This window comes from Strix uralensis, chromosome Z, assembly GCF_047716275.1.
Source record: "Strix uralensis isolate ZFMK-TIS-50842 chromosome Z, bStrUra1, whole genome shotgun sequence".
Taxonomy (NCBI): domain Eukaryota; kingdom Metazoa; phylum Chordata; class Aves; order Strigiformes; family Strigidae; genus Strix; species Strix uralensis.
Window position 1 is genome coordinate 80,183,883 of NC_134012.1, and position 288,358 is coordinate 80,472,240.

Genomic DNA, 288,358 nt, shown 5'->3' on the forward strand with positions numbered 1-288,358 from the left:
AAGGTTGGGAACTTCCCTCCTCCATTCAGCTGGCCAGAGACTGTCCCATCAGACCCCCGTGTTGGAGAGCATTAGTGGGGCCGCACCCCCAGAGCAGAAGGCTAATTTGCAGTGGCTGTGGATTACCTTTCTGGTGCTGCTGAATACTGCTCTCCCCTTACCAAAGAACTGACTACATGCTGGGTACTTTGCGAGTACTTTTTAAAGTGCTCCTCTGTTTCAAGGAGATTGAGATTTTTTTCTTCTTTTTAAATTAAAGTCAAACTGAAGTGACTAAATGGCTTCTAAATGTGGATATGAGGCATAGGCAGATCTGTTATAGGCATGGGTATAGATTAGGCATAGGCAGATCCATTACATTCCAGATTTCATTTCAGAAGATGTCTGTCTTGGTCAATCTAGCACCTTCTATGTTGCTGGATTGCGGAGAATCACAGGTGAGGTATGAAACTGCATAGACAACAAAATCTTCAAGGTCCCTTCCAACCTAGATGATTCTGTGATTCTGTGCATATGGACTTTAATAATATCAGGAAAACAAAAGATCTGATACCAGAGATTAAAATGTTTGCATTTGAAATTTGAGGCTGCATATTGCAATTATATTTGTGATGTTGCATCTGAACATGTGAAAATAAAACTCCTTCCCATGGCATGTGTACTGATTCATGTCTGTTATTTTATAATTTTTCCCTGATGTTGCTTGATCATCAACAATGCATAACCTCACCATACATTAAAAAGAAACATCACGGGAGAATTTATAATTGAGAAATATAGGAAGAAGCCTGAAGAGACCAACAACATAATGTGATCTGATAAACCACTACTCTGCTTATGACATATGATTTAATTTGATGTCTGTTGAGTTATTGTTTTAATTTTGCACCAATTTTGCTTCAGAAAGAACACAACTGTTTTGGTTTTGTGTAGTACTCCTTTCAGAGCCTTCTTAGAACAGAGTTTTTGATCTCTATTTCAGGAATTTTCTCCAACTTGGTAAAAGAAGTTTTACTGTTGATATTTGTTTGCCTTTTTTTTTTTTTTCCTTTAATTAGTATAAAATAGCAATCAGTTATGAATGAGAGAAAAAGCTTTTGTTCCCTGGAAAAGGGGAAGCCCAGAAGGTAGTTCCTCTTCAGCTAGCTAATAGTTCTTCTGAGATTACAAACCTTCAAAATAGTTACTTAAGATAACATCTGCAAATAAAACTCCTTCCCATGTCACTGGACTACTGATTCATATAACATTTTCTGGCTATTGTGATTTTAAACAAATAGGTTTTATTTGCATAACCTTGAAACATTTAGGAATCTGACTCTGTGAACCAACACTATTTCTGAGGATGATTGAACAAAAGACAAGTGAATTTGGGCACATCCAGGCTCTAATTATGTAAAAGAATAAAATAATCCTGAAAAGTAAGTATCACAGCTGTCTGCAGCTCTGGAATTGTGAAGATGATTTTGAGGTGTCTGTTGCTTAGCTGGAATATCTGGCCTATGTTTTTTCTTTTATATGAATGGGTTTGCAAAGAGAATATCAGCAAAGGGCCCTCTTAGTGTCACAACAGAGTAATGGGAACAGAAGTTATTCACAGCTGAAAACTGACGTTTGTGGAGAAGGCTCGCAGACTTGAGATGTCAAAGGGCTTTCTGTGGAAAATTAACCTCAAAAAAAGCCCCAAAACAAAACTTTTTTTTTTTTTTTTTTTAATGGGGAGGGGGACTTACGCTTAGAATTGGTTCTATTAAGAGCCCGATGAGCACTTCTGGTGCAAAGAAAGGTGATGGGAGTGCAGAGCAAGGATTATTGGTGAGGCAAGAGAAAACAGGATCTCTTTGTAAAGTGAAGAGCTATGAGGTGTATCATCTGACTAATCCTCTGGAATATGGACTGGTAGGCTCTATCCTATGGCTTCTATCCAAGGCAATAAAGTAAGAAAAGTTGAAGGAGCACAAAAATGTCTTTAGACTGGCTACTGGATTTAGTGAGCTACAGGTGAATTAGATGAAGGAATGCAACTTTTATGGGTCTTGGTAAGTTCTAATGCCTTGTTGATCAGCACTGGCAGTTCTATACTTGAATGAAAACAGTGTTGTAGGCAGTTTTCCCAGTGAAAGGACTCCCATAGCTCTCTAGGAAGTTGAGCAATAATTTAACGGGATATTTTAGTACTTGCATTTCTTTATTTGTGCACAGATAGGAGAATTTATTTTTAAGATTGGTCCACGGAAGTTAGTGGACCACAGTCAATTTGCTCAAAGGCAGGAAAGAAGTCTGGGTTGAGAAGATAATTTAATGTAAATGTCCCAGGTTCTGCATGTTCTGCTTTAAACACTGGTCTGTCTCAGTTTCAGTTGCAGCATACTGCTTTTTCGTATAAAGTTGGAAGATTGAAATCTTGACTGTGCATTTGGTTACTTCACCAGTGATCTTAGCACTTTGTAGAGTAAAAGCTTTGGATGGAAAATATTTAATAGATTAATTAGGAAAAGGAATGTTCTCTGAATAAAATACTCTCAAGTCTAATGTTAACAGTGAATATAGTTGATTGGTATTGCTCTTTATAAGACATCAGCAGTCCTGAGCACAAATGGAATAGAAAAAAAATCAGATTGCATTACAGTACCACAGTATATCAAGGCTGGCTTTCTTGGGACTCAAAAGGTAGCATGATCTTACTTTTAAAAAATGGGTACTAATGCTGAAGTAATGATGATCTCTATCCTGAATGTTAACCCACAATAAAATATCCGTCATTGTGCTGAAAAACATTGCATTCTCTATTATATACGATATATTTTTCAGGAAAAAATGGCACTAGCAAACATTAAACATTGTGTTTAAATATTAAACACCAAAGTGCACGATGAATTTTTAATAAGTCAATTAACAAAGAAATATCTCCATTTGTTTCTGCGCAAATATAAGGGTAATGCAAAGAGTTCAGCAGACTGTCAGTTGTAATGAAAAGAAAGGACAGCATTATAGAGCAGAACTGCAACTCCCAGAAAGCACATTATTAAACCCCAATAATACTTTGAAGAAACAAGCACCTGGGATTTTTAAAACCATCTTAATTTTGGGAAATGGTTGCAGGATATAACCTTTAGATCTTTAAAGTTTCATTAAAAGGAAATTAGTGCCCTAACTTGTAAGTGATATGACGTACCTCTAACATTAAGGAGATGAATGTTACAGAGAAGCAGAACAGCAAATTGTGTAGCTATAGCTTTTCACAAATGAGAGTGTATTTTCATAAGGAAGTATTTCTTCACGATGTTATTGCAGACTCCTGTTGCTGATACTCTCAGGCAAATTTGTATGATAGTTTTTTATTGTAAGGCTATTTCCAAAATACAGACTCTTCTCCATCTGACAAAGAACTAGGAGATTCTGACTCAGGAAAGCTATGAATGTAAATGAGAGCATATTTGTAAGTAGGAATTTATTTCATTTGGCATAATTAACAGAGATGCCTTGCCTCTGGCTATCTCTGAGGCTAAGATCATCACTTGTGAAAGAGTTAGATGTTTAATAAGAAGAACATGAAGTTTATGAGGTGGCACAAAATTTGAAACAGGCTTATTTCTGGGCAAAGGGCACCTGGTTGGGTTCCATGACAATGTGTGCACATGGCATCATTTCAGGAATCTGTGGTTTCAGAGTTGAAGTGTACTGTAGCAGGTGAAGGCTAGCACAAAAGTCTTAGCATGTAAGAACAGTCCTCTTTCCCTCATAAATCCATAGCTCACAGAGCATGTTGAGAAAATAAGGAATTCCTGGTGTTAACCTGCTTTTATTTATTTACTTATTTTAAAATTGTGACATTGAATGGGTAGGAATAAATTTCATGTGTAGAATGATTATCTGTGTCAGCAGTGCAGGTCTTCACAGCTTCCACTGAAGCACCTGTTGCTTTTCATCATCTAAGATGAAATGTGGGACTTAATTCAGCTTGGCTTTCCCTATTCCTCATATTGATTGTGTTCTACTGCCAAGGAGGGAAAGAGCTATCCCATCACTGAATTCCAGCTCAAGAACAACCGTTACATTGCAAAACATAACTTTTTTTTAGCTTACTGGGAGCATAACACTACATTTTTCCTAGTGCCAAAACATGGTCGCTGTCAGTTATAACCATTTATCTTCCCAGTGTCTTTTGAACTTCTAATTATCTACTGGACTAGGCTACATGTAGTCTTAATTTTGAACCCTTCTTCCTTTGTCTCAAGTAGACACATATACCCTTCTCCTTTCTCAACACCCTCTCAAATCATCCCTCAAAATAAATTTAAAAAATATGCCTTTAGACTGTCAACTTTTTTAAGGCAATGGGGCATTAACATTAATCAGCATAGTAGAATGATGCTAGAGTGTTTCCCTTTGTGAACATCCTGCATGAAACAGCCCTGAGAACAATCTGATCTTTTTTGCTATTAGAGCACTGCTTTTTCTGGCACTTAATACCTCACTGAACTCCATTGTTATTTTACAAGACCTTCAAAGATTGCCGTGAGTCTGCTATATTAAAGCCATAGACTTCAGTGCAGAGCTCTGTGCTCTTTTCTGCTCAAAGCAGTCCGTTTCTGCACCTCTCTCAACTTGCTATTCATTATGTATGAATAGCACTTACACATGTACTGGAAATCTGCAGTAGTTATGATGGGATCTCAACAGATGTAGAGGAGAGATTTTTAATGTTTCATATTGTAAATGGGTTAGCTTAAAACACACAGGAATTGCTAGCACAGGCTCCTGTCATAAAAATTGTGTAAAGTTTGTGGAACATAAACAGGTGGTATTTTTCCCTTTTCTTTTTATGTGGTGTCTATGAGCAGAAAGCTTTTCATTTGTTACCTCATTTCAGTTCCTGCTGTTGAAAGACGGATGGAAATAAGTACATGGGAAGAAAGATGTTCTGATTGTAGAACAGTCAATGTGGTTTAAATAGTTTGGGCTGATCATTTGCTATTATGTTGATGGTTATGGCTGTGTGGTGGGTTGATCTTGGCTGGGTGCCAGATGCCCATCAAGCTGCTCTCTCACTCCCCCTCCTCAGAGGGACAGAGGGAGAAAAAATATGATGAAAGTGTTGTGGGTCAAGATAAGGACAGGGAGATCACTCAGCAATTACTGTCATGGGCAAAACAGACCCGACTTGGGGAAATGGATTTAATTTATTGCCAATCAAACCACAGCAGGATAATGAGAAATAAACCCAAATATTAAAACACCTTCCCTCTACCTCTCCTTTCTTCCTGGGCTCAGCTTTGCTCCCAGTCTTCTACCTCCTCCCCCCAAGTGCTGTAGTGGGATGGGAAATTACAGTCAGTTCATCACATGTTGTCTCTGTCACTCCTTCCTGAGGGGGAGTACTCATACTCTTCCCCTGCTCTAGTGTGAGGTCTCTCTCACGGGAGACAGTCCTGCGTGAACTTCTCCAATGTGAGTCCTTCCCATGGGCTGCAGCTCTTCACAAACTGCTCGACATGGGTCTTTTTCATGCGGTGCAGTCCTCCAGGAACAGACTGCTCCAGTGTGTGTCCCCCATGGGATCACAAGTCCTGTCAGCAAACCTGCTCAGCGTGGGTTCCTCTCTACATGGGTCCACAGGTTCTGCCAGGAGCCTGCTCCAGTGTGGGCTTCCCACAGGGTCAAAGCCTCCTTTGGGTGCAGCCACGTGCTCAGGCGTGGTTTCCTCAATGGGCTGCAGGTGGCTATCTGCTCCACTGTGGACCTCCATGGGCTGCAGGGGCACAGCCTGTCTCACCATGGTCTGCACCATGGGCTGCAGGGGAATCTCTGCTCTGGCACCTGGAGCACCTCCTCCCCTCCTTCGCCACTGACCTTGGTGTCTCCAGAGTTCTTTCCCTCACATATTCTCACTCATCTCTCTCATGCTGCAATTGCTGTTCCACAGCAGTTTTTCCACCTTCTTAAATATGCAATCACAGAGGCGCTTCCACCACCACTGATGGGCTCGGCCTTGGCCAGCAGCAGGTCCACCTTGGAGTTGGCTGGCACTGGCTCTGTTGGACATAGGGGAAGCTTCTGTCATCTTCTCCCAGAAGCCACCCTGTTTGCTCCCCCACTACCAAAACCTTGCCACACAAACCCAACATAGGCTAGAAGACACTCTAGCAGATATCAGTGGTATAGTTCCTGTTAGTGTCCAGTTCCTGTTAGTGTCCAATTGTAACTCATAGATGAATCTCCAACATACTATTAGTGTGGTTACTGAGACACAGAACTGGAACACAAAGAAGGGCATTCTGTATTCAGATAAATATTGTTATTATCGTTTTCTATCTGTCTATAAGTATGCAGGAGCTGACTGTGGTTTTCTCAGATTCCTTCAGTTAAATTTACTTAAATACCTTAGGTTTTAATTTTATCTAGTTTTATTCTGGTTATTCATGAAATAGGCTTTCCATCACAGCTTATTTGCAGTAGTTCCTGGGAGTCAAACTGAGGAATTAATTGGTTGTGTTCTATCAGAGGCTACTAGATGAAACTTTCAGCAGAGAAGTCAAAGCTAGTTCATTCTGAAAGTTGAAATTAATATGGGGAACATTTTTTTTAATCCATCACAATCTCAGCCCCTTTTTTAAGACTTGGAGCAGAATTTAACTTCCATCACTTTCGTTAATTAATCCACTGGTGGCTACAGCAGAATCCCATGAAACAGTCTGTATATCTCAAATGTCTACGATGTTGTGCGCCATTAGAGTGGGAAGCTATAGAGAAGCAAGCAACATCTCCTTCAGCTGAGGAGACAATGATTCCTTCAGTCTGCTATTCCTAATTCATTCACCAAAAAATGATTTCACTTTTATCATTTGACAGATATATGAAACAAATATGCTTCTCACATATTTACATGGACGTGCATCATGTATGGCACTGCTAGTTCTACAGCTTTTGGAAATCTTGAGACAAAAGTATGAATATAGTATGAATCACTCTGAAATACTGACATTATTTTTCTTGTATTTGAAAGGAAGGAGAATCACCATCAAACGACATGCTAAACTTAAGATAAGTTCAGTATGATTTGTATATGATGGAAATTATAATTATCACTGTTACTATTTTATTTTATCAAAGGGAAGAGAAACACATTATCTGGGTGTTCTGACATAATTTCCCAGATTGAATCAATCTTTTTTAAAAAAAGAGGAAGGGTAACTTCATTAAACAGAATATTGGAAATTGAGGCCCTTGTTTAAATGACTTACTAGGATATGTGCAACTTAACACGCTGTCCTGGTTTGAGCCCAGAGGGCAACTGAGCACCATGCAGCTGCTCACTCACCCCCTTCCGCCTCAGGAATGGGAAGGAGAAAATAAAGTGAAAGGCTCAGGAATCGAGATAAGAACAGAGATTCACCCCTTACGGTCATGGGCAAAAGACAGACTCGTTAGGGGAAATAGGACATCACTTTAATTCAAACACTAACAATGACAACACATAACAGACAGAGTAGGACCATGAGAAGCATTACCACAGCTTAAAAACACCTCCCCCCACCCCACCCTTCTTTCCGGGCTCAGTTTTGTTCCCGATCTCTCTACATCCTCCCCAAAGAGGCGCAGTGGGGCAGGGAATGGAGTTACGGTCAGACCACTGCTCCTTCCTCCTCAGGGGGAGGACTCCTCGCATTCTCCCCTGCTCCAGCATGGTGTCCCTCTCACAGGAGAGAGTCCTCCACAAAATTTCTCTGGTGTGAGTCCTTCCCATGGACTGCAGCCCTTCCCGAGCTCCTTCAGCATGGATCCCTTCCTGCGTGTTGCAGTCCTCCCAACACTAAACTACAACAGGGGAGGCTTCTTCCCACATGTTCCTTTGGGCACAGTCACCTGCTCTGGTGTGGGATCCTTCACAGCTGCAGGTCAGCATCTACTCCACTGTGGACTTCCACGGTGTCACGGAACAGCCTGTCCTCTCATCATGGTGTACAGGGGGAGTCTCTGCTCCAGCACACCTCTCCCCCTTCCTCCTTTCTTCCAGTGACCTCGATGTTCACATAGGTGTCCTCCTCACAACTCCTCCTCACAACTCCCCCTCACAAATCCCACTCCCCCTCCCAGCTTCCCCTTCTTAAATAAGTTATCATAGAGGTGCAGCCACCATCACTAATTGGCTTGGCCTTGGCCAGACGTGGGTCTGACTTGGAGCCAGGGGAGCTTCGAGAAGCTTCTCACAGAGGGCCACTGCTGTAGCCCCCACCCCCACTACTAAAAACCCTGCCACACAGACCTAGCACACACGCTTGGACACTGAACTTAGATAAATGTTAGTGTGTTTGTATCCTTGTGAAATCTGGGCCTTACAAAGGGCTTGAGATAGTATTGGTACTCATGTATTAAAGTCAATGGAAAGAAGGGAGATAAACTTTTCTCAGAGTTCAGTGCAGGGAAGGGAAAAAAGTGTAACATCTGTCAGCCATATTTTAATTTTTTTTTTGACTACTTGTTTCCATGATACTAGGAAGAGAGGCAAATTACAATATGTTAAGATTGATTATTGGTAGTTAAATCAAAAACATTTCTGTATAGCTACAATTTACAGAAATAACTCCTATGTAAACTAAAATATTTTTGTTGAGTATTTAAAAACTGAATTAAGATACGGAATAAGACATCAGTTTTGGAGTTCTGAAGGCACTTAAAAGCCCTAGGCAGTTTATGTTTAATTGGCTCTCCAAGGTAGGAAACAATTCTATATAGACAGATCCCTTAACATATTATCCTTCATCCCTACCTTGGACTTACCCATCTGAAGGAGAGCTAGAGGAGAAGAAAAAGTACAGTCTAGTCAGAAAAGTGGATAGGTCAGTTGCCCACCAAGCAAATAACTCCTGGGTGTCTTGAGAATTTACTACAAAAATCAATAGTGTATTCTTTGTTCTATACTATGTCCCGTTTGAAGCAAATAATGCTAATTCAGTAATTGCTCTTGAGAACAACAATTGCTGAGATTGTTGCAAAGTTGAACAGCTTCAGAGAAGTTCTGCCCTTCATAAAGTGATTAATTTGACTATTTTTGAGGTAACAAACAGCTCCTTTCCTATAAGAAGTTTCTGGACTGTAAGCAATCAGGAGGCATGAAGGTGAGTCCTGGCTTCCAAGAATTATGTGCCTGTGATTTTGCTTACAGAAGTTTTGGGCCATAAAACAAAATCCCATTTTTCTGCCTGTAATCACACAGTTCAAATATCTCTGCTCCTCAACAATTCTATATGTTCTGGATAGATATGCGCTCTTTAAGAAGTAAAGTGACTATATCAACATACAACTAGATTAGCTATGTACTGCTAAAAGGGAGGATTCCAAAGGGTAGCATAGGAATTGCTTACCAGGAGCTATAATCACAGTAAATATAAAGGAGGCAATTTTTAGTACTACCTAAATAAGTGCATAAACATGAGATGATAGAATACTGCTAACAAAGGAAATCAATATGAATAGCTGTAAATTTTGGGACAGTATGAGAAAGATATAGCTAATACCCAATACCAAGTTCTAATTTAACTCCAAACACAAGAATTGTGGTTGTCATGGAGCACTATGATACATGTGAACTTGGTTGAAAATGAGTATCTATTTATTCCTGTATTCTCTTCCTTGTTGCTCTATAAAAATGCAATACTTGTGGATTAGACAATTTTTAAGGTTGAAGAGCAAATAAAGATATGTAAGAAGGAGGAAATCTTGACCCCACTGATTGTGGTGGAGAACCTTTTTGTTGGCTTTAGTAGATGCAGTCTTTCACCTTTTATTTTTTTTTTTTTAATCATCATTGAAGAATCACTGCCATTCAGGCATAGTGAGTTAATTCACCTTCAGATGATACAACAAAATTCTCCTCTGTTTAGGAGAGAAAAGAAATATAATATAAAAAATAATTTGCTCTTTTTAGAGCAAAAGTAATATCTATGCAGAAGTTAATTGACTATCATATTCAGGGAGTCATGATAAAAGTATATGTCCTTATTCTGCGTATGCATCTTATTCCAAAGATTAATTAGTTCTGATATCCTCATTCATCGATTAGTCTATTCCTCCTATACATTTCACAGTGGTTATTTTTTCTACAACAGTACAATTTTCCACAAGATTCTTTTTAGGCTCAGAGTTGGTTCCACTGTTTACTGTATTACCATTTTTTTAAAATGCATTTTACTTGCATTTTACAGTTTTCTCCAGGCTGTAAATCTTTCTCATAAAAAATGTTCCTGATAAAGTGAATGGAACTGCTCACTGAGTAAATAGACTCAACTCAGCATGCAGAAAAGCCTACTGAGGCACTGTCCTGCATGTTGACATCATTGCAATTATCTTGTGACTATGAAGTCACTGTTTATATACAGTTAGTAGGTGAGAGGGGCACAACCTCTAACCCTATCTTTCTAGTTTTGTTATAAATACCAGGAATGAGGGTATGGAGGGTGCTAAGTACTGTTTTATTCCTTCATAGTCTCCTTAACTACCTAAACTCTTTTTTCTTACTTCCATAAAAAAGGTTTTTTCCAAAAAAGGAGGACAATCTTACCCCACCACAGATTTGTACTGACTTGCGAAGTAAATTTTATGGCTTTATCCTATATTTCTGAAATAACATTCTGAAAACTAATAAATATATTTCACTGTATCTGAGTTTTATGGTTTAGAACAGGAGATGGGGCATCATAACATCATCCTGGATTGTCTCCCTCTCTCCTGAAGTGAGTGAACACCCAGAGTGATTATCCAGCAGTTGCTGAGGAACAAACAATCCAGAGGAGATGTGAGTAGGAGCATGCACATAGATGCACACAGCAACATTGCTAACAAATGTCCATGGGAAAATACCACGAAGTGCAACTGTGTTCACAGCTACAAATTCCCCTCAGGCAAGTGGCCTAGACAGCATTTTATATTTTTTAAGTGGTTTGGGATATTTAAAATATGAATCTTTTCAAACAAACAATAATTTAGATTATTTATGAAGACATTAATGATGTCTTGCAACTGTGTCTTTTGCTTTGGGATTGCTTTGGAAAAAAACACATGTTCAAATTGTGTTTCCTAAAAACAGAAGAAGCAGGTGATGCTGATAATACATATTACGCTGTGGTCGCTGTAAAAGATCATTCTTGGTTTTGGAAAGGTGGGCTTCATCCGAGGAGAGCAGAATGATACCTTCTTCTCTGTCTTAGTGGTCTCTGCTTAACAATGTTTGAAAATTATAATATTGACTTAATAAACACATTGCTCATACTTCAGCAAAACATAGCTGATAGATGCTGAATTAATTTGAAGAGGGTTTTTTAATATTCTAAATGAATGTTCTTAAATTATCAAACATTTATATTTGCTTCTTGATATTTTGTGAGATAGACTTTATGATAGCCCCAGTTCCATAGTTTGTGTTTATCTATTTCTGCTGCTAGTGAAGCAAACCTTTCATTTCAGCTCTCAGGGGAGGACTTTATGACATCAAATCTCGGTTTGTAGATACTGGTGTTCTTTATCTCCTAAAAGGAAGCAGTCTTGAATAAATAAAATACTCCGTAGTATTTTGAAATCTCAGTTTTTCTTGTGGGTGATTTACATTGCAAGTGCTAAAGTTTTGTTTCTTTCTTCATTTGTTTTTAACGTTTTACTTTTATAATGATATGCTGGTTTGAAGTCAGAAGCTTCAACAGACTTGGATTTTGATCTATCACGGTTCTTAGTCACTTCTCTGCTTCTGCAGCTCTTATCCTTAATACAACCGCATGCATTCAAAATCAGAGTGTTTGCCTCTCAGTGTGAAGATCCGCACTTATTCTATTTCCCTTTGAGAATAGGAGTGCCCTTAGCTGAGAGAAAAAGTCGTTTCCAGAGCTGCACAGGGAAGCTTCTACAACAGCTGCCTGCACTGTATTTGTACTGTGGGTAAGTAGGGGAGTTTGAATAAATATTGTAATTAGGAACATAATAGCACATTTTGATTGCTTTAATAAATAACAACAACATGAATCTTTTCTTAGTGGTGACACTAATGATCATTAATGGCCGAGCCTGTTATCTCTTCAGTATGAATTCTCAGTTGAAATTCCTAAGTCTTGAATACAAGACATGCTATTACTGAAATAGAAAATAAATGTAAAACCTTGGCATTAATCTCTTTGGTTTATGGTCCTCAAAAACATAAACCAGAAATAACAGAAAAGACTCCAAACCTTTAGTTTCTTTTGGTTTTCATGCACAAATACTAGGAAGCTGCATGGACACACCTGGATTCCATATAACCATCTTTACTCATTGTATGCAGCCTAGCTACCTTTGTTCTCCAGCTCTCTCAGGTTTCTAAACCACATGCAGCAAGTACCAGAAGAGGGTTCATACTTTCCAAAAGGTATGTTATTCAGCAGTCATACTACAGGCTTGAGTTAGTGCAAGTAAAAGAGATAATTTTGCGCAGGACTTGTACTAAATGCTGCCGTTAGCTAGCTCAGTCATATACAGAAGCATGTGTTCCTTGGAGCTGGACATTTAAAACTATAACAATGGCAGACAATTTTTTTCCCCATTGTGTGCTATTGATTAAAGCACTTGCAGGCCTTAACAACACTTTTGGCAGAACAATGTCTGTTTTAGCCAGTTTTCCTTTGGAAAGGCTACTTGGATGTCTGTTGCTGTTTTCTAGCAGCAACACTTTTAAAGCATTGATCAATTTCAACCACATTTGAAAGAATTTTCGACATATTTAACTTGGGGAGAGGAATTAAAGGCTGAAGATTAATTCCTCATTATTAAATGTCAGATTATCCATCAAGATGGTCAAACATCAAAAGTCTCTAGACTTCCAATTTAGACACCAGAAAGTTCTCCAAAGGAAATATAGCTGTTTTTAGAAGACACTTTGTTGATCTGCTGTCTTTGCTGCTCATGAAGCTATTAGCTTTTTGCCATATTCCTCTCTTTGCACATAGACATTTTGACCATTAAAATGCATTAATGTCATTAAATATACAGCATTCCCAAATGAAGTCTTATTACTGAAGATTCTCTCTGGATAATATTTTACAGACGCTTTATGAAAACATGTGGAACAATGTGCTTTCTTGCCTTTCTTCAACAAAATCATCCAGCTGTGGAGTATTGGAATCATATCTAAAGTGTCTTGTAGGAACAGGGATGTACAGGACAGTGGTAGTGTTATGTGATATTGGCTGTGTTTTGTTTCACAAGAGGTATTCATAATGCATAATGTTCTGTAGAACTTGTAGAAGCTTTCTTGCATCTTTGCCAGAACACATTGCTATCTCTCATATCTCATGATATAGGGAGAATCACAGACTCTCATGAAGTAACATCACCGTCTCCGGTTTGTTATTTTTGTCAGCTTATTAGTCCATCAGTGACATGGCTATAATAAAACTGTATGGAGACCTCCAGCTCTATCATGTAAAGCACCTTCTGTCAGCTTATAGGAAGGCAGTACATTTACAATTACATGTTGTAGGACCTATTCTCAGTTATAATTCAAAATACTTGCTGGAATACATGAAAAAAACTTTTCATAGGAAAGATAAAAAGGTGATGGAACATATTTCAGACCATTTCTCTTTGTAAACAACTGAAAGTCTTCAGAAGTTAACTGAATTTCATGGTGACTTGAAATCTGTTCAGGAACTCTATTCTTCAATAATTCTAGTGATCATTTTCAACATCTGCACTGAGTTAGTCATACAGAACACAGTCCATTTAGAATGGGAATCTGTGGGTTCAAAAGTCTTTTCATTATCTTCAAAAGGTGATGATCATGCTTTTTGAATGATCTGCACATATTTCGTATGTGCTTCAATTTGTTACTCCTTTTTTCAACAAACAACCATTTGTATTGTGAGTAAAATACATTGTAGTTAGGTGTTGCCAATGTCTTCTGTTTACCCCCAGTTTATCTGAGAATACTGAAGCTCCCTGGGATTTTTAGCAAATCTTACCATTGACATGATGAAGTTTAGTACCAATTTTAAGGCTAAATTAAACAGTATGCCTATCTTATTTTGCACACCAGACAGTAGTTATTCCTTCAAACTCTTTCAAACTGATGATATTTCAATTTTACCCAATTTAGTCACACAGAAACAGTTGAATTACTATTTCATTCTATACATGAAAGTGGAAAAGTGCTGCAGTGGTTTAGGAAGGTGTTAATACAAGAGTTAATAGACACAGTCTTAGGAAAGACAGTCTTCCGTGGCACCAGTAGGCTCTGCAGAGAGGAGCAAATTATAAATTTTACCTCCTACTACGATTGGTAAGATTTTCACCTTTAAATGAGCTATCTTAGTACCACTATGTACTGTTATAGTCTGTTGATGTAAACAGGCCAGTCCTCAGCTAATCTGTCAAGAACATTTGTTTTGCAGAGAAGACACTTTTGGAAACGTTAGACTGAATATTTAACTAATTTTTCTAATAACTGATAAACTGTACTCAGTTTCACTTTCCTAGTTTTGTTTGGGTTATACTTTGTGATTGTGTACCTAGAGTAAAAGAGTTGTCTAAATACCAATGGTTGCTTATTTTGGTATTTATTCTGAAGTTGTACACAGAGAAATGTTTAACACAGCAAAGCTGGGGTTAAGTGTTCCAGGATACTTGCCTGTAAAATATGGCGCACGTAGGCAACTTTTGAGGTATACAGAGTCAACAAACTTCACTTATACTTAAAGGAAGGACTACATGTTGAAAGTTCTACACTTTTTTCTGGCATAATCTTTTTTTTGTCTGAAACAAGATTATCTATGCATGAATTCCCCCTACTGTATCTTCAGATCACTATGACTTTTGTAACTCTACGATTGTATTTATATGTTTCATTAAAAGAACCAGACTTCCTTTTTTACAAAAAAGAAGACGGGGTAAATGTTTTTCCCCTTATAAATGTCCTTCTCCCTTTAAAACATGAGAATTTCAACTATGGAATGATCTTTACTGTAGTTTATTAATCATACAGGATATTTTTACTCATATTTGGGAATTTCACAGTAAATGTTCCTCTTCTTCCAGATAAAGAAACTCTTTATCTTCCTCACAGCATCACACAAGCCTTAATTTTAGCCTCAGAATATCTACTAAACATTCAGTATTGTCCTTAAGGCAGAGGTCCTATGAAATTGTTGAGTATGTATGAATTTCAAAAGTTCAATGTAAGAATTGTACTGGCTTTATAGTATTCTTTTTAGGGAAGTAATTGTAGTCAGCTATGATACTTGTCTGTGGAATGAGAAGACTTTGCTAAAAATTATAATATGATATTCTACTAATGAAGTAGTTTCTAACTTAAAAATTACTTTTAGTGGATCTATGAAGAACAGTTGCATACTTTAGTCAGCCTGCAAAATGCAAAGTATTTCTATTACTCTTTGGATTTCAAGTAGTAACCAGTATAATATTCAGTGTAATATGTTTCAGAATTAGGTTTATTGTCACAGAGCCAATATTCTGTTAACATTATATTCCCTAATTTGAAATTTGGGGAACATTTTAATTTGCTTTTTATCTGTATTCAAACTAAAATAAAATGGCAGAAGTTTTATGTACTGTTTAATTTTCTTAACGGTAACTTGGAAATACCTTGTGCTCACTGCAGCATAAAACCTTACTGTCAAAGGCATGAGACTGTTGCTGAGAAAGGAGATCTGTCTTCAAGGACTTTGACCCATGTGCATGGGAAGCAAACGGTGTTAATTATTTAAGTCAAGTGGCTTAAGCCTTCTCTCCCTATTTTGTCAGGGATTACCATCCTTTGGAAACATACTTTCTGCAATAGTTTAAACGATACTAGTGATTGGCAATGGAATGGGAATAAATTCCCTTCATTTGACTTCCAAGTAAGGGGTAGGTGGACAGGAGGTTTGGTAACAGCTTTAACCTGCAAAGCTGAGCACAGTTATCAGAACTACTTCTTTGACCCGGGAGTAGTTTAATACAAGTAGCCTGTATTAAAGCTGTGCAAATGAAGTAAAATACTCTGTTAGTAGACTGATCATTTCAACAGTTAGGGATGTATTCACATGGGACATGTAATTTGCCTAAATTCTCAGTATAAATGGCATAAGAAAGAGGCAGCCACACAGCAGGTTGATTTCTGTAATAACTTGTTTTAGGACTCTTGTATTGAAACTTGATGAACAACCTGGGAACTTGGTTTCCATGGACTTAGTGCTAATGGGAGACAAATGTGGATTCTGGCTTCTCACACTCTTTATTTCTTGAGGGGACTAAACCTGCAGTTCTATTCTCTGTGCCTGTTGGCTTGTACTTTCCTACAAAGCAAACCATTCAGCCATTGTTTGGGATACCTCCAAGTACTTTTGGTATTGATTCAGTGGTGCTTTTTGGCTTTGAATTAGCAGCCAGCCTTGCCTCAAAAATGTGCACTCTGGTATCTTACTCAGTTTCGCATGGAGAAACAGAACAGACAATTATTGTAACACAAGAATTATGTGCTATTTGCAACTAAAATGAGATTAATGCATTCAGTCTTTGAACACCTCAATGGATATTTGTATCAGACCTTTAGGACTCATCTCCTAGCTAGGCATGGCTTCTCCTTTCTCTTTCTCTACCTCTCAGGAAAAGCAACAGCAATTTCATTTTTACCCTTCCTAATATTTCATAAGAGTAATAGGGACTGTTATAAAGCTTTCACCATGAAATTTATGTCTGGGAATGAAGTAATCAAAAAACCAACAGTGATCCCTTGGAGGACATAATTTCTTATTAGTACTTTGTTTACACTGGGCAAACCAGCAGTCCATCAGGGACACTGAGTTCACTGACTCCATTTTCACGTCCACCTTCTCTAAAGAAAGACAGGAGGCATTCACAGTGTAGAGAAATGCATTGTTGATGGACAGTCTTCACGTTTGGAGGTGAAGACTCTTCTGATATTTGAAATGGTTCTTTCTGTCCATCTTTATAGGTGGACCAGTGTAATTGAAACATGTAAAACTGTGAAGTGTAAGTAATGTGAAAAGCATTGCTCCCCATAGGAAGTGAAGATGCTCAATACAGAAGACTGGATAACTGGTGACCCTAAGTACATGTCCTGTTGGTAACACCTGTAAGAAAAAAGTAGTGGCTTTAATGGGTGTATGTGGAAATCATATGGAGACTCTGAGAATACAAAGGCTTGAGTGCCAGTGTCACTGCCTGTCAATCTACTGCTGCTATATGCAGTTTTGGTCTTTCTTGTTTCTTTGGGTGGTTGTCTGGAGAATTATTCCTTCAGTAAAATTGTGAAAACACCTTTTCCTTTTCAAATTCTTTAATAATATCCTCTTACAATAGCTAACAGTTGTGTGCTGGTGTGTTTTTTTCTTCTTTTATTGAAATAATTATGTAACATTTTAATTCCATGGGACAGAAACTGTTTGTTCCTACCGTGGTAGTAAAGCAACTCTTGCAATGGGAACCTCAGCCTTATTTTTCATGGAAACAACTGTTAATATGCTATTGAAGTGTTTATCATAAACACTGCTTATGATAGAAATGCTAAACCACCAGATAGCTGTATCATGACAGCTCTTCAAATTCCTTGCTAAATTGTAAAGATGAGCTACAGAGTTCAGATCTGAGTTTTCCTGAGGCACAGGTAATACCTGGTTTTGCTTCTCCATCATATGGAATAGAACCAATCTCAGCTGTTTGCCTGGAGAATAAATAAAATGTATATGAACCACAGAAACTATGGAAGATCACAAAAGCCTGTGTTGTTTGGTATCGCATCGTATGTATGAGATTATAAGGTTTTACTAGGATATTTTGTATATGTTGCAAATTACTTTTCCCTGGATGGTGACAGTGGAGATGAGAGGAGAATTTTAGAGGATCCTGTAGTGAAAGGCATTCTCTTACTTCATAATCACTAGAGCTATAGGTTTTTTAGGACATGGAAAAATGGTACAGCAAAGTCATTACATATATTCCTGCATGCTTTAATAATGGCTGAAATTAAAAAAGGAACTTTTCCTTTGCCACATGAATAGAGAAACATGCACTTCCAAACTATACTTTGTCTCAGAACTATGACATTATTTGTATTTACATTTTCAAAAATACAGAAATGTACAAAACAACTCATAGTTCACAGGCTAAATCTCTTCAACGGGACAAGAGGTATTGCCATGTGCTTATGAACAAACAAAAATTCAGTATTTCTCAACAAGTCTATTTTTTAAAAATTCAATTCTATGAATGAGATATGGAGTAAATTCTCACTCTGGGGCACATACATTATTCCTGCTGATTTCATAACAAACTATGTTACACACATCAAGGGAAGAACAACCCTTAGGAAGAGCTTCTGGGTGACGTTTGGTTTTTTTAGCTAGTTCAGAAAGATGAATAAAATAATAATCTGGGTCCTGATTCATCTCTAATTTAAGCTTCAGTAAAATGGAAGTAATGTAGTGGCTGCAAGTGGGGTAGAAAATAGGAGAATCAGGCTGAGGAGTTTATATAAAATATTAAGCAGATACAAAGACTAGTTTTCTATTTGTGGTTTTGCACAATAGGATGTAAATAATTAATTATACAATATCTAACTCATGAAATAATTATGGAGGCAAACAGGTTGTTTAAAAAACAGTTTCAAAAGATATCTATTAAAAATATTTTCAGGGAGCTCAGGCACATTCTGTTTTGTTTTCAACACAGCTGTACTGGGGCCATCTCTGGCTCGCCAGAAGAACCACAGGGTTCTTCTAAGTTTGGTGGAAAACCACTGGGATATTACAGCATAAGGATATATTTACTGGCTCTGGCCATAACCACATACAGAGACCTATTCACTGGATGTATAAAAAAATAATTAGTCATAACACTTTATTTACAGTATATGGGAGTAAATGTGCTTATTGGTATGAAGTGTAAGAACATAAATTTGCTGCCTGTTCAGCAAATTCAGTTTTTTATTCTCCAACTATTTGCTGTCCAGAGTCTGCCTTCTGACATTTTTTTTTTAAATATGTATGCAGCAAAATTAACCCTTTTAAGCATCAGTTTCCTAAACTTCAGTTTAGCTGCTGGAGCAAACTGGATTTTTTTTTCACCTTGTTTTGCAGACTTTGTTGAAGGGAAATATATACTTTACTCCATTTTTTGCAATATCATATTGATTTCTTACTTGGCAAAACATTTTCAGTAGACCTTAGCTCTGAATCTCAAATTACACAGCAATTCCTGTATTGCAATACTTCAGTTTCAGTTTTAATTTACAAGTATGAGAATATGTTGTGTAAAAATTGTAATCTTTCAAGAGACCTACTTTTCTATAGAACAATGGGAAAACCCAAATTCAGATAGAGTTCTGAAACACATCAAGGTGTTTCAGAAGAAGAGATGTCCCGGTAAATGTAGTAGAATTCAATTTTTTCTGTAGAACACTGTCATTTACAATACTTTGCTTCATGCCATTTGCACAGTGCTTCAGTTCACTCAAATATGTTAATAAATTTAAACCTTTCAGTTTTAAATGGTTATGATACAGACTAGAGTTTTTTTCCTGTTTCCCAGAACACTTTGGAACATGAAAGTATGACTAGGCAGAGCAGATTTGTCATGACAGGCAACTCTGTAATAGGATCTGCAAGATATCATGAAAGAATTAACAAATCAAATGAGAGTAAATTACACTCATAAGAAAGTTTGTTAATAAGGAAGCAAGAGCTTTTAGCTTTTACAGTGATATCTTCAGTGAGCTGTAAAATAATACACAAGACATCCCCGATCTCATAGCACTGAATTTATTAATAATTAGCCATTGCTAACTCCTTAGTGAGGTACAACTTGATTGGAATAATAAATCTGTATTATTTGGGTTAGTTACTTATAGTGGGCAATGGAAACCCACTGGTGAATACTGGTGGTGTGAGAGCACTGGGGAAGGTCTGAATCCTGCAGTTTATTTCCTGGTCTTCTCTACGCTCATGGCATACCCTTCTACAGTCCTGGACAGGAACTCCAGCTGTTTGACATTTCACTTTATTTCTCTATGGAGTGGATGGTATCCTAGGAGGCTCCTTTGTGAGTTGTTCGGTTGTATATATATGAAATGTGACTGTGGGCACTAGTTAGAATCCTAGGTCTGAAGTAGAGGACCGTGTCTGCTGGGTTCCCTCCAGACCTTGTGCCACCGTGGTAAGGGGACCCCGAAGAGGTCACTGCCTCTGACCCTGATGCCCTCGAGCTTTTCGCTGCCGACTTTTGCCATCTGTAAAATGGAAAACTAAGAAATCCCTGTCTAAGGACCCGCAGCAGCCACCAATTCGTACCTGTTGCTTTGAGACCCTGAGATGGGTCTTAGAGTGCCCTTTATTTCGCTCACACATGACTGAAACAAAACACATCAAGGCTTTTATGGGTCTGACAGGCTGCGCAGACCAGCGGGACACGTGACCCCGCTGCCCGGGCGGGGGCTGTCTGCCCCACGCCCCCCCTCCCACTTCCGCAGGGCTCCGCGCCCCTCCGCGCGACTCCGCGCCGGCCCTTGCGGCACGGCCTGACGTCACCGCCCGCGGCGGGCGCGGCGGGGCGGGGCGGGGCGGGGCCGCGCTCCGCTGCAGGCAGCGCGGGGACCGGGCGGGAGCGCAGCGCAGCGCGGCGGTCCTGCCTGCCTGCCTGCCTGCCGGCTGGCGCCATGGAGGAGTTCCTGCAGCGCGCCCAGTCCAAGCTGGTGAGTCACGGCGGCGCAAAACTTCTCCCGACTTGCCGGTCACGGCAGTCACCGGCTTCCCCCCCAGGACCCTGGGCGCATCACCGCGGGCGCTCCCAAAAACTTCCCGGAGTGTGTCAGTTGCGCTGGTCCTCGGCGTTGCTCGGCAGGGCGGGCGGCGGGGAGGGGATGGGGCTTGTGGCCTCTGCGTCGGCTGGGCCGTGTTTCGGGGGTGCAGTTTCTTCGCATACCTTCCCGCCCCCTGGTTACTGCTGAACTGCAGAACAAATGCTCTGCTTTACCAGCTTACGGGCCCATATCGGACAGGCATGTGGCGGGTGGCAGCGTGCCATCTGGGGAGTATTGGCGCATTTGTAGAGACTTTCAGATGCATCAAGTTGCGTAGTTGAATGGGGGAAAATTATATCAGAAGTCACTGATAAACTGACGTTTCTGTGGCCCAAATGTCAGTCGGAGTAGGGGATAAGTTTGGATAAGCAAGACTTAAAATTACTGAGGAATATGCAAAGGTGATCAAGGACCAGCCCCCTAATTGTGCCTCGTCTGCCATAGGCAGTTAATACTGTGTTAGGAATCACAGAGATACACAGGGCCTGTTCTCAGATGACTCTGTTGGTAGGGTTGTGCTGAAACTGCAGTGCATTTGTTTACAGTGACTGATAATCTGGCCCCAAATAGTGTGTGCTTTTTTTTTCCCCCTTACATGCAGTGCAAAAGTAGGCTGTTTTTAAGACTGGGATCGACTTAGGCCACCTTGTTTCCAATTGTGAGGGTTGATTTTCTGTGTAAAACTCTGTTTTACAGTTGCTACCTTTAACGGGCAGCCTGCACTCCTGCTAGCTGTTACAGCTTTAAGAAATATATTCAATTATAGGACTAATAAGACTAATAATGGGTTAGTAAAAGAAGTCCTATGGTTGCTAGTTTTGCCCTGTATTTTTGTGCTCTTGGGACCTATGTGCTTGCAGGGTCCCCTCCCCACCATTTGGAGAGTTGCTGTATATAACTAAATGTAAACTTCATTGTTGATAATTAGAAGCTTAGGGCCTTCTTAGTTTCATAGACCTGTTAAGAATCTCTGGAGAGTGAGCAGTCATAAAACCAAGATCCTCTTTTTCCAATTGCCATCACTCTATGTGTAATGATTTGCAGAGGATGGTTTGTTATACCATCTTTTGTTGTCATGCATATGTTGGAAATCAAAGAGTTAAGGCATTTTTTAGAGGACTGACAAAATAGAAAAGAAAATTAATCTCTTTGTGACTCCCTTAATATTTAACTGTGTTGGTAAATGTTAAGGATAAACATGAGGTGTGTCATCTTGGTCACATGCCAGCTAAGTTGTTTTATTATGTATTTTTAGGAGTTGGTAAAATGCTTCCCTTATGTTTTCAGGTAAACAATCTAAACTTTGGTAGCCCTGTTAAAAGATATTGCATAGTGCCGTTACAAATACTTAATACATTTTCACATCAGCATTTCATATTTTGCCATATTTGAACCGGAGATTTGGTTTTGACAAGCTTCCTGAGCAAGTACATCAAAGGTGGTTTTACTTAATAGACATTAATTATGTTATGATAATGCACCATTAGTAAATGGCAAGCAGTAAGAACAACTTGATTTTAGTACTAAAAGCAAATGCTGCAACTACTAAAAGCAAACACTGCATTAATCTTTCTGAGTAGCTGCTGATAATCAGAAAGGAATTGTCTGGAAAACTACAATATGAAGAGGCCCATGGATAATAGATTATATTTCTTTAATGTAGATGAAACAGAAAGCACAACAACTGAACAGTAGCCCTTTTTATTCCTGCAGTGTGGGTTTTCAAAAGAAACGTGCACTTCTCTTTGTACCTTCTGTCTCATGGGAGAAAAAAGTATGTTTTGGAGCAGATCACCTCTACAGGAGGAGCATTGCAAGAAGTGGTGTCTTGCGGACTGTGATGTTTTGTTGTATGGTCTCATCTGAGCATGGCTGGTAAAGAAGCATCTGAGCACTACTGTGTTCAGCTCAGAACAGATTTATAAATCTTACGGGTTGACTTCAATTTGCCAATTTACTTTGTACCACAGTAGCCTGAAAAAGGTAATCCAGAGTAATTGAAGATTTTAATTCTTCAACGCAGAAGGCTGGTGATGTGTTTTCCTTCCTGCTTAGTCAACCCTTTCGTGGGGAATCTTTTCCTGCTAATAGAAGGTAGCCATTGACTGAATTGAGGGCAAAGAAGGGGCTGTGTTTAGTTTGCCACTGATGTAAGGTAAATCTGCCTGGGTAAATAGGTGAATGGCTCAGAACTAATGAGCTGCTCTGTGTTGCTGTGCTACTGCAGCCATATCTGTCGAAGACACTAAAGCCCTACCGTTGTGTCTGAGAGGCCTGATGATGCCAGTCTTACAGTGTGCTAGTATTTCACATCATAGGTCATCTTGTTAGGTTAAACTGATTAGAGTGCGCTGACTACATGAGTACTACTCAGTAGGAGTAAAGGAAAATTTTCTTTAATAATGCTTCAGAAGAACAATTGCTCCAGGCTCTAGAGGAGAACCTGTTACTGCAAGTGCTTCATCATTCATTTGGGTCTGGCTCCAGCCACAACATTGATCAAGGCTGGTTTTTCCACATGGAGCAAATTCTAGCCTCGAGGATACCACACAAAGGACTTCCGCATTTTTTGTTTTCTGAGACTCTTGTATTGTATACCTTCATTGATTGTTAGAGAGGAAAATTCTCTGCATATTATCTATCAATAATAAAGATTTCATTAGATTATTCTTTCTTGAAAAACAATGAATTTTGCTTTTGTGAATTGTCATGTAGTCACAGAACATTCTCAGTAATTTTCAGTACTGATTTTTAAAATTGTTATGTATAGTCTATGTAAAACCAAGGGGGAAAGTGTTAGAAGGCAAAACATGGCAGAACATAAGAGATGCTGTACTGACATTTTTTGACATTCATGTTTCAGTCCTGCAGGTTTTTCTCCAGTTTTTGCTAAGTCTAGTAATAATGTGAGAATAAGTGAGACTAGGCGAGACCAAAGGTCCTTCTAAACTCACATTCTGTCTTGGCTAAGTGAGGATTGTAAACAGTAGAATATACAGGTCTGCTGATCAGGTGTTGAAAGCTTAGGTCAAAATGTATATCTGAACTACTATGTTAGCCACAGCTAGAACCATCTTTCATACATTTGGCTATGTTTTGGGTTAGGTTGTGGCTTGTTTTGAATCAACTTCTGCCTTTGACTTCCACTAAAACCCTGAGATAGTGACTTTTACAACTTTATCATGTGCTCTGCATGAGTGGGACAATATCCCTGTTTGTTTGCTTTAAACCATCTGCCTGACAATTTTATTGGGTGTTCCGTAGTTCTTATGCCTTGAATGAGTATTTTTTGTTCACTTCCTCTGTAGTGCTTAGTTAAGAACTACCATATTCCTCTTCTCTTCTCCCAAACATTTCCAAGCTAAGGTTTTCTACTGCTGCTTCTTACATGAGCACTGTCCTGTCACTTTGCTCATCCTTGTGGCTGCTCTCTGAAGATTTTTTAAATTTTATTAACCCTTTGAAAGTTGTGGAGCCCAGAACTTCCTGCCGTATTTAAGACATGAGTGCTTAAAAGACTTTGACAGTAGTATAACAACATTTCTTTTTTTTTTTTCCATTTTCTTAAGAGTTCTTGGTATTCTTGTTACTTATTCTATTCTTATTCTATTTTACTGTCAGAAAGCATTTTCCTGATGCTTTCAGGGTATCATTTAAAATGAATGCATAATGTTTTTTCTGCTTAGTAATAGCCATTTAAAGCCCATCTGACTGTGTATGGTACCTAAATATGGGTTAAAAAATGGAGGTGGGGTTGTTTCCTAACATTTTCCCTAGTCTGCACTTCTCAGCCCTCATTTCCATTTACTATTTTATTAACTAGTCCCTCCATGTAGTGAGTTTGAGTCCTTTCTGCAGCTCTTGTAGCCAGTTTTAGATTTGACTCTCCTGAATAATCTGGTACTGTCTGCAGCTTTTGTCACCTCATTACTTACCTGCCTGTCCAACTGGAAGTAATATTATTTATTATTTATGGATATCAAGAACAGCACATGATCCCAGCACATATCTTTGTGGAGAATCCTTCACAGATACTCTTCCGTCATTGTGAAAACTGATTGTGTGTTCCTGTCCTTTGTTTCCTAACTTTTAGTTCTTTATTATGCCATGAGAGGATCTATACCCCTTTTTTCTTTGGTGATTTAGTTTCTTTACTAGCCTCTAGGAAACTTTTAATTTGGAGACCCAAGTACAATGCATTGGTTAGCTTGTCTTCTGCATGCTTGTTGAATTATTCAAAGAACTTTAAAGGATTCTGTATTCAAATGTCATACTTCACAAACCTTGCTGTCTCTTCCTCAGTATATTATGTTATTGATATGTTTGGTGGCAATTCAGTCTGTCTCTCTCTGGGTTAGACTCTTCCAGGCACAGCTAAACCCCTAAGTGAGAGAAGAGTAACTGATCCGTCAAAACATAATTTTGTATAATTTAATTAGAAAAAGAAATCAGAAGTTTAAGGCTTCAGTGGTGTAACTTCGGAATGATTATCAGACTGACTATCAAAATGTTAAAGGCATTTAAATAGAGAAGTAAAAATTCAGAGATTATTTCATTAGTAATTCTCTGATGTGAAATACTGCGTGCTACATGAGGTCATTATGTTTGGTATTTTTCAAATAATCGCATGTGCTTTAGACTGTTTGCAGTGAAGCTGAATGACTGAGAGACATTAAATCAAGTAAGTCTATCAAGAAAGAAGCTGTAAGAATTTAAAAAAAAAAAAATTATAAAATTGTCAGAATTCCCCCTGAGGGATGCTGAGACAATGGCTGACAGCCAGTACTTTTTCCCTGGCCTTAGGTCTGTGCTTAATGGAGAGCCTAATGCTTCATATGCTGGCTTCAGGGAAGTCAAAGAGGACAGAATGAGCTCCAGAAAGGGCTTAATGCACAGATGGTTCTGAGATATCCACATACTGCAGCAAACTGCTTCAAACTAGCAATTGAAAGATGGTCCTCCCTCTGCAGAGAATAGCAGATTAGCTGGGGAAATAATCTTTCTAAATGCTGTGTCATCTTCAGCAGTTAACAGCATTTGGAAAAAAAACCCCAAACCCCTTAAAACTCCAGTTCTTTTAATTCCTTGCTGCTGTAAGAAAAGAGACTATAATGCTAGATCAGTGTTACACCTGAGAGAAAATGCACTGGGGAATTGTGTCCCCAGACAGATGTGCCCAGAAAAATTGCACTGTCTGTGACTGGACATTTTCCAAAGTGAGGGCCAGACTCATGACCAGTGAGATGCCCTTGAGAATAGGGTTAGGAAAAGGCTTCCAAGGCATTGCTTTGATATATATGAAAAATGAATTCTGTGCTTGTTTCTGAGGCAAAGAAGTTCAAAGAACAGTTAGTGATGATGGCATGACTTGAGCAGATTTATGTGACCACAGTTTAAAAACAAGCTGAGTCACTTACATGTTTATTCATACTGCCTTTTTTTGTCTATTTGGAGTTTTGTTTTCTATGATAGGTGGTGGTTACTTTGAAAATAACATTTGATTTAGCTGGAATAAAGTGGTGGCTTTATGGAAAGTGAAAGACATTACAGGAGTGAAGCAGAAGTTACTTTCACAGAAACTGATGAATTTATCCAAGCAGAGGGGTGTAAAAGCTTTCAAGCATTAAGACAAGGAATCAAGTCTCACCCTTTCATGTATCATCTTTGCAGTAATCCAGCAGCACACAGGGGACTTGACTCCATTTAGCAGGGCACTTACCGTATGTGCAGAATTAAGAGTATGAGTAATGATACTGACTTCAGCTGTAAAACTCACATGTGTAAGTTGTATATACACCTAAAAATGTTGCAGAATCTGAGTCTTACAGCTGATTAACCTTTTGTTCCTTAAATCAGTCAGAAGAAACCATGTACTCTGCAGCAGGAACTTCAGAGTCAGGGTTCACTGATAATGTGGAGAAAAAAGTAAACACTAGACTAATGTAATTCTGAGATAAATATCTAAACAAAGAATAGTGTGAACCACACTGAGCAGATACAGTAATATTAAAGGACTTACAGAGATGAGTGAAAGAAAAATATTTTGCAAAATTCTGTTGAAGAGTAATTCCAAATATACATTCAATATGAGGAGAAAAATCTGAGAGCATGAAAATAGGAAGATGGAGATGGGAGTGTCACTGTAATGCAAGTAAGATGTGCTTTTAGGATAATGTAAGTGTTAAAAAAAATGCAATTTTGGGATACAGTGTTCATATGCCATAGTAAGGCAGTAATAGACCTTTGTATGTTTATACATACACATCTTTATTGCGGATGGTTATGTCCTGTAGACTTACTCTGTCTCTTTTTCACCATTATGCAGTTTGAAGTGGAATGATTCCTTCTGTTTTGGGTACCATATAACCAAAAATATTTCTTAACTGGAGGAAGAATTCAGAGAATCATAACAAAATGATTTAAAGAATTGACTTCCAAGGAAATAAAAATGAGCTAAACTTAGAACCTTATTCAATTACTGCTGAGCTGAGACATGAGAGCAGTCTGGATCTATGGGATGCTAAAAGCAATGCAAAGAAGGAATCATTCATTCATGTACATAAGTATAAATAAGAAATTGCAGAACGGTCAGCAGAGGCTTGATAACAAGAGAATATTTACTGAAAATTAGGTCTTTTAGCTAGGAGAGCATTCTCCCAGAGGAAGGAGAGGAAGCCCCTCTGTAAAAGCAAACCAAGATAAAACCTGAATTGGATGAACATATGTAAAACTACTTTAACAAAATATATTGGGTGATTTAATGGCCTTTTACAGTTCTACTAAAGCAATACAGACTACAAACACATAGCTGAAACTGAGAATTAAAAATGCTTTTCCCCTATGGATTTTCTTGGTTTTGGAGGATGGAAATAACATTCTTAAATGATAGCCTCCATACCTTGCCTTTCATCAGTCTCTGGGGCAGTGATATTTTCTCCTTTTTCACAAAAAAAAAGAAGAGTGGAAACGGAAGAATAAAGCACATCGTGGTGAATTTTCCATTGGAGGAGGTGAAGTACATCAGATTAGTCAAGATTAAGCCAAATTCTATCCTGAATACCTTTTTGGGTGTTGAATCGGTGCATGCATAGCTGACATACTTTGTTCATTGTTCTACACAGAAATAAATTCCAAAGACGTTTCAGTGCAGTATACATCAATTTACTACCCATACTATTATTTAGGTGTGGTACCATGATATTGACCAGGATCCTGTTGTGCTAGATGCTATTCAAATACTTTATAAAAATCTATTCAATTCCTGTCTTAAAAAGTCCATACAGTGAGTTGGAAAACATGTAGGAGGAAACAGATAAATCTAAAGTAGTAGTAAGTTGGTAATAGTTAGGTGTGATAACATTTATGTATCCTAACCTACTTGTTAGCACTTTTGTAAAGGGCAACTTTGAGTAAGAGTTAGAGAAAGGAAGATGGGGAGGTTTGGAAGGATATCTTTTAAGCATAGGACAACACAGGAGGAATTGAGAAGATCTGATTATTGTCCATTCCTCTGCCATTGACTGTCTGGAGATAAAAGTTAACATTTCATTACTGAATAGGAGATGATAGATGAAGCAGAGGAAGGTTTGAAAAGGTTTAAACATGTAGTTTAGGGATTCCATTTAATGTGTTGGAGCAAGGAGAGACAGGGGAGAGAGACCTGTAGGGACAGAGCCAATATGGCAGGGTCGGAGCCACAGACTAGGGGAAGGCTTTCTATGGCATGATTCTGGTAGCTGCTAGGTTACCTCTGCTGAAGCCAAGTAACGTTTATGTTATTAAACCGTCAGGTAATGATAACCAGAGTGTTAGCTCGGAGGGTAGATAGGGGAGGTTGATGAGGGAAAAAAACCATTTCGTACTGCAATAGGCGGGATGTGTGTGTGTAAACAGAACATGATGGCAAGATTATGGGCTGGAGTGATGAGCAGGATAGTTTTGTTAATCCCTGTATATCTGTTACATATGTCCCTGTAAGCGAGAGGCACAGTAAAAGGTCCGTTTTAGCCATGTGAGTTGGAGTGTATGGTGAAATTATGCCAGGAAGGTGGAGAGAAAGTGTTGGATTTTAGTGTGAAAGGAACAGAACTGGAGCAGCACCTTTTGCCAGCCTGGAGTCCTGAGGGAGATCAGGCTCAGAGTTTAAATGACTTGATAAGATTCCTGTTATATTCTTTTTCTCCTAAGAAGAGAGCCCTGTGCCAGCCACAGTTAGACAGGTTCTTAACAACTGGCATGGTATCACTTGTTCTAATCAAATACGAATAGATCGCAGCACAGTAAGGACAGAGGACGGACAGTGAAAAGGTTAGGAACAATTCAGGAAACAATGATGATGACGTCTGGATGATGTCAGATAGTTCTCTTTCCTTGTTTACTGTATCTGATGGACCTAACGCACTGGCCCAGTTCCATCTTGCACAGTCATAACCTGCTTTTGTACATTCCCCTCTAGACTCAATTTATTAATTGAAGCCTCCTTGTGTCAACTTCTGTCTAGAGCACAGTGAGATTTTGCAGTATACCTGACATGATTTACCTGTTTTCTACTATTTAGGAAATTCTGATTTTACTGTATTTTGACAGCAATAGTTGTGTTTATGTCTTTTCATAATTGATACAGCTTTGATTCTGGTTTAGTGTACTGTGTGGAAGTGGGTCTGTGTACAGTGCCTGACACTAACTAACCAAGTTAGCTGCTGAATTAGCCTTTAATTGAGACCATCATGCTGAAGTGACCTTTTTCCTGATGGTTAATCTTATTATGCTACATTGTAATACAGAGCATAAGAATTGTTTTACTTAATAAATACTTTCTTACTCTTGCACCATAGTGATTAAAAAATCCTGAGTAAAAATGAGTTGGTAGGGAGGAAGAAACCTCTGAATTGTTTTTTCAGATACTGCCATGCTTTTATAAGTAAATGGAGACACAGAGTCTGGCTGGTGTGCTGACAAAAGCATATTCTGTTTGGTGAACCTTCTGTGCTGTTCTGCAGTCAGTGGGATAGGAGGAAAGAAAGGAAGTTTTCTTTTGATTTTGCTTTTTTTTTTTTTTTAATGAGAAGCAGGATTGCTCCATTTGGCTCTTTGTGAAGCAGTGATAATGGTAAACTTCTAAACACTTGGAGGGACAGTTTCTCCTAAAAATAGACAGTTGGCAAGTGATAAGTTGACTGATTCAGCAACCTTTCTTTCACTTAACAAAGGTATTATCACTCAAAGTCATTTGCAGTCCTGGCTGGATTACAGCTGAGTCAGATGGAGTGCAGTGATAGGTTAACTTGCTGGAAAAGTATACTACTAATTTTTGACAATGCATGTATGCAGTCCATAGAAGTTTCATTTATGTTTACCTAGTTTTCTTACAAATAAATCTGTTCTAAATTGTATCCTGAGCATTCACATTACTCAGAAGAGCAAGTGGCTTTACGTAATGTATCTATTTATTGTGCATTTAAGAGGTTTAGGTCAATAGGAAATCTTGGATAGGTTAGCCTGCCAGGTTCCTGTATGTATTTTATACATGTCTGAAGTGGATAGCCTTATCAAGTTAAAAGACCGGATACGAATTTAAAACCACTGTTTCACTTATGGCCTCTCTCTCTGTTTTTGTATTTGTTTCTGTGTTGCATTGAGGTTTTGGTCTTTTAATTCAGCAAACATAAAAATGGAAATTACCCAATCAATTGAAATAACTTTAGTGCAGAAAACATACAAAATTTCCCATTCTGAAAAGATGGACTTAGCTGTTGTTTCACTTGACTTAGTTGAGATAGTAGCTGTGGTAGTTTTTTCACTGGCAAACATACTGTAATTCAAGTTTACCTCAATATTTTTTTTCTTCAAAATTAATTACCGGTTCAGTTTGTGAGGGGTTAATAGGCTGAATCGTATCACTAAGGCATAGTCTGTGGTAAGAGATTATATACTTCCTCTCTGCCACCCTAAGGGAAATGGTGTGTGTTTCTCTTTGTGATATGCTGCGTGATATGCTGCAACTGTAGAAGCTAATGATAGATAAACTATGCAGTTGCTGCAGCCAGCTTTAAAATGATGCATCTTGGCTATTTTTTACATAGAAGTTGTTTTGTATATGAGAGGGAGAGGTGTGGGATGGCTTTGTACAATTCTTTACTTTCTGCATATTCTGAGAGGCTAGCTACATAAACTCATATAAAAAGAGTTCCATGCTACAGTGTGGAATTTTTTCTTTTCCTTGAGAATTTGATGCACACTAGAACTTCAGCATTAGCAGTCTGAGGAAGGCAAAGGCAGTTCATTTATTCTTTGGAAGGGTGGCGTAACTTTGCATTAGAGCATTCATTCCAGGGATGAGAGAGTGGTTCAGATTGGAGTTCTAGTCTTTCATCTCCAGAGACATGGACTCATATCCTGGTTTAGATCACATAGGAAAATGAGTTAAGGTCTAATCTTAGCAGCTATTTGTTCACCTCTCAAAATCATTGCACAGTTTTCAACTGGCAGCTTTTGCACAGTGGAAGAGGGATTTCTAGGGCTGGGTCTGAAGTCTTTTGGTTGACTTGTTTTGCAGTTTGAGCAATAGTTCTTGGTATGAGCCTGTCTCAGTATCAGAGTGTTGAGCCTTCATTTAAAGAAACAACCAATGAAATCAAACCTAAACAGCCATTAACTTAAACTGCTTAAAATCCCATACTGTGTGAGAATCAGACCAGTTACAATCTCATGGTCTGAAAAGATGATTTATTTACAGATTCTAAATAAAACACAAGTTACAGTTGATAGAGAAAATGAACTGATCTACACAATATTTTTAGTTAAATTTAAGTAAGTATGAAGACTACGAAGTCTGCTTGACTGAAAATACTGAGGTCTTGTTTCTTGGAAATAGAGCAATTTAAAGTATATGGCTCACTTGTGGAAACAGTTTATATGCCATTTCTGTATTCCATATCTGTCCCCATATAAAATAATTTTAATGTGTCTCTTTGCCAAATTGTCTATGGTGGCAGAAACCATTGCTTGAGAAAACTTCCCAGGATTTCTATTTTTTTTTCTCCAACCATCTTGTAGAACATATTTGAGATTTTCTTGCTGTCAAATGCCTTGCAACTTTTTTATATAGATTGGGAATTCAAGTTCTGCTCTGTGTTACAGTGGTGAAAATACAGGGTAATGCCAGTTCTGGTAACATTAATTTATGTTTATACTGAGAAAGACAGAAGAGACTGGTTTCAGTGTGCTAAAATGGAACACTAAATGTAAAAATGATCTCTTTTAATGCAGACAGCAATAATCGGGTCAACTTACCTTCTTGCTTCCTTTTCTCCTCAACTTTGTAGCTTCCAAAGAGGGGAAAGGAATGAGATCTTCATTTATATATTTAATTTCTTTTTTGTTTTTCCTGTTTTCTCTCTGCTCTTTCTCCTTTCCTGCCAGTAGGATATTCCGTAGTCAGAGCCATGATGCTGCCATGTGACTTTTAGGTAGGGGGGCATACATACCAAATGTGTATGTGAAACTAGTATAGTGTCTCAGTAAATTTCAACGGTTTCAGCACACTGTAGGTAAAGTACTTTGCAGTTCTCCACAAGTGCTTGTAATATTGCAGTTTGTCTTTTCCTTCTGTGCCAAACCATGAGATACAGATTGGTTCTTTTGGGTGTCTTACAATGTTTAGGATAAATTAGCCTTTTGACATATGATTGTTTATGAACTGCCATTTTCTGTTCTATCTTACAACACACTAGAGAACCAGACAGTTCGTCCTGACTGCCTCTGAGGTTTTATTTCTCTTTGCATTTTGCTGCACTGGAAAATAAGCAAGGGTGCTAAACAAGATGTGAAATGACATTCTGAATCTTTCTAGCCCTGCTTAATTACATATATCCTCCATTGTTAACTGAGTGCTTAATCACTTACCTTTTAAGCTAGTTAGATTTTAATTTTCATTCTTTGCACATTTCCATTTTTCAGAGCTTAGATTGGTGCTGTTTGATGATGATGTAGAAAAAGCAACCTAGTTAGTTGCCATATTATGTAGTGATTAAAATCTAGCTGCTTCTCTTCCAACCAGATAATAATTACTGATAGTGAATTAACATCAGCCTGTAAGAGCAGTATCTACTCTTTGGTTCCATAAATCAGAAGTGCTTATACAAATTGAGTTTATGGGTAATCGAGAGACAAGAAATTCTGCTTAAGAAGTGCTAGGCTTATGGCAGAAAACAGGAAAAACTTAGCAGTATTTCATAGCATTGTTTTGAGCTGAGGCAGCAGCCCTGTGGCGTAACAGGAAAAGTTACAGCTGGAGTAGTAATCTGACATGTTCTGTCCAATTTGAAAGCTTAAAAAGTGATGTAATAGACTGCAGTCCAGGCATTATAAGGTAAGAAAATCTCTCTGACGCATGAAAATGTCTGTTACAGATTTATTGCATTGTGAGAACATGGGATTCGCTTTAAAGTATAGGTTTGGATTTTAATGTTTCCAGAGTGACACCTTCCTTCCAGTTTCCAGAGTGACTATATAGATCCTTTAGGTGGAGAGCATATATGTTAGCAAAACGAAAGAAGCCAAGATAGAGGAAACTGGAAGGAAGGTGTAAACACTGGATGTGGTTTTCTAATCTGACATCCCAGCCTTACCAGTTTTCAATTAGCCTTCATTATTAAAATACACTTTCATCTAGTTCACTTGCTCACGTGCTCACGCTCTCTTGTCACTTGCACGCACAGAGGGAAACTCAAACCTTCTCTCTCTGCAAGTGGGTTAATAGCCTAGGGAGCCTTTGGGCAGAGTTCTCTGCCTTAAATGCCTAATCCCAACCATGGTGTCTGTGTTTTGTGCGTGTGCGTGCATGTATGTGCAGTCATATGCATGCTGTAGTGCATCTTCCATCAAGAATAACTGGTGTCAAGCTCTGGTGATGCAAGGGGGTGCAGTGTGTTGTATTTCCCACTCATCTCTAGGGAGGTTCTTAGGAATTGTTGAGATGTGCAGGAAAATTCCTGAGGTTGCAGGGATGGAGGCCTTACTGAATTAGGCTGGTCTGGTTGGTGTCTTTCATAGGTATTAGAAATAGTGTCCTCTTAGGTAAATTTACACCTCTAAAGAAAGGGAAACTAGAGTTTCCTTATGCCTCTATAGTATGCTATAGCTCTTGCCTTTCTGACAAAAACTCTTCAAGGAATGAGTTACTCTTAATGCTCTATTTTCACTTTGATTTGAAGGAAAAATTTAAAGGCCTCGAGGACAAGACTTCCAAGGAGCAGCTGAGGTCACTTGACCTGCTCAGCTTGGAGAAGAAAAGGCTGAGGACTGACCTCATCACAGTCTACAAGTTCTTCAAGGGGGGGGCAGCAGAGGAGGAGGTGCTGATCTCCTCTCTCTGGTGGCCAGCAATAGGACACGAGGAAGTGGAATGAAGCTGTATCAAGGGATGTTCAGATTGGACATTAGGAGAAGGTTCTTCAGGGGAAGTTCAGATTGGACATTAAGAGAAGGTTCTTCATTGAGAGTGTGGTCAGTCACTGGAACAGGTTCCCCAGGGAAGCGATCACAGAACCAAGCCTGTCAGAGTTCAAGGAATGTCTGGACAATGCTCTTAGTCATATGGTTTAGTTTTAGGTAGTCCTGTGAGGAACAGGAAATTGGACTTGATGATCCTTATGGGTCCCTTCAAACTTGAGATATTGTATGATTCTATGAAATATGAAGAGCTTTTAATTCTTCCTTTGAAACTAAAAGAAATATAGTAAAAAAATTTTTGGAGGCTTTTCTACAAAATCTAAAATAGATCTGTTCTTCCACGTAGTCATAATTTGACATGCTCTTATGTGTATTTTCAAGGCTGTATATTAATAAGTATGTCATTAACAGATATATTCAGAGCATCCGAGGTCTTGAGAAAGCATTTCAAATCAACTGACTGTCATTTTTAACAGGAGAGGCTAAGCTCCATCCTCCAGAGATCCCAGCAGAATCCACAGCTGCAGTAAACAGAACAGGTGACTGGATGTCACTGACACTGTACACAGCTACAGCTGAAAGATAATTTATCTTCAAGTTAAAGAGGTTTAGCCCACACAATAGGCTATTCATCTATGACAGTCCAGAGAAGCTAAGGAGTGGCATGCTTTATAATTAAAATATGCCTTTTTTTTTTGAAGAGTAGCAAGCTGTTGTATTTGTTTTGAGGACCCCTTAACACATTTCTGAATGTTTAGAAAGTAACCCATTTTTGTGATAATTTGATGTGAGTTAGATTGATAAGTGATAGACAGAAGAGCATATTGTGTGCAGTGAGAGTTAAAAAGCACTGCAGTAATCAGAAGAATAACCAAAAGTGTGTAAGAATAGATAATAGGCAGGACAAAGGAATTTTTTTGCACTTTCTTTATAGAATACTTGGGTACTTGCAAGCCCTATTCTATCCCTGTGCATTAACACTGAGTACTATTTTGAACCAAATTATGTCTGACACTTTTAAGTTAGGAATAGCTTGATGGAAATCATGGAACTTTATTTGAAATGATTGGAGAGTGAGACAGGGTCAAGGCCAAGGAGTGAAAATCACAAAAAAAGCCCCCAACAACAACAACAAAAACCCCCAAAAGTAAAAAAAGTGGGAATTAGAGTGATAATATGAGAGGTATTATTTATTGAATACAGAAGTGTCCCATTTGGTTCCTGGTTTTGTCAAGAATCTAAGTAAACTTGACTTGAGTCTTGAAAACTTCCTCCTTTCCCTATGCTTACATTCTCTGTTTGCAGTTTTTTAGTTACTATTGTTAGAAAAATATTAATTTCAGGGGCCCAGCTTTACATAATTGCAAATGTTTCTGAGGGCATTTAATTAACATAAATCAACATGCATAAAGTTTAAAATAGCTCAAACCCACTGAGCTTTAGTAACTAGGTCTTTTTCCTGGCAAGTCCTTATAAAAACACCTATATAGATTTGATAGTTGTACTGGGAGGCCAGAGAGCAGTGTAAATCAGGGGAACCAAATGTAAGTTGGAAATAGTGGGGTGTTTCCTGTCACAGAGAGATGGATTTTCCCCTCCCTCTCCTCTTCGGTGCTCGTAGCTTCTGCTGCTGAATGGTCCATGAGAAGAAGGGTTTTTCTGTTCATTCTGAAGAAGCCCATGATGAGCCACAATGTTATTTCTATCTTTGACAGGGTGGTCTGTCATCTAGCACCTAATATTAAAGCTGTCTAGTCTCTATCTCTTAAAACACTTCTTTTGTAAGTGTGCCTTTTGAAGTGTCCCTGGAGGAAAGAATCAACAAATCTGATTTCAGCTCTTTATCATCTACTCTTTAATTACAGAGATTAGTCCCAAGTCCTTGATTCGGTCTTGCTGTCAGGGGGGAGAAGAAGGAAGACACAGAACATCGGTGCAGTTCTTTTTAGCTAATGATAGTCCATAAGGTAAATGTGCTCAGTAAGTCAGATGTGATACCTTTTTTGTCCCTGTCCTCAGGCCTGTATAGCTGCTGTATCAGGAAACCTGTAGAAGAGTGGAAATGGAGTTGGGTGTAATTAGTTCTGGATCTGCAGTGCTGGTAGTGAGGAGAACTGGAGCAAACATGCAAAGGACTGATCATACAGTCTTTGAGGAGGGGATGGGAAACAGGATCACTCTCTGTACACAATTTCCATGTGGACCATTAATTCCTAAGCAGTAGAAGTAGTTCTCTTATATTCCAGGTTATTGAATAGGAGGATATGCAGATACTCTGCAGTACCGAACACAGCCAGCATGAATATGTACACGCATACACTCAACATGTAAAGTATCCAAAGTTCATACCTTTGGGCACTTCTGTATCTGTAATTTAAGAGTCTTACCTTTTGATGGTAAAATAAAACTGTCCTCCATGAAGGTTACTGTAACCTCATCCCATCACAGACATTTGAATTTAGTTTATTTTCTTCACAGAAATCTGTAAATCCTCAAAACATAAAAGGTAGGAATATTTTAAAATAGTGAAAGACATTTAAAAGTGAAAAATTAAGTTAATACTTTTGGTAATGTGGAGATGGGAACTTGGCTAAATTGTACAGTAAAGTTTGAAGAAAGGGCAAAGTATCTTTACTGAGGTCAGTAATGACATATCGAGTAAGTAGCACTAGCACAGCTCAGCACTCTGGCAATACCAAACATATTTTGGAGGAAATAGGAGTAACATACTAATACTGTTCCAGAAAGATGCTAATGTTCATGCTCTTTCTGCAGCTTTAATCTGAAGTTCCATTTGAGCTGTAATTGTTATTAACGTCAGATCTGTGTATTTGGAGAATCAGTTGCACTTACATAATGTTCGTTAAAAAAGGCACTTTTGTGCATGGGAACAGTACCATATTGCTATGTTTGCTTTGGACAGAATTTCTGAAGTGTGTTGCCTTTTTTCTTTTTTTCCCCTCTTTGTGTTTCAGAATGTTTATGCAAAGTATCTGCTAGTTTAATATTTGGGTACTGCCATGTTAGTGGTATCATCTAGCCATGACAGGTGAAGGAGGTGCTTAGGCAGCAATGATATGTCTTCTGTGTTCTACTACTTGCAAAGTATTCAGACTTCTAAATCTGATTGTAATTTTTTCTGAGGAGTTATACGTTAATTAAGAGATTTTGTCATTTAAATATTTTCTACATTCTGTGAATGTTGTTTTTTTGCTGAAGTGTTCCTGAAAATTCCATTCTTGAGGAGCAGTTAGGTGTAAATTTCATTTAACTGTGTTAAAAACTTTGCCGGTGTTGTTCATTTTTAAATGGCATCTTGAGTTTCTTCTTGTTAAAGACAGTCATAACTTTGTATCACATTAATTGATTTCACAGGCTGAATGACAGCAGAGTAAAAACTGCAATTTTTCTTGCTAATGTTACCTTAAACATGTTGTACAGCCCAAATGCTTCGCAATATACTTTTCTAAGAAAACAGGTATTTTATGTCATGCTTTTAAAATGTGTTTGTATGTTGCTATCTGTATATCTTATATGCTGTTTTTAAAGAAAAAATTTAAATACAAATTAAACTTTTTATTTGGATACCAACTGTGACACTAACTACCATAATTATTAGTATCCTGGTTTCCCAAATTGGTGGAAATCATTACAGTGTATTTGTAAGGCTGGTTTTAAAATCATGGGGATGCAATATTCATGTGACTTCAGCAAGTGGACATGAATCTTCTCTGATAGCCACAACAGTCTATTTTTAAAAGTAGACCTCAGTCTCAAAATTTGCTTCTCATACATTGCTGTGCCTGTAATAGATGCCTCAAATCACAAAGCCTCTGCAGGTTGGTCCTTGTATAAATTTAAAGGGTTTACAAATCTGTTTGAAAAATCATGTAAGTGGAATATCTCAAATCTCTTTTAAGTCAGTATGTTCTTTTAAGACCTGATGTGCTTTTTTATTCAGGAATGGCAAGTAATTGTTGGTATTTATACATATGAACTCCATTTAGAGACAGAGATTAAAATGTTCAAATACGACCACATATAAATATGTTGACGTTATACCTTATTCTCTCTGACTGATCCTGAGAAAAAATATTGTTCTACTTAGCTGGTAAAAGAAAGAAAATAATTATGCCGTATTTATTTTTAACAGACTTTCCTAATTCCATTAATGCTGAACAGATATCCTTTCAACAGCAATACAAGGCCAGCACATGCTTCTGTATAAGGGAAAGCAAGCTACGCATAATTATTTCTCTTGTTCTTTCAGTGCAGAATGCTTATATTACATAAAATGCTGTGTAATGGTCCTCTGACCTGCTGAGATTTATGCAATTAACTAAGCAGAAATAATAAGCTAAAGAAATGTCAGATTGAGAACAGGGAGTGACCTTACACTGCAAATCCATGAAATCATCACCAGTTTCTAAAGTTACCATTGTTCCTGTTCTGACAAGTGTTGAACTGGATGCTTGTCAGTATCTCCAAGGGTGATAGATCACTCTTTTTAACACCTTGAACACCTTGCAAATACAGAGGAATTTTAGTTCATGTGTTGCAGCATTCTCATAGAAGGAAACACAGGAATTGTCCTTCTGATGAGTATGTTGTGTTGCTGGTCACTGAGGTAGGGTTTAATTACAAGCAAGTTCTAAATGCCGTACCAGTGTTCTCAGACTTTAGCAGTAGGCAGGTGTGGGTCTGGCTGCTGCGATCAGTCTTGTGCATCAGATATTTTGGCTTGCGTAGGTCCCTTTTATGTACTTAAGTTTGGGGTTTTTTGGTGTGTTTTGTGTTGTCGGTTGATTGGCGTTTTTCCCCCCCACTCCCAGAGGTTTAAGGACTTCTGTCTGTGCAAGAGGTCCCCTAGGAGGGGTGTTGTGTTCTTGCATGTTTTTACCTTCAGAATCACTTTAAGTGAGTTTAGAGCTCCGTGATTTGGTGGAAGTAACGTGTTAGCCTGAGAGGAAGCAGATTGTTCTTTGGTAGCTTAGGTCTCTCTCCTTACCTTTGGACCCTTTGTTCTTAGCTACAGCAGACACAGAAGTCAATGGGTGCTGCTGTTCCTCAATTGAAAACCAAGAGCTTGACTGTTGAGGAAAATCAATCAAGTCTCTATGTGGGAGAGGTCAGAGTTATCAGTGTTTTCCATAGATTAAAAATACATCATTGTGTGTCAAATGTAAAACTAAAAGATATTGTTGGTCTGTCAATTGATAAGTAAAGCTGAAATATTAATGTAATTTATTTTGTTCATCATTACTGTATTTTTTCCCAAAATATTTGCCATCTTTTTGATTAGTTAGGGCAGCAGATTTGCCAGGGATGATGAATTGCCCATTTTGGTGTTAACTGAGAGGATTCAGCAAAACTATCATTGAAGAGGGTGTCTTACTTAATCAGACATTAGTGTCTCTTCATACATGATTTTTTCAATTTATATCTACTATTTCCTCCTGCTTAATAAAATTTGAAATAATACATTGTGAAAACCTTAAGCAAAATGGATGAACTTGAGCCAAACCTTAAACAAAAAACCCTTCTTCTAGGTGCGTTCCTTGTTCTCATATTCTGTTAATGCTTACCAAATTTTTTAACAGCAATGAGTGGCATAACATATCTTTAAAGAAATTGTTTTATAGCTTTATAATATAAACAGTGCTTCAAGTTACTTTGTAATTACACTTTAAATTATATTTGTCAATTATTTTCCATACTTGTAAAAGCAATAGTTGATATGCTCACCATGAAGATCATTTTTAATTCTGTATACTCTATTTCTGTAGTTCTTCTCTATATAACATATTTTTTATGAGTTGAAATTGAACTGCTGTGCCAGATGAAGTCTGTCTGTACTATCAATCGGCTATTTATCATTACAGAAACTCTCACCTCTGTTCAAGGTGAGGTTTTTTTGGTAACTACAGTGACAATCTGCCTATAGCTCTATATGAGAAAGATGTGTTTATTGTTTTGTGGTGCTTGACAGATCTTGACTGTGCTGGAACATTACTGTGATGGCAGGTAGAATTAACGTGATTTGTTCCTTTTTTTTTCCTGTATCAGTTGACCCAGTGTGTTAAATTTAAAACATGGCTCAGGTACACATATGTTCTACATCAACACAAAATAATGTGAAATGGAGCTGTGATTCAGAGGAGCAATAATAAATCATCACCATAAATACTGTTTGCAGTATTGTCATCTGTATGTCAGTTCAAGGTGTCATTGGCACTATAAAAGACTAATAAGACAGGAGTCTTACCCAAAATATGTAATCTCTAGGTTCTTACTTTTTTGGGGAATCTTTGTAATGGGCACTGTCTTGCATGCTCTGTGTGACTTTAACTATTGCAGTGCTGAAATGTGAAGTGCAAGAAGGAATGGGAAATGCAGATTTGAGCATATACCCTCCTGTAGATCTTTCCCAGCTTGCTCCAGGCATAGCAGGTAATCATGATTCCACCTTGTGATAACTTTTTACTTCCTCTGGAGGATATTTTTCAAAGTGATTGTTATTTCTTCCAGTTTTTACTATTTTTCCATTTTCAATTGCACTGGACAAATACAAGGATTAGATTCAGTGTTTTCTCTGATGCACTATGTTTTTGTGGAAAGACATTTAAGGAGTAAGTCCCTGCTCAAACTTATATTTTCCCTGAAACATGTTATATCCTTAGCAGTATTTTAAACATTTTCCCTGAAACCCAAACACTCTCTCAGTTTCCTACCCTTTTGTCATTGAATGTTAAAAAAGGAAACTTTTCAATAAATTAGGGTTGGTGTTGCATTTCTTTAAACAGGAATATTTGTGGACTTTTTTGTTTTTACAGGAGTGTATTTTACCTGTTCTATCTCATTAGAAGGAAAAATAGCATCAGCACAGCAAAAATGAATGTTTTAGATTGCTACTGTATATTGCCTTTCAGCACACTTTAATTAAAGTGGCATTTGTTTGTCCTATAATATCACCATTCCCTAATCGATGTACTGAGCAAGCACCATGGTGACAAGATAAGTTGCTTTGTTTTGTTCCATATGCCTGTGTTCCAAATTTTCCATAGTTTTAATTGGTTCCCTGCAGAATAACATTTACAAGCATATGGTATGGAAAATGCTGACTGCATTTGTTATCGTATATTTTAGTACATTGATGGCACTAGATCACTAAGCCTTTAAATGTGATTATGAGGTTATTTAATGCAGTCAATAGTGTGCTTAAAACACAGGAAAAATCTGCAGTGAGCCAAATGGTAACAAGGAAATATGTTTGAATGACTTAATGCTTCAAGGATAGATGGGGAAGTCTGATTCAGAAAAGGTTTTGGATAATGTTTATGCTGAAACATACTTTGTCAACTAATAGCAATTTGGAAAGGTCTGTGGATGCTGCTTGCCATCACAAGAGGAATGTGCATAGGAACGTGGAATGCAGAAAAGGAAAAATACATGATATGTTGAAGATTATTGATTTCTGAAGAAATGCACTAGAGTTAGCTGATGAAATGGAATGCAGGATTAGCCCTTAAATCTCATGTGTCTGACTTTGGAGACATCAGCACTACCTTTTTGCACTGATTCTGCTGGCAGAAGATGGCCAATCCAAGAGAGAACATGATTGACTGAGAAGATCTCAGTCATCTCAATGTGTGTGAAGGTCTGAGTTCAACAATATTGACATAGGTGTTGGGTTATGCCTTTTTGATTGTGCTGGAGGGGAGGGTCATGGTGGAGAGCAACTGAATAGGCTTTCTTCCTGAGACAAATCAACCAAGGTGGTGTCAGACTGCTCCAAGAAGTGCTCAGGGTGTCATTTTGTTAATGGCCTCTTTGGATTTCATGAGCAGACTGGAAACTCAGACACAGCCCAAATGATCAGAAAAAGAGCATCACTCCGTACATGGAGATTTCTGATGTATGGATTACATCCTTTGCGTATGGATTCAAGAGGTACCATATCCCTTCAGTCCCTAGCCTACTTACTAAACCTAACTTACTAAATAAATTACTTACAAATTTCTACTGTCATCCATGTAAAAAAGAGTATTAGACATAAGAACAGTGCAAGTTCTAAGTTTATTAGTGACTAGACATATGCTGAAAAGCCTATGAATATTAAAAATAATACAAGATTGAGCTTATGCATTTTCTCTTTCTCGTATGCAATATGTATATGGCTATGATATTAGTATTATGGTGAGGGCAGTTCAGGGGTCTCAACAGTATAGACATAACCAATTACTGTACGAGTAAAAAGGCAGTGGCTTCTCATAATGGAGCATGTGTTTCTATTCTCATAATATTCCAAATCAAAAAATAGATTGTTTTTGTAAAATCAAATTTCAGTATGAGTGTTTGTTTCTTAGTGCACTGTCATTTCACTAACAAGCATAAAGTTGAAATATAATTTTTAATCTGTGCTCAGCTTCTGCAGCAAATCAACCCAACATCTATCTCTCGCGAAGACACTTGGACTTCAACATGTCACAGTAATAGAATTCCTTCATGGAGAAAGAAGCTGCCAATAATAAGAAAGGGCTTTTGGGAAAATTATTTTGGAGAACGGTGTTTGCAACAGACATAAAGGACAGCAGAGGAGTACTTGTTAATTGGTTTCTGATTTTCAGTGTGGAAAAAGAAATAGTGACTAAATAATACTAAAGTTAAAAAAATCCACTGCGTCTTTTCTGAGGCAGTCTTACCGGAGAGTGGGTAAAAAGCCAAAGACATTTTAGAATTATGGTATGATAAAGCCCTGTTGAACAAGAAAGGCAAAATTGGAGGTGATCACCTTTGGCCTCCTCATCATGCCTTCCAGATACGATTTTTTTCTCTCTCAGCTGAAGGCATGTAATACGTTTTAGAATGATGGGAAGATGGTGTCTGTGATTTTACTTTTAGCATGGACTACTTGTTTGTCTTGAATCACTTAAAATATTATTCATAAGGAAGAGGAGACAGAAGTTTACACAGAAGATCTGAAACAAAAAGAAAACATGAAAATGTAGCTATGCATATTGTATTTGGGTGCAGTATAGTCACAAATAATTATGTATAGCACATTATAAAAATTTAGAAGAAACATTGAGATTGCAAGATGATACAATTAAAAAAAAGGAAAGACCGGAGTAAAACCTACTTATATATTGTCGATATAAACAGAAAATTCAGTTTCATTATGATCACTAGTGGTATTTCTACTTGACTGTTGGCTCACTTCAGGGTGTGGTGTCCTGTTCAACTTTGTGTGTGCCACCTAACGGCTACACTGACGTAAGAAACATGAAGCTCAACTCCCGTGGCTCCTGTACAGCACAGGGTTCAAGTGCCTCCTAACTCTTGGTAAATTTATTCTCAGTTGCAAAGTTGCTTCCACCATTTTAGAGAAGGAGCTAAGCTTCTTAAACGCTCTTGAGATCAGATGTTAGGTCTGTGACAGAGGCAGGTAAATGAAATGCATTGTTTGAGTTGAATTCCCTTGCCTTCACTAAAAAAAATTTACCTTTTTTTCTTCAATACACTTTCTCTTTGATCTCTCTATTTCATCCAACTTCTGCAGTATATGATGTAGGGAATTATTGGTACCAGTCACCTCCTGACACACCACTGGACCGATAGAATTAATATGACAGATTAATGTTCTTCTGCTCCTCAGGTAAATGTGCTCCCTACTTTAATTTGTTTTTAATATCTCAAGGGACACCTTGATCCTCTAGTAAGCCAAACAGTTCCTAAAGGAGTTGAGTACTATCAAGTCTTGTAAACTGATAGGCATGCCAGTCTCACCTTTGCATCTTAAGTGGCAAGTGGGAAGGAGAAGGAAGAGGAGTCTTGTAACTTGTGCTGAAAAGGCAAAGATGCTGTGACTGGCTTTAGACACTAAAGATAACCTGGAATAGAAATATAACTTGTTCTTTTGCAGAACCGAATTGCTGTATGCTATATTGCTGATACTCAGTTATTAGGTGCAAGCACTAATTCTGCAAAGAACATATTAATTTGATCAACAGATAACGCAGCATAAAAGGAAGCGGGAAACTTTGAGTTTTATATTTAGTAACATCTATGATAGAGAATCCTATTGACAGGCTGTTGAAGTACTGCTGATTCAAGCTTAAATAATCATTCTGCTGGGAACATTTTCCTTTTTCAGCCATATGAGAGTATATTCCTGTTTTGTCTTGACAGAAAGAGCAATGTGTTATCTTTACTGAGCCTAAGGTCATTTAAATAAGTTTTTTCCCTTCCTCACTTTGTTAATCTTGTATCGTAAAAACTTCAGTTTCTTTAATTGACAAATGACAAAGCATGTTTAATATGTCTGACTTAATGGGAGTTTTATCTTGAGGTATTAGCAAAATTGGGATCAAAATGTGGTGCCAAAGTCATGCTTCCAAAATGTGTGTGGACATAGGCACGTATGTGTACCCATGTATGCCCATTTTGGAAACCAGATACTATTTGGTAAACTGTATACTTACACCCTATGATCCAGTAGAAGTGGTATCTCAGAATTTGGCCCAAAAGGCAAAAATTTGGAGAAGCAAAAGAGTGTGAACATGTAGAGCTTATAAAACATGGAAAAGAATCAGTGCCAAACCAATTGATGGAACAAATCTAATTTTAAAAGGAGCCAACAAGATAATGATTGATGTTCTTAATTCTGTGATGTTTCTTTTGATATTTAAATGGCACCTCTGCATTATTTGATTACTCCAACTAGTCTTTTTCAAATGAAAATTGCATGTAGAGATGCATTTGTTCATTTTTATTTTTTGCAATGTGAATAAAAGTATGTGATAAGTTAGAAGGTAGTTCAGGAACAGAGCAGACTTGCATGCAGTTATATTCTGTAAAATTAAAAGTGAAAAGAGAGTAGATGTTTGCAGTTGGTATGAATTCTTTCTTGAATAGTATGAAATTTGTCTGTCTGCAGAATGCTATATCAAAGCCTGTTGGTAATGCAGAAATACTGAACTGAATTCTCAGCAGCAATAGCTGACTGTGCCAATTCTTGATTAGAAATAACAGGAAAAGAAAGCTCCAGTCTTGTGGAAATTGCAGGAACAATCTAGGAACAGGACTTCCTTGCTGGACTGGCATGCCATATAGTTAACCAGCCTTATTTCCATTATTAATTTTGAAGGATCAGCATGCTTCAGTGGAACAGTGTGATTTTGGGAAACAGCATTTTTGAATAAAACTCTCTTTAGCAAGCTCTTGTCTCTTAAATATGGTTTTTAAAGTATTAACTTCAGAAGACCAATAATGCCTGTTCAATAAGGCTATGTTCAGCTTCCTGTGTGCAGGGAAGTTCAGTCACCATCAGAGAGGGGAGTGCAGGTAATGCGGTAAAATATGTGTATCAGTAGGGCCCAGGTAAGTTCTATATGCATGACAAGTAAGGTGTGAAGACATCTTTCTAGTCTTTGTTATAGACTAGTCATATTCTTTTGTCATCAGATCTTATTCAGCACAAAATACCAGGTCATATTTTATGCCTATCCAACCATTTCTGAGGGCTGCATTGAGGTTTTTATGACCCTTCCACTTTTGTTTATCTTAACAAAGGCTGTGTCTCCCATACAAAAGCAGATGGTGTGGATTTAGAAAATTGCCCTTTTGTTTTATTAGATTTTATTCTGCTAGTGGGATTGATTTTGCTGTAAAAGCTTTTTTTTAGTTTCATAAGTAAAGCAACATTGTACAATATAGATCCAACAGGTAATTATTAAAATATGGCACACCTGAAATTTTCTCAAATTATGTTCCTTAGGGAAGGATTCACTACGTAACCATGTATTTTACAACTATTACAGTAAACTATGATGTATATTACATACTGTACATAATAAATGTGATATTGCAGCAGCAGAGAAATACAATAGTTCTCCTTCTGTCCTCAGAAATAAGGGAAAACAAAGACTGATCACGATAAGAAACAATCCTTTTTTTACAGGCCAATATAAAGCTTGTATAGTAGTAAAAAGTAAAAAGACTTATGAAATATTAAACTAACTTGAACTTTGCATAAAATATTAAATTAACTTTGCCTTGACTTAAAGCCATTTCTTTGACAAGGGAGAGGATAATCAACTTAAAAGCCCTCAGGCCAACAGAAGTATAATACTGGCTGATGCTGTAAGACAAATGCAGGACTCCAAAATGACTGCTGGGTTGGAGGTACAATTCCAAAACTACTGAGTAGATACAAAATCCTCTTTCAAGTAAGTTACTTAAAATCTCAGTTGCAGTATTTATTACTATCTTGCCTTTGCCCAGGTAGTTTAGCCTTTTTCCCTGTGCATCTCCAGGAGAGCTAAGTATGGCTGTGCAACTGTGCTCCTTTCTTAGTGTTTCAGCCACAAGGCTGGAAAAGCTTTCAGTGTGGAATCTGACACTGTATTATTATGTGACTCTGCAGGTTCTTCTTTATTAATATGCTTCTGTTGAGCCATATAGCTCCTTCCTTCAAAGAATTGCTATCCTTGACAAGTGACATCCCATTTCATGCACCAAAATGTTGAAGGACGGAAAATCCAGTGACATTTGAGGCAAAAAGAAAACAGTGACTCAGAAAGCAAAGATGTGTGTGACTGTGTGTGTTGGGGGTGGGTGGAAGGTGTGTGTATGGAGAGGGAAAAGAACAATGTCATCTTTTGCCTTGAGACATTGAGCATTTTGTAGGGGTTTCTGTTTATACTAGAAAGTCTTCCGTATTTCTTATCTTGCATGATCATTTCAGCTTCTGTATTAACAAAAAAAAAAAGACAATGTCATTTTTGACTGGGATATTTTAATTTGATGAATCAATGTAGTAATATATCCTAGCCAAAATTTTTGCAAGCCTGATTGCCAGTATATGCAGTATGTTTGAATGATTCAGCTGTTTGATGAAGATAAGAACCAATAAAAGGTATTTTTGACTGCAGTTGCATAAAGATAGACTTGCCATACTAATGCTTTTATGTGATTAAAGACCAGAAAACTGGGCAGATATAAGACTTACTTCACCATAAGTATCAGAGTGTCAGAAGAGATCTCTTACTAGATTGCTGAAGTAGCTTAATGTTTATAAATCTCTTTTTTGGGCATGATAAGTGAATGTTGATCTGTGCAGGTCTGATCTGAATTGAGTTATTCTGACTCTCATAATTTCTTTAATTCATTTTATCCCAGGCTTCCAGAGTTCATACATTTTACAATTTAGCTTTAATCTAGCTAAGCAAAAACCCATCATCACTAAGAGGGATCACTGGTCTCTTACGTAGTTTAATTTATGAGTTCCAGTTTCATCATCAAGCTCTTAATTTTTTTAATTCTTAGAGATATTGAGGGTTCATGATTCCTCTCAGATTTAGCTGTGGTAGCTGCAGGACTTAATCACATTTTAGTCCTAATGCAGCTAAGTCTCAGAGTTTATGGATCTAAAACATCTTCCTCCTTGTGGGCTTCTCTGCTGAGGTCTTTGCTTGGAAAGACCTGGAAGAGGAAGCCTCGCATCCATGTGCCTGCTATTCTTCTAGCTGGCTGATTAGCAATCAGTAGACTTTGCAAACTAGTTGTACCTGAGATGATGGAACAGGAAGCAGTCTCAGACCTATAAGATAAACAATAAGCTTGGATGGCCCTGGAGAACGTACTTCAGAGTTGCTTTTATGGAGAGTATACTTTTTGGAAGGTTATTGTTAATAAGTAGTAGTAAGATACTAAGAAGCCATTCAGGGAGCTATACATGAGGAGTGAAAATGCTGGTGAAATTGTGTATCTTGGACCTGCAAGAGGGGAAGGAGAGGAGAATAAAATTACTCTTAGTGAATAAGAGTAGAGATCAGGAAGGATGAAAAAGATATCACTGATCTTTAAAACATCATGTGAGGACTGTCAGTGGAAGGTCTACCTTGTGCCTTGATCTTCTAGAAGAAACAGATAAGCAATCAAATCACAGCAACAGACAGTAGCTCATGCTGGTTTTGTGTTGATTTCTGAACCATGAGCAACCACGGAAGCTGAAGATACAGTTCCTCCAGCCTCAGAAGAGGTGGTACCAACTTAACAGAGGAAACTTTCCACTTAAGTCTGTTAGAGCTGAAGGTGTCAACTGAGCTAGAGGATGCCACTTCTTTTCTATGCTTTTTGAAAAACATCTGATAGGAGAATTGAGGGATAGCGTACTTTTGTTCCAAATATACAAAAAAAGGCAGCACATCACAGGGAAGCTTGTTTTGTGCAGTGTCCTGTTCATAGCAGTGGAACTGGCTGTTCCCTGGACACCCAGCCTCATGAGCTGGGAGATGGGGAGGGGAAGCAGAATGAGGTCAGCACAATTAAAGAGGAAGTGGTCAGAGACCTGCTACACCACTTGGATGCACACAGGTCTGTGGGACCGGATGGGTTACACCCAAGGGTGCTGAAAGAGTTGGCAGATGTGCTCGCCAAGCCGCTTTCCATGATTTACCTCAAATCATGGCTAAGTGGGGAGGTCCCGTTGGACTGGAGGGTGGCAAATGTGATGCCCATCTACAAGAGAGGCAGAAAGGAGGATCCAGGAAACTATAGACCTGTCAGTCTGACCTCGGTGCCAGGGAAGGTCATGGAGCAGGTCATCTCGAGTGCCATTACAAGTCATATAATGGACAACCAGGGGATCAGGCGTAGTCAGCATGGGTTTATGAAAGGCAGGTCCTGCCTGACAAACCTGATCTCCTTCTATGACAAGATGACCCGACTATTGGACGAGGGAAAAGCTCTGGATATTGTCTACCTGGATTTTCGAAAAACATTTGACACAGTTCCCCATAGAATTCTCATAGAAAAACTGGCTGCCCATGGCCTGGATGAGCAAACGGTCTGCTGGGTCAAGCACTGGCTGGATGGACGGTCCCAGAGAGTGGTGGTCAATGGAGCTAAATCCAGCTGGCGGCCGGTCACAAGTGGTGTTCCTCAGGGCTCGGTGTGGGGACCATTTCTGTTCAACATCTTTATTGATAAGGACATAGAGTGTATCATCAGTAAGTTCGCAGATGACACCAAGTTAAGCGGGAGTGTCAATCTGCATGAGGATAGGGAGGCTGTACAGAGAGACTTGGATAGATTGGATCGGTGGGCTAATGTTAACGGGATGAGCTTCAACGAGACCAAGTGCCAGGTCCTGCCCTTGGGCCACAACAACCCCATGCATGGCTACAGGCTTGGGGAGGTGTGGCTGGAGCTGTCTGGAAGAGAAGGATCTGGGGATTCTAATTGACAAGCAGCTGAACATGAGCCAGCAGTGTGCCCAGGTGGCCAAGAAAGCCAACGGCATCCTGATTTGTATTAGAAATAGTGTGACCAGCAGAAGTAGGGAGGTGATCTTACCCCTGTACTCTGCACTGGTGAGGCCACACCTTGAGTATTGTGTCCAGTTTTGGGCACCTCAATACGAGAGAGATATCGAGGTGCTGGAGCGAGTGCAGAGGAGGGCAATGAAGCTGGTGAAGGGCCTGGAGAATAAATCCTATGAGGAGGGATTGAAGGAGCTGGGACTGTAGTTTGAAAAAGAGAAGGCGCTACAACTACCTGACAGGACGTTGTAGAGAGGTTGGTGCCGGTCTCTTCTCACAGGTAATTAATGATAGAACAAGAGGGAATGGCTTTAAACTGCAACAAGGGAGGTTCAGACTGGCCATTAGGAGAAAATTTTTCACAGACAGAGTGGTCAGACAGTGGAATAGGCTGCCCAGGGAGGTGGTGGAGTCACCGTCCCTGGATGTGTTTAAGGGTCATTTAGATGAGATGTTGGGGGATATGGTGTAGGGAAGAACTTTGTAGAGTAGGGCTGATGGTTGGACATGATGGTCTCAAGGGTCTTTTCCAATCGTTTTCTGTGATTCTGTGATAAGTTTGGATTTAAGCCCTGAAAGATGAAAACAAAGGTTGCTTTGAGGGTTCCATTGATCTTAAAATATCATTGTAATCAATCTGAAAATAGTTTTGTAATAATTTATTCAATTATTCCTCTTATCATAACTTCAGATTGATCACTGCTGTCCTTGCTAGCTTTTGATTACCTTTAAAGTTGTACTAAGCAACATTGTGGTTATAGACTTGTAGTGGGTCTGGCTGAGCCGGAATTGGTTTTCCCCTATAGCAGCCCTCATGGTGCTGTGTTTTATGTTGGGAGCTGGCAGGGTGTTGATAGCACACTGGTGTTGTGGCTACTGCTGAGTAGTGCTTACACAGCACCAAGGCTCTTTCTGACATTTCCCCCCCTCCCAGTGAGACAGGGTGGGCAAGATCTTGGGAGGGGACACAACCGGGACAGCTGACCCGAACTGACCAAAGGGATATTCCATACCATATGATGTCTGCTCAGTATAAAGCTGGGGAAAGGGGTGTGTGTGTGTGATTGTGTGTGTGTGTGTGATTGTGTGTGTGTGTGTGTGTGTGTGTGATGTCACCCTTGGTCCTCCGAGGCAACCACTACGCGTATTGGAGCCCTGCTTCCTGAGAAGGCCCGACATCGCCTGTTAATGGGAAGTAGAGAATAAATCTGTTTTCTTTTTTTGCTTCCATGCGCAGACCTTTTCTTCCCTTTGCTTATATTAAAACTGCTTTTGTTTTACCCACAAGGGTTGGGGTTTTTTTTCCTATCTTATTTTCTTTCTCCTATTTGCCCTGTTGAGAAAAAAGGGGGAAGGGGGGGGAAGTGATAGAGTGACTTGGTGGGTACCTGGCATTTAGCCAAGGTCAAACCACTACGACATGGTTGTTCCTGAAAGAGTATCTCATGATTTTTATCCATGGATGATGGTGTCTTTTTGTCAGTAATGATTATCTGAGGAAGTGATGTCAGGCTGAAAGTACTGGCTTCTACAACTTCTAAGATGCTGCAAATCAGATTGAGGGTTAAAAATGTTGCTTTCATAGTCCTGTGGTAGAATTGGTAGATGGCATCTATTTGTGCTAAGATAAATGTTTGCAGTAGCATTCAGTTTTTTTATCACTGCAGTTTTGCGGAGTTGATCTTTTATCCGATGCACAGATCTCAGATTGTCTGTGCAGCACAGTATAAACTAGTATTTAACCTGCTCTCACTTGTGTAGGACTGTGGTCATCGCTAAGCTTTTGATAAAGTATCTGTGCTATTAGTACAAGAAGGTTTCCTGTGTTAAAAGAGAATGGGGGGGGATGCCACCTAGCTGTCTTGAGTAATCTATTAAAATATAAATACAGTGTCTCTGATTCTGGCATCAGAAAAATACCCAGGTCAAATAATAAAGATACTTGGAGTAGCAAATGTTGTCCCATGTGAATAGGTTATGCAAGTGTGATCTTTGTGTGTCACTGAATTATTTTAGTAGCTATTGCTGGGAAATGGGGAAGTAAATAATTCAGTATTAACGTACTGAGCTGCGTCAGGGATAGCATGTGCTTGGTTTTGTGCTTCCCTGTAGATGTCCTTGGCTGGTCAGTTTTGCACATGACAGCTTTCAGACTGTAGCTCCTGATCTGTGGTTTGGAGTTACATCTGTGTGCTTAGAGGAGTTGCTGCTTAGCCCAGTGGTTCTAATCTTCCTGTTAACCCTCTAATGGAACAGCACATACTATGTGAATGCAAACACTAGGATGGGCCTTCTAGCTGTTGCTGGTGGAGATTGTCTGCAAGCCTTATCTGTTTCTATCTACATCAAATTTATGCTGTTTTCTAGAAGTGTGTCATAGAATCATAGAATATCTTGTGTTGGAAGGGCCCCATAAAGATCATCAAATCCAACTTGTCTTTGAGAAAATGGATTACTTGTGTGGATAAGAATATTCAGAAAATGGAGGATTTCATTTAGGAAAATAATAGCAAACATAATCTTGTGCTTTCTACTAATAATTGTGACATTTTAGGTTGTTTTCATTACGTTTTCCTCCCTTTGTGAGTTTCCAGAACTACATGAAGAATTAACTGTCCAAATGTATTCTACAACTTTATTAGTATCAATTTATTATTAATAATCAGTTTGGTAATACATGATTTGATATTGGAAGGTGTCTCCAAAAATTCTTCAGATTGGTGAAACTAGATACGGGCTATCACTTTTCTCTCTCATCGGTGTGTCTTCATCAGAATGTGAAGCACAGGCTTTCTTTGTTCTGGTCAGTTTTGACGTTGAAATCTGTGAAATAGAAACTTGAATATACTTATTAATACAGCTTACAGGTTGACTTTGTATTTTAATGTTAATAAAGTAGCTGTCATATTTTATTAGAAAAACCCTGTTGCAAAAACCGCTTTGCTAAAAGTCACAAATGAGACATTAGGGAGTGAAATGGTGTAGTTGTGTACAAATTAACAGATTCTTACTCAGGGGTAGGTAGTCATTCCAGTAACCAGTTGTAGTGGATGAAACAAAAATAAATCCTCTCTGGAGTGACCAGAGAAAGGCAGTGTGCAACAGAAATTCCTGAAAGCCTTTAGAAATTTGTTTTTCATTCCCTTCCCTTTGGGCAAGAATTGACAGTAGCTAGCACATTACCTCAACTGTGTGTTTGTCTTGGGCAGAAATATTCTGGAAGAATCCAGCAGTTGTTTGGAGGGATAGTATGTTTACAGTCTAACCAAGAAATATACCCTCTTACTGTAGTCTGCTTACTGTCATACTAAAAACTCAGCTTAGTAAGATCCATCTCAGAGTTCTTGTTAAGCTCTTGAGAACAGTCCAAGGAGATGGCCTGTCCTTCCACTGTCTGTTCTGGTTCATATGTGTTGATGAAATTCTGTGTCCTGGAGTTTAAAAAAATCAATCCTCAGATGGTTAGTTGACCTGTTTGGATTACAAAGAGATAGTCTCCAGAGCTTTTTTGCTCTGCTATGTTCTCTTTGTATTCTGTTCTCTATAGCTATGCTTTTCTTATTTCTTCAGAAGTCAGGGTGTTCAGAAACTTTCAGTCTTGGAATTCTTCAATTTTTGTGTAGTTATTCTGTCTCCATTCCTGAAGAGGTAATAAAGAGGGAGGGCAGGACATACAAATGAGTGAAAGAGGTGGTGTTGCTTGTTTTGGGTTTTTTTTAGAAATGTGAATTCTTCTTTTCCTTTTAAAGCTGTTAAGACAAAGAGGGTTTTCTGTCTTTGGTAGTTCTCCTCCCACATGATATTCTACCGATTTTAGAGCTACAATATACTTGTGTAACAAGGCTACAGCTAAAATATTACTTGTAAAAACAAGTGTACAGATTTTAGTGCTTGAGAGAAAGACAACAGAAAAAATTTCTTAATTTTTCAAAAGAAAACACCATGTCCATGATGACATGAATAGGTCTGATACTCGTCACTGAAACTCAGATGACTGTTGAGGATCCTTGCTAGTTCTATATGGGATAGTGTTTTGTGGAGTATGAGCAACAGGAAGCAAATTGTTTCATAGGTGCACAGTATATAGATATTGAACAGCATCAGATGGCTTGCAATTTTTTGCGTTGTTACTTGCACTGGATTCCTAGAGGTGGGTGACTTTGTAGATTGAATAATCAATTTGTCAGTTCACTCAGTTTTCTTCTTTTTCAGTGTTGAGTCATTTGCTATGCAGTTATGATGAACCTAAAGGAAAAAACTTCTATACACTGAATAGTATTAAAACAGGGTGAACTCATGAATTTTATTTTTGCTCTTTAGGGTGACAGATCAATCAGAAATGTATGGTGCAGAAGAACAATATGACCAGAAAATATATTGAAAAGAGGAAAATAGAGACAGTTTATTACTGGTGAAGGCCTACAGCTTAAATGAACATACCTGTACTGTACTCTTCAGAAAGCTATCTGTCTTTCCCAATACATAGGGAATGGAGAATAGGTGTCCTGGTTTTATTACCCAAAGATATTTTAATGGCTGTGTTTCATATAAGCAAAAGAGCTAAGTTTCTTCCTTACATACAGATAGAGGTAAGATTAGCCAGATAAAAAATGTTAATTTAAAAAAATTGCATATTTGTAATTATCCAGGATAGTATACTATTTATATACCTATGTTGAAATATTAAAATCTTATTTGATATTCAGAATCCTAATTCAAAATAACAAAAAGTACATGAACGTATATGACAACAACGTTTAATTGTGTATTTTGGTTCTGAAGCAGCAGTCAGATATGTTGCTCAAATTAAGAAACATAGCCCATTAAAAGAAAATAAACTGGAATGTTTCCATGCAGCTAGCTTGACGTTAACGATGTGCACAAGAGAAGAACATCACCTTACATTTTGTGTGTGCAGTTACAAAGAAAGTAGACACTTCCCTGCAATATTTTGCTTCCACACAGTTGGTCTGTCTTCACTTTTCCTTGTGTTTAGAAGCGTCCTAATTTTGTTAAATGCAGAACAGGCTCAGTCCCTTTGCAAGTGAGAACAACTCAAAGCCCTCAGTGCTTTGTTCAGCTTCTGAAGAGTCAGGGTGAAAACCACTTGCTTTGTTTAGCTACTGATTTCAGCCAAACAAAGAAAAAAGGGAAAATTAAAATTACAACTTCCTATGTATAGTTTGCTATGTGTATTTCCACGCTCTTTGGAAATGCTTTTCTTACTAGATTTGTGAGGTGTTTTCAAAAGCTTTTTCCTCATATATATGAAACTGCTTATCTGTTACTTTGCTGCTAAAGGGACTTCTGTCAGGTTAGATCTTGTTTGGGTTCTAAAGTAGGGTCTCTTATGAAACCCAGATTTCTTGGGCTTCTGGGGAGCTGTGAAGCCAAGGAAACACATCTGATTCCACAGTAAGGGCATTCCTTCAGCCATTGGTGAAAAGTGTTACACCTAAGGACAATGCCTGATATTTAACTTGTCTTTTGAAGTGTCTTGGTGATTGGGCTTTGTTTTTTCTTACCGTTGTCATTCATTACAATTGTCTTCTAATGTGTTACAGAACAGGAGCAAACGCCTGGAGAAAGTCCATGTTGTTCTTGGGAGTAAATCCTGTGATTTGGATTCTCTCATTTCTACTCTGGCCTATGCCTACTTTCTAGACAAGGTAATGGAAAAAACAGACTGAGTGGTCTTAACTCATTGGTCCAGGGACATCTTATTAAGTCAATTAAAACATACTGTGAAAACATTACTCTGGACAATGATTTTGTTATAATCAGAGGTGAGGTTTTTAAATAGAAACAATCTACATTTATTTCCATACAAAAATTAATGAGTGGGTACTAGGTGGCTTATTCAGTAGTGGCAAAAAATCACCCCTGTACATCGTTCTTTCTCCTTTCTCCTTGGTTTCCCAGTGATTCTGTGAGAGGCAGAGACAGAAGAAGAAGAAAAAAGCAAAAGACATTTTTTAAAAAATTAAGTAAAAGGGAAAAAAACCCTGAAAATTCCAACTGTTTCTAATTGCTCGCTCTGTTAAAACATCTTCCTAATAAAAAATGGGTCTTATTTTATGCAGCTCTGACAAATGCACACCTACGTTACAGGTCAGTCCTCCTGATGTTCTTTGCTTACCCGTGTTGAACATACCAAGAAGAGATTTTAGCTACTTCACAGAGACAAGATTTATATTGGAGGAGCTGAATATCCCGGAGTCATTCCATATCTTCCGAGATGAAATCAATTTGCACCAGCTGAATGCTGAAGGGAAATTGTCTTTAACGCTTGTAAACAGCAACATGCTGACAAGGTATTGCATTGTATGTACAACAAGATGGCTTATGTGGGTTTGAGCTGTTTTAAAAATTGTATTTTACATTTTTCCTGCATTAATATTGGTATTGCTATGTTAACACAGACAAAAAAAGGAAGTTAAATATATTTTGTCTCCCATTATGTCCAATAAATATAACAAACTAAATGGTCATCTTTCAATCACTTTAATGAACCTCCCTTTTTTAAGGACCTTGTGTTTTCACGCAGATTAGATTAGATATTTTAATTTAGTTTAAACAGTCTGGAAGCTTCCTGTGACCAGTAGATAAGAGATCAGATTATTTCCTCCTTCTTAGTTAGCTTTCACTAAAGGCATTAAGACTCTCACATTGATTTGAAGATGGCCAGCACACTTGCATATGTGCTGTTAAAATGGCTGCTAGATTTTTGCAGTCCTTACAAACTACTGCATTTTTCTCAATATGTCCTCAGTGCCAGAGGCTCAGAGTTGCTCTGTGGAAGACCATAGCCCATATATGCATCCCTGAGAGGAAATATTTACAAGCCCACAGTGAATCTTTTGGAGAGCCTCTTTATAATGGTCTGCCTGTCTTGCCCAGAGTGAAGGATGCTGTTTATTTCCAACTCTCTTTAGAACTTCATATAAGATAGGTAACATCCTGTTGTGCTATGGTCGCATCCTACTCTGAGGAGGGCTTTGCAGATTAGAATAAAAATAGGGAGAATCTAAAATGAGAAATGTGCGTAAATCTCATAGCTATTGATTTTTTAACTGCAGTCAGTTCAGGACCTCATTCACTTTTTCAAAGTAAAAATTATCCATAATATTTGCTTTTTGTTTCTTACTGTCCTTTTCTGTTGTTGCTTCTAAACTATTATGATTAATGTTTTATATTGCTAAATGTAGTTTGGCTTTGTTATTGCTATTATAAGCAGAAACATAAGTTGTCTAAATGCAAAAAAAGGTCTTTTGTAAGTTTTCAAAATATTCAAAATATAAAGAGTGATAATTTCAGTATGTGTAGAAATATTTTTTCAAATTACTAATTTTTAAATATTTTGATAATGGAGATGTAAACATTTAAGTCTTAGGACTTCATGATGTATCAAGCAATAAAAGCACTGTGAACACTTCATTAAAAAAATCGCAGTTTTAAGACTTCACTGTGACATTCTTTGGCTTTATAGGAGACTTCAAGTAGCAATAACAATAGCGTTATAGTCCAGATTTTAAAAAAAATTTTTGCACTGTTTTACTGGGTTGTCTAAGCAGCTAGACAGAAAAATATATATAATTTTTAAATTTGCTTGATAGTGAGGATAAAAGTTTGGAATCAGCTGTTGTCAAAGTCATCAATCCAGATGAGCAATGTGATGGCAGCCTGGAGTTACAAGCGTCTTCTTCCTCTTTAGTAGTAAAAGAGATTCTTCAAGAGGCACCAGAGTTAATCACTCAGCAACTGGCTTATCTCCTCAGAGGTGAGAGATTACTCTTTATATTAAATACTGAAAAATTTAATGGAGTGTTTCTGAATCTGCTCATGCAGAAAGAGTGTGATCCATTCTTTGGTTAACAATCCCTTTAAAGACCACGGGAAGCTCCATAAAAGAAGCAGGGAGTAAAGAGTTTGTTAAAGAGTAACATTATATTGAATATTAAAAATGTGCATTTAAAAATAGGCATGAGAGGTCTTTGCTGTATCACTAGACAAGAATATTAAATGGAGCTGTCGACACACCAGCTGGGTAGCTGGAAAAGCTGTGCAGTTCATCGATTCCAAGGGCATTGTGGACAACAATATGGATTGGAATCTAATATTTACAAGTTAAAGCTTCTTCTGGTGGTAGTACCTTTTTATAGAATGATGTTTTAACAGCATGATTCAAAACTTTTACTGTTCTAAAATGCTGTGACCAAATCTTCATTGCTCTCTCCTTTTCTTTTGTATCATATGCCCGGTAGAGTATAAAGGATAGGGCTTCAACAGCCAGAAGTATTTTCATTTCTCTCTTCGTAGTTCATCATTTGTATTAGTTTCCTCAGTTTACTTGCTGCAGCAGAACTCTTCAATTGGAAACAAAACTGGGATTGAAAAGAACGGATTGCTGCTTTTAAGTTATTTACTGAATTTCAATGGTGTTTAATGAATTTTAAAGGTTTTAGGTTTTAATTGATGTGCAACTGTTAAATGCCCTTTTAAGAAATTAATGTGGGCATGTTTAATGAGGATTATGAAAACTTGCCTACACTTAGATTTCAGAAGCTTTTGGAGTCTTGGCTTGTGATTGTACTCATCACTGTGATAACTAGTATTATAAGCATGTTATGAGAAATCACAAAAGGTAATTTTAAGGGGTTTTTTATGTTTCCATAAAAGAAGCAGTAACAGTAATACAGCATTTAGTCTGCTCTTTTAGTGTCTTTCCATGCTAATAAGCTCTGGTAAACCTGCCATAAAATACTTCTGTAAGCTCCAGATTTCTGTTGAGTAGCTATCCAGGAATCTAGGCAAATTACCAAGCATAATAATTTATTTTGGAGACAGAACCAAGAAGGGCTTTTGGGGATCTCTCAGCATACCTGTTTGATGGTGGAAAGCGTCAGGAGGCAGCACTCTTGAGTAATGAACAACATGTTCAAGTACTATACATGATTGTAAGTGTCTGCATGCTTTGGCTCTAGTCTGTATCCAAATTAAAATAAAGTGCTACTATTAGAGAAATATTGAAGGTGTTTGCATTTAGAGATAGTACTTCCAGTTTTGAAGGAGATAGTAGCTAATTTTTTTTAAAAAATTAGTAACTTCATTGTAATTACTGTGTTTGATAGCACATGTTTGAGTAACTTGATGGATATAGGAGTCCCTGCATACCTTCTCTTGCACGATATGAGAAGTAATTGACAAATCCTAAACAACAAAACTCAGCTGCACTTGTGACTTGTGCTCCTGGGAGAAGTAGAAAAGCATCAATTAGTATGTATAGAAAGCTAAGCAATACAGTGAGTCGTCTTGTGCGTCTCTTAAAATAGAAAAGGTTTTCAGTGCTTAAGAACCTTCCATTGCAAATTCAGAAAAGTCAGTGAATCCCATTACTGGTTTTTATAAGATTAAAAAAAAAAAGTTCCTAGATATAAATGTATGTAGATGGCAGATCAGACTACAAGCAGCCTGAAAATAAAAGATTGAATACAACCTATCCAAGACTAGCTTTTGTGTTTCTCTGTATATATTAACGGTATTTTGTCAAAGTCCTTGCCCATAAAGTATAGCTTTTGAAATTAATCTCACCTGTGAGCATAGGAAATAAAGGGACCACATATCATGGTCTGGAAGGAGAGGTGGCTGCTTCATTCTCACTATCAGGAATGTGTGTGTAGAGGCTCACAGGATGGTCCCTCTAATGGTGGCACTCCATGGGCATTGAGCCAGTGAAAATGTCCTACTTTGTTATGTTCCTATGTTCCTTGTTATGTTCCTTTGTTATGTTATGTAAACCTGTATATTGTTAGTATGTATAAGTTTCAGTTAGTATGTATAAATTTCAGGGAAATTCAGAACAGAAGACCAAAGTGGAAGTCAAAGTGCTAAGAACTAGGATTTCATTTTTGTAGAACAGCTGAGAGATCCTAACATCTAAATCTCTGAGCTAGGAACTCATCTTTTGTTTTCTGACTTCCCAATGAGTATTTTGCTAGAAGACTTGTAAGATAATACAAATATCTCATGTTTTAATAATCACCATGTAGTGGCTGTGACAGCTTTATTTGTTGCCTCTTTTTCAAACCTATTTTTTCTCAGTCTGATAGCAATTATTTTTTTAATTTTGATAACAATAACAGATGCTTATAACCTGCCATATTTCAACTTTGAACAAATTTCACCTGCTCTTCTGTGTTTAAAAAAAAAGTCAAGTGAAAAGACTTTGCCTGTGAAACTAAGCATTATTGATTTAGGCAGTTTAATATTTAAGGACTTTTTTCAGCTGAATGCTTTCCTGGTATCTTTGTCTCCCTGTCAGACATGCTATAAGTTAATTCTACCCTTGGGCTTTGAATAGAGCCTGCTTGGAGAGTCAGTGTGTTGTACAGCCATATTTGCCTTAAGTTAGAGCTTGTGCTGTCCCTGGATTTGTGCCAGAAGCAAACAATTATAGAACCTGCCAGAGTCTTGGGCCTGTATTATTTTATTTCCCCAGAGATGTTTACAAGGGGACTGTTGCCAAACTCAAGATCCATTAAGCTGCTGAATCATTACATTTTCTGTTGCAGCCAGCTGGCAAGGATGTGATTCCAAGCACTCACTGTCAGGTACCTTGGGTCAGTGCACTCTCAGAAATGCCTCCTTATGTTTATTTGTATAAGGCCTTGAAGGATGCCACAAGGTGCAGACTGCAACATGTAAATAGAGACAGATTTACAGCAAAAGCATCAGCAATTTTTTTTTATGTGAATCTGCTTTTGCTAGTTATGAGCTACACAGTTGAGGTCTTTTCGTGTCCTGTTGGGGCAGTCTGACTTTTAGTAGAGATTAGTTTGTTATTCTAGGCACCCAGACAAATGTTAAGAAATGTCCTCTTAAGGACTTTGGGAATGATGCCAATTTTTTTTTTTTTGTTCTGTCTTGTACATTCATCAGATGATTCACATGTTCCCTAACTGGTGCATCCTTAACATATATGCTAGACAGAAAGGAGCATTTTGAACTGCACCAAATACTGCACTTATTTGGACTGATACTTCTGGTTTTTTGTATGAAAACAGTTTTCTTGGAGGCAGTGCTTCCCCCCACCTGCTGCCTTCTTCCCCCCAAATTACATTTTATTCCACCCTTGTGGCTTTCCTGTTAACTACAATGAAAATTGCTTTTTTGGGTCTCTTTTACGGTTTTGATTTGTGGGTTTTTTTGGGGGTGGGGAGTACTGAAGTATACTTTGCATGAGGGACTGTTGATTTTCCCTTTTTCCCTGTCCTTTATTTTTCCAGGTCATGGAACAAAACCTCAGCAGCAGAAATGCTTATATTTTCATTGTACTGTTTCTTTCAGTCATAAACTTATAATTCAGGAGATGCTTGTTCTGTTCTTAATGTTTTCCCTAAACGACTTCTGCTTTCATTAGATCATGTTTAATATTAATGCACAGCAATTGCTTTTGGCAAAACTAGTGTTCCACTTGCAAACTGCTTTGCAAAAAAGAATAAAATGCACATTTTTTTAAGAGTCCTAGCCTATTTTCTAGTGACCTCTCCTTTGGAAAAAAATATCTGTAATGTAGTGTGATGTACACAAGAAATAATATTGAATCTTGTATTACCTATTATATATTTCTTTTTTCTGTGCTTGTCAGCAGACAGAGCAGCCTCCATTATGCTTTCAGAAACCCTGGGGGAGTTGCACCAGCACTCAGTAAGATCTGCAGGAGATTTCTGAGCCCGTGTATCTCTTTTACAGCAGGTACTTACAAGGGGGCACATGAATAAATGGTCTACTGACCTTTGGCCAAGCAAAAGTACCTTGAGTGAACTGTTTTTCTAAACCACTTGGAATCTTAACCCTCACAGGCATGCTGAGGATGCCTGGGAGAGAAGATGTGTGCCTTTCTTTCCTGCTGATCAGCACGGTATTAAAGAATGAAGGAAGAATAAATGGTGATCTTAGGGCTCACTGACACCCTATTAATTTGAGAAGGTTCCTTTTCTTGCTTCCATCCTAGTTGAAAAGTTAGCAATTGCAAGCACTACAGTATTGCTGTGTCAAGTAGGAAAGATAGCCTTTTAAAAACCTTTCTAAGATGTCTGCCTATGATGAAGCATTATTTCAGGCTGACTGCATTTCATTCTTGTATTAAGTGATAAATCCCAAAATTTCTAAGTTTGCTTTGCTCTTTGAAGGTGTCACACCTGATGAAAATATGCAAAGGTATTGACCCTGAGATGAACTGAGCAGTGAAAGGCAAAGGCTTCCAGTTAGATGCTGTGGTACAGTGCACATCTAACCACATTCCGATTTTACAACTTTATGGTAATGTCTGTGTCCTGCCAAATGTGAGATCAAATCCAAGATGGCCTTACCATTGAAGAAACCAAGAATTTATCACACATGTGAAAACAAGAGACAAATGCACACTAGTACCTGCAGAAATGCATGGTAGGCCGCTGTAGTATGTCCTAGGCAATCTTTCCATCACTTTTGATTGGGGAATAGATAAATAATGTAAAAATTTCCTTCCACCAATTCATATGTTTAGGAGAATTAAGCTGGTTTTATTGGCATGAGCAATGCTGCTGCAACAGTATAGTAGAATTGCTTTGGTGTGAAAGAAATTCATGTATGATTTTAGTGAAACAGATACTTATGGTGATTTTTGATGTTTCGTAGCTGCTGTGGTTCAGACACTTGTTAAAATCACAACCAGATACTGACCTGGCTGCTAGAACCTGTTTTGGTGTAACCACAGGTTTCTGCTGCCAGTTCTCATACTTCCTGCAGCTGGAAAAATATGAGATTCTCCCTCTTCTTCATTCAATTCGTTTTCTGTCTTGCTTCCTGATACCATTTGCTTGGCTCTAGAAGGGCTGTGCTACGCTCGGCCTGGAACTAGTCAGTTTAATTTGGTGGCCCAACCCTGGATACAGTAGAAACTGCCTGTGCTGGATGGGAACATTACTTGTTTGAAATACTGATATAGAAGAACGGTTAATTAAATAATCTATTTCATTTTATTGTAATAGTTTGGGAATTATTTCTGTGGGAAACAGGAAAAAATACTTTTCCTTAAATTCTGAGACTCAGAAACTGTCTTAATTTGGCTGTTTGTGTATGGTTGAGCTGTTGTTATGTTTTAGGAAGGACATAGTTCTGCATTTGTCTTATAGCTTAGTTGAAATCCAGGACTGACTGGATAAAAACTGTGGTATAGTTATTGCTCAATTCACAATCAATCCTGTAATTAGTCTGGGATGATTTGTAGTATATGGAGCTAAAATGAATCAGAAGTTGCTGACCTGACACCGAACCCACCACATAGTAGTTATTTCTGTATAATTAGGGAGACAACAAAGCTTAGGTCATGTTGACTTCAAAACTGATGAGCTTGATTGCATATTCAACTTACATCTCTAATTTTACTGCATTTTCCAGTATGTTTGTGTTAAGATTTTCTCTTCTTAGTCTTCCTTAAATACTCTCCCCCGCAAAGCATATGCAGCTGTGGTAAAGGTTTGACATGCTGTATGTCTGCAGACCTCTGCAGATGAACAGACTGCCTAGCTCATCCTAGTGATGGTGGGAGGCTGTATGGGATAACACTATGGCTTCCCTCCAGTAGGTAAATGTATGCATTGTAGGTCCAGTACTTTCTGCTGGAGTCTCCATTTCCTTTGTGTGTACATGAGCAATTTACCTGTCTGCTCCTAGAGAAAGAAAAAAAGGGTGCTGAAAAAGCAGAAGATTGCATTGTTAAAATAATTCATGCAGCTTGGTCCCTGAGCCGCCATTTATCCAGGTGCAGCTCTGTGCTGACTGGGAGGTGTGCTGTGGGCAGTCTAACGTCACTGCCCTTCCCAAGGTATGGACATGAATATGTAGTACAGGCACTGTTAATCTGGTTAGAGGTGGGAACAATGAAGGGATATTGTTAGGTGAATTATCCTGGAGGCTGCTGATTGAGAAACTCGCTTCATATAAAAGGGATTGAAAAATAGGCCTTGCTAATACATATAGGTACCTTGGGTGTTTTATGTATCAGTTATTTACTGATACATCTGAAATCTGCTTGCTGTGGAGCCATGTTTTGGTACCTAAATTTGCAAATGGGTCAGTATACATAATTTTCATGCTGTCTGTATGTATTTAATACTTTTAATACTATCAAATAGGACAGGAGCATTGTCTTAAAGTGATGATAAGACTGACACAAAGAAAGGGATGCTGCGAATTACAAGACTATTGGCAATTACAGTATCTGTAACAGAAACACAGAATTGAATTTCATGTAAGTGAATTTCCAGAAATTAATACCTGATGGGGAACAGCTTTTGGCTCATTAAGCATTACTTATTATTTAATCCATATAGGATTTGTCTAATAAGGAGGTGTGTTCTTAGCATGGCAAAAACGTTGTATTGCAAGTGCTTCATGAATTTTGAAGAAACGCTTTTCGATATTTTATGTGATGACAGTGTAGGAGAAAAAAAGATATATACTAGATGTTTGGGTCCTAGTCAATCTAGTGAGATTGAGGGTGGTTGTGTCCAAGTTTTTCTTTTCCTCTCTTGGCTCTGTGCTAAAGCCTAAACATTTTGGTTTACAATAACTTGCATGCTATTGTACTGATTTGCTCATTGACCTAGCGTGATGCAATGCAATCATACACTTGTTTAAAATCCCTGTGCACACTACAGTAATAAATAATTTCAGTACTGAAGTATAAGATTTTATTATCCTTAATTTAGTGTAAGTAATTGGAAGCAAAGGCTGTCTTTGGGTATGTTAATAAATGGGGTCCCAGTCTCCAGGGAATGGGTGACTTTAAACCTTGAATGATCAGGAATGTTTCACATCCAGGATGGAGTATATGCAACACATAGTTGTCTGAAAAGACATCAAACTCACCTCTGCATTGCAAAAGCAATCTGTTCCAGTGTCTCACTGCTCTCATAAGGATTTCTTCCTTATGTCCATGGTAGCAGTTCACTGAAAGGCTGTAGAAGGAAGGTTGGCAATGTAGATTTACTGTTTCTAGTTTTAGGTTTTAAACACCTAGTTTAATGCTTAGAGAGAGGAGCAAGCCCTGGTGTCACATCTCTTGCTTGTGGCCATGCTGCAGAGCTGTGTTAGACATACAGAAGCATGCTGCATGCTGTGGCAGCACTGGGACCATCCCGTTAGCTGTAGCATAGGCCCTGACAAGCCACTCAGTTCAGATTTTAGAAACTGTCTTCATGTTAGGAAGATGTTTCTGTGCGAAAAGCAGTCAATATTTAATTTGGTGAACTCATCAGTAGGAACAACCTCCAGGAAGGAAAGGGCCTGGATGATGGTACAGTAAACATTCCTGTTTCTGTAGTGCCTCTTTGCTGTTTACAGGAGGCACTGATTTTTGTCTTTCAATGTTTCAGGAAGCATTCTCTTCAAGTGCATGTCTTTGAAGGCTGAGAGCATTACAGAGCAGCAGGAGAAAGTACTGTCAATCCTAGAGAAAAAGTTTCCAGGTCTTCCCCCACGAGAGGAAATTATCTCTGTTCTCCAGGAGACTCAGTTTAACCCACAAGGTAGTGCAAATTACTTCCATTTTTCAGACCTTTTACAGACTTAGTTATGTAACTGTATCAGAATATATCGGCTCATGGTGTATGTGGAAAATAGTTGCAGCATGCTATCTTCATTGACAGTTATGTGTATTATTTAATTTTAAATTAAGTGGCTTACATTCTGAATCATGGAATTGTGATTTCTGTTGAGGAACTACTGAACTCCTAAATAATCTTGTATTGCTTTTACAGATAAAGTAAACATTATTTCATATATTGCTTTTACAAGTGTATGCTAGTCAAGAATTTGTGTTAATGAAGTCTAGGGGCATAATCAATGAGTCAGCCCATATGTAGTAATTGTGCTGCAATTGCCTGTGGTGTGGGATTGGATTTTATCTTCTGAACCTTCTCAGATTTATCAAGGGCTGTGTACAGGTGAAGTCAATTTGACTTCAGGCTAAGATTCAGGAAGCAGTGGGAAAATTGTAATTCTTTCATTTCCTTCTGCTAGAAATAGCCGAACACAGTTGTTATTTTTTTCAGTGATCAGAAGTGGGAGTATTTGAACCCAAAATTTGGTAGCAGGCTTTTGAAGGGATGCTTTGAAAGCCTGAAGAAAATTGTTGCAATAGCTATCACATTTTTTACTGTCTTTGTTAAAAGGCATTTTCTACCAAGTTGTTCACAAAGACTGAGTATTGAGTTACTGACATCTTTGTTAGATACATCAGGTACGCAGAGAGACTGCATGAAGACTCAGTCTTTTTTTACCATTCTCTATCCATCCATCTGCAGAATCCTCTCATCTGAATTCAGACCATCAGCCTGAGATGGCTGCCCTTCCTGGTAGTTAAGGACAGAATCTGAGCTGCTGCTTCCTTTGCTCTTTCTTTCAGTGAGGTCACAAGCTAAATTAGTTAAGGGCTGTAAATCTTCACATAGTTCCCTGAAGTTCCTCCAGACGTTAGTTAAGGAATCATAGCTCCGAAATGAACTGAATGCAGCCTGGATTGGAGAGACCCAGTGGAAGTGGCATTTATGGAGCTCAGTTCTTAGTTCTGCCAGGGAAGATGGTTTAGTAATGTTTGTCATGTACTTGGCCCATGAAGTTTACCCTAATATCCAGCACAAAACTTGGACAAGTAGATACAATGGATTCAGTCTTCACGTCATTGGTTGTCACAGAATCATCTAGGTTGGAAAAGACCTTGAAGATCATCTAGTCCAAGATGTCGATAATTTTTATAATGGCACATGAGGAGGACAATGTAATACACTCTTTTTCTTTGTCTCACAGCTGCTGTTTGCTGCTTATTACAAGGTACATATTTAGCACTGCATATATTCATGTGGCATTTGTATTAGTAAGGTGCTGTTGAGTTTCTGAAGTCCTTTGAAGACACTAATCGCTGCTGAATATTTTACCTTATGCACCTGTTATTTCAGGCAGTATTAGGACAATTCAGCAAAAACGTTCTCAGTGTCATGCAGAAATAATAATTTATTGGCCTGAATTCAATAATTTATTTGTTATTTGAGGCACAGTGGGCTGTAGCCCACCATAAAGTCTATAGGTTACCTCTAAATATTTTTAAAAGGACAGATGCATAAATGTAATAAATATGTGAACATTAGCCCGTTCATTTTGTCATTAGATTGAATACAGTAGCTGGACTTTATACAGGACCAGTAATGAGAGGATTCATTTATTTGGCTTAAGTTGGTATTTGGCTCCCTCTTAAAAATCAGTCATGCAAACACATTTTGGATGTTACGCTGATAAACTTTAAAAATCTGTGGACATTTTGGTTGCTACTCTACACTGAAGTAAGTGGCTTGCAGCTTTCTTTATATAGTCATTTGACTATCATGTCTGTATTTTTGATGGTGTGATATGACCATGTTCCTGTACATGAAATATATTTGAGCATCTTTACAGCATTTTAGACAGACATCTCCCATTAGAGAAAGTTAGTCACATGGATTTTCAATACATTGTACTTAAACATATTAACATGTCTGATTACAATGTGAAGCAATTCCAATTTTACCCTGTTGTTTCTGATGATAGTATGCACTTCTCTTTCTATGTTACATAAACATCTAGTTGGTTCACTCACCATTTGATGTACATAAGAAGAACCCATGGGTATTGTGAGGAAGGTCAGAAAGGTTGAATGACTTTGTGTTTACAGAACATCTTAAGTGCTTTGCTTCTGAATATTTTGTAAATACCACAGTATTCTACATGTTCTTTTCAATATATTACTCATTCCAATGTTTTGTATTAGTGATTTCATATTAGACCATAGGAATGGTCTATCTATACATTTATCATCAGCTGGAATTCAGCTCACTTAAAAAATGAGTGTTCACACAACTTCATTGATGGAGACATCTCTCTAGAAACATTAAACACTGAAATATTAATGTTGGGTTTAATTTTCTCATAGGATATCCTAAAATACAGAACACTCAACATTAAGGTCTAGCCTGTGTTTTTAATTTATGTTGCTACATCTGGTCAGCTGTAGATACTTGCATGTATTGAAATTCCTTTCTCTTCTCAAACAGGTATTGAGGAGGTTATGCTGAAAGATCTCAAGGAGATTTCAGATGGAGAAATCAAAGTAGCAATTAGCACTGTGTACATGACGCTGGAGGTAAGAGAAAACCTAAACAATGTAGTTGGTAAACAGTCCTATTGCATATGGAGATGGTTCTTTAAAAAGATTTTGAGCCAGTTATTTTCACAAGATCATATATGAGCAGAATTTTCAGTGATTTAATTAACTTTGAGAGAAGCAGTAGCTGTTTGTAGTTTGATTTACATTATTATGCATCTGATTATTCCTTCCCATTAGTCTGTACTGTGGTGTGTTAAAACAATGGTATTAGCAAATTGCAGCCTTTGGGTGAATTGAAGGTGTGAACTTTCTGTTGAACTTCAGGAGGTAGTTACTAACTAGGACTTTGTCCTACCTTTCACTTAAGTATGGCATACAATTTCTGAAGTCACTCTAACACACTCCTAGCTTTTTGAGAGGAGGGGATATTCTGTTATGCCGTCTATAAACCTATCTTGAAATGATGTAATGATGTGTGTCCATTTGCCACATTGCCTAAATGAAAATGTTGGTAGAAACAAAAGGACCTCGATGGGGCAGAAGTTCCTAGAATTTTGATCTTTTGGATCAAAACTATAGATTTGTCTTTGTGAGTATCCCTGAGATAGCCTGAAAGTGGCTGCTTGGATTTTCTTTCTTGACCAGTCCCAAACATTTTGTAATTGCTTAGGGAAAACTCTTGTATAGTATGTTTTGTAACATTATTTCAAGATGATTTGTGTTATGGATATCAGTAGCTATTTACCGTGACCTGAATAGATATAAATGTTACTGGCTATTATGTAAAAATATTAATTAAAAAATAATAATGTTTAGATCACTGAACAAATATGACATGGCGGTATTATTTCTGATGGGAGTTCGCATACTGATATACTGATTAGTAATAAAACTAACTAGACTGAAGAAAAACTGATCAAAGAGACACTTTTACATAGTGTATATATTTGCGATTTACAGTTTCACCATTTGCCTGAAGATGACCCAGACAAAAGTATTTGACATGCAAAAGAAGTTGACATCTGCTTTTGCATTCTCATCAAAACTTTATTTTACCTCAAATAGTACTAAAAAACCCTCACTTGAATAGTTCTTCCCTGTGTATATCCTGTAAGATTTCTTACCACATTACTTCTATGATGCATTTTACAAAAAAGAAGTTGCTTCTGTGGTTGAAGAATTTTGTGGGTGCATTCCAGCTAGTAATTATCCATAGATTTCTGCTCGCACAATAAAATATAGAAAACAAATTGGGTAGCAAAGCTTCAAGAAATGAAGCAGAATCTGTTAGTTTCTTGGTTAGTTTCTCAGTGTCAAGCAATCTTTACCAGCCACCAAACTTGCACTGCTTTTTGAACCATAATTTTGCTTCTGAAAATTGTGCCAAGATTGGGAGGGAAGGGGATGGGGAACGAATTTTGTAAGAAGAAATGGGATTTTTAAAAGTTCTTAATAAAATCTTCCTGTTCTCTTGTTTTAAATCTTTCTCTTTTATTCTGTCAGTTCCAGTGAATGGTGGACACACAGGGCTGGTAATTAGAAGCTAGCTATAACAGTACATTTTATTTATTTTCCTATTAATCTTGTTTAAAAGACTATGTAGAATGCAGACCTTGCGCTCCACAGATCTAAGCTCCAGCTAAATGTGGCTGAACTCAACTTTACTACTCTACATACTCAAATTAATCGTAACCTAAAACTTACCTTCTTTTTGGCCATAACTCAAATTTAGTTTGGCAACAGTAGGTTTTCATAGTCCTAAAAGTATGCAAATTTTCAAACTTTTTTCAGTGATGCTGACATACTCTGTTCAAGGAGTGTCAAGATTTGATGGTCAAGCAATAAATGTTTCATAATTGTTTTTCTTAGGACATATCTAGTGGCCATCATGGGAGAAAAAGGAGATCCAGTTGCATGTAAAAAGAACAAACTGATCAGTTACTACTGATGTTAGATGGTTTTAATCCCAATCTGTTAAGTAATTTCATTACCAGAATTTTTGATGGTATATTTCTGGGAAGTTGCAGGTATCTCTCTTCAGCTTTTGCTCTCTGTTGTTCTGCTGTGAAGAGTTCGCTTCAGAAAGATTTAATTTTTCAGGGTTGTAAATGTTTAGAAAGTTATACGTTGTACTAAAGGACTCATAATTTCACAGTTGGAATGGAAATCAGTTTTGTGTTTGCTACATTACTGCCCTTTGTTGAAACATTTTCTGAACTCCCCTGGTTTACAGTGCTTGACCAGCACAAGACCTTTTTTACTTGCTCTTATTAGAGCCAGGGATGATATGGTCTGCACAGTGGTAAAGCAGATGGCTTATAAAAATGTTCTGTACTAGCTACTTCACCCAGTATCAGAAACAGAATACATATAAGGGAATTATAGACAAGACTGTCCAGACCTGTCTGTCTATTCAGTTTAGAATTCTGTTTATGAACTCAGAATACAGAGACTTGAATGACTTCAGGATTTTCTCAGCAATAATAATGATAATTTGTTATTCACTCTCAAAGTGCTCTACAGACACTACCTGATTAAACATTAAGGGAACATGGAGAACAGGTTTGGCTTTGCTGCAGTTGTTGAATCTCTAATGTGTTTGCTTCTTCAGAAATCTCAGAAGATCAATTTTATTTTTTTTTTTAAATCAACAGGTAAGCAAAAGTATATTTCCTTAAAGTGCTTTCTATAGGCTTGATTATTTGCTTTGGTTCAATGGTCTACCATGTAGGTGATACTGCTAAGAACAAAGGTGATGATTATACAATTATAGTTGGGTGAGTAAGCATGCATCCCCTGCCGTGTTGGATATGTATCATGAAGAGTGAAAGTGTTGCAGCTCAACACTCAAGCTCTGATTTCAGTCAGGATTTCACAGTAGTAAAGACAGAGATCAGTAAGTCTGATGTTCTAACAAATGTCACACCTCAGTAGCACATACTCAAATGATTGTAAGCTTTCCTTATTTATGTTTTTATTGCAAGCTTTACAGATCTTTATCGAAAGTGGATTATGAAAAAATTGTCTGTTCTTCAGAGAGGAATGCTTTTTTAGCAATGTCTTGACCTGGAGCTAAGTTCCTTTCCCTTCTCTACTGCCGGTTTCCTATGTTAAATAAGTAATTTTTTTTCCTCAGTTTCCCCCCTGTAAATGAGGATATTAATCTTTTATTTCATAAATGTGCCATGAATTCAAATTAATTGAAGCTTGTGTTAGATATGTTGCTATAAACCCTGTTTTTATTCCCTAGTTATCATCATTTCCTTCCTTATAAAATACAGAACTTAAACATTCCCACCGATACTAAGTCATCAATTGTAAGATGATACTTGTAATTACTTCTAGTACTATTTCATAGCAGTATTCAGACATGTAGGACACATGCAGGTACACTCCTGCTCTCCAGTTTCTCATGAAGAAAGACATGAATGCAAAAATAGTAGTGCGATTGATCTCAGTGCTTTATTTGTATGTACATACTGATACCAGTCAACTATGTGTGATTTAAATCCATTGTCTGTTGGCTTACTAGTTGTCAACTGACTGATATTTAAGTGTCTTGATGAAAGCGAATCTTTCAGATATTAAAGGAATAGACAATGTTGTCATTAGTGATAAAAGCAGGGAAGGCATTTTGTGTGGATGTGTTTAGGTTTCAATAAGAGTCTATATGCAACTTTGCATTTTGTGAGATAACTGCCTTTGGACCTGGGCTTCCTGGATTTAGGTGGCATTAAAGCTGTAACTTGAAAACAGACCTGTCTTTCCAAGTGACTGTCTGACAGAGCATCCAGTGGCATTAAAGCTGTAAGTTGAAAACAGACCTGTCTCTCCAGTGACTGGCTGCCAATGCTCCTTGGATTTCACATACATCGGCAGCATTTTTTCAAGAGAGTGACAAAAGAAAAGTGACAGCACCCAGATCACGGTTATTTTTGTTGCCTTTGCTGGAAACTTTCTGCAAGTCATAATAATGATTACTCATAGGATATTGTAGCAAAATTCAGTGCATGCATTACAGCTAATTTCTGTTACATTATGTTATACCCTGAGAGTATGTTTTGCTTGTTCTCTGCTGGAATTCTCTTGGAAATGACAAATATCTTCTCAATGTGACTTTCTGTGAAAGTCATTTTTTTCCTGAGAAAGGAATACTTCCCCTGTAAACTGAACTCTATTCTCTGCTTTCTTAGGTCTAGTGCAGCAGAACAACAATCCAGGTTTCATGAGTGTTCAGTTTAGTTGAAATGACTCATGACATGGTAGCCTAATAATGTGTTTGTTGGACTTAATGTGTGTTGTCCTTAATCTTTTGATTCATGAAAATTTATTCTAACTGCTCATGGAACTTGCAGTAACTTAGCAAGATAAAAAATCAAGTTTCTCCAGGGAGAAGCAGGGCAGTCAGTTGAAAACAAGGCAAATAGTCTATGATTGTCTGCTACTGACTATTGCAGATGAGGGAATATGTGCATTCTGAAGACTGACTGATCTGTTTAGATTCTTATTCATGTTTCTGGCCATGGTATCTGAATACTTGATAAAGAGTTTCCAGTGGTAGAGGTGTAATCTTTCAGTATTATAAGGTTGGAGCTGGTTGGAGCCAACCAGGAGGTTTATAGAATATGTCAGAGCTGTAATGGAGGCTGCAGCTCACCAGTGTTGTTGCCTCAAGAAAGTGACCTGCAAGTTCGTGCTGGCACAGTGAGCTTGACTGTCCTTAGGTGGCATCTGGTAGTCCAAATGAGTTGAGGGTGATACAAGGGAAAGTTCTGGCTCCTGCAGCAACTTTCCCCTTTGTGGCTTTGTGAGAGAAACTCACAGCAGCTGTTACAAAAACAGTGACAGGAAATGTAGAAACATTTGGGCACTCAGTGGATCTGCTTCCTAATGAATAAATAGTCTGATCTAAGAGAGAAAGTTTAATTTTCAGGCTGGTTTGTAGTGGTAGTATGGCATGCAACTATGTTACTAATTTGGACAATTTTATTTGTGTATTATGAAAAGTGATGCTTTTCATACTTCTGTAAAGCAAATCAAGAATCTGTCTCAGCTGGGTGTCAAACAAGTGCTAGGTAGGTTATTGCACACAGTTATGTGAAATTACAAAATGCTTGTTTGAAGGTTTGAACTTCTGTTGTCAGTCTCTAATGATTGGACCATAGTTATGTATTTAGGAACTTTTTTCTTGCAGTATAAATATAAACATATTTTAAATGGCATCAGATTGGTCCATGAATTTGTTTGTAATGCTAAAATCAAAACAAGAAGAAAACCCCAAGTAAACATGTTAGCATTTAATCTTCCAGTAATGGCATGAGAAACAAAATTCTCAGCAACTTACAATAGCAATGCTGTTCAGAAGTATTTTTTCTGATGCCTGTTGTGAGAAGTTAGGGTATGTGAAATAAATGATGTATGGAGCTGTAGGAATGCGACTTTTGCAGACTACCTTATGTCTAAGGAACATTAAACATAGGGTTCTCGTTTAGCAAATAAATAACCATTCATTTCAATGGCTGCATAGTCTGGACTTTTGTGCATATTTTTGCAAAGATGAGAAGAGGCCATTAGGGATTTAATATAAAATAAATCGCCAAGGGGTCTTCTTGTAGTCTTAGTCTTTCTGCCACATGGTGTGTCACTAATGTGCATAAATGGGCTTAAATGAATTTGCTATCTGTATTACATTTGCAGTATGTATATATTTATATATTATTTTTTAATTGTGTTTAAAAATAAAACATTAAATACATCATTTCTGAGAGCTGAAAACATACCATTTGTAAATAAATCAGCCTTAATTAAGGTCTTAAAGTGTCAGTGTGTGAGATTTGCCTGTAGAAAAATGTATCCCATATATTGTACACAAAGCTTGAACATACTTTTGTTTGCTTTTTTTAAAAGTATGAGGAGGGTTAAGTCGTCACCTTACAGGACTGACTAATGCAGCCAAACATGCATTAGTGTCAATACTGTGCTCATGTTTAAATGTCAGACTGCTGTGTTCTGAAGGATGGTAGCTGTTCTGTTGATGCCTCAGGTCAGCCGAAGTATCCCAGTTGCACTGAGCACAACCCGAGGTGTGGAGAGCTGAGGCAGACCTGCTGAACTCTGTTGTGGTTAGTTACTCCTCTCTACATGTATGAAAGGAGACTAGTGGGGAGAACTCTAGGCTGTTTTAAGTGCTTCCTAATTACCTATTTGAAATCAAATGGCAGCAAAACTGACATTGATTACAGTGATTATCAGGATTGATTATAGTTTTAAAATCAAGACCAGATCCCTTCCAGAAGCTGATGTGAGGGTGATATGAGCTAATGTTCTGCTACTTGGTGAGACGTTTCTGGATGAAGTTGAGAACTGTCAATGTTAGGCTAATGGTTGGACTGGATGATCTTCAAGGTCTTTTCCAACCTAGACGATTCTGTGATTCTGTGATATGTAGGATGTCAGGCAAGGTGTTCATTACGGTCCCTTGTGATGTGAGAAAAAGATAAACTTGTAAACCTGGCCAAGACCGTTATATTTATCAGTAAGTCCCAATTTCGGCCTGTGCTTAAATCATTAAATAATGATTTATTCAACTGTCATTTTTGAACAGTATTTGAGCAGTATTTGAGCAGTATTCTATACTGCTGTCATAACTCATAGTAAACCAGAAGCATTAGAGATTTTGTACTTGTGGTATATCTTTAAGAATGCACGAGGTATACAGTGATATCAGGTCTGCAATGGTATGTATATGTAGGATTTCAGTTTGTTTCGGTGTCTGAAGAAACTGGATAGACATCATCTGTTATAATTTTGTGACATGTGGTCTAAATTTGACCCATACTATTGTTTATGATTTTGCCTTTACTGGTTTTGTTCAATCTTGGTTCAAAAGTTAATAAAGTAAAGTAACTATGAGAATTAATAAAGGAATAAGCATAGACATTAGATTCATCTACTAACATTACAGTAAAAATGTGCTTGTGTTTACAAATACATTGTTCAAGAAGATAAACTATATTTTCTTTTGTCATTTATGAAATGTGTTTAATAAATTAGGATAGTTTCTTTATGAAATAACAGCTGTATAATATGCACTATTTCTCAGCTAAATAAAATGCTGTCATCTACAGTATCATTATTGGACTGCATTCCTGACTTCTACAAAGCTGACTAATTTATCATTTGTGTACTCTTCTAGTTCTTGTCAGTAGCATCTCAGCTTAGCTGCTCATGGGGCATAGACACTGACAGCGGGAGGTGCTGTTCTGAGAAATGTTCAGCATAAAAAGAGGTTTTTTTATATTAAATACAATACACTTCTTAAAATTTCTATGTAAAACCGAACTTGGACATTTAATATTGTAAGATCTGGCCATAATGCACGAGAATATAGGAACTGATAATAGTTAGGGATAACAGCAATATGAATATTACAGAAAAGTTAAATTTTATTTCCTGGTATTTAGTTTGGTTTTTTTCTTTGCTATTGTGTGGGAAACAACTTAATTGGAACATTAAACTGTTGATCCAAGATTACAATATAAATCCAGCTATAAGTAAAAGTACTACTTTTGGGTTTGCTAGTGTCAGTGTTGCATTACTACAGAAGACAGCAATTCTAATTCTGTCCATGGAAAGTGACAGAGATATACAGGATATTTCTAAGGAAATGCCCATCTTGGTGACTGCTTTTGTGTTTTTCATTTAGAAATTAACACACACACACATTTAAAAATCATGCAATATTTATTTAGAATAGTGATATTTTGATGCAGAAAACCAAAAAAGTATGTCTGCTGTGTCTTGAAATACTAATTTTGTTCCATCTGTTTGGCAAAGCATGTGCCTAAAACACCTGAACTGGAATGTGAGTGCTTAATGCTTGTAAACATTACAGTAGCCTGTGTTTTTAGCATATACCACTAAATTTTATACCTTCTGCTACATATCAGGAGCCTAGTCCTGAACTCCTGGTTATTTTAAGATGTAGGAATACTTCGGAATTTTGAATTAGTCACATCAAGTGTTCTGTAAGATTTTTCAGCATTTGTGTTCTCTGGTTAGATGATGACAGGGAAAATCCTTCTTTGTGTAACTCTGTGTAACTGGGTACACTCTCAGACTTACTTGAATTCACCTGTTTTGTCTGACAGAAAGCTTCAGGGTTTATTTAATTTTATATACATTTTAATATATTTCATTTGTAATATAATACAGGGATCAAAAAAACCTCCCAAAATTATTCAGCTTCTATTTGAGTACTCAAATTCAGTGTAGCTAAGAACATCAGCTGTAATTCTACTAAAGAATGCAATTTTTCTTTCTTTCTGGGTGGCAGATAAAGTTTTTCTTAGAAAGATCACAGCAGCTGTATTTGGGATTACAGCTTCTGTGCCTCTCTAACAAAATGTAGTTCTCATCATAAAGCTTCTGCATGAATATTATTCACCAAAAACTATTTCTTCCGCAACTCCATAGCTAGATTGCTTGTGCAAATAGTATTTTTTATATTTAAGTGAAGACAGGTTAAGTCTAACCTGCAGGCTCTTTGACCCTAGAAAAAAAGACATTCAGAACTCCTGTGTGTATTGCAAGTATTGCAACATCTTGCTTTTGACCATTTTTTCCTTTTCTATATGGACTTGTTAAATAAAGTGTCAAATGAAATTTCCTTCAAGGTAATTTTTCACAGGGGATAGAGACTTATATTATTTCTCTCCACAAGAAATTCTATGTATGAATATATTATTTTTAGTCCTGAAATCGCCCCATTTCTGAAATAATTACAATATCTTCAACCAAAGTTGCTAAATACAGATTGAATTCCTTGATTATCATAAAATGAGAAGTGTTCAAGGTCTTAGGCAGGTTTTAGCATGCCTTTTTTTCCTATCTGCATTTTTAAAAAAAATTATCTGAAGTATAAATCTCAGTAATTTGACTTCCATAACTTTCTTCATATTTGTGATTTGTGGTTAATAAAATCATGCTTTGACTGAAAACTTAGCTATGGAGAGATTTTCCTTTCTCATGCTAACATAATTCTTGTGGTTTTATACAAAGTCACTTGAATGAGTTCTCATTCAATTAATCAGTTTTGTAAGAGAAATAATGAATCTGAATACAGGTTCCTTGGTTCTTTGGCTCAGGGCAAACAGTACTATAAAGTTAGTGGTAAGATCAAAGAGAGAACCTGGAAGAATTATCTGTCTTCATGGCCAGATTATTTTTCTTCTTCCTTTACATGAACAACGAAACCAGTTGAAGAAAGTGTCTCCTACCGTGGATTCTAATTTTGCCAACAAAAGCTGTTAGTTGGTATCTATTTATTGCCAGTTCTGGTTCTTTTTACAGAAAGACAAATCTCACTACTAGATATCTTGTATGCATTTCAGCAGTTCTGTCTTGCTGTTGTTCCTGCCTTTTTCATAGTCACATTGCCAGTGAATTTTCATAAAACATAACTCTCCCTCCCTCTTACCTCTCGGGGAGGGGGAGGTGGAGATGAAAAGGAAAAAAAAAATGTAGACTTACAGAAACAGAGAAGTAAGAGTAAACAGAGTCCACAGGGAATCTTGCAGTCCAGTGGTCTTTTTTTTCCTCCACTGCAAGATTGCCAGAGAGAGATAGTCAGCAATCTGTGCCTGGATTCCACACCCAGAATTTGATTTTTTTTTTTTTTTTTTTAAATTTCATGGATGCCAGACAGCTGTGTATGCTGGTTCATTCTCTGAGTGTTTGTCACAGACTAGAAAGGAAAAACGTTGAAATAGATTAATTTTCTACTCAAAATGGCAACTGTTAGGTTAACTCTTTGGTTGATAAAACACTATGGACTAGCTCTGCATTGTTTTAGCTGAAAAAGGATTTGGGGATGAGTTGGAATAAATGATTGTACAACCGAGAACTCCTGTAATTGTGTTTTAAAGCCAAAAATCTTGACTGAGCATTGGGTTAAGTGCTGTTTTTTATCAGATTTCATCATATTCTACTGAATCACATTCTACTGAATATGTATTGCTTTGGTCTAAAAAGTTTGTCATGTCTTCTTCTCTACATAAATAGCATTAGCAGCATTCTTTCTCACCATTTGCTATTAAGACTTTCTAAATAAAGGGACTAGAGATAATTCAGAAACAAAAAAGTGATTTTCCTTTCACATCTCTCAGTTGAGTATTTGCCATATGGGTTGCTCAGCATCACACTCTCAGCAGGTCTAATTTATGGTAAACACACAGTGAGTGAACAGAAAAAAATGCGATGAAAATATTAATATTCTCCCCCACCCCATTTTCTTAAACTGAACATATTCAGGTTCAGCCTATATAGTTGTGGCATTTAGTTGAGTATGTATGTATTTGCCACTCTGCTGGGAGTTTGTGAACAGTGCAATGCCATGCTTTTCTTGCCCTGAGACTGATTTGCTGGAGCTTGCATGGCAGTGTGTAAATTATACCTTCCCTGCTCCCATCTGGCATGCTGCCAGGCCCCCCGGGGCTGTGCTCTCTCCATGAAGGGCAGTTGGTGAAAACATTGCTGCTCTCACTGTGGTATGGGGTGCTTTAGCTTGTCCCTGGGCCTCCACAGGAGGATCACCAGCTGAGTGAATGTGTTGATGCTGTGGTCCACTGGTAGGATTTGGAACAGGCAAAGACAGGCATATAAAATAAATAATAGTATGGATTTTTCTCGACACTCACAACCATGGAAATCCACAGCATCAATATTTTGAAAACCTCCCACCTCCCATGAGTTCCCGAGGCTCTCACTTACTGCTGCATATGTGCTTGCTTTCTCTCTGTGGGTTACCTTCTCCCTCTAGGGACTTTGCTGCCATAACCGTCCTTCAAGGACTCTAGAACTTGGTCAACCCCGCTCTTCAGCGTGCCTGTGTGGAAAATCACTGGAGAGCAACACAAAGTACGAAGCATGTATCAGCAGCCCAAGTGAGCATTCTTTCATCAGTGCTTCCAGCTCAGGGAATGAGTTTTTTCACAGGAGGGTCTGCATTCCTATATTTAAAAAAAAAAAAAAAAAAAAAATCTGGTTTACGGTTAGGAGCAGGCATATCTGAGCAAAAGAAACTCCATTGTGTAAACAGGTGCATTGTTCTGAAAATAGAAATTGCTGCCATTACACACTTGAATTACGAAAGGAAATAGCTACAAAAGAAAATGCTTTTAAAAAGCTGTGGTTTGAGTCCTGCCCTCTGCTTTATGGTTGTACAGTAGACCTTGGTGATGCACATACTTTCCTTTCTGTCTGGATACTTTCTGTTCCAGCAAGAAACCTGCACATCCCTGTTCCAGATCTTCAAGAGGAACTACTTGATTACAACACCTGCAGGTATTTAGTTCAAATAAATACAAAACTCTTTCTTTGGATCCTGCTAAGTGTTTGTCTCAGCATGATCTCCACAGGTTGGCAGTAAGATCCACAGGTTGTGTATTTAACTTATATATTAGTATTTGCAGTTCTGTTCGATTTCTCCTCATTCAGTCTTTTGAAGAGGGGTTAATTGGAATGGCCAGTTTTGTTTCTCTGATTATTATTGGGTATTTTATACTCCTCTAGTGTGCTACATCTTGTTGATCTCCATGAACTAATCTGTAAATACTTGTAGACAAATAAGTAGAAAATATTGCTTGTTTTATCATCTAGTATGAATTCTTCCTTCATGTATACCATTAGCCTAATTGTTTACAGTGTTCCAGTCAGTTACACAGTTACACAGATCCTCTGAGGTAATGGAGTTGTGTTTTGTAGTATAAACCAATGTTTACTCAGAAGTCAAACCTCAGCTCACTTCCTGTCGACTTCCAATACTATCAGTGTAGCTGTAAAATCCAAAGTGAGATTTTCAAGATGCCCAAGTGGGCAGAACCATGACAGTAGTCATTTTAGTAATTCCTGTTTATGCATTTAAATTTCTGTGAATAACAGCTGGCTGAACTCAGGTGTCACTTGGTGACTATCATGGACTCTGTGGATTTTATGCTTTATTTTAGAAAAATGTTAATTTACAATGTCTTCTGTCAACTGGAAATGTTTGGGAAGTTAAAGTAAATTAAGTGATGAATGATCCTTTGTGTGCTGTACACTCAGTCACTGTGAACTCACATTCTGAACACATTTAAAGTGACATTGAATTTGGCTTTATTTTTGACCTGTTATTAAAGACTCAATAAACAAGCATATTTTCAGATTACATTCTGCACAGTCACTGATGTATCTTGCTTGATGCCACTATTCTTCACAAAATGCATTGGTAATGTTATCTGTTAACATAAAAACAAAGTTTGACTCCACACAAGCAGCTGGAAGTGGATAACCACAATATACTTAAATCTCTTAGGAACACACTGTTTGACATACTGCTAAAAGTTCCTCATATTTAGGAATTCTTTTAAGCAAAATACTTGTGCTGAGTCTCAGCTGACATGCATGAAGGAATATTCATTTCCCAGTGGTAACATGGAATTTGATGTTTTACCTTTTTTTAATATATATTTAATGGATTGAAACACTTTGGGAAAAAAAAAAAAACAAAACCAAAACAAAACCCATACGTTTCTGTTCCTAATCTAATTCAAAGGGGTTTTATGGTTCTGATTCCAGTCTTTTCTCATGTTTTATGTATAGGTAGATGAGAGGGTTATGTCTTGTCCAAGCTAGCAGGGAGCAGAGACAGTCCTTCTCTGTGACATCAGGAAGATGATCAGTCAGCCACTGACAAATAGATGTTTACTGGGTGGATACTGCAGGTGATTTCATGGAATCACAGGATGGGTGGGGTTGGAAGGGACCTTAAAGATCATCTAGTTCCAACCCCCCTGCCGTGGGCAGGGACGGACACCTTCCACTAGACCAGATTGCTCAAAGGCCCGTCCAACCTGGCCTTGAACACTTCCAGGGAGGGGGCAGCCACAGCTTCTCTGGGCAACCTGTTCCAGTGCCTCACCACCCTCACAGGGAAGAATTTCTTCCTTACACCTAATCTAAATCTGCCATCAGTTTAAAACCGTTACCCCTTGTCCTATCCCTACGCCCCCTGATCAAGAGTCCCTCCCCACCTTTCCTGTATCCCCCTTTAAGTACTGGAAGGCCTCTAGAATGTCTCCCCAGAACCTTCTCTTCTCCAGGCTGAACACCCCCAACTGTCTCAGCCTGTCCTCATCAGGGAGGTGCTCCAGCCCCCTGATCATCTTTGTGGCCTCCTCTGGACTCCAACAGTTTCTTCAACACAATTGCTTCAGTGTGGCTGATCTCAGGAAGAGCAAACTAGTTCTACAGGGACAGGCATTCTGAACAGTGGATGGAAAAATAGGAAGAGACCTGGGTGTGAGAACATCACCAGGTGAAGCCTGCATGAGCTAGTAATCACCTGGCCTCTCAAAGACCCACCAAGACATCAGAAGGATAAATGAAATGCCATTTGTATGCATTCTTCCACCTGTTCACTTCCTTTCCACTCTCCTCAACCAAGAATCTCTCTGAATCTATTTACCTAATGAAAAATTTATCTTCTTTTCCTCAATGAAAGTTCAAAAAGTTTATGGGACAGACCTGTTTCTAAGGCAACCACGACTCACACTATAGCCACACAGTGGGAGAATTTTCTCCCTCTTGGGATGCTCTCTTTTTGCCCGTATGAGGTCAGCCTTTGAAGCTCACTCACACAGCCCCATAATATATTGTAAGAGTTCTTTAATTAACCAGTCATTAATATAAAATTGATCCTTGGATTCCATACTTAGATTCAGATGCGCACTGTAGGAAGCTAACGGACCTGGTTCCAACGCAGTTGCCATCCTGTTTCACAGTATCCAGTGAAACCAGAACTTAAAATTTTTATCCTAGCCTGTTTTCATCCAGCACTCCATGGAAGGACTGAGGCTCATTACAGCCACATTACAGGGTAGTACAAACCAGCCTGACCCCAGGCAAAGGCTTTATCCATCCTGTATCTCAGGTGTCAGGCTGGAAGAGTCATTCTTTTTCACTTAATAGGGATGCCTTAGGAATTATGTACTTAACATCCAGATAAAAAAAGGCTCAGAATGGCAAAGTACTGGGGGGCTGAGTGAGTAGGCTTGCTGCAGTAACACAGCTGTTGACAGCAGGCAGCAGGTAGCACAGATCTCATGAAAGATCACTGACGTCAGTTTTAAGTTATGTCCATTTCTATGCCTGTTCCATATGCCCCCTAGAGATTAAATACAGCTGAGTGCTATTATACTTGGAAAGGGATTGTCTACAGCTTGGCAAGAGAGTCACGCTGACAGCAATATGTGCTAAAACTTATTTTGTAGTTGCAAGTGCAAGAGAGGGGTATATGAACCTCAGAAGATATGCTGGGTATTTCATGCCTGCCACTCCCTTATAGTTCAAAATTTTAAATTATGGTTATTATGTTGTAGTGTTCTATGCATAGAGTCAGGCGAAATTTCTGCAGTAGAAGTGGATGGTGGAAGCAGCTGAAAAAAAGCTGCTTTCTGGGATTCGATATCTGGTCAGAAAGGACATTCCAAGGGTCAGAGAAGAGGTACAGAAGAGGAGGGTGAGCTGCTGTGGCACAGAACATGAAGGCATAAACCAGTATGAGGTGTGATATAAATCAACTTGAAGCTTCACCAACTTGTGCGCTATGTGATAGGATTGTTCTTAAAGATGAAGCTACTAATTTGTGGCACTGCATGCCACATAAAAGTGTGCCGTACATTTATATGTGTATATATATCTATGCACCACATATATGTGAGGAACACGTGAGCTGTGAGAAAGATGAGCTGTGTAACATGAAATTTTTGCTATGTGGCAAATTAATTAGGCTCACACCATTTTGTCTTTAATTACCCATTTTCTTTATTCTAATGCAATTTGGTGCTCATTTCTGCCTGTGAGAGTGCATCTAGATTTCTGACTCAGATCCTGAGAAATAAATTTCTAGCTTTCTGAAATTCAGACTTGTTCTGAGAAAGCACCTTGCCAAAGTTTCTTCTTTCAAAGAAATGGAGAGAGGCGGGAGTCTCCACTGATGTAACTGTTACCAGCCAGGAGTGTCATTTCTCTCAAGTTTGACCATGCACAAGCAGTAAAACTGACTCAGTTACACAAGGTTGTAAAATCCTAGTCCAGAACAGCTTATTCTGTGTATGACTTGGCTTAAACTTTGCTATTGGCAATGCAGGTTTCAGAGCTGGAAGAAGTATTTGTGGTGAAAGTCAACTGAAAGAAAGGGGCCTTCAGGTGAGAGTGAATTAACGTTGTCCGTAGGGTATTCTAGAGGTAAGGTACAGTCCAGTTTCCATTGAGGGAAAGTATAATTGTAAGCAGATGCGTAACACCAGAGACATAGCCTAAGACAGCATCTTGGATGGTACCTACAGTCAAATATTTTACTGTTTGAGCAATGTAATGATAATGTAATTTGAGAATGAAGATCTAGACAGTACAATATGTGGAAGTAACTGCATAATTCCACAGATCAAAGAAAACTAGGGACAGAATTCTCATGCAGATACAGAATATATCTCATATTAAGTCTTAGTTAATGGTGTTTCACAGTCACAGACAGTAAAGTTGCTCTTCACAGAAGTAGAAGTGATTTAGGTTACAATGGGCAAATGCAGATTTTAACAGAAAAGACCTTATTTTGGGTCATAAGATAGAAGCTCTGTTTTCCTGAAGAAAAAATTGCATTAGTTTTGCAGTGTCTATATAATGCTGGTTTTCTTGGTAGTTTTAAAGATACCCCACTGATAAGGCTTTAAAAAGAGGATCTCTTGACCTCATGAAAAAGTTAGTTACTTGGAATGTTAGATGCAATTATATTGACATATGGTGATAATGTGATAAAGCATAAGGGTTAAAGGTTGAAGGAACCATGGCTTGGCAATTAGCAATGTAAATGAAACATTCATTATCCAGCATGCTGAGAAGTTGATGAACTGTACAATAAATCTGAGCCCAAGTCACTACTGAGATAACTCATTTCAGACATAAGAGTATTTATTAGGATCCTGGACACTGTTTTGCATTCTCTGATGAAATATCTTGCTGTATAGAAATATTTTATCCATTAATTTACGTGAAATAAGTCAATACTAAAAATCCATAAGGCCCTAAGTAATTCTCCAAATAACATAGAATAAAAAAGGAAGAAACATGAAAGACATTGAAACTCATCCTATTTGGAAAAGTGTTTGATCAGATATATTGGTATCTCTTCAGTGCATTGTATTGGTATTTCTCCAGTGTAAATTGTCTCCAGTTTGAAGCCGTTTTTCATTTTATGAGATATAATTGAAATCAGAATCTGACTTAGTAAGCAGAGAGCCAATTCTTCAATGTTGTAAGTTCCACTTGTACATAAAAGAGAGTATTTTTTGGTGAGAACGTAGGATGTAGACTTGTTTGAGAAACAATGCAGAACATGTTTACTCAGTATTTATAAGTTCCATGAAGATTAGATTGTTATCAGGCATTATTACAGTTAACTGTATTTGTGTGTCAGGATAATGCTCAGTACCAATAAAACCACAGCTAAATTTATTAGCTTGATGATAGCAGTGGTAGATTACAGTTCTATGAACAGCTTAGGAGGAGTTCCTAATAATAAAATAAATAGTGCATAATTTGTTCAGTAAAAAATAACTAAGGAGAAACGAACAGAGACCAAGACACACAGATATGCGTTAACTTTCTCATCAGTGAGACAAAAGAATTTTACATTCAAGTCGTTGGTGGGAACAGAGTATATGTTTGATTTGTCTTTAGAAAATGTTGAAGGTGTTTGTTTGTTTTAAAGGCTACCATTTTATCATGGCCATAGCAAGTGGCACATTGTATTTTCTGCTTCAGCTTTGCATCCATTTGGCATAGTTAAGAAATTCTGCATTTTATTTTACATAAATTTGCCACTGTGGAATAGATGAATTTCTTACTACTGAGGCAAAACATTTGAGCAGATGACATATGAACACTGAGGGAGTACCACATCTTATATAGTTTTCATGCTAGTTCTGTGAAATTTTATTCTTATGGATCATTATAAATCCTGAAAGATTACATAATGATTTATGAATTGAGCTAAAAAACCTCAGTACTCCCTTAATCTCCTCCTCTATATGATGCACATAATTCTCACTTCACTCATCAGTGTCAGCAAGAAATGCAGCAGTACATGAAAATCTAATGCACTGTTCAGAAAAAGAGCTTAATAATATGTATTCTATATGGAAGAGATAGCATTCCTATATGTATATAGTATGGTATATTTGCATAGTATTCTGTACTACACTGGAAGTACAAAAAACATGCAAGGAAAACTCTAAAGAGCATTGGCTCCCCCTACTTCATTTATTGTACAGAAAACTATTCAGAGAGTAAGCTTTGATGGTATACAGATTGAAGTGATAAAAATTGCTTTCGAGTAGGCATCTGTCAGATAGTTTGTATCTTCAATTTCGTTTTGGAATCTCTCTAGTTTTAGCATTCTACTGAAATTTCCTTGGGTTGGCATGGTGGAGGATGCAGGATATGTTGGAGATCCTATGGGAAGCCTATAACAGCAACAAGAATTAAATTTAGTACTCGTGAGTTTTTTAAATAGCAATTTAAACTCAAAAAAGTCTTCTAACCTTGGAGTACTTGAGATGGCTGAGTGTTATGTATGTCCCAAAAATAGGTTGCAAAACAGTTTTAATAGCAGGAACTACTTGGTTTCTGCTGTGGTTGTGTCAGAGCATGGCTACACTTGAAAAACTAATTTGTGGGAACTTAATGGTGGGTGAAGCACATCAGCCAGAATACTTATGATAAAGACACATACAAGTGCTGTACCGAGCACAGCTCTGCCAGAACTGTAGCTACTAAGCTGTTATAAAATTGTGAGAAAAACACCATGAAGAAAATATTTAATAACTCTTAAGTTGTATTTGTGTAAAGAGTCTCTTATTTCTACCTCTGAATGTCTCTGGACATCTACATAGCTTTTGCTTCTGTGGCTATTGCTGTGCTTTCCTGTAACAGTGATATCAGTTAAGACAGTTTGAGACATTAAACTCCAAAATATATATAGTAGGTCATCCTTTACCCAAACTTTTTAAATTAAAAATTACGACAAATAAGTTCTGTTGTTTATCTTTCCTTTTAGAATATTTCACTGTAACATCTCTAATCTAAATAAACTTGCAGACCCACAGCTTATTTGTACTATTTGGATAAACAGTATTCTGAATTACAGTATTTTTAAAGTCTTAATTTCCTGACTTTACTGATTTGCTGTACTGGATCAACTTGAGCTGAAATGTGTAAGTAGTAGTGTACATGTGTGTTCATATACTTACAAATATATTATTTTGACAGTGTCTATATGCACACTGTTGAAATATGAAATATTCAGTATATATACATATAGGTTATATACAGTATATATAAAATATTCAGTACATATACAGTACAAAATATATATACACATAAGATTTGTTTAAACAATTTTATTTCCACAAGCAGCTCTAACAGTAAACAAAAGTTTAGATGTCAAGTCTGAGTGTTGCCTTTATTAATTTTTAGGTGTTTTCTTTAAGTACTATGCTTTCAGTTTCTCACTGTTCTTTGAAAAACCATAAGAGTTTTAAAAGAAAGCTTCATGGAGAAGACTGGTCAGCTTTCATCTTCCATCTCAGCCTTCTTTTAGATTTCTTAAGCTTTCTTTGCCGTATTTTGAGCTGAGCTTGAAATTCCCTTTTGGCCAAAGGTGGAAATCCACCAATCATTATGGTGTCATGACAACTCAAGACAAGTAAGCCAGAAGATTTTTATAGTCTCTCCTGACTTTCTAATATAGAGACCACTTACGATAATATCTCCAAATATATCTAACTTCTTGCAAAGTGTTTGAACTAACCTTCTGGAAAAATAATAGATGAGGTGAAGGAAAAATAAGGCATTGGGAAGCTTTTTGCATACTGACATGGAGGTACCTACACATATACACTGCGCTTTTCAGACAAGTTAGGGCAGCTTTCTTTTTGATGGCATCTAACAAATTTAAATAATACTGTGACATATGGGTAAGTTCTTGATGCTCAAATCAAAACAGTTTCTTGGAGTTCCAAAACTAACAGATAGAGAATTTTTCTTTTCTATGTTTGTGAATTTCTCAGTTAAAACCATTCAAACATACTCAGTGGCATATCCACAGGCAAGAGATCCTTGTGTAAGATAGGAGGGTCCACCTGTAAACAGCAAAAATATCAGTCTTGAATCAATTTTTCTTTCTTATGTTTTTCTGGGTAGACCATTCCGAAGCATCATCACCACTTGTTCTCAAAGAGTAACTCTACCATCAACAAAATAGGCTCTTTCCAGTATGATGCTAGTGAGTTACTAGTAACTAGTAAGAGTTGGGCTTGACGTGATTTTGGTCTATTTTTTTTATGCCAGCTGGTTTATAAATACCAGTTGTGGGTTTTGCACTCCAGTTTCACTGGTGGATTTTTTTAAGCCCACCTCTTCTATAGGTGATTGGAGATAGAAAGTACTTGTATTTTACTTGATCACATTTAGATTGTGCTTTCTAATTGCTTTCCTCTTATCAGCTACAAGGCCAGAACTAGATCTAACCATAACTCTCTTGGCAAATATGCGGGGGAGACAAAAGGCCTTAGACCTTAGGCCCTGTGTCTGGGGAGAAACAATATTTTTGTTAAAGTTTTAGTACTTCTTCTGGCATGAAAACTTAGGCTAATAGCTATGCTTTGCAGAATGGATGTGAAAAAACAGAATAAATCAAATAGTAGTGGTAAGCGATGGTATGGTTATGAAAGGACTAGGAAGAGAAAGCAGTGTCTCTCCATGTAAAGCTCCATGAACGTCAAGGCATTCCATGAAAAAAATGCAAAGATTCTTCTTTTAGTAAGTTTCCTGATTACTTGAGACAGCTAAGTGCTTATCAGACCTCAGAGATTAGCCAGCACAGAGGTAGAATGTGAATCTACAGATCCTGGCTGTAGTTGATGTTTACTGTGAGCTAATTACCCAGGAGATCATTTATAGTATGGATGAAAGGTGCCTTTTTGTAAGGTGGCTACCTAACACTACTTGGAAACAGTACCCACTTAACAGCTTGTTTATTCATATCCTGCTTACTGCATACCAGCTCCCCTCTTCCTGTATTGTGGAAATTACAGTCTTGGCTGAGAATTTTAGTGGTAGCTTTTTTCTGTGGAAATTTGGAGCCATCTACTGTCCAAAGAGAGCAGCGGTTAAAGCGAAGTGTAGGATTTTTCTGTCTTGTCCTGTATCCTCAAAAATTCTCAAGTGTTTGTTGTTAGTGTGATATTTGCTAACAACATGGTTGCAAAATTAATTAGGTTTAGATGTTTCTGAGAAAAACTTATCCATTAGTATATATACTAAAAGGCATTTATCCAGACTTCAGCATTAACTGTTACTTAAAAGTTTATATTACGTAGGCAGCTTGAAAATCAGGAAAAAAGCTGGACAAACAGCCATCTGCAAGTATGAAAAAAATCTCATTCAATAAAATTAACAATTTTTCTGCTCATTTCATTGTTAGCTTTCATTCCTGGTTATCTCCTTAATACTTTGGAAAAAAAAAAAAATCTCATTTGGTAAAGTGCAGTTCGGTTCTGAACATGACTCAATGGAAAAAGCATGCCAGAGTCCTATTTCTTCCTGATTTTGGATCTAATAGATATGCAAAACTATTCGAGAGTACATTTAAAAAAAAAAAAATCCAAACCTGGAAAAAGTAATGCTTTTTCACTTTTCTCTCTGCAGGTCTTCCAGCTCAGATCAAACTTTGGAAGCCTGTCAAGATCGTTTTGTTCTAATGTTTCTCCACCAACTTCTGCAGGCTATGCTGTGCCATTGTCTGCTGGCCAGTTGCCCCAGTTATGCCCTTATGACACTTAGCACTATGTTTCAAAGTCTTAAACAGGTGTAGCTGCACGGAACTAAACAAATAATCATATGTCAGTTTGAGACATAAAATATGCTATCATTCAGGCAGCTGTTGCTTAGTTGCAATGAGCTATTCAAGAGTTGGGAAGAGAGAAGAAACATATAAAACACTTACTTGCTGTTACCGTCAAAAGATACACACTAATTAGTTTAGCTTGTAAGATTGCCCATAATTTTCATTGCTGTGGTAGTTGCTCATGTCTTAGACACATATACAAACACACCCAATGCGAGTAAGACAGCATTTATGTGTAGGTTGAACCAAATGATTATAAATGAATTGAGGGATGTCTCCTGGGATTGGACATAAAGGTCTTGTAAACTGAAAATTTTATAAACAAACAGCTGTTGGGAAAATACCATTATGCTGTAATAGCTGCTATTAAAATCCATTAGCAATCTTGATGGTCTGTTTGAATTTGATGCATCATTTGCTCTGACAGCATTTCTTTCTAAAGAATTTTGTAAAATATATGTAGATTATGAAAGACAGTAGTAATAGACTAGGAGATTAACACTGATTACACATTTTAGTTCCATGTGCCAATCAAGCTTTGAAGAATGCTGTGTATCCTCCAGTTTAAATGTCAGTGGACAAACAGGAACACATTAACCTAAACAGCTGCAAAGCTTTCTCCATCACTGTGGGAGAAATACACATCTCTGCAGAGATGAAGTATTTCCAGGTTAGAAACCACATTTCAGGCAACAAATAAATCTCCTGTGTTTTCTAAGAGTTTGTGTGCTTTCCTAATTGATGCCAAACTGTCATTCTCCTCCTGCTCACAGATCCAGATACCACAGTGGATACCAGCTGCCATAGGGCTAGGCATGGCCCGTAGTTCATGCTGCTACCAAAATTAGTCAGACTTCTAATGAGATTTTGAAAAATCTGTATGCCAAGAACTGAAAACTCTCCTCTTTTAGGAACAGTTCAAGCGACATTGTTATATCTAAACTGTCCCTTCACAAACAGGTATGAAAACCCATGGAGGGAAATGTGTATGTGTCTTTCTGTAGACAGAGGTAGGGATGCACTTAGCTTGTTCATGGATGCTGCAAGGGCTCCATCTGGTGGGTGAACAAGAATAAAAGACTAAAGCTTGATAAAGCGATCAGATTTAAACATCTTTTATTGAAGAATTTTTGTATGCTCCATGTTTTTTGTAATGCTTATACTCAGATTATATAATGCTTGTTATTGTATATACTTTTTTCCTATTTCTTCCTTTACCTTGTGTTTTTCAATGTTTTATTCAATGAACTTAACAGAGAATTCTTTGTAAGTATTATTCTGGTATAAACTCACATGGCAATTTTATGAATACCCTCTTTTCCCCCCTCTCCTACCTCTTCTCAGTTTCTTTGCCATATCCTCTTTCTCCTCTCTGATATCTACAAGCAGCTTTTTGCTAAAAGGACTGGCAAAGGATGCCATGCCATCTACTGTTTACTCTCATTGTTTCTTTCCTTTCTGGTGGAAGTACAGTGGTGGAGGTAAACCATACCTTGTATGTAAAAATGTTGTTCTGCTGAAGTATATAGCAGAGCCATGGTCGGTTCCTTTTGTAAGAGGGAGAAATAGAGAAAGGTTTGTGCTTTAGCGTAAAGAGGGTAAGTCAGGGCCTTTTTGTCCTTCTAGCTCTGGAACAATCTGTCTCATTTTCTTTTGCATATTTGGGGTTTAAAATTTTCTTTTTGCTAAGAATTATAATACAAGTATCTTCATCAAAAGAGGTGCAGGTCTGTTATACCACTGTTTATTCTGGTGTTGCCTTAACAGAGTTGCAAGAGGCTAAAACTGGAGTAATATAGTAGTTGCACCATTTAACATGGAACTTGTTAAGAGAGCCTTTAGTTTACTACTTATCAGCTACTGCACGGTTGTGATAATCTATTATGCATTCCACTATATGCCTGCCTTCAGCACTCAGCAATAGATGGTTTTACAATGCACAGTGTAGCAGAGGTAAAGCCCTTGTGTCATTCCATATGGATTTTTTTCATGGCTTGAAAGAAGACTGGATGCTATTTAGAGCCCCAGCTTTCTCATTTACATGCTAACATTTTTAATAATATTTTCAAAAGATAAATGAGGCCCTGAATTTAAAAACATCAATTTCACAGAGGTTGAAGTGAGAGCATTCTAAAAATGAGCCAGCAGGATAGGAAGCCTTAACTACAGGCCTAGTTAGTAAGGTGTTCATGTACATATTTTTTACTTCCATGAATTACTTGAGTTCCATGAATTTGATAAGATTTGAATATATTTTCAGTACATTTTATCTGTAAGTGTATTAACAGTTTGACCACCCTGTCTTTGCTTACTTCAATGTTCAGACAACACAAATTCAACATCTAAAGAACTGTATTCAAAACTTTAGTTTTGAAACATCAAATTATCAACAGGCTATAGTGAAGTCAGTGGGTAGCAGTACAAAATTTAGTAAATAAGCTGCTTGCTTTGTTAGATGAAATTTTGTTTTGACATTGCTGAGAAATACTTGTTTCTTCCCTTACTGTGTTAGGAAGATGCTTCAGTGGCAATGCACGACTGCATTCATGAAGCAGGGGGTAAACAAATGTTTTTTAAGGCATTACAGCTATGCATGGCATGCCTGTGGCAAACTCAAAATGTGTTGTTAACTTGCTATATATTTATTTTGTTAATTTTTTTGTTTGTTGTTTATTGAGTTTATACTTAAATATATTTATTTACTTTATTACAGTTTGACTACACAATTTACCTGACTTATGCTTGGTTCAAGGTTTAAGTGCTTGGAAGAAAACTGTAATGGCATGAGGAGAGTCGGTTGTGCTAGCTGGAGTCAGTAGTGCACAGTTTGGAATTGCCAGCAGTTGGTAAAGCCCATTTTAAACTTGTGTTAAGCTGCAGAGGCAGTACCGACCTAACATCATCAGCACCAACAAAAGTTTTTGAAAACTTGTTGACCTGGCTGCTGAGCATGTTGGAAAATAATGATCTTGCGTGCCACTCTTTCTGTAATGTTAAAATTTAGAGCATTTTTTTTGTTTACCAAACTCAACAAAATCCCTGTTTTGTTCTTTAGCAAAAAAAAGATTTTTTTTTTCTTTTTACACACTCTTAGTCATAATTTCTTTTAAACATTGAGGATTCCATGTAAGTATCAAGTAGAATTAGAGCTGTATTAAACGTATTCCAGCTGCTTTGGGTTCTGAGGGCCACAGGTTGTTAAACCAGATTTACATGCCAGTGTCAGCAGCGCAGTGGTCCTGTGCCTCAGAGTGGTTAACTCCAAGTTGGATTCAGGGTGCTGTCTTACTTTGCATGTCATTTTTCACTTTTACTTGTCTAGAGAGAGAGCAAAGCACAACTTTCTGAAGCATACAACCTGAATATAGGCTGGAGAAGTCAATCCTGCCAGTTGTCATCCAAAATCTGCCTTACACACAGCTTGCATTGTATTCTCAGAAACTTGAAGCATCTCAGTGGTAAAAGCCCCTGTCTTAGCTACTGAAAATGTAAAACAGAGACAAGGGTGCCACAGCTGAACTTCGGCCCAGTGTAACCAAGTGTGTGTCCCCTGACAGGCATCTGCAAAGAACTTTGTTTAATTGTGTTTTTGCTTGTGTTAGTAATGAGTCCTTTTATCTCTTCTGAAGGGACTGACTGTTTAACAAATGAGTTGCTAAAGGCGTTTTGCTTGCATAACTGTAAGTGCTTATTAGAAGAATCCTTAGGAAAACTGAAGTGAATTACAAGAAACTGAATTGCTACTCTTATTTATAAGAAGACTGGGATTTTTTTGGTGGCTAAATTCAGTGTACAGTATTTGATCATCCTAGTCCAGTTCCTAGTTCCTGCTCAGAAACAGCCAGTGCAGATGAGGCTAGAGCCAGTTTCACTGAAAACACATTGATCCCTATTTGTTTGTGTGTATTGGATGAAGATGTTCAGCTTCCTCAGCAGAGATGAACTGAATGAATGGAAAATTAATTACTCTTTTGTTTCCAGTTGTATTCCAGATGAGGATTACTCTATATTGACAAGGCAGCATGGGTGGCCAAGCAAGCTGCCAGTGATTTAGCATACAGTGTAAAACTGATTTAATCAAAATAATTCAAAATACATTTCTAAAATTTTACATGCGTAGAAGAGAACTTTTACTTCCTTGAAGGGCATTTTGCTTAACTTGAGTGCCTGATAAATAGTGTGAATATTGTCTGTGTAGGGAACTGATTGGGAGAATACTTACATGTATATTAGGGGTATGTGTGAAATCCTTTGAAGTCAGCAAGAGGTTTTCCATTAACTTCTAGTTGTTGTGATTCTGAATTGGCCTATTTGTTCAGGCCTGCAGAATGAACACCTAAAGGTAATAGTTACTATTTGTATTTTTTAATACGCAGAGACCCAGGTTAGAGTGAGGCATTTCAAAGCCATGGATCTGTGCTGCTGAAAGAAAAACATTAATTGTGAACAAAAGGGTACAAGTATCATAAAGACTGAGGTACAATCAGAGAGCATTTTGCCTCAACAGGAAACTGTATTTACAATTAGAGAGATTTGGGGCAATAGGAAAAATTATAAAAAGCTAAAACTAAATTCTTAAATTGGTTTCAGTGGTTCTTGTTAAGAATTCAATTACAATAGGAAGGAGAGTAAGAAATTGGAAACGGGAACAGAGAGTTCATAACAGGTAATAGGGAAAGTAAAAAATAATGTAAGTCAAGAATTTGCAGCACTGGAGGAAGAACACTTGCAGGAGAAAATAATATTTTGGAGTCAAGAGAATGAATGAAAGAAGTACATTTTTTGGGGAAAAAAAAAAAAAAAAGGTTTGCAATCAAAAAGCCCAAGAGAGGAAACAAACAGCTTCTTTAGAAAGGCAGAAAAAGAGGTAGCTAGATGAAACAAAGCTTCACAAATTACTAAAATTTGATGAAACAATCTAAAACTGACACATTAAAAATATAAATACTGTTATAAATATAAACAATATAAATATTGTTATAAAATTTAAAATAGAATGTATTAAAAGTGATAGATCTGAATTCTGTGCAGATGGTTCTTTTGATTTAATATCATCTGATCATTTTCAAAGCAGGATTTTTAATGGGGAAAAGAAGCTTGGATCCTGCACAAATCTGGATGCCTGAAGGGCCTGTATGGATAAGAGTGGTCCATTTTTTTTTATTTTAGATCAATTATCTTGCAACATCATTTGCCCATCTACGTAAATAGAGTGAAATAGCTTTAACGATTAAGTAACTGTGGTTTATTCCTGTAGTGAGACTGTGAGATGCTTACATAAATTAGCAAATTAAATGTGACAGGAAAAAAAAAGTTGGTATTTAAAATTGCCATTTAACCTTTAAAGAACTTAAAGATATTTAAAGGAAAACATATTTAAAGATATTTAAGGGATTAAAAAAATTTTGGTAATTGAACCAGAAAACAGAAGATTGTGAGTGCATCTGCATGGCTGCATTGGTGTGTGAGAAACACTCAGATTGAAAGACAGTGTTCCTCAGCAGATTTTGTTGGGGTTTGTTTTTTGGGTTTTTGGTTTTTTGGTTTTTTTGGGGTTTTTTTGTTACTGATGAACTAACCTTTTCACATTAAATACCATTCCTTTTTAGAAGGAATTAATGCTGAGAGATAATGTTGTCCCACAAAATATTTTCGAAGTTTTTTCTTCTTCATTTGACCACTTTAGCTGCAAGTTTTTTGCTGTTTTTACTGTCTATATTAGCATTAAAAACATTAGTATTTTGTTATTAAGTATGAGTCACACTGAATGATTTGTTCACAGTGCAACACTGGAGGAAAAACCGCAGGTTTTCTTCTACCTCCTATACACTGCCTATACATGAATGAATTTTCCCCCTCAGCATGGTGGTGTTAAGGAACGGGGGTGCTGATGGAGACATGGTGCAGTGGAACTCTGCTAGGCCACATCCCGACAACATCATGTGGACATATTTGCTGGCTGCTCTCTTTGGGCTGCAACAGGAAGTCTGGCAGCATTTTTCTCTCCTTGACCAAAGAGGGGACAGGGTTGGCTTCCATTGTATATTAAAAAAAAAAAAAAAAAAAAGAAAGCCTTTAGGACTAACTCAGCTACATTATTTCTAAACATGCTCTTGGCTGAAGACTAATGATTTATTAGCTTGAGTGAAAGTAATTTTCAAAGATAAGGAGAAAGTTATTTCCTGTTACGGACACAGAGGATATGTGTGATCGTACAATACAGAAGATATAAATGTATATATAATTTTTCAGACCGTCTGCCTGTGATGGTATCCTTTTACAATATTGCTAGCTTCTTGCTATTGAAAGTGTTTTTAATGGTACATCTAGTTATCTTGTCTCCAGACAAAACAAGCCTTCCTGAAAGTAGGAGAGAAAGCACTGTTTCATCCCTCCATAGTGACAGCAGCTAAAGAGATACAGCACTTTTTGCTAGGTAAAACTACATGTTTGTGGGAAAATGGCAATTGTATACTGCTGTCATTGTTACAATGAAGCAAGCCTCCATTTCCAGTTTAAGCTTCAAGCATTAAACGTGCACATAAGAACATCTCACCATCCTGCCTTGGCATTTTGTTCTTTTCCTTGATTATATCTTCAGGAAGAATTAACATTTTGATACAACATTTGTTCATGGATTTGCAGTGGTTAAATCAATAGTTAATGAGGTTCATCTTATAATTTGAGCTTGTAGTTTGTTTATGCTAGACCAACTTTATCCATACTCCAAACAAATTATCTCTTATAATCACCAGCCTGAAGATAAATCTCTAAATGTTTTTCTGATGATAGTGCTGTGGTTGGCAGGTGTTAGAAGTGCCTCCCAGGGACAAAGATTGAAGATGGGCTTGTTCTCACAAATCCTTCAGGCGAGGTTGTTTAGCTTTCTATCCTGTCATCTGCAGAGGAGCCTTGTATGGTGCCCTGCTAATGAAATCTAATAGGCAAAGGTCATATATCTTTATGAAGAAAAATGCAAAGCTGGTGAGTGATAAATGTGCTCCATGGGGTTCAATGGACGATGCTTAGTGATAAAATCCACGTTTAAACAGTGTTTCAAATGGCTTGGCATATCTCTGTTTTTTGTGCCTTAACTCCTTTTTATAACAATTCTCATTACTAGTGATAGGATTAGATAAATACAAAAATAGTTGAATACGCATGCAAAATTGCGTATGTAATTAAAGAAATAGGTGGGGACTTTAAGTGTGTAATTATTTTTCAGTATTCATAGCATAATTAATAAGGTGGCTCACATAAAAGTACATGGCAGTATTGTATTTAACTGTGAAAGCTCTGTTGACTAGCAATAGAAGCATACTAGCTAGTGTGAAGATTGTGAAGTTTTAGGTAGTTTCTAGCATCAGTTGTAAACCAAAAATGCCTTTGTCAAATGTCAAAATATAAAAAAAAACAAAACAAAAACAAAACCAAAAACTGAATGGAAACAAAGCATGCGGGCATAAAATTGCAGATAGAACTTCTAAAGAATGCAAGGCAGTGCCTTTAAGAATTTGCTAATCTGAAGTTAGAAGGAATTAAATAAACCAGATATTGTTGAATCACTGCTGTTTTTTGAGAAGTTACCAGTTCATTTGCTATAGTTATACTGCTGAGCTAAGAGACAGTTCAATAAATCAACTCAGGCTTGATGGATTCTACAAACCATTGCAATGAGTGTGTGGAAGAGGAAAGAAATCTCTTAGTATTCCCTCTTTGACAAAAGGGTATGCAAAGAGCCTGAATGGATGAATGGTTGATTAATTTTGCCAGAAATTTTCTTGACAGCCAGAAATGTGTTTTTGCGTTACCATGTTTGCATGGGAATTATTTTGTAAAGTATGAATTATTACACATAAACTTACACCTGAGACTTAGCTGGCTAAAACTGACGGCTCCTGGTCAGTATATGTATGGTTGTGATGCTTTTTATGTTTTAATTCATCACTCTGGCAAGTCAGCCTTTTGGTTGTTACCACTTGCTAATCAGTCAACAGTGAAATCAAATATTGTATGTGATTAAATGAACCTTGTAACCGAAGTGGTAGGTTGTGTCTTTTTCAGTATTGTTTAATTAATTTACAAGCAATGGAAAAATCAGATGGTAGTTCTTAACCTAGGATCAGAAAGGAGAATAATACGAAGGAGAATAAAAAAGTGATTCATATGCTATGTCCACATGGCCTATTGATTAGTAAGACACGAAAGTAGTGCGTTTTTTTCTCCTCTAAATTTCTGAGGTAAACAATGTACTAGATTGTATATACTATACTGTAGTTTAGTATGGAGATTTTTCCTTTTCGTTTTGTGCATATTTTGTACAAGTGATATTTGCTTATAAATGTGGCACATAAGCAGGTTCCTGGATTCCTTTACTTGTAGGCTTTGAATATTCATACCCGCGGTTTCAAAAGACTTTCCTCTCCATGCAGTTCACTCCAGAAAAATATGTACATATGTACTTCAGCCTTTAAAATAACTTCAAGGGAGTACATTTTAACATAGTGCAAGTACACTTCCCTGTAGTTCCCTACTTACAGCAAAAGTTGTACTCCTAGCATTGCAAGTTTTCTAGTTTGTCCCTGTGATTATTTTACAGAGGCAGAGTTTTAAAGACACACTTGAAAAAGGAGGTGGCATCTAAGCCTTTAAACCTGAAAATCAGATCTATATGTTTTGCTGCATTTTGTGGTTTTAACAACGCCAAACTACTTATCGTTCAACTGCCACAAATGCTGAAAAATGGCAGCTTTATCTTTATCAGGCATGATTTTCTTATTACAGAAAACATCCATTAACAATGAGACAAATTAACAGCACTTTGAATTTCTTCCCTTGAAGATGGAAATAAATAAGCGCTTTCACCTTTATGTCAGTAGACTAGATGATGCATATCCTTTCTTTGATTTCTGTGCCACTGCAAAACTTTTTTTCTTCTAGATTTTGTGGTCACAGCCATCTAATATTATCATGTCGTTCCACTGCACACCACAACAATATGCACACCATTACCTTTGTTTGTTTATGTCTCTAGGCTACGTACTTAATGTTTATCTCATGCAGTAGCGGCAGCACCTTAACAGGACTTAATCTCCAGCCCTTCTGATTTATTACATTCTTTGAGTATATATGCACAGACCCCACTGACACAGGGGAGCATTTTTGACTGTTGTGTTTCCAGCAGTTAGTCGTACACCTCAGTAGTCAGGGAGGGCTGCCTTGCTTATGAATAGGAATTTGTGTTCCTTCAGGTGGGTGGCAGTGATGGCCACTGAAGGCAGGTATTCCAGCCAGAGGAAGAATGTTCTAATCCAAATGGGCCCTTATTATATCCTTATGTTACTTGGATATCATAATGTCACTTAAGATACATGGAGACACTGTACCCCAGCTGCTAAATTAAAAGCTGTCTCAGATAGCCCTGAAAATGTGGAATAATGGAACTTAAGTTTGCCTGTTTACCTGAGCAACTTTAAAAAAACCAAAGTTTATGAATGAATTGAGACTTTCTAGTCTTTCCTGGAAATAGTTGTGCTGTGCTAAATACGTATAAAACATGGACATCTTTATAAATTCTAGTTAAACCCAGATTAAAATGGACAAGCCTGAATTTGAATACACAGAATTTGTACTTGGATCAAGCGCAAGTAAATGTTGTTTAGCTGTAATCTCAATTTGTAAAGAGTGGATCCTCGTTAAGACACACTATCATAAAATGTACCAGTGCTGCAGAAAAGACACTGTTTCCAGTGTGAAGTTGGCTAAACACACTTTAATGAAGTGTGATAATCTCTTTTATTATAGATTAATCCTTCTTTTTTCTGCTTTTAATGAAAGTAATAGACTGTAAAACATAGCCATTGCCTATAGTAAGGAGAGTGGGATCAGTGCTAAACAGGTATTCGTCACTTTATTCTTTATGCAGTATTTCACAATGCGATAGAATTTCTTGTTTAAATTTCTTTGTAAGTTAAACTCAGGATGCCTAAAGTTAAACATAAGGTGTGACTGTGTTCTCTATAGAGCGGGGTAGCACAAGCTCCCAGATGCCCATTCTCCTGCTCTTCAGTTTAGGACCTAATACCTGTTTTTCTGTGGAAACTTTAGACAGCAACACAAAGAAATCACAATTAGCTGCTTTTTCTTTTTTTTTCTCTTTTCAGAAGACCGATAAATATTGGTACAGCAGAGCTATTATTTGGTAGATTGACCTGCACAACAGAAAAATGCCATCTTTCATAACAGAAAAGATAGTGAATTGTATATAGAGCATTTTCACCAGTGCTGATGATACAAAAAAGAAAAATAGGGAATATACTTGTTCGTGTTTCTGGAGTCTTGTAAACACTGTACTGTTTATACTGTTTTTTCCATTTTTAGTGACCTTACCTGAAAACTTTTCTAAAAAATTTAGTCTTTTTCTGCTTTTCTGCCTTTTTTTTTTTTTTTTTTAAAGAAGGGGAGCTTCTAGTAATTAGCTGGATTTACAACAAATGGCACACAGACTGTTAGCTCTGCGTGTGTGCTATAACATTGGTGTTTACCCTATTATATTGCAATTTAAGTATGTCATAAAGTTTTATCAGTGATCACACAGAAATAAACTAGAATGCAGAAGTACTGACCATGAAATATTAAGAGAATACAGTGTGAAGCAGTATGTATTGACTTCTGTATTGTGCTAATTGCTTTGGTTGTGAAAATTGTAATGGGATACAGTGATATTCCTCATTTATATTTTGTGATGGTTGGGTATTTTTAGCAAATGAGTTGTCAGCAGAAAGGCTTCATTAGACCCATCAGGGTATCTGCCCATGAATAACGAATCCCAAACTGTACTGACAGTTTCCTTGAGCCGAAATGATGGAGCACCTCTGACAAAAGCCATATTGTGCTCTCCATGTGAGGAGTGTGAAGAACAAAAGAGACAGTTTATTCTTAATTTGGTCAGGTTAATATTGACACAGTTAGCTTAGAAGAATCAGAAGTGTGTATAATGTACATTTACAGTGATCACTTGGGTAATTGGCTGTTGGCTTCATGAATCAGAAAGTGTTGCTAGAGATGGAGAAGTTACAAATTCTCTTTGGCTATTTCTTGGAGATTTTGCTTCTTTTGAAGGAACATCCATGTTTGTAGTCATGTTAACTATCCAATTTTAAAAAAGAGATTCCCTATAAGAAAATTGAGTTTCAGAGAAAAAAGTTTCTCAACAATATACACCCTACGTAAAATGGTATTTCTCAATAGAAATACATAATAACTGAAATACATAATAACTGAACAGGTCACATTCAAAAATCCTTTGAACGTCTGTTGATTTCTAACTTCCTTATTCTGTTTACCTGGATGATAAAAAAAAAATTGTCATTTCAGAATGTTCTGTGGTAGCATTGTATAAACTATTTATATGCATTAGACAAAACAAAACAAATGCTAAAACACTAAATTCCTCCAGTATCCATATTGCAAAATACATTTACTACTAGATTCTATTTATTTCAAGTATATTACATTTCAAATATACTGACAATCCAATTCTTTTGTTATAGGTTACTTAGAGGGCATCACAACAATGTTTACATATGCTGTTTACCTGCCGTACACTATGGAAATATTAATTCATATTTAAGCCAGCACATGCTAATAAAGTAGGGAAAAGTAGTATAAGAATGAATAGCTGACTGACCTTTGTCATGGTTTGACTATATGTCACTGTATTTCCTACTATACTAATTCATCAGCAGCATATTTTACAGTGCTTGTAGTTAATTTGGGATGTAGCAGTTTAACTGTTGAAATGATTAGCATTTTTCATTTCTGAAAGAAATGTTTTATTTTCTGTTAGCATTTACAGTACATGCAGCATTCTGGTTGTTTACTTAGGTTAGCAAATTTGTGGAAGAGTCCATATGTCTACCATATCTTTCAATATATAGTCTTTGGTCATTTATAAGAGTTTCTTGTTTGCAACTGCCTATTTATTTGAATGTTTGAATGCTTGTGAAGGGAGTCTGAATTGTCTTGTTGGTATTAGTTTAAACTTTATGCTTATTTTAAAATTAATAATTGATTTTATGATTTGATTAATAGTCCAGTCAACCAAAAAAATTGATGTGGTAGAGTCATGATGCTGTAAGAGATGTAATCTGATTTTACTTATATTCAATAGCTTAGCAACAGCATTTTCCAGCAAATTTACTCTTTGACCTATTCTTTTAACAAGGTCTGTTTGCCCTGTGCTTAATTTCTGGATGCACTTAGTAAAGTAACAACTTATGAGAAACATTTATTGCTGATTATTAAAATGACTGTTTATGGGAAAGTTGAGTAACTTATGTTGTCAGGTATTATTTGAATATTAATTGTTCCTTAATAATAGTGATGTGAGAAGCTTGTATCTTATTTCTCATGCCACAGAATGAATAGGGTCTTGGATTTTATACCTTTGCTGAATAATGATTTTCTGTCAGTAAGTTTTCTCATTGACAGGCTATGGATTAAAGTAATAAATGTGATCATTTTGCTTCACTTGGACTGTGTTCTGGCATGCCTTAATGACTCCCTCAGTAATATTGTTGATTGGATGTGATGGTAAAACATCTCTTGCCCTCTTGCCCTTTTAAATTCTCAACTAATTCGCATGTTTTCTTTAAAGATGTTTTCTTCCAATGTGGTGTATGGTGCTGGCACACCTAAACCCATTCCCATGCTGCTCTGAGCAGTCTTTCATCAGTTGATAGTATTTTGCACCAGGTGGTGCTGGTCCATTATGATGGACCAGTAAGAAAAGCATGCAAACTCTGTGAGGTATCTTTTAAAATGCTGTTTATTAGCGCTAACATTGTAAGGAGAAAACACTATACATAATCCTACATCTCTTTAGGTGGTGGGAGCCCTGAGGGGTGTAGCATTGAATAAGCCTCCAATCCGTGCACAGCATGCTGGAGACACCCTGTTCACAGAAAAGATTTCCACTTCTTGGTCATTTTTGCTATTGTAGGATTCTCTTACAAGGAATCAACTTCATTCCTCATTTCTACTGTGAAACAGAAAGGAGGTTCATATGAGAACTTGTTGCTGCATTTTTAGACAAAGGCAAGGATGCACCGGTGATGTAATTGCTAGTACCAAGTAGAGTCTGCCTGCAGGCTTCTCTGGTAGAGTTAGCTGGCTAAGTTTATTCTGTGCCCAAGGAATATGTGTAACACAACACACCCCAAAGGCCAAGCTGGATGTGAAGCACAGAGAAAAAAAATGTAGTACATAACTGATCTCCTTCTGCAGCTTGTACCCAATGGAGAGGCATGGGTAGCCTGCTCAGAACTATCTTGATGCTTCTCTCAGTCATCAACATGCTGAGAACCTCAAAAAGAGAAAATACACAGTCTAAATAATAGGTTTGAAAGCATGGAGGAAATTGAGAGAACCTCGAGTAGCTGAGTCAGGTAATTACATAGGTAGTACAGATCCATTATTGTTTATATTAATGTGGCCCAATGTGAAGCTCTCCAGTCCAATTGCTCCACCAGGGATACATACTTGGCAACTTCCCTGCTTACAGCAGCAGGCTACTGCATCACTTGCTGCTATAGCAATTCGTCAGTGTTGCTCTTGATCATATGACATAAATCAGCAAAAAACAGGACACAAGTCAAATTCAGATTTTAGCACCTTCAGGGACTTTACAGCTTTAGTTCCTGCTCTGACTGGTAAAACTTACCTTTCATTGTATGGTGTTTGGTGCTATAGCCTTACTGTGGTAATTATTCCCACCAACAAATAGCTGCTACCATGCAAATATTGTATCTTGTTCTGTTCTGTTCATAGTCTTGTTCTATGTTGCCCTAGTGGTCCTTGGCCTTAAACTCTAGAAATACACCTCCGATTGCCCAGCATGCACATACTGACTCTCCAGTTGGCGATGGTTGTGGCAGGGGAGTTTTCCTTTGCCATGCAGGCAGGTTAAGAGGTTCCTCCATCAAAATACTACAGAAAGCAGGATTTTACCACTTTGTGAGTGCCAGATGTGGGCTGAGATGATGGCAGATATGAACTCAGTCAGTGTCACTTTTGTGAAGCTTTCAGTTTAGTCACAATATTTTAATAGAAAATTTCTAATTCCTTGTATTTTCAGTTGATACAAGCAATACAGAAGATTGAAGCCTTGAAGACTGGACTTCTAGAATGAACATTTATTTACCTTATGTACAACCATAAAAACATCTTGCAGACTAGATTCTTGATTGGTCTATGTCCTTCCCAGTGAAGTCCCAATCTTCTTGAATTGTCTGTTAGTGGGTAACTGAGATAAGGAGTTACCAGGGCTTTTCAGATGGTTTTGAATCTGCTCTAGTTCAAATTTATTATTCTAATAAATTTTAATTATTCCAACTGCAGTTAGGAATGGGATGACTGAAGTAGCTTTTCAGTGCTTAAGCACATTTTGGTACTTTTTCGAATATACCCAATACTTGAGTCTTCAGAAAAATGTTACTGGTTTGGACATTCAGACCTTATTCGCCATAATATAATTCCTCACCTTAACATCCTACTCAGATTTCATATCTGAATATCCACCAGTAAACTGACAGCTGACTTCTGTTTGTGCATTAAATCTGTGTGAATTTCACATAAAACTTAGGTGCTATGTGAACATCGAAGTAGAACTTCATTTCTAATCTGGGAAAAGAATCTATTTCCAAAGCATTTGACAAACAGAATTTTTTGTTTTAAGTTTAACTTACAGGGAGGGAGATGCATTTTGTGGACACATTTGAGTAGATTAATAAATAGTATTTGTATATATGTAAACAAAACAGTAATTTATTAGGTAGGAGACAGATGCAGGGGAATAACATGTCAATCTGCCTATACAGTTGTGTTCATGATGAACTGCTGTTTATTCAGGGCCAGTGTAGCTTGGCAGCATCAGAAGATGACAAAAAATTATCTCAAATACAAATAGCAGGAATATAAAGGAGAAAACAAAATTTCTAAGACTTTGTTCACTCGAAGTTATCAGAACTGAGGACTGAAAAGAGACATTTATACTTTGTGCATTACGTCCCCAGGTGAGAAAAAGAGGGATGTATGGTTTATGTTGCAAAATCTAGATAATTCAACATTGTATCAATGAGAATAGGAATGACAATCGCAGTGTTTACCTCCTGTGTATTTGGTGTTGGGTGTGTGTGAAAATAAGCATTTTTTTGACACAAAGAGATTTTAAAACTAGTTTGCCTCTGTCCTTATTTTGGGGGGGTACTGTTTTGAAGACTTGCACAGAATTCAAAGAGCAGGAGTAAAGGAATCTAAAGGAATAATCCATGGTAAAACTGTATACAATCATGTAACATCATAATGGATACATATAAAGGGCTGCAAAATTAAGTTAGCACATACAATTTCCTTTTTAGTGCCTGATTTTGCACCTCAGTACTATTATTTTAACATCTGTTAATAAATAGACATGACAAATTTCATAAAATATTTTCATTTTTCTGATAAAACAGGGGTTTTATTCAAGAAATAGCAGTAGCCCAATACTTTCAAGCAACCTTGCAAAAGCAAGTAGGAGGAACAAGTAAGAATTTTGTTTCAGTAGCAGTTCCAAGCAGTTCCAACCTACATTTAGTATTTTAGAGTTCTTCAGAAATGAAAGTCCATTACTGTGCTGTGAGACTGGTTCTTGATTTTTTTTTTAAGCATGTGGCTGTTTTGACAAATGGAATGGAATTCTGTTGCCAGTTACTGACACTGATGCTTATTAACGTTTCTGGCTATTTTCACCACAGATTTGGATGGAAAGAGCAAGGCAAAGATGCTGACATTTCTTTCAATTTTTCACCATATTTCAGGACTGCGTGTTACACAGGAATCTCATTGGTGATCTGAAGGTGTTCGTAGATAAATACGGGTTTGATGTACTTGTCATTTTGGCCAACTGTTTGTCAGATGAGAAGCAAACAAAACGACAAATAGCAGTATACTCGGAAAACTTAGAGCTAGGCAATCAAGTAAGTACCTGGAAAAAGAATCAAATGATGTCTCTCCTGAAAAAAAATGTTTTTTTAAAGTAGTATATGCCAAAGTGTTGAGTAATTAAGTGGGGTCAAAAAGTAGCAACAGTTGGCTGGCATCTGAGTAGCTGTTTGAAATGGCTGCATTATTTATATGATGCAAAATGAAAGATTGTGATATTTATGATCATTTCGGACCAGCCTAATAGAAAAAGTGTATGGTTACAAGAAATCCAGAAAGAGACAAGATTTTTCAATTTAGCTAAAACAGAATGATCTTTTTTTTACTAGTTTTGGCTTAGTTTTTTATTGCGATATACACAAATGAATCTTTGTCAGTGAGGGACAAGCAAACACTTTGTAAATGGTAATGACCAGAACTCATCTATGTGTATGTTATTGCTAAAGAATTTAAGCTCTGAAATGAAGCCAAATTATTACTAGGATGTTAATTTATCCAAAGCTGGGTGCTCTCCATTTTTTTTACTATATTTGTCCCCAGGTGGAAGAAATCATCTCTGTGTTAACTTTTTTAACCTTTAAAATACTTCTTATTTTAGGGGCAGGTGGCTAAATGACTCTGTTGCTTTCAAGGTCAAATATAAATGTATTTGTTTTACAAATCTAATTATCCCATTCTAGAAATACTTTTCTCATGTACCCTTACATATTTTACTCAGATTTCTTAAGACAGCAACTAAATATTTATTTGGATTTTCTTTTGCTAATGAAAAGTGAACTTGAAAGTCAAATGGTATAATTTCAAGTAAATATTCTGGCCAATTATGCAATACATATTTTGTATTGATCTTCTATTTTAATACTTCATCTATTTAGAGATCATAATAAGGCTGTTACAGCGAAATAGCTAAGAAATAGATTAGTAGGAATAGATAGGTATGGCTGCGTTACACAGTGAAGTAGTCAGTATGTGCCCTTATGCCCATGATTGCAATGGCTTTTTAAACATCCTATTTTTCAACAGATCTGCTGTGAATTAGAAGAATGTCAGAATCCTTGTTTGGAGCTGGATCCTCTAGAATGTGGATGTGACCAAATTCTCATTTATCATCAAGAAAATTCTTTGGTGACCTGTGATGAAATTTTTCTTCTAGTTAAGGAAGTTATAAATAGAAGGCAACCAGAAATGGTATCAAACAGTAGAACTTCTTCTACTGAAGCTGTTGCTGGAAGTGCTCCACTTTCACAAGGATCTTCTGGTATTATGGAGTTATATGGTTCTGATGTAGAACCACAGCCCAGTTCTGCCAATTTTCTAGAAAATCCTCAAGATCTAAATGGATCTATGCAAGCGCACGTTGATGTTAATGTAGACCTTGTGAGTCCAGACAGTGGATTGGCTACCATTAGAAGCAGTCGGTCTTCGAAGGAGAGTTCTGTTTTCCTTAGTGATGATAGCCCTGTTGCAGAAGGTGCTGCTTCCCATCACAGTCTTCTGCCTGGCTTTGATTCCTATAGCCCTATTCCTGAAGGAGCAATAGCTGAAGAACAGAAACCTCAGTCTAGAGACAACAGTGATAATTTTGATCTTTTCAATTTTGATCTAGCACCTGTGGTTACAGCTCTATCTGAGTCATCTTCTCGTTCTGTTGATTGTTCCCCAGCAGACGACTATTTCCTTAATAGTGATTCATCAGAAGGACAACAACTTACTGTACAGAAAGAACTTGATGAGGCAAACCTGCCAGAAAATGATAGAGCAAATTATTCAACTGACTTACTTATGACAACAAATGAGGAACACAATTTAGCTGAATTTGATGAGAATCCAGGAGAAGTGTGTGAGAAAACATCAGGTTTGATCAATTTACTTGAAGGTCATTCTTCATCAGAAATCTTGAAATCTGCTGATTCAAGAATTCCACCAACTCCTATGAACAGTCTTGTAGAAACTTCACCATTAGATAATGGGCAGCCTTTATTTTTCCCACAAGATGTCATAAAAAAAATTAATGACATAGATGGCACAGATTATTCTCAGTCTCGTGTTAGATATGGGAGCTGGTGGGATGGCTTTGACCTAGAGTCCAGAAATGCTGATACATGGAGTTCAAGTGAGCAGGAATCTGTATTTCAGAGCCCTGTTTTGTGGAAAGATTGTAAAGAAAGTCCCCTGCTGCGACAACATATTGATAGAAGAGCCTCAGATTCTGTATTCCTCCAAAAACAGCCAAAGCAAATGGAATACATGAGAGCAGGTCTGTGGGATAATCAGTTTAAACAAGATAATTGGAACCGTAAGAGTCAAGAGAAAAACAGTGAACATTTGCATTTGCAAACTGCTTCTTTAGAGGAGACAAAGCAAGAAATGAAGAACTTTACTGACCCGTGGAAGGTCAGTCATCCAACACCTGTGATGTCAGATGCATGGCATAGTGGTGAAGGGAAAAGTAGTCAGCCAGCTGAAGACTCTTATGAAGTCTGGACTAAGTTTGATGCAGAAGATATTGCTAGATGTTCAGAAAATGTATGGACCATGCCCAAACTGGACAGAGAAAAAAAATCAGTTAATATTCCTGAGGAATGGGCCATATCAAAAACTAGTTTATCACATTCTTCAGAAATCACAGCAGACAATGAGATTGAAAATCCACCTATCCAGGTATCTCCAGAAGCCTGGGAGAAAGAAAGATATTATTCAGTAGAGGAATATGGAAAATCTGAAAATACAAATTCTGTTTTCAACAATATGCAAAATAATTCCAAGCTGCAAACAGAGGGAGAAAATGTATTTGGTGATCCTAAACATAGACCAAAACAATTTGAAAATACAGAGACCTGGAATACATATGATAAAAACATCAGGAAAGAAGTAACAGAAGTGGTGGTGCCGTGGGAGGATACCTTCTTGTATAAACACTCAGATCTTACTTCATCAAACATAGGTGAAGATGTAGTTGTTTCTCCACCAGACACCAATTATTCAACATCTGATTCATATGTATCACCTACATATGTGGAAGATGAAAGAGAAAATGACGACAAAGATTTTGAGGAAGAAACAGTTATTGATAAATTGAAAAACCCAAATTTGGCTAAGCCAAAAGTACTTGAGAAAGCAAATAAGGAACCATTATCTCACACAAGCATGCCTTTTTCAAGTGCCAGAAACACAGACATCTGGAACACTCCCCTAAATAATGTCACCCAGTTGCAAGAAAGAAATGCTGAAATTGCTGCTCTTTCTGCCTCTGCTAAACCTTTCCTTAATTCAGAACAAACAACTAATCAATGTTTTCCAACTGAGATACGTACCAGTGAAAATACTTTTTCTGTATCTGAAAACAGAAGAATAAGACCAGTATACAATCAAACAGTGAATGACTTATCACCTCCACAGAACAAATTAAATACTAGACAAACTGCAGCTGAAAATGTAGAAACAGTGAGCAGTGTTCCTGTAGAAGACACAGATACATCTATGCCAACTTCAGACACTGGGAATGGTCTGGATCTGAAAATACATGACACAGGGAGTGAGATACTTAGTGAGAAGGCAGCACAAAACACTGCTGATGTTGATGAAAAGCTGGAAAGTCAGGATTCAGCGCAGCAGCTGAATTCATGGAGTTTACAGAGTGAGCAGGATTGTGAGGAAGGCTGGGACAAGGCCATTGTCATCTCTCAGGAAGGAAAAGAGGAATATAAGAGAACAGATGAGACAAGTGGACAGCAAACCATTAGTGACATTTGTAATAAACCAGTGCAAGAGGACAGTGAATACTCATATAACGCAGATTCGGAAGAAAACAGGTCAATGACAGAAGTTCCCAGCTCCACACAAAAAATGAGGAATAGTATTAGTTTGGAAGCATTAGTCACAGAGAATGAGTCATTTTCCAATCAAAGTAATCCAATTAGTCAGGCAGAGAGGAAGGACTTGTTGCAGAATAACGTAGAATCTTCTTCAAGTGCTTCTGAGGAAGGCAGAAATTATGAATCTTTTGATGACTCCAGACCACAAAATTACAATTACAGTGAAACTTCACAGCTGCTTTCTGAAGAAGCTGAAAAGAAGACTACAGGGATAGAGGATGCAAGAAGTCCTGAGATGGAAAGTATCTCTGAAAGTTCTGATAAGGGTAGTGATAATCCTGAAAGTATTTCTTCTAAAATGCCCCGAAGAAAAGGCATCTGGAATGGCTCTGGAAAGAGTGGTTGCCCAGCCACATCAATTCTTTTGATGAATGAACCACAAGAAGTGCTGGGAGAAGCGAATGAGGGCTTACATGAAGTGGTTCCGAACTATCCAGACATTTGTAATTCTGAGTTAGCATCTTTCAAAAATAGCTCCGAACTGAACAGGATTCATGAAAGGTCTTTCATAGATGAGTTTAAGAAGAGTTCTTCTTCTGGATATGTCAGTGTTCCTGACATTACAGATATGTCTGTGGTAGAAAATTCGTTTTCACATGAAATAGGTTCTGGGAGAAATGAAGGCTCTGAAAATTTAGAACCTGCTATTAATGAAATCTCTGAAAATTTAGACCCTGCTACTAATTTTTGTGGAGATCCATGTGTATTGCTTAATGACAGTTTTCCCCAATCTGCTTGGAATTCACAGCCACGTGAAGATTTGCAGTCTTCTGGAACAAGTCCTGAGGTGAGTGAAGTCCTTGAAATGGCAAACACCACAAGTAGCCTTTCAAAGGATATACAGATCAGAAGTTATTTGGAAGAAGATAATGTGTGGACTGATTCAATACATGATTATGCACAGTCAAGTGGGACAAGTCCTGATTTAAGTGATGCATCTGTGAATGTGTGGGGAGACCTTCCAGTTTCCAGTCATCACAAAAGAAGTAGGGATACATGGAATATTAAAAATAATAAAAATCTTGAAGATGCTTTTAAAAGGAATGAGTTTGGGAATGAGTGTGAAGGATTTGAAACAAGCACTGAACAGAACAAAGTTCCTAAAAGCTTAGATTTTTGGAATGCCCATGTAGATGATGATACTGTATCTTCTTTATCAAGTCCTGACGTAAATGAGGATTCAGAGATTTCAGAGGCATGTCCAGAAGTGATTCATGAAGATTCAACATCTGAAAACAAGCAGCAGAAAGCATCTGAAGTTCGAGAGAATTATGCTCAATCCAGTGCAACAAGTCCTGAAGCAAATGAAGACAATGTAGATGTAAAAACTAAGGTGAGAGAGGAGGTCCAGGTAGGCATCTTCAGAGGAAATCCTGAAACAATTAAAGCTAGGAAGATATTGCAGGAGGACTGGTCTCTAATGGAGTGTAATGAGACTCCTGAATATTTAGGTCACTGGGAAACACTTCAGAAAAAAGCCCATGTGAGTATTTTCAATGAGAAAACAGGTAGCAGAGAAGACTCTCATTTGCATCAAATGAATGAAGATACTACACAGACTTTTGCTGCTGGAGACAAAGAAGAATGTTCTTCAAAAGCTGTAGATATGTGGAGTGTGTCACTGGAAGCTGATTTAAGAACTGATCCAAAATCCACAGTAGGAACATTTGGTTTTCCAGATGGCAGTTCAGAATGGTGGAATTCACAACCTTGTGAAGAGAAGCAGTTGGAAGATGAGTATTCTGTTTCAAGTCTCTCTGCAACAAACCAGTTAACAAATAGTAAGGACTCCTGGGAAACACCTTCACAAGATGAAGAACTAACAGAAGCACATTTCACTAATGCAAGCAATGATGAAAATCAGCCTACACCCCTGTACTGTGGTGAAAAAGAAAAAGAAAGGCATCCTATGAATATTCCTGATACTCAGATAAATCAAAACACTGTACAGTTCAAACAATTTGATCCTTTTATGCTGGATAAAGAAGAAAGGGGCTTGAAAGAGCAGTTGTTTCCTACAGATGAGGAAAACCAACTGACTTCACAGAATCCTTTTTCAGATGAGGAACAAGGTATGCCAAATACTTCAGTTCAAGAAATCATTGTACTGGATCTGCCAAAAGACAATGAGGGAGATGCAAGTCTCATTCCTCAAGAACAACAGCAGGACACCTGTGAAAGATTAGAAGTGCACAACTCCCTGCCAGGTGGTTTCACTGTAGAAGACTTATCTTGTGAAATAACAGAGAAGTCAAGTCCAGGGTGGAGTATATTAGTTCCCCAAACTGCACTTATCCCAGATATTTTGCAGGATAACACACAAGACAGTAACCAGCTATTTTCAGTGGAACCTGACCTGTGGACTAATGCTGAGCAGATTGTCACTTTGAAAACAGATGGTGAAAATCCTGATATATTAAGCCACTGTGACCAAGACAATAGTTCAGAGGCATCAAACAGTCCTGACGTGTGCCGGGAGTATGAAGCTAAGCATGCCTCTATCCCATCTTCTCAGAGTGGGGTAGACCCTGAGGACAAAGATAGTCAGCTGATTCACACATGGTCACATATGAGTGAAGGGGCAGATTTTGATTCAAAGCGTCTGTTCGTAACGCAGAAGGTGGAGACACAGTCTGAAATTGGTAGCCCCCAGGACTATGAACAGGGAAAGACCAATGAATCCTATCAGCTAATCTCTTCTAATACTCAGGAGACTCCTGAATTTGCAATTTTGGACGAATGTAATCTTGAAAATAAACTTGTTACTGAATCAGTTGAGTTGTCTGAAATTACCAATGAATTTTTAGAAGTGACATCCTTAGATCTGAAGGACGTGTTCCGTGAAAGTTTTACTCCTGCAAGCAATCAGGGAACACCAAGCGATACAGCTGAAACAGCAACCTCCCAGATACGTTTGGTTCCCGTGGATTTCAGTCTACCTGACAGGGCAGAGCAAAGCTTAAAAGAAATTAGTGCCTTGGCTGCAGTTGGAAAATATTCTGATATTGACCATACAGCAATAACTGGCGATGAGCTAGATGTATCAGAAGAATGTGTGGATGAATCCGAGACAGGGATAGAACAGAACATCAGGAACAGATCAGTGACTAATGTCCTGGCAAGCACATGTGGTGGAATGAACATACTGGCAGTAGTAGGCAGTGAAGCAGCAGAAGGGGAAACAAAGGGTAAACAGATACTCTTTCCCAAATCATTTCTGCCTGGTGGTAATAAAAGCCATGAATCTGATTCAAATAATCAACTTGTTGATGACACAGCAAAAGAATCTGAAGATGTAATTGAAAATTATGTTCCTGTGTTTAAGGAAATGCCCGGTGACCAATCACCAGTGGTGTGTACTCCACCATCCTGTGTATCTTTTGACACTGAACCTTTTGGCATCAGAGAGTGTACAAAGGATGAGCTCTTGTTAGAGCAGACATTTTGTGACAGTGTTTCTTTGAAAAAACCGTTACCACTGCCAACTCCTTTGGAAGGTGCACAAGGCATCCTTATGACCAAAGACAGCAGCATTAAAGATCAGGTGCCTAAAACATCCACAGAGTGCCTTCAGGAAAATCACACATCAGTACCTTCACTCTCTGTGTCTGAAGTAACTCTAGGAGCTTCTGAGATTTCGATAGGAAAATCTGAAGCAGAAACCACTGGTCTCGACTCACCGCCAGGTGGAGATAAAAGATCACCTGATGGTAAGAAAACCAGCTTTCAAAGCGCGTTCATAAGACAAAGAAAGAAGGAAGTGGCTGGAGTATTACTGCTGAATGATGGGGCTTTGGGGGAAGTTTGAAGTTTGTGTGTCTTCCTGATGTACAAAACTCTGTACTTTGGGAAGACTTCTAGCATCACCCTTCTAGAAAGTTTTAAAGCTTTTAAACATTGAAGTAGGAACATTATTTCTGTTCTTTGTACAGGGCCTAGCATATGGGAGACTGAATTGTTTGTCCCTTAGGAATGATTGCAGTGTTAATATATAATCTTTAACAATAATGATGGTGATGATGATGTTATAAAATTCAAGTACACATTAACAGAGCAAAGCAAACTGAGAAGAGCTTTATCTCACTGTACTGATTTAAAGAAATCACGATGACTGAAACAGTAATTCAAAAACTAAAAGGAGTTTCTGTTTGCTTGTTCTTTTAGAAGCTGGTACTGACTCCCTACTTTGTAGGGAGAATAAGCTGAGAAATTCCTCTGAGAGCCCTGAACTGAAAAGTACGGAGGGTAAGGAAGATGTGAAGATGCAAGTACACCAAGACCCAGCTTCACTGGAGATGGATTACATCCTTGTTACTGAGGAAGAAAATACACCTCCAAGGAAGGATACCCTTGAAAGAGACAGAAGTGATTCTGCGTTTCAAAAAGCTAATGTAGCTGGACAAACAGAATCTCATGAAGGCTTTTCACGGGGCTCCTTGGATACCTTTCAGCCAATCTCCATTACAGGTGAAAGAGAAGATCACTCTGTTTGTGGGACTGAATGGGACTCTGTTCACTTAGAAGAGAAAACTTATTCTGTTGTGCCTCAAAAGCTGGATGATGAAAGGAGATCACAGGAAAGCTGTGGGCAAGATGAGGACTGGATTATATTGGGCCAAAATGAAGTCAGTGACATATCACCTGAAGAAATTTCTGCCGAGTCAGACATGCCAAAAACAGGGCCTGGACATTCTGGTGAAGAACTGGCAGCTATTGTAGCACAGGAGTTGATTCCTGACACTCAGGCAGAATTTCAGGTAGAAACTCCCCTTCAGAAATCTTCTGAACATGAGGGCTGTTCTCCTTCAGAAAACCGGAATACCGAGGATGAGAGTTTGGGCATCACAGGAACATGTGTGTTGCAGGTGGTTGGTGGTGATGGTGGATGGGAAGCAAATTATCAACAGGTACTCAGAAATAACATAGCAACAGAACAAGAAATGAAGGAGGAAATGGTGCTTTTCAACAGTGAAAGAGAACTGAGTCAAAAATCAGGGTAAGGAAAAACCAACCTGTTTCCATTCAAGAGTCTTCTGTTCACTTGTTATCAATATTTTTGAGGTGCATGATGTTATGAACAGATGACAGGACTTTCAAGTCTGAAGTACTAATTATATTTACATAATTTAAGTATCACTGTATTCCTCCCTTTCTAAAATAGAGTCTTGGTTCTTGGTTGCTTGATACGAGCCAAATTAGGATTGTTTTGCAATGCAGGAATCTTGTAAGGCCACTTCCTTGCAGGAAGAAGTCTGTCTTCCTTCTGTGAAGTCCCATAGACTTCATAACCTACATTTAAATCTGAAACAAATGTGGTGAGGGAACACAGGCCAAAACCGTACTGATGGTATTGACAGTGCAGATACAATGCCAGTGATGAGATTGTGGAGGGACTGAAGTACTATTTCTGCCTAATGCAAAACTGCTGGGAAGGAAGATAGGAGGGAACCAAGCCCCAGAGTCAGAAGAAGGTGCTGCCTGTAGAGGAAAGAAGATTACGGTCTTTGTGATTACTTCCAAGCTGTAGTCAGGCCACAGGAGTATTTCTGTCTGTTTGGACTGGACTGGCAGTTGAGGCAGTTTGAGCATATTTGCACCTGCCTTTGGGTGGAAGTGCAGCCTCTGTGCTGACTGCATTACTACTGCCGGCTCTCTCTCTGCTGTGTCACCAGATGGAGAGAGAGATGACCCTCTTGACTCCATTTACTGTAGCATTTTGGAGAGCGTGCTTCTGGTGTTGACTCCTCTTCTTTTACAACCAGGAGGTTGTAACTTCTACAGTGGACTTCTAGGGTATCCCCAGAGATGCAAGTGTGGAAGTCTGACCGCATTTCTCCTGGGCGTCTGCTACTGACATGCTGCAGTTTTACAAAGAGGAACCTGGCATTGCATTTATACAGTGAAATTCTTGGGAGCAGTAAAAGAAACTTCCCAGTACAAATAAAACTAGGGGTTTAACCCCTTTGTACTTGTTACTCCTTTCAAACTGCACTTACCCAACAGAACATATGTGGTTTGAAATATGTGGACACACACTGTTTGTGTGAAATGCAAGACTGATTTTTTACTTTTTTTCAGGTTTCTTCCAAGCACTTGTCAGTTCAGTGTAGAATACATTCACAACTTCTATTATCAGGTTTTAATTGGCTTACAATTTATTTTAGACTTGACTTTTTGAAACTTTCACTAATCATTTTGCAATTTTAGCAGTAGGCTTTTTTTCCTTTAAAGGTGGCATGCCTGTGAATGATAGTATAACCCTGATAACAGCATGTACAAATAATCTGATAGAAAATTACAGCTTTTTGCTACCCCCTCCCCGCTCCAAACAGTTCACATTTTATTAAGATTTCAGGAATGAATAGTTCAATAGCTGTGATTTATCTTCTGCCAGATGTTAAAATACCTCCCCTCTAAACATTTTCACACATTTTTCAAAGAGTGTATTGTTACCACAAGATCAGACACTGTTATAACTGAGCTATTTTTAATGTATGGTAAGTGCTGGCTTCATCCTAAATAGAAACCCTGGTCTCAGAAACTCTGAAATATAATTATGTTGCTTGCAGGCGTAAACTTAAGCACCTGTGTAGGACTTCAGGTGTTCTTGACAAGATTGCCGTCACATACTGTTCCTGACTGAAATCACTTCAATCTAAATAGACAGCACTGAGGAGAACATGAAATGAGAGGGGCTATGTTTCGGTAAGGCAGTGGCAGCTTTTATTGATGCAGGTTAGCATTTACTGCCCTTAAGAAAGAGGCAGATCTTCAGAAGGGTTAGCAGAAGATGACGACTCCACAGTTCTGTACGGTCTGAAGTAAACCAAATGCTGAGTGCTTGACCTTGAAACTATCAAAAGTAGAGCTGATTAGCATAGCATTTCTGTACTATCCAATCCTCCAAGCTTCTAACTTCCATTCCAGAACAAAAAGTAGAAATTTTGAAATTTCCTACAAAAGAGAAATCTGGAAGAAGGAAAACAAGCAAAATGTCCGAGCAGTTGTTTTGCATCCACATTATTGTGTGGAAGGGTGTCTTGGGATTTGTGAATCTGGAAAAAAATGATTCTTTGATATCTTGATATCAATTCTTTGATATTTTAAGGTGATTTGCTTGTTAGGTCTAGTCCACACCCTGGAAGGCATCTTACTCCATATCTCTGCAACATTTCACTGGGAGTTCATCAAAACCAACTAATTTCAATGAACAAAGCTGTTTTTTGACAAACCAGTAATTCCTAGTGAAATTTTTTAAAGCAAAAAATGCTTGCCGCCTCTGCTCAGAATAAATGGTGATTGGGATGGGGAAAAGGAAAGGTTGTTTAGAGGTTCTGGCTAGTTTCAGGCTTGCAAATCTGACATGAAAAAATCAGCTGTCAACTCCTCTGTGTCCCATAAAGCACTTTAAATTAAAAGCAGCAAGATGCTGACCCTGCTTAAGTCACACTGATCAATTACATGTGGACAGCATCCTGCGGTTTGACTTGCCATTGTTACGTGCCCATCGTGTTCTCAGAGACGAAAAGAAAACTGGTCTAGGTATCTGATTTTAAATTATTTTTATAAAATAGCACAGAGGAGTTCAGATAACTTTGAAGCAGTAAGACTCGTCATTAGATACCTCAAGAAAAGAATCTGATTTTTGAACTTACACTGGTACTAGAAAAATCATTAGTATGGCCATGGATTTATAGGGTTTTTTAACATCTTATTGCTATGAATTGTTAGATCCACTTTGAGAAGAACTCTGCTGTTCTTTAGGAATTTCTGTAAGTCTCCAAAGTAAAAACTTGAATCTTGTACACAGTAGTAGTTTGCATTGGTGTTTTACATGTAAGTACATTCATTATTCTTAGAGCTTATCATATTCTCTTAGACTGATCCCCACATTAAAGTCCAAAACTGGACCATGTTAATATAAGAGTGTTTTCAGTGAAAACTTAAATGCATGATGGAATATGGTGCATCCTGCAAGGAAAGGATACAATAGTTCTTGGTATAGAATATATATATGGTCACTATAGCTTCCACTGCTAGACTTTTTTTCTTATCTGACCCAGAAGTTGTTTGATACTTGTTTAATACCAAATGCTTTTTCAGTGGATAGCAGTGGCTATTTCTGTCTTTAACACTAGTGATGCTGAAGCACAGAGACGTAAAGAAAAGCAAGGAAGTTATTCAGCATCCCCATTAACAACTATTTATGGAAGCACAGAACCAGTAAAATCTACTTTCCTTTATGTTTATGTTTTGTTGTTAGGCTTCTTTGTTGATAAGGTGTGAAAACCAACAGAAGTTTTTTCCACCATTAATCTTATTAAAAATACTGCTCTTGTATGAGGATTTCATAGCTAATAGAGATTGCTTTTATGGTGCTGTTTTTTGCCTTAGTTTCCCCTGTGCTTGGTAGCTGAATAAACTTGTAATAAGCTTATGTCTTTGATCAGTTAGATAATGACTTTGGACTCTTTAGGAGATAGCAGAGACATGCAGATGTCCCTATGCATGCCCACAGTGTGATCATGGAGGCCTTCATTCCTTTGAAACCAAAGCAAACACACAAAAAAATATTATGGTAGAAAGGATAAAATATGTACAGGAGTACTTATTTCTAGATTATAGGTCAGTCTCATTAAACCTCTTGCATAAAGAGCTGAAGAAACAGCAATTGATACAGTAGAAGTGTGTAGTTAGAAATGCTTTCTAATGCATTTTGTTGGCAGTTTTAAAAACACAAGTTCCTTCTTAAAACGTTCCTTAGTGTGCAGCTGAAATTAACTGCCCTTTTTGGCCAACAAAGTTTAAAACAGTGTGATACTGCAGAACTACCAGCCAATGGAAGGTTAGCACAGAAACACTGGTGTTGTCACATAAGAGAAGAAACTAAGGCTTTTTTCTTGTTCTTACTGCAGTAGAGTTTCTGGGTGGCCTGATGGTGCTAGTCATCAGGCTCTGAGTCTGCCAAAGATTTACATCTTTTTAGTAGGCTTTGGTAGAACTGAACCAAAGTCTAAGTAACTGATACTCAGCTCTCAGAAGTGTACTTCTATCCGAATTCTTGTACTTCTGAAAGGCCATAATTTTGATTCAGGAAAGTTTCTTGCATTCTTCACTAAATGTGATTCTTCCCTTGACTGAATGGTCTATTTCCTAGCCTATGCTTGAATAAGCCTGCTTGGTATCAGAAAATTAAGCACCCTTAATCTGAAGTTATGACTGGATAGCTGTGCCCTGAGCATGGATTATGTTCTCTGCTCATTTTGTTGTCAAATACTTTTACTTTATGCAATTAAGTTTGTGTTCCAAACCTGTAACACCATCTCTGTGCTAGCCGTTTTAGAAGTGACTCCTAAATCTGGGGCTTTCTCTAATATAGGTTTTGCTTCCCACAAGGAAGCTTTCCTTGTGACCTGCTGGTTGTTGTTTCATATACCCCTTAGCAGGGTATAGAAATCAGGTTCCTTATTTTTAGGTATGTACTTCACGTTCATATATTTATGTATGGCACAAACACAAGCTTCTATAGGTATGTCAGTGATAAAAGGAAAACTAGGGAAAATGTGGGCCCTCTCCAGAAAGAAACGGGAGACCTGGTTACCTGAAACATAGAGAAGGCTGAGGTACTCAATGACTTTTTTGCCTCAGTCTTCACTGGCAGGTGCTCCAGCCACACTGTGCAAGTCACAGAAGGCAAAGGCAGGGAGTGGGAGAATGAAGAACTGTAGGATCTTCTTCACTGTAGGAAAAGATCAGGTTTGAGACCATCTAAGGAACCTGAAGGTGCACAATTCCATGGGACCTAATGAGATAAATCCACAGGTCCTGAGGGAACTGGCAGATGAAGTGGCTAAGCCACTGTCCATCCTATTTGAGAAGTCATGGCAGTATGGTGAAGTTCCCACTGACTGGAAAAGGGGAAACATACCCCCCATTTTTAATAAGGGAAAAAAAGAAGACCCAGGGAACTACAGGCCAGTCAGTCTCACCTCTGTGCCTAGCAAGATCATGGAGTGGATCCTAGTGGAAACTGTGCTAGGGCACATGGAAAATAAGGAGGCGATTGGTGACAGCCAACATGGCTTCAGTAAGGGCAAATCGTGCCTGACAGATTTGATGACCTTTTATGATGGGGTTACAGTGGTGGTAGATAAGGGAAAAACAACAGACATCATCTGCCTAGACTGGTGCAAAGCATTTGACACTGTCCCGCACAACATCCTTGTCTCTAAATTGGAGAGACAGAGATTTGATGGATGGACCACTCAGTGGATAAGCAATTGGCTGGATGGTAGCACTCAAAGAGCTGTGGTCAACAGCTCGATGTCCAAGGGGAGACCAGTGACGAGTGGCATTCCTCAGGGGTCAGTATTGGGACCAGTGCTGTTTAACATCTTTGTTGGTCACATGGACAGTGTGATTGAGTGCACCCTCAGCACGTTTGCCGATGACACCAAGCTGTGTGGTGCGGTCAACATGCTGGAGGGAAGGGATGCCATGCAGAGGGACCTTGACAGGCTTGAGAGATGGGCCCATGCAAACCTCCTGAAGTTCAACAAGGCCAAGTGCAAGGTCCTGCACCTGGGTCAAGGCAATCCCAAGCACAAATACAGGCTGGGCGGTGAGTGAATTGAGACCAGCCCTGCAGAGAAAGACTTGGGAGTGTTGGTTAACAAGAAGATCATCATTACCTGTCAATGTGCGCTTGCAGGCCGGAAAGCCAACTGTATGCTGGTCTGCATCAAAGGAAGTGTGCCCAGCAGGTTGAGGGAGGTGATTCTCCCCCTCTACTCCACTCTTGTGAGACCCCACCTGGAGTACTGTGTCCAGCTCTGGGGGCCCCAATATAAGGGACATAGACCTGTTGGAGTGAGTCTGGAGGAGGGCCGTGAAGATGATCAGAGGACTGGAGCACCTCTCCTATGAAGACAGGCTGAGAGAGTTGGGGTTGTTCAGCCTGGAGAAGAGAAGACTCCAGGGAGACCTTATAGTAGCCTTCCAGTACCTAAAGGGGGCCTACAGGAAAGCTGAAGAGGGGCTTTTTACAAGGCTGTGTAGTGATAGGACATGGGGGTAATGGTTTTAAACTGAAAGAGGGCAAATTTAGATTGGATATAAGGAAGAAATGCTTTACTATGACAGTGGTGAGACACTTGCCTGGAGAAGCTGTGCATGCCCCCTCCCTGGAAGTGTTCAAGGCCAGGTTGGATGAGGCTTTGAGAAACCTGACCTAGTGGAAGGTGTCCCTGCCCATGGCAAGGGGGTTGGAAATAGATGATCTTTAAGGTCCCTTCCATTCCAAACCTTTCTATGATCTCTCAAGAATACCGAAACTCATCATTTGTACTCAGATGATGGGGACATCCCAACCAATGGACAATTGAATTGGTAGTCCAAAGTTTATGGAGGCATTTACTCAGTAACTGCCTTATAAGCCCTTTTTTGAATCTGCAGTTTATTCACATGTCCCTATTTAGAAAAAAACTGAAGCTTATGCTTTCATACTGTGCTGAAGTAGGTTCCTTTAGCAGTGAAGTAAGGGTCAGTAAAGGATGTAGTTTGCATTATTTTCTGCTCTAATACAGAAAGTCTCTGTCACTTTGTCTAAGCAAATTGACTGTTTTGTAGAATAGGGAATTAAAGTTTTGAAACAGAAAGCATAAACAAAAATGAGAATGAAGTGTATTAAAATCTTGATATCTGCTGCTTACTGTCCCCTTCATCCCAATGTCAAGAATAACAACTCTCCAGGCTGTTCTGGTGGGTTTTGAGAAAGTCTGTGACTGGTGGTAAAGCTCTTCCCTATGGTCAGCTTTTTCTTCTGCAAGAAGATGAGCAGCAGAAAGATAAGAAAAGTATAAGGATGCTTGATAGCATTAAAGCAATAAAGAAAAGATACAAACCTGTCTGAGTAATATATGAAGACCAGCAATAATAAACCCTAGAGGTTTCTTTGACCTCAAAAAAGTTCAGAAAGAATTGGTAGCACATTATTAATGTCAGTCTTTCCAGAAAGAAAATAGCTTTTTATACGGCTTTCCATATGTGAACAACTGAGAGTGGCTACATTTAAAAAGGAAGAATTCATGGAGCACTGTATGAATGTCGGATAGGTGGGATAACGTACTCTGCTGCTGCTGTGGCTGGAGGTGTGCCAGCAGTAAAACTTACGAAGACTAGAAGTAATTTTCTTCCTGATAGAAGCTGTCCTGTCTTACAGCTGTGTAGAGCTTGACAGTGAGTTAGTGGTCAGGAGGCAGAGGGAGAACACTGCAGATGACTATGCTAGCTTTGACCTACCCGCACACTCCTCAGAGTATGTTAGTGGTTGTGTATACCAGATCATTCTTGCTCTTACCTTTGCTGTAGGGAAAGATTATCCTTTTCCTTAGTAGGGAATGTTAGAAAGAACTGAAGGAAGTACTATGAAATGATGTACTGACTTGAGGAGTAAGTAGTGAGAGGAGTAGAGACAAGGACACTGATGTTTGGAAGGTTTAGGGGAGAGCTTGGAAAACCGGTGGCAAAACTGAGCAGAAGAAAGTTTCCTTTGAACAACTGCCAAGATTTATTTAACCCACTAGAATAAAGTTTCCACAAAATAAAGCTTCATTTATCTTTCTGAGAGTGTGTTCTCAAAGAAGCAGGAATCAGTCTTTTCTGCTCACTTGTATAGTGACATTTTTGAAGATAGTTCTTCCACTGCCTCTGTCCAAAATGTCACTCTCTGACCACTGCTGTACAGCTGGCTATTACAATTGCCTAGTACTGTAAGCAATCCAGTAAATTTTTAATAGAGAAGCCTGTTTTCATCATATTGCCCGTGGTTGACAGTGAATAAAGATAAATATAATGAAAGAAAAATCTGTGACTGTTTCAAGATTAAGAAGAGTTCTGTGAGACTACTCTGCTGTCTCTGTGATTTAGTCAAATGCACATCATATATCTCAAAGCCATTAATGATTCAAGTTAAATACCAGTGTCCAGTACTGAACTGAAATACTGACAGAATAGAACCAGGGGAAACATTCTCATTGACTCCAGTGGGCCAATGATTTCACCCACTATTTTCTCAAAATGTCTGTTCTATCACCCCAAAGCTAGGATAAGGCAATGAATTAGGGAGCCCAGGTTTGCTTCTTGATTTAACCATTAGGGCAGGCTGCTATATACAGGAAGACTGGAGGAATGAAAATCTGGTATAAATTTAAGAGGCCACATTCTGCAAAGTAACCTTTACTTCCATTTGGATGCCTCTGTTTCCTTTTTCCCTTGCATCCCCATGGGGCTGTCATCTTTCACTCCTGTCAAGATTGTTTATTAGTTGGCCAGATTTGCTGGAAAGCAATTTGAGGCACTCTGGCATGCTGCTTCAGTGGTGCTTCCAGCTCCTGCTGAAATTCAAGATTATGGACTTGAAATTGGAATTGAACTCTGGTCTCCCACTTCGCAGCACAAAGCATGACAATTTACTAAACACAAGAAGCGTGCTCTAAAGGTTAAAAAAAAAAAAACCAACACATAAGGAAAGGAGCAACAACTGAGAAAGTTGCTTGTAGGAATGTCCATGTAAATGAAAGTTAATGCCTTGTAACAAAAGTAAAAGAGCAAATTGAAACAAAATGTTTAAATTGGCACCAGCAAGAACTCTTTAAGATTGCTGGCTCAGCACTTGAGAATTCAATGTTCATCTGAGTTTAGGATGGGAAACTATATAATTAATGTATTTTACATTATATATCATATCATTATAATTATTATAGTAATTTACGTTATGTATTAGAAGCTCTATGCTATATATTAGCCTTTGCGAAGATGTTCTTTCTGTGAAAATAGAAGAATCCCTGGGCCAGACTCAGAGCAGGGAACTTTCCAACGACATAGTTGTAAATTCATTAAAACTTTTTGTTTGTTTGTTTTGTAATAATCTATTTTAGTGTCGCCGCTAACGTTTTTTATTGATGGAGGTAGCAACACATGCTGTTCATGCATGGGCTTTAGTAACACCATTTATTTCCCTCTGTTTGATTTGGCCTATAAAGTCATGACAGCCATCTTTTTTTGTTATCAATTTTGGGGTGATATAGTATTTTCCATCACCATCTGGATGTTGAAAATTAATTAAAACTAAAACCCCAGTTTTCCATTGCAGAGCCAGCTGTTAAACAATAGCAGCAGCCAATATGGTGATGATCCCATTTTTGTAAAAACAGCATTAATGTTTACATGCCAAATACCAAATACTTTATAAAAACCTTTTAGCAAAAAGGGAACAACACTTTAGCGACTGAAAAACAATTTTAAAAAAGAAAACAAACCTACTTACTATTATTCACTTGTGGTTATGAAGTTTTACTTAAATTGTGAGACTGGGCTGATAAGAGCCACTTTCTTAAAGCAAGAAGACCTGGAGTATGTTAGTATGGTTTAGCAGTCACATGAAAAACTCCCCCACTGTTCAAAACCCCATGGTTTTCTGAGCTAATTCACTATATAATTTATTCCAATCAATGTGATCAATGGCATGAGATTTCAGCTTAAAGCATTAATGAGCTTTGAAACTTAACCCTATTGATGCAGACCTGACTTTGACAGTGAGCCCCTGTAAGTTTAGTGGGTCCCAGCAGAGCATCCTAAAATCTCAGAGATGGTCTGTGTCATTCTGAGCATGGAGGATCAAGGCTATAGCTTCTGCCACGTTACGAATTTCATAGCTTCATCATAATCACGCTACTAATGACTTCTATTGTACATAAATACTTTATAGCTCTATTTCCTGGATACAGTTTCTGGGTGTCTGGACTTTTGATTTCAAATTAATTAAAGATTGTCCAGTTGAAAAAGTGCTAAAAAATATCCCCCATCATTGGAAATTTTATGTAGAGCTAGCTGACAGAAGCATTGAAGATGATGCGTCTGCAGCAGTGTCCTCTTTAGAGATGTATTTTCATATTGGTGATGATTTTTTAATTTTTTTAATGCTTGGTGTTGGTCTGCTGTTGTTTAAAATAGCAGCTGGGGACTGATTTCTCAGATCTGCAGCAGATGAGAACGTTCCCTGTAGGATTACTAATACCATGAAGAACAAGGTGGGAGCCACCGAATTTTTATTTACACTGTGCTGTAGGTGTGAGTGAAGCTGTGCTGACAAATGAAAATGGGGTTAGGCTTTTGTTTGGTTTTGACTGCTTATGGCCTAGCAATTTGATCTGAAAGCATCTCCAGTTCTCATGTAACTCATTTTCAAGGGGGAGTTGCACAGTGTGAAGAGAGAAACTAGCTGAAGGTTAGGCCATCCTAGGGCCTGTTGCCTTGCAGTTTTATCCCCACGGGATTGCAGGGGAATAGGATTGAAAGCTGGTTTGCATTTGGAAGGAAACCTGGAGTTTCTAGGGACACTACACCCAAGAGGCTTTTATAAAAGGGAACTGTGGCACTGCACTGCATAGGAAGAAATGTCCTTCCTTCAAGCACACCCCCAAGAAACACAGCCAAGAACACAGGCCATGAGTATTGCTTCTTGGTAGTCGTACAGTTCGTGTTTCCAAAGCTCAGCCTGCCCCCTTGGTTGCGGTTTTGTTTAAATTTGCATCTGCATTCCCATAGCTGAATTGCAAACTGAACAAATTATGTAAAGCCCATTTGAATATGCATGTGTTCTATAAACATCAATGCAAACAGAAATGAGGGCTGAGACAGGTTAAATCCCTAAGAACTTTTGTGTCTTATCACAAGCTTTCCTCCGGCTCTGAAATGAAACAGTGGGGAGCATTTCACCACTACTAGCTGACATGCTGTATCAAAGTTTGGTGATGCTCTGACAAAGCTCTCCAGGGAATGTAAAAAAAAAAAAAAAAAAAAAAAATTCACGGCCGAAGCACATCTGTGCATTCATTTAAGCGCTCCTTTAACCAAAGCCTGGTCGCTGCTGGTTCACACAGTCGGCTATCTGAAGGCAGGTGATCACCCTTATTTAGCAGTACCACTAGCCACGTGACAAGAAAATGGTGGAGGATCTGTATTCCTAGTAAACTGCTACAGAAAGAGGGATGCTGAAGTGCAGCAATAAAGCATCTTTATTATTTTTGCAGTAGAAAGGCCTCTTCAAGTCTTTAGAAGGTAAGCATCTCTTTACTTCGAGAGGCTGATATGCAGAAGGTTTTCTGATTAACGGGTCTATTGCAGTTACTTTAGACAGAAAAAGGGGAAATGTTTGTCAGCATAATGCAAAGCACCCAGGACCTCCTTACTGAAAACCGGGCAGCTGTATTTCAATTCTGTTGCAGCTCTTTATGAGAGAATCTTACATCAGTTCAGTGGGATTTCTTTTGTCTGAGAGCAGGCACGGTATCTGTAATTAGGAAACAAAACTTCACTGCACAGTCACCTAGCTCATTAGATTATTTTCAGCTTGTTTGCCTAGCTCTGAGGATACGGTGGGAAAAAAAGGAACAAACATCGGGCATTGTCAGCAGATAACTTGCTTTTAAGACTGCTTAATTACTAGCATAGCGATTGTTTGTGATAGCTCTCATTGTAGACTAGACAATAGTATTGTTTTCAGGTTTTTTGCTACCAACTGAAGCATATGAGTTTTGTATTTTTTGCAATTTTAAAAAAATGTTGCAGTGAACAGAATATGTAATCTTTGAATGTTAACTGATCAAGGATGCAGCAATAATCTCAGTGGTAAGAGGACTGAAAAATTACTGCAAAAGTTGGTTTGTACGTGCAGTATTTTTGTTTAAATTTAATTATAGAAGCTTGATGCAGCTCCATTCAGTTGTTTGCTTTTCTGTCTGTGATGAAGGAATGAGAATATTCTTCAGTTTTAAGTGTGGCAAGCAAACAAATGATAGTGATGTACAGAAGGCATTGAAAATATACAGAATGTGTAAATATTAGCTACTTAGAGCAACACTGAAAGGAAATGTGTGCAGGCTTGGTAGGTGTATTTAGCCAGAATCATTCTGAGTAAGTGGGGGACAGACAGAGATGTCATTTCTGGACTTGCCTTTATGCATACTCTCGGGAAGCAGAGCTGTGTTAAGAAAAGGAGGATGCATACAGCTCTAGCAGCACTGTCAGGAGGCATTACGGCAACTGTGGGGGTCGGGGGGAAATGACACACACCAATCCTCACCCTGCCAAAACACCTTTTTTCCAGGGCTGCCGTGTTCTTCCCACTACACTCACCCATGCTCTCCACTGCTATCTCTTGTCGGACAGGGGAGTACTATGGTTTAAAATAGCCTTTTTATTCCAGCCTTTGATAAGTCTGGCTGTTATTTAACCCTGCATAAATCTGGACAATATTGTAGAAAATTCGTGTAGTTAGAGACAAGTCTATTTTTTGCAGAAGTTCACTACTTTAAAAACTTTGATCCTGCCACAAGCGGTCTGTTGTGGTTTTGTGACATCTCCATAGTATTTAGCAGTAACAGGAGAGCAATGTTATTTAACAGCTTGTAATTATCTGTAGGAAAAAAAAAAAAAACACAAACCAAAACGGTCTTTAAGCCACGGTCTTTGTTCAGGCAAAAGATGCAGCTCTCAAGCTCATCAAGAAATAAGGTATAGGTCAGAATACGATTTTGTCAGCACATGTGAATATTGATAAAGCTGTTTTTATGACTGTAGTGTCCTCAGGACTGGACATACTTCCTATCAGACCCTGTACAAATATCCAGAAAAATACGGTGCTGCTGCAACAACAAATGAGACTGAGGCAGAGGGGAGGATGGGAGTGACAGTCCAGTTGCTTGACAGTTTTCTTAGTCTTGGACATTGAAGGAAATGGCTTAGCTGTTATGGGATTCTACAAATGAACTTGTTCAGATATTTCTAATTAGTTCTTAACGTATCTTGTAGATTGCGGTCTTCTCTATAGCCATTGCAGCTGTGAAAAATAGCAGCAGATCAGCCTTATTTCAGGCTACCAGATGAAACCTGACTGTGCCCTACAAGAAAAAGATCACTCTCCTTTAGCAGAAAAACACTGACAGCAAACTCTGAAGAGCTATCTGATGGATACACCTTTGACTGCTTGTCTAAAGCAGTAGAGTATGTAGTTAACCTTATCCTTCTATTTGCCAAGTTACAACGTGTGAGGAGTGCTGTGGGAGGGAGGAGGAGCCCCATTTTCTTACCCCTTTTCCGAACATTACTTCTTCAGTCTGGCATTTCCTGTCGCTTGCTCTTTCAGAGCATTTTTGCTATGTCTGATATTATCCTCTCTCCCACACTTAGGTGGGTTTTTAACTTCCTACTGCTTCTGTGGCCCTTCCAACTCAGTGACAGAGTTCTGCTTCTGAAGATAACTGGTGGCTTTCTGCACCTCCTGTCTCCCTTTGCACATGCCTTTTTAGACCTGCCTGCTGCAGGGTCTGACAGTCTTTCCTGCTCTGAACACCTCCTGCTAGTGCAAGCAGGCTGCAGGACTGCCTTGTTTGGTGCCAGTTTTACTGCTTCAGTAATGTGCCTGGGTTAGGTGTCTCCTCTGGCTCATGGTGGGGCTTTTCCTGTGTTTTTCCCAAATTGAAAATCACCCAATATGGATGAGAATTTTTCAGTTACCAATTTACACCCATTAGGGTATTTCCATTTTAATTTGCTGGTTAAAATTCCTGCTGCACATTCTGCATTTTCACTTATATTCTCCTGCTATCTATTACATCTGAAGTTTAACGTCAGTGTCTTTTTAGACCCTTTTCTTTAGCTCAGTCATAGCTAAGATAGGGAAAATGTAGCTGTAGTTAGTTATTTGTAGGTTTACTGCAGTAGATAAGATAGGAATCTAAATTATAATAACATTGAACATCATAAGTTGTGAAATCATAGTTACATTAACGTGGAAAAGATGGAAAGATGGAAATTTGGAAGTACAGTGACACAGAAGTGAGAAGAAAAGAGAAAATGAACAAATTAACAAGATTCAAGATATTGAAGGAATAGAAGCTCTTTGAGAAGGATAAGGAATGAAGTCATAAATAGGACCAGAGAAGAAGCATTATGAGGGGAGGAAAAGGTAGAAGTCATACAGTGTAAAAAAACCTGTTGCCATGTATCTTTTCCTGTCTATCATCATATTATAAATTGTGCAGAGGCTGATCTTGAAATCAAAGGAATGCTAGAAAAATCCTAATGCTTTAATGAACAGATCAGTAAAAGTGCTATGAATGTATACATCTTGATGTTAAGCGGGTGGTTACAATTAGCGGCTCTGAAGATCTTCCCTAAACACATTTTATGATGCGAGCAAGACAGAATTCGCCTGTTGTTATATTCTTTGTTAAAACATTTGATTCCAGCTAGTACAGTATGGTAATAAGTATCACCATCATTGTCAGCATTCATACATGCAGAGAAACAAATCCATTAAGCAATGCAAAAAGTTGACAGTATTACGGAAGAGCCAAGTAGAAAACAGGAAATAAGCCAGAAGTTTGCTCAGTTTCAGACCTAGTGGTTATTACTAATGGTTAAAAGCAGTCCAAGGCATTTCAGAATGTCTTCGTTTGGAAGTAAATGTGCTTGATAAGGTGTGGACTATAATAACAGTTGGAGGGGAGTTCTTACGACTCCACTGGAGAATCTCAGTCGGGTATAAAATATAGAACTTCCTACAGATTTTTCTGCTTCTGATCCTGCAACCTCTACCCCATTAACTACTCTCAGGGCATTAGCATACTTCCTGGAAGTGCAGATGGTCACACTGGGTATAAGGTGCATACTGCTTTTTCAAGTGCTTGTTCATGTGCCAGTTGCAACATTTGAAGCTGCAGGTATTCTGATGAATGGTCTTGACAGCACAGTATGGCAGGAAAATGGTCACTGAGAATCGCACATGCTGGAAGGAAAACTGGTTTTAAAGTGAGGAAAACTAAAACTGAGTTTTGTCAAGGAATAATTAATTGCTCAGTGAAAGTGGAATGAGGGAATCGGGTCCCAGATCTGTGATTAGGCCTGGCATTTTAGTAAATTTTTAGAAATACAATTTTCAAACAAAATGTATTTGCAGGTTATACTTAAGGATCTTTTAGATCAGATTGATATAGCTCCTACTTTTTCTGCTGGCATTATCTTGTTACAGTGCGTTTGTAGTGTTTGTTCAACAGTGGTTGTTGATTAACAGATCATCTAGATGTTATTTGTAGAATATTAACAACATTTATTAAGAGCAGAGAGATCAGATAAGTTTAAACAAGCCTTCTAAATGCTAATACCACTGTAAACCTACATAGCTAGTTGCCAGACCTTGTGATCTTCCAACATTGATGGAGGAGCACCCATCACACAGGCTCCCCAACTTTGTGTTGTTAATTCCAGTAGTTTTCCACTGGCTCACTAAAGATTAAGCAGCATTGAGCTAGGTACATAACAGAGGACAGCCCTGCTCTGAGGGCTAAGATTATGTGGTGGTATGTGAATGCAATGACAAAGCAGGGCAGTGGATGCCAAGTGGCATATTATTTCTACCGTAGAGTTTGTTACTCTCTACCTGCTTTTGCATACAAAATATTGAGTTAAGAGAATATTATTAAAATGGTAATACTATGAAATGCTTAGCAGGTTCTACACTCCACTGTAAGAGGTATAGTTGAAGACAGAGCTATTTCATGGGTGCAGTCAGATAACATTGCCTTAAAGAATTGTCTCCTGTCCGTGACCATGACATGAAGTTATGTGGTGCAGTGCAGGTCACTAGGAGTCAGCAGCTGCTTGAATCACACATGTCCTTCTTCTCTGACCCCTGTCTGATTTGTTCTTTTTCTGGATGCCAAAATGAAGCCACTGGGGTCTGACTATACCAGTCTTTTTCAGTGGAAACTGGTTATGAGAATCAGTAGTGGCATATAAAAGATGTTATAAAGAATTCAGAAAAAACCTCAAAGATTATTAGGCATCACATATCAGGAACTCACAATTAATGGACACTCTCAAAGTTAATTTCTCTGTTTCTCTTCTGTAACAGTGAATAATTCCTTATCTTTGACTCACAATGCTGTTGCCCAAGGAATGTTAAATAATGTTTGGAAATGCCCAGTACTCAGGTGATTAGCTCTGAAAAGCCCTAGAAAGGACTGATTGTCCTGTGTCTAGAACAGTGTTTGAATGGTGCACAGTTAGTAATGCTTGGGGATGCAGAAAGGACAAGGTAAGTTATTAGTTGTTCTTTGGATTGCACTGTCTTTCCTGTAGCATCCTATGGCCTGCTGGTGACAAACCTCTAGGAAGACTTTTGGGAACTCTGGGATCTGCTGCAAGCAGCATCAACCTTGCTTGCATTCCTAAGAACCATTTCAATCAGACTTCTAGGTTTGAGACTTAAGTCCAATTTCCCTCATTCTATGTTGAGATGCCTTTTTATTTCATGTGGCTGGAAGTCACAGATACTTGAAGAAACCTGGAGCCCTGGATTCCTTCCATAAACCTTCCTCATCCATGGGCATATGCATAAGGTTGCTGAAATAGCCTAGTGAATCCCATTATCACTCATCTGTTTACTCAGATTTGTCCCTTCATGGCTCTCTGCATCCCTCCCTGGCTTTGCCTGCTTCTCTTGTGTTGTGACACAGGGAGGGAGCTGGCAAGGAGTCAGGACAGACACCCTGTGGCTGCCTAGCAGCGCCGTGTGCTTAAGAGTAGCAGCTTTTATTTTTTAACAGTCTTAAACTGATAAGAGCAGGCAGGAGATCCTACTACTATGAGGGGTACGTGGAAAAAAATGAGGGTTACAATGTAGATTTAAGACAAGGAACAAGGAAAAAGATGGCTACATAAACAGATACTAAACACTAAAGTTGATTGGAGACTAGGAAACATTTTCATAAAGAATAGTTTAAAAATTTATTTAGTGGCCCAAAGCAAGAATTTTAACATGTTTCCAGTTAACATACTGAAATACAAACAATTTAAATCTGGTTAGAATACAGGATTTTCCTACAGAAAGGTTATTACCTCTTACAGACATGCCTAAGTTTTGATCCAACTTTGATGCTGAAAATGGATAAAAAATCAGCACATGGAAAACATCACATAACAGTATAATCAGTAAAAGAAGCTTTAAATCTGAAGAGTACAGTGTAAAAAACTAGGACGTTATGACTTTTCCTAATTTTTAGCAAGGTTTTATTCTGTGCTGTCGAGAAAGTAAGTGGCATGTTTTTCTGTAAAATGGCAATATCAGCATGTGTTTATCTACTATGCAGCAGTATGACAGTGATTAGTTAACATTTGCACAGATGTTTGATGAATAAATCTTTTGGCTTAAACAAAGCACCATAGATAGGTTTTTTTTTTGGTTTTTGGTTTGCATCCAGAGATGGGAATAAAAGTCTCATGCTATGCATAAATTCCAGTGCTCAGTCTATAGATTTTTCCTGAACTAATTTGTGATTAAGAGCTACCAAATAAATAGCAATAGAAACACAGTTAGTTTAGTATACTAACATATGGTTGCTAAATGCAGCTCTCAGGAGTTATAAAATGAATCCATTTTTACAAGTCACCTGTGTACAGTATGATTATTTTACACAGCTGTGAGTAAAAGTAATGACTTTTTTCTAGTCTCAGATATCCTGGAGTGGATTGCTTCCAGTATGCTCATTTTCTTGGTATGTGGATGTCATTGAAGCATAGTCTCTGACTGATACTGACTGAATCCTGCACAGTGTATGTCACTTTGATTTGTTGCATATTCTGCTACAGTTTAGGGATCATTAATTTTGCTGAACCTGAAAAATTCACACTGTGGTCTCCTTTATCTCTGAATAGGCAACTGCAAAAATTTTTGCTTATTGTCTGGAAGTTTTGTAGCAAAGGACTAGTTTTAGGAAGTAATTTTGGGGGTTGTTTTTAGTGGGTGCATTTGTTCATGGGTTTCTTCTTCTCTTAGTGCACAATCCAGCTGGGCTTTTTGGGACTAATGTTCCTGGTTTCTTCCTGTTTCTTTATGTGTATTTTCATAAAACTTTCTTAAGGCTAAAGCTGTTATTTTGTCAGGTTTTATTTTTCAACTTTATATACTAACGCTTTATTTCCTATAGCATCTCCTTTTGGCTATAGACACAGTTGCTACTGATGTCTAACAGTTCTCTGACTTTGCTTGTACAACATTTCACCCATCTCACATGGATGATAAGCATCAAAACACAAACACATGCACATTAAATTAGGGTTTGTTAGTAGTCCATTAGCATTAAAGGTCTCTGAAATAACACATCTCTGTTGTAACAGTTTATGGAGTTGCACCTAAACCAGAAGAGCCATCCTCTATTTGAAACGAAGGACAGAATGACTATATTGTTTTTTCTGAGCACTCCAAGAAAGAGTAATGATTTCAGAAAGTAGATGCATGCTGTTTTTTTAAAACGTACTATTGTAGCAACAGTCTGTGAATTTCTAATCTCTAGCGTTTTCTGAACAAAAATGGAACAGCAATTACAAGCCACAAACTTGGAGCACAGATATATAACATATGAGAGAAAGGAAAAGATGTTTTATTTGGATATAAATGCAAAACAGTTTCTGTTCTAAAAATGGAATAATGTATCAAGTGTTTAATTATAATAACAGAATGGAGTTTGCTATTTTATATGAGGTGAACATTGGAGTAGCTACAGAGATGGGTGATAGCAAAACGCTCCTTGTTAAGTCACCTATCTGGTGAGATATTTTGGCTTTAAATTTATGTAAACTTCTGTAGCATAGAATTATAGACTGAAGAGGAATATAGCGATTACGAAAACACATCAACTCTTGATGTAAAATCTGATTTGGGAAGTGAGTAAAGGTTTGCTTTAGGCTCCACTTCTGAGGCTTTTTATTGCTTCTGAGCATGGAAGAACAGCTTTCTCATTTTCTCCAGAAGAGGCTAGACATCCTTCAGGTGGAGCAATCAAAATGCTGTGAGAGCCATTAGTAGGTTGCCTCTGGCAGCGGAAAGGCCAGAGATGGGCTTACCCAAGGTACTGTGTACTCTGGCCTTGGCCTGATGAAACACTTCACCCTGCTTAATCATAAGGGCACTTTCAGGTGGAGCCATGCTGAGGGTCAGTGGACGGGCGTTACTGGATGAACACCAAGGACTTTTTCATACATTCCAAGGAAAATACTGTACTGTCATGTCCAGTCCCTCTCGTTTCACCTTTCTTGGTCTCTGTGCTTGCATAAGGGCAGCGTTACAGGGCGGGGGCGGGTGGGGTTCAAAGGCAAAATACTTTGTGCTGCCTGTGTTCTGCAAAAGCAACTCAAGGAGGAACTTAAATTCCCTTACCTTGTTTTCATACCTAAAATTTCACAGTTCATGCATTCTTCCACAAAACAGCTCAATTTTTCACTGCAAACTGGTGAGACAGTGGGCTATAAGCAGGACTTTTATTTCATCCAAGACCAGGGTGTACCTGCATAATGTGTGGAATGTGAGAATATCAAAAAAGCCAGCAGATGTCTAGTCTCTGAATAACCTTTTCATTGTACTTCATCTCCCCTCCTCCCATTTAGTTTCCAAAACAAGCATGTATTAACATGAGCTGAGGTGATTCCATCCATGTCATTCCTTTTACTAATTGTGCTTTGAAACTTTATAAAAACCTTCAACATCTAGTGAAAATTTAATTTAAAATTGAAGTATTTCTGTGTATAGAGGGAACAACACAGAAGAAACATGATTTACTTATCTAGAAAAAGTGTTTGGCACTTGTGAGCTCCACTTCAGATTAAACATTTGCATTGGTGAGTACAGAAGCCTGAAAAATGTATACAATTTAAAGCCCAGCTGGTGAGCAAGTTGTGGTGGGTTGGAGTGGAAGGATTGACTTTAGAAAGCTGACAGTCACTATTGGATTAATGTTGTGCTCTTTTGCAGGTTGTAGGTGTTCAGAGCAACACATTGGAGAGATTATTTTAGACTAAAGAAATTAACTTCTTGATATGGAATAGCTGCAGTGCAGCCTGGGAAACTGGTGATATATCACATATGACACAAGGGTGAGGCAGCACAGCCCATAGGGATTATGACATATTGCTGTGAATATTCAGAGCTGCTCTTTCGAAAATAACAGAATGCTGCTGTACCTAGAGAAATCGGGAAGGATAACTTTTATTCTGAGAAATACTAATTTGAGAGGGCACTAAGAATTAAAGATTATTAATTTATTGAGCTGTAAGAATGTCTGAACCAAGAAAGAGCAGGGAAAGAATTTCAGCCTCCACCCTCTCCTCCTTTCATAAGAATTTGGTATCTGTCTCTGATCCACCTTTGAGAAACAGGGGGTTTTTAGCTACTGCTGAGCAAGTATGTAGACCTGGATTATCAAAGCGAATATGGAGTAACCTGAGTCCCAGTGCAGCTGATCCTTAAATGACTGGTCTGTGTACCACATAAAAGAAGTCATTTATGACACAAAAAGCTTATTTGACTTTGACCTCTGTTCCTAGTGAAAGATTCCTTTTATCAATCCAATAGATCATACCTGATTATAGTGGAGCTTTCTAAGTAACTTAATTTACTTCTTCAATAAGGAGCATTCATTAAAAGGAAAAAAAAAAAAAGTGTTTTGTTTTTCTAGTACTTTTGGCCACATCAACCATGGCATCACTTGCACCTGTATGGGAGGCAAGGAATTTTGTAAGCCAGGATTTTGGAAGTATGTGAAGTAGTCTGTGGGAAAGGAAGAGGAGGTAGTTGCTTAAGTTTTTGGAGTCCATATTCCACTACTAGGGTTCCTGCTGAGATCTGTTGAGAGCTTGTGCACAGTCAGAAATTACTCTGCAAGGTGCTGGGCTGCTCAGCATAGCATGCTCTCAAAAGCCATCAGCAAATGGGGAGCTATGTTTTTAGAAAACAAACTCTGTATATATCCTGTTCATTCTCATACTGATGAGGAGTCTGGAGCCATTTGTTTGAGGTACAGTATCACAAGTCATGCTCCTAAACCCCCCAGATTTGAAAGATGCCTATTAATTTATGACTGAACAAATATTAACTATGGCTTTTAAATATAAATTTTCACTGAATGTAGAGTATGTATGTCTGGCAAGGAATCTTTAATCTGTTTGGGTAAAGCACAAGTGAAAAATTTGACTAGCTCCAGAGTCGGATTCTCTCTTCTCTGAAAAGCCTGTTGACTGTTTATTTGACGCTAAATGAGAACCTGATATAATTTAAAAAAAAAAAAAAAAAAAAGAGAAAATCTAATCTTGGATTTCTGAAGGGTGATACCGTCTTTTATGTGATTGAAAATACAATGGATAACTTTGTGTCAGCAATGCTTTTGGTAACTGAGCTTAAACTGGTTTTTAACTGCTTGTCTTGCCCCAGATCTTTCAGGACTACAGACTCTTGCTTCCCCAGTCAAACATTCCAATATGAACAATATGGATTATTGACATTAAAAACACTGTGCCATCAAAATAGAGATTCTCAAACAAATTCTGATGCTGTTTACTTGTAATCCCTAAGCGAGTATTTTTTGAGTATATTGCCTCTAGCAGTAGCCAGATTTCAGTAGAAATTCAAACAAAAGGATATGAAACTCAGTCTCCTAGAAATACACCATTCTTGTAAACACAACTGTAACATAAAACTCTGGTTTAACTCAGCTATAGTAGTGCCACTTGTGGAGGTTTGAACTCAGCCGGCAGCCAGACGCCACGTGGCTGGCCGTTCACACCCTCCCCCGCTGAAATAGTGGAGGGACAAAAGAGAATTCGTACGTTGAATAAAAAGAAAGAATTTACTAAATATAACAAGAGAACAACAGTAACAATAGTGAGTCCAAAAAAAAGAAACGGGTAAAATGCAGCAGTGGTTTACTGAGCGCAGCGACCGCCCCGCCCCCAGCAACAAGACCCGACAAGGACAAGCGGTCGCAGGGGAGAGCGAGCCCACCCACTTAAATCCCTGGGCATGACATCACATGGTAAGAAATACTCCAATGAAAGTTAACTCCATCCTCTTTGAAACCAGGACACCACTGAAAGCAGAAAAACATTTTAAATTTGTGTTGAGAAAGTGTAAGAGAATCTAGACAAGGCAGTAATGCCAACTCCAAGTACGTACACATTTTTTTAAAAAAAAGATAAAAACGCCACAGGGAGAAAAGCGGTATTGAGGCAATTCTAGAAATGTCATGACTTAGGATAATTCTGTCCCAGGCATTGCAAAAATTTTAGGCAGCTCCTAAAATTCTGAATTAATTACTTGTGGGAAATTGCTTTTTTCAGATTATAATTATCACTGTTTCTGTAGGAATAAAGTATATAAAACTCAGTCATGCACTTATCATACAGAGGAGATATCTTCATTCTGCTCAAACATTTTTACAGGCTTACTGCAGAGAATACTGTCTCTTTTTAATACAGAAAGTCTAAAAATTCACTGTCCTCCAGTAACTTACTCTTCACACAACTTGAAAGAAGAGCATTTCCTTTCAAATAATTTCCTGCAGTGATTTCGGAACCTTGTTCAGTAAGGAATTGTCATTTGGTGCGATAATGCTGTAAGAGATTTTATAAATTAATGGTTTATATGTTAGTATCAAAACCCTGTTTTATCCAGCCATACTATACACCCTTGAGTACCCATAAATCATCATCTGACTAGTTTTGAGCTGCTTTAGTCCAAAAACTCTTCATAGTTTTATAGTTGGAAAGGTTAATAAAGCCCCGAGTAAAATCTTAATCTGAATTTAAAATGGATCAGAAGTAGTCATCCTCTCCTGACACTGTTTCTACCACTATGGTTTCTTACCTTATCCAGCTCTTATAGCACTTCATTAGAATTCAGATTTGTCTCTGCTAAGTTCAGATGAATAAATTAGACTTCATTACACATATTTTACTATGAATTGAACGGACACCAAAAAAAGCCAAAGACTCTAATGACTTATTTACATTTTTTAAGTAAATTGTGATGGTATTCTGTGTATCAGTTTTCTGTACAGCTCCTGAACACAGATGATGCTGCAGAGTGGAAAAAAAAGGAAATGGTACACTACAGACAATTTGTGCCATTCATTTTTTTTATGAGGAGGATGCTTTGATCAAACTTCTTTACTATTCTATTGTGTAGAGAAAGAATATTTTAAGCCTTATTTGACAGTAATTAAGCATATTCCAGAATTGGCATGTTTTGTAGCGATCATTAAGCAGTTAATACCTGTATTTGTGAAAGATACACTCTGCAGTGTATAGGGATAAATCTAGTAAAATTAACAGGATTAATATGTGTCTTTTTATTGAGAGACAAGGCCTGGGGATGACTTGAGCAGCACAAACATGTTTGACCCTAGCTTTATATTGTCTGTATTCTCTGGCCTCGTAGGAGAAGTGGGAGTTCATTAGTTTGCCTGTCTGTATTGGGAGTTTGATGATATGGGGCTTGAGCACAGTGAAGCCTTTGGCTCACTTATAGGCAGGTGTACATGCACACATTTATACATAATCTATATTAAATTAGCAAGAAATCACAGAAACTATACTCATACTCTGATGCAGTGATTGGCCAGAAGAGTCTTGTCTGCACAGTAAAATGAGGGTAGTCCTCATGGGGAAAGCAAGGGTAGGAAGAAACTGCAGGAGCGACAAGCCAAGCCTATTCAGACCCATTCAGCTGAATCATCAGAACAGAGCTAGCTGATGCTGTGGCAGGGAAAAGTACCTTCTTTGATCTCATCACAGCTCTATTAATCAAAGTGTAAAAATTGTCTGTTCTTCAGCTTTTGTGGAAAAAAAAATATTTAAAAATAAAGAGTTTGGAACAGGAATATAGAAAAAATGCTGTAATTATTTTGATAAAATAAATGAAGTTTTTTTGAGTCATACATCTTTAGTGCAAATAGTTTGGAAGCTGTCAAGAGTGTCCTGAAAATGGAAAATGTTGTCTTCTATCTGCAGTTTAACTATCCTCCCAGCTAGCAGTTTGTAAAATGCTTGAATAGAAAATAGACATGAAAACAGTTGAAGTCAATTTGCTTTAAACATTCAAAGACCTTTGTTGTTATTTTCAGCACTTAATGCCTTTTACTTGTCTTATCTAGGTATGTTGAATGTAATTTCTTAGTATCTTCCTAAAAATAGAGGCTAGGTAGGATATTTTGCAACATTTTAGTCTTTGAAAATCTGTGATGTAGTTTTGGTTCTCACTTTTGTGCTTTCTGTACTCTTTCAATGCAGGACACCAACTGTTTCAGTATTACAAAACGACTGATTTGGGTCAGAATTACTCTAAAGTACAAATGGTACCAAAAGAATGAAAAAACCCACTCATGATCTCATTTTTGCTATACAGTAACTGTATGTACAGCAACAAAAATACTGTTACAGAACTTTTAACTGTGGCATGCAGTTTGCCAAGAGTAGCTGAAGCTCTCTGCAACAATATATCTGGTTTGCCAGATGACAAAAGACCCATACTTAATCTGTATAAAATGTGAAACATTACTGTTTGCCAGCCGGTTATTATTCAGTGCTACATCTTGATCCAAGTAAAAGTGGCTACATGTGACCTGTAGTCTCCAAAGGCTCTACAGACTTGTGCGTAAATAAGGGTTGAGAACGACAAAGTAGAATTACAACAGCTGTGTTCATTTCTCACATCAGTTTCTGATCAGACTTCAGAACCAGCTGTGTGGAGGAAAATTTCAGTTCCGTATGAGATCACATGAGCTGCATTGATAGCAAGGTCAACCTGTGCATCACTTTAAGATTTTGCTTTGTATTTTGCCTCTCAGGTTGGTACAAGAGGATGTGGGAATGGACATCCCCTTTGCTGAGGGTGTACTAAGCCTCAGTTGTGCAGAGATGAGACCTGGTGAGAGAAGCTCTTACTCATTTTGTTAATTATATCTTATTCTCTTGTCATTTTATTATGCAGTGAGAAGGATGTTTCTGTGCTGGTAAAGAATCAGTTCAGTGTGTTAAGTTTGCTTTATTTAATCAATTTTCTTCTTCACTTGAGAAGTGGTAGAGTGCCATTTTCTCTTGTACATAGTTGACATCACTCAAATAGTCCTTGTAAAGTTTAAGTAGCCTCTATTATTTATCTTATATTTGACTACTAAGTGAACTAAGTTAGCATCAGAATACTTCAGACAGAACAGCTTGAAATGTACCACACAATGCAGTGCCAAGGGGCAAAGCCATACCTAGCTTTTTTCTTGAAGACTACTTTTATTTAAGACTGATGAAGAGACTCAGAGGTATTTTTAGTTCTGTTACTGTATTGAATAAGATATTCTATAGTTAAAACTAAAGACATAGCTATTTGCAAATCAGCACCATTTGAATAGCACCAAGTGCGTAAGAAAACAAATATTTACAGGGCATTTTCACTCATATTAATTTTTCAGGATTCAGCAATGTCTTGGTTCATAACTCAAATGATTTGTATATTGCTCTTTAAATTCTTAAACGTGTCAGAGCATGTCCAAGGCTTGATTTTTGTCTGATGATTGCAAAAAGGTGAATCTAGCTTTTCCATAGTTTAAGAGCTCCCAGCGACATCTGCCATTCCTGTAGATGCTTTATTTCTTTAAATATTAAGGTTGATATTTGTGTTCTATGTTAGGTGGTCTTAAATGGCTTGGTGTTACTAAAATTGATCTGTCCCACTGTGTTTGAAGATCTCCAAGTATCTGGGAGATGAACTGTATGCAGAAGAAATAAAGTTCTTTTTTCTTCCTCTTTTTTCAGAACCTCCCAATTCTCTTGATCTTAACGGTTCCCATCCCAGAAGGATAAAGCTCACTGCTCCAAATATCAATCTCTCTTTGGACCAGAGTGATGGGTCTGTACTTTCTGATGATAATTTGGATACGCCGGATGAAATTGACATCAATGTAGATGACCTTGACACTCCTGATGAAGCAGACTCTTTTGAATACACTGGACAAGGTAATGTTCTAGATTGTAAATTTAAAGTTCATCTCTGTTTCTTTCTTTACTGCTTACATGATCAGTCTCATTACTGAATATGGTTAAAGCATTTGAGAATTAATGCTAGGTGTCCAGATATTTTTACTGTGTGCTATTTCTTAACCTTTCTTCCCCTGTGTAAAGGAATAAGTTTTGATTTACGCAGAGTGCAGAAAGTCCTGTCTTTGTCCAGTACTGTGGGACTTGTCTGAAAGTGTTGTTCAAGAAGGAGAAAGCAGTTGCTCTCTGTTGCAGAGAACACTATAGCTAACTGCACCTTTGTGCAGCTCTGGCCAGCTCTAGGCTATGGTTACATCAGCGGTACTTAGGGATATGATGTTGTGCAAAATGTGTTGGCTGACGTAAGCTGCACCAAAGCGCTTACACTGTATGAATGAAGTAGACACAGCATGGTGAGAGAGGTCTTTAGTTAGTCTTTTTTTATTCCCATGCATGTTTGGAAAGCTGAGACGTGGAAGGTATGTGCATGGCATGATAAGCCAGCTTAGGTGATGGAACAACAGAACTCCTCATTCCACCAATTTAAATATGCTTTCTCAGCAGAGCTAGTTGTAGGTAATGGACACTTCACTCTTCCTTCACATATTAATAATTTTCTCTCATGTGGTGTAAAAATGTTGTACTCTATCTTACTTTACTTACCCTCATGATGTACAAAATAGGGTGTTATCACACATTCCTTTCTAGTACCTTAAGAACCATGTAAGAACTGTATTCACTAATGTAAATACATAAAGATCATAAACTATTTGATGGGAAAAGTAGTGTGACCATCTTACAATCTAAAACAGAAAGAAACTCTAAAAATGGATCAATTTAAACTGAATTTTCCCTTGCATTTAAATTCTCTATTGCTAGTGAGGTCACTATAATTTAAAAATTGTATGCTCTTTTGAACATACAAGAACAGTTGCATCAGTTTAAGTGATATTGCCAAAGAGACATTACTGTGTACTCAATCATGCGTGAGCATCTCTAATGTCACTTCTCATTAGAAGGCCGATTTCCTTATGGGTAGATGCAGAGCATAGTGACGAGTTGTTTGATGGTTAGAGTATTTTGTAGCAAAGGTTAAAACTAACACGCACACAAACACACATGCGTGCTCACACCAGAGCAGCGTGTGCTTGCAGGTTTAGGCTGTTGGGACCTCTGTGTGAGAGCAAAAATATCTGTCCTTGGTGGAACAGATTTTGCCTTTAAGCCCTCAAGTACATAAATTCAACTCTAGTGATTTTGGTGGCAGTTTTATTTATGGCAAGCATTTCTTTCCAGCTTTTTCCCCTGCTTTCTAAATGTGATGATTCGTTCAGTTGCTAAAGTTGGACCAGTTTCCCCAGACTCCTAAGTGAAGAAGAACTCAAGGTGTCTGTGTTTTTGGTGACATTTTTACAGATGTGTAGTTTGATTTTTAGACATAATTAATCAGCAAAATGTCTTCCACTTAGATGAGCCAGGAACAGAGAGTAGAAGAGGAAAAAATTCACATTTTATCAAAAGCAGCTGGCAATAAAACAAGTAGGCTACATAAAAATTGCATTTCTGAAAACCGTATGTGCATATAGAGTGAAGGCCTCCCCCCAAATCAGCATTATTTGGAAAGTAAAAGAGTGTTTATTATTTTGTCTGCAGATGTTTATTTCCTTTCTGAATTTCACACTGGTGCATCTTTCTCTGCAAAAGCAACACTCCAGGCAGTAAATCATAGCCACTTCGTCAGGAAGAGGTGATGTAGTACCATTTCTTTCCAAAAATAATTCATTTGACTGGTTCCAGCATCGTAAGTTTTATCAGGATCTCTTCTCATCGTTTTTTGTCATTTGCAATTTCACCACCAAAAAAAAAAAATCAAACCCCAAATGCAATTTTCAGCATTAGTCTGCCAGTTACCTAGCCGAGCCTCTTTTCACTAAAGCTATTCTGCCAGCTACAGTTCTCTCCCTCAGCCATGCTCTTTCTAACCTCCAAGGAATCAGCTGACTAGACAGTTTTCCTAGGCTGTTCTGATAATCCTGTCTATCTATTCTGAAGGCACCTGAGCTGCATAATGGCATCCAGGGCGGGACCCTATATCCTCATAGGAATGGACCACACTGTGATGGCTTGTCAAAGTTTGCATAGCTTGACTGTACACATGTAGTTTTCATATTGTTTCCAGTGGTACCTTTAAAAATTTAACATCATCCAAAACTGCATTAATATATCTAGCTTTGGAGGGAGCAGGGTTACGCATTTTGTAAGCTGGTTCCCAGTGTCACAGAATATGTGGTATTTCAGAACTGAATGCTAAGTATATTATTAAAGATCATGACCATTGTATCCTGAGAAGGCATGAATACATGCTTCATTTCCACAATACATAATCTACTGATAGCAACTGTTAAACCAATTTGAAATAGTATACTTGAAAAAAATCACCTTTTGCAGTCTGTTCTTCTTCCCAGCCTTAGATCTCCTCAAACTCCCCTTTATTTGCAGTTCCTAAGGAAAAAAGACTTACATGGTCACATTATTGTGGTGGTTTGACCTTGGCTAAATGCCAGGTACCCACCAAGTCACTCTATCACTTCCCCCCCTTTCCCCTTTTTTTCTCAATAGGGCAAATAGGAGAAAGAAAATAAGATAGGAAAACAAAACAACCCTTGTGGGTAAAACAAAAGCAGTTTTAATATAAGCAAAGCAAAGCAAAGGTCCGCACGCGGAAGCAAAAGAAGAAAACAGATTTATTCTCTGCTTGCCATGAACAGGCGATGTCGGGCCTTCTCAGGAAGCAGGGCTCCAATACGCGTAGTGGTTGCCTCGGAGGACCAAGGGTGACCCCACCCCCTTCCTCCTTTCTCCCAGCTTTATACTGAGCAGACGTCATATGGTATGGAATATCCCTTTGGTCAGTTCGGGTCAGCTGTCCTGGTTGTGTCCCCTCCCAAGATCTTGCCCACCCCGTCCCACTGTGGGGGGGGAAATGTCAGAAAGAGCCTTGGTGCTGTGTAAGCACTACTGAGCAGTAGCCACAACACCAGTGTGCTATCAACACCCTGCCAGCTCCCAACATAAAACACAGCACCATGAGGGCTGCTACAGGGGAAAACCAATTCTGGCTCAGCCAGACCCGGTACAGTCTCTACCCCTTATTCCATACCATTTACGTCATGCCCAGGTCCCACATAACACTCATTTATTCATTCCGTAAGCTTTCTTCACTCCTCCAGATGTTCAGTGACTTGGCTCCCATCTGTCAAGATGGATGTTCAGGACAGGAGCAGTATGTTTGACTGTTGGACTCCAGCACCGGCTAGGTTTGGGTCATCATCGCACGTATCTGGTTCACTCTTCATCATTCCTACTTCCTCCATCACTTCCTGCAACATACAACTCAACCCACAGATTATTTCCCCCCCAAGGTTAAATCTCCTTGAGGCACACACTGAGTAGCCCCATTTTCCCGCATTACCCACCAAGTACATCCAGGTCCCTGAGCAAAAACAATCCCATGAGTGGGCTTGCCTTTTCCCAAGGGAGGAGCAATCCACACTGCCTTCCCCAGCCATTTCCCTGTGTGTACTACAGGGACCTTATCTCCTCCCACAGTATGAAGGGGTTTTGTTTGGGCAGGACCAGGACGGTTAACAGATCCTCTGGTGTTAATTAGCCAAGTGGCTTCTGCTAAATTTATATCCCAGTGCTTCCATCCCCCATTGTCCAATGCTCTCAACATAGTCTTCAACAGTCCATTGTATCTTTCAATCTTTCCAGACGCTTGTGGGTAATAAGGGATGTGATACACCCACTCAATGCCATGTTTCTTTGCCCAGGAGTTTATGAGATTATTTCGAAAATGGGTCCCATTGTCTGATTCGATTCTTTCAGGAGTACCATGTCGCCATAAAATTTGCCTTTCAAGACCTAAAATGGTATTTCGGGCAGTGGCATGATTTACAGGGTACGTCTCAAGCCAACCAGTAGTTCCTTCCACCATGGTGAGTATGTAGCGCTTGCCTTGGCGTGTTCGTGGCAATGGTCCAATATAGTCAATTTGCCAGGCCTCACCATATCGAAAACTCAGCCATCGCCCTCTGTTCCAGGGAGACTTTACTCGTGTGGCTCGCTTGATTGCAGCACATGTTTCGCATTCATGAGTGACCTGTGAGATGGCCTCCATGGTCAGGTCCACCCCTCGATCACGAGCCCATCTGTACGTTGCATCTCTCCCGAGGTGCCCGGATGTTTCATGGGCACATCGAGCTACAAATAGCTCACCCTTGCGCTCCCAGTCCAGGTCCAGCTGAGCTACTTCAATTTTAGCAGCCTTGTCTACTTGCTCATTGTTTTGATGTTCTTCGATGGCACGGCTTTTGGGCACATGGGCATCTACATGACATACCTTTAGAGCCACGTTTTCCACTCGGGCAGCGATGTCCTGCCACAGTGCAGCAGCCCAGATGGGTTTACCTCTGCGCTGCCAATTGGTCTTCTTCCACTCCTGTAGCCACCCCCACAGGGCATTAGCCACCATCCAGGAGTCAGTGTAGAGATACAGTACTGGCCACTTTTCTCGTTCAGCAATCTTTAGGGCTAGTTGGATCGCTTTTACTTCTGCAAACTGACTTGACTCGCCCTCTCCTTCAGTGGCCTCAACGACTTGTCTTGTGGGGCTCCACACAGCAGCTTGCCACTTCCAATGGTTTCCTACCACACGACAGGATCCATCAGTAAACAGAGCATACCGCCTTTCATCTTCTGGTAATTCGTTATATGGTGGTGCTTCTTGGGCACGAGCCACCTCCTCAGGCAGTGCTCCAAAATCTCTACCTTCTGGCCAGTCCAGGAATCCTGGAAGAATATGCATGTGTGTGTTTCTTGATCTTCCATCCCTGTTTCCACCATAAATACAATTTTACTTGAATATGTTTTTAACTGGTTAGGCAGTGAGGTAGGAGGGTGAAATATTACTGACTTCTTTCTTGTAAGATTCCAGCAGGCAGGAATAGGGTAAAGAAAGAGTTGGTGATAGGCTCAGCTTTTGTTGCACATGAGAGATCTACCTCGGAGAGGGGGCCCTTTCGCTAATATTATTCCCTAATAATACTTTATATTAGGGACAGAAAATACAAGACAGGCATCAGTAGAAATTCAGATTTCATTAGTCCTACTAATATGTGTTAAACCTAATTTATATTTTTTAAAAGTTCAAAGGTTTTTTTGTGTTTTGAGGAACTTGATATTACTAATAAATTTGGTGGGTAGATTTTAATGCAGAAATCAGTTTTACAAATTAATAGTCAGTCCATGTATGTGTCTGTGCCCATAGGTTCTATGGGTATAGATATATGTAGTATATAGGCAGTATACTGTCTTATTTCTGATTTCATAAAGATAATTGATTTAATTCTTACGATAAACTGGTGTGTGTTAAGGATCATACACTTCCAGTTGTGTGAGTAGTTCAAGAAGAAGCATTAATCAAAAAGGCATCCCAAGATAAACCAATACACAGAAAGGTTTGAGGACTTCTATGAAACATGTTCTTTACTTTTTCTTGTCAATTAAAATAATTTCTTTTAGTTTATTCTTAACTCTTACAGGTCTCTCTAGTATTTTCAAATAAGATGTCTGATCAGCTTTTTACGTACTCAATGTGTATGTCATAATGTATCTCATGATATCTTTATTTACTGTTACCTCGCTTATTGACTTATATGATCAAATCCTGCTCTTATGACTGCAGAAACAGAATAATACTTTAAAAAGAACAGTTGATTTTACTTCAAATATGTGTAATGCATAAAATTTTTAGAATCTTTATTATGAAGATAAATTAATAATACACACACAGCCACAAGGCAAAGGTGCTTCAGCAAGAATAATAGTACAAAAGAGGGATTTTTTTTTTCCCCATGGAAAAACCAGTATGTTTTAACAATAACTAAAGAAGGAAATAAAATAATTCCAGCTGTTCACAGAATCACTTTTCATGTCACTTTCTCTGTAAACAGCCATTAAGTTTGAAAAACTGGAATGCAGTTAAATTTGTTGTTAAGAGCCATCTCATCAATGTGCAATGAAAATGTAGATTTTGTTAATTACTTCACAGCTTTTCTGAAACTAAGAGTATCCAGCAGAGAGGCTGTGCTATGACATTTCATAGTCTCTTGTCAGCAATGCAGTTTGTTGTGATCATTTTATCTGTGACTGCATGTACCTGTTCTCTCGTGGGTCCTGGTTTGAACAGGCCAGATTGAATGGCTGCTCTGTACTTCACATCTGGTCGGGAACTAGTATTTAACCTCAACCAAAAGGTCCTGGGGAAGTGAATACTGTGCTTATTTATATGAGGAGTCAGCATTATCTCATGACCGAAGCAGAGAAAGATGGGCGTTCTTCATATTTGTGGGTGCCAGACATGAAGAGATTGAATAGAAACTGGGAAAAAGTTGAGAACCTGTAGCTCTGTGGTAATTCCTCTCTAGACAAGAAGCATTGCGGTGTTCACTTTTAGTTCCCTGGTTTGCTTTTTAGTGTAGTTCTCATACCTTCAACACAAAGATTTTTACAGCCTACAGTGCAGTATCTCTAGTAAGCAGCTGATCAGTTTTACTAACTAGATGCAAAAATCCCTTGGTGGTGTTCTGCATAGTGATAATTGCTGCTGTTCTTTTTATGTTCATAATGATGAAGAGTTTAAAAAAATGGAAACGTCTCATTTACTGACTGTTAGATGACCAAATTCTGCTCTTACTTATACCAGTGCAGATCCAGGATAGTGCTACGAAAATCCACTTGATTTCAGTCGTCCATTTCAAATGTATGTAACAAAGAAAATATTTGGAGCATTTACAGGAAGATGTAATATACACAATTTTATTTTTCAGAAGAGCAGACTGCTACTAAGGATGCTTCCCAGGAGGAGTCTGAATCAATTCCGGAGTACACTGCTGAAGAGGAGCGAGAGGACAACAGGTTATGGAGAACAGTGGTTATTGGAGAACAAGAACAAAGAATTGATATGAAAGTCATTGAACCTTACAGAAGGGTCATTTCACATGGAGGTAGGAACACCCTGAATGCATTTTTTAGATTGATGTAAAAAATTCATGCTTTATTGAGCATGATTTGTTTTTATTTTAGTTCAGTTATCATACTGGCAGGGGGAGAGAGAGTTTATTTTTCAGACATGGCTGAAATCAACCTGGCTTTCAATTCAGTGTGGCAATGACTAATGATTATTTTAAATATGAAGCAATTTCAGGAGCAACAAATAAACTGACATACATGTGTCAGTAACAGTCTGGTCATTGTAGACTAAAACTGTCTTAGATTCAGGAAAAAAACTTTTGTCCTACAGAAAAAAAAAAATTAAAAACTTTATTCTCTGGATTTTGACAAAAAGTTTTGCATGAGGAAGTATAGTGCTCAGTGATTTGCTGAATGATATATGTGGGTGCACAGATCTAATCAAGTAGAGTGGCAAAAGAAAAAAAGAATACAGTTTTCCCTGGGGCTTCTATTCATCTGGCTAAGCTCCTTATGTTGTTTTTCTGCCATTTATAGTTGTCACCAGACAGTATTTCACCAGCAACTGTTTTATGGGTTTTTTTCACATAATTCGTTAATGATTATCAAATAGAGTATCAAAGAAAACATTTAAAGTAGGAAAATGACCTCATGTGCTTGCTATATTGTCTCCTTTGCTCATCTGCTCCCTAAGCCCCTCAGAGAATTTGTAGTTCAGGTGTTACTAGCATGAGTTGTTCTATTCCTGCAAAAACAGGGGCAGGTAACTTAGCATCTCAGAGATAAGATTTGAGAGTTTATATGAGAATGGTTCTGTCACAGTGTTGCTGATCCATAACATCATTTAAAGGTAAACGGTTGTTTCCACTGTGTTGTTTCCAGTGTCTTTTCAGTGTTGAATCTCTATCTGGTAAAAGTGACATAAGTAAATGATGGTTAATTGTATTACCTGGGGATGTGGTAAATTTGCCCATTTACATTAAAAGCAGTAAATGCTAGCCTACAGATGGTTCACAGTGGCCAGTGTGCAGCAGGTTTAGTTGGAATTAACAAAGATGTTTAAACCTCCAAGCATTTTCCCACTATAACAATATCATCAAAGATTTATGAATGTGATGACACCTCAGACACAGTTTAACAAACAGACACAGATGGCATAATTTAGGAAACAAACATAAAATATTTTGAGGCCTTGCTAATGGTGTTTATTTATATGTTTTTTGTATGCTGTAAACTAACCTAGGTACATTTGTGGTGAAAACTGTCATGTATAGTTCCTACTAGGTGCTGATGTATACATTTATACTAGCTTTTATGAAAATAAATATCAGTCCATTTTAGTGAGTGGAGAAGTAACTCTTAATTGAGCACTGCTTGACTGTTGAGCAAGAACTAGTTCAGTGGCAGACATTTCTGATGGCAACTATGAAGTACATAATAATGCACAATTATCAATGGGAGTCTAGGTCATTCAGCTCGGCTCTCAGTGTGAAATAATCAGGATTCAAATTTTACATGTCCGACATCTTGTTTTGTCAGATCACTCAAATCTAAGATGAAGAACATTACATTTCCTTTACTTTTGAATGGGTGCTAATCAGTAACTTAGCCATTGTAACAGAACCCTGTGAGATGTAACGGTAAGTTGCAGCCCACCACTGGCTAAATGGGAAATTTTGCCTGAATTCTAGCCATATCAAAGTGAGTTAAGGACTGGATCAAATTCTGTGTTTATGAAGTGGCAGACTGGAGATGTGGAAACAAAATCATTTTGATGCATGGGTCATGGGAAAACTTTGGACGTCTTGAACAGTTGGTCTATTACAGTGGCTAGGCCTATTCTGTATGCTGTTCCCTTCAGCAATACTGTAGTATCTTTGGAGTGCTTTAGAGAGCCAGTAATTTTTCCTTTAACCTCAAGATTAAGATCAGATTCTGGCTAAAATTAGTTAACTGATAGTCACGTCAAGCATCTCTTGATTCAATGATCTACTGCCATATGACAGATAACACCAAATGCAGAATCTAGATGGTAGCCACAAAATAGGAAGGAGGAGAGTAAACTTGCCTTCCACATATGTTGATGGAGAAGTTTATCTTAGAGATCTGTCTCTTTGCATAGGCTGACTGAGAATTTGGGCAAATGGCTTTTACTGACTTCTAGTGATGAATTAAAAAGCACTTCTCCCTTGGGTGAACATTCCTTGACTACAGGCATGTGTAAGGAAAAGTGACTTAGATTTATCTGCGGGTTTTTCTTCTGTGTACCTTTAGGTGGCATCTGCACATAATGATGCTTTACGTGAACTGCAAACTGCTGTGTAATATAATGGACACACCTGCCACAGTGTGCTCTTGTTGCCAAACTCCTGAGCCAGCTAGACAGATTGCTTTATGACAGCATGATATAAATTGTCCTGAAAGTCTTTTAAAGATTTTTAAATTTATGGAAGGAAGGAAATCTCCCTATTTGTAAAGCTGAGGGGAAAAAAAGTACCGATTTATTCTGAAACGATTTAGCTGAGGGATGAGCTAGGGTGGAATAGGTGAGATTAGTACTGTCATTTTGAAAGTATTTGGGTCTATTGAGAAGATGGAAACATAACAGAGAGTAGTATTAAATGATGTCTGTGGGAGGTGTTCTTTTCTCATTGCTTCTTTTGAGAAGACTGGTATATTCCTTCATGTCAAACTCTTAAAATGTGAAGGTGCTGAACACAGGACTGGAGTTTCTTCCTCATCCCTGTGTACATCCTTGCTAGAGAATGCAATGCTACTCTTTGAATTTGACCTTAGCATCTTCACTGGGACACCAGTCAATCACCCATATCTATATCTATAGATATGCTGTTCATGTTTACTGGATCCTAACATGAGCTGGAGCTATGACACACCATGCCATGTCACATGGTTTAAAGTAGTTATATCCACATTGCCCTCTGGTTTAAACTCAAACCCTAATCCTGAGCTCTTATGCCTGTCCATGTCCTCCAACAGGATGGAGAGCAACACTGCACTGTGGAACTGGAGAAGACAGTGGTCATATGCTGCGCTGCTGTTGTACAGTGACTTCTCCAGCTCTGGAAGCTCAGCTATAGATTAGCTGGCTTTTGGCCTCTGAAAGCCAGAAAAAAAGCTACTTCACAGTGCTGGGAAGACAAGAGATACCAAGATCATGGAAGGATGGAGTTAAGGCTAAGAACAGGAAGTTTCATGCAGTATCCAAATGATTCTTCAGTGGATGAGATCTAACCTAGCTGGCATTCTCAACTCAGTGTCGGGGTTACTATCACCAATATGTATTATCTTATCCAATGCATTATATTTAGTCAAATCTACCGAACAAATTCGGAAAGAAAGAAATCCAACATAATCCCTTGGCAGGTTGTTTTGCCAAACCTTGATTTGAAACCATACGACTCAAGGCAGGAGACTTACGTCTGACATGCACATTTTTCTCTCAGAGGCATACCCTTCTTTTGCTCCCCTTTGTAACTGGGGAAGCAGTGGTGTTTTTCTGTCCTTTAAGGAACAGCTGAGAGCCCTAAGTGGAGAGTGCCTCTGTGCATGTCCTTCTGACTAGGACAGTGTTGAGGCTAGTCAGCTGCGGTTCTCCTTGGCATGGAAGACTTCACGGGCAAGTGCCTTGAAGCACCCAGTTTGTCAGGGATTCTGGATTCTTTGAAGATCTCTGCAAAGCCATGTAAGAAATTACTTCTTGACATAAACATCTCCTTATTTCAGCTATCTGAGACTCAGCTTAGGTGTTTAGTGAGAAAGGAGAAAACAAACTAGTCTCTTACTCTTCCCTGGTTAACACACACCATTTGTGTATTACCTCTGTCTCTCCATAGAGAATTTTGCTTTGTTTGGCTGGCTACAGTGCAAGAAGTTCTATGAGCCTTAGGGTTAGACTTGGATACTGCTCTCTAGTATCCAAAAAGCTCTGTAAAAGTCATAAAATCTCCTTGTGAAAGTGTTGTACAGGTGCCAGTATTATCCTTTAATTCTGTCAGGAATGTGTTCCTATCTCTGGGGGAGATTCAGGGTTTCCTTCACAAACATTATCATCTCTCCTCATGGTTAGTTTCTCCTAGCCTCTTTTGAAAGGCTTTCAAGTCATTCTCTAAGTGTATCTAGCTTCTATCTCAGTGCATCATTAGTGCTATCTACCTGCAACCCTTTCTACATCTTTATAAATTGCCTCCTGATTGCATGTATACTTTAAACAAAACTTTCAACTTAAATACAAGAGTATTTTGTATTTATTATTGATAATACAGAAGTCCATAGCAGCTGCAAAGGATTGCAGAGAAGATTAACCAGCATTAATCCATCATGAAAAAAAAATATTTTCTTTTGAGTAACAAGCAACTGTCCTGGACCCCAGAGCAGTAGTGCTGCAGCTTTGAGGGTTTACAGCTATCGTTAGACAGTGGTGCAGCCCAGAGAATGCCAGTATTGGACAACTGGAGTGTCCAAGGTAAAAAAGTATTTTATACAAAACTTGCAGCAAAGGACCTCACTGATCTCCAGGAGCTTTTAAGGTATAGTGGGGTGCAGTCATAACTGTAATATCCTGAGGCCATTGGAGCTGTGCAAGCCAACTGAGATTGAATTGTGAGACTTTGTGAAACATCATTCAAAAGATGCAGGATAACAAATGTAGGGTATTTTCTTTAGCCCCTTATTCCCCAGTCTAAGGTGAGCATTCAGCACATGATTACCATAGAGATGCAACGAACCAGAAGTTCAGATGAGATTGTATTACTTACAAGGTCTTTTGCTGGTCTCTATAATAGTTGTGCTAAGTGTGTTTTTCAGGAATTCAACATAACTGACTATCCTACTTCCTTATCACTTGATGATAGTTTATACATTTTCGGTCTTCTTCAGCAGTAGACATAGTATCTCTATGCCAGGACTTTGAGATTTCTTTTTAAATTTATCTTGTTAAGAGTCTTTCACAAAGATAAAAATGCCATTTCATTTTTTCCACAGGATACTATGGCGATGGTCTGAATGCTATCATTGTGTTTGCGGCGTGCTTCTTGCCAGACAGCAGTCGAACTGATTACAACTATGTCATGGAAAATCTTTTCCTGTGAGTGATATGTGAGAAATGCGACAGAGTCTTTTGAGTTAGTACTTACAATTATGTAGTGAGAGATAACCTGTCTTTAATTAAGAGGTAATTTTGGTCATTAGAAGGGGGGTGATCTGAATTACAAGGAAAATAGCAGTTTTAGATAAATTGCTCAGTGGCATGTTGTTTTGGTATTACCTACTCACCCTCCCAAATTAAGGTGTATTTGGCAGGACCAAAGTTGACTACAGTATCTCCCTAAATGTCAAGGAATGCAGTATCTTCAGCTTCTTGGGCCTACAATCATTGCACTGTTTCACTAGTGATTTCCAGCCCTTGCTGAGAACAATCAGCAGGGACTTAGGCAACCAGACTGATTTTCACTGTTCATTGTTTATTATATATTATTATCATGATGTATCACTAAATATTGTATTTTTAATACATACTGTGTTTAGGAGTCACAGGACCATTTCGACACTGGTTTTAAAAATACAGGATAAATGACAGTTGCTGACACAAACAACTCTTAAGTATTTTTCCTGACTCCAGCTGCTTCTGATTCAGTTATAAGTGGCAGGGGCCAGTTGGACAGGACACAAATTTGGTTGCATGAGCCCAGATTTATCACAGGAAAATGACTCCTAATAGCAACTGGTTTGGCAGCCAAAAAGGTAGCGCTCCCCTGAAGCGGCTGTTAAAAAAATCAATCATTCCAGCATTTTCTGTGCTAAAAGCCAGTAAGTAATTTCTAAAGCAAGCAGAGGCCTGGCCTTTGCCACTTGCAGCTTATGAGGTACCAAGGACATAGACCCAGTCTCCTTAAAACTCCAGTCCTTGAAGATGCACAAGGTGACAGTCAATGCCTTCAACATTGTGTTTACATGTGAAAAACAAGATTGAGTGCTTTAGTTCCAGGTCAGACCAACTGCTAGCCTTTGTCTGGTAGAGCCTCTAAGACCCCTATGTCATCTACAGTAATGGATTTACACAATGCCTAGTGGTTTAGAGGAGAGGAATTTCTACAGTGGTTTTAACTTGATAACTAGGGAACACAGCTGAGTGTAACCATGATTGACATTAAATAGTTACTTTTTGACTTCACCCCAGATCCTTGTTCATAGAGGTGGTGGTAAATGGGCTTTGCAGAGGAAGCCTTTTCAAGCCTTAAAAGAGTTTTCCACATCACTTGATGATAATCGCCAGTCTATTTTATTATTCACTGTCTTTTTCTGGGGTAGTAGTATAAAAGAGAGTTCAGGCTGGCTGTGAACCTTCAGCTTACTTTAAGCCTTATAGACCGTGTAAGACAAGAAAAAGGAAAGTCACATCACCCCTCTCTTTCAGTTCTAATGCCTATTAATTGCATTGAAATAGAGGAAATGTGACAGTTTGCAACACAGCCAATAACTGATATGTTTAAATATTTGTGAATTCTTTACTATTGAATTATATAGGGTTCTGGAGAGACGTGCAAGTCATTACATCTCTTCTCATTTTTTATACTGCATGTTTCTGATAGATAATTGCAGTATATAAGCCAGATCTAGTTTCTGATAAACAACTGTCCTCAATTGTTCCTGAGTTTTGCAGTTACTTTCACTTCTGGATTCCCTTCACATTTTCAATGACTTGGTTCCCATTTGTTACCTTAACTGGTTCTATAAAACTGTCTTTGAAGAGTTGGGTTTGAGCCAAAACTCTTGAGAGACCATCTTCTTCAGCACTTCTAGATGATACAGAACCACATGGAAAATTCTGCTGTTTCATTTGTGACTGCCTGATACAGTTTAGAGAGTAAAAGATTTTTAAAGAATCACAACTTCAAAAACGACAGTTTGAAAATCAAAACCAGCACTTCTAGCCTTCAGAGTGAGTGAATTTTTCTAGTCAGTGGGAAAATTCTGTCCATCTTTTCAGATAATACAGAAATTACCAGTTAGGTAAGGTTTGCAAGAGAGCTCAGCATCCATAAAATGAAAAATGGTCTAAATCAATCCGCAGTCTATAAGAGCTGTTGAGTGAAAGTACATGAGATAAGTGAGATCTGACTAAAAAACTAGGAGAGATTACTTTTTGTTGTAATACTCCTCTTATTCCTGATGAGAAGTATGCGTGATTGCTCTTACTATAACTGAGTATTCAAAACAGTCACAATTCCCTTTGCACCTAGGCAAATACAGACATTTTTCAGACTGTCTCTGTTTCTATAACTGAAAGGCTTGTAGTGTTTCAAGAAGTACATATGCACACTTTTCTGTATCTTTCAGTGTCTAAATGCCTTCAGAGCACTAGATATTGTGCCATATAGGAAGGTCTAATTTCATAACCTGTCAAATAGTCGATAGGTTCAGTTAAATTAAGTTTTTTTATATCAGAGTATCTATACAACCCCTCGCTTTGATATTTCACTGTTAGACATGAGCCTTTACAAATGTCAGGCAAAAGCAGAGAATGCACAATTGCAAGGTGAGAAAAGGGAGCAGTGAAAAGCATTGAGTAGTGATTTAGATGGGATTTAACAAATGCATGGAACTGGTCAGTTAGTAACTGCCTACTTTATGACCGGGTGAAATACCACTCTCTTTGTTGAGAACTAGATTTCCTACTGTTCTTTTAAAGAAACTGCATCTTAAGGAATTCAAGGGTCAGATTAGACCATGAGTCATTCCCACACACCTGTGAAAGGGGCCATTATGCTCAGGCATAGAGCTGCCTTTTGTAGTGAGCTAACTCAGGAATTCAAGTTTTTAAGGTGTGACTCGATTTTTCACTGCAGTTTTTACATAGACATGCCTTGGGGCTGGGTAGTAGAGAGAACAATTTGAACATTCCTGTGATGAACAACTCCTAAGTGAGGTAGGGACTACTGAGCAGAGCATCTGCATATGTAGTCACAGACAAGAATTTAAAGCTACCCTTTCATTTGACTGACTACTGTGCTCTAGTCTAGGTCGGGTAAATTTAGCCCCAAGAACACTGTTCTGTCTGAATTATCATTGTGAAGTTGAGGAATTTAATGAGTGTTTGGAGTGTTTTGCTCACAAAATGAAGTGATGCCATGGATTGCTCTGTCCCATCAGAAGGCAGGTTGATTGGCAAGTTTTATTAGCCTTGAAATTCAAAGTGTTTGTAGATGATAGGCACAGACTCAGTAGCAGTAGTGTAAGGATCACAAGAATTGTAGACAAGTATCTTGTGCTGACCCTTATTATTTTTGTTTTGAACAAACACGACAATCAATAGTGAAGAGAATTTTCTTAGCAGTTAATTTCTGAAGCTCCTGGGACTTCATATGGTCTTGCCACACTCTCCCTTGCAAAATCTCATGATTTAATGCCCTTTTAAGAAAAAGCAAAAGTCATATGTGAGATTTGAAAATTTACTATGAAACTGTGTCTTTCTAAGGAAACCACATATTTCTGAAGACGCAGATAAGATTGTGGTTTTCTAGTTAGACATCTACAGGTAGCATGGCGACCAGTCCTAAACGTTTGCTTTGGTTTAAAGAGAGGAGACACTGTCTTGTCATAAATTGCTTAGTGTGCCTTGATTTATTCCTAGTAGACTGATTTAGTTTCAGCTTAAATGGATAATATAAAGTATGTGCTCACTTCTGTGTTTTTATCAGCTATGTAATCAGTACCTTAGAGCTGATGGTAGCTGAAGACTATATGATTGTCTACTTGAATGGAGCAACACCAAGAAGGAGGATGCCTGGACTGGGTTGGATGAAAAAATGTTACCAGATGATTGATCGACGGTGAGTAGTATTTTCCTTTCTGTTCCACAGCTGGTATTTTAAACACTGTCCATTATTGTTACTCCCCTGTATGACAGTGTTCCCTGTATATGATCTTTCTGTACGTTTTGTGGGTTTTTGTTTTTTTAAGAAACCATTTCCTTTTTACTTAGATTACGGAAGAATTTGAAGTCATTTATAATTGTTCACCCATCCTGGTTTATCAGGACAATTCTGGCTGTGACACGACCTTTTATAAGGTATGTAGTAAATACAGTGATTTTCTATGTCCCTGAGAATACAAAGCACTCTAAATCATCCAACACGGCTGTTAATCTTTCACTGAAGAGTACTCATTTTATAGTTCATGTTGAGATTTTGACAGCTGAAGCTGACTTTCCTAAAGTGAAAAATAGAAAAAAATTGTGATTTATGTGAGTATCTAGTTGCAGACATCATAGACATGATACCATAAACCTGTATGTGTATGCAAACTGGGAGTTCGCCTCCTTAAAATTGTATTTGTTCTAAGCCCAGCTAAAAGGCATATAGAAAAGGGATCTGCATGTAATATAATAATCTCATTAAAAAATCCTGGCTATAATTCCAAGTTTAAAAAAAAATAGTTGCTGTTCATGCAAGAGGACTGCCAGCACCCTGAGCTGTTTGAATGCATAAGACGTTCCAGTTCCAATAAAGGTTCAATACCACCAAAAATAATGCTTTCATTAGTAAAAAATCAAAATAGCAAAGAAATGTTATGGACCCTGAAGTTCTCGCAAGTTCTTGAAGAAGATGGGCAAGTATGCAGTTGGAATCCTGAGGTCAGGGAGAGCAGACTGACAGGTGTGAGAAAGAGTTGCTTCAGGCAAGAGAAGCAGCATCATCTACAGAAGCCGTGCAGCGAGTAAGAGTAACATACTTAACAGACCTCAGAGAGGTCTGCCGCCAGGCTGCAGATGAGCAAACTGGCTGTGTCTGTCACCGGGCGCTCGGTCCTGACAGGGTGACATTGGGATGAGGAAGCACATGAGTTCTCCCATTGTTGCCAAAGTGCAACAGGCAGAGTGTTGTAATGGACTTGCTTCTTCCTTCAGAACGGACTTCTTTCAGATGTGGTGTCTTTTAATACCAAGTAGAAAGTGACAATTAAAAATACCAGAGTAACAGGGAAACAATACTTGGAACATCATCGGTTATGATGGGGATTCACTGAGTTGCATTTGGTGTCTGAGATATTTCTGTTGGCATCCTGTTTGCTCTCAGAGGAAAGGTAGACAGTAAAATTTTTAAAATTCTAATATACCACATCTGTTTCAATTCATTAGTGATTTATTCAGAATGACCATACTGAGCAGCAGTGACTAGAGGTTTTGCATTGCCAAACAGGAGAAAAGGTTCGCTCAAAATAGTTTGGTGAAGCAAAGTAGCAGTACAAAACTAGACACAATAGAGAGCAGTCAAAACTCTCCATTTCAGCCAAGTAGGTTGAGTGTCTGTGCAAGAAGAAAGTGCAGCGTAAATGGGAGCTGAAAAAAGGCAGGCAGGACACATGGCCAGTGTGAGTTTTGTGGAAGTTGACATAAGATATTTGAACCCTCACTGAGGACAGAAGAGCACTATGAGAACGCTGAGTAAAAACCTCTGGAAGGCATGAAAAGAGAGTCAATTCAGTAACAAGCAATGTGAGGAGATAGAAACTTGGTTAGATTGAAGGCCCATGGCTGTAGCTTAGTTTGCTAGCTTCGAGCTGTTCACCAAACCACTAACATGCACGGTGGGAATTTGAGAGTAAGAAATGAATTGGTCCCAAGGCAAGCAGAGATTTCAATGAGATAGCCTAACATGAGCAACATAATTTTAATTCTATTTCAGCTGAGATGTGTGACAAAGCAGTAGGAATCAAGAAACTGAAAGACAACAGAACAGCAAGGGACAGTCAAGTCACTGAGAGTGTGCTACAGTCAGTTCTACCTCAGAAACTGGCAAGGTTATTCAGTGGAGTCTAGGACTCGTCTTGACTGACAAACGCTGAACAGCTGTCTGAATACACAGGATGAAAGAATTTGTGATTGCAAAGATAGATCCCAGGTACACTTTACAGACCAGATATTCACCCTAGAGATCATCTTAGCTGTGTTAGATAAGAATTAGATTTCTAATAAAATAAGCATCTGTGACAGTTACTTGGCATTTGATGGAAATAATTAAATCATAAGAAGTATGCTGCTATTGGTAGCATGCCTCCCCTGAAGTCTGAAAGAAACAAAGACTCTTATTTTGGTCATGTATTTGGGATACCTGTACACAGACTCCCACAGGAAGCAATTACTCAGAAATCAGTCACTGTGGTGGAATTAGTGGACCCAGGAGAATCCTCAAGTGGAAAAATTAACCTTTTATAGATTTAAAAAACTTTTTTCTTACCCCCACAGTCTTTAGAAGCTTCTGGTGGGCTTGCATCTTGCCAAGTTACTTTAGCTGCTAGTTCAGATGATGCAGATTGATTAACATTTTGGATAAAATGCTAAGAATTATCTGTATGTTATTGTGGCTTTGACTGGACAATTGTGAGTGATTCATGCATCTTAAAACATGACCATTGGCCTGCTCCAGTGTGTGTGCCTAGTGATGCTAATCTGGTACAGAGGCAAATTAAAATGAATGAGTTTAAACAACTATTCACAGTACCTTCATGTATTCCTGTTTCAGTTGTCTCACTTGACCTCATTAGAAAGATATGTATGGTAAGGGGAGGGCCGGTAACCTTCTCAGAGCTGTTTCAGAGGCTTCATGTTGTCTGGTTCTATCCCCAGATCAGGAGTAAATAGGAGGAATATGTTCTGGTTTTTGTGACCTACACTTAAGAACATTTACGGTCAGCGTGCATTCATTGCTATTACTGATGTTAAAAGACTATCTAAATACAGCCAGAGCTAAAATTGGAAAATTGCTTTATGAGGCAAATGAGAAAGATAGATTTCTCATAAGCTGATACGTATCAAATAATTCAGGTTAGACAAGTGAATAGCCTTATTTTTTTAAGTGTGTTTTCTGAACAATTCAGCCTTTTTCTGAGTGATCATTTCTCAAACACAGTAAATGATCATATAGCACAGCTGAAATAAACAAGAGAAGTATTTGCTCATAAGAAGGTCCTGAAGTAAGAATAGACATGCACATACACAATGAGATCTGTACTCATCTAAGCAAACAAGGAAGATCAGTTTTAATATGTTTGATTGATAATCAGTGTCAAATGCAAATGCTAATTCGTCATGATCACTTGATGTTAATTCATCATGACCACATTAAGTGAATTGCTTCCCATATTTTTTTACGTGTAAGTATGCTGTAGTGGATTTGATTCTTCTCCAAAGTTTAATACATCTCCTTTGAACTGTAAAACTAGTTGCATTGACTGGTATATAGGCATTACAAGGTATAATGTTGTCCTAAATACTGTGATTCGACCTAAGCAAGGAACAGCAAAAGGTCTAGACTTGATTTCAGCCTCACTAGAACTCAGGTATGCTCATGATCAGCTGAACTCTGTAATTGAAATGTGAGTAACAAAATGCTTAATTATTTAATACATTAAGAACATACCTTCTATTTTTTTTAAATATAGCATAAAAGATTAGTGGAGGAAAGTCAATTAACATGTTGCTTCTGTGTTTCAGCTCTAAGTTCAGTAGTAAGATACAGTATGTCAACACGTTGGCAGAGCTTCGTGAAATGATTCCAATGGAATACGTGCACATACCAGACAGTATTGTCAAGTAAGTGATGTACAGTAACTGTTTACTTGTTCTAATGGAAACTATTTCCACAAACTAATGATAGCGTTTCAGAGTCTGTAAGAAAAACAGAAAGCCTATATTGTTATCCTAATATTGTTATAAATGCTTATGCGTTGTTTCACAAAGTTTCCACTGTCAAACTCAGAAGCAGGAAAACACTGTGTAATGGAAACACAAAACACAATACATATATACCCCTATGGGAATTGATGTTTAGAGGAAGAGGAAGTTTTTGTACTGGATCAAGTGAAACTGCTGTTAGAATGAAGCAAAACTTTCAGGCTCAGAATCCCTTCATCAGCTCTGTGACTGTATAATCCAAATTGGAACAGACTGTTCACTTACTAATTGCAATCCAGAAGGAAAATAGGAAGAAAGTTTAAACCTTCCAGAGGTATCACCTATGCTATATTTTTCCATAACTTTTACCACTGTTTTAAGTAAAAGTGTTTTTAAGTTTTAGTCAAACAGAGCTTTGAACTGAAACAGTAATTCAAAGATAGTCTGTTTAGTAGAAAACCACTGAAAGTCCGTAGTTTCACCGAACCTTATCTTGCTGGTTTTCATGGTTTGACCCAGAACCACTGAAAGACAGTGTCTTGCTTCTTAGGTGTAAAGGATTTTTTACATTCAGGTATTTCTAAAGGAGGGATATCTGTTAAAAAATTGTAGGAAGTTGGTTTTAATTGCTCACGTCAATTGGCTTTATTTCAGACCAGAAAACAACGAATTGAAATGGTATGCCAAGGCTGAAAACCTTGGAAGTCAATTATGGTTTTAATGTGAGTCATTATTTAAAAAATGCACTGTTCAGGAATGCTTTTTTAAATTATTCTTTTTATCAAATGTCCTAGGTTTTGAATAGGCAAGCATTCTGTCCTAGAAAGTATTTTGATGAGTAAATACACAAGTATGATTGTCTTTCCCTTATGGTTTGTCAGTGACTAGGTATGAAGAACATTTCTTTTGCACCTGTCACAGATCTCTTCAACCCAGGCAGGAGTTTTCACACCTGCCTCACAGTAGTTGTGAAGGCAGCATAATTTCCTTCATCAAGCTGGTGTTTGCTCTGATATTTGTGGTGTAATTCCAGGGAGCAACTGGGAAGCTCAGTTCTTGCAAGTGATGCTTGTAAAAATAGTAAATTTTGGTCATGAAATCAGGGATAATAGGGACTTTCACTCAAATTTATTTGCTGCTTTAACTTCTTTAGAGGTGGAGTGATGCTAAGGATGTGGAACACAGTGGTCACCTGATAAAGAGATGTGCAGAATGTTTTAACATCCCTAAAATTTTTTCATCCTCCCTCTCTCCCTTCCTTCTTCCCCTCCTCTTTTGATTCCTGTACACATTTTAATTTCTTACCATTCGCTTTGATACAGGCCTTAACCTGATAGTTCAGTGTGTTTCTCTCTCTGCTTCCTTGCTGTATTTTACTGTTACACTGTCTGTAGCAGTACACATACCAGTGTTACACACATCTTTTCTTCCTTGTAGACTGAAAACTGTTTGGAAAGTCCATTCACCTCTCAGACCAAAGGTGAAATGATCACAGCACCAGTACCAAAGAAACTTTAGGACTTAGAGCTTAAGAAATTTTAGGGAACTGACTACTTCATGTCATCAGCAGCCAGATGAGAGATCATGATTTTGCTGAAGAGAAAAATCGAAAGCTGACAAGTGTCACATTGATACGAGGATGTAGTGGGTGTGTGCATTCAAGGCACTGTGAGTGATTATTCCCATGCCACAGGGAGAAGAGCAGTGTTCAGCTGATGGCTTCCCTTCTGCTGCAAATTGAGAAAGATCCCTGTAGCAAAATAAAATAAAATTCAGCTTTCAACTTCATAATTGCTTCACTGGCAAGAACAAAAATACCACCTATGGTCGTGAGAAATACCACCTGTAGAAAGTATAGGGTTATGCCAGGATTTGTTTATGTGGTTCACTGGTAGTTTTTACTGAAGTGGAATACAGTGTGCATGTTTTATCATATGAACTTGTACATCTTTTTTCCTCCTTCACCCACTCTTACCTTGTAAGGTATGATGAAGAGAAGTGTATTAAGAGAAGAATGAGGTAAAACTTGCTTTCTAGCCCATGCTACTGCTTATAATGGAGTGAATCTGTGTGACAGCCTTTCACCTGCAGGCGACCTCAACAGCTGAATGAGAGAGGACTTGCAATGATGTGGAATCTTACTTTCCCCTTCAAGCTGTTGAGATCAGCCTCCCATGCAAATAAAACCTACTGAACTGTAAATGTCCTTGACTTGGCGCAGGCTGCAGCTAGTTCAATACTATCTGGTAGAGCAACTGAATGCTTACAGCTCTGTCCACTGGGCGTGCTTCAGATCCCTGCTGCTTTTATGTTTCTGCCTCCAAATGAGCTGAATAAGGAGTTAGAAATTAAAGGTGGGTTGAGCACAGGGTTAAATGGTAGCATACTGAACTGAAGAGCTTTAGGGTCAGTGCATAATACTGGGTGCCTATTTTAGGAGCATGTACTGTATTTGTTCTTTGCTCTGCTATTGCTCTGCTTCTCTCTTATGCTCTGCTTGCTTCTTTGTTTCTTTGTATCAATAACTTTTACTCATGCAGACTGGATGAAGAGCTGAGGGAAACTTCAGAAACAGCCAAGTAAGACAGCTTTCAGCTGGATGCTGGCATTATATTTACTTGTTTCACAGGAATAGATTGAATGCACTAGTACATTATGTGTTTGGTACAGCAATCAGCTCGTAGTTACAATTACTGTGTAAGTTGCCACATTTGTGAATTGACTTCCCCTGTCACTGTAAGCAGCCTGCTCTCGTACCATTGGGTCTCACTAAGGAACAATCATAACCTTACAGTACAAAAACAAAATTGCTATTCTTTGATGCTTGTTTCTATAGTCATAGGGAGGACTGAAGTCACTTTTTTACTCCATTAAAATGGTTCATTAAACATTTTCTATCCTTCACCCAGAATGTCAGATGATTCATAAAGTTTTCAGAAAGTAGTTATTTTAAAAAATTATTTTTTACAATTTACTAAGTTAGGCGTAGCTATTTACCTCATTCTTAGTTAAGGTAGGTCTTTCCAGTGTTGGTTGGATAGGCCAGTGGCTTAAGACTTGTCTATGGTCACTTAATAAATCAGTGTCAGCTGATGATCAGATACTTTAAACACATAACTCTGTGCTTTGGCTTTAACACACTGAAGAAGTATGGTGTAAAGTACCATCAAAGAACACAGTCCTTGCCTCACTGAGCAGAGCTTAGAAAGTACCCAGTGCACTTTTTTCACGTGTGCATTGTACACAAGATTCCAAAGAAGGGAGCTGTGTCTGTTGGTTCATGTATGACATTTTGCCCGTGTTTTTTGTAACTAAAGATTTCAAGTTTTTGAAGTTTCTTTTCAGTCTCCTTTCTTTAGCTTGTGCACTTCAGAATTTTCATGTCACCGCTTCTTCCTTGTATTTTTTCTAAAGTTTCTTCTTTTGTGGTACAAATTTTCCTCTGTTTTTCCTGAGATTAGCTTTTAAAACAACCACAGAGAACTACCCAAAACACTGGTCACTGATTTTTGGTTCTACCAGTTAGACTGCCTCAGAAGCAATAAATTCACATAAGTAGTTATCTGATACCAAATATTTGTTAAACAGAAGAGGCCTACCCAACCTTCAAATGCAACTTCTGTCCCTTCTATTCAAAGATTTTCGAATGCATTGTAGTATATGACAATGAAAACTCTGTGGAAAAAAGCTGCTTTCTTGATATTTCTTTTATTTAAAGGAGTGCAGGCTGCAGCATAGCAAGTGAAAGGGGAACTAAATATTCATATGAGGCATCACTGATTATTGTTATTGTTGGATGTAAAAGTCACTGTAGTGCATTTCCCTTCCCCAACTTAAAGAAATAGCTTAAAAATTTATTACTGAAACTAATTTGTGTTGCAGGCATTAAGCTCACTACATTCTTGTCAATAACATCTGTGTGTTTGTGCTGTCAAAGATACTCACTACAGTTAGTTATTACATCCCTCAAATTTGATGTCATATTTAAAGAGAAAGAAATAAATGCAGAAGGAATGTTTACCACTACCTCTTTTGCCTTGTACCCAGAACTAGCTGCCTCTCAAATGATCCAGAAATCACTTCAGTGGAGCAGGAGTAAGAATTTATGCCTAATACTGTCATTACATTTTAACATTATTTTACAACCATGCTGTTAGGAACTGAGGCTGGGCAGACTCCATAAAGCTTTTTTGGAGACTGAAATGCTTTTATAGTTATTTTCAGGAACTTGATTCAACATATGCAAGCAGAAGAAGCACTGAAGTTAGGATTTATTATATTTGCATTGCAGATATGTATAAAGCGTCCGACCATTTCCAATCAGAGACAGATAGAATTTAGCCTGATGATACTCAGGTTAAGTTATGTGAGAAGCAGGTAGAAAAAAGTGCAGCATGATCAGAGTGAAGATGGTCCCATGCATTATCCTCATTTAAAAGTAAAGTGGTAAACTTGCCATTCTCATTCAGAGATTAAAAAGTCTCATATTTTACTTTGATTTCTGGGTCATGCTCTTGATGTCTTCTTTCTCTTTGCTTTTTGTGCTTCTCAGCTTCTTTGATAGTTATTTCACTGATTAAATCTCCAGTATCTTTATGTCTCTTCCTTTCAAAGCTGGACTGGTTCCCTCGGAAATGGGAGTGTGTCAGTCCTCTTGTTACCATAAATTCAGTCTCAAAAGAACCCTGTAAGACTTAGCTTGAAGTTTTAGAAGGCAGGCATTCTTTATTGCAGTGCTGGATGCACAGGGGATCATTCCACCTAATGTGCATGCACTAAAACAAGAATTCATCCTTTATATACCTTAAAGACATGAATATTCATACATTTTTCCAAGAAGTCTCCACCTTTCTGCCTATCTACTACATTCACATTGCAAAACTACCCTACACATGCATGGGGGTCTCAGGTGGTCATTTGGGGAGTTAGCCCCCTACTTCTTTTTCCCTTTTATGGTCACGAGTTTTTTGAGGACAATTTCTTCTCCTTGGATGTTTCCCAACTCTGTTGTCTGGCCAAGCTGTTCTTTCTCATCCACCTTGTTTGAGCATTTCTGCCAGGAGGTATCTATTCTCAAGGTTAGGATATCTTCTTTGTATATTTAAATTACTCAGGCCTTGTTAAATACAAAGTTGAACATTGTTTGGTAAAAGAATTTCTTAATATTCCCCCCTTTGAGACTTCCAGGTATACACAACTGGGTACAATATGACTACATAAGGTATAATGGGATGCTTCTCTTATCACTAATTGTTACAGGCCTCAACTTGCAGGCAACAACTGCTTGCAGGTATCACTCTGACATGCCTCAGCGAGGGTGTTTGTAGCTGTAGTGTGTCACACAAGCACTAACAGAGTAACATGTCAGGAGGACTAGCCATTGCAGCAGTGTGTGTATTCCTGGCCAGGGGAGGAGTGGTTGGGGACTTTGCTGTCCCTGCCTATCTGACTGGTATGTAGAAATGCACAGATGTCTCACACTGGAATATTGATGAAGAAATAGCATATAGTAAACCTGACTCCTCAGTAAAAGATTCCATCAATAACATGAGTAATAATAAACAGGCAAATAATTAGAATTACATGTAGCAAACAGATGCATAAATAAAATGGAGCTTTTCACTTTCTAAAATAAAATTTACTCTCGTAGTTTACTCTCGTAAACTATCACAGTATCATACCTGATACATAGGTTAGAACCATAGCTAAATTCCTGATTCCTAGAGCAGTTGACATAAAATCTCGAGCATCTTTTTTTTGTTTTTCTCAGACACTGTTTATTCAGTAACAAGTCAATATGAGAGCTGTTTTTTTAAAGTATGGGAACAGAAAATAACATGTTAAAACTATTTGTTTATAATTTTGGTCTTTCTGTGGCTTGAACTATTTTCCATTTTTTTCTCAAAAGAGAAGCTGGGCAACAAAAAGCAATATGAGAAGAGCATTTATGTTTAGCTTAAATAAATATAGTTGAGGCCAAATTAATGCTAATTTGTGCTATTTATTTTCTCTGCATAAATATGAATTTGTCTTCAGAAGTGGCAATAATTTTCCTGTGGTCATATTGCTCATTTCTGGTGTTATTTCTTCAGGAAATAGGACTTCCCATGTAAATACCTCCACAATGATAACAGCAGTTTTACACAGACTTTTCTTCTGTATGCTTTCTGCTGAAACCTCTCTGGAGTCTGCCCAGCTCTTAGTTTGCTTTTGTTGTCTTTTTCATATCCGTTCCATTGTCTATTGTCATGCTCTTTTGTGTTCTATATTGTTCAACTTCTTTCACTTCCTCATACCTTTTAAAAAAATTCATTATGAAGTAATTCACAGTGAAAGAACTCTGTGTTCTGTAACAGTTCATAAATAATAAGGGTGCTTTAAATAGTTATGTATTGTGTGAAGAAAATTGTATTTTGATGCAATGTTTATGATGACATCTTTTTATTCTAAAGAATGCTTCTAAAGTGTTTGATGACATAGGCTTTGCACTAAATAGCAAAACTATACTCTTAGAAACATTTTTAAGGGCACCCGTATCTTGCCACACTGTGGTGTCATTCCACCAATGGATCTCTCCACACGTGGTGTCTACTTCAGATTGGATTTGCCAGGAATGTAGCTATTGATTTCAATAAAACAGTAACAGATCTTATTAAGGTGTGTATTTTCCATATATAGTAGATAGGATGCATGTAAATTATTTGATATCAATGCATTTAAGTAAATGAGAGATGAGGATGCTCAACACTGTGCAGGAGCTCAGGAGTGGGGAAATGACTAGCCACGTGTTTCATAGCACTGATTTCTTTTTTGTTGTTGTTCTTTTGTGTTTGTGTTTTTGTCTTTAATATATAGAATTGACATGACCCTGAAATAAAAAGCATCATTGCCAGGCATTTGAAGAAGAGGATTCACTTGGATTTTCATCACCCAGACACCCATGACCATGGTGAACAATAGGCAGTTGGGGTTAATTTTGTTTGGCTTATGATTTTTTCCATGTCATTCAGCAATTCGAGAAGATCAAAAGGGCCAATCCCATTGCCATGGAAACAGCAGAATTTTGGGCCTGGTTATTTGTGAAAATAAGAGTTTTCATTAGGAAAGCTGTTATCATCTAGCATCGGTTTCTATGTGTGTGTGCAATTTCTGTTTAAAAGTATACCATTTTACCAACAGTGTGCCTCATGAACAAGTCAATGAGGATGTGGATTTTTGTTTCATTTTTGTCTTAAGCATATTAATGTTTATGCATAACTGAACAGAATAGTTATTGTTACAATAAATGTTAGCTCAGTTGTGTTACAGAGCAGCAGCAACTGTATTGTTTAAAAGTAATTCTAGAAGTGATGCAGGACTTTCTTGAATTTGTTTCTTGCTGTCTGAAAAGTCTTTCTGTGTTCATTTAACCCTAATGACTTTTTTATCTGGTCAGAGAAAAGGCTGATACACTAAAAAAATAATAATTAGTCATCAACAGACTTCCCAGAGGACAAATGAGTAACTGAAATTTATTTTAATAATTTAGTTTAGTATCTTTACTTTAGGAAGGGTTTTTATAGAAGCAGCTAATCCTGTAAATGATTGTTGTAGATTCTAAAAGCCTTGGAGCATTAATTAATATTGTTGTTTTCTAAATCTGTTCTTCCAGAACTTTTTTTTAAGTTACAAGTCTTCAAATGGCATCCTAACTCCAATTGTAAAGGCTATTAATGTTACGAATATGAAACAGTATTTCCTACTAACAACTGAAGGTTAAGTCTATAAATCTACAGTTGGGAGTCACACTCATTTGTTAGGAATAGATGACAAAGTATTATTCAAAGTGTATCTAATATTAAAAAAAAATTATTACAATACAGCTTATTGTCTGTGTCGTAGAACACAGCAGTAAAAACATGAAAAGGAAAAAAAGCCTAAGCATTTTTTGTTTGCTGCTGTCCTGTGTACTGGCACAAAAGACACCACAGTAAGTCCTCATATTCACTGGAAAATAACTGCAGTCTCAGACCATTCTTTTCCAAGAGAGTGCAAATTAATTGTCAAGTTAATTCCACTTGCTTGCTTTAAAAAGACCAGATTCCAGAATATGACTAATGCTTTCTTTTACCCTAATGAACACACGCATGCATTTTCCAAACCTACCAACTCACCTGCCTTTTGGGATGTCCTAACACAACTATAGTGTTATGCACTCTCTGAAATACTATTATTATCTTCACAAGATTCTCATATGCCCTAGAATTACATCTGTAGATTCTCTACCTTGTCTTATGTCCTTAGACATAACAATTCAAGATAATTTGCACCTTCTTTTCATGTGTGCACTAACTGCAGTCTTGCTTCCAGTTCAGAATTATTAATGAAAGAGAAGACAAGCAGTTTTCTTGAGGAATAAAGTTTAAGCAAAAGGCAGGACAGCATGAGCCTTGATTTTTCAGTAGAATCCAAACTGAGAGTGAAAATTCTATTTCATCCTTCATTTAAAAGATTGATATTTTTGTTCTGTGGTTTGCACATTTCCATTTCTGTCAATTTGTATCTTGTATTTGCAAGGTAGTCTGCAGGCAAGGAAGCAAGCATCCATCATTGTGTGCACTGTTGTTCAGCTACTCTAATGAAGATTGACAAAATTGTCAGAAAGGCAACAACTTGCCAAATGCTTTCTTATCTGCCATCATCAAAACTGAAATATCTGCACCTCTGCAGTCCTTGCTCTGTACTGAGAGGTGGTGCACTGTATCTCTGTCATACTAGCTAGCCTGCTGTATCACATCTTTCTGTCAGTTAATTTTCACAGGGGAAGGGCCTAATCCTGCTGACCATTGTTGCTGCTCTATAACCTTGCCCTAAATTAGGATCCAGTAGTTTCCACCTTTTCTCAGATATTTGAATCTTGGCTTGTGTCTGCCTTATAAAAGTGCTGTCACTTAGAATATTGGGGATAATATTTTATGTACAGATTAATATTTGTATTAACTTCCAGATGCTAATTAAGCTTCACCTAGATCTAAACTATTAAAAGCATTTAGTAGCATGAAGTCACATCTTCTGTAGACCTGTAGTTTAAGCCACATAGAATGAGCCAGGTTACTTGTGTTAAGCTATAGGTGAGAGAAGTGTTCGCTAAGAGAGAAATTCACCACAAAGCAGAGGTTCAGCACAGATCTTTATGCACTGTTTGAGGCCTAAGTGGGGTATATGAGATTTGTGGTCTTAGTGGTGGATGTCAGCTCAGAGGTGAGTTTAATTCTAAAGGCTTTGTATGAAATCACTAAACAGCAAAGCTGTACATGAATTGATATGATTAATGTGAGTGGACCAATAGCAGCAGCCTGAGACAGAAGGAATTTGTTTAAGCCAAATGTCACATTAAAATGAAATGGGGCATCAGTGTGATGGTCAAAAATGATTGCAAGATCAAGGTGTGGTTATCTTTGCTTATTAATATATTTTGAAAAGTTTTTTAATGTTATGATACGGCAATTCTATATTATACCGACAATAATGTATCAATATTAATAAATCAGTAGTTTGTTGAAACAGCAATATAGTACATATAATTGCACAGATATAATCTTTTATATATGGATTTTTTCTACTGTGTATCAGAGTGCTCAGATCAAATATAAATTATAGTTGCAATTTTTTTTTTTTGTTAAAAGACCTGTGCTGACTTAAATTATAGATTAAGCAATACAAGGATATCTAATATCATTGTGTGCATATATATACATATGAATCAGAAATAAAGAACTGCAACCCATCACTGGAAGTCTTTCCTTTCAGCTCCAAGGTTTTTTTTATTTATTCCCTGGGTGCATGGAAACACTTGACCGTTTCAAATCACAGTTCTTTGCAAACTTTTTTTCCTTTCATTCCCTACCTGTGCTTCCACAAATTGAAACTGAGTCAGTTCTGTGTCTCATGATGTTCTCCACCACCACGTATTCAAATCCTTGCTTTGCTGATACTAGCAATATTGTTCATGAAGGAAAGCAGGAGGAGCTCTTCAAATTGCTCTCTAATTTGTGTCTGTGCTGTTATCTAAAAATCAAATGCGTCACGAGTCTTACTCCATCTCATATGGTAGGCAGAAAACAGAGGCTACAGGACAGAAACAGATTGACTATGAAACCATCCTGAGCCATTTAACAACCATATTGACTGCAGTGAAGGAAGAAGTTGGAGCTGGTGCATGTTCAGTTCTCTCACCTACCTGGTACCATGTCCCCACTCCTGTCCCAATCTACATCTATGTCCAGTGGGTCAATTTATACTGCTACCACTTTAAGTAAACCTGGCTGACTTTTGGACAGCTAACCTGGAGCATTGGCCAGTGAGGCACCAAATTTGAGATAAAAGGGTATACCTATGCCTTCTTAATTGCCGCCCACTTGCAAGCAACTCTCTGAATGCTCCTAGACCTTTTCAGTGCAAAATCATAAAGAAGCTGGATTAAACTAACCTTTCATGCTTGTTGAAAATAGTCTCCTTGACTTTTGGTAGGTTTGAAAATTTATCAGATCTTAAGGACTGATAATTTAGGGCTTAAACTGAGCCTCAGAAACAGACTTAATCATGGCCATGTCATACAAATGAAGTGCTGCTAGATTTCAGGAATCTTAAATTGTGTTTCAGTTTTGATTACCTTTCTCCAGGTCCTTCCAGTATAATTTAATTGCAGTTTAAATATTCTGTTGGCAGTTGATCTCTGGTGTGCAGTAATATGGGATCATTTATACCTTAAATCTCGGGGGGTGGAATGTCTGTGCTTCCGTCCAGATATAATGTAGCTGGGAGAACTGTGGGTCATCCTACTGCCATCAGATGTTGTAATGAGAGCTCAGATCTTTTCTCTTCTTAGCTTCTGTGTGCTTCACCACCTGGCTATTTATGTCTTCCAGTAATGTTTTCAGAGTGCTGATTAATGGCTTTTGTAGCTAGGAACACTGGTACAATAGACACAACTATTTATACAAGGAAAAGATGAAAAAGCAGTTAAGTAGTAACACAGAAGCCTTACTTTCAAAAAAGAAAATCCTGGTGTATTGGATATTGACATCTTCCTGTTCGCTGATAGTCTCTAAGTAGTCCATGTTGTGAACATTTGGGACACCTTAACATTTTTCTCAAGAAAAAAAGGTGTAGATTGGTGTAAAAGTACTTAAACTGTGTGTTCTGCTCATTAGCTGTTTCTTCAGGGGTGGAAAAAAAAAGAGATTTTATTTTCTCATTGATTTTCAGTGGAGGGTTGTCATGAAATAAGTTTTCAGCACAGTTCAGTGGCGTAAAATAAAGTATATCAGCTGAAAGGGAGATCCATTGCTATGCAGTAAGTTAACATTATCACTCATTTCCCAACTGTGTTAATTTTCTGCCTCCCTGCTTCTCCAAGATTTATATTCCTGTCTCTCAGTCTTTAGAGCTGAAGCAGAAGTTGATGACCTGGATTGTTTTCTGTGTGGGAGAACTAGTTTAACAAGCTGAATGCAAGATACTATGAAAGGAGACCATATTTGCTTACAAAACTTTGAAGTAAATTGATCTCACGTGCTCACACTCCTCCTCTCATAGGCTTCATTCAGTCATGCTGTCACACCACATGTTCCAAAGCACCAGGACATGTGTTCCCAGGGTGGCCTGACCATGAGCAGTTGTTGGCAGCACAGAGGACAAGAGCTGCTGGCTTCCAAGTCCTCATCAAGTTTCTCATCTTTTTTACTGCAGACAGCAGTTTTTGGGTGTGGGGATTTTGAGTCCCTTGTACAATTTGGGAGTCAGTAGCTATTATTGGGTGGTCCTTTGCTTTAGAGTCATGATTCCTTCAGTCTGATAAATCTGAGGCCACTTTTCTTCCTTTGTTTCAAGCATGTTTGTTCTCTGGGCAAGTTACCACATGCATCACCCAGTAAGTGACATAGTGTAACTTTTTTGCCACCCTGCTGGTGTTAGGTGGAAGGGTCTTCCACTGACAACCTCTCATGTTCCCATAATGCAGGTCCTGTGGTCCTGACGTAAAAAACAGATTCCTCGATTTTACTGCTGGGATCAGTGTCCTGGGAGGTGTGTCCTGGAAACCTTTGCTGTGGTCCCTGCTGTTCTTTCAACCCTTTTCTCCTGTGTTTCCCACTGCCTCCACACACATGCATGTTTCCTTTCCTACAGCATTCCTACTGATCTCATTTGTTCTGTTACAAATTTCTACAGCTTTGCAGGACAAAGAACCGTAGTTACGCTGTGGTTAGTAAGTCAGGAAAGTGCTGTTGGCAGAGCTGTTGAGACTCATCACACTGTGCATTAGAACAACTACAGAAAAAATAAAGCAAATCTAGTTTTCTTAATGAAGTAAATTATTAAAGGTTCTTCAAGTGTAAGTACAAATATAGAGTTGGGAAATAGTCCCGTGTTGTTATGAGTCCCATGGTAGTTTGGAAGTTACTGGATTAAATTAAAATCTCATATTTTAAATTAGTTTGAAAAGTTAGAATGGTTTGGTTTGGAAGGGACTTTCAAAGATCTTCTAGCCCAACCCCCTCTCTAGTCCTCTTGAATGATCAGACATTTAAGATGTGAAATGCAAATGCTTCTAAAAACAAATAAAAGACAGACTTACCATTTTCTCTGAATTAAGTGTGTAGTGGATGGGTTTAGATCCACCTGATTTTGGTACATCTGTTGCCCTCTGGAGCCTTTGGGCTGGTAAAATTGCGTCCTCTAAAATTTAAACATTTTACTGTTGAAGGCTTGTGACAGTGTCAGTAGTGTATTTTGTTAAAAATACAAAATCTACAAACACAAATTTTCAGGTTTGTGGTATAATCTTTTGTAAATTTTGGGTGTTACAAATGCCCCTCAATTTTCTACTGGTGCCACTAGTGGGAATAAGACAGGTCTCAGATTGTGTTGGCTGTGCAGCTATATATAGTTATTTCTAGACACAAGAGGGGTGTGTCCCTGTATTACCTGGCACAGATAAAGCCAACAGAGCAGGAATCAGGAAATTCACTGTTCTACCCCTCATTCACTGTCCCTTTCATGTCTCCAGTTGCCCCTCTAGTACCCTGTTCCCATTGCAAAATACAGCTACCCTGCAGGCAGATGGTGACAATTAACTAAATGTTTAAAAAGCTTTAAAACAAGGGCCTAAATTCATGAGGGAGCTCATAAATCCCTGAAATGTATGGGGAGTTTACCGAGGGCTTTAGACCACTGCAGTGTTACTGTTAGCATTTATTTTTTTCTAATCCTTTCTTTGATGCAGGCTTGCCCTTTAGCGCAACTTTCTTCCCCCACCCCCCCTCCACCCCCGTGGGTTTACTTTCTGTGCATCAGCACTTGAAGTAGGCAGAGGTAAACGTTTATGACTTAGGTGTTTTGTTGGAGCTTGTTCTAGTTTCTAACCAACAGCTACTGGCCTGCCCTCCAACTGGTTGATCTTTCTGGATTCCTGTTATGTTTGTATTTCATTTTCATGTCTTGTCATGTGCCAAATACCACCACCTTTTCATTTTAACCAGTAGCTTTGTGCAAGTGGGGGGAAAAAAAGCACACCAAAAAATCCTTTATTGAAGAAAGCATTTCACTTTCCAGGTCTGCAATTAGACAAGATCATGAAATTGCAGTTATGGCTTATAGCATAATTTAACTTTCATTTTAAAATTGCTTCTTGGTAGAAGTGAAGTATCTAGTGAAGAACAAATTATTACCTATTTTACTTGTAGGTGTTGTTCTGTATGATTATCTGCATGTGCTCAGGGGAAGGTCAAAGAATGACACTGTTGGTTGTTCCTGTTGGCACTATTACGGTTTACAGTTCTGCAGTCTTTGCCTTGACATATGCTCAACTACTACAGAATACAAACTCTCACCCAAATAAATTATTTCACAAAGCTACTGAAGTCTCTTTAAAAATCATGTGCTTGGTTCTTAACAGTTATTTTTCCTAGTCCATTTAAATGTGTGGACTGGTATAGGCTTTTTGCTGTATCTTTGCTGGCTGTTCCTGTAGCAATAATTATTGTTAAGGAAAACACAGACGACTAATTCTACAAGTATGTTTGCAATCTCCTAATTTTTCCCCATTATGGAAAATCCAGTGTCTTGATCTTTTAGGCAAGATGGGAATAACAAGGCAAAATTACAAATTTTTTTTTTTTTTTAAAGAATTGAATACTATTCAGACTTCATCTCTTTTTGAAGAAAGAAGTTCAAACAGTCATTTCATAAATACTATTAGGAAATAATTTCATGTGCATACATTAGCATTGTTAGCAAGGTGTTTGTTGACTTCAGTGAACCAAGATTTTGGTCTTAAATTCAGAATTATGTTAGGCCTGAGAATGCACTGTATGCTGTTATCACTATAGTTTGCATCATATTTGGATTATAAAGTTAGGAGGAATGACATTTGAAGCCATTATTTCTGTATTATGAACAAGTAATTTGAATCCAGTGCAGCACTATTTCTGAATTATTTTCTAAATGCCTTGAGGCCACAGACCTATAGACCCACGTCCCTGCCCTAACATTAGCTAGTAACCTATGAACAGTCTTGCAAGTAAAGGACAACTCCAGAAAATGAGGTTTCTTTTGTGTTTGAGATGACCAACTGTGGCGTCAGTAGTGGGCTTCTGCAGAAAAAAAGTGCACTGTCTCTCTGACAGTATCTAGTCTGTCAGAAAATCTAGGCTTGCTAAGCCACACCGTTCAAAAGAACTAAATTCAGGTGAAGAAATAAAAAGCATAAGCTCGCTTCCCAGTATTACCTGTTTAGCCAAGTCACAACTTACTGAAAAACAGAAGCAGTTAAAATTAAAATCAAAACTGTCAGAACCTTATCTTGTCTCTCTGTTATGTACTTCAATAGACAGAAAGCAAAGCAGCCTCCAGAAGTAGCAGGAAAATAATCCACAGAGTACTTCCCACACTGCTCTCTGAGGCCTGGTGTGTAAAACAGACTCCCTCTGTGAGACAGTGGCTCAGAAAATGAAGTGCTGGCTTTATATGACAGACCTGTGTTAAGCCATCAAGACTGTAAAACTTCATCTCTGTCTTCATCCCTTTGAAGTATGAGTAATATTGCATTAAACAGCCAACCTAAAGAACATAGAGAACGTTAATGTGAGATTTTTATTTTATTTATTAATGTGAGGGTTTTATAAAAGAAAAAGGAATACAGCTAAAATTACCAGTCTGGGAAAGGAAAAACAGGGGAAGGAAGGACAGGTCAGGGAAATGACGCAGGGAAGGTAGTGTTACATCTTTCTGCCTGGGGCTCCAGCCTTCTTCCAAATTCTGATTCTCCTGGGGAAGATCTTCTGAAACACAGCAGGCCCTGTTTGCCTGGAGCCTTCACACAAAAGAAGCACAAGTCCACTCTGTTCCAAATGTTCTTTTTTTCTCCTTTAAAGAAATGATGGCATTTGTGGAGACAAGTACCTTAATCTGGTTTTCACTCAGTGTAGAATAAAACCCTCTCAGCCTTTGTGTAAACAGCACAGGAGAGGAAAGTGGGAAAAATAGGAAATGTTGCAGGAATTTAGGGAAAAAACTGTATTTCCCAGTGACTTGCACAGAATAAGCATGAGTCAAAAGACATCATATGTGTGAATAAGGAAACAAATTAAATATGGAAGGGAAGGAGCAAGATGCAACAGGGGAGCATACGGAAAGGAGTGTTTCATAGAGGAAAATAGCTGTAGGAGAGAAACCCCAGAATAGGAGATGAACTATGCCAAAGAGGATAAACAGAGACCAGAAATGCAATGTAAAAAAAAGAAAAATGCTACTTGCTTCAGAAGACTATTTCTGTGCTATTTAATGCGGCAACTCAGTGGAGAAGCTGCCATTTCCTGAAGGTGTCTCAGTGGTGCATGATAGTATAGATCTATACAGCAATAAAAGATCTCAAGTTATCTGTTCCTCTTCCTACCCCAACACTGATGCACCATCAACATTGCTCACAAATCCAAAACAGCACAATACAAGCTGTTATGAAGAAAATTTACTCTATCCCAGCCAATACTAGTATACCAGAAGATCAAACCGAGACTGCTGTTGATAAGCATAATTTTGGCCTACCAAACCTGACTTCAGGCACCTTTAGATTAAAGTGTTCTGCTTTATGTGGAGCAGTGATCAGCTAGACAGTGGCCTAAATGCTATTGGTGTTGGTGGACATTTCCAGTACATGGAAGGATTGTCAGGCAGGTTCGATACCTGCTGCAGAGTACTTTCTTAATTGCTGAAATTGTGAAGTGAGTAAAAATGGATGAGACTAATGACATAAACCTACACAGGCAATGTTGTCACCAGTTCAATTAACTCATTTGCCAGGTCTCTTCTAACAAGTCCTGGAAAGAAAGATACTCCATTTTTTTCCCCCAAAACCAAATCAGACAGGGACAAAGCAGGATAAAGTGCCCTCAGAATTACCCTCCTGAGGGTGTCTAGACATCGTTCTTATTTTCCTCTGTGATTTCAGCTGGTGCACTTCCTACAAAGCTGGTGGTACTTCATTCCCCTCTCTTGTGAGTGGAAACTGTAAGCACAGGAAAGAAAGCAGGATGAGATCAAGAGTGGGGCTTTTTTTGTGAGCGCTGAACAGAATCCAGAAGAGAGTGTTTCTCAACCCTAATTGCTTACGCTTGATTTTTGTCTCTGGTTTGTTTAGCCTGATAAGTTTTGCGTTTTTTTGTATTCTGACTACACCATACACTGTATTAGGTGTTGTTACTTCTGTGTTACCATTCAGTAGCACTTCCTCCATGGATAAGCTTCTGAACTTTACCCCAACTTCAAATGAATAATTACTACTGATGAAAGGCTTAGTCTTTTCATGTTTCTGGTTCAAACAGCACTGTTTTGTTAATTGCCTTCTCTTGAAGTAGGAATGTGGTGCAACAGAATCTCAGAGAGAGCACAAGAAGATTCCTTGGGACCTTTATTGATCTGAGGCTCCTGGACTAACTCATTGTGAGAGTGTGGTGACAACTCATCTGGGTGGGCAGATGTGATATGATGCATCAGACATATATATATACACACACACACATCTATGTATAGATGCATAAATATATGAGCAAAGCCAGAGTTGAAAAAGATTATATTACATTCAAGCTTTTATGTTGTATTCAAGTTTTAAGAAAAAATCTGGAGCTGTTGCTCTGCTGCCTGATGCTGTGCTGCATGTTAAGTTAGCTGTTCCAGGAATACAACAGTTAAAGGATCAACTGGTCTAAACTGCCTTCATGTACAACAAATGAGTTGTTTTCTAGTGTGGAGATTGCATCAGTGAGTTGAAAGGCTATCTTTCAATGCTAACATTGTCAAATCATGTCATGAGGAAATGAGTAGCATCAAGCTTTTGACATCTTAATAATATTCAGATTTTCCTGAGTGTGTTCGAGTATTTATTTTCTTGAAAAAAATATGTGATCTGCATATAGTTCTGACTCCTAGTCCCTACTGTGAGTTACCAGCGCTTGCCTCTTTTGCAAAATTAATTCAAGCATTAAACATCTATGTTATTGCAAAGTGATTTCTGTCCATGTGCACAACCTTCTCCTTGGTTGTGGTAATACCACTTTCTACAAGTGGCCTGAGAGTGGGCTGGTTAAACCTTAGATCAGCACAATTTACCAGTTGCTAACAAGATGGCTCCAAGGTGCAGCTGCAGGATAAGACAATTGCTGTGACATGAATTCTCCAGTGTGTTCCCACAGGTCTTTTCCCTCCTGTCCGAAACGGCAGATACCTTCTTCCAGAATACCTTGGTAAAGGATCTAGCATCTGCCTCTGTGTACAGCAGGGTTTATAATCTGGGGGTTTAGTACAGGAAGTCCAAACACCCCTGACAGTGGCTTGCTCAGTGGCTGCTTTTGCTTGAGCAGAGGTACCTCAGTTGAGGCCTGCCAGAAGAGCATACTCTTGACCATCCTTAGGCGCAACAGGATAAATCTATACATTTCTTTAGGTACACTGCAAAAATGCAGATTCTGTGGGTTTAGTTCTAACTTTGTTTCAATAGTAATTCACTATCTGGAAATGCAGTATCTTACTGCTACTTGCCATCTTTTTTTTTTTTCTCTCTTTTTCCTACTTAGTGTGAATTGTAGGCAGATTTTGTAAATGAAAGGGGGGAAAATCCTCTGGAGGGACTGCCTGCCTTAGCTTCTTTGCACTTCCACACATCCAGATCTGATGTCTATGAGATGCCTGGTTGGTCCCAGCACCTTCTTCTTTCCCATGGGAGAGGCAGCATGGAGGCCAACCAGCTTCTGCAAGTGCTCACAGCTGCCCCCATGATTTCTGGGGGACTCTTATCATGAAGGCCACAAGGAACCTACCTCATATACTGGCAACTGGTTCAACGAACTTGACTTTTCATGCCACTAACCCATGTGGCATACATGGATTGAGCAGATGTGGGACGGCCCCTCAGAGTTATTGGTGAGGCGAAACGAGAGAATATTCCTTCAAATTTTCTGCAGGCTCTTCTGCCCATCCATGTGCCCGCACACTCCTGAACACTACTGGGTGGTCTCATAATCCAGAAGGTGAGCTGCAGCCTGTCACCCTGGACAGGAACATCATGCTCTCATTATTATTCTCATCCCTTCAGTATTTTATTAAACCACGTATTTTAGCTAAACTTACTCTCAGCCTGTCTTTCCAAAAGCAGATATGTTGTACGTAACATTCTGGAGGACCCAAGGTGTTTGTGAGGGATGTTCTCTCATACATGAGGATTAAGAATATTTAAATAGGTAAAATAAAGTATAATCACTATTAGCTCTGCTACTACATATGTTCTTTCACTTTCATTATATACTTTTGATAGAGAAAAAAACCAACTTGTTTAAGTTTTGCTTTGCCCTTTCGGGACCTCAATAAATAAACCAAGCTTTGAGGCTATTCATCTTTGTACAGAATAGTTGAGTCCTAAATGATGGGAAGAACTGGTGTCTCAGTTTTGGAGGCGGCCCGCTGATCTGGCAGACAAGTCTCCCTGTGAGTTTCTGGTTGGTAAGGTTTATGACCAAACAGAATAGCTCTTCGTCCAGTAGGTTGTAACTGCTCAGCTGAAGACAAATAGAGATGTGCAAGTGTGTGAGAGAAAATCTTGAGTAATGTTGTGCTGCTTTTCCTAGAACTTTGTTTTTGTAAATAGCTGAGTCTGTTGAGTGCCTGGGCATTTTGTCTCCATTGAAGAAATGCAAATAAGGAAGTAAACACAACTAGCCCCAACAACACCTGATAGAGGGGAAAGAGGAGGAGAGAGCAAACAAGTCTAATTGCTTGATAAAGAAGTGACAAACCAGAAAATATTTTCAACATTTAGAAAAGAAACCCCCAGATTATTTAAACATCCTTTCTATGTTCAATATGGATAAATTTGAACTTCTAGTTTTTTAATTTTTATTAAGCTCTGTCCCAGAGTTGAACAGAGTTTGACTGCAAATCCTTTGAACATGCAAAAGTTACGGGTGCCTGTTCAGTACTTCCACTTAGGAGACACAAGTGTTTGAATGTAGTGTAGCTGTGGTCATCAGCAGGCAAATTCATCTTAGGGAGATTTCTCTCTCAGCTTTTCCAGGCTTACTCAAGAATTAGAAACTGGGAGTGCATGGGGAATCCAAAATACAAATTAGTGATTTGGTGATCCAGGCTGCAAAGCTGCAGTTTACCTGGGTGTATTAACAAGAAAAATGAAAACTTGGCCATGCCTATCTGCTGGTAGCTTCTTCACGTAGAGCCAGATCACAGTTTAAAAGTAAATACATGTATTACATATCTTTTTTTTCCTATTCTTGAAAAGAATAGGCACTCAAGACCCTGCAGTGACTCAGAGGTCCAGAAGCCTCCCTTACTCTGCTCACAATTTACAGGCAGCAAACAATGCCTTCCCCTTGCCACTGCTTTGCTAAGCCACGCTTGTGCTATTTCTGCTTCCCAGGCTAGCCTGTGAAGAGGCTGTTGCTCAGCATAAACATTTTATCTGAGCACCTTCTTTACCAGCTGCCATATCCACTCCTGCCTCTGGCTGCACACTGTCCAGCTGCTGCCATCCCACCACACTCCGCTCCCTGAGCTCTCCTCTAGCTTTCTGGATTACCCTTCTCTTCCCATGTGTTCTTGCATTTCTGAGAGTGTATGTAATAGGTTCTAACTATTTGCATAGGTAAAAAAATTATGTAGTGTTGGTACACTTACACACCTACATTCTCTGGCTATTATATTAACAATGGAATAGTCCGCTGTAACTGTAGTGAAATCTAGGAAAGACTGTTTTTGCCTATTATTATGATGCTCCTTAAGGAGAAAACTGCTACCAGATAGAAAGTAGTTGTCGACTGGTTGGGATGATACAGGATTAGTCTGCTGCCTGATGAAAGTATTACTGCAATACCTAATTGTGAGGCTTTCTTGCGCACCTTCATCTGAAACATTACCCGGTATCTATCAACTCTTGTATTTAGCTCAGGAATAGTTTTAATAAAACTAACCAAGCTCCTCTCAGCTTGCAATTTTGCTGAACTGTATTTCTGTCTGGGACAAGCAGGTCATTATGAGGTGGGGAAAATACAGTGCGTAACAAATCTGTGGTAGCTACTGGCAACACTGTTGAATTCAGACTGGCTCAATTTCTACAGCTACATAAATCCACCAGGAAAAGTCTGGTTGTAAATTTTTCTGCCCTTCCCCAGTGAGACATTTTTTTGGTTTCAGACTTCTCACATATCAATACTGGCTACATAGTTTTCCAATTATTCTATATATTACCTTTACTTTTGCTTTTGTACCCTTCCTATTAAATAACCTTTCATGGGTTTTTTAACTTCTGTTCTGGGGAGAGGAATGTTTGGGGAAATAGGCCCTAAACCCTTTGGCAGTACTCAGCCTGTGAAGAGCTCAATGTTTGATAAAAATTAGGTATATTATTCTTAAAAAATCTTTGTGTGTTAAGTAGATCTGTAGCTATTCTAAGTGAAAGGTGTATTTAATGTAGCATTATAGCAAACAGAATAGCACAGCTTAAGACAAGACCTTACAAACACAACAGTACAAAGACCTTACAAGACCATACAAACCAGAAAGCCTGTCCCCTTGTCTGGGTCTCAGACCTCAGGAGGATGGACTCATCCTCCTCTTTTCCTTAAGGTAAGACTAACAATGTGGGAGAGAAGGTTCAGGTCGAAAATAAAGCTAAGCAACATAAGGAAGCATTAAAAAAAAAGCTTATTGTTTTTCTTAGCAATATGCTCATTCAAATGCTTTACTAAGTTTATAAGAAGCAGTACTGGCTGTGCCTGCCTTTGGTGCTTCCCAGCACAGCACTGTGTTCCAGTCCTGAACACATACTCACCCCTATTGCTTACACCTAGGAGCAAAGGTGAATAAGTAACACAACTCTGTGTTTAGCATCAGATTAAATGTAGTCTGGATAAATAACATACTGTATTTCAAGTTGCTTTCTGATTTGAATACTTATTTTGGTGTCTTTTAAAGAAGAAATTGCATAACTGGAACAGTGCACTCAGACTCCTTTAGCTACTAAATCATACTGTTATTTTTATGTTTTCCTTCTAGTCCCACTGCAATCCCATAACTGTTTACTCATTATTTTTATTATTAATTCTCTGTTTTGAAGATAAGGATGAGCCACCTATTATTATTATCAGAGTTAACATGCCCCGAAGTGTTTTGCTAGTATTTCTACTACTGGTAGGTGGGGAGTACCCTGATAAGTAATAGAAGTTAGTATGCGGATACTCATCTTGACAAAAACTTTCCCAAATGAGTCAGTGCAGATGTGTGCAGCTAAAAACAACCAGCTAACCTCTCCCATTTCCTAAAATGTGAACACTTACTTACATTGGTGAGCAGAAGCTGTCTGTATGACTGCTAACATGAAGCTTTGCTTCACATAATACATTGATTATACGTGTGGTTCTGCTACTTTCTTTTTTGTGACTTTGACCAAATAATGAATGAAATTTAATTTGTGAGCACACTGGTCGTGAATTTAATTTCCGTAATACTGAGATGGTCAGCTAACACCTTTTGAAGGTTCCTAAATAGCAGTGAACACAAGTGAAAATTTAAATGTATCTGTATGGATTTCAGTGTATATGTCAGAAAATTGTATCTGTGCTTTTGTTCTTTGGTGTAAACAGTGGGTAGCATTCCTAGTGTCAAAATGGAATTACACAATCCAGTTTGGGGTTTCTTCACAGTTGTGGGAGATTTCTTTTGTAAGTACTAATGAGTGTAAAAACAGCTATGCAGATTTTCTGAGGGAAGATGCCATGTGTTGGTTAAATATTACTATCCTCACATTATATTGTACTTTAAATTTGTTTTTAAAAATTGACTGTATTTTAAAAGCTGTGTGCACTGGCTTGGAGGCTGGAGGGTGAGCCCACTGAGTGCTGCTCATTAGCATAAAGGCAAACTCAGATGGCTTACTTATCTCTGGAGGTACCTGCCTCCAGACATCCTCGGTATGCATATATTGCCACACATGTGAGGCAGTTTTCTATTGAGAGACTTCCTATCTTCTGTATGCTGTTCTGTTCATCAAATTTGGAAAGTATGTCTTCAAATTGGCAGATGTAATTACTTTTGAAATCCTCTCTCACTGTCCTCACACCGAATCAATATACAATATTAATCACAGACTAGCTAAAGCTTTTAGTTCAGAACAGGAGTAACTACTACTTAATAACAGAGTTCAGTTCTGAGAGTGCCTATATTAATTTGGCTGCATATCAGTTTCAGCCACTGCAGTCTCAAACTGAGAATAAAAGCCTCATTGACTCAACTGGTTTTATTTATTAGCCTCTTAAAAGTTTCCACGAGTATGTGCTCAGGACTTTTCAACAGATCTGTTATTTTTCTCCAGTTTTACTCCTGTTCACATCAACTGAGAGAGGAGGAAAGTCTGTGTCATTGTAGTCAGATCTATATAACTATTTTGCTTTAAATTCTCATTCCCAAACTGAACTGAACAGAAGTGATTTCAAGGCCAAATTATAATCAGTTGGGACACCCTTTACATTCAGTGAATTCGCTTCAGATGGGTACCGGAGTGGGCTGGTCTGGGCTAGAGTCTCAGACTTGGAAGAGCCAGGGTATTTACAAACATGAAACATATTTAAAAGGAGAGATGTAGAAGCCGATCTATTCCATGAAAACAGACAAGAAGCAGTAATGAGAATTCCCCACTCAATGCGATAAGCATTTTCTGAGGGTTATCCACCCTAATTCAGGCGGCTCACCGTGAAGTGTGTGGTCCTTCAAAGATAAGATTGTTTTGCATTCTGAGGGGATGGGGCATGACGAACTTGTATTCCACCAAAGACAGAGAAAAAAAGAAAGCTGACTAAATGGTGTTTTAGCTGTCCCTATCAGTTGGTTCACCTGTTTCCTTGAAGGGTTCACAATCACAGCATGTGGCAAATGTTTGCAATGCTGCATCCAGGATGACCTAGCATGACACCATGCTGGAAATAAGTACAGCTGGATGACTCTTGATGGGATGCCAAAATGATTGAAAAGGATACAGTTGCTACCTGTCTTTTCTTTGACTAATCCCTTACAGGGGAAATAGTCCATAATAAACCCATATTTTTCCTCCAGGGAGTTACAGTTCATTAAGAATAGACCTGACAAAATAATGGGCAGCCTAGGGCTTAGACCTAAAAGTAAAATAAGGTACCCAGGAAAGCGTCTGCAGACACGGGTTCAATTTTTAAGACAGCTAGGAAACAAAGTTTCGTGTCTAGATACAGAACACTCCATCAACTCCATGGTGTTGGCAAGGAACCCAGACAAGTGGGAGGGCTCGTGATACATCCCCATCCTTGAAGAGCACAATGTTTGCCTCTTGTTTACTATAGTTGTGACAGAAATAGTTGTCATTTGCTATAAACAAGTGTATTTGAAACCAGTATTGTAGTATGTTCTGTTGTGTGCAATTTATTTTAAAGCCTACTGGCAGGTGGTACCTGCATTATTCTGATTATAAACTGACTCAGAACAGCATTTGATTTCATACTTAGGTTTAGTTTTATTCCTTTCTGGGCATGCCTAATGCTGCTCTGATCCTCAGCTCTGCTGGTGTCCGTGATTTTGCTTCTGTTTCTGGCATCACCAGTGCCACTGCTCTCACTACCCCTCTGGCACACCCAGCGTTGCTACTTCTGCCAAGGATGGAGCAGGAAGAGCCATGGCAGTGGCAGCAGTGCCAGCAACTGTGGCAGCAGGAGTGTCAAGACCAGCCTCAGAGCAGGCAGGTTTGTGCCATGGCCCTGCAGCTTTCTGGACAGCTGGAGAGGGTTAGATAACCAGGGGTCATTTGATGGTTTCGTGGCTGTCTGCTGAAGTGGCATCTTACAGTGCTACTGTTGGGTGACCATTAGGGATGGGGAGTGAGTTTTTTCCCTTTTGTGCACAGAAAGAGAGCCAGTTTGTAATCAGGACAATTGAGTAATTTACGGTGGTTTGAAATTTAACACCTGGTCAAATCCAAGTATCCTGTTGTTATTCTGCAGTCAGCATTTTTAACATCATTCAGAAACACTGATTGAAGTGCCTAACTAAGGGGTGAAATGACCTATTACAGCTGGCCAGCACTGAGATTGAGTTTATCATTAAAGCAAATTCATTGTCCATAGAAATAGATATCTGAGTAATTTTAGACTGAAAAAAAATATTCTAGATTGACAAGGTGCTCTGGCAATCAGTAAAATGTTTAAGAATGTGTGTATACACATTTCCTTAACATTTCCCCATTGCTCTTAAGAAAGCTAAATGTGTATGTTGGTTAATAAATGTAAAAAGCTACTACAACCCTTTTAAAACCAGGGAAGTTAAAGCAAATACAGTGACCCTTCCTGTACTGGTAGAACATCTGTGGAACTGGAATTTCCTGGTGACTCTTGGCTTGTATCAACTGAAACTTAACAAACAGGTTTTGTGTCTTTTTCAAAACCTTATCTGACATAACAATCACTCTAAACTTTTAAAAGATTTTATTTGTAATGTAAATTAATTCTTCACTTTCTTTTCTGACCTCTACTCTCCTATGAGCCTTAAACAAACATGCTTTATGCTGTGGACTAAACTAGTAACCAAATGTCCAGCCAAGAAAAACAATTGTATCTTGGCTTTCATTAATGGGGTTAAATGCAAGAATTTGGACAGGTCCTTTTCTGCATAGGGGTAAATCAGTAGTGTAGTTGTACATCAGGGCTTGCTGCAGAGGTAGTTTCCATTTAAAATGAAACAACCAAAAGAAAAATAAAATCAAAAAATTAGCATGGAATTGATTTCAACAGTGACAGATCTGGGGTAAATCTTAGAAGTGCTAAATGAAAGTCAGATACCTCAAGGAAAACTGGGAAGTAAGCCACCTTTTGTGTTATAAAGCTCGTATTGACCACTGCTTTATCAAGACACTTTTTGTATGACAAAGAAATTCTCTGATCTACTGATGATGAAATTCCAGATGCAAAGTCATGAAAAAATTATGGACAAAGCAAGAAGAATTTATCTTTGTTTTGGTTTAGTTAACAAACTTTCACATCATGATTTCCCTTGATTTATTTTTATTTTACTTAGTTCCATGATATTCGTTGTTGTTTTCTGCCATCATGTTCAGTTCTTTTTTTTTTTCTTTTCTTCTTTTTTTCCCTGTATGAATAATTCTCTTTGTCAATGGACAAGCAAACCCTGGAGAATACAAAGTACTGCTACGCAGCTGGAGCTAGTCAAGTTATTGATCTTATTCCCTGTAGGATACATCTGCAGGTGTCTTTCTTTACCCAGGATTTATAAGTAAGATTGAGATTACCCGATATACCTGCACAGGAGATGAGGTGAATTCTTATTCTGTTCAGTCTGCTCCTGTGAGTGCGAGATTTGGTGTTGAGCCTAGAAGGTCTTTGAACAAGTCATCAGTCATCATAACAAATTACAAGTGGGTAATATACATGACACAAATTAAAGGCACCAAACTTCCCAACGGTATTGTAACTGCTGACGTGACTTCCCATCGTTTGTTACCAGATGGAGTGAGAAAGGGAGCTGGAAATAAGCAAATGTACAACTCTGTAAAAAATGAAATCAAGCCATGTAGTGTTCTCTGAGGCTGCCAGTGTGTCCTTGCAAAGACTAGTGGGAAGATGCAAAGCTGAAGACTGGGTAAAGCAAGTGGAGTTAAAATTAGCCCTAGCGTAGCATCTAGGAGACCAGGCTGGCATAAAGTCCTCTTGTGAACCACACTGTAGCCAAGCACAGTGACTCTTGGAGGCAAAAAGGCATCTCAGGTGGCCTCAACAGTCCTGATGAGGTGACAGGTGAGATGGTGTCTGAGACCAGTTTGTTTCAGACAACTCGTTCCTGTGTTCAAATCAAGGCTAATAAACAGAGGACTGGAGAAATGTGAAGGAAAACATGTTTCACTGAAGTAGATGGCACTTGTTGATTCAAAGTGTACTAAGGAAAAAGGACTTGACATGCTGGTGGGTTTGGGATCATGTTTCTTCAGAGGACTGTCAGTTTAACCTTGACTTAGAATGATCCATTAAATGACGTACACCCGTAAAGCAGGATTCAGGCACTTTGTTGATGGATAAGCCCCAAACTGCAATCCGTTTCTTTCCACAACCCGGTCTCAAAAATAAAACCCACTACTCAGTTGCTGCCTAAAACTACCCAAGCTTGAGCTGCTCATTACCTATCTGCTGCTTGAGTCCAGCCAGGATCCAGATATAGGGAAGACAAATCCCTAGGGATGGAGCTAAAGGAGATTTTCTTTTGCATTGATGCAGCTGGACCCCCTTAATATGCAAGCTTCAATGTCTGCTCTGTGAACAGGATATTTGCCTACAGATGTCCTTCTTAGGCTTTGAGCATTCAGCTTCATATGTCCTCTTCCCTGGAAAATGCCCTCACCACTGGGAGAAGCTTAAGCATGGAGCTGCTCTTCTGTCAGTCTTGTATGTGAAATTGGGTATTGCATGTGAAATAAAAAGCAGTGCAAGGGGTACAGGGGAAAGATTTTCCCTTCTTCCTGTTATTTTATTCTTTCCAGACTTTCTTAACAAATAGTGTGACCATTTCTGGCATTTGAAAAATTATGTCTTGTAGTGTAATGGAACCTCTCTTTATCACCAAAACATCGTGCCTTTTAAAAAATCTTTTGTGTTTAGACAGGTATGCATCTAACTAAACACAAACATATATTCCTGTACTTCTCTTCCATTTCTCTGCATGAAGACAGTAGTGCTATTTAATGCTATTAATTTGTAATGATAGTCCAAATAAAAACTTTTCATCTAAAAGTGCATGATTTTTACAAATTAACTCATAAAGGTTTACACTGAGTGAAGGCATAAACCTATAGTCACTGTTAAGTATTTAGTGAGAATAATGTACTATTATATTTTTAAATGCCAAACTTTTAATTTTTATAAATGGCTGACATTGCAAATATTGTGCATGACCACATGTGGTGCTACATGATCCTGGGAGGACTAGGACAAAGATGAAAGAGAAAAATTTGAGAAAAACTTAATGGTGAAAGAATAGTGAGATGGACAGGTGGTTACTGTTAGCTAAAAGGCTTCTGTTTGAAGATTGTCTAGTACTGTTAGATACACACCTTATTTGGCTCTGTTGAAGTCAGTCAGTCAGTTAACACCTTCTCTAAAGAAATACTCTGCAGGTTTAATGTTTCCTTAATTGTGGTGACAGGATTAAGAATAAATATTGTGCTATCTTTGTGGCAATGCTACTGTTAAAGATGAGCAGACTAGATGTAAAAGAAAATACGCATTTGGTGGTTTCGCCTGCCAGCAGTAGCTGGCTCTAACCAACCTCAGCTGTCAACCTTTTCCATTTCTGGTGAATAAAAATTATTTTAACACTTACAGTAATTCTCAAGACATCTTGGATCCTCTGATTTTTCAATCTGACAATCTTTCTAGAGTGGAGACGGGGGAAGTTGATCTTAACTGTCACACCAAGGGTAACTCAGCATCCAGACAGAAAAAAAGCAAAGTGCTTTGTTCACCTGACCCAGCGCCCTCCTGCCTCAGTCAAGCTGTGAGATGTCCCCTGTTCACTCTCCCCTCTGGGTGCCCCCTGGGCCAAGACAGTGTTTCTCCAGTGCTTACTGGCCCTCAGTGGCCACTGCCAATCTTGTGTGTAGCCCCAGAAGACCATCGTGCTGGGGAGCAGCACCTTCATCCAAAGGCACCTGAGACTAAATCTGCAGGGCTGGCAGTAGCAGGACAGCTAGGGCAGTGTTGCCCATCACCACGACTATCCCTCAGTCCCACTTTGCTACGAAAGGGTACATTTTCTTATCTACATGTGATAAAAAGGGATTTTGAGACCCAGACCTCTTGCATTGATTCAGGTCTTTGTTGATGCTGGGTTTGTGCTCTTGTAATTCATTAACGTTGGCTCAACATCTTGAAATCAGCCAGATGCTGAGGATACACAGAATAAGATGGTTTTCTTGCAGTATAAGCACATAATGTAGTTTGATCTCCATTTAGTGCATATGAAGTGTCTGGAATATATTCTGATACTAATTGTAGTGACTTTACTACTCATGACAAAGATGTCTGGATTACAGCAGGGTGTGTACTCCCAAAGGAAGAAAGCAGTCTTAGATGTCTGGTAGTAATAAACCTAAAATCTCAATTTATTTTACTTTTAGGCCTAAAGAACAGCCTACACAGACTAGATGAAAATGTGTTAAGCAGTGGGTACTAGGTGGCTTCCTGCTGTGATTTAGGCAAGGTTGTTGGATGTATTGTGAGAAAACACTAAAATATGACTGGATACAGGGGCAAGAGATACGTCTCATTGTTTAAGATGACTGATGTGTGACCTTAACTTCCTTTCTTTCAACTTTCAAGTGGAAATGAGCATCCTGATCTGCATTGTTCTATTTGTGGAGTTATCTCAAACTTCTTTGTTTAGTAAAAGTCACTGTGGATGTCCTTGTTTCAGAATAATACTTGCATTGTTCCTATTTAAGTCAAGAATTAGATGAAAAGAAGAATAAAGGCATTATCAGGCTGAACTAATTTTCCACAAGGAGATATTTTCCCAAATAGTTGTTCCATTTTAGGTAAGGTAGAAATTTAACTTTCCAGGGAGGAAAAGCCCTAGGAGTCTCTGTGAAAGAGTTTTATTTCCATTTACTGTTAAATCTTCTGGCACTGCCTGATCTCATTCATACTGAATGCATATACTACCTTGCAGGTGGGAGGAGATTATGTCAGTTGTTCTTGGGAGAATAGTGTAAAGGTTTTGGCTTTATTATGTTTTAGTTTTATTACTAGGTGCTGGTTTTAGCTCCTTAGAGTAATTAATAGGCATTTAGGCTTCTGGTTTTGCCCTGGGAGGTGCTGATTGGTTGCCATTGCAGTAAGAAAAGTGCTCAGACCCTCTAAGGTATCATTCACAATGCTGTTTATTAGAGCTACATAATAAGAAGATAAGAGCATAGATAGCTTTACATCCCTTTAGGTGCTGAGAGCCCCAGGCATTGAACAAGACTCCAATCCACCAGCCCCCATTCATGGCAGAGAGAGCAAGCAAGTCACCCCAGCCAGTCATTCAAGCTGTTACAGGATTTCCTAGCAAGAAAGCAACATTATTCATGATTTCTACCATCAATAAGGAAAGACGTTTTCCAGATAACTTCTTGTTGCACTGTTAAAGACAAGGTTTTATCACGAGTGCTGAGTGCAAGCTGCCCACAGACTCCTCCAGCACCATGCACAGGTCGCAGCGGAGGAAGGTATGTGGCACAGCATGGCATGGCATGGAATAGCGTGAAGGCCATGCTGGGCATGCAGCACCTGCCCAGGTTAGCTGCAGTGTGGATCACTGGCTCCTAAATGTACAGTGGTCTCCTGGTCAGGATCACTATAGCTTCTGTTGCCAGAAACTTGTGGTTTTACACAAGTAAGACTCTTGAGTCATTTATAATACTCCAGCACAGTAGTGGTGGACAGGATGGACAGAGTTGAACAGATGGAATGGACAACGATGAACAGACAGAATGGACAACTTTTTAAAATATCAAAATCTCATTACAGCAGTTTCTTCCACCATCTCCTGCCATTTTACTATCATTACCCTTTGCTAGTTTTTCTGTTTCTCCCTTTTTGCTCTCGTTTCATCACCCTTCCTGTTTTCCTGGGGTTTTTTCCCATTTTTCTAGTTCAGATTTGTTTTATTCCACATTATGTTCTCATTCTATTTTTTTCAGTATAACAAAATATATTCTTCATCTCACTTGCCTTTTAGTGCACTGCCCTGTGATTTATGTGATACAGGTTCTTTGAAGAAGGTGGTCTGTCTTCCCATTTGTTTACATAGTACTTGCCACAGCAGGGCTTTTGGATAAAGTTACAATGACATCAGTAACGCTGTGATATTTTGCTGCATTTCATTTCCTCTGGACAAGTGAATATTTAACTCTAGTAAAAGCCATACTGTAGCTAATTTTTTTTTTTTTTTCTTCTTTTTTCCCCCCAGTATGTGTCCACTAAGTATGTGTCTACTGCCAGGACTCCGAAAAATTTAATGGATCCATGCCATTTTCTTTTCTATACTACTGCATTCCCAAGGTTTACATGGGCTTCCCCAGGCACTTCACATCTAACACTGAATGCTCTGTCCCTTCTTACCATCTCCCTACTATGTGAAAAAAAGGAAGTGCTTGTGCTAAGCAGAGTCTCATCACTGGTTCTGCTTTTCACAGCTCATTTAAAAGACTTTTTTTTGGCTCTAAGTTAATGTAGACATTTCAATTTGCCTAGGGTTTACTGTGATTTCTAAACCTCTGCTGATGTTCTTTGTCTAATAAAAAATGTATTGTGTGAACCCTCTTATAATCATAGAATCACAGAATCATTCAGGTTGGACCCTTGGGATCATCGAGTCCAACCACGAGCCCTACTCTACAAAGTTCTCCCCTACACCATATCCCCCAACATCTCATCTAAACGACCCTTAAACACATCCAGGGATGGTGACTCCACCACCTCCCTGGGCAGCCTATTCGACTGTCTGACCACTCTTTCTGTGAAAAATTTTTTCCTAATGTCCAGTCTGAACTTCCCCTGTTGCAGTTTAAAGCCATTCCCTCTTGTTCTGTCACTAATCACCTGTGAGAAGAGACCAGCACCAACCTCTCCACAATGTCCTGTGAGGTAGATGTTGAGAGTGACGAGGTCTCCCCTCAGCCTTCTCTTCCTCAGGCTAAACAGTCCCAGCTCCTTCAATCCCTCCTCATAGGATTTATTCTCCAGGCCCTTCACCAGCTTCGTTGCCCTCCTCTGCACTCGCTCCAGCACCTCGATATCTCTCTCGTATTGAGGTGCCCAAAACTGGACACAACACTCCAGGTGTGGCCTCACCAGTGCAGAGTACAGGGGGACTATCACCTCCCTACTGCTGGTCACACTATTTCTAATACAAGCCAGGATGACGTTGGCTTTCTTGGCCACCTGGGCACACTGCTGGCTCATGTTCAGCTGCTTGTCAATTAGAAACCCCAGATCCTTCTCTTCCAGACAGCTCCAGCCACACCTCCCCAAGCCTGTAGCCATGCATGGGGTTGTTGTGGCCCAAGTGCAGGACCTGGCACTTGGTCTCGTTGAAGCTCATCCCGTTAATGTTGGCCCACTGATACAATCTATCCAAGTCTCTCTGTAGAGCCTCCCTATCCTCATGCAGATCGACACTCCCGCTTAACTTGGTGTCACCTGCAAATTTACTGATGATACACTCTATGTCCTTACCAAGATCATCAATACAGATGTTGAACAGAAATGGTCCCCACACCGAGCCCTGAGGAACACCACTTGTGACCGGCCGCCAGCTGGATTTAGCTCCATTGACCACCACTCTCTGGGACCACCCACCAGACCGTTCGCTCATCCAGGCCATGAGCAGCCAGTTTTTCTATGAGAATTCTATGGGGAACTGTGTCAAATGTTTTTCGAAAATATCCACAGCTTTTCCCTCATCCAATAGTCGGGTCATCTTGTCATAGAAGGAGATCAGGTTTGTCAGGCAGGACCTGCCTTTCATAAACCCATGCTGACTACGCCTGATCCCCTGGTTGTCCATTATATGACTTGTAATGGCACTCGAGATGACCTGCTCCATGACCTTCCGTGGCACCGAGGTCAGACTGACAGGTCTATAGTTTCCTGGATCCTCCTTTCTGCCTCTCTTGTAGATGGGTGTCACATTTGCCACCCTCCAGTCCAATGGGACCTCCCCAGTTAGCCATGACTTCAGGTAAATCATGGAAAGAGGCTTGGCGAGCACATCTGCCAACTCTTTCAGCACCCTTGGGTGTAACCCATCCGGTCCCACAGACTTGTGTGCATCCAAGTGGTGTAGCAGGTCTCTGACCACTTCCTCTTTAATTGTGCTGACCTCATTCTGCTTCCCCTCCCCATTTCCCAGCTCATGAGGCTGGGTGTCCAGGGAACAGCCAGTTCCACTGCTAAAGACTGAGGCAAAGTAGGCATTGAGCACCTCACCTGTTGAGCACCTTCCCTGAGCTAAAGAAAAATATTTCTAGAGTCAGATAATCCATTTCTTATGAACTGAATGTTTTAAATAATAGGTAATACCTGAGGCTTGCTGTAACTCATTTTCCCATGTTGCACACATCCACTTTGTCACCCCCACTAATACCAGTTCCCACAAAGCCCCAACACATTGTTCCCTTTTTTCACCTTTCTGTTATTTTTAATTTAGTATTCTTTTCACAAGAATACTGCCACATCTGTCTGGGATTAAATTTAGTCAAATGTTTGCTTACATTAAAAAGGAGGAAACATGGCAACGAGTAATGAGGAAAAAGGCTGAGGTGCTTAATGCCTTCTTTGCCTCAGTCTTTAATAACAAGACTAGTCATATTGAGGGAATCCAGCCTCCTCAGCCAGAAGACAGAGACTGGGAGAACGACCCCCCCGCATTCCAGGAGGAGATAGTCAGTGACCTACTGCATCACACAGACACACACAAGTCTATGGGACCAGATGGGATACACCCAAGGGTGCTGAAGGAGCTGGCTGGGGTGCTCGTCAAGCCACTTTCCATCATTTACCAGCAGTCCTGGCTGACCGGGGAGTTCCTGACAGATTGGAAATTGGCCAGTGTGACGCCCATATATAAGAAGGGTCAGAAGGATGATCCGGGAAATTACAGGCCTGTCAGCTTGACGTCAGTGCCCAGGAAGCTGATGGAGCAGCTTATCCTGAGTACCATCACACAACACATGGGGGACAACCAGATGATCAGGCCCAGTCAGCATGGGTTTATGAAAGGCAGGTCCTGCTTGAAAAACCTGATGTCCTTCTACGACAGGGTGACCTGCTTATTGGATGAGGGAAACGCTGTGGCTGTTGTCTACCTTGACTTTAGTAAGGCCTTTGACACAGTTTCCCACAGCATTCTCCTGGCAAAACTGGCTGCTCGTGGCTTGGATGGGCACATGTTTGGCTGGGTAAAAAACTGGCTGGATGGCCGGGCCCAAAGAGTTGTGGTGAACGGAGTTAAATCCAGTTGGCGGTCGGTCACGAGTGGTGTCCCCCAGGGCTCGGTTTTGGGGCCACTCCTGTTTAACATCTTTATTGATGATCTAGACGAGGGGATCGAGTGCACCCTCAGTAAGTTTGCAGATGACACCAAGTTGGGTGGGAGTGTTGATCTGCTCGAGGGTAGGGAGGCTCTGCAGAGAGACCTGGACAGGCTGGAGCGATGGGTTGAGGCCAACTGTAGGAGTTTCAATAAGGCCAAATGCCGGGTGCTGCACTTGGGCCACAACAACCCCCAGCAGCGCTACAGGCTTGGGGAGGAGTGGCTGGAGAGCTGCCAGTCAGAGAGGGACCTGGGGGTGTTGATTGATAGCTGGCTGACCTCGATTCCTGTGTTCAGTTTTGGGCCCCTCACTACAAAAAGGACATTGAATTACTCGAGCGTGTCCAGAGAAGGGCAACGAAGCTGGTGCAGGGTCTGGAGCACAGGTCGTACGAGGAGCGGCTGAGGGAACTGGGGGTGTTTAGTCTGGAGAAGAGGAGGCTGAGGGGAGACCTCATCACCCTCTACAACTACCTGAAAGGAGGTTGCAGAGAACTGGGGATGAGTCTCTTTAACCAAGTAACAAGTGTTAGGACAAGAGGGAATGACCTCAAGTTGTGCCAGGGAAGGTTTAGACTGGATATTAGGAAGTATTTCTTTACAGAACGGGTTGTTAGGTGTTGGAATGGGCTGCCCAGAGAGGTGGTGGAGTCCCCATCCCTGGAGGTGTTTAAGAGTTGGGTTGACATAGTGCTTAGGGATATGGTGTAGTTGGGATCTGTCAGTGTTAGGTTAATAGTTGGACTAGGTGATCTTCAAGGTCTTTTCCAACCTAGATGATTCTGTTTATTCTGTGATTAATGACAGAATTACATTCAGAGGTGGGCAGGCTGCTTACTACATGCAATGTAAAGTTATCTCCCATTATTGGCAGTTGTATTTCAAAGGATCAATTAGCCCATGAGAAGCTGGGAATAGTGATTTAAAAAAAAAAAAAAAAAAAAAGCTGGGAATTAACAAAGACACTTAGCTCTTTCCAGTACTGTTGTGACCACAATTTGGCTCTGCTCACATCCTCATGAAGACACAAACTAATCTATTTGTGTGCTACAACAATGGGATGGTGGGAGATGGTTCCCCACTTTTTCTTGGAGTGCAACCAGAAGGAAAATCAGTCTTGTACAAGTCCCTCTTTGGACACAAAGATGTGTCAGCACAATCAGGTCAATCTTCTATGTGCTGCTCTGCTCTAAGTATTATATAGCTTTTTGGCCATTTAAAGATTGTTGTAAAGGTAGTTATAATGATGAACTGTAGGAAAGCAAATCTGTTTTGTGTGAGTTATTTTCATGTGGCCTAGGAAGGTCTGTATGTCTGGACTTGTATGGTACTTTTAAAACCACTGTAAGAAAGCCTCAATGCATGTGTGTTTGTGCAGATTCTCACCTCTTTGGACAGGGACAGGTACTTAGAATATTTTGACTGAGAAGCCACATTGTGCAGGCCTTTGATGGGAACTTGATACCTAATATGTAGTCTAACAATCCCTTGCAAAAGCTTGGCTTAGAATTGGTATATGAGAATATGCCAATGGAAGTATTATTCTTTATATATAGGCACTGGGGTTATAGTAGCATAAATTATTTTTGGCAGAAGGCAGTATTTGGTTAATGCTGTTAAGTGCTATTCTCTTTAATTGATGGAAAAAAGAAGGAAAAATAATTCCACCAAAATTATTTCACTTTCTGCAGAGTGCTGTGTGTCATTTGTTGGCAAAGGTAATGGAAGGAAAAATATCAGCAACAAAAAGTGGCCATGAAAAGGTTTTTTTACATTAACAGCACTGGCTGCAATTTTCTTTCCCATATTTGGTATTGCCTAAACTGAAGTAAATGACTATGATATAAGTTGTACTTCAATCTGATAGCCTTGGCCAATTTTCAAAAAGAACTGAAAGCACCTAATGGTAACTTGGATAGGTATGTCCAAAATTATGTTCCTGGCCCACTGCATCTGATGTTAGAGGCATCTCCTTTCCATTATATCATTTACCTTTGATCTTTCATGCCTTACCTAAATGTGTGAATCTGCGTGTCTCCTTCCACCTGGCCTGGCCCATTCTGCATAGTTCAGCTGCTAGTTAATTTTTAAGTTTGCACAAAGACATACTGCTGTTGGCATACTCAGAATGCTTTCCTTCCCTTCCTCTTCCCCCTGTCTTAGAAGAACAGCAGACCCTCTGTTTTTAAAAGAATAGGAAATACATGTCTCTGTCTACACAGGAATTTGGTCTGTTCTCTAAAGTCACCAGCTCTATAGAGACAAGTGGGTTAAAGACAAACCCTTCTCAATACTGTCACCTTGGCCAGCCCCATGCAACCGATAACTGCCTGTGCCAGTTGTCTGTGCTCTCTATGGAGCCTGGCACTTAAGCCCAGAATAGGGAATCAGGTACATACTTCCAACATTCCTCTGGAAAAACATCTTAAATGCTGTCTGTAAATGCACTCCAGTGTGTACATCTTCACTGATGTTTGCAGATCTCTGTGCAGATACTGCATGCTAGTCGCACTTTGTAACTCCAGAGGAGGAAGTGTCGCTCTATTTGTCTGATACCAGGTTTCTTGTGTCCTTCTCTGAGGTTATGGTACAAACCAATCAATATCAGAAGCACACCACCAGACTGGGAGGGTGGTTCAGACTGATGGTAAGTCTCAAGAACTGACATCTGAAAAATGCCAGGCAAGAGAAGTCAAGAAAACACAACAAAGCAATACAAGTTACAGTAGACTGGACTCTGCATAGTTTCAGAAAGAAAAGTTTATCAACCTCAAAATGCTTACACAAATGAACCTCAGCTGGAGAAAAAAATCCCTAACTACGCTACCTTTAAATGTCTCATCTATTACCAGATAGAAGATTCTCTGCCTTTATTTTTAAAATGTCATTTACCTGGGTGGTAAATGGCAATTTGCAGAAAGTGATTAGATTGTCAGATAAAACACTGTCAAATAATATTTAAGTATATTTCAAGAGGCCATTGGCATTTTTTTCTCACTGAATAAATTCTAGTGCTGCAGTTCAACATGCAAATCTTGGCTTCAGAGCTGCTCAGCCCCCATTTGATCATGTTATTCCTACCATAAGGAGTCCAGCTGCTGGGCAGATTTGAGGCTCTGTGATGCAATTTCAGTGTTCTACAGTGCAGAGGATAACTTCCTCACACAGCTGGTGAGTGAGCTGACCAGGGAAGGTACCCTTCTGGACCTGCTTCTTGTGAACAGGGAAGAGCTTGTGGGGGAGGTAGAGGTTGGAGGCTGTCTAGGGTGCAGTGATCATGAGATGAATGAGTTTTTGATCCTTCCAGAAACAAAGAGAGGGGTTAGTAAAACTGCCACCTTAGACTTCCGGACGGCAAACTTTGACCTGTTCGAAAGGCTAATTGACAAAATCCCTTGGGAGGCTGCCCTGAAGGATATGGGAGTTCAGGAAGGCTGGACATACTTCAAGAGAGAAGTCTTAAAGGCACAGGAGCAGGCTGTTCCTGTGTGCCAAAAAACAAGCAGGCGGGGAAGGAGACTGGCCTGGCTAAACAGGGACCTTTGGCTGGATCTCAAGAACAAAAGGAGAATCTATGACCTTTGGAAGAGGGGCCAGGTCTCTCATGAAGACTATAAAGATGTAGTGAAGCTATGCAGGGAGAACATTAGGAGAGCCAAAGCACAGCTAGAGCTCAACCTGGCTACAGCTGTTAAGGATAATAAAAAATGTTTCTATAAATTCATTAACAACAAAAGGAGGATTAGGGAAAATCTCCCTCCTTTATTGGATGCAGAGGGAAACAGAGTAACAAAGGATGAGGAAAAGGTCCCAGGGCCAGGGCTCAAGGGTCCCAGGGCCAGGGCTTGAAATACCCCAGAGACAGAGATGGCACAGCCTCTCCAGGCAGCCTGTCCCAGTACTTAATTATCCTGCCATGGAAATTCCCCATCCCCACTTTCTCTAGCTGGAAACTCTCCTGTTTCTATTGATGGACACCACTGGCAAAAAGCTTGGCCCCTGGTAACCTCCTCATAGGCAGAGTGGGCAATTCAAAGCTGCCCTTCTCCAGTCCAGCTCTTGCTGCCTCTCCTCACAGTGTCTGTTGAAGCCTTGCTCATGTACATCCAGGCCAACAATATCTGCTCTCTCCTCGTCCATAAATTCAGTCATTTTATCACAGATGACCATCCAGCAGCTCAGGTATCATTTAGTCTTGGTTAATCCTTGCTGACTATGGCCAGTCCCTGTCTTCTCCCTCATGTGCTCGAACATGCCCAAGAGTTCTTGCTCCACCCACATTTTTCCCAGGGACTGAAAATGAGGCCAACCAGCCTGTGATTCCCCAGACTGTTCCATCTCTGAAGAAGGGTGCAACATTTGCTTTGCTTTGGTTGTTGGGTGCCTCCTCCAGTCTCCATGACCTGTCAGAACTGAAGGGAGAGCAGCCTTGCCAGGATGTTGGAGAGCTCCCTCAGCACCCTTGGGTGCAGCCCAACTGGTCTCAGGGGTGTGAGCAGATTGAGGGTTCACTTGAAAGCCACCAGATACCCCAGCCTCTGTCATTAAATCACTGCCCTGCATCAGGCAGCTGGTCCAAATATGCTGTTTAACCTCCAGTGGCTGAAAGCAACTGGTGACAAGTGCTGAACCACTAACTATAGCATCTCAGAGCTATGTAGACTATTTTTAGATGTTGTCATTCTGTTCCACCGTGACTGTCACTTTTCAGTGTTTTCTGCTCTTAACATACTTTTAATTTTTTGAGAGACTGTTCCAGTCTGTGTCATTCATCTTCAAACAATGAAAGGTAGCCTTGTGGAGGATTTTCCCTCCCATTTAAAAAATTTCCATGTGTGACTATTTTTAATGCTAGAAAAATGCTTAGTTGGTGGAGTTTTCTCATGGTTTTATGCAAATTAACTGGAGTACGTGGATTATACAGCTGAGCTGCCAGTCTAGAAGATTTAATATTTTCTGAGTGTTCTTCAGGCTACTAGTAAAAATTCAACCTTCAAAGGTCAAGAAGGGTGAGAGCCCACTATACTGACTGCAGATTTTGATACATTCACAGGTACAAGAAATATGATTTCAAAAATACACAAAACTTTAATGATATATAGTTCAATACTGGTTTAGTTAGACCTGAAGAATATTCAGCTTGTGTGGGCTTTGAGGTTTTTGGGACTATATCCCCACAAAGATAGGTAAGAGACATTTAGGAATGACTCCCTTTTCCCCAGAGTATTTATTTTAAGAATTCTGATGAAAACTGTACTTGACAGTTGCAGCTGAGGGTTTAATTTAAAAGAAAACCCTGGATTTTTAAATTATTCTCTGCCTGTTAAATAGCAGTCATGCAAAAGCAATTACTCTTAAGAGGGTTTGAGATTCTGAATTTATTGAAAAATTAAGCTAAGAAATAGCTACCAAATTGTGAAACAAAGTCACCTCTTACATACAAGATCTAATCCATTCTCTAGGTCCCACTTTCTCTCCACTAGTTGCTCCCCTTCCACAGAGGTATTGCAACCTAGAGCTATGCTGAAATACGGAAGAAATTATTCTGCTTATCCTTCCCCTAAACAAATCAGTGAATATTCATCTCAGTTATGTAACAGTGCAGAAGTGACTGTACTCAATTTAAAACATTTCTGTTTGATTGCTTTTTATGAAAAGCCCTTTAAAACCTAAGAAGTATATTTTAAGTGTTGTGTTAAAATAATGAAAACTATTTCCAAATGATGGAATTTAAACTACATTCCTGACTCAAATTTCTATTTTATCCTGAATGTCAGTCCATTACTCTTACACTTAAGTAAATGTAGCAAAATTGTAAATGTGATGTATGGAGTAGTTCTTATTTTGAATTGTAATTCAAAAAGGAAAAATGTGTGTGTTTGCAAATTTTAATGATTAGGAAGTACCTAGAAAATTTCAGCTGCTGAGAGAAACCTCATTTATTTTCCCTGTGTGTCTGAATCATTGTATCATTTTAGAAAGATTTTCAGATTCAGCGTAGACTGCAAAATAAAGCTGGGCAGATAATCCACCAAAGGATTCTCCTGCCTATATGTATAGTTAAAGGGGATTTGCACCATATTTTCAGTCTAGATATCACTGGGACATAGGGGATGGAAAGTTGGGGACAGGGGGAAGACAGCCTTCAGGACCGAAGCAATTAAGTACCCTTGCCCTGAGTAGGATCTGTAACCCCATCTGAAAGTAAGTTTTACTGAAACTTCACTTCTCCTTGTACCTTTGTCACCTGAAATAATGTTTGGCAAGGTCTGTTGGTGTTTCTTTCAAATGTGCCCTCTCTTCCCAACAGATCATGGCAGGAGGAGAAAAGGAGGCAGGAGACTGTGAACCAAGGAGGCAAGGGTGGGTTTGCTAAGGAAGGAGAAAGCCCATGAGATTGAAAATACTGAGGAAGAGACTTCTTTTTCTCTGTGCCCTCAGGTGCAGTGGGTAACCATGTAGAAAAGGTTAAAAAGCAGAAAAAGCAAAATGCTTTGACTAGTTCCTGTGAAAACAAAAAGAAGTTTCTCCCTGGCCCTTCTAGTCTTGGTCATTTGAAAAGAACAAGAGGTCTCCAAGAGTCAGTTGCTATAGGGAGCAGGCATGGGAGTGGGGACATTATCTCAGTTATCAAACATCCTGTTTGCTGAGTTTCCCAGCATGACAGCTATTCAAATTAAATTTAGCAGGGAGGGAGGAAGGAAGAGAGAGAGGGTGGTGTGTGGTGCTTGTATTTTACCTTGTAGCAGAAGTCCTTGAAGAAGATGTACATGAGTTGTACAGTCTGGATATTTATTTTTTCTGAACTCTTTAAGATTCATTGCTAACTGTTGTTAAGGATTTATGTATCTCACAGGGAACAGCTGCTCAGTGCTACAGTGCCACATTCATGGAAGAAAGAATAAATGCTTTAGGTCTCACTGCCCCAGAGTAGGTTCAGTGTAAAAGCAAATCCCCTCTGCTCTTTGGGGCCCCCGTAGCAGTAGGAATTGAATGTGTCAGGATGCAAGGCCTTACAAGTGTGTGAAATGTTAGTTCTTAAGAGCATCTCCTTGCTCTGCATGCCCAGCACAGATATGCCATGCAGTTAGCTAAAACAGCACTGTTTGGTCCAGAATAAATGAACCCGCTGGGCTCACTTGGGCTTCAGAGCCCCAATGCAGGCAGGAGGGCACCTGGCCTGGCCAGTGAGAGTTGGTGTATTGTTAACAACTGGTTTGCTGATTTTTGCAGAAAGACCTATCTGCCTTAAACTTGAAAAGGCAGAAAGGGTGGCTGGGATTAACTCAAAATCAAGGGTGACAACATTTCAACTGCTGCTTGTAGAGCAGGTATTACAACATCATCCTAATAATCTAGTGGTTCAAAAAGGTAATTAAGGTTTAACTGCCTGGTGCAGGCAACATATTTAATTAACATCATTATGCTATTAAGTGCAATTACAAGCATTACCTACAGACAGGTAATGTGCACTCTTCCAGTACGTTTTCCATAATAAACTCATTTCACATCAACACTGGGAAATCCCTTTCCAGAATCACTAATGAAGTTCAGGTGGTGCCAATATGTACTAAAGACTCACCCATAACTGTTGATACTAAGCCACAACTTTCACTTTCCCTATCACACACCAGTCAGTAAAATACACTTTGAAGCTATACAACCATTTCTGCTCCCTACCTCCACATGTAGCAAAGGCAAGTTGGTTGAAGGGAAGAGAGATAAAGGATTTTGATGTAGACAAACTAATGCCATTAAAGTTAGTGGAGAATTTAGTAAGTAAACATTTTCTGCTAAAGGATTTCTGAAATACTGCTTGTTTGAATTAAGAGAATTAAGGCAGAGTCAAGTCCCTGGAAAAAAAAAAGGGGGGGCGGGGGGGGGAAGAAAGGAAGATAGGTAAGATTAATATGATTTCATGGTACAGAACAGGAGACCATTACTTGTATGTCACTAGATCTCCCAGTATGCCTACGTTCCCAAATCCAAAGAAAATTATTTTTAAAAAGTATAGTTAGACCGGTATCTGTCAGAGGAAGTTCCAGCATTCTGTCTTGGAGTATGTAACATGGATTTTAACAGATGACATCTGCTCAGGACTTATCCTGCCATGTTTTTCCTAGCTGAATTATTTTCTATATAATCTTTTTTTCTCTACACACCTCAGGTTTTGGGGGGGCAACAATGTATTTTTAAGTATGTTGGTTTGACTTCATGGATTTGGTTGTGTTGTTAACTTTTTCTTATCAAGTTCTATTATAGCTATAGAAGACAAACTAAAATGAATACTGACAGATCCTAGAAGCCAACCATGTTCAAGACTCAGTTTCAGAGCCACAGAGTTTAAATGAGGACTCTGAGCAAAATATTTCCCTGTCTGAAGATACTGTAACATAAAGCAAAGCAAATAAGTGATACCCTAATGCAAATACAAAGGATCTGTGTGAGGTTAGTGGCTGACCCAGAAAAGAGGCGAAAAAAAAGAAGGAAAAGAACACCCCCCCAACTGTTATTTGTATGCAAAGAGTAAGAAACTGACTCATTTCCATTATAAAATAGAAAAACTCAGGATACTTATGAGGAAAATAACTTGATAAATCAGGTAAGTGTATATTCTTGAAAACTGAGTAAGAATATCTGGAAAAAAATTGAGTGTCTTGATTTGGAATAAAAAACATAACCTAAAGGGTATTGCCTTTTTAGGTCTGCTGTCTAAGGCACCTGGAAGCCTTGCCTGCCAGAAACAGGTTACTGTTAATTTACCACCAAAAAAGCCAAAGGGGAGAAGACAGGGTATTTCCCTTCACTGCCTCAGCTCACAGGCTTTAATTCCCTGTTTATGCATCATATGAGAGTCTCTGAAGACTCTCTAAACAGCTTTCATGTGTTTTGAAGGCAGTTTTCATGTGTTTTGGGGGTTGGCAAGAACAGGCCCTACTTCAGCCTAAATTGCTTGCCCTTCTAGCTGTTTGCGTGATCAAGAGTAAGCGGTTCATTATGTTAAAGTATTGGGGCACACCTTAGGAGAAACTTCGTGACAAACTACCTTTGTAAGAAACACATGCTGCCATCACAGCAACGGTTCAAGAAACAAAAAAATTTGCTCTGTTTTGCCATTTGCTAGTGCCTGTAATAAATTCTGCTGTCATCTCAGGAGTAACATGAGACACCTGACAGTAACCATGCATGACAAACCTGAATTGATATGGAAAGGAATAGTATCATCCCTCACCATGTCCTGTTCTCTCATCACCATGCTTCTGTGTCACATTGCAGCAGCTAAACCAAGCAGAGACCTAACCTGGAACAAAACTCATCCAGATTTCCTCCTTTCCCTTCCACCAAAAGAAGCAAATAAATAAAAATCAGCTGCACCAGCTAAACCTGAACAAGCATAGACACATGAACATATGGAGGAAAGGTAGGAGTTAGCTGCAGCTTCAGATGTGTATGGCAACCTACCATAAAAACACTTTAGGTCTTCATCATTAGGACTTTTTGGTGGTGCTTTTAGAAGGACTTTAATTGTAGGAAGAGGTGACATCATTTAAAAAAATAACTTTATTTTTGCATACTCAATGTTAAACAAATCTGGAACGCAAATTGAGCTTGACAGAAAGCAGAAACCAGCAGTTCCATCAGTGACATTTAGACACTACTGCAGTTCTCTTAAGTTTTTGAGAAACTTGAGTCATTTTGGATCCAAAAGCAAGACTCCTGATATAGTAAAAAGTGTACAATTACAAGTCTAACTCTCATCAGGCACAAAACTGAAGTTTCCCTGAGAAGACATAATTACAAACTAGTGTATACACTTTGTATCACATTATCAGAGGGGTTTAAGAGTACAAAACTAAGATTTGGCTGTAAAAATTTAAACACAAGTCCTTAATACTCCATGCTGAAGATGAAATTTTCAGGAGGATTAAGAAGTACATATTACAGAACTACAGCAGTCAGATTTAAGTTAAATGATGACAGCTGGCTTTGGTAAATTCCCTTTTGTAGAGTTTTCAGATCACTTCTAATGTTATTTTCCTGAGATCCTTCAGTACTCTGTAGGAAGTCTGTGCAGTCCAGCTGCTTCTTTCCTTTTTTTTCTCCCCCCTCTTCATCTTTTCCTTCCAGCTAGCATTACATTCATGGGAAAAAAAACTGAGGAATAACCATGAACAACATGCATTTGCCAAGCCTTAAAACAAATAATTTAGTCAAAGGATGTCCATTAATTACACCTTTTGGATAATAAATATTCCAAATAGTTGGCCTTCCAAAAATTGCTGTCTTCAATTTTGCACCCAAAGTTCCAAGCCTCAGTGTGCAACACAAGGCATCCCCATCTTCACTTGAGAAATGTCTTCTCTCCCCCTTGTCCACGAACAAGGCAGGGAGGGCATCATCACCACAATACCAAAATGTTGAGAACCATTACACATCATCAGCATCACCATGACTGGTGTTACATGTTAAAAAAAAGTACATAGCTGTATACTATTTGTACCTATATTTTCTTAACAGGAACAGGCAGTATTTCAGTTCTTTTGCAGATACAAAGCTTTGTGTCGCAAATACTCTTCCAGACATTTCACTGCAAAAGGGTCAACATCAATGTCAAACTTATTAGCAAAGAAGTGGTGGTTTCGTAGCATCCAGTTCAGGTCTCCTACCCCAAAAACACAGACAGAGCGAACATGAACGCCACTGCATGGCGGGTAGGGTGCACCTTTGGACATGTCACCTTCAAAGTACTGCCACTTGACAAACCTGGCCAGTGCATTCATGTCAGAAACGTCGTACTTGTCACTGGAAGAAACTGCACCTGGAACTTCAGGGATTCTCTGAATTGTTGCCCACAGGTACTCATCTGGGCTGTAAGTGTCTTTTGCCCACTCAATAAACTTAAGTATTTTGCTGCTTTCTAATACGTATTCTACAAATCTTCTGCTTACTACAAAATAGGCACTACCAGAAAAAATTGGAGTACTGAGAGGTGGTAGTTGTTTATCTATGCCCATGTTCTTTATTTTACCATCAATAACCTCATGGTGTTTTTTCCACCTTACTTCTTTATAAACAGGCATTTTTTCCGTTTCCAAGCTGTTTTCGCCTTTAAGGGCTTTTAATTTCTCTACCATTTCCTGGTTGGTCTTTATAGGAAAGTCCATGCCACAGAGGTTTATTAGATATTTCCAGTTTGAACTTCTTCTGTAGAGATCTTTCATGCAGTTAATATCTGCCTGCACCCGGCTCCATGAAGCATATACAACACTCTCTAACTGGCTGGAAATAAAGACGTTATCAAAACATGAGACTATTCCCTGCACAGCAGCAAAAAAAGATTCTGGAGATTTTTTGTCAACATGAATGCAGTAAAAATTCTGAGGGGCATAGATTGATCTTAGGAGTCTATCAAGCATTTCAATTTTGTGATAAACCACTATTGAGTAAGCAATTGGAAATTCTGCTTCTTCATTGCTGAGAGGTTCCATAATGTATTTCCTAGTCTTGGTGAAGGACGCACAGTCTGTTGTCATGTTAATATAATCATTTGTTGTTAGTCTGGGGCGTTTCTTAAATGACACTGACAACGTCTCAAGCTTTACCTTTTCAATCTCTTCTATATCCCCCTCTATTATCTTGGTGCAGTTAACATTGCCAATAGGATCTTCTTTTGTCAGCTCTAGATGTCTCCGATTTAAGAAGTCTTGTTTCTGGTTAACTTTCAAAACCGAAACGATTACTAAAATAAGAGTTAGACCCAAGAAAAGCCTGAAGCGTGAGTTGTGGCAAAACCATAATTTCCTCTTCAGCATTTCAAATACCAGGTAGCTTTGCAGGACTAAAAAAAATGCCCTCCACTCATACCAGCTTCAACAACTTCAGAAAAAACAGTCCGTGTTTCTCAGGAATTTGGTGAGTTTGTCAGGGACATGGAAGGAAAAATCCTAAAATAAAATGAAATATGACTGTCATTCAAAGACTAAGAGGTTTCTCTAAAAAGGTACATTTTAATAACGACATTGTTATTTAGGGACAGTAAAAAGGTGAATGCTTCAGTCAAAAATACTCTGTTGCAAATTAGAAATTAATGACTAAAATTAGTTTATTTTTCTAGAAAAAGATTGGGAGAGTCAGTTTTTGTGAGATGCTATTTCCATAGTACTAAGACTACAAACCAAAGTTCAGTAAGAAAACAGATGCATCTGACAGAATTAAAGCCAGTAAATCAGATATATTACTGAAAAACAAGTATTTGATATTAATTCATGGTTCAGAGTTTGACAAGAATGTTTTATACTCACTTCAGCATTGACATAGGTTTCCTTATAATTATAACTTACCACTCACTTCCTGGATGCTAGTCACACTTTATCTTTTCACTGGGAAGGCAGTCTCTGAAGCCTTTCACGATTTTTCTGTGAGATACAGTCTCTTCAACATCCTGTAGATAAGCTTAGAAATACCATCAGAAAAGACCTAATGAGAAGGGGAGAAAGAAATCAATACAGCATAGCTCCTCAACTTTCAAGGTTGTGAGAACAGCTGTTGCTGAATTGCTTAAGTACCTGTTTAAGGTAAAAGGCAATACTTATGGCCTATCTCTAAAGCTGATTTGTGTTAAGTCACTGCAAATGAACAAATCTAAGAGCACAGCAGTGTTGTGTTACCATCGATTAAACACTCTTGTTTTTCATTCAGTAATTGCTTTTATGTGGAAATATGCTTCAAGGCTGAGTTGCAACAAGAGTTAGAATATGCCAATCTTATTTGCATCGTTAGTTCACAGGCACTACATTTTTGTTTGTTAGTCCTGTTTTCCCTTAAGCACCTTTTTTCTGTTTCAGTACTCTGTGAAGGGATCACTGCATAGTTATGTAGCTGCTACAGCTGTAGCTGTTGAGAAAACTGTAGTCTAGAACTGGATTACAGATCTGGGTGTCTTTTTTTGTAAATACTACCTCATGCAGGTAAACTGATCAAGAACGCGGTATCCTTAAACAACCTACATTGCCACTCAAATGCCATTTGTACTTACAAATTCATTGCCTAATAATTCAGCACAGGTTTGAATTTCAAACCAACTTCTAATTGTAAAAAAAATACAGTTTATAGAGAATGTCTTATAAAATTCTAATCTATAAGTTAAAACGTTAATGAAATATTGAAGTATTTGAGAGATATACAGCTCCTTTCATTTTTACTACTTTCAAGAAAAATTTAGTGCCTCTGAATAACTTTCTGAACAGCTATAACTGCTACCCAAAAAAACTGGTGAGAAGATTTGTTTAAGAAGTGTGCACTGTGTCCACTTCTGGGTTTTGCTGTAGGCTGTTCAGCATAAGATTTTATTCTCCCTGCCCCGCCCCCTCCCTTTTCTTTACGGTACCCCAGTATCATTTTAGCTTTTCATTCTCAAACTGTGGCTTTTAACCTGCTACTTGCAAATCTCAGAACAGGTGCATGTACGAAATCGAGGGCTGGCATCACAGTTTTTTGGTAGTAATGCTGCCACCGGGTTGCACTACACATTGGGTCCACCACTATGCCCGCATTGCCAACTGAGTGGGGAAACTGATCCACATGTTGTAGGTGGGGGGGACAGTGTGAATCACTGCATGAATATCTAGCACAGCTATAAGGTTCAGAAGTATTTTAAGGAAGTACTGTAACCAAGTATTTTGTAATTCAAGCCACCAGCAGGCAGAGACCACAAACTATTTGTGACTAACAGCATTAGATAAACATCTTATTTACTATAAAGTATACTTTATTTTCAGAGTTACACCTGTAATGATTTTATCCTGCATTTCTAATTTATCTTAGGGAGAAGGGCATTTGTTCCAAGTCTGTTTTAGTTGTATAGTGAAGTCAAACTGGAAGAAAAAAGTTTTAACCCTGAAGTAGCCAGTAGCCAATTGAACTAGTGTGCAATTACAGCTGAAAGTATAGAGAGGTACCTTTTAAATATCTGATCTCACACTTGGAATTTGAATTTAAAAAATTTAAAGAGGGAAATTCCACTCTACTTTGAGTTTGCAATGTGGCATCAAACACTATGACATAATTTAGGGCAAATTTTAACATGCTTTATAACTTATCACATGCTTGCTTACTTGATGTCCTCCTATTTTTGACTAGTAGATCTGATCCAATAAATATAATATCCATCACATATGAAATTAACAAAGGAAGGATACTCGCTATGTGATAATCTCCATAATCTCTATCGAGTATGTATTTCCACAGGATGAAGTTTATAATACTGGTTACCCTTAAATTACTGTTTTCTGTCTACCAACTTAGAAATTAAGACTTTTCTAGAATTTAAAATGTACTTCAAATACACTTATATTTGTGAAGCTTAGAAGACCGAAGATGGAATCCTTCTTTCTTTAGGATGAGAGTTAGCACTACTATTTTATTCTATTCTCAGTTTTTATAGGAGCACTAGCATTGTGGAGTAACATACACTTCAAGAAGATTGCCACCCTCTCCCTGTTCTTTACAATGCAGGGAGGCAGAGCCTTAACTGGAAAATACCATTGTGGTCTTCCCCTTCTACAATTTCCAAATAATAAAGCTTGCTAAGAAGTCTTTACTGCTCCTGTTTTAGAATAAAAGTTAGTTGAAAGCGGGGTAAAGAATCTCTTTCAGAAAGGCCTTGTATACCCAGCTGGATGCAATTTCTCTATTGTTTTGAGCTCAGAATAATCAGACCCTGCATTTCCATTATACCAAAATGAGAGATCTGCAAACATTTACATGTTAACGTGGCTCTTATCTTTAGGTGGAGGTTTTTCCCCACAGTCAAATTTCTCTCACTGACATGCTGATTCCTATAAACAGTCTTAACAATAAATTACTTGTTTCTGCTTGCAATTCCTTTTCTAAAAACGCCTAAAACTTGATCATATCCCATTCTTCACAAAAGCTGACCTTTTCAAGATAAGGAAAGACTTGGTACCTTTCCTCTAATAATATACCTGATTTTTGTTTTATAAAGTTTGATGAGCCTAGAATATTCATTAACATAGCTTCAGAGTGCATTCAGTAAAGATTTTAACATGTTTTTCTCAAGCTCTGTGTAGCTTTAGTGTGCACACTAGAGAATGCGGTGTCCAAGACAGCACTTTGCACTGTGGTAGAGCAGGAAGGAGGTTTGTACAGCCACAGATAAAAGACTACATGCTGCAGCCTTGGTCTTGCTCTCAACTGAAGTTCAGCTGCAGAAGTTATGTACTTGACCCGCTTCCTTCTTTTACTGCCTCCTCCTCAAGTGAGAGACTGTATTTCTGATGCAGCAGTCATTAAAAGGGGAAACATTTGGAGGAGTTAGTCCAAAGGTTGAGTTAGCTGCCTGCTTCCCTCTTTCCTGCCAAAATTATTCACTGTTGTATACACAGAATCACAGAATCATCTAGGTTGGAAGGGACCTTGAAGATCATCCAGTCCAAGCATTAACCTAACATTAACAGTTCCCAACTACACCATATCCCTAAGTGCTATGTCGACCCAACTCTTAAACACCTCCAGGGATGGGGACTCCACCACCTCCCTGGGCAGCCCATTCCAACGCCTAACAACCCGTTCTGTAAAGAAATGCTTCCTAATATCCAGTCTAAACCTTCCCTGGCGCAACTTGAGGCCATTCCCTCTTGTCCTTTCGCTTATTACTTGGTTAAAGAGACTCATCCCCAGCTCTCTGCAACCTCCTTTCAGGTAGTTGTAGAGGGCGATGAGGTCTCCCCTAAGATATATACAAACTCTATATATACAAACTGTATGGTATGACTACACACAAAACCAATATAATTTCAACTTGATTTTTACTAGAGACTAGTGTTCTCCATTTAAATAGACCTTATGGAAAGAAGCATTACTGTACTTACTTTAAATCTCCAGTTCTGGCACCTCTTCTGTGTCAGAGGGCAAATCACTTGGATCATCTGCCTCTTAGTTTATTCATCTGTGAAACAAGTAATCACCTGGCAGTTTGGGAGGTGTCTTGGTAAAATTCAGGTTCTGATTTAACTTTTACATTACTGTAAAGGTGCTACTGTAAAACAGCTGATTTCATTAACAGTGTCTTTACCTGGTTAGTATATAAACTTGTGTTAACCCTATATGCTAAATTATTAATCTGACCCATGGTACTACTGAAATGAGTCATCAGTAGACTACATGGGTACTTATGCAAAAGGAGCTTAAGGGGAATAACCTTCCTCAAAGAAAGGCTGTGGCCATAGACAGGAGGGAGCAGCACCCTCCGAGCCCAGCTCAGCATGTGATTTTAGATATGTGTGGCTTCACCCATCCTTAAAAATAAACAGAAAATCCCAAGAAGCCCAAGTCTTCAGAGGAAAAAACAAACAAAACACTTTTCCAAGATTATACCACAGCTCGGAGGGAGACCAAAGTTCACGTGGAGGTTTTATACAGACAGGCTCGACTGGAGCTGCAGCCTGTAGTGGCAGTGCTATTAGCAAGGACCCTTACATCAACACCACGGGGCTGATCCTAAGAAAGAGGATGTTTGCAAGGGCACAGAGTCGCAGAGCGCTCTACACCAAACCTGATGCAGGGTGTGTGCCTCAGCCCAGCAACATGAAACCAGCCTTTGGCAGAGCAGACCTCCTCAGCTGCAGTTGCACGGTGCAACTGGTCCAATAACACGAGCTGCTCTTGGTGGAAGGAGTAGCCCCGCTCCCATCTCTGCTGGCTGCCTGTTGGGCCTAGAGGGGTATGACAGCAGATCCAACCAGGCTCTCATGGCCGCCAGCAGGGCCCCAAGGGCACTTACAGGCCTTGATGGCTCCAGCCAGCCCCCTCCGAGCTCCCCCATGACCCCACTTCAGCCTCCTAGGGCTGTCAGCCCCTGCCCCAGTGATGCCATAGTAGGGCTGGTCTCCAGCTCCCACAGCCTAGCCTTTGGCCCTGACAAGCTGGGCCCAAGCACCAGCCCAGCCTCGACCTGTCTCAGTCCCCATGGAGGTGTCAGGGTGGTCCGCAGGGCTGCCCCCATGCCCCCCGACTGCCCTGCTCCTGGCTGGGGCGGTGGGACAGCTACTGAGAGACCCACCACAGGGAGCCCCCGGCCCTGTGGCACCCTGGAAAACTCTGCTCACCATGCCGCAGTCCAGCAAACTCAGGCTTCAGGTTTTAGGCACTTGTCTGGACAGAAATGGCTGCGAGTGAGAGATGTATCTTTTCCTGAACGAGGTTAAAAGCAATGGCAGCTTCTGAGCAGTGTCACGTTAGGGTTGCACCGCTCTCTGGGGCTATTCATTTTGTCTGAGTTACAGTGTTAGGATTGCAAAACCAGGATTCCCATTTCTCAGGCGTCGCAGGGCCTCCCTCATGCCAGCTCGCATAAAATGCATCACCCTCCTCTGTCCTGTCCAAAGTAGTTTAAGGAGCAGAGTGAAACCATAAACTAAATAGGGGTTTTTTTGTATTTAAGCAATTAACATATATTTTTATGCTAAGTGTATTTTTTCCTTGAAAAAGCAGTGAGGGTTTGCTGTGAAATAGTACACAGACCCATCTCATGATAAGATAAAAATCATTAAGGGCTGGTAGCACACGAACAAAAAAATTCAGGTGTCTTTCAATTTTGGCACTTCAGTCTTTTCTCCTATCAGTGGAAAAACTGTTGAGGCAAGACGTTAAACTCAGCTTCCAAAAACACACCATGAGCCAGTAGCAGCATCAGAAGTTCAGAAAGGTGTAGGTAGAGGGTAAGAAAGTACTTTGGGTTACTTCAGCAGCCTGTAAATCTTGTGAAAGACTAATAGAAATGCAGGAAAGAGAGGTAGCATCATGGAGACCATCAGGAGATTAAAAACAGTTATAACAAGAGCAGGGAGGATCTGATAGGTCTTGCAGACTTAGCTGCAATGTTCTGGTGTCTCAACTCTCGCAGCCTTGTGGGCTGCTGAACTAACGTGCACCCAGCTTCTTTGTTTTTCCTCCTATTCTGCTTCCTCTAACAAATACCAGAGGAAGTTGAGGGTGATGTTTGCTCTCTTGCAGTTGCTTTGGTGACTTCTGCCATACAGCTACTGTGGAGAGGACCCACCAACATGAACATTATGCAGGCCTCTATTATATGTCCACAGACACATTAGCTTTTAATCAAAGCTCTACAACAGGTATTTGAAAACTTCCTGGCAGCTGCACTAATACCCTACATCCATTCATGACGACATGATATTTTTGTCTTTATAGAAATGTATTGAAGAAAAGCCAAGTGGAAAATGTAGCGCTGAGTACACCCACCTCTGAAGTGGCAGTTGGGATGGGCCAGGAGACAAGTAATCGTTTTGATGGGTGGGGAGTGAGAGTCAGAATTGACTTATTTTTCCCTTTTCTTGCCTCAGAGGAAAGTAAGATATAAGGAAACTTCAGCTACCCCTGAGAACAGTAAGTGAGCAGGTGTTGACCAGATCCTTGTTGCTCTCTTTCCCCATTCCCAAATTCCACCAGAGATACAAAACTTTTCCTCAACACTTCAGAAGAAGGCCCGCTACTGAGGGTGGATTTGCTGGAAAGTCCTTGAGTTTTACCAGGATGCTTCAAAGCATACATGTCCTGGAAGCAGTTAATTACAATTAACCATTCAGGCTCAGTTATGCAGAAGAGGAAGTGATTTTTAAAGCAGTAAGCAGCTTGCATAAATATAAACAAGCATAAGTGCACAAAGACAGACTGCAGAGACACAGTGTTATCTGCAGAGATCTGCCAGACACAGAACAGAGTCACATTTACTCAGCATTTCCATGATATCAAGCAGCATGATCTTGAAAGTAGATACGCCTGTAACTGAATGAAAGTACTCATGTTTGTTCCCTTAGATAGTCTTCAGTCTTACTGAAAATAAGAATTGGTCACAAGCTGAGTATTTGGGTTACTGTTAAGACTTTACTGGACTAAGACCTGTAAGTCATGCAGAGGCAGCAGCAGGGTTCCACATAGGTGCAGTTGTCTGCTCACTGACAACACTCTGCAGGAGCAGACGTTTTATTTCAGAGTTGCTTAAAAAAACCCAAGTAAAACACTTCCTTTTTATAGAAAAAAAGAACACATTTCTAGTCCCTTCTTAGCTTAGAAGGCAGCTTTAAACAAAACTCCACAAACAACTACTACTGCTGCACCTACCACTTCATGGAGATTAAATAGTGAGAGTAGCTAAAAATAGATAGCTGTTCTTCAACGGGGGAAAAAAAAAGTATGAAAATAAATTCAAATCCCTGGGTATGCAGAGATCTTATGTTCAAATGTCAGGAATCTGACACACAAAAATCTTTCTCTTTTAGAAAATTACTAAAACCCACATGAACATACACTCTGTGTATAAAATGGCATTGAAAAAATGTAAATTTTCTTAGCCTTTCTAGTACTCTCTTGCGCTACTGTATCAAGTAAATCTTCCTCAGAATAGTTCAAAGCCTGATTCCCATTTGCATTCACGTCTGTCCTTAGAGGTTCCACAGGAAGTTATAATAAGAAATTTCAACTAAGGAAAGTAAAGTCCTTATGGCAAAGTCATTCAGTGACCAGTTCCTACCTCGAGAAGTCTGTGACTCAGTACTGACGAAAAGATACGTTTTACCTATGGTAACTAACACTGAAAGTACACTCACAAATCCCAAAACAAAAAACCCCACAAAATCTTTAAAGTAACGTTGTCCAATTTAACACCCAGTACAACTGCCTGGTGTTCACCAAGATAATTTCTACACATTGGCTATTTCAAAGTAAAATGCGTATCTTTTTTTTTTTTCACATTATTCTAAAGTAGGAACTAAAATTTTGCCAGGAGCAGAGCAGTCACTGCACTCCTTGTGCCCACATACAGAATTTTGCTAACTGCTGCCTTGTGACAATGCTGTATTTCAGAATGAGACACACTGGCAGACTGTAACAGGAAAGGTGGTATCTACTAAACCACAACTAAATATTGTGGGGGAAGGAGAGTATTTGGATCACTCTTCAAGCACAACACTTAAGATATTATTCTGAGGAGACTTTCTTTAGCCTTATGTAGAAGCCAATGTTTTAAAGCCATGCCTACAGTTACAGTTCATCAGTGAGCTGGTGGACAAATAGTACTGGCAGCAGTAATCTCCTCTGGAGAGAACAGATGTCTCCTGTTACAGGACTAACAAGGATCAGCATCATGCTTAGGTGCACAGGTTTAACTCTATTGTTCAAGTCAATAAAATAATACTTCCTACTTCTAATCTACAGTTTAGGACTATGTGATATTCTTTCCTGTTTTTTTCACTGTTCACTTCAGATGGTATGTGTTTAATCTGACCTGTAATACAACTGCAAATAAACATACAGTTCAAAACCACAACTTTTTACTAAGGAGCACCTGGGAAATAGGTTCCATTGCAAAATACACAAAAAGACAGATAAACACCCCCCCATATTATAGTTTATAGTGCTGTATATATATAATCAGCAATGGGTAACTGTCATCACAGAAACTTTATACTGGGTGAGAACTGCCACCTCTTACTCCCTTCCTTACAGGATTTTTTGGTAGGAAAAAGCCTGATCCTTCCACTCCCCCAAAAGATAAACAAAAGAAGGCTTTAAAATCTAACGAAGAACAGTGTGTATGATAGGAGAATCCACAGCTGGGAACATTTTGGTAACACAGTTACCAAAACAGATTTTGTTGTGATTTACAGTGTTCTTATCTGGGGGGTGCAAACAGCTTTCTGAGATAACCTATCACAGTTTTCTGAGATGTGATGAGGTTTCTGTTTGTTTTATTAAGATTCTCTACTAGTGCCCTGATTATCCTGCGTGTAATAATGCTTCACAGTGCAAGAAGTGGTTTCCCTGAAGCTATGAATTAAACGTAATAGCGCAAGTTATTTCGGTTTTACTAGTTGGGCATGCTACATTCCTGTGGAATTACCTTTTTTCACCTTTCCCAAGGCAGAATTCTATGTTGATGAAGTTAGGTGTTTTCAAAGTTTCAGGAGTTTATGAACTAAAGTAGGTGTAGAACTTTTGGATTATGTTGGAATCCAAATGAAAACCGGGAGGAGATTATTAGGAAAACAAAATTGAATCTCTTCATAACCTAGCAGTGGGTTTTCCACTGTGGCAACAAATTTGGAGAGCAGGATTTTGCTCAGTAAATCACCATATTCTCAGCACAGCAGACGGTAAATCTTCAGCTTGTATGTCCCCCAGTGCATTTCACTTAAGTTAGGAAAAAGAGAACAGACTTGGCAAAGGTATTCATCTGTTTTTTTAAGCAATTTTGGCTCTTCTGACCTCAGGAAAGAAGTATGACCCCAGACAATTTAGATTCATAGGAAAGAGATGATGCTGATAACTGATATTCACTGTAGGTAGAGAATCACTGAGGAGAGAAAATAAAAGTAGTGTTTTCTTTTGTATATACCTACTTTCAAAAACAATGTACCATTTTAACTGAGCTCCAACTTGAACTACAAATACTGCATCATTTTTCACAAGAATTTTCAAGGTGAAGCTGATAGATTGAAATGCTAGATTTGTCCCCTTACTACCATTTCTGACTCTGACATTCTTGCCAACTCTGAGGTCACCCACCTTATATTCCATTAAAAAAGAAATTTAAAATTGGAGACTCCGAAAACAGCCATTCCCTCATGCTGCCACTCCTCCTCTTTCCCACAAAGAAATCTACTTTTCTGAGTAACACTGAAAGGAGGCAAAGTGCCAGAGCATAACTAAGTCTCCCGTCAGGCTTCTGAGTCCTCCCACCCAACCTGGTTCACAGAAAACCATTTACAACCGTCTACACAGCTTTGGTGTTCTGGGGGGCAAAAAAAAAAAAAAAAAAAAAAAAAAAAGTTTCTTCAGGGTTTTCCCAGTTCTAGCAAGTTTAACAGAGGGGAAAAAAAAAAAAAAAAAGCCACATCCCAGTTCCCAGTATTGCAACACCTCGGGAGCATCAGATGTTCCCTGCACCACCCAGCACGCCCGAGGCCATCAGCCTGTCCTGGGCTCCCCTGCATGCACTGCCGCGGGAAAAGGCATGGGGAGGAAGGGAAGAAAAGACAGACCGAAAGTAAGTGAGGTGGGGGGGGGGGGGGGGGGCAGAGGGTAGAAAGGGGAGAAGGAAAAAAAAGGTGGTGGTAGAAAGGGGAGAAGGAAAGAAAGGGGAGATATAAAGAGGAGAGGGAGAGGGAAAAGGGAAAAAAGGCGGAAAAAGGGAGAAAAAAAGGGAAAAGCGGAAAGGAAGAGGGGAAAGGGAGGGAAAGAAAAAGGAGGAGAGAGAATGGGGAGATAAACAGAGAAAAATGAAGGAGGGGAGAGGAAGAAAGGAAAGAAGGGAAGGAAAGAGCGGAAGAAAGTAAAGAGGAGCTACAGAAGAGAAGGAGAGAGAGGCACGGCAGCTGCGCCTGCCTCCGTGCGGCACCTGCCCGGCGATCCCGCGGCTCCTGGAGGAGCGCTGCGCCGCGCCGCTCCGCGCCGCTCGGCGGGCCGCGGGGGATCCCCCGGCAGGAGCGATGCGGTGCGATGCGGTGCGGTGCGGTGCGATGCGATGCTCCCCTCCTCTCCCCTCCCCGCCCCGCCCGGCCCGGCCCGCCCGCAGCACCCACCTGCGGGGCCGCGGCCGCTCTCGCCCGGCGCAGTGGGGGGGGTGGCGGCAGGCAGGGCGCCCGGGCCAGCGCGGGGCAGCGCGGGGCAGCGCGGAGCCGCACGTCCCCTGCCTGCGCGGCCCGGCTCTGGGCTGCCGGCCCCCGTCCGGCCCCCGCCTCCCCCGGCACCACCCACCCACCGGCCCCGCGCTCCGCTGGCCGCGTCCCGCCCCTTCCCTCACTCCGGCAGCGCCGAGCTGTCGCCAGCCCGTTTTGCAACTGCTCTGCTTTAGCTTTTTTGTTTGTTTTTTTTTTTTTTCCCCCCCTTTTCTCAAGGCATCCTCTGGCAGTGCCGGTAACGTCGATCGACATCCACGTAGGACGGAGCGGGGGCAACTCCTCTGCGGCTCATGGCAACAAAGGGCTTTCTCACGGTTCCCCGGGCCACCCCGGGGGACGGCCTGGCCCCTCAGGAGGAGGCAGCACCCCCAGGGCGCAGTCCGAAACGACCATACACCCACCGCGGTGGTGTGCGGAAGGGCAGCGCGCCTCGAGTGGCACTCGGCGGGCGAGGGGGAGAGTCACCGCGACGGCGCCGGGGGGGCTCGGTGGGGTTGCAGCCACCGCGCGTTTGTCGGCGGGGACCCGGCGGGGACGCAGCGGGGCCGGGGCTGCCGCCAGTGCGGGTGTGCAGCGCCGGTCCCGCAGCGCCCACCTGGCACCGCGCTGCCCGGAGCTCTCGCCGTCTGCGGACAGATGTATTTTAAATGGGTCAGTGGGTGGAAAAACCGAGCGGCGGAAGAGGGGGGTGGGGTGGGAAGGGAGCAGACCTCTCTGGTAAGCCGGGTACGAAACTCGCAGCCGTGAGAAGAAAAGCGTGTCCAGACAGAGTCTGAGGAAGACTGATTTGTTGTTCGCTTTGTCCCACCAAATGTCTGCCCGACGATAAACATACTCGACAGGGTTTGGAGAGTTGTGAAGCATGAAGGTGCAGCTTAGGGGCAGGCAGCTTCTTAATATGTTATCAAAGTGCTTAAAAAGAAAACAGATTAAGTTCAGAGGAAATAGGAAATTCAAAGAAAGCATCTTCCTAGTTAAACCGAAGTGCTGCAGCCTGCAGCAGCTTAAACAGTGCTTGCAGCATTCCCCAAGAAGCCCCTGCACATCAGCATTATCTGGAGTGCGGTACAATTTGGCAGATCGAGGCACGCCTAAAGAACTCTCCTGTTCTTTCCTCATCGCTGTTGTGAGCTCCCACTGGAGGTTCATGCATCTGCACAGTATGCAGGATCAAGGGCCTGAAAGCTAACAAGAAAATGAGAAGATCTGGTTTCAAGGCTGTCACTAGGAGACAATGCCAGGAAAAGAGGAAATTGCCTCCACATGTCACCACTTAGATCAGACAGGTTAGTTTGGGAATGGACTGGAAGACCTCAAATCTGCATCATCATGTGTCAGGAAAATTTTCGTTATATATGTACCTTCCGGGTAGAGAAGTAGTGCATAACTGCATGCTAGCCTGGCAGCCCTCCCTTTTTTCTGACAGGTGGGGGGAAAAAGAGGGTCTTTCTAGTGTATCTGTAATTTACAGGGCTGAACTTCAGGTGGAGCACCATACTAAAAAGGCCTTTCCTCTGTAAACCCAGTAGAGGTTGGTAACAGAAATGTCCAACAAGGGTGAGAAATCTGGAGGGAGGGGGCAAGACTTCCTACTTGTTTTTCCCATGGAGAGTGATTACAGCCGATGACTGTATCTTGTTGGTCTTGCATGTAAATTAGAACAGTAAGTCACAGGTAGCATACATTTAAATATTTGTTCTCTTGCTAAATCGTCTGCAAAGCATGACAGCATTGCTGTTGCAGTACAAGAAGTAGTAACAGTAGAGCTAAACACCAAGTATTCTTAAGATCTTGAGTGAACTGGGTAAGCTTTGGGGGCAGATGTTTTCTTTCATTGTTTTTCATTCCCCCTGCCTTCATTACTTATACAGGTGCAAGGAAGCAAGTTAGATCAAAATAAGCAAAGCACCAGAGTTGATGTATATTGGTGCAGTAACGGAAAGTACCCTCTAACAACTACTTCCTGCAGAGAGGAAAAAAAAAAGAAGTAAAAGCATTAAAGTCATTACTGAAAGTAGTTACTTCAGTTAGATAGCTGGAGTTTAGAAGTCTTTTACTCTCTTTCTTTTGCACAAGTAGGAAGTGGAGTTCTTTGTACACTGATTAGAGAGGTTGTGATACTTGTCTGACCATGCTGGCAAAGTCTCATCATTTGCTTATTGCAGCTTTGTGAAATTTCAAGGACTGTGTTTCGGTTATGGTTTCTTTCATGGATGGTTGTCAACCAATCCTGAAAGAAAATTGAAGAAGTGGGTTTGTACCCGATTTTCAGTCTTCAAAACTTGAGGCTGGAATACAAAGATGACCGGTCCCACGAGCTGCCCTTCCTGCTATGTCATAGACCAGTGAGAGATGTAGACTGCATTGCAGCTGTGAAACCAAATAAAGTGAAAAAGAGATGGCATTCACAATTTTGGAATTATTGATAGAGGAATTAAATAAAACAATTGAAAAAGTAGAACCTAGAGACGAAATACAGACAAAAGTGAAAAAGAAGCAAGTCACAAATATGGGAAATTTAAAATATATATTGATTTTGTTGTAAATCTTGACTGGTTTGCATGAAAACAATTTGTATGTGAATATTTGATAGCTGTGTTAAGACCAAAAGTCCAGTGAGAACAAGGCATACAAACAACATAACTGAGAAAGTGTCAAGAACATTCTTCTGTGCTTGGATGAACTTACATAGTTATGGTGCAGGAGGATACAGCTTAAATATATTTCCACTAGGAGGGCATCTGTCTCATAGGTATGCTTTCTCTAAATTGATATTAGTATCTCATTTGTCATTTGACAGCTGCCTCCAGCCTTTTAGTCTTTTTCTTGGAAAACCAGAAGAATATAGAACATTTTAAAAGTCCCTAGTTTATTTATGCTTTGTCAAAAGTTTGAGCTGCAAAGAGTTTTTTAAACCTAATGCTTACTGCTCATTCTTGTCTTTTCTCAATTTTACTAGTTTTAAGGAGTAAAAAGTTTCCTTTTTCTGAAAAGCCAGACAAGGGTCTAGCATTTTGTAATGTTAATAGTGCCTCTGCTAACCTTTTCAAAGGATCGCTTGTCTGAGTTTTTGTGTCTAATAGGTGTAATCCAAATATCTGTTTCTTGTGATAGTTCAGACCTAACATCAGGAAGATGCTAGAGCCTAATATCTAATCTTAGGTAGACAGAGGATCCTAACCCCAGTTTTGAATCCTTCTAGGGCTTGGAGATTTCTTAATATGGAGACTGTGCCTTTACTACATTAACCTTCACTAAAGCAAGAGTTGCTACAATCCAGAAATTTGTATTATCTGTAAGCATCCCTAGTAACGTTTCCCTTTGTTGTAAAGTTTATGAGAACATTATTGCCTAGATTCTCCACACTCCTTGCTCTGTGCCTGAGTAGGGAAAAAATTAATTCTAATCTTCAGTTTGCAGATGAATTCTTAAAAGCTGAGTCTTGGCATAAGTCAGAGGGGGACACCAGAAACACAAACACTGTGTGAGGGGAAAAAAAAAAAAAACGTCTGAAGAAGATGATCACAGCTGCCAAAACACAAAACATCAGAGAGAAGGAAGACACCTCACCCCTTTTAAGAAAGTATTTCTGAAACACATCATAGCTCATACATCTCTTTGGATCGAAGTGGCTTCTCACGTAGGTGAGTACTCATTTGTAGGGATGGACATGGCTCATGGCTAAAATTAATAAGGGAAGGTCAGGTTTTCTACCTCAGAATATGTGTAATACATATTAGAAATACTCTTTCATTTTAGCCTTTTTGTGCTTCCACAAATCATTATACTTTTTGAGAGGCAAATTTTTCAGGTAAGTTTAAAATAAGTTTAATATGCATATGTCAGTACTGCATGATCAAGGCCATCCTGGAACAAACTTCTTCCAAGACACTGGCTGGCAGTTAGTACTAATTACAGAATCAAAAAGAGAGTGGAGTGGATTGCAGCCTTGAGTTGCCAAAATTAGCTGTAAAACATATACTGGATAAATTAGGGGCTTCTCATTGTACCACTGTGGTAGGTTTGACCTTGTCTTGCTGCCACATGCCTACCCAGCCACTCTCTTTACTCTGCCACCTCAACAGGACAGGGGGAGAAAATAAGATGGCAAAGTTTGTGGGCTGGAATAAAGACGGGGAGGTTGCTTACCAGTTACCGTTATGGTCAAAACAGAATCAACTTGGGAAAGATTACTTTAATTTACTGCCAATTAAGAACAGAGTAGAATGGAGAGAAACAAAAACAAAACTAAACCTACCTTCCCCCTAGCCTCTCTGGCTTCCTCCCAGGCTCAGCTTCACTCCTTCATTTCTGACTCTTCTACGTCCTCCCCCCTGAGCGGTGCAGGGAAAGGAGGAATGGGGGGTTGTGGTCAGCTTCTCTCTGCCACTCCTTCCTCCTCACACTGTTCCTCTGCTCCAGCATGAGTTCCTCCACAGGATAGAGTCCTTCACAAATTGCTCCAGCATAGGTCCCCTCCCGGGCTGCAGCTCCTGCCAGGAACATGCTCCTGCATGGGCTCTCCACTGGCTGGAGCTTCCTTCAAGGCACCTCACCTGCTGTGGCATGGGGTCTTCCATGGCCTGCAAGTGGGTATCTGCTCCACTGTAGTCATCTGTGGGATGCAGGGGCACAGCCTGCCTCACCATGGTCTTCCCCATGGGCTGCAGGGGAATCTCTGCTCCAGCATCTGGAATACCTGCTCCATCTCCTTCTCCACTGGCCTTGGTGTCTGCAGGGCTGTTTCTCCCACGTTTTTCTCGCTCCTCTTTCACAGCTGCTGTGCAGTGTTTTTTACTCTTTCTTAAATATGTTATCACAGAGGTGCACCAGTATCACTGACAGGCTCAGCTTTGGCCAGTAGTGGGTCCATCTTGGAGCCATCTGGAACCAGCTGTACCCAGCATGAAGCATCCCCTGGCCTCTTCTTGCAGAGGCCACTCCTGCAGCTCCCACCCCCCTGACCTTGCCAAGTAAACCCAATAGAACCACTTAGGTCAGTTTTTGTTACTCTGGTCCAGTTTAGAAGTGTGACCTGCTGATTGCACTGAAGAGGTGTTAACATGTCTACTGGGACCTCTTGCTGGCTCTTTTGGCAGGAGTGATGAAAGATCAGTCTGGCATGGCCTGGCAAAGCCAGTATTTTAATCATAAGGAGAATCAGTCAAGCTCCTCCTAAGACACTAACAAATTAGACAAACTTCAACCTTTCAAACTTTTCCAAACTTTATTTATGAAAAGTATCGATTGTCTTAGAAAGTCCCCCCTGTCAAAGTAAAATTAAATCAATACCAATATTCTATATATAAATATATTAAAAAAATACATATATATGCAGACATATACATATGTGTATGTGTACAGCAGGAATTCTGAACTAATGTCTGAGTTGGTTTAATTTCTCCTCAACACTTTTCAAACATTTCACGCGTTTCAGAGCCTAGTCTCATAACTGCTTTAAGCTTTAAGTGCGGGCTTCTGAAAGGACTGTAGACTGTGTATCTGCAATGTTCTGCTCAAGCCCTTCCTTTGTTTTTCTGTCTTCTATCGACTATTTCATAGCCCAGATTTTCCATTTAAGTTCATTTAATTTCTCCTTCTTCCCTTTGTTGGTCTGTATTTATAGCTGTGTAGCTGTATAGCTGTGTGGACACCAGGTGCCCACCAAAGATGTTCTATCACTCCCCTTCCTCAGCTGGACAGGGGAGAGACAAATACGATGAAAAGCTTGTGGGTCAAGGTAAGGACAGGGAGAGATCACTCAGCAATTACCATCATGGGCAAAACAGACTCAACTTGGGGAAAAAATTAATTTAATTTATTACCAGTCAAATCAGAGTAGGATAATGAGAAATAAAACCAAATCTTAAAAAATACTTCCTCTCACCCCTCCCTTCTTCCTGTGTTTAAGTTCACACCCGATTTCTCTACCTCATCCCCCAAGCAGTGCAGGGGAACAGGGAATGGGGGTTGCGACCAGTCTGTCACACGTTGTCTCTCCTATTCCTTCCTCCTCAAGGGGAGGATTCCTCACACTGTTCCCCTGCTTCACAGGAGACAGTCCTCCACCATCTTCTCCAACATGAGCCATTTCCATGGGCTGCAGTTCTTTACAAACTGCTCCAGAGTGGGTCTTTTCCACAGGGTGCAGTCCGACAGGAACAGACTGCTCCAGCGTGATCCTTTGGGCACATCCACCTGCTCCAGCGTGGGCTCCTCCCCGGGCTGCAGGTGGCTATCTGCTCCACCGTGGACCTCCACGGGCTGCAGGGGCACAGCCTGCCTCACCATGGTCTGCACCGCGGGCTGCAGGGGAATCTCTGCTCCACTGCCCAGAGCACCTCCTCCCCTCCTCCATTGACCTTGGTGTCTGCAGGGCTGTTTTCTCATGTATTCTCACTCCTCTCTTTTGGCTGCTGTTGCACAGCAGTTCTTCCTCCTTCTTAAATATGTTATCCCAGAGGGGCTGCCACCATCGCTGATGGGCTTGGCCTCGGCCAGTGGTGGGTCTGTCTTGGAGCCAGCTGGCACTGGCTCTGTAGGACACGGGGGAAGCTTCTGGCATTTTTGGACAGAAGCCCCCCATGTAGCCCCTCCACTACCAAAACCTTGCCACGCAAACCCAGTACAAGCTGTGAAGAACAATTCCACAATAAACTGGTTTATAGTCTCTTGTGTTCATGTTTTGCTAGATAAACATATATTTTCTTTCCACTATAAATGGTTATACTCACGTGATCTTATATCACATCAGCAGCATCTTTGATTTAGTTATAATTTTTTCACAATGACAGTGTTTTGCTGTCAGTTGTTACATAAACTGGTAATCTGATGCTAAGCTTCCTATTTGCATTTTGCTGATGTTACAGACTTCAGGGTTTTTGATATAACATATATAGCTGATATGATTTCATGCTATATTGTCTGGTATTGCTACTTATAGACAGGAGGGGAAAAAAAATCAGTATCAACACTTTTTTTCCAGCATATCCAAGCAAACTTATGCCATTTTAGGACCACAAATCTAAAGTTCCTTTATATGTTATTTATATGTACCTCATTAGCCTCTTGTCTTTACTTCGTTCCTTCTTTATCATCAAGCTGTCAACATCTACTCATAATTTCCCCATGTTAGTTTATGACATTTTGTCTAATTTCTGTAAAATAGGCAGTACTTCTGTTATTGCTGAATTTTTTTTCTGTTACACTTTAACTGCACATTATCTGTTATTGTGGGTTCCTTTTTTATAGCAGGGTTGCTCTGTTAGCTGCGATCAGCTGAAAATTTTTCAGGAGGTAAGCTATTTTTTACCAAAATTTGCTATGCTGGAAACACAATGTCCTGCTCTGTCCATCTGGGCAGTCAGTCTCTCTGTATAACAACTTCATAAAGGTATCCTATATATGATTCCTGAGAAACTGCAGAAATATGAGATGTGAACACCTTAATTTTCCAGTACTGCCATGGGAGTTCTTTTCTATTATGTCAGCTGTAAATAAAATTTATAGACTGATATTTTCCATTACTGGACTAGGTGCTCCATTCCCTAAGGAAATCATAATCTGTGTATTTCCAAATGTTGACAATCGTTAGGATTTGTAGCCTTGCTTAGCACTTAAAGCTAAAGTACTTGAAGCCTTAGGCCACAAGAGCTGTCCAAGAGTAAACTTTTTGATAAAGATAACGTTGCAACCACAGAGTGGATGAAACCAGCAGATGCAAGCAGAATGAAGATAAGGGCCAGGGAAACAATTCCTGGAGAATGTGGTAACTTCAGAAGAAGGCCAGCCCAGTGACCAAGAAAACTAATAAGAAATCAAGAGACCACTGATCAGAATTAAGTGATTGGGCTTGGGGATCAGGTAATGGGTGGTACATGCCAGGAAATCTAAGGGTGTGATTAGGGTGCATGGTCTGCAGTGGGCGTCCCTCCTTGGAGGCACCCAGCTCAAGCTGCTCTGCACATCGGATAAATAAACCACTTGTTTACTCAGCAGATTGGTGACTTGTCTTCTTCGAGTAGGAACCCAGAGCTGAGCCCCATTGAGGTGGTATCTGTATAAATTCTAACATGGACTAGGTGGCGGCTGAATAATTCCTGCAACACGAGATTGTCTTTAACGTGTATATTTAGTACACATGAACCTATAATAAGAATCGTCCCTGGTATATGATCTGTTATTGCCTGTTTGTGACTTTACTGTAAGCTTAGACATCACATATTCATATAAACTGCCCATTACCATAAATTACAAGGGTTTTATTCATATTACTAGATACAATTGCCTGTTGAACAGTTCCCAGAATCTACCAGTGTACTGTAGATTAAGAATATACTTTTATTTCTATTAAGAATTTCATCTTTGTCTGCAGGCTTTTGCAGATGGCTTAAGTTCTTGGAAATATAGCAGTTTCACCAAAAGGATGGATACTGCTGGGATGTGTATTTTATTGCACACTTTATACAGTCTTTCACGGTGTCCTTTCCAAACTCATCCTATTGATTTTGCAGACTTAAGTTTCCAAATCTGTCTCATTTCTTTATGTTCCCAGGAGTTAGTGGTTTGGTCATGTAGTCCGTTATTGTTCTGCCCTGGAAGGTAAATGTGGGGTCCTAATTACAGGATAGCCAATTTACATTCTGCAATTCACCACTCCTTTTTTTATTCTAAGTTTAAATCTGGGTTGTATGTAAACATTTTATTCATGTTTGAGTGTCTCCTGTCTGTCACAGATAGATGCTGAACAAGAGCTTCCTTAAGACTTTAAGACTGCCTATAAAATTGAGGTCTCTTGTAAGAACTTCGTAAGTTTCCTCTTCATACCTGATATCTTTTAACAGTTTCATACTTTCTAGGCCAAGAATACTCAGTACTTTTCTTTAGTACAGTCTGATACACATATAGTTTCACTTATCAATTATTAAAGTAATCTTGAATATCCAGGAAAAATCATTTTTCTTCTCATATTTGTTTTCAGCAGCTCCATTGAGCCTTCCTGGGGGACAAATTTCCTGCTGGATCTCTTTGAATATTTTTCCATTGGTCTTCCTTTTCCTAAGGCCAGCCTTATAATGTAGTGTTCATAGGTGGTGGTGTTTTGTGGAAGAGGTACAAAAAAACCCACCAAGAAAATGGGAAGTATTTACCTCTTGGTGATGAGTTACAATTAAGAAGCTTGTGAGAAAGAAAGGGTTTAATTTCTTGCTCTCAGTATTGTAGTAAGTCCTCAAGAGCAACTCTATTCTCTTAAAAGTTTTTCAGTTTTTAAAAGAATGAAACTTTTGAAAAATACCATACCTTTTTCCTTGTGGGAAGTCCAGAGGGATCTTATGCTGCTGGCAACCTCTTGAAACAGTGAAACAACTCTATATAAGGAAGAAGTTTGTAAAATAAGTAAATAAACACACAAAAAACCAAACAAGCCTGATTTTCAAGTAAAATTCAGGGGTTTGCACTATAATGTAAAACAGTTTAGCAGTGAAAAATATTATAAACAAATACTCTACTGTGTTTTTGTGTCCCAGCTTGCTGGCACATGACTGAAATCATCTCTGTAGCTCTGCTAGGAAGTAGGATTGTTGCCACCCTGAAGAAAACTGTTCTTCCTTCAACATATGAAGATTTGAACTGCATCCTCAAAAAGACTCCATTGTCTGCACAAAGGCTTCTTGTCTCAAATATAATAATTAAATCCATATATTTGACATTTTATTTACTCTTAATATTTGATCTGTCAATTGGCTGCTCTCTGTGCCTTAGGATGGTGTTCACCAAAAGGGTTTAAACCAGCACTGGGAACCAGTGGACTTCGTTTTAATTTACCAGTAATCTGAGACAGCACTTTCTTCCCCATGTTTTCTAAAGTAAGGAAAATAAAGATCATAAGCAACTGTGATGCTAAAAATCTCTATTCAAGCAGACACCAACAAGCTGTAGTGATTATAAACTGATACAACAGAGAAAATCATTCAAGCAAATCGGTGTTCTTTCAATAATCTGAAGTGAAAAAAAGCTGCTGTGTGAGAAGACCTGTAGTCTGTTATTTTCTGTCACCAAGCCAGAAAAGTAATGAGAAACAAACAGAAGTTATCTCAATCTGAAAAACTGCACTCAAATAAATACAAAGAAGCTTTTCTAGTAATACAGCTTAAAGCTGTGCCTTTGCAAAAATGTATTTCTATTGCAAACCAAGAAGAAAGAGTACCCGATGTATAGATTTTCTGGTATCTGTAGTTTCTGAATTAAATAAAGAGGGCAATTATTTCTTCAGTGAAGTGCTTTGAGGTTTACTGATGAAATGTTCTACATAGATGTAGATATTGCATTGCTGCAGTCATTGACATGACTGTCCAAACCTTTTGTAACCTTCGCTTCTTGCAGCCACCTTCTGTGTAATATCTGAAGATATATTCAACACAATTTATTATCTGAGCCCAAAACATGTAAATATTCACTTAAAGCTCAGTGTGAAGTCCAGTGTTGACCGTTTTGTTTCTTTGGCATACTGCTGCCGCTTTCTGTACAAAGAAGTTTAATGTATTGATAGACTATTCTGGGAAACTGCCCTGGTGTTCTCATAGAACAAACCAAACACGTATCATTCATCCCATTTCTCCTCTCTCCTATACATGCATGGCTACAGCTATGTTCAAAGCAAAGTCAAAATTTTAAAAAAGTTCCTCATTCTTACCACAGCAAAATAGTGCATCGCACATTCTATTTGTGAAGAGGCATAAAATGAAGTGGTAGATGTTAATCATATCAGTTAATGCTGAACATACTGAGGCTCTGCCAATGAAGCAAGAATACATTAGAGAACCTTTCATGTATCAGACATAATTCTTCAGAAATTTGTTCAGGACTAAAAGCTGATTGAATAAAAATCACTATATATAACTAATGCACAGGAAATAACTACCTAAACTTTGGAATTACTAAATAAAAATCACTTAGCTTTTTTACTAATTTAGAATTTAATATAATACATATTCCTGGCAAATGTATGCATGAACAACTAGCCCACACAGGTAAAACTGATGGGGTTTCATTACACTGTGAAGAAGTAAAGTATAGAGTGAGGGTCTCCTGTAATTTATTTTTATTTAAACTATTATAATTCAATTGATTTTAAAAAATCTACTGAGTATTTAAACTGAGGTACTTGAAATCAGAATTTGGCTTGATGTTTAAGCAACCAATTAGATCAAGGTGTTAGAGATACTTATGGCCAGAATTTTGTTTTTAGACACTTAATGTGTTCTAATATTTACTGAGAAATGGTCATAAATCCTTTGAGATCCTTCAAGTGTCCTTGGGCAAGTGAGGCTGCTGTGAATGTGCTCACAATATGATATATTTTATGAATTTATCAAAAACTGTGAACAGGGAAGCTCTCTGATACAATTATATTTAGCAGAGGTACTTGTCAAGGAAGTGGAGGATAACCTTTAATTAGTTGTCTAACGTAGCAATATTTTAAGGACTGAAATGTGAAGGGCCTTCAACTCCATATTGACATTGTCTTTGTTAAAATATAGTGTTGATGTTCACTCAAAAACTAGACAACTGCCATAAACAAGTTGACACCAGTTTGGCAGCATTTTTGAGTGCTCAGGTAAACAATTGTCTTTTGTAAACCTTTTATTTATTAATTCACTAATCCATGCCCTTGGAACAAGTCTATAAGAAAGCTATTATAAAAGCAGATAAGGAAGTTGATTAAATTCCTACACAGAAAGGTCAGGATAGAGGTACTGATCTTCCTTGAACTTCCAGGTTCAGCCATGTGCATTTTCTATCTGGCTGCAGTGAGAGTGAATGGAGATACCAAATGTAATAATGTCATTCACACTGAAAAAAACTTGCACAAATGAGTGTTCTTACTGAACTGGGTGAGGCCCCAACTGTGAATCTGAACCTTACATGTATGCAAAGTCTCAGCCCAGTATGGTAATTAATAGGGTCATGGGCTTATGTATTAATGAAATGAAACTAGATACAGTGATACCATCCAGCCCATGAAGTCACATTTGTGCCTTATCTATAACCATTGCCCTCAGATTGTTTGTTTGTTTGCTTGTTTTTTTCTAAATTTGAAATTTTGGAGGATTATGAGTTGCCTGTTGAGGAGTGATGTGGAGAGCAAGCTGCCAGGAATAGGGCAGTGTTGTGAACCAAAAGGTTAGAAAAAGCATAACTGCAGTTGGTGTTCGTATATGTTATTTCACAGCTTCTTTTCAGAGATTTTTTGGAATATATCGAACTTCTGAGTCATTTGGTATTAAGTGCCTCCAAAAGGCAACAAGTTCAGAAATTTATATTCTAGTTAACAGGCCTACTATGGGCAGTAAAATTTTACTAAATATTTAGCATGAAAACAAAAGCATAGTTCAAAATAGATGTTTGTACAGATTCTCTTCCATGGCTTGATTTCTCCTTAAAAAAAGATGTTGGTTTGCTCAGGGTTTTTATGTTCTCTAACATCAGACAAAACAGTTTGAATGCTTTTGTGCCATCTTCTTACTTACTAGAGACAGTTAATAGTTGTTGAAGTTGCTTGTCTGATGTTAGAAAATATCAATCTGAAAACTAAACAGACTATTTCTTCCCTTCTGTCAAAGAAGGAAGTGGAAGATTATTCAAATCACCCCGGAATATGATGCCCTTTTTCACTTATGAGTAAATCTTTTGCAATATCCCAAAATATCTGTTCCAAGTTAGTACATTCTGGTTGCCAAGTACAAGTGCAAGCCCAAGGTTGCCAAAATTCATGACGGCATATATTAATCTCTGATTTAATTTCTAGGCAACAAAGGACTATATGAATTTCTTTATTAAACCTATCTATACTACACTGATGATGGCTATGAAAAACCCCGAGTTTGTCAGGATAATTAGTTCTGTAAGGTAAAGCAGGCTTACAGAATCTTCTGCTCAACCTGTTCTGTAGCACAAATTACAGGTTCCCACTACTATTTCTTTGCCAAGATAAATAGACTGGGGCAAAATGAGCAATCCAAGTGCAGGATGTAGTGATATTAATAAAGTAGAAAAGCTGGTTAGAACATCACACAAATCTAGTACTGAATTAGATGGGCTGTTTTGAACCTCTGCAGCCAAGGATACACTTGAGAAAGTAAGTAGAATAAGAGATGTCCTAAAAACATCCCGAGGGTTTTTTTGGTTGTTGGTTTGGTTTTTTTTTTTTTTTGGGGGGGGGGGAGGTGGCAGAGAAGTGATTTTTAGTTGTAACTCCCAATGACCAAAACACCCATTGTTTTCATTTCTGATGGATGCAGCTTCACTGGGAGAACTGAAGGAGAAGTAAACAGTGCTTCTACAATGTAATTAATTTAGCAACAAAGGTCCCAGCTGCATTATTCAGACCATGCAAGCCTTGCTACTCTTAGGGCAAGACAAAATGACCCAGCAGCAGCTTGGAGAGCAGCTCTGTCAGACCTTGCATATGGCATGTGAGTTAGCTTCCCATATTCCTACCAGCAGTAGGCCTGTGAGACAAATTGGTGATGAAAAAGAGAATAGAATAAGGCTGATATCCCAGTTACAAAAAGTTATTTAATACAAACTTCCAAGGATATAACCTACTAGACACCATGCTTGAGCCAAAGGACATATTCTCATTTGGAGCTCAGTGTTTGGTACCTCCCATGTCACCAGATCCAACTCTTTGGCATATGCATCATTGCGACTTTTGCAATGATATTAACACAGTGAGTTGCATGCTGCTGAGTAAAAAGTCAAAGAAACTGGAGAGAAAGGAGAAAGAAAATATGTTGAAAGGGTTTGAACTTCAAAGAAGTTGGAAGGAGTTACATGAGGAAGCGAATCTGCTTTAACAGTTTGATTCTAAGCATTGCAGTAGGGCTGCTTTCTTCTTTTAACACCTTGCTTACTGATATGGGTGATAATTATTTATTACACAATGCACACCCTAAATGCGTGATGGGTTGCAAAAAAAGAGCAGGAAACGTGTGGATAGAATAACAGCTATTTGTTAGCAGATCAGACTCTAGGAACAGCCTTTTATCCTTTCATATTGGGTGTCTTTTTTGCAATTAGATAGCAGATATTAGAGTTGTGCTTGGTTTGACATCAGGGCAGGATATGATTTGGGAAGAATTAAGCAGGAAAAAAAACAAACAAAAAGGCTTTTGCTTGTTGTTTCTAAATATTTATTCTAATAAGAATTTACCTGTCTATGGGGGAAGAACTAGCTTTGGAGGAAATACAGCTTGATTTTGCCCATAATTGTTTAAATCCATATATGGCTAATAAAAAGTAGTTTTATGCTTCATCTAGTTTATTAGAGTGTTTGTGTTCATGGAATCAGTACTGCTGTTGTCTGTGCTGTCTAATCACTAGAAGGAAATAATTTTGAAGGAATTACTTGAGGTAGGGTCACAATTTTTTCTTTCTCTTTTAACTTGAGGGCTTTATTCCCCTTCCCTAGCACCCAAAAAAAAGAGATCAGAAACTGGTCTTGTATTACTTCTGGGATTCTTCTTTGTACATGACTTCTGTATTCATAGCTTTGGTTTGACTCTGCAGATGGGTAGGGCAGCACCAGGCCAGGTTTACTGGCAAGGGCAAGTGACTGTATTCTGCCCATAGTGAGGTAAATTTTATGAGACTAATGTGGAGTAACTCGTCTGTCCACAGCACGGATGGGTCTGGCACAGGCTGCTTGCAGGAGTACTGGGATTGTGTGCACAGCAATTGGAATGTAGTCCAAAAAAGAAGAGTGGAAAGTATGGCTAACACTTTCCCTCATTGTGCAAATATTTCCTGTGTTAAGAAAACATAAGGTTGCAGCCAAATAGCGTGCATGGAGAAGGGTCTCTCAGCAGTGGCAGGCATAAATGATGATGAGGGCTATTTCTTCAATAGGCAGCAGAAAGAAGATTGTTATATGGAAGAGTTGTTGCCTTATATAAATGGCAGTGCTGTCACAAATGCAAGCATCCCCTGCATGTGCTTGGGAACCAGCATCATATACTGGTAATGGCAGCATCACGTATTGGTGATTGCAGGAGTGTTATAAACTCCAGGTTCCTTTTAACAATGAGAAATTTTCACCAGAATCTTTCTTGTTTTCTCAGCCATGATCTGCGGAAAACAGACTCTACAACTCAGAGAGAGTTATACAGCAGGTATGTTTACTCCGGCGCCGGGGTGCAAGGGGATTTCTCCACAAAGCTTGCACCCCAACAGCACTTTTTACCAAAAATTTATAGAGTGTGGATATACATATTCATTGGATTACATAACACAAACATACATATGCATGAGTAAGGCTGGGTTAGTTCAAAAGGCTGGTGTCAGCAGTTTATGTTCTCTTTGCACCTGCGCATTGCCTCCTGGGGGGCGTCTTCAGGAGGAAGGCTCGTAGTCTTTCTCACCTTGTTTTTCCCTTGGAGCATGCGCCGATTCTCCTAGCCAATTTCTTGAAAAACAAACAATATTTTTCAGCCGGTTTACTCATCCTATCTTATTTAATGGAACCAATGAAACTTCTACAATCTGTATATGGCTATCTTTACTCATTACTGAGGCCCAACTAGTTAGAGTACACCTGTTCTTCAAGGACAAAAATATTATTATTTTGCTGAACACTGCAGTTCTTGGTAGATTTTCACAGTAAACTGCTTTGTTTTGATGGACACAGTAGTCCTTGGTAAAATTCCACAGAACAGTCTGGGCAAGCAGGATTCTTAGCAATATTAAAAAATACTATAAGTAATACTATAACTTGCTATAAGTAAGGAAATAAGTTGCTAAGCAGTTTTCTATAAGTAAATAAGTCTTAAAATGAGTAATCATTTCTCTGTATCAGCCATTGCTTAGTATGTGAACATGCTGTAACAGGAAGCCCAAGGAAGGAAAGAAGAAAATGATCGTAAAAAAAACATTGCAGCCATTTCCTTCATTACCTCCTCCCTGCAGTGTTGGTCACTAGGACAACCATTTCATCTTCTGCTCTTTCTGATGCTGTTGCAGAGGTGAAAAAGCTTTCTCCCTTGCCGCTTGAAAATTAAAGAAGTGTCTTCAGCTTTTTGTAAAGAGAATAGAGGTGACGGCCTATGCAGAGTATTCCTAGATGTAAAAAAGCAAATCTACAATTGGGGCAATATGACCTGTGGTTTTGAGAGGATACTGTTCTTCCCAGCACTTCTAAATGCAACTTCCATGAATAAATGGTCACTGGTTGTGCTGGGTTTGTGTGGCAGGGGTTTTTGGTAGCAGGGGAGGGGGCTACAGTGCTGGCCCCTGGGAGAAGCTTCTCGAAGCTCCCCTGGCTCCACGTTGGACCCACCTCTGGCCAAGGCTGAGCCAATTAGTGATGGTGGCTGCACCTCTGTGATAACTTATTTAAGAAGGGGAACCTGAGAGCTGGGGACTTTGGGGAGGAGTTACGAGGACATCTATGTGAACACTGAAGTCAGTGGAAGGAAGGAGGAGGGAAGGGGGTGAGGTGCACCGGAGCATGGACCCTCTTTGTATTCCGTGGTGAGCCAGCAGGGCCACCCCCCTTCCCCTGATACCCATGGAGGTCACTGGGGGAGCAGATATCTGCCTGTGGCCTGTGGAGGACCCCACAGCGAGCAGGCAGCTGCACTAGGCTGGGACCCTCTGGGAAGAAGCAGCCCCCGCTGTTGTAGTTGGGCGCTGGGAGGATTGCAGCACGTGGGGGTGACTCATGCCGGACCATCTCGAGAACAATGCATCCTGTGGGGAGGACTCATGATGGAGAAGGTTTGTGGAGCACTGTCTGCCATGAGAGGGGAGCCACGTGGAGCAGGGGGAAGCTGTCAGGACTGACCGCACGCCCCATCCCCTGCCCCCTGGGCCCCTGGAGGAGGAGGTAGAGATATCGGGAACAAAAGCTGGGCCCTGGAAGAAGGGAGGGGTGGGGGGAGGTGTTTAAAGCTATGGTAACGCTTCTCATTGTCCCATTCTGTCTGTTAAGTGTTGGTTTTGTTAGTGTTTGAATGAAAGTGGTGTTCTTGTTTTTCTTCCCATAACAAGTCTATCTTTTTTGCCTGTGACCTTTTTAATGGGTGAGAAAACCCTCCCTGTCCTTATCTCGAATCCAGAGCCTTTAATTTTTTCTCCTAAACAGCACTGGCTGGGAAGGAGTGAGTGAATGGCTGCGTCGTGCTCAATTGCCCTCTGGGCCTAAACCACAACACTAGTTCATTTTTTTATTCTTTATGTCATTGTGAAAACCGTTCTTGCAGTAAAGACAGACAGTTTTTACAAACTGGCTTACTTTCTTGTGTAAAGTGTTCCCAAACTTGTAAAGTCTCATAAGCATTAAACATCTGCTCCTTTTATCTTCATACTCATTCCCACTTAAGCTTACCCTTCTACAGGCTCTTCCCGCTGAGAGATTGCCATTTTCTGTAAACCTTTATCACCTTTGTCTCCTGTTCTTCCCCATGAAAAGTGGGAATAAAGAGCCAAGTAGTACTGAAGTTCTAGTTCACAAAATATTTTGGTATCTATTTTTTTTTTTCTTTTCAACTCATCAGAAAAAAATTATTCAGATTCATCAAAATCTTAAATGAAGTTATTGCTGGTTTTTGTAACATTTAACAAGCTGAAAAATCCATTGCCCATCCTGTTGTTTGGGACTTTCTTCACAGATATTAGCTAACTACATCCTGTAGCACATTATTACTGCTTACATGTAATTTCTGTAGGAATACTGATCAGAAATAGGTTGACAGTAACCTCCATGTTGCCTAACATCTATTCATCTGCAAGGCATTGCACAACTCATGACAATATGGTAAACATCTCCTAACCTACTTCACTGACATCCCCAGTCTTGTTCTTCTACATTTCATTGTGGGATTCCAGGTGGCAACTGTGTTGACTGTTGAGAAATGCAAGGTATTCTGGAACACAGACTCTCAAATGTATGAGAATCTTACTGTCTTCAAAGGTGGAAGCTGCCTGAGATGCCTTGCCCTGTACTACTTTTCTTGTGCTACCAAAGCCTCTGTTGCTGGGATCCTCCTGAAGATTGCACCAAACCATTAATGAAGCTGTGTTGTATCTTTAATTTTGTAGCAGATTGGAAATCTAAATCAAAGGTTTTAATTCCTTTTATAATATGTGACAGACTGGTCATGAACATTTTGATCTGCGTCAGCTGTGGCTGGAAAATATATGTGTGATATTCACCTGACATTCAGATGACTATCATTATGATTCAGCCTAATCAGGACTAGTTAGATCACAGTTATTTAATCTGAGACATCTAATAAACTGGTTTTGGAAAATGGACAAATAGGGAGGGCTGTAAAAGGCATTTAAAGGCTTTTTGCAAAAAAAGCTTGGGTTCTTCAGCAGTTTTAAAATTTGGAGAATTTTAAGTGCTAACCATGAAGTATGTGCCCACGGCACAATACAATGCTGTCCAGAGAAAAAGGAAAGCAGTTAAACTAGTTGAAAGCAGTGCTGTGCATTTTCTCGAAGCCAGTTGAGGCTTAGGTGTGGAGAAAAGGCACTAGAAAGAGAAATACTGATTCAAAAGCTGAATTTTTGAACACATTAATATAAGCTTCCAAAAAGCATCAAGCTCTACATCTTTATGTCATATTTCTGCAACACCTGAATTGCACCAGTAAGTAACCAAACAAGCTTTGTCTCTCACACATTGTTTAGTAACATACAAATTGTAGTTGCTAGAATTTTCTGTAATTACCAGAAGCTGTTTCAGTAAATAATATCAGCTATGCCTTACTATGCAGACGTACACAGTACCTTTTGCTTCACTGTAATCTAACACAGTCTTGGTAGCCATCACATTAATTTGCAGTTATTTCGTCTAGAATAAAGTAGTCCTTTCAAGTAGAACAAAACTTCAGACTGTTCAAAAAAAAAAAACCAAAAACCATCCAAACCAAACTTCTGTGGTTTGCTATTCCAAACTAAAATACAGAAAAAATACTTTCAAAGCAAGTGTGTTTATTAGACAGTCTTGCAAGAGTGTTTTGTATATATTTTTGTACTCTGATTTCATCACCTGGTTTCAGCCCACTGAAATTAAGGCGTGCCAGAGTGTCCTTGGATTGAACTCTTGAATCAATGAGAGTTTTGTCATGCTGGGAATAGCAACTTCCAAGGAGCTGGTTAAAATACTACATGGAACTCTTTTCTCTGAGCCACCTCCCGAATATTTCACTGGTGTAACCAGAATTCACAGCTTGACTAGGACAACCCTAGAATATCCCAGTATCCAGCAGATATTTTTTTTCTATTTTTCCATTTTACATGGAGGAAATACGATATTCCTGCTCTCATCTTAAGCCATGCCTAGGAATGCACTCTTTTGCAGCATGGCAGCAGGAGACAGGGACTGTGGCACAGGGTTGTGATGAGATACAGGTCATATACTTTACTACATAACAAGATGAACAGAGTATGTTCTGCATTGCATTAAGTATTGGTTAGGATGATAAGACCACAAAGCTTATATTCACTCAGGTAACCTGACATAGGTCCTACACAGATGGCATAACCCATGCTCTGTTTTCTTTATTCTGGTTTCTGTGGCTGTACATATATACTAGAAAAATATTTTAACACTTTTCATTAACAATAGCTGTAGATAAAGTAGCATAAGCAGGGAACACAAGTTCCTTCTCAGCTGCCTGAAATAGTACCTGAGTTTTCTCACTGCAGACATGAAACATCAAACTGCTCTTCTCTTGGCTGACAGTGCTAGCAGACATGCTCATCACTAAAATTTGGTAACACTTTCCGAAGAAACATGTCTACTGTCTCTACTAGATTTTAGTACAGGTGACTAAATTCTACTTATTCAAGATCCCTCTCTCCAGTATGAACTAGGTACGATTAATAACAAAATAAAAACATGTCTAGTATCAAGGACAGCTTAAGTTTTAGCTGGATCATAGCAACCCATCATGATGACCGATAAAAATTATTAACTTTACAACTATTTGACAGAATGTAACAGAAGTAATCAGACTTCTCTGAAATTATCTAACTGCATAGTTCTTAAACAAATACTTCCTTGATTTACTATTTCTTAAGGTCTTCTCTGTTGCTGAGAAGACTGCAAACCTTATGCCCAAACCTACAGACTCTGAAAAAGAAGACATTGCATGCCATCTTGTGGATACCACAGGAGCATCAACATTTATTCTGGAAAGATGGATTCATTGCAGGGGGAGAACACAAATATGCATCTACTTAAATATGAATTATAACCTGATACATAATTCATTATTATTGGGAAGAAAATATAATGGCTTTTTTTGTTTCTTGCCCTGCAGCTGAAATGAACTAACAATTCTAATGGCCATGGGGTCAGTAGTTAACTGTCAGTCAAGCAACTACATAACAACCACGGGATTTGGACTTAATATCCAAGACATTTCCATTATAAAGCATCACTGAAAACACCTTTTGTGACATTATTCTCCATATGCTCAGAGACAGCAGAACAGAATATAAACTGTAGTAGCATACTTAGGACAACCTTTTCTTCCACTTTTCCTTACATATATGCTACCACCACTCTGTTGCTCAGCTACGTATGTAGTGATTCTGTAAGTCAGTCAAAGCTACTCAAACTGAAGTAATGAATTTACACTTTAGCATGAAAAGGATGGTGGGGAATTGGGATAAAAGAAAAAAAGAAAAAAGAAGAAGGTAAGTTTGAGGAAGAATCACTTTTAAAAATAATTTTGGCCTTCTTATATAAAATAGCTTGTGGCCACAGCTCCCATGAACTGGTAGTATTCAGTGTTTTATAGTATGACATGTAAGTGTTTCTCAGGACAGTTCTCATTTTTAAAAGTTACTTAGTTGGAATGAAATCATCTATAAGCACAAGTCACAGGTGCTTACACTGCTTTTCCTCATTAAAAAAATAGCTAATGGAAGCAGAGGTAAGTCCTGAAATATTTTTGTAGCTTATATCAAACTGGTAATACCAGAAATTGTATTCTAGAAGGGGGAAGATTGGAAATTTACTTCAAGGACTTTGGTGGTGTTTCTAGATATAGATACACAAAAATGCTTACATGCAGCACAGCAGTGCTGCAACATGAAGAGCAACTGGAAACAGGAAGTGAAATGCTGAGTTAACCTTCACTTTAAGTATATAAAGTGAACACAGGACAAGCATTTCTGTCTAGATTTTTTTTTTTTTTTCCAAAGGAAATCCGTGCACTGCGAGGGGTAATGTCAGGAGATGTGAGCATGATGGCAAATGAGAGTAAAATAATTATTAAATAAGCAACTACTGTTCGATCTGAGAGTTTTCCCAAGTCTGCTGTGCCCTGAAGCATTTGACCTTTCTGAAAGAAAATGTAAAACCTTAGTTGACGAGGAAAAAAGCGTGCAAGCTCCAGTTTTTGAGGTAAGAGGGCTAAGAACTGTCAGTCACGCCGAGCAGCCGAACAGCCACAGCTGCTGTTCTCCCCGCACGAAGGCTGCTGGACTGGCCAGATCCAGTCGCTTCGCGAGAGCGGAGCCGGTCGGCAGGAGTGAAGAGCACGCCCGTCAGCCTGACACCCGAGTACGGCTGGCCCTGAGCCCCGCTGCCTGCCGCCCTCCGGAGACTGCCCTTGCTTGAGCTCCCAGAACGAACGGCACCGGGCAGCCCTTCCTCCCCCCACGACTCCGCGGCCCCGCCAGCGGCGTACCCCGCGCAGTAGGGCGCCCGGCCTCCGGGAGCGGGCCCTGCGCCACACCCCCCCGCCCCCCCTCCGCCGGCCGGGCGGCGACCCGCCGGGCGGCCCAAGAGCGCGCTGCCGGCCCGCCACACACGGGGACGGGGCGGGGGGTTTATCAACGAGCCCGTTTCACAGCCGGCGCGGGGTGCGGGAGAGCCGCAGTCGGGCCAGGCGGCCGCTAAAACCGCCGCACGCCGCACCGCTGGCCTCTGCCAGCCAGGCCCATGCGCTGCCCTCCCCGCGAGCGGCGAGAGGGGAGGGGAGGGGAGGGGGCGGCGCGCGGCCCCCCTGTCCCCCGCGCAGGGACCCGCCACCCGGCCGCGCCCGACCCACCGCGCCCAGGGGCGCAGCTACGCGGCGGCCTGAGCATGCGCAGGCATACCCTCACGGTGGGCAAGTCCATTCTTGAGGGGAGACAGAAGGTTGTATGAATTAAAAACCGCAAAGCTGCGCCTCGCTCCTCCCCTCCTTTTGGTAGCGCCCAGAGCAAGGTGGGTGCGAGCGCTACACGCGGGCAGAAGCAGTTCCGCCGGGTGTCGGGCTTGGGGCTGCTGGCAGCTCTCGCCACTGTCGCCTGCCGGCCGCCATGAGGCACTTGCCCTACTTCTGCCGCGGGGAGGTGGTGAAGGGCTTTGGCAGGGGCTCCAAGGAGCTGGGCATCCCCACCGGTGAGCGGGGTGCGCGGGGCACCGGGGCGGGCGGGCGCCGCCGCTTCCCCCGGCGGGGCGAGGGTGTCGCCTGCCGTGACGGCCACCGGCGAGGCGTTCGCCGCGGCCTGGCCCCGCCCGCCCCCTCCCGTACCCCGCGCGGCGCCGGCGGTCGGCACCGGGTCCCGGCACCGGGTCCCTGCCCCGGGACCGACGGGCGGCTGGAGCGCGCCCGCCGGTGAGAGCGCGGGGGGGGCCTCTGGGCAGCCCGCAGCGCTGCGGCTGCCCGAGCGGAGACGGGCCGCGCTCCGGCGGGGGGACGGGCAGGGGCGTCCGGCTCTCCCGCCGCCGAGGGCGGTGCGGGGTCGCGCTGCGGGTGACCGAGCGCGTTTGAAGCCGGGAGGCGCCCAGCCGGCCTGCGCAACTGCGTTGTTGGCATGGCTGCGCCCTTCTGCGGAGAGGCTCAGCTTGTTCCCTGCTGGCATTGTTCTGACATTTTTTTTTTTCGCGTTGCTTAAAGTCTTGTGTCATTCTTTCCCCATTCTGCTAAGCGATTTCTTTCAGTCTCGTTTTTGTTTCGTTTAATCATCTGATGGTCGTCATGATGATGTACGGGATGTAGATAAGTGATCACATGCACAGTGTTGATGTGTGGCAGCTTAGAGAGTATCCGTTCGCATAAACCTCGCATTGGAATAAGAAAGGGAGTAAGCATTGGGAATAGCTGTAAGGAAGGAAGTTCAAGCGGAATAATGCGGGAGTTAAAGAAACAGAGCAGGTGGACTTGGTCTACAAAGAAATATATTTTCCTATTGCTCATCTCTGTTTCAGTTGTCTAAATACAGATAGATGCGTAATTCAAGTGAAGTTTGTCCTGTCTGAGACACGGAAGTCAACAGTCATGTTGCACCACTCCTAGCAGACAAGGAAACTTAGTAAGACCAGTCTTGAGGTGCTGGATTTCTGACAACATCTGTTAATAATACCACATTTTTCTCCTGATTGTATATAAATAGTGTGTTGATATCAGGGAATAGGGCAGAGAGGTTGTTACTGCTTCTGAGCTTTGATAAAAATTCAGTAACCATAAATTCTTTGAAATCGTCTTGATATCTTGCATGAAGAGATCTACTCATGTGGGAAGTAGAAGTAGGATAGTAATTTTGAAAGAAAGTTAGGCTCGGTCAGAAGGGAATTTATTTTGCTGTAGTTCTCAAAGAAAATCCCAGAAATCCACAAATGCTTCTGAAAGGCAGCGTGTACAAAATTGACAGGTGACTAAATCATAATTTCATTTATTTCTGTATATTTTGTTTCACGAGTAACTATTTTACTGACAGGTAAATAGTTCAGAGATGCTGCTTTATAGTACAGAAGAAACTTTATTTTTTTTCTCATCTTTCACCATATTAAAGCTGTGATAGTCATCCCAAGAGTGAAATGCATTCTGAATGGATACATTGCATGTTTCTTAATTATTAGTGCAGAAAATAATGTGTATAATTATAAAATACAGTATGCATAAGAGATGTGATAACTCAGATATTACTACAGAGACTGAATTTTATGAAGCTGTTTTGTATTTTGTACTTTGCCAAATGGCACACTGCATCACTCTCATCATCATCACCAGTATCATGTTTGTAAACAGTATGTAGGTAGAGTTCAGCTTTTAAGTGTTTGAAGATTCTGTTATGTCCTTGGCCTACACAAAGGCACTCACACTTTACACTTTCTAAAATTTTTGCAGCTAACTTTTCTGAGCAAGTAGTTGAAAGCTTTCCGTCTGATATCTCTACTGGTATATACTATGGATGGGCCTGTGTTGGAAATGGAGATGTGCATAAAATGGTTTTGAGCATAGGATGGAATCCTTTCTATAAGAATATTAAGAAATCAGTGGTAAGAATTTTGCTTTGTGGGGGATTTTTGTTATAATAAATGAGCCAGATGTTGAATTTGAATATGGTAAGCAGAATTTGATCCATAAATTAGATCTAGAAATTCTGTTTGCTCTTAAATACTTCCAAAATAAAAATTTAACAGTATTTCTGAAATGGTGATTGCTTGGGGTGCTGAGCTAACTAAACATAAGCTTGATAGATGCATTGAATTTGCTGGTTATAAGAGCCCTAGCACGAGCTGGAACATACTAATCTATTGTTCTCTGCAATCTATCTGCATTTCAAATAAGACATGTTGGAGCATCTTAATTTGTAATGATTTTCTATTAATTCTTCTCTTAAATGATGGAATCCATACATGGGGTGCTGTGGCTGGATATACAGAATAAATATTTGAAGGTACACAATAATAGGATGGAGGAGTTGAGTTTAAATTCGTGAGCTGTGACAGCTGTCTTTTTCTTGCTGTCAGGGGCTGGTGTGTTTCCTGAGTCTTACAGAGCTCTGCTTTTATTGTTTAAAACACTTTATTTGGACATGAATTTCTGCTTCTAAGGTTCTGAGTGTTTGAAGACTCCATAACGTGCTTGTCTTACGCAAATGTATACTTTTAAAAATTTTTGCACATAACTGTTCTGAGCAAGTAGTCAAAAGCTTTACATCTGATATCTCTGCTGGTATATGCCATGGGTGGGCCTGTGTTGGGAGAGAGAGATGTGCATGAAATGGTTTCGAGTGTAAGATGGAACCCTGTCTCAGCCTTTGCTCTTTCTTGAATGTTATTGTTCAGTTCCCATGTGAGTTGGTTGCCAAAGCTCTCCTTAACCCAACTATTTCAGTCAAAATCTTTATAGTTATTTGGATGCATTGACTTAATGATGAAACATTAAAATTTGCTTGTGATCTGCTGCTATGGAAGTGTTACCTCTGAGAAGTGGTGAAGCATTTCTCCTGAGTAATGGCTTTCTTTTTCTTTTGGTTTTTCTTTTTTTTTTTTTTTTGTCTATCAGAATACTCTTAAGTGAGTAACTTTTCTTCCATGAAAAGTACAATTCTTTTTCCTAACATAAGCAAAAGATGTAGCCTTTAATCTTGCATTATATGTGCTAAACTCAATGTCCCTTTTATTGGTATGTGTTGGGGAGAATTTGAATTAGGGATATTAGCTGTACATTCTTACAGTGAGGGAAATAAACTCAAAGTTCATCATAAATGCCAACTTATTTCTCTTCCTTCAGGAAACGCACATTATCCACACCTTCAAAGAAGACTTTTATGGAGAAATTCTTAGTATAGTCATAATTGGATATATTCGACCGGAAAAAAACTTTGATTCCTTGGGTCAGTATTACAGATCTCCCTCAAACTAGTCTCTTCTTTGTCCTGTTCATGCAAGTACTGGTCTTCACTGTCTCTCTTTCCATAATAAGATGCTTTATCTGTTAACCTTTGAAATTTCAGTAAAGTGTTTTCATAAGCTAACTGTACAAGTTGGTTTAATTAAAAAAACCCCAAAACAGACCCCCACATCTTCCAAAGCATCACACTAAGAATTGTATTGTTGTGTCACTTGTCTAAGGAGTAATTTAAAAATCATTGTCGTCTTGTAAAAGCATCAGTCTAGTATATTACTTTCTTCTCAAAATGCAGCTCCGTTAGAATTGAAACAGTTCATGAAACTTGATCTTTTGCTAAAATGTCTTTTGGAACAAGTGGTTATAATGGTGAAAAATGCAGTGCTGGCATCTTTGTTTGTTTTAAAAAGTGTCATTAAAACCAAAGAATTTTGCCTTTCAAACCTTGTGGTAATAATTATATTCTACTTCTGTGATTGTTTGGTATTCTGTGGTACACTTTATTTTCACTTGCTATTGTGTGTTCAGAATTCAAACCATCTTTTAAATATCCCTATTCTTATCTTTTCAGAGGCGCTCATTTCAGCAATTCAGGAAGACATTGAAGAAGCAAACAGGCAGCTAGATTTACCAGAACATCTTAAACTCAAAGATGACAACTTCTTTCATCTGCCAGAAGGCAAAATAGTGAACAGTCACTGAGCAAACCCATGCTGCTTTTTTTCAATTTCTTTTTTTTTCCTCTCCCCTGTTATGGAGCTTTTATATTTACACTGCTTTTATAGGTAGTTTGTTGTCATATGTCTGTTTAGGTAACTGAGGTTGGAACTGACCATACAAGATTATTTCAGTTTCCTTGTGTTAATTCATCATTAACCCAGTCGTGCAAAAGGAGTAGAAGGCTGGTTTAGGTCCTTACGGATAAATTGTGTACCCTGAAGTTAGCAGTTCAGAGATCTGAGCACATGCAAAACATGACTGAAATTAGTTGTGACTTCTTCTGACCCTAGAGTATGGATAGTTCAGTTAAGTGAAGAATGTCTGTTTTTAACATACAGAATGTTAATCCAACCTCTTTTCCCAGTTTTATGTCATTCTCTCATCTGGATTTTAGCTAGTAGCTTAGAAAATTTTGCTGTTGATTCAGTCAGAAATTTCCTCTGGTGCAGGAAGCCAATGATTAGATAACAATGGCAAGATTAATTCTCTGTAGTTCTTCTTTTTCATATGCTATACAGCTGTTATGATTGAAGCTGTTATTTTAATTGAAATTATTTATTTTAAGTTTATTTGAAATGGAGGAAATCACTGTTGCTCATTGAGTTACTGGAATCTGAGATCTGTTTCTTCTTAGCTGACTGTACATATGACATCACATGACCTGTGTAGTTTACTTCTGAGGCAGTGTTTCACTGACATTCAGGAAATGAATCATAGTGTGAAAGTTGATAAACTTTCATGGGTCAGGTGTAAAAGATGCAGAAACAGTATAACAAGACCTGCTCATTGGACCTTAAGGCAAAAAAGGTAATGAAAGGGAACTTTGCAGTTTATGTGCTGCTGGTATTTGTCATAAGAAGATGGAGGGGGTTAAGAACCTTGTGCGGGTTATTCACTACAGTGGCAACAAAATGGCTGACTTCAAGATTGACATAAGGCACAAAAAAATCTCATCAACTTTCTGCACCAACTGCAAGTAAAAGCCAAGATCAAATATAGAAATTTGGGGATTCATGGAATAATATATCCACACTATAGTGGGTATTGGTTATTTATTACAAGTAATTGCAGCTGGTTCTACTCTGAAATGTAAGGAAAGGTAAATGGAGGGGATATTGTCAGAATTGATAGTAATTTGGAAAATACTTTTTAGAAGTATGTAATGTGTGATTCCGAATCTACATTTTTTTTCCTCTGATAGATATCCCCTACTCAGTGAGTGGAACTATGTAAGCTGCAGTGACTTTGTTGTGTTCATAATGTTTTGACGTCAGCCTGTGATGTGGCTGGAACATTTTCTGAAATTCAGAATGGTTCTGTGGATGTGTCTTGACCGTAGTTCTGTGTTTAAACTACCATGCAGAATTTGGAACGCACAATTTCTGTAGTGTAAATTCATAAAAATTGCTCCTTGTCCTTATCCTATCTGAATCCTACTTTTTACTCCAGGGTTTAAGAGAGTTTTAACAAGGTAGCTGTCTGGGTTCTGTGGTGGGTGCTCTCAGGATGTTAGTTCTGCTTCGTATTGTTTTAACTTTCAGATAATATCATGGGATATTATTAGGAAAGGGGTCTTCAGCAAATCAAGGATTGGTGTTTGCTCTGTAGGACTTCAGGAGAAACTTGATTTAATTTAAATTAATTGTTCACCAGTGCTGTTGATAGCTAGGACAGATGGAATACAGAATTGGGGGGGAGGCAGTTATCAGCAGTAGGTATACTTTCTTTTAAAGGAGAACAAAATCATTTAGTGGACTTTTACCATATAACATGTTGGAAACTGTATTTCTAAAAAGCATGTAAAAGAACTTTCTTGCAAGAGTGATGGATTTGTTTACATTTAAAAATGGAAGGATAAAGGGAGATTTTTTTTTTTGCAAAAATCTGAGGCATTCTTGAGACTGCAGTAATGTCAAAATCTTGTATCTTAGTTTTCTTTTTTAAAGAATAAACAAAAGCCACACTAGTCAACCGAATATATTGTCAAGAATATATTTAAAGAATAGATTGTTGTTCATCCTGGTACTGTAACTAAACACTCATAGCCTTCTTTAAAACTGTTTTTTGTCAGTAATTTCATGTGTGTATCTTGGAAATGATGGTGCCTTAAGCTGTCTCTCTGAATAATACTTTCCTGTATCTGCTAATAAATGCTACTATCAAAAATTCAGTTCGTCTTTTGGTTATAGAACCACTGTGCTATCGATAGAGAACAGTGGCAAAGGGAAAAGTTGAAAAACTGTTGGTTTGGTCTCAAATTTTAGCTGAGGTGTGATATATGGATACACTGAACTAATAAACCGCTCTTTGTGTGTTTTCAAATTAGATAAAATGTTACTCCATTCATTTGGCTGAGTGTCCACATTATTTAAGAGAAAGTGCTCTCTAAGTTCAATGTGTAATTCCTAGCACAGTATAAACTTTCTGAAGGGTTATATTTTTGTATTATGTACAAATAACTATTTATTTCTGTTGATGTTGCTGCACTGTACCATTAATAAAGGAACTGTAATTGACAAAGTTATCCTTCTTGTTGCAGGTTTCCTTTCCTTTGCCTCGCTCAGCAAAGTTAGTTGTCTCAGCCCTTACGCAAAGCTTTGTGGGGCTGACTGCCTGAAAAACTAGACTGACAGAAAAGAGCAGTGAGATGTTTTTCAACCTTCTTAGTGTGTCTGAAAACTGGCCCCGCTCCAGGGATTTCTGTACTGCAGTCAGAATTTATGGGAGCTACAGCCTTAGAATTCACAACCTGAAACCTGAGAATTGATTTGTCTATACACTTCCTTTCAAAACTTTTTAAAACTCCTTGTTTCTTTTATGATTCAGATGGAAGAAGTTGCATTCTTCTATGTTCTGTTTCACATGTTAAACATTCATCTAGGTCAGGGCAAAGATCTACCTGCTGCTGCTGAAGGAGAGTCAAACCTGTATCTTAAAACACATTATTGTGGTTCTGGGCCTCTTCTGGGAAAAAGTTCCTCTCATACTTTTTTTCTCTTGGCAACTGTTTATATGTAGACCTTTATATAACCTCTGCCTAGCATCACTGAAGTTACATCAAGAAAGAATGCAACATGTTGTGGCAGTATGTGAGGTAAGGGTTGCTTTTTTGTCACATGCAGTGGACTCTTCTGTGTAGGCTGGTATCTGTCGGAAATCATGCTTTTAACAGCAAAGTGCCCAGAATGGTGGTATGGATTTAAGAGAGAGAAATCTTCAAGCACCTGTGGTGTTTGAATTTCCAAGCATCTAGATTTTCTACTAGTTTTCTTCTGGAATTAAAATTTTAAAATATCAGAATACCTTCAGATGTCTTTTGTAATGAATATGCTTTGTATAGAGGTATAACCTTTTTCCCACACATGCTTGTATTTTCTGAAGGAAGAAAGGTGTAAAAAAAACCCTAATGAGCAGAAGGCCGTACTTGTTAGTGTGATGTGATGGTTGAAGCGTCTGTTACCTACTCTTCCAGAGGAACATTTGGGTACATACATGGCCTCTTTTGGTTTTTAAATAGTCTGGAGCTTTAAAAATGTCACTAACAGTGGCAGTTATTATCTAATTAAGGGCATAAGTGAAGCTAATGATCTTTATCTTGATCTGTAATGGTCAGGAACTAATTTTGGCTTCTTGTTTGTGGCTCAGAATAGCAAAGTACTTAGTATTTTTTACATGTTCTTAAAGTTTGCAGTTGGTTTGCTTATTCCACAGTGCTGAGATTTGTAACTGAAAGAGGAAGGCGCAATTCAAGGCAGTCAATACAGTAAGGTTTGTATTTGGCATTTTTTGTTTTCTAATGATGAGAGCCTAGGTGAGGGAATTAGTTTTTTGCATAAGGACTGGGGAAAAAAAAAATTGAAATTGAAGATTATGTTAAGTGACAAGAAAGAGACGCAAGGATACCACAAAATAACTGGATGGGGATTTTGGTCACGGCATATGACTTACATGAGAAAGGATGGAAGAACTCAAGATGAAAAACTGAGGAAGAACAGTTTAACATAATGGTTGTTACAGACATGTAGAACCTGAACTGTTCATGAAAAAGGCAAGTCCTTATCTAGATGCTGAATAGATAGTATAAATGAGGAGCAATAAAATAAGTTATTTCCCTTTTTAATAATCAATGTGAAATATAAAACTGCTAAGTCATGTAAAGAAAAGTGCATCTGTTTTGTTGGTTAAGGAGGTCTGCCTCAGACCTGTTCTGTAAAGGAACAATGGAAAAAAGTTGTAATTGCTGCCTACTTTACAGCATGATATACTTTACTAGGGAAAACTTCCATTGTGTTCACAATTAGTGAAGTCTCAGGAGATTCATTAAAATCAGGTTTTAGACATGTATTAGGCAACTCCCTAAATATTTCTGAGCAGTATGAAACAACAAATAAAAGTAGGAACATATGGTACTTAGAAAGAAAGCAGAAGTTACATGTGTATATGATATCTACTATTAATTTTGGATCTTAATAGCTATAAATTTATCTAGCTCATTCCAAATATGTATGTCCAGCCAGAATCTTCAGTCATCTGTTGTTTGATTGCAGAAGTGATAGCTTATGTATCCACCTGTATGTTCTTGAAAAGGTGGTACTGCTATTACAATATTTTGTATTAAGTTGATTCAGCACTTGAACTTTTAAACCCTAATTCCTAATCCTAGCATATTTGGTATTGCCATATACCTACTAAATAGAAAAAAAAAATAGAGTGGAAAAAACTGCTTAGTGTTTCTATCCAGAAGTCCTTTTAAACCCTCAGAATGTCTGTCTGTTCCTCATCAGGTTGCATGTTTGGTTATTCCTTAAAATTCAGTCTTGAAACCACACCTGTCGTGATTTTTAGGTTGAGGGTAGATAAATAATCTATGGTCAACACAGCTCTATTATTCTGAAAAAAATGTACCTTTCCCTCCCTCCCTTCCCCATATATATAAAATATGTATATACGCATATTTCTCTTGAAATACCTGCCATTTGTCATGAGAAAACCAAATGTCTCAAAATCCATTTGAAATTATTCTATGGTAACTTATGTAGTTGAGATTTTAATATTTTCATTACTCTCTTTGGTTTGAAATTCCAGCTGTGTCCTTAGCCAGAAGTCATGTAGTGGTCATACAAGACCTGGAGGCAATTGCATGGTGTAGTGCAAAAATGTAGTCTGATTTAGGCACTAGCTTGTGGGGGAAGGATTGTTGGACCTCAAGGCATTTTTACTGTATCTCTTACATTGTATTTTGTTTAACTTCCTTTCTAGCAAAACTTCAAAAGAGAGTCACAGAAGAGGAAAATTTTCCCTATACACGTACACTTCATTGGAAAGAGAAAAGATAAAGAGCACTGCTAACCTACACTTCCCTTTGCAATCAAATTAGTGGGTTACATGAGAGGTGAGTGGGTGGTAAAACTGTGCAAGAGATGTGAATTTACAAGATCATTTTGAAAGAGCATTATTAATGACAGAAATGATTGCCTAGGAGAAAAAAATACAACTAGCTAAAGAAGAACTTAGGGCTTGTGAAACTCCGTGGATAAATGAGACTAGCAAAGAAGGGGTTACAGGGTGAAGAAATAAGAAGATGAAAAAAGGCCTTGAGATGAGAAAAAGCTTGTGAAGCATTTTTGGTTTTTAAATGTATGTTTTCCTCAGGACGTCTTTCTCAGTATGGTGGCTGGAGAAGGCAAGAGGATATAGAGAAGCAGCATTGGCTTTGTGGGATAAACAGCTGTGGATTTTAATTTCTCTAGCTTTATTTTCAGGACAGTGTAAAAGGCACAGACACAATAAGTCTAAAATAGAAAGGAGTATTTCAGATAATTTTGTGCTGTGTTCTGTTCTGTGTGCATTTGTTATTGGTTTCCTTGGTTGTAGTGTTTTCTATGAACTTTCTCCAGAGGTGTCAAGTGACTGATGAACAATTCCCTCTGAGTCAGTAGCTCTTGGACAAATGGGCTTTTATAAAGTTTACGGTTCTTCTTGGTCTCCCTGTGTAGTCTCAGCAGACAGTTCTTATTGAAAACACTCTAAAATTGATACGGCTCTGTAGGTCCCTAGTTTGGGCATCCTTGACCACTATTTTTAAAATGCCACTTAAAAAAATGTCTTCCTTACAATTCTCTTCCTCATACTGTGTCTTTTTAATCTTATCCATCATTAGTTGTTGTTCTTGCAGGAAGACCCCTTCAAGGCAATTATCTGCCATCTTTTAAGACATGGATATTTTCACCCTACCCATATAGCATAAAATCATGCAATCTTCCCACTGCCTCTTAGGAGCAGGTTTCTCATCTGAGCTGTCATTTAAATCCTGCCAAAAGCACTGCTTTGCTGAGAGAGGATACCAATACTGCTTCTCTCCTGCAGATGATACATTCAAAACATGGTTGAAATGTTATGCCTAAACCAAAGGGAAGAACCTCTGAAAAGAATTGGCATTTGAGAAGGATTCAGAGATTTTTATTTTTTGGATGCATACTCAGAAATGTAGTTTTGTTCCAGTTTTACTTGCCCTAATGTAGATCAAATTGTTTTAAGAAACAGGGTTTTTTTTAAAAAGAAATGCTTATTTGATGTTTTTTAAAGGTTTATTTGTTTGGTTTTGTGTGTTTCGGTTTTTTTAACCATTCAGCATTACTATATATACAAAAGTTTTCATAATGATGATGATAGTCTGAAAGCCCATAAACAAAATACTTGCTACATACCTTTCTCATAGGGATTTAAGGCTGCTCAGGTGTACCTTGAATTAAGCCTTTGACGTTTGGTAGGAGTCAGGTTATATAAAACACTAACAATAATAAAGTGTGATATTAATCTAAACAAGGGTAGGAGAGCAGGATATCACAAATAGTCTTCTTCAGCATCATCTTTTGAATTTATTTTTCATTCTTTTTGTTTCTTCCTTTGTTTGTCCTGAAGAGCTCCTCCAGATAAGAACTTGAAGTGACAGATCAGATGTGCCTTTCCAAAGTACCTTGTTATTATATGGTTTTGATAAATATAGGTCCTTATTTTGTCCTCTTTAATCTGTCACATGATTTTGAATTCCTCTTTCTTACTAAAGGTGCAATGAGTAAAAGATTAAAATCCTTCAGACTTTCATACAGAAGAATTCTAGGGGTTTTATGAGTATCCAACATCAAAAAAAAATCCACTAAGGGATTACACCATAAAAATTAGTCTTTCTCACATTTAATTCCAAAGCTGTGGCTCTGGTTCACTGTATTTTCCAGATACATGTAATGGTTCTAACAAAAAGGAGAAGCAAAATCAGCTGATAAGAAAGTAGAGTGGGTTAGGTTTTGCTCTTGAGTGGTAGAGTGGATCATAATACACAGTCATTTGATAACAGCCATTTTTTAAAAAAATATGTGAGGTCAGATAGGAGGGGTCTTTGTTTTAAATGACCTAGTAGACCAGTTATGTCAGCATACCTTTTTAATGTGTTGGAGTTACTGCCTTACCCTTCTAATACCGCAGTTGTGCTCTTATAGCTGTGATGGTATAAGGATAAAGGTAAAGAGGGTGTTGGTTGGACAGCTGTGTTTCATTATTAGATTAGGAATAGACAGAAGGAAGCAGAAAAGCTAACCGTCACAACACAACCTACTTCCTAACCTTAGGCTACAAACACAAAACACTCAGAAGTACTTACATTTTTAAATCTCTGGCACCTAGAAAAGTTTGAAGATTGGTTGTGTGGCCTGAGCATGCTTTTCCCAATTTTATCAATTTGGTTTAATAAGCACATCTCTTCAGTCCTCAAATCCTCTGTGCATAAGATGCTGTAGCTATCTCAAAGTCAATGAGGTGATTTTGACATGAAGCTACAGATTGCTATCTACTGAAATAAGTACTTTACAGTCAACTGTTTCATGAAAAGAACGGACATTTAAAACAAGATTTGTGAGAGAAGGTGGCTTTTCCTGTATCAGTTGCTGCTGTTTGAGTAAAGCCCTGCCTATTCTTGTGAGCAGTAGCAATACACACTGTGCCTGCAGCTCAGCAGCATGCTTTTGCTGTTTCTGCTTCTCATTTTCAAATGTCACCCCAGTCAGTCATAAACCACTTAAATGCCAGTACTGGTCTTTAGCACAGTCCTGCCTTGGGTTTTTCACTGCAATCAGAGCAATCTGGGCTGTCTGCCAGGTCAGTTACCATAGTATGGTGGGCAGTAGTCTTCTTCCACATACAGTGGCATGTTAGCTGGACACAAGAGAAGAACAAAAGTAAGAATATTTAAAGATCAGCTATCTTGAACTCAGAGCATTCTGCATTGTTCATATTGTGTTCAAAAGTTAAAAAGTTCAGCATACAAATCGCAGGAGAAAATGCCTACTGTAAGGGAAAGAATGTTGTTTTCCCATAATAAGCCTGATGGGAATGGCAGGAGCGATTCACCAAAGCAATCAACGAGAGCAATTCACAACCATTGAAATCCCTGGCCTAGGGCTAGAAGACGAGTGGTCTTTTTGTCAACTGTGATGACCCAGTACTTGGAACTGGCTTTAGATGGATGCAGATACCAAAAGACTTGGGGAACCTGAATTTCGAACTTTTCCATGCTTGCGTGATGAGCTCATGCATATTAACTTCTCCGCCCTGGAGAAAGCCAAGGTTCATTTCCATGAACATGCGACGTGTGAACACATACATGAAGGGGCGTATCGGTAGGTGGTTCGGGAAGTCTGTACACCCTGTAGTACTCAGGCAGTGAGGAATCAGGGGAGGGAACTCGCAGTCGGGAGAAAGGGATATAAACCATCGCATGATGGCTGGTAGGCGCGTCCACCTGATGGGGCGCCCGGTCTTGCAAGAACATAATAAAGAGTGCTTCACACCGCATCCTGTCTGAGCTATGGATAATTGGCAACTGAGCGTTTCTCACACCTACAAATAGGTGTATCTTGTTCTGATGTCTCCTGGACTTTGTATTCACCTACAAACAGTCTGAATTGCACTTTCCACCCAATAAACTGTAGCTCCACATACAAAATGTGCACCCAAATGCTCCCTTCCCTAGAAAAACAAATAAAACAGTATCACAGCAGAAAAAAATGTCATCTAACTTCCCTTCAAAAATACACTGAGTGCCCCAGCCAAAGCAAAGGGCTGTTTGTCATCACAAAGATCAGCAGTAAGGAGTCCAGCAGGAGGAGGTCAGTATTAAAAAACAAACACACACACCCCCCCCCAAGACCTGAGCCTGGTCTTGAAACTTTATGTGCCCACAAAGTTATTTCTTCGGTGTTTTGAAATTCGTGAAAAGCTGATTATGAACTGCAAGGACTGGGTTGGACTTTTGTCTTTTTTTCTTCCTAAGTGGTACATCTGGTTTGCCACATGCTTTAGCTATTTGTGCCATGTCTGCACATGGATGTTCAGAGGCATTTGGGAGGATCAATTAGCCCAGTGCAGTAAAGTAAAATTATGGGAAACCTTGACCAAATACTCTCATTTGCAAAGGCAATAGGTATTAGGCCTAGTGAACCTCTTTCAAACCACAATTAATTAAATTATGTTTGAATAACAATACAAATTCTTTAGGTGCATAGGAAAAATTGTGCTTAACTACATGCAAACAGAACATTGTTTGTGCTTTTTGTGTGTCATCATATGTGCTTTGTGTCCATGAGGGTATTTTTGAAGACAGGCACTGCATACAGTTCTGTGAAATACTGAAGTGAATGCTTTGTCCTACATAATGTTAAAACATGTCTGTCCAGTTCCCTGCAACTAGACATTTTCTGTTTGAAAACAAGGAGGATATGCAAGTAGTTCACTTTAGCAGCAGTTAAACAGGTTAAGTTAGCATGACTTGGTTAATTTACTATGTGATTTTTCTGAGTGATGCAGGATTTACCTTCCTGCTCCTGAGAAAGAAGAGACACCGCACTGCTTCTTGGCTCCTACATCAACATTGCAGATACATTTCCAAACACCTACAGGTTTGCCATTTAGAGGGACTGTTCATATTTAATTTTAGTATTTCTGTAACTATGACAGAAAATCTGTCCTGTTCTACTAATTCCAAATAAAATAAAAATCCCTCATTTGAAGCAGTCTTCAAATTGAAATTACAATCTTGCTTTGTCCCAAATCTATGCCAAAATATTGCTAACATTTATTATAATGACCTTGTACAGTTGTATTTTAACAGTTCCTGAAGGTGGCTTCTTTCTAGTCACTTCCACAATTTAAAGTATTGTTATCTCATAATGAGTGATCTGCACGATCCAATATATCCACTGTCCAGAAGAGTTTTTGTATGTTACAATGTGATACAGTCTGAGCCTGGTGTAGTAGAGTGGCACCTGCTAGCTATCATCTGATGCTGTGGAGAGAGAATAGGATGCTGTTTCCAAGGGGAATAATGCTGCTCAGGTCAGAATTAGGTACAGGTTAAAAACTGAATATATAAATGTGTTGCAGGACAAAATAGTCTCTCAAAGTTAGCTCTGAAAAAATACTTGACTATATTCAAAGTAACAGATATCACAGTATTTTTGGTTTTTTAACCTTGAAGGTATGTTTTGTGGCCTTTTTGATTTTTAAATTGTGTTGCTAGTTGTTGATCTTCTACTCTTTTCACAGGATTGTAACTGTGTGGGGCTTTTTTGCATCTGGAATGAAAGGAAAAAAAGTTTTGGTTTTGACTGTCTTTATAAAGTTTTTCGTTTATTTCACCTCATGGAGGGCCATTTCCTACTGGCTTTTTCTAAGCTGGTTTTAAAATTAACCTACTTCAATTTTTTAAATTAATGAAGTTTGACAAGTTCATTATTATATTCAATACCACACTTTTAAATTTAAGAGCTGTTGTAATAAAGAAAAATATAAATGTTGTCTGGGGATTTACTAGGGCACTGATCTGAACTGCTCATTTGAAATGACCAGTCCAGAACTGTGCCTTAATGAATCATGTACTCATTGCAAATGATGAGAATAATTCATCTCAGTATTGTAAATTTCAGCATAGTGCTACAAAGCCAAGTCCAGCTCTGTAAGAGATTACAAACAAGACATATTTTAATTTAGGACACTCGGTGTAGAAAGGTATTCACATGGAGATTTTGTACTAGCCAGCCACAGAATACTATTACCCTGTATCTAAGAGGTCAAACTCCGAATAGGAAGGGAAGTAAAATAAAGGTTTGGGAAGAAGTTGTGTAAACTAGCTCTCCTCAATGCTATCACCTAATGATTTCCCTCCAAGAGGGTGGCTGTGATATATGTGAAGTGGAACTTTTATGCCTGCAGAAAACTAAGACCTTGGTTATGCTTGGCGCAGACTTTATTCAACATGTTATTCAGCTCCTAAATGCCAAGGAGATTTTTTTCATTGTACCTCAAGCACAGGAAGGCTGCTGGAAAGGTTGTGGATCTGGGCATTCAATTCTGTATTTTGATCCAAGCAGTCATAGCAACGGGAAAATAGATGTCTGATGAAAGACCAATTACAAGACAGTAGGCTGTTCATTTTGCTGAAAATAAATAGAATAAAAACCAAAGTGGGGTGCAAACTGAGCTTGCCACTTCAGTTAGCATATCCAGTGGTTTCAGATAAATATGATTTTTATAAGCTGGTGGATTGGCTGACGGTATCCATTAGCGCCAAGCAGCAAACACTACACTTTGTTGTTCTGCCTGTTATTGCAAAGTAGTTTAAAATGCTGACATTTTGACTGAAAGACAGGAAAGGAGTAGGGAGAACTATGGATTTGCTGACCCTTTTCCCACTAGAGGAAATGGTGGGCATTTTATTGAGAAGACATGCACTGAGTAGAAAAGTTGGTATGTGCATAACATGGCACAGGGACAGAAGGAAGAATAATAATAAAAATAGTAGTAATAATTATTGATGACTGCAAATCTAAATGAGTTAGCTGTGCCATGGCTATCTCAGTGACAAATGCTAGGTCCGTAGGGCTAGGAGATATTCTGTAACAATGTGAGTCACTTCCACATCTCGCCCTACCTGCAGCTCAGAATGTCCTAAAAGCCCTGTGTTATAAATAAATAAATCAATCTGTCTGTTCTCTGTGAGAACAACTGACAATGATCCAGGCACAGCACAGTGGATCAAAACTTGGCTGTCTAACAGTAGGGCATTCAGCAACAACATGGTTAGTGACTTTTTACCAGGCCTAGTTGTGAATATTAGTTGCAGATGGTATTGAAAGCCTCTAGTGTTGCAATGCACATTGAAATGTGGCTAAAGATTAATCAGGATCAGATGTAGTAGGAGATAAGGAGAGCTTCCCCCCCTTATCAGCTTTCTGGCTACAGCATGTCTGCCCTGCACACAGGTCCCAGAGTGTTTGCAGGGTCCAGGCACAGGCCACAGGGTCCTTTGTATAATGCATGTAACAGAAGAAAGCTGCACACTGTCAGGGTGACTGTAGGACGTAAAAGCCCAGGCTGAAGCACTGAGCCTCTGCAGATGCCAGCAAATGTGTGCGGCGTTAGCTGCTCCAGCCTGTGCTGCACAGCTCAACAAGTAATTGATGGTCTGAAGGAAAGAGTGAGCAATGGCAAATGAGTTTAGGAGGGGTAAAGCCCTCTTTGTCTATAAGCTATATGAAACATTCGACACTTGTATTTTATATGCTTTATGTTCCTTTTGGTCTTTGTTTAAGGAAATAAAGTGAGGCAGACATTTATTGTGAAAAAATCTCTTTATAGTCTTAACCAATAATGTCCACCGGACCATTCTCCTCCCTAAGCTGATTACACAGCTTTTTTATTTTCTCACCAACTCCACTTTCCCCTGGCACCTATAGCTAACTGTGGTGCTGGCATGAGCTTTAAGGGCAAGCAAACCAGGTGTTTTCCTCTCTCAGTGAGATCAGAGGCAGGAGAAGAATGGAATGGGACAATTACAGCTTGAGGTGGCTTTCAGTGAGCAACAGAGCATCCAGGAGATAGCCTGGCACTGCCATGGGGCCACCTGATAGTGGACTCAGCACAAGTACTGCAGCAAGAAGAACCAGAATATTCTAGCTTGAGGGAGAAGGTGTGGTGGGGGAGAAAGGAAAGTCAGAAACTCAGGTCTCTGAGATTGGAAACAGTCCTCTGAGTCCAAGTTCAGCTTATTTGCCTGACCATTGGCGAGGATATCTGGTTGAAGAGCTGGTGGCAGGCAAATTGACCTGAGAGGTTGAAATCTGGATCTCTAGAAAGGGCTGGGGTTAGGGAAGGTGTCTAGCACATAGAAGCTCAACCTCCACCCCCATTCTGCCATGCTATCTTTTTTATTTCTCATGCCTGAGGGGGTCAGACTCTTTTCAGCCAAACCTACCAGCCAGGTGGTGGGAAGGAAAACCAGTGGCTACAGAAGGATGATAACCTGACCAATTTCAAGGTCTCCCTCTTTACCAATCATAGTGCAAATACAACACACAGTTGGTGAATCTTGGAAATCAGGGTGTTAGTAAGATGATTGCTGCCTTCCCTAGAAAAAAAGACAAAAAGCCAGTGGTATTCATTGTGGTCTGTCTCATTAATGTGTCCTGCTGTCTGATCTTGAGTGCATGCAGGGCACTGGGCCCTATCGCCTCCTCTCTGGGGGCAGCAGGGAGAGTCCCAGCTGTCCATGCATGTTGGGCATGGGGCAGGGGGGCAGGAGGCAGGGCCCAGTGCCAGCCTCCAGGCTGAGGCTCTTTGCAATGGGGTTCGTGCTCTGGGGAGGCAGGTGTCAGATTCATTGAGCATTTAGGGTGTTTCTTGAAGAAAGTTTTAACTACCCTCTGTACTTTGCACTATCTAAGTATTATATATTTAAGTATAGATTAATGGTAGCATAGTTTAGGGAGTGAAGAGTTCGAGTTGCAAAGACTTTTTAAAATGTTTTTTATTTTCTTGTGAGTTTCATTCTTGGGCAGGATGAAGCATTTTGTTCTGCTTTTGTTAGCCCTCATCAGTGTAAGGATGTGGGTATCTTGCAAGGCTTCCTGTGGTGGCAAGGTCCTGTGAGTTTAGATCCTTTCATTCTCTCACTGACATATTGTCTATACTGGCTTTTTTCCCTGCTGAAGATCCATTTTCTACAGGTCGCATTACAACATGCTGCTCCAAGCAGTCTAGTCTGCCTAAATGACCCTGGGGGTAGAGGGCAGTCCAGGTCTCTCTCAAGTCTCTAGATGTACCTAACCATACTAGCATACAAGTATTTTTTGCCTGCTTATATAAGTGACCTTTGCTTACTCTTGTGAGGTGCAGAAATTCACTGTCACCAGACTTGGAGAGACTATTCCCTTGCTTCATAGTTTTTCGTGACTCTGTTATTGAACAAATCCTTACAAAGTATCCTTCTCAGGGTCATCTGTAAGGATATAAGGAATACTCTGGGAAAGCTACATGTTTGGTTTTAATTTTACAGAATTGAGCAGTATTCACGTTTTCCATTCTCCTATCCCCACTGCCCTGTAAATCCTAAGATTTTTTCCCCTTTTAGAGACTAGTCATTTGGCACACTGAAAAAGTGTTGAATAATTGATGTTACATTGGACAGCTGTATAGTTTTAATTAATGTTTTTCACTTTACCTCTAAAACCTTGGCTGAAGACCCCTCTCTTTCTGATGTCTGCCTGCAGTTGGACATCCTCCATTCTGTTGTCACTTGCTACTAAAAACTTCAGAAATTGTCAAGGCTGAATTCTGATCTTCCCATTGAAGTTGTCTATGGACTATATATGCAATATACACAAATTCTCATGTCTTTCTTTGCATCCAGCCATCCTACCCTGGCTTATGTTTTGTTTCATTTCTGATAGTTTTAAGTGCTGTAATTTAACACCAGTTATGCATGTGAAGAAATAAGCCAAAAATACTACTGAAGTTTGTGTGAAAGGGACCTTAATCCTGATGACATTGTAATTGGTAAGGTAATCTAAAAACTAAGTAACGGTAAGATAAGGTTAAACCGAGGTTAACTACTGCTGAAGAATGATGTTTCAAAGACATTTAAAGACTTGCAAGTAAAAATAAAGGTATTTTTTAAAGTGAAGTACTTCCCCCCTCCTCCATTTAATCTTTGCACCTTTAGCAGCATTTGTTTTTTTCTGTAATATTTGCCAGTCACCCATGGAGGGGAATGTACACAAGCAATTGGGCTTCTGATATTTGACATGAGCAACAACCTTTAACTTTACAGTCAGATATAAATGCTTAAATGCCCCAACCTGAGTACTCCTATTGCCTACAGACAGAGTAGAATTACACTTTCCTGTATTTAAAAAAAAAAAAAAGTGGTTTTTGCATGTCAGAAAGTTCCCGGAACAGGTGAGATGCAAAAGATTTTCTTACAGAAACCTATGCAGGGTATTTCCAGTAATGTCGCCAGAGCTTTCCCAAGAACAGCCTTGTGAAGCTGCCAAGAAAATCAGTCATGAAAAGGCAAAGTGTTTATCCTTGGCCTTTGAACCAATGCTAAATGAAAACAGCAAATGACTGAGTTTAGCCGTAGAAAGATCTTTCACTTGTCAGTTAAAACTTTACTCATGATAGTATGACAAGTTATGTTGCATAATTCTGCAGAACTAATTAATTAATGACAAAGTTGCCTGCCTTCATGGGAAGATTGCCAGCTTGGAGGCTTCATCCCTCTGTTCTGGCCTATCATTGTTCCTTGTGTAAGAACAAGTCTCAAATAAGGACAGATAAGTTCATGGCTTGTTGTTGAACTGATTTGTTGTAGTTCTATCTGCCCCAATGTCTACCATGCTGTACTTGAGGATCCTATAAGTCTTGTTTAAAATTTTCAGTTTGTAGCTCTTCTGGTTGCAAATGAAATATGAAAGTCACATATGAAAAATGTAAATATGAAAGTCACATATGGATGATGTTGTGTGATTCTGAAGTAATTACAAAACCATGGATCAAAGAAAAGTCTAAACTAATCGTATTCTAAAAATGGGGCAGTGACTGTGGAAAAAAACCCACTCTTACTATACTGTTCTGGATTTTTAAAGGCAAAAATATATGACCTTTTCAGACTTACTGAGCTGTTTTTATCATTATGTGTTGGTTCTTTCTTGTTTGTTTGTTTTCCCAAAACTAAAATGCTTTCTATTTAAAACTCCTACTCAGGCTGATTCAAGGTCACATTGATTCTTGCTTCTTTGTCAGAATGAGTAACTTTGACATATATCCAGCACGATCTCCCCTATTCCTTCCTAGAAACTGAGAAACTGATCACACTATGTCATTTCTTGAGCTAAAGTTTACTGCAGTTCTGAAGCCATTGGAGTGCTCTGTCCATTCAGTCTATTCCAGCACTAAAAAAATTGAAAGTCTTTGGAAATCTTAGGTAGAAAAATTGAAAACTGCTAGAGGATTTCTTATGGGGGAGAAAGCAGCACCCTTCCAAAAGGTCACAGAGATCTCATTACTGCAAAGTCTAGGTTGTCTGGTCTGATAACATTATAAGTTAATTTTTTAATACCTTCTCTTTTTCTTCAGATATCTCTGTGTAAAACACACAAAATAGGTGACAAGGAAACACAGGTAGTCTAATCTAATGCAATTTTGAACTGGAAAAATTAAATTCCCTGTCCAAAATTCTGCCCAGTCTTCTGTGCTAATCTCATTTCAGATGTGATGTACCTTAAATCAGTACTGTTTCCTCAGCTATGAATTTTTCTGGACTCTGCTGGGATATAGCATGGTCTGATCGTAGATATTTGCTTTGTAAATTGTAGAATTGTTTGGGATTTTTCTTTCCATGCAGAAAAATGTCTTACAGGACCTTCTAATTTCATACCAGTGTGAATGTCAACTGGTTACAGTGCAATTCAGTGCAGCTGAACCAGAGTTATTGGTATGTGAATAACACTATTGATAGGGCATGGGATTAAAAACAATAGACTGCTGTATTATGTGTAAAATGGCCTAAATGTAAACTTCTGGGAAAGCTCCTCTCCAGCTCTGCTCACTCCTCTTTGGAGCCTATGAGAATCAACCTTCTAAATTAATACACCTGAGTCAGGGGCCTATGTTTATGCTATGAATATCCCAAATTAGCTAACTGGTAGCCTCAGTGTCCATATGCATGCCTGTGCCAAACTCCATAGCTGTGCAAAGCTGCAGATACCCTGGACTCCTGTCATGTAATTCATCGCTGTTGTGACTCCAGCAGTTATGATTTTGAATGGAAGACAATGAAGGAAAGACTATTCCACTCATTTACAAACAATTTTCTGTGTTTATGGGAATCATCTGGTTAAACATACACTATCTATGTAACCAATAGTCTTGTTCACATAATATGTGTTTTCTCACATTCGTGCTCTGGTTTTGTTTGTAATAACCTTCACTTGACTCTGCACAGCCACTTCTCCAGCAGCTGAAGCAAGGTCTTGCTGCACAGTGCTAGGAGGCACCTGCCTTGTGCTTGGGCATTCCATTAACCAGGAACACGTTCGTATTCCCATCACCTCTAGGTATAGATCTTGTCTTCTTCCTATACCTTCTAGGCTGCTGCTGCAAGTCTCCACTCCTGATAGACCTGTATTTACTTAAAAGACTTAACACAGCCAACTTTTATTTACACTGAATGAAATTTTGGTGCCCAAATGCCCACCTGGCTTAAAAAAAAAAGTTCTTACCAAAAGAAGAGTTGTCTGAAGACTCATGTAGGGACGTAAATGCCCTCAGATCATGAATGCAGTAATATTATTATGGCACTGAAATGCACACTCTATCCCTTTGTTTCCTAAATATTCATGAAAATATTTTTACGAACCAGTAAGCTCTGTTTTTCATAACAAAACAGAGAGATTAGCTTGGTAAGTAGCACAAATACTGTCGCTGTGTAAAGCATCATAGGGTAGTAACTCAGTTTATCAAGCAGTGTTACAAAACACTAGAGTGGGTGTTATATGCTAGTTTGTTATGGGAAGAATTATTGTAATTGAGTAGATATTTGAGAGAATTAACTGTTTGTACTTTTTTAAGTAACAGAAGAGGATGGACAGAGAGTCTTATATTATACATAAAGCCTGCAGCCATATCGTGGTTTGGTAATTCTGTACGTAACTGGAGAATACCATCAGCGATGCATTTTAGCTGTGCTATAGTTCAGGCAATACTATTTAGCTGCTTGGGTTCTTCCCATATTTAATCTTCATGTAAAGGTCACCTGGTGGGGGAAGTGTATATGTTAAAAAAAAAGGGGGGGAATTGTCATGGTTTAGGCCCAGAGGGCAACTGAGCACCATGTGGCCGCTCGCTCACTTCTCCCCCTGCAGTGGGATGAAAGGGAGAAGATATAAAAAAAGGCTTGGGGATTGAGACAAGGACAGAGAGGAATGTTTCAACAATTATGGTAACAGGCAAAAGACTGACTTGATTTGGGAAAAAAGAACATCAGTGTAATTTGAACACCACTACCACTAATTTACCAATCAAGCCCAAGTAGGATAGTGAGAAATACAACTACATCTTAAAACACCTTCCTCTCACTGCTCCCTTCTTTCCAGGCTCAACTTTACTCCTGATTTCTCTACCTCCTCCACCCGAGCAGCACAGGGGGATGGGGAATGGGCGTTGCGGTCAGTCCATCACCTGTTTTCTCTGCTGCTCCTTCTTCCTCAGGGGGAGGACTCCTCACACCCTTCCCCTGCTCCAGTGTGGGGTTCCTCCCATGGGAGACTGTTCTACATGAACTGCTCCAATGCAGGTTCTTCCCACAGGGATGCAGCTCTTCACAATCTGCTCCAGCATGGGCTTCCCATAGAGTCCCAGCTTTCTTTGGGTGCAGCCACCTGCTCCAGCATGGGGTCCTCCACAGGCTGCAGGTGGGCATTTACTTCACTGTGGACATCCATGGGCTGCAGCGGGACAGCCTGCCCTCTCACCACGGGCTGCAGGCTCACCTCCCCCTCTTCCTTCTTCAGCTGACCTCAGTGTTTGCACAGGTATTTACCTCACTCCTCCTCTGCAGGTTCCCCTTCTTAAACACGTTATCACAGAGGCACAGCCACCGTTGCTAACTGGCCCGGCCTTGGTGCAAAGGTGGGTCTAGATGACTTGGAGCTGGGGGAGCTTTGAGCAGCTTCTCACAGGGGGCCACCGCTTTAGCCCCCTCCCCCTCTACCAAAACCTCACCACACACAAACTCAATACAGAACTGAAAGTATTGTAGGAGTTAGCTATGTTAATGGACGTAATTCCTCATAATTGGAAGAATTTAATGTGTAGTATTTTTTGTGTCTCCACATGTGGTACAGTAACATTATCAGCAATCCGGATGTATCCAAAGTGGGCACCCTGGTCCACGAGCAGAGAAGTACTTCTGAGCGATACAATTTCTGTTAACTTCTCAGTCTTGGATGCTGCAATAAAAATATTCAGTGAACAGGACCTCCTCAGATATCTCAGCTCTGCTGAAGACTGAGAAGTTCTGGAAGACATCGATGAACCATATTTCTGTGCATTTTGCTCTAATGTCTTTTCATATCTGAATTCATAGTAGTAAGTATGTTAGGGGAAAAACAGAGCATTTGTTTGTACATGTGGGGGGGAAAAGCACTGTATGAAATGTTCTTCACATGAACTCTTTCTGCTCTACAAAAGCTGAAAAAGGAACCTCCACCCTCAGTAATGTTTCTTTCTGCCAACTCTCTGGAGTCACTTGTAGTTGCATCTGTACAATGCAAACAGATTTATCCTGGCATATTATAGACCAAACCAGTATGTCAATTGTTTGCATGAAAAAACTGATGTATACTGAGACAGAGGTTACTCAAAACTCACTGCATTAAACCTTTACATTCATCCATCTATATCTGACCTTCTCCAGATGAGCTCTAGATTACAATGACACTTAATTCCAATTTCTTCATATGAAAAGGTCCCATGACTGGTTTACTTCTAGACCTGCAATGTGACTTTACACTGGACAGGAAACTTTTCAAACTTAGAACACATAAAAACCAGCACGAGCTGTAAACAGAAATAAGACTCAACCTTGCCCTTTAAAATTTTTTAAAAATCTTTGATAAAGCTCTTATTAAATCCAGATGAAGTGAGCTGCGCCCAAGAGTTAGCTTTTACTACATTTGATGCTGGATATTTCTCACACGTTTAACACTGGGCTTTGTTCTGGTATGATTTTCCTGTTGGGCTGTACTTGGACTGTAGAGACTAGTAGCAACATTTTTAGGGAAGCATGACATTATCTCAGTGTCTGTGTAACTGATGTTTGGAAAGAATGAATCATAGTGAATAACCAAGTTGATCATGCGTAAGAATGATACACTGATAGCTTCAGAGAACTCTTAAGAAGGTGCAAGTCCTCACCACAAATTGGGTGCCCCTTAATCACCTAATAAATCCTTAAATAAGGTCCCTAAATAATTCTTCTTTCCCTTTTGCTACCCCTTCACATAATTCTGGTATTACTGTAGATACTTAAAATTGTTTTTACTTATCAACATTTTCAGTTTGAAGTGGCAAAATAGAAAACTGTGATTCTACTGATAGTACACTAGGATCTTCACATAAAAATTGATAAGGAAGTAAGAGTCAGCTGTTGGAGGAGGAAGTTATTTTAGGAAAATTCAGGTAAAGTGAATGTGACAAATCCTATTAATACACATAGTATTGTGAACAGTAACATCAAGGAATAATTAGATACGTGGTTAGAATAAACCACATATAATTTCAGTGTATCTTTTTTTCTGAAAGAAATGGCTATGTAGTTCTAAAGCTGTCACAAAAATCTATCAGTGATTCCTCCTTTCCAGAAAGAAAATGGAGGGTGTGACAGGAAATTAGAATGCACTATGTTAAAAGCAAAGAAATGCATGTATGCATTTATGTGTGCATTTATGCAAAGAAATGCATGTATGCTTCCAACTAGAAAACTGAAAGAAATCTGCCATACCAAAAATATATTAAAAGAGCTACCAAGAGAATTAAGATTTCACATGTCAGGAACGATGTTGTACTGGAACTATGATATAGTAAAGTAAAATCAGAGGCAAAAATATAGAGGAAATAAAAGGATCCAGATAAATGTCAGTGAGGTATCTGTATGTGTCACACAGAAATGGTGGCATGATTCATATTCCCTACTACTACAGTATCTTCCTTCTTCACAGCAGGTAACACATTTGGTGCCATGGAAACTGTTGTAAAAGGGGAAAAAATGCCATGTTTGAGCTCTGAGCAGATAATAGCATCAGAGGACAACAAAATCATTCACAGACCAGTGGTTCTTGCTTAATAAAAGAACAATTCAAATATTAAGAGTTCACCAGCTTCCTTCACTGGTCATATTTTAAAAATTTAGAGACAATTACTTCAAGTGGGAATGAAATGCAGTTTTGGCCATGGTGAAATAGCAGCTGTTTATGAACTCATAGCAAATATTACCAAGTAGTAGTGGAGAGAAAAAAAAAGAGCAATGCCAAAGGGTATTAAAAAAAATCGGGTATATAAACCACAATTCCCCATGAGGAATTTGGCACAGGGTCAGCACCACTGCATCCAGAAAAATGCAGAGGGACTTGTTAACAAGATCTCATGCTTCTCTTGAAAGACCAGCAGCATCACCTGATAGTATGCTACAGCACAGCTAAGAATAGATTCACAGCAAAGAAAATTACCACCTCTTTCTGCAATAGCAGTTTTCTTCAAGATCTCCTAACTGAATGCCAATTCTGTGTGGCTGGGGAGATTTGTCAAGATTACAGCAGGAGGTAGTCTGCCTGCAGAAACTTTTGAGAGAGCACAAAAGAGTGAGTAACAGGGAGAAAAGGAATAGCATAGTCATGTTTCTGTGTTTCTCTTTCAGTTAACATTTATGCTTTCATGTTATAGGATGCCTACAGCAGGGGGTTTTTAAGCTAGGACTGCCATGTTTGGCATCTTCTGCGGAACCTTAGCTTTCACCCAATTTAGCTGATTCTCTTAAAATGCTCTTCTGTGCTAGGGAGTACCAGACAGAGTGAGTGTTAATCCTGTTTTACAGATTTAATCCACTAAAACTCACATGTGCTCAGCACCACTCCATTTTCAAGAGTGGATACCGTCTCAGTTTGGAAAAACATAGCTTAAATCAGTAATTCAACAAATGTAACCACACCTACTTGCTTACTATTTTTCCTCAGATATATATCTTAAAGTGCTTTGCAAGGCAGGTAGTGTTATCAGGTTTTTACAGATGGGAAAACTAATAATTTGCACAAGTTTAGTTAATGGGCCAGTGACTGGATCAGAACTGGAATGCAGGTCTTCCAAGTCCCACCCAGGTCCCTGCCCATCGATAACTCTGCCAAGACAATGCAGCAAGTGTTGAACTGGTGAATATGAAATGCATATCCCACAAGGCTCTATTTACCACCCTCACACAGATGGTATTCTTTCAAAATGTTATTAGAAATTGTCTCACCTTAGTAATATGGTCCAAGAACACATGAAATTTTGGTTATTTTAATCTTTTTTCTTTCAGTTTCTCCTTCTCATGCAGAATATACTTGTCTCCCTTTTCCATTGGTGCTGCAAGCTACCATTTGTGTTAGTTGACAGGGAAGTACATAAACATAAGTTTGACATAACCTTGGTTTGTGAGAAATAAAAATGTCAGCATAGCATTTTTTAAAGACTGTGACCTATAATGTCAGAAAGCTGTAATCTTGGGTTTTCTGATGTGTTTTGTTACTGTAGGAACTTCTAAACTCTGACTTTACTGATCTAATGTTACAGAAACACAGAAGGCCATGATGAGTTTCCTAAGGTTTTCCAAGATGGACTTCCCAAAAGGGAAGCAGGTGCTACTGTTTCACAGAGAGTTAAAATAGACTAATGTTCTTTCATTTCCATTATATCATACATTCTCTTTAAAGGGTCACTTGTAAAAAAAGAAAAAATTGTAGTAAGAAGTGTGCAGGCACTTGAAAAATTTAAACACAACATAAATACAGAAAAATGAAAATTCCTTTACAAAGTGTAAAGGAATCTAGCTATTGATGTCCAGGAATCAAACAACACTTAGCTGTTACCAACTGAGAGATGAAAGTCCACCTTGACAGAAGGTGGAAGCTAATTGTTAAAACATCCATGGAACACCCGTATCCTGAAAGAAGAACCCCTACAGATACTGAATACTAAGCCTGCATTTTTTGTGGCATAAAGCCAACATTCAGTCCTTTACAAATTTTGTGAGATTTTTTTACCTTTTCTGTTAGGATCAAAAGGTTATTCATTCAATCATAAAGGATCTTGAAATTTGTACTGCTGCTTTATGGGTTTTGCTCATCAGTTTCAGTGTTGGTCCCCCTACCAAAAAGAAACATCCCCTCTTGCTTAGACTATGTGCACAGTATGTTGTAATAGAATTGAGCCTGAGATAGGTGAGGTAAGTGAATGATTGGATGTATGAAGAGACACACACACACAAAAGTTCCTGACTATTGCAGCGGTGAACCAGAAGCCTTAATACCATTCACCAGCTCTACTTCCAAAATAATCTTGACTGCCATACTGTAGGTCAAAAAACTGTAGAAGCTGTCCTTCTATATGACTGTGGTTTTTATTTTCCTGGAAATGAAAGGTCTTCTAAAAATCCATTGTTAACCAAAATAGCACAGATTGGTTCAAGAAAATACAGACAAAACAGTAATGGCACATAGGAAATGAGGGCCACTCACAGCTAAATAGCGATCTGACATTCTTTGTTGTGTTTCCATAGACACGCATGTCCTTAAGCCTCTTCAGATATTGTGTGTACACATACACACACACACACACACACACACACACACACACACACACACACACACACACACACACATGAACCTGTGTATATAAAAGCAGAGAGACAGCCTATCTGGTCACCTACTGCATTGAACAGAACACAATCCAGATAATGAAGAGTGGAACTAAAGAACGAAAAACTCTCATTCTAGTTAATTCCATCAATTTGCACAGCAGTTGTATGAGACTGTTCTGTGATTTGGGTTTTTAGAATAGAAAAAATCATCTAAGCAGCATAAAATCAGCTCTTCCATTTTTGACGTAATTTTGAAATGATAGGGTTTAGTTTTGTTCAAAACTGCAGAAACTCAGTTGAGTTTGGCCTACGTACGTCTTGGAATCGGAAAGAGCCAGAATCACTAGGCACATCTATGTGCACACATTAGAATTTACAGTGTGCTTTGCCTTTCTCCAAATCATAGTGAAAATAATTCCTTTGAGAGAGGCCCGTTTACCTTCAACAAGTGATTCATATGTAGCCTTCATTCCAATCAAAAAGAGGAAGCAAAAGTTTTTCACTCTATGAAGAACATCTCCACATCTGGTGGCAGAATTATTAATGGGACAAAGTAGACTTGAAAGTAAGTGGACCAAGAACTGAAACAACATTCTTCTAGAATGGTCAACTACATGCACGTGTCCTGTCACACTACCTTTCTTATTTTAAACACATAGTTTTAAGCACTTCAGTTAGCATTTTATCTAATGTTTCTTTATGAGTGCATGTAGTTTTCATGTAGTAGAAACCATAGAAGTAATTACTATGTTTTGTGAGGGTCATTCAAATAGTTTTAATGATGTCCAATAACCTACACGTCCAGACATTCTTAAGCATTCTTAAAAATCCGCTATTGATAATCTCACAAAGGTATATCTTTATGGCTTCAAATGCCTTAAGTAAACATCTAAGTCTTAAAATTCAGAATTTATTTTTAACAAATCAGTAAGAAGATCCTGACTGCTTTGTGAGTTTATTTAGCTGCCTGGAGTGTAATGTATGTTGTAGTTCACTGAATTATAAATTATTGATTAAAAAGTAATGTTATGGCAGTCCAAAACACATTTCATAGCAGAACTCTTATAATTCATTTTTATATGTCAGAAAGTAGTAGTTAATTAGATTTGCCACTTTCAATGCAATACTGTTGCTTTCTAACATGCTGTTCAATCAGGTATCAGAAGTGTTAATTTTGCCTTAGTGATCAATAATTTCCAACACTTACTAGTACTCAGCTCTCTAACAAATATGTTTTAATCTATATTCAGTATACATACATAAACAGTGGTATTTTTGTTTGCATATAGTAGATCTTTTCCAAAATCGGTCTCAAGGCTGAAATTTTCAGTAAGCACAAGGGCAATTTTATACTCGTCTCTCATAGTCAGCAAATAGAAGTACCCACTCCTGTAAGACTCTTATGAAAGTCCTTCTCTTGATTTCAACTTGTTTTGAAGTGCTCATACCAAAACGAGTGAAACTAAACTGCACAGTGGGAACTGAAAGCAGATGAACGTCTCTAGCCCCCAAAATTCATCTTCCTAACAGCTCAGTTCATAAGTGGACAAATGTGAAGTCTGCGCACTTTGTCCACACACACGGGAGCACAATGCAACCTATCAGGGCAAGGATATATATTGGGCTTTCTAGTTATATAAACACTAATGCCACTGTTTTCCTTATGGGTAGGATAAACAGTACAAAGCAAAGAAAACCAACATGGAAATAAATCCTTTGGCCCTATACCACTGTAAAGAGTCACCAACACTGTGAATGCAGTAGAATGACTCTAGGCTGTTCTAACTAGAAGTTCTGTCTGATAAAACCAGATTCAGCACCCAAGAAAACAGATGGCTGTATACAGATGTAACTTTTTTCAAACATGGTGCATAGAATTTAATGCATTGTTTGGTCTTTTTCCTTGAAGACTGCACCTATTAAAGACTTTACCTAGATTGTTTAAAACGTTGTCTCTTGGTAACCTGTTAGATGGTACAGGAGTCTGAAGAATGCATGCCTGCAGTGATCTAGCTCAGGAAAATATGTAGGAGAATACACATGCTGCTCAGGGCTGGAGTCCTTGGGAGAGGAGGACATCCACCAAACTCAGACCAAAGGAAAGCACTCTATGTTGGTTTGAAGAAGTTACCACTCAGGCATCTCCCCAGCATTCACACACAAACAGCATCCTACTGACAGGGGCTCAGAAGGGACTCAATAAACCCATGGAGGTTCCTGACCAAGACACAACCGCAAAACCCAGGCACCAGCAGGGGTGCTGTTCCAGGGTGAAGCTGTTCCATAGACTAAGTAAGGGTCAACACAAACCCATGTCCCCTTGCTCCCCCTGGGGTGATTGTCTCAGGTGCCCACAGCCCAGCTGATTAGGATCTCACCAGAATCCCAGGACAATCCCGTTTTCTGCCCAATTCTTGTCTTGGTTGCCACCTTCATTGCCAGCTGGGACCCCTGTGTTAAAAAATGGCAGGCCAGCCAGCCCAGTATTGGGTGTTGTCACCATGGATCTTTTGGCTGGTGACAAGTGGGACAGCGAAAGGTGCAGAGGTGGGTAATCTCTGCCCTATGGTGGACAGAACACCACTCACACAGGCTGCCCTGAGCTCTCAGATCTTGCTGAGAGAGCTCAGCTGGCTCAGCTCCCCAGTCACTGGCAGGTCCCAGCTGTTCCATGGGTGCAGCATTGACCTCTTCCCCTCCCCAGTCTGCCACCCTCTTCTCCCATTTTCAGCTATTTCTCTAATGAAGCAGGTGTCTTGCCATGCTTGATGCCACTGAGGCCAGTCAGGCAGCTGGGGACAACTGGGCTCCCGTGGGCCCACATGGGGTTACTGGGAGAGAACTGCCTTCCCCCAGGTTAGAGGGGATGTCACCGCTCAATGTCAGGGACTTCTTCTCCATGTGCCCTGGAGAATTTGGCAGTGCCCTCTGCCACTCAGGCTTGGGGGTCCAGGTGAGTCATCTGTAGTCCCCAGAGGAGGTCCCTCTGCCTGGGACCACTGCAGAGGCACCCCAGGACTTCCTGGGATTGCTGCAGTTTCTCTCTCCATACCACATGCCTCCAGAGTTCATGGCTCTGTGCCTGGGCTGCAGCCACAGTGGTTCTTGCTCCATGACCTCTGCAGTGGTCACCTGGAGCCACTGTGACACAAACAAGACCCCAGTTACGAGGTCCTGCTTCCTGTTCAGCAGTCAGATACACTGAAAGGGACTGAATATTTTTTTTGCTTTCTGCTTCAGCTCACCCTGCTGCCATTGAGATGGACATAACTTTAGCTCTCAGGAGCATGTCGGTCAGCAATCGCCAGCCTGTGCTCCCCACACTAGCAAAAGGGAGGAGGAGGTAGGTAGGTAAACAACAGGATAACATGCTTGGTTGCTCAGCCACTTTCTTTGATCCTTTCCTTTGCAAAATGAAATAATAAGAAGAGAAAGGGTCCAGACATTTGTGGAGACTTGCCTAAATTGCAATAAACAGTAATCAAATCACATAGGGCCTATAGTCTAGCAGCACACAAGAGGGCAAGACTCTCAATAACCAAATTTCAAAAGAAAAAGCATGGCTTGTAGTGCCTATTGGTTGCCCTAAGGTGTTTGGCCGGGTTGCCCTAAGCCAAATTGGCCTTGGCTAAGCTCTGTGGAGAAGAGCTTTCTTAATAGCTCTGCATTTCAGAATGACCACACAAGTTTCCCACCAAATTATGGATTTGGATTTTAAACTGTGGGACGGGAAATCTCAGCCAGAGAGCTGAGCCCATGTCATCATGAAGGGTGAATGTTAGATTCTTGTTTTCCTGTTAGAAAGAGCATACCTTTGTGTAACAAAGGAACTGCCCCTGCTCTGAAAGCTTCCTGTGCAATCTCACGAGCAGCCCATGGACCCCTGAACCAGAGGAGTGGTATTTGGTCTACAGGGATAACCACAGAACTGGTGGAAATGCAGGGATGAACAAAGCAAAGCCAAAACAGAGTTTATCTGGGCACTGAAGATATCAGATAAACTGATCTTTGCCTGATTGTGATGGCCTTGAAGGCCCGTGTTTTTGAAGACATTTGGGCAGAGACAAAAATCCTTATCTACAAATCCTCCATGGTGTAATGCAGCTCAGCTGCCCATTGCCAGCTGATGTCCACTGGGCCTTGCAAAGCTGAATGAGACAACACCTGCAGACCTTGACTGTGGGTGATTATCCTCTTCAGCAGCCTCACACCTCTGATGAACTCAGTGGCAAGACAGGGGCTCAGCACCCTCCCTCGACAGGCTCAGTGTTCACAGGAAAGTGAACAGACATGCTGAGTGGTCCTCGTGACTGGAAATGCCAAGACTGCCCAGGGCAGAACCAGAGGCCATTTCTGATCTTCTGTTAGCAATGTTCTCCTCAGTGTGACCAGCAACCCTGAAAATGGCATCAACTATGATGTGACATTCATTTGTTTGTCCTCAGCCCTCCCTATATGCTCTAGAGATTAGGTTAGATAGCTTTTTTGGTGACGTTACATTTACCTGTTGTCTGATTTCTATATGCCTCATACAGCTGGAACAGAAAATTGTTGAGGAAGTGTCAGGGACATAAAAGCACTAATCAGCCTCACTGTCCCTGCCCAGCCTCCAGGGCCTTCCCCTTACCCCTGCTCCAGGACCCCATTTCTGCCCCCCAGGGCCATCAGTGTCTGCCCCAGCAACGCCGCAGCAGGGCTGGTCTCCAGCTCTCTACAGTCCCCCAGGGCAAAAGTTTGTAAAGGAGAGTTATGATAATCCATACTGGGATATCAAATGGGTAGAGAAAAGCTGTACTGACCCTATGGAATCTGGTCATAGTGTGAGAGGTGGAAAAATCAAGTCAGGATTACACTGCTTACTCAGAAGTTGCCTGTGTACAGCAGTAGACCGCTTAAGAGACAACATAAAATCTCTAGCTGAGGAAGAAAATTTACCCACAGCAATGTAACCTATAATACCAGAAATAGTTAACTGGAAGTACAAAATAAGTACTTAGAAAGTAAATTAAACCCCCGTATCATTGCCAAACCTCGACAGCAATGGCAGCAACTGTTCCAAGCTGACAAAATAGACCCAGTGAAGTTTATGACTGTTGAGTATGAAGTTGTTTGAGATAAATACATGGTGTGATCTGGACCCTGATCACCCAGCCCCCAAACACCCTGTGATACCCAAGCTCCCATCCCCTGAGCACCACGTGATACACTCCTTGACTCAGAGGGTGACAAGGTTCAGGGAGTAGCACCAGATAAATACAACAGAAGAGCCTGACGCACTGCCAGGAGAGCAACTGCTGCCTGCTGTTACCACTTCTCAAGAATTAACCGATTGTAACCGATTGTAACCACCAATTTGCTGCGAAACCCAGAGAAACTTATGTCGATGTGAATTGTTTGTTGAATTGTTGGGAGAGGCTGAAAGAGTTAATGCCTCAGGCACTGGTGCGGCACAGTGGTGACCTGCAGGTGAGGAGGGACGGGCAGCTGGTGCCCGCCCGGGTGGGAACAACTGGCCGCGTTTGTGTGGGGAAGGGGCCTCGCGACCCACCGTGGGGGCGCTTGCGCAGAGGAGCGGGAGTGCCTTGGGCTGATCAGGTGATCAGGAGCCATAGAAGGCCTCGAGGGGCGCGGCTGCGCAGACCGGGTAATTAGCATATGGAGTGAGACTAGGGGCAGGGACTAGCGCCCGAACACTGCCCCGCCTCACATGGAAATGAGCCCAGGAAAGCCCGCCCTTTTCCTTGCCTCACATGTAAATGAGCACAAGAGGACCTGCCCCTTCCTGCCTCGCATGCGAATGAGCTGATGTAATTAAGGAGCAGCCAGCTGTACCTCGGTGTGTGCCCACCACCACTGCCCACAAGGCCAGGAACAGGAACAGAGACATCGCTGGGACCCAGTGTGGTGGTACGGGTCTCTCCTCTACCTCTGCCTTTCTCTCTCTCCCTTTCTGGTACATTATGGGCCATTCAGCCCTTTTTAAAGTAACTAAGTTTACTAGGCACATAGAAGACTGTTTACAGCCATTTATGGGGTTTAACTAGTTTCAAAAGGTGTGACTTCTGTTAAAATATAGCTTTTGTTGCTAATAAATTTTCCAATTGTTTGGTGTTATGTCACCTTAATTTAGTCCAGGGGTATCTGGAACATGGAATATTGGAGTGGGTTGTCCAGAACACCCCTCTCCATCAATAATTGGCCTACCTATTGAGAGCCACCCCTAGCCCCTCTATCCTTTGAGGACCAGCTAAAATGCAAGGGGATTCATCTCTTGCCAAACTAATTAAGCACCTTGAATGCAACAACTGTTCAGCAGCATGGTCTTGTTCCTCACCTGCTAGTGACAGAGGAGGTAAAGATGGATGGCTTTGGGAGAATGCTAGCAAATTAGAAACCACAATATTAAAATATGCCATCTTAGACTTGCTAAAAAGAGGAATACATCTCAGTAGTGGACGAACTGCACTGGATAACCGATGGTAGCAAGACACCACCACAAGTGGACTCCGTCCAGTAGTAGATGAAGCTGTCCCAAAATCTAAACCTCCACCACTGCCGACCTCGGCAGCTGTGGGTGCCAACACTCAGTGGCCTGGAGCCCTGCACCAAGTGTTGGCCATGCTGTCATTTTATGACCGTCCAAAAGAGCCACCTAAAGTCTGAGTAATACAAACTCAGGAAAGGTCTAAGACTACCGCCCGAGCCCCACTCCGCCACACCACCACCACCACAGGAAAGCCATGGGTGAGCCAAAAAAAGCAAACAGCTTCTGATCGCTGTCAAAGAGGCAGGAAGCCAGAAAGGCTGAGATAAAGGTTTAAAGCAGTCGCAGCTGCAGAGTCTTTCCATAGCTATTGGCAAACAGTTATCAGGAGAAAACGTGCCAGTGCAAACTATCCAGGAGCCCCAACCACCAGCTGCCTCAGCCCTGCTCCTCCAGGTCCCCACCTCGACCTTGGGACCAGGGCTGGCCAGGCCCCCACTGCAGGGCAGCCATCCAACCAGCCCACTGATAACCCAGTCTGGAAATACTGGTCGGTGACACTGCCTTCTTAATAGATGCTGGAGCCCAAATCTCTATGATTCATAAGAACACATATGAAGGAAGAACCCCCCTTAAATGAAGCAAAGACTCAGTAATAGGAGCGTATGGCAAAACAGTCACATATCCTGTGGTTAAGACTGAATTATTTCTGACAAATGTCAGAATGGTGAAACCTCAGGTCCTGTTAGGTACCATGATTATCCTGGGGAGGGACAATCTCAGAGGTCAGACATGGATACACAACTAGGAAAAATGGTAAACTGGGTCACCACGCGAGCATCTTAATATGAACCAAAAGGAAGCTCACACCTTTTTGCTCCAACTTGCCCCATCTCTGTTTGAAAGCACACCAGTGTGTATCCCACTATACAGGTTACCAGTGGTATTTGTCTTGTGTCTGAACTGATTCAACAACTAGAATGATTTGAAATAACAGAAAAGAGATATGCACCATACGATAGTCTGTTGTGGCCAGTCAGGAAACCTGATGGTACTTGGCAATTACCTATTGATTTCTGAACAAGATATTAACTGTGAACAATTGAAACAACAGGGCATGGATGTAACCACCAAACATGTCTCAACTCTAGGGATAGATCTCCCAGATAAAAAAGGACAGTGTCCTAGTCAAGAAGTAGTGTTTGTAACAGCTAAATATGTAGGGGGAAGAAGAACATAACTCTTCAACTGGTTTTGAATGAGATTCATGACCTGGCTCCACCTAACAACAAAAAAGAATTAGGAGCAGCAGTAGTACTCTGGGTTTCTGGTGCTCTCATATCCAGGATTTAGTATATTAGCCAGATCCTTAAATGTTCTTTTAAGGTAAAATACCTTTTGGTAGTGGCTTCCAAAACATCAGGAAGCCCAAAACATGTAAAAAGATGATCAGTCTCTAGGGCCTATACACCCTTCCCACCCCTTTCCACTGGGGTGTTCAGAGCAAAGCTGTGCTGTGTATCTCTAAGTTTTTAAATTTTTTTTAATTTTTTTTTTTTTTTATTTCTCAATACCAGAATCTGTAATTAAAAGTTTCTTAATTGACCATAAATTAAAGTAAACTTCCCTGACTCAGAATTGTTTTGCTGCTTGCAACACCAATCATTTAACTAAATTAATACAGTCCAAAAAGCCTGTGAGGAGTGGTTAGGAAAGTGGCTACACAAATGGTTAGGACTTAAGGGTAGTTAAAATCTGTTTTAACATGCAGGCAAACAGGTATGGCCTGTAACACATACTCTAGGTAAACAAATAGTACTTGTGCCAGTTTTTCTAAACTGTGGCTTGATGCATAGTCTACGGCTAACAATATCCTAACCTGAGAAAAGGGAAACCTGGCAAATAGATTACACAATCCCTTTGTGGAGAACCACCGAGGCATGGCAGCATATCCTCATGGGTAAAAAGGGACTTGGAACATGTACATCCAGCTAGGTGTCACAGCTCCACCCCCAGGATTAAATTAGAAGTTTGCTACACTCCCATTGTCTCAAGAAATGCAATCTGATAATGGATTCCATTTTAAAAATAAAGAAGTACATGAACAGTGTTTATCAAGATGGGTGTGACAGACTCTCCATCTACCATATGAACCATGGAGTAAAGGTTCATAAAAAGACAGAATGGTCTGTTAGTTAAATAAAAATCACAATCAAAATCTCCCAAGTGGGGAAAATTATTATGGACAATTTCATGGCATTTGAGCAATCACCAAACACTCAGAGTAAGCCCCCTTAATTGAGCATTTGAATTGTCAATAACCTACCCAACCCCATGACACCAACCCCAATCTACCCAGAGGTCAGGAGCTGAAATTGTAGATGTCCACCCTGCACTAGGAACTCACTGAGCTAACTTATTGTGCAACCAGGGAAAGGGAGTATGGAAAGCTTTGACTAAATGTAAAGAGAAAGAATTATTAAGACCTGAGGCCTGGACAAACTCCAAGACTAATGGTTTTCTACCATTACAGGAATCAATATGAAATGGCAGATGCAGAAAAAAATCAAAATGGGAAGGGGAATGCCAATATTCCAGACTAGCAGACACCCTTACAACATAGACACTATCTCCTCCTCCTCCTCCTGTATTTGTTTTGAGTTTTCTGGGACTTCGTCATTTATTAATAGGGAAAGTCACATCTATACCTTACCCTGATGTTCCACCTATTACTCAGACCCTAGACCAATAGGCATTTGGACCCCAACACTATGCCCTGAATATACCCAACAGTACTACTGAGAGGAGACTTCTATACTCATAGTCCAAATTCTTCTGATACAGTATTAGACATCCCTATGGTGTGCTCTGGTGCATCTGCCCCTCCATGGGGAAAACAATACCACGGTATCCATCTACCAGATACCTCAGGAAACACTGACTTCTACTATCAAATCCCTGCCTGACTTGGAACCAGTTAGTGTCTAATTGGAGAAGATGAGGGACGTTATAGAATTTTTAACAAATCCATCCTAATTGTTTTGTTCTGGGACATATATTCATAATATAATGGAGGGACTATGAATAGATATTCATAATATAATGGAGGGACTACGAATAGCTTTCACTCTACTTTTACATGTATAACTGAAAGCTCAGTTGTGGCACAGGCCACCACCCCTTACCATATGCTATCTGGAATCTTTTGAGTGGTTTGTCTAAGGATCTTGATAAAACGCCCATTCTAATGTCAAGAGAAGACTATAGATTACAGTACAGAAATGGAAGACACTTGTACTTTTGGATTTCTGCAAATCCCACAGTTAGTAAAACCCCTCCTTCAGGACTGGGAAAACCATCCCCCAAATCTTTTGTACTTTTCCCTTCAATTTATGGCAATATGTGACCACTGTATGGTAAACAAACTTAACTAAAATATACCCATGATGCAAATTCAATTTTACTGGCTTGGGAAAATTCAGTCTCATTGCTACCTTGAGGGCAGGTCAGGGAATCCTTGGAAATCTTTGGGGATCAGTATGAACAGCTGGAGCAACCCTGAATGCCGCAGATCTTGAAATTCTCTGGAATAAATTAACCAGACTATGACCACTTAGCAGTCAAGTCATATAAAAACAAGTGACCACTAAAGTTGCTTGTCATGAAAATGACGTTAAAACTCTCAGAGAACCTTTGCAACAAATTAAAAATATCTTAGCAGCTGCAACAAACAGTCTGCCTCTGCTGTTGCATGTACTGTAATGCATTTTTTTGCTGTTTCACAGTATGAGTGATCAGTATTATTGGTTAAAAGTGAAAGCTCTGCAGCTCCATCAAATTCATGTTCTGAATGGTGTCCTGAATGTGAATCCCTGCTTACAAAAATTATTTCTCTCATATTACTTCTTCCCATTGTGGGGACATTTGTCCATGCTCTGTACCCCAAGATGCACCACTACACCCTCTTTATGAGTGTGTACCAGTCCCCTTAGTCTTCAGAAACTGCTTTTGGTCTCAGACTTTAGCTCATTGGCTAATCAAAGGACATTTGTCCTAGATCACTGACACTGTGAACAGTGGGGACAAAATAAATGGACGGGCCCCCAATTAAATATCCTTCCAGATTCCTGTCAGTTACACCCAGACATTGTGGGAAAGTATATATGAGATACTATTATTGCTGGATGTATGTGTGTAGTTGCCACCCCAGGACCAGACTAGGGCCAGCCCAAAGTAACATCCCTGAAATGCTTCAAGTAGCACCAGGTCTCCCAGATCAGCTGTTTTTCTAGATCTGTTCCTGTACTAGTTACTGTAGACATGAGAAAGGACCTTCATTTTCAGCTGATGTTATCGTGAATCAAGAAACCAAGGGCAAGATATCTCCTTCCACTATCCTCTAAATTAAATTTGCAACCATGTCTTTGGTTTTTAGAATTTCCTTTGGAAATCATCAGTTTAAAAAGAACAGATCATAACCTTTCAAATGTCTTTGCAGAGAACAAGTTCTTTTACTGCAATATATTTAACTTTACCTTGAAGTTTTATAAGCAACCACAGTGATTTCCAGGCAATTTCTAGACCAGCATCTATATAATCTAAGATGAGCTATATCTTGTTCTCCCCAGTTACTGCAATATATACTTCCTAAAAGAAAGTTAAATAATGTTTTCTAGGTCTTGAGATGGATCCTACACATTATGGAATTACCTTTTACGCCAGCTATAATTCATCAAATACACACATGAAACTACTGCAAAACTCTTGGATGGGATAAAATGCCATAGGTTTGTCTATAAGAAATAAACCGATCTCTTACCAAAAGTAACAACCACATAGGGCAGAATTTAGCTCCCACTGACCAAGTCTTTTCCTTCCTTTTTATTGAATAGTATTGTGGAACATGGGAATACTTTACACACTGAGGTTTCTAAATAATGAATCAATACTAACTTCTGTGACATCTCTTACCTTGGCATGTGAGCCTTCTAAGGCAACCTACACATACCACTTACATGACTAGTCCCTGAGCTCCAGCTGGTAATCAGAAGTTAACTGTTGGCAGGCAGGTCTGGCTCCCAGCTTTTTTAGCCTTTTAATGATGAGATGATCATTATACTAAACATGTCAAACTGAAATACGGGAACTTAGTTTTTGGCTTTCCTGTAATAGTGTCATATCAGACAAAATTAATTTTCTTTTTAATATTAAAAATCTACACCCCTCTTTTTAAAATGATACACAAGTAGCTCAAGAAAATTTTAAAATGAATTCTCAGTTTTGTCTGCAAAATAATATGTCCAGTTATAAAAATAGAATTGAATTTAAAAAAGCTTCCGCTGTCCTGAAAAGTAAGTGGAGCTCTGCTTTCTCTACAAGTTTTTATATCTTTGAGAGAGCAGAGGCTTCTGAAGTCCACTGCTATAGTGAGTTTGTATTATTTATCATTTGTTAATCTGTCTTCCTAGCCCAGGTAAATGAGCTGTATGATAAGGAACTCTAGAAAGATTTACCTGAATGCTGCTAATGCCACAGTTTTAAGGATACATGCTCCCTATGCTGCTCTCACCACTGCCACCTCTGCTTTCCACTAGGTCCTTATTGTGTAGAACAAAGCAGCACCTTGAACTTAAACTTCAGTACCCCTTTCATCCAGTGACAGCCAGTGTAAGAGGGGGGGAATCACACCCTGCCAGCCTACCTCCAAGGTTCTCTCAGTCTCCAGTGGAGATGGCACAGCTGAAGAACCATTTTTCAGATCAGAACAAGACTGTTAATAATAAGAATGATTATTTTTTGCAGCCACAAAAAATCAAACCACACACAAAATGGTGCTGAAACATGCCTGAACTAAAGATGTGTGATTACGGACTTACAGCAAAAAACCCTAACTTGATTGACGAAAGATCCCTGCATTCACACGGTTTGTACTTCTGCTCCCAACTCCTCTTCATGACAATTATCTCAGGAGTCAACACAATCTTCTACACGCAGTAGTTGCAGGTAAGCAATAACAGAATGCACAAATATGCAAATGTTAAGTCACATAGAAAAGAGGAACATTTAAGAAAACTAATGATCCAGCAATGCAATAACCTGACTAGTAGCAAGGTGGAGACAGAGTGAAGCAGTATGGCAAAACAAAGTCAAGTTCTCTGAAGTCACAGGTTTCATATCTTGAAGAATTTACTCTGTTCCAGTTTATCACTTGATATTTCTTATCCCTTTAATTTTGTTAAATTTCTGATATTTTAGAGCAACTGGTGAGATAAAAATGTCTATGAAAATGAGAAATAACTGTACATACTCTGAAATGGCTAAGATTTTCTAATTTAAACTTTGACTACAGGATAATATAGTAAGTATGAACAGGTATTAAACAGCTCTTGCAAGAATCTCATACTCTGATGCCCATAATACTATTCACCATAACACTTGTAAAGATGCTACTGCTTTTCCTGAGCTGAGCACAATTGAGAGACCAACAGGATCTTACTGGAAAGCTTATGCACTGAACTCCACTCCCTGGAATTAAACAGGGTTGAAATACCCTGGTAAAATTCCAGCCTACATATGTGTCCTAGGAAACTAATAAAGCGAATCTAATGCTGCTTAAGCACATGCAATTCCATTGTTTTTTTATCGCAACAGTGAACGTATGCATGTCAAACAGTGCAAGAAAAATAGAACAGGGGAACTGCTGTCCTAGGCTCATAGGGAAAAAAGTTTGACTCCGTGGAAGATAAATCACAAATGACAACTGAAGAAAAGCCAATAAAATAGGACAATAAAAAGATCCATTTTTGTTTTCAGCATTATATAGGGCACAAGGAAAGCAACATGTAGGGGTCATTCTAAGACTATATTCTACTCTGTGGATGCTAGCAGAAAGTTCCCTGGGGACTCAAAGATAGTCAAAGGAGGATACATTAACATCATCACATAGATTCTCCACACCCTGTAGAATACCAAAACATTCTTTCAGACTTCAGACACCTTGATGCTGCGAGGAGAGCGAAAGCTGAACATTTCTCCCTTTGAACTCCATTGTTAGACTGTGAAGGAGTAGTACTTTTTCTGCATTACATGGCACCTTAAAAAGTCTTCTGAAGTGAGGGAGAAAACACCTCTCCCTTAAAACTTGTCTGAGCCAAATAAAGCCACAGCACCAGAATTGCTTACAGGCTGGATTTCAAACTCACAGCCAACTCCCTGGACCACTTCTCTGTAGGGAAATAAAAAAGAAGCAGCAATCCCAAATTATTTTCTCTCACTTCTACACCAAAGAAAGCAAACAAGTGAACTTCATCTCAAGGCTTAGTTTAGTGTGTCACCCACACTACAAAGTTCTCTGAAAGTCTATTGCCTAACATTTGTAGAGCTACTCAAAAGCAAGCAGGTAAGGTATAGCAGTTTGATCAGGGAACAGTATATTTCAACAGATGCTTCTTTCTAGATTTCCAGAGATAATTAAAGCTATTAGAGTGCACCAAAGGTTCTGTTGGAAATTATAAAAAGTAAATAAATGCATATTTCTCTACTACTTGTGACTAGGATAAAGGGTAGGGCCACATACTGGATACCAGGAAAAGAGAAAAAAAAAGAATTGAATTGAACAATTATCCACTAAGTGAGAACTGCCTATGAACTGAATGACAGAAGGATCCTAGGTGGGGTGAAATCACATGGAAGAGCTGATGATCATGACTATCTCTTATTTTAGCTTGTTGCACAGCTGAACTATTAGCTATATTCTCATGTAGCCAGTACTTAACCATTTCAGAGTTGGAGTTGTAGTACTGAAATTCAGATGGAACCACATCTAAGAACATACAGCAGGAACACAGAAGTTTTAATGCCAAAAAATTCTCTCCAGCTGAATGTAAAAAGACTTAATGCAAGCAATTTATGGTGAGCAGCACAAGTTTCCTCATCTGATTTTCATTTCTTTATTCCAACAAGGAAATTCTACCTTCTCTATTTTTTTTTTTTTAGAATTGAAAAACATATTTTCTATTATATGAAAGAAAAAATAATTCCATGACTGTTTCAAGAATTTCTACCCTATCTAGCAGAATAAAGGATAAAAAGAAGGATTGTGCTACCAAAAAAACCCTGAAAGCCCCTTTCCCCTCCCTGCCATCTCCCAATGATGGCCATTCAGTTTCATGAAGAATTATCAAAACTTTACCATTCTGGTCAAAATCAGTCTTTGTTGTGGCCTTTCTCCAGGATCTGTGACGCAGTTGCTGCACCACAGCCTCACCCTCCTGTATGCAGTCCAATGGGGGCTTTGGCTGATTTGGGTCCAGACGCAGGGACATCCTGTTTCTTCTTCCTTTGAGCAGCAAATGTGTCCAGTCCTGTTTCTCTTCTACGACAGGCAGAGGTACCTCTTATCCTGATAGCATGAAATCCATCACCAGCACAGCTTAATAAACCCCAGCAATGTTTTTAGATGCTTTTATTGTTTTTGACAGGAATCTGGAGACAGCACCAGGCCAGAACTTCTATCAAAGTATTTTCCATTGTGATGAATTAGTTATACATGTAGCTATTAATGAGTGTATTCAGCATGGTGCTTGTTTCTCATATTTTGCTGAATACGTGTACTCAATGTCTATTCAGGGTTCTGTGTACCCAGCTGGGCCAGAGCAACGAGTTGTTCTCCAGGTCTGGAAGAAGCAGTCGGGCTGTATGATACTGGCTGAAACACGGCCTTCCAGCATATCAGAGCCATGGCCTCTGCTCACCATGAACACAAGAGGGTGCTGGTTACTTTGTGGAGACTTTTGCTTTTGGAACTACTGTCCCAGTTTCGGAATGGGAGATCTAGAGGGAAATCTGATGCCCTGATATATGAGCTGAGAACTGAAGAGACATGATGAAGCTAAGCAGGTGGCATGAAATCTCTGAGGAAGCTAGTCAAATAATCTTCCTTAACAGTGTTGAAGTTACAGATGGACATTATGCTTTTACTGTTTGCATCCTTCTTCCTTATTTACCCAGCTTAAAGACAGTAGTATTAAAAAATGGGCGCAGTACCATTGTGGTGGTGTAGCATCATTGTGGCAGGATCTGGACATTTGGATAAAGTTGCTACAGATTTGTCCTGGGTGACACTTCTGCAAAGCCATTGCAGCTCAGAAATAATGCTGGGGACCCTTCATGCGCCCAGAATTGTGGATGAGCTTTTCTACTCCCTTTTGGGATGGTTTGTTACCTCATTATGAGATTATGCTCACCCAGGCACAGCTAATGAATCTACTGATGGATTCTTGCATCCTGTTTTATAAACACAGCAGAAGGAGGAAGCCATGGAGTGTGTCTGGTATGTGTGTATTTGTTGGGGATATTTCGGCAACTGATACAGAAATGGCCCTAACAATGTGCTGCATCATGTCTATTATGCCTGCAAAGTAGGATATCTGCACAGATGAGCAGCTGGCAGCTCTAATTAGCAGATCCCAGTAACAGTGACTGGTATACTGCCCAAAGATGTACTGCTGAAACCAAAATTAGTTGAGAGACAGAGTTTGGAAAGAACAGTAGGAATCTGAAGATGGACATGAGATGGACATGGACTTGTGCTCTTGATGATAATTTCTTATGAGCTATAGAAATTTATTAATAACTGTTTTGATGATAAAACGGAGATAAGGTAAGAAACATTTTATTTGTTCACAGGGCTGTGATGTCCTCAGAATGGAGTCAGGGATAAGCTGTGAGGTTGAAGACAGAGAGGACTGCTGTGTTTCAGTCACTGATGTTTTTCCCCTGGAGTGGAGAAAGGAAGGGAAACCAATTAGTACAGCTGTAGTGGACCTTTAGTAGCACCATCTGTGAGAAGAAACCAGCCTTGAAGAGGGATGGCTCTGATAAGACCTGTTAGTGGATAAAATTGAGAGCCACATCAGTTGTTTTTTGCCACCCAGGCTGCATTACAGTGTAGGAAGATATTAGGTAAATAATAGGTCCCAGAGACAGGCTACTGCAAGGCAAAATCAAATTATAATCATACATTTTGAAGGACGTTCTTTCAGGGAAAGCTTGGCCTTCAGCAATACAGCTGCTGAGGAGCCTTGACTCTTGAAATCTTACCTTGCTTTTAGGTGTCTGAGGCTTTTCTGTTCTGGGTATCAGTTGTCAATTGACTCTGGAAATCAGCTTGTAATACTTATGCTCTGAAGCTGATCTTTCTTCCAGAGAAGAAGCTTCTTCCTATGCATGCCTGGGGAAAGGAAAACTTCCCTGCCGCCCCCCCCCGCCTCCCCTCCTTTGTTTGGGTATTGACTGTCAACTGTTCTGGGCTCGCTGTTACTCTCTACTTGTATAGAAGCTGGTTCCTTCCTCTCTGCTCGTGAACTTCCTTTCATAGGGCTTTAAATCTTATTTTTGACTGAAGGAACCTAACTTCTTTGAGAAAGTTTATCAATTCCACATTGTTTGATTGCATATGCATTGAGGTGAATTCACATCTTCAATATCCTTGCTTGTATACCAGTTTGGACTCACCAACACACTGCGAGTTTGTTGTATTCCCAGATGTTGTCTGGAGCCATATCCTGCTGCATGCAGAAGCATTATGGTAGCGAAGCATCCTTTCTTTTACAGTCATGTACAGATTGGTTGCAATCCTGTAGAGTGTGCATTTTAAGAGGCTTCCTGGTTGAAGGTGGGTTGGTTTTTTTTTCACCAACTGTAACAAAGACTTGAAGTTAAGCATATATCTGGCTGCTCAGTGCTTGGATTCTGCTAAAGAGAAGATTTAGTTGTGATTCAATGAAAAGTGACAGGAGTGCGAGCGTGCAGGAAAACACCTGGCTGTTAGGCTGGGTAGGGTGTAATTGCGGCAGCTGCAAGTACCGGGGAGCAGTTTGGTGCCTGAAAATGCATAGGATCAAGGAATTAATGGAGGAGCGGATGCAGGCTGGGTGAATGCGACCCTGGCTTTCAACTACATCAAGTGCTTTATGGTTCTGCTGTTAACTACCATGCCAGCTTTTGTGTTCAGGCATGTCATCAGCTTTCATGTAAAGGTTTGTGGGGTTTCACTCAGAAAAGTCCAAGTTGCATGCTCAGCATGAGTCCTTCAATCTGGATTCATCTCATGGTTTACAGTGTGTAAACACAAGGTTCTGAAATTTTTATTAGACACTTTTTTTAAATGCAAAATTGTTAACATCCTTGGTTTTATGACAAAAATTTACAGATCTTCATTGGAAAACAGAAAAGTTTATGGAATTCAAGTATTTAAAACCTTGAACATTTTTGAAGAATAAATTTGCAGTAAATCTTTTATTTAATTGAAAAATTTTATCGGAAGGGAAGTACATCCCAGCAGCTTTAAAATAAACATTTTTAGAGCTAGCTACTGCCTTCTTGATATCTGCACCTTGACTAATTTGCATAGATTTAACCAAAATTTAATGTTTAGACCAAAATGATTAGTTCTGGTGCTAGTGAAGTGACATCCTTAAATTTTGGCTCTGCTAGTAACAACATAAAGCACTGTGAATGGAAGCTGCATATCATGACCGTAACCCTGCAAAAAATTCTCTCCTTATCCATGTGCTTCATAATACGCGAAGTCATTTGGCTTTGGTGAGAATTACTGTAGTAGTGCCTGTTTGTCTGGATTTTGGAAGTAAAACAGCTCAGTGTTAACGTCTTGGCTAGTATGCAGGTCTCTACCATTAAGCCAATAAATGGTATTCATACAAAGGTTTTAAAGTCAGTCTAAATAAATAAATATGCTTTTAAGTGTGAGACCATGAAAAGCCTTTAGAGAGGCTTTTAGTCTTTGTAATCAGGTCAAAGTCAAGCCTCTTCTGATTTTTAAAAAAAATTTTATGCTGAAAAAGCTTTTCTCTCATTCATATGGGGTGTTTTAATGCTGCATTTGAAGTGTGTGACTTTTTATAATATGAATTAGTTTGTCTTTTTGTTCTGTTTGGCTTTTTTTGTTGACCGTTATTATGGGTCTCTATACGGTACAATAAATAGCTCTCAACTAACAGAAAATCAGTAAGGTCGCATAATTAATGCTTAATTATTGCTATTGCTGCTGTGTGTATGGAAAATTAATACATTGACTTGCCTTTTCCTAGAAGGATATTTATAAAGTATATACGTGAGATGTAAACTGATATAAGAGTGTTGGCTACCCAGAGGGGTTGTGAAGTATCTGTCTGTAGAGACACTTAAAACCAACTGGACATGGTCTTCAGCAGCCCACTGTAGATGACCCTGCTTGAGCAGCGGATTGGACTAGTTGGTCTTAAGAGATCCCTTCCAACTTCAGTGATTCAGTGAAAATGCTGACCAGTGGTGGAGCAGAAAGAAAAAGGACTTTTTTTCTCTCAACACTAAAGTACACTATATTCTCTTGTCCACTGTTGGCTATGTAGTAGCAAACGTTATGGTTATGATTTAGATCATGGTAGTGTTTTAGATTTTCTGTAGGAGAATTATTTTTATCTTCTGCCTCTTCAGTGGGATTGTCTAAATAGTAGGTTATGCAGTTAAAAATAAACTATACATATAAGAAGAAACAGATCAAGGTTTCATTTTTCTATGGTAGAATTTAATTTCTACATTATGTTCTAGTATCATCCTTGTTTTGCATATTTTTAAAAATGTTCATTTTCTTCTTTTTCTTTGATTTTAACATGTTTCTTTAGAAAAATCTCTGTGATGTTTATTGAAGATATTGTAGGTCATTACATTAAGAGCCTGGATTTTACATAAAACTTTTTATATAGCTGTATACTGGATTGTTTCTATTGCAGCTTCTGTACCAAAGGAGAAAACTAATATGTGAATTTACCTCCTTTTTTAAAAAATCTTTCCTGACTTATTACTTTGACCAAGTAACTTCTTTGCTCAGGGCCTCCATTTCTTTGTCAGTTGAAAGAGGAAAAGTGTACTTCTTGTTTTACTCAATATTGTTTCTTGAGATTTGTACTATAAAGACGTTCTATGTTGAAACAGCTTCTATTTCACTTATAAAACTAATATCTAGTTGACAGTGCCCTGCGTTGAACATTGATTTAAAGCTTTTTTAGTATGAAATACCCCTGTCTACCAATTTTCTTTCCCAAAGTAGTTTTAATCAAAAGGGTAACTGAGATAATATAGATAAAAGCATAAGAAATGGTATTGATTCATTTGAGTGCTGAGCAAAGTTACTAAATTCTGTGTTTGTACAGGAAAACAAATGGCACTCAAAGTGCTTACTAACATTAAAAACCTCTATCTGTGGTTTTATGGTATTTATAAACCTAGGAGAAAATACTGCGAACAATCAATATTAAGAGGAACAGTACGTCAAACACAAAATTGTCCCATTCCTCTTTAGAGGATAGTAATGGCTACATTAATTATTAATTTTTTGAGGTTAAAACCTACCTTATGTGATAATGTTATGGTGAAGCTTCTGTAAAAGCCTGCTAGTAAGGAGATGTTATTTAAGGAATGAGCTTGTACAGTAGCGCTCTTTGGTTCTTGTCTGTTCAGGGGTGATTATTTTTTCCCTGAACCTCAGTAAACAGGATCATAATTTGTGCAACAGCTCTGATTTATTTTTCGTGCAGCTTCCTGGGTAGCTAATAATGGTATGTCAGCGAAATTAATTTGGAAAGCTATTGCTGTCTTTGTTCATGTTTAGGAAGTCCTTGTTGCTGGATCTGCTGTAAAGCTATCTGTAGCAGAACTGAGCCTGTGTCCCCCATGATTTCCTTCTCTTCCTCAGCTTTTTGTCATCTCTTGCATTTTTAATTTAGGCCATTTTGATACAATGGAATCTGAGCAGATAGTTATTAGCAAGGATTCTTCTGGACATTAAAGACCTGATACTTGCTTTGTAGGACTGAGTGCTTAAAATTTAAACATGTCAGGAGAGGAACATGTTATTTTTATTCATCTCTAAAGTAGTAGTCTTACGCATACTACTCTCTCCTGAAGTACAGAAAAATTTTGCATGTATGAATTGCGACAGGAAAAGTTCTTATGTGTTTAAAATCCCTATCCCAGGTCTCATCTAAGCACAGATTGCAGATTCTAAGGGCATATGTGAAAGAAGGACTTCATTTTATCCACTACCTCTGCTTGTCCTTTTCAAGTACTCTATTACTCCTGGCATAGCTGGTCTTTCAGATGGTTTATAAAACAGAAGGTATTGTCTGATTTATGAAAGGAGGTGTTCTGGTTTTAGTAGCCAGGAGGAAGTAAGATCATATAACCAAAGTCCCTTAAGTGTGTCTGCCCTCACTGTACTGGGACAAATATTTTTCATTTATTTGGGCTGCAAAATAGTTTTGGAAACTCTGTGCAGAATAAATGTTGTCTTAAGATGTTTGTTCTTCAGGTTTCTTACTGATCTAAATATGGTGAGAGGTAAACTTGGTGGAAGAATATGTCGTACAGTGGAAACTGGGCAGCTTGCAAATCATACTTTGCACTCCAGAAAAACCTTTAGCTGCCTGTAATTTTCAATAGTTGCACAACTAGTGCAGAATAAGGGAAGACAAAGGTGTTTGGAATAACTATCTACTGCATTAAGATAAGACACCCTGGGGCACTGAAGTCACTGGGAGTCTTGAAAAGGGGAGTGTTGTTCCCAGCTTCATGTTGGGAGTGGGATTTGCACTGCCATAGGTTCCTGGAGTCAGGTTTGTGATCCTGTTACCACTGCTGTTAACTTTGTTTTGCTGTTCCAGGCTAAACTATTTATTCTGCTGTCTGTCATCTGTGTTCTGCTGAACATGACTGCATTTATATTAGGATGTGAAGGCATTCAGTTTGTGTCCAGATCACCCAGATGTGATTTGGTGAGCTGACATATTGGTTTACACATATTTCTTAACAGCATGCCACTTAGAATCATAGAATTACAGAATCATTCAGGTTGGAAAAGACCCTTGGGATCATCGAGTCCAACCATCAGCCCTACTCTACAAAGTTCTCCCCTACACCATATCCCCCAACATCTCATCTAAACGACCCTTAAAGCTTGAGCTTGCTGTGCTGGGATCACAAAATGGGCTAATGTAGAGACACAAATAATGCAGCTACAGCGTGGTGGGGGAAGAAAGAAAACTGTTTCAGGCCTCGATTCAGTTCAAATTGTGAACAGACTCACTGAAATCCACAAGAGTATTTTTATTGTCTGTGTTCCTAAACACTTGGGGTTTTTTGAGTTGGAGTTTTCATAAAGTGTTCAGCTCCTAAAGCTGAAGACCCAAAAAGGATATGTTTTGAAAGATTTTACTCTTCGTTAGAAGAGCCTACTTAGCCCAGAAGTGGTTTTGTTTGACTTAATTGAGAGCTGGCCTCTGTCTTCAGGGTCTGAAGACACAGCTGATTCAGTGCAAGGCTTTCTAGACAATTTTATGGGGCCATGTAGGAGGGAATCCCAAGTATATCTTTAGAAAATCTGTCTTGCCAGCATTATACACTGATTTTAATATCATAGTCATTTAAGAACTAAGATAAAGGATTTTTATAATAATGTGACAAAGATAAACTGTGGAAAAAGATGAAAACATGAATTTGAAAGTTACAAACATCAGTGTACAGATGTAACTATTACTGATTTGACTGGGTTAAAGTTATAGTTGTGGGTTTCATTCCATCTGTAGAGATGCAAAATAAACTCATTAATCAAAGAAAACATGGATGCTCCATATATAGTGGCTTACATGTCAGTCAAAGAATTGCTATGCATTTGAAGGAGCATGGATACTAAAATTGCTTAGTAATCAGTGCAGCTTTGAGTACAACTAAGTTGTATTTAAATGTCTTGAGCTTATCAGTATAAGCTTTCAAGTAACAAGCATGCATAATATAGCTTTGTAATGCATGAATCATTGGCATACTAAACTGTACAAAACTCATTTTATGAGACTATTTTCAGTCTGCTTTGCAGTCAGAGGTATAGTTTAACACATAGGCTCTATATTATACAGGTAAAAATGTTGCATAAAACAGCTAATAAATTAAGAAGTGGAGTTTTGTGTGTT

At 39.1% G+C, this 288,358-nt stretch overlaps 3 protein-coding genes across 11 annotated transcripts; 2 read left to right on the plus strand and 1 right to left on the minus strand.

The window, feature by feature from the left end:
• Positions 1-20,621: 20,621 nt before the first annotated feature.
• PRUNE2 (prune homolog 2 with BCH domain) lies at positions 20,622-169,059 on the plus strand. 7 transcript variants are annotated; one of them, XM_074856165.1, is made up of 21 exons: positions 20,622-20,725; positions 55,173-55,277; positions 55,720-55,922; positions 57,225-57,388; positions 65,028-65,183; positions 67,737-67,825; positions 104,654-104,812; positions 105,801-112,362; positions 112,817-113,409; positions 113,518-113,648; positions 138,388-138,467; positions 139,349-139,549; positions 146,461-146,637; positions 151,604-151,706; positions 155,320-155,451; positions 155,604-155,690; positions 159,114-159,212; positions 161,277-161,312; positions 161,834-161,872; positions 163,341-163,388; positions 166,149-169,059. In XM_074856165.1, the coding sequence occupies exons 1-21, from the start codon at positions 20,690-20,692 to the stop codon at positions 166,168-166,170; spliced, it is 9,222 nt and encodes a 3,073-aa protein (XP_074712266.1). In that variant the 5' UTR covers positions 20,622-20,689; the 3' UTR covers positions 166,171-169,059. The 7 variants fall into 7 exon arrangements, with proteins under 7 accessions (XP_074712266.1, XP_074712273.1, XP_074712268.1 ...); XM_074856172.1 differs by lacking the exons at positions 20,622-20,725; positions 55,173-55,277; positions 55,720-55,922; ... (4 more) ...; positions 112,817-113,409; positions 113,518-113,648 and having other exon boundaries at positions 67,784-67,825; XM_074856171.1 differs by lacking the exons at positions 20,622-20,725; positions 55,173-55,277; positions 55,720-55,922; ... (5 more) ...; positions 112,817-113,409; positions 113,518-113,648 and adding an exon at positions 124,241-124,771.
• A 33,476-nt stretch (positions 169,060-202,535) lies between these two features.
• Positions 202,536-215,724, minus strand: GCNT1 (glucosaminyl (N-acetyl) transferase 1). 3 transcript variants are annotated; one of them, XM_074856603.1, is made up of 4 exons: positions 215,609-215,724; positions 208,883-208,959; positions 205,334-205,469; positions 202,536-204,937 (listed from the first exon to the last, which is right to left on the minus strand). In XM_074856603.1, the coding sequence occupies exon 4, from the start codon at positions 204,803-204,805 to the stop codon at positions 203,525-203,527; it is 1,281 nt and encodes a 426-aa protein (XP_074712704.1). In that variant the 5' UTR covers positions 204,806-204,937; positions 205,334-205,469; positions 208,883-208,959; positions 215,609-215,724; the 3' UTR covers positions 202,536-203,524. The 3 variants fall into 3 exon arrangements, with proteins under 3 accessions (XP_074712704.1, XP_074712705.1, XP_074712706.1); XM_074856604.1 differs by lacking the exon at positions 208,883-208,959 and having other exon boundaries at positions 215,609-215,708; XM_074856605.1 differs by lacking the exon at positions 215,609-215,724 and having other exon boundaries at positions 205,341-205,469; positions 208,883-209,947.
• A 22,253-nt stretch (positions 215,725-237,977) lies between these two features.
• RFK (riboflavin kinase) lies at positions 237,978-244,597 on the plus strand. The gene is made up of 4 exons (XM_074855223.1): positions 237,978-238,115; positions 239,845-239,996; positions 241,237-241,339; positions 241,925-244,597. Exons 1-4 carry the CDS (start codon positions 238,034-238,036, stop codon positions 242,053-242,055), a joined length of 468 nt encoding a protein of 155 aa, XP_074711324.1. The 5' UTR covers positions 237,978-238,033; the 3' UTR covers positions 242,056-244,597.
• Positions 244,598-288,358: the final 43,761 nt, after the last annotated feature.

Coding starts and splice junctions, on each gene's coding strand:
- PRUNE2 (XM_074856165.1), top strand. CDS start 20,690: ATGGAGGAGTTCCTGCAGCGCGCCCAGTCCAAGCTG. Junction 113,649..138,387: donor GAACTGAGTCAAAAATCAGG/GTAAGGAAAAAC, acceptor TTTGCCTCTCAG/GTTGGTACAAGAGGATGTGG. Junction 163,389..166,148: donor ATCACTTCAGTGGAGCAGGA/GTAAGAATTTAT, acceptor TTTAATATATAG/AATTGACATGACCCTGAAAT.
- GCNT1 (XM_074856603.1), bottom strand. CDS start 204,805: ATGCTGAAGAGGAAATTATGGTTTTGCCACAACTCACGCTTCAGGCTT.
- RFK (XM_074855223.1), top strand. CDS start 238,034: ATGAGGCACTTGCCCTACTTCTGCCGCGGGGAGGTGGTGAAGGGCTTT. Junction 239,997..241,236: donor AGAATATTAAGAAATCAGTG/GTAAGAATTTTG, acceptor CTCTTCCTTCAG/GAAACGCACATTATCCACAC. Junction 241,340..241,924: donor AAAAAACTTTGATTCCTTGG/GTCAGTATTACA, acceptor TTATCTTTTCAG/AGGCGCTCATTTCAGCAATT.